General features: G+C 45.7%; 15 protein-coding genes across 21 annotated transcripts; 12 read left to right on the top strand and 3 right to left on the bottom strand.

The window, feature by feature from the left end:
• Positions 1–12,871: 12,871 nt before the first annotated feature.
• LOC135805672 (uncharacterized) lies at positions 12,872–14,742 on the bottom strand. The gene has a single exon (XM_065319750.1). It carries the CDS (start codon positions 14,382–14,384, stop codon positions 13,248–13,250), a length of 1,137 nt encoding a protein of 378 aa, XP_065175822.1. The 5' UTR covers positions 14,385–14,742; the 3' UTR covers positions 12,872–13,247.
• Positions 14,743–26,603: 11,861 nt separating this feature from the next.
• On the top strand, positions 26,604–37,236 carry LOC135805673 (uncharacterized). The gene is made up of 7 exons (XM_065319751.1): positions 26,604–27,037; positions 30,019–31,418; positions 32,278–32,328; positions 32,706–32,932; positions 33,397–33,624; positions 34,082–34,297; positions 35,963–37,236. The coding sequence occupies exons 1-7, from the start codon at positions 26,961–26,963 to the stop codon at positions 36,860–36,862; spliced, it is 3,099 nt and encodes a 1,032-aa protein (XP_065175823.1). The 5' UTR covers positions 26,604–26,960; the 3' UTR covers positions 36,863–37,236.
• A 512-nt stretch (positions 37,237–37,748) lies between these two features.
• LOC135805675 (tRNA (cytosine(72)-C(5))-methyltransferase NSUN6-like) lies at positions 37,749–48,703 on the top strand. Of its 4 annotated transcripts, none has more exons than XM_065319756.1 (10): positions 37,749–37,998; positions 39,780–39,872; positions 40,958–41,159; positions 42,476–42,629; positions 43,220–43,380; positions 44,253–44,293; positions 44,852–44,996; positions 46,285–46,448; positions 46,596–46,721; positions 46,979–48,703. In XM_065319756.1, exons 1-10 carry the CDS (start codon positions 37,909–37,911, stop codon positions 47,231–47,233), a joined length of 1,431 nt encoding a protein of 476 aa, XP_065175828.1. In that variant the 5' UTR covers positions 37,749–37,908; the 3' UTR covers positions 47,234–48,703. The 4 variants fall into 4 exon arrangements, with proteins under 4 accessions (XP_065175828.1, XP_065175829.1, XP_065175826.1 ...); XM_065319757.1 differs by having other exon boundaries at positions 39,783–39,872; positions 46,979–48,702; XM_065319754.1 differs by having other exon boundaries at positions 39,780–39,899; positions 46,979–48,701.
• Positions 48,704–51,886: 3,183 nt separating this feature from the next.
• LOC135805674 (phosphoenolpyruvate carboxykinase, cytosolic [GTP]-like) lies at positions 51,887–58,644 on the top strand. The gene is made up of 4 exons (XM_065319753.1): positions 51,887–52,575; positions 53,776–53,966; positions 56,090–56,514; positions 56,855–58,644. Exons 1-4 carry the CDS (start codon positions 52,355–52,357, stop codon positions 57,962–57,964), a joined length of 1,947 nt encoding a protein of 648 aa, XP_065175825.1. The 5' UTR covers positions 51,887–52,354; the 3' UTR covers positions 57,965–58,644.
• Positions 58,645–59,064: 420 nt separating this feature from the next.
• Positions 59,065–70,721, top strand: LOC135805676 (serine/arginine-rich splicing factor 6-like). Of its 2 annotated transcripts, none has more exons than XM_065319759.1 (8): positions 59,065–59,479; positions 61,240–61,310; positions 61,870–62,103; positions 62,448–62,532; positions 65,119–65,192; positions 65,601–65,694; positions 67,391–67,497; positions 70,085–70,721. In XM_065319759.1, the coding sequence occupies exons 1-8, from the start codon at positions 59,354–59,356 to the stop codon at positions 70,203–70,205; spliced, it is 912 nt and encodes a 303-aa protein (XP_065175831.1). In that variant the 5' UTR covers positions 59,065–59,353; the 3' UTR covers positions 70,206–70,721. The 2 variants fall into 2 exon arrangements, with proteins under 2 accessions (XP_065175831.1, XP_065175830.1); XM_065319758.1 differs by having other exon boundaries at positions 59,068–59,479; positions 70,082–70,721.
• A 1,166-nt stretch (positions 70,722–71,887) lies between these two features.
• Positions 71,888–80,271, top strand: LOC135807128 (forkhead box protein L2-like). The gene is made up of 4 exons (XM_065321168.1): positions 71,888–72,605; positions 73,587–73,629; positions 77,322–77,514; positions 78,899–80,271. The coding sequence occupies exons 1-4, from the start codon at positions 72,163–72,165 to the stop codon at positions 79,696–79,698; spliced, it is 1,479 nt and encodes a 492-aa protein (XP_065177240.1). The 5' UTR covers positions 71,888–72,162; the 3' UTR covers positions 79,699–80,271.
• Positions 80,272–83,917: 3,646 nt separating this feature from the next.
• Positions 83,918–85,879, top strand: LOC135805677 (uncharacterized). Its single transcript, XM_065319760.1, has one exon. The coding sequence runs from the start codon at positions 84,088–84,090 to the stop codon at positions 85,198–85,200; it is 1,113 nt and encodes a 370-aa protein (XP_065175832.1). The 5' UTR covers positions 83,918–84,087; the 3' UTR covers positions 85,201–85,879.
• A 692-nt stretch (positions 85,880–86,571) lies between these two features.
• Positions 86,572–91,533, bottom strand: LOC135805679 (zinc finger Ran-binding domain-containing protein 2-like). Of its 2 annotated transcripts, none has more exons than XM_065319761.1 (9): positions 91,297–91,533; positions 91,161–91,213; positions 90,943–91,048; positions 90,120–90,202; positions 89,537–89,622; positions 89,271–89,312; positions 88,090–88,307; positions 87,852–87,952; positions 86,572–87,231 (listed from the first exon to the last, which is right to left on the bottom strand). In XM_065319761.1, the coding sequence occupies exons 1-8, from the start codon at positions 91,362–91,364 to the stop codon at positions 87,892–87,894; spliced, it is 717 nt and encodes a 238-aa protein (XP_065175833.1). In that variant the 5' UTR covers positions 91,365–91,533; the 3' UTR covers positions 86,572–87,231; positions 87,852–87,891. The 2 variants fall into 2 exon arrangements, with proteins under 2 accessions (XP_065175833.1, XP_065175834.1); XM_065319762.1 differs by having other exon boundaries at positions 87,848–87,952.
• A 355-nt stretch (positions 91,534–91,888) lies between these two features.
• LOC135805680 (exosome RNA helicase MTR4-like) lies at positions 91,889–126,208 on the top strand. Its single transcript, XM_065319763.1, has 28 exons — positions 91,889–92,091; positions 93,811–93,889; positions 94,790–94,852; positions 95,412–95,524; positions 96,488–96,548; positions 97,111–97,224; positions 97,904–97,936; positions 98,139–98,196; positions 99,312–99,535; positions 99,864–99,963; positions 100,516–100,650; positions 102,646–102,725; positions 110,989–111,099; positions 111,942–112,043; positions 112,417–112,542; positions 113,230–113,380; positions 113,611–113,723; positions 114,555–114,614; positions 116,744–116,815; positions 117,291–117,434; positions 117,929–118,039; positions 118,537–118,629; positions 119,132–119,227; positions 120,151–120,248; positions 120,772–120,837; positions 122,100–122,208; positions 122,821–122,877; positions 125,245–126,208. The coding sequence occupies exons 1-28, from the start codon at positions 91,949–91,951 to the stop codon at positions 125,563–125,565; spliced, it is 3,033 nt and encodes a 1,010-aa protein (XP_065175835.1). The 5' UTR covers positions 91,889–91,948; the 3' UTR covers positions 125,566–126,208.
• Positions 126,209–127,253: 1,045 nt separating this feature from the next.
• On the top strand, positions 127,254–136,242 carry LOC135805681 (UMP-CMP kinase-like). Its single transcript, XM_065319765.1, has 6 exons — positions 127,254–127,412; positions 129,551–129,694; positions 131,451–131,588; positions 131,940–132,016; positions 133,122–133,218; positions 135,564–136,242. Exons 1-6 carry the CDS (start codon positions 127,287–127,289, stop codon positions 135,594–135,596), a joined length of 615 nt encoding a protein of 204 aa, XP_065175837.1. The 5' UTR covers positions 127,254–127,286; the 3' UTR covers positions 135,597–136,242.
• Positions 136,243–138,160: 1,918 nt separating this feature from the next.
• On the top strand, positions 138,161–164,991 carry LOC135805682 (diaminopimelate decarboxylase-like). Its single transcript, XM_065319766.1, has 18 exons — positions 138,161–138,528; positions 146,764–146,831; positions 147,434–147,545; positions 147,815–147,902; positions 148,241–148,309; positions 148,938–148,971; positions 149,542–149,631; positions 150,254–150,373; positions 156,346–156,405; positions 157,497–157,577; positions 158,960–159,040; positions 159,446–159,493; positions 159,801–159,848; positions 160,219–160,293; positions 161,532–161,628; positions 162,251–162,294; positions 163,017–163,056; positions 164,031–164,991. Exons 1-18 carry the CDS (start codon positions 138,354–138,356, stop codon positions 164,057–164,059), a joined length of 1,359 nt encoding a protein of 452 aa, XP_065175838.1. The 5' UTR covers positions 138,161–138,353; the 3' UTR covers positions 164,060–164,991.
• Positions 164,992–166,638: 1,647 nt separating this feature from the next.
• LOC135805683 (uncharacterized) lies at positions 166,639–175,076 on the top strand. Its single transcript, XM_065319767.1, has 8 exons — positions 166,639–167,314; positions 168,755–168,927; positions 169,703–169,853; positions 170,188–170,354; positions 171,214–171,353; positions 171,770–172,119; positions 173,568–173,675; positions 174,102–175,076. Exons 1-8 carry the CDS (start codon positions 167,237–167,239, stop codon positions 174,456–174,458), a joined length of 1,524 nt encoding a protein of 507 aa, XP_065175839.1. The 5' UTR covers positions 166,639–167,236; the 3' UTR covers positions 174,459–175,076.
• Positions 175,077–176,933: 1,857 nt separating this feature from the next.
• Positions 176,934–204,080, bottom strand: LOC135805684 (DNA methyltransferase 1-associated protein 1-like). The gene is made up of 19 exons (XM_065319768.1): positions 203,670–204,080; positions 202,128–202,216; positions 201,002–201,122; positions 199,766–199,840; positions 199,445–199,483; positions 198,324–198,400; positions 198,108–198,165; positions 197,732–197,791; positions 196,712–196,825; positions 196,276–196,394; positions 195,789–195,858; positions 194,213–194,299; positions 192,667–192,742; positions 192,390–192,441; positions 192,011–192,082; positions 191,514–191,560; positions 190,572–190,600; positions 177,845–177,913; positions 176,934–177,037 (listed from the first exon to the last, which is right to left on the bottom strand). Exons 1-19 carry the CDS (start codon positions 203,769–203,771, stop codon positions 176,975–176,977), a joined length of 1,419 nt encoding a protein of 472 aa, XP_065175840.1. The 5' UTR covers positions 203,772–204,080; the 3' UTR covers positions 176,934–176,974.
• Positions 204,081–204,310: 230 nt separating this feature from the next.
• On the top strand, positions 204,311–212,970 carry LOC135805685 (ras-related protein Rab-1B-like). Its single transcript, XM_065319769.1, has 7 exons — positions 204,311–204,469; positions 204,551–204,623; positions 204,701–204,748; positions 206,182–206,229; positions 206,904–206,999; positions 209,968–210,099; positions 212,235–212,970. The coding sequence occupies exons 1-7, from the start codon at positions 204,456–204,458 to the stop codon at positions 212,436–212,438; spliced, it is 615 nt and encodes a 204-aa protein (XP_065175841.1). The 5' UTR covers positions 204,311–204,455; the 3' UTR covers positions 212,439–212,970.
• An 8,426-nt stretch (positions 212,971–221,396) lies between these two features.
• Positions 221,397–228,273, top strand: LOC135805686 (hornerin-like). 2 transcript variants are annotated; one of them, XM_065319771.1, is made up of 5 exons: positions 222,058–222,141; positions 222,960–223,560; positions 224,420–225,707; positions 226,494–226,734; positions 227,355–228,273. In XM_065319771.1, the coding sequence occupies exons 2-5, from the start codon at positions 223,500–223,502 to the stop codon at positions 227,721–227,723; spliced, it is 1,959 nt and encodes a 652-aa protein (XP_065175843.1). In that variant the 5' UTR covers positions 222,058–222,141; positions 222,960–223,499; the 3' UTR covers positions 227,724–228,273. The 2 variants fall into 2 exon arrangements, with proteins under 2 accessions (XP_065175842.1, XP_065175843.1); XM_065319770.1 differs by lacking the exon at positions 222,960–223,560 and having other exon boundaries at positions 221,397–222,141.
• Positions 228,274–260,273: the final 32,000 nt, after the last annotated feature.

Below are 260,273 nucleotides of genomic sequence, written 5' to 3' on the forward strand. Positions count from 1 at the left end.
CTCCACGTACTATGGGACCATGGTGACGGACACTGTAGCTACAACTTACATGTACAAGTACAAGTACAACCCCAAACAGTCAGTGAAACTCTTCGGAACTAATCCACCTCTCCCATCGGATGAGGTTTAAGTTGTGGAGTTTCGTTTTTCTGAAGTCTACCGGTAGTACTGTACAAACACGTATGTAGTTGGGGGGAATTTTTTGCTCGTACTTGGGTGGATGCAAATTTGCGAGCTCCTGACCTTTACTCCTTTTTTCGGTTTCCCGGGGCACTAGGCCCTTGGAACACCAGTATTGTAGCAGTAAATAGTGATATAAATTATAATGGCCGGGAAACTCGACCCCAATACGGACATCGCCGTGCTTACTGATGACGAGCTCAAGGAGCTCATCCAGCGACTGGGACTGGAGTTCCCCAGAAAGGCGAACAGGCCAATGCTGATTGCCCTACTGAGAGGATCCAAGGACTCGGCTCCCGTAAGTCATGCTAACCCTGATGTAGCTAGCCTTTGCGCCGCACTCTCCGAACTTACCGGGGTAGTAAGGGAATTGAAATCAGAGCTAAAGACGATGAAAGATGTGAATGTACAGCTGAGAGATTCCGACAGGGAAATTCAGGCGTTGAAGGACGACGTGCAAAAGCTCCGACGTGAACTGCATGCTGAACAAGATCACCAATCCCGTTTGACCCACGTCCACGCTGACCCTGGGGATACAACTCATCTCAGAACTACTACAAGTAGTACTCTCCCCATGCACTTTAGTATGAGTACCGACGCTACCCCAGACCTGTCACACACATCACCACGTGCACCGGTACAAACACAAGGCCCAGCTGCACAGCTAGAAAATTCGTACGCAGACTCCGCAAGGCAGCCACCAAGGCCGCATGCACCTGGCCACGACAAACGTCCGCAAAAGCCAAACCACCGTAGGGAGGAGACATCGCGGTACACAGCACCGAAAACACCCAAGAGTGCACCTGGACTCGTAGGACGACCCCGTGTGACGGTGTACTACATTGGAAATGTTGACCCGGACTGCGATGCGGATTCAATAGCTGAACACTGCAAGGCACAAGGTGTATCTGTAGTACAAAGCGTCGTGTACACCTCCGTGCACTTTAGAACAGCCTCTGCTCGTATTACAGTCTTGGTCACGGACGCCAAGAAGGTCGCGGAAGAATCGTTCTGGCCTGACGAAGTTGGCCGTACTGTAAGAGAGTGGCGATTTGGTACAGAGGCCTGGGCCACCAAACCCGTTAAAGCATAATAATGGCTCACACCACCGACCCACTCCCCTTGAACCCGCATGCTCAACACACCAATCGGATCAGCAAGAAGCTTAATCCACACGCCGCTCCGTTTCACCCACACACCCACCACCTGACCCAGCACAGTAGTACACTTAACATTGGCCACATCAATATACGCAGTCTACGCCACAAACTGGGTGAAGTTGAAAGCATAATGATAGAACAGCAACTGGATATATTAGCCGTATCCGAGACCTGGCTAGATAACAGTGTCTCTGACCTGGAAGTGCATATCCGTGGAACCATCCTTTACCGTAGAGATAGACCATGCATGACAAGCTGCTCGTGTCTCACAGCATGCGGCCCCTGCAAGAAAGGTGGCGGTGTGTGCCTTTATGTGAAAGAAACCCTCAGAGTTTCCCTGGACGAACGTTACTCACATGATGCCCTAGAGCTTCTTTGCATACGATGTACGCCACAAAGAGGATCCGAGATATTGATCGGCTGCATCTATCGCCCGCCAGGTCAGTCCATTGACTACTGGGACAGTCTTGCTGCAGCTGTAGACTGCGCCGATTGCGAAGAGCTGTACTTGTTGGGAGACCTCAATGTAAACTTCCTGGACAAGCAATCAAGTACCTATAAAGCCCTATACAACACCATCCTCCTGCCCCTTAATCTCTCCAACTTAGTAAACGCCCCTACACGCATTACACGGCAAACCCAAACCTCTATTGACTGCATCCTCACGAATTCGGAAGACGCCACAACCGCCTCAGTCTTTGACTGTGAATTCTCTGACCATCGTATTATCACAACCTCCGTGCCTATCACTTCCCTGCAGCCTGACACGCCAGACCACAAGCCAAGGCAGCCCAGTCGAGACTATAGTTCGTTCTGTATGCAGGAATTCCACAAGTTGCTGAAATCGGTATCCCTACACTCTTTTTCATCCACGAACCCCCACCAAATGGCCGCTGAGTGGGTGAAGAAGTTCAACTGTGCACTGGATGAACTCGCGCCAATTGTCTCACGAAGAGCGGGGAGGCCTACCTCTAAAGTAAGATGCCCTTTCATGACTGAGGAGCTACTGCACATGATACGACAACGCAAAAGTGCCTTCCGCCGATTAAAAGCCTCAGCTTTCCAAGATCCAGTTACTGCACTCCAATTCAGGCAACTGCGCACCCGATCCAACAACCTGTATCGCCAGCTCGGCAACAAATATTTTTCGGAGCTCTGTCAAGACTATGAACAATCTCCTCGGAAGTTCTGGTCGGCGATCAATGGCGTAACAAAACGTAAACCCGCTAAACCCAAAACCTCAGTCGAAGCAGAGACGCTGAATAGATATTTCCATTCAATCGTTCACGACCCCGATGCCTCCTACAACGTACCGCTCGGGCCGGTCTCCTCCACCGATTTGGAGTCGTTCGCATCTGTCACCATTGCGGAAGTAGAACTTCTTCTACTAGACCTGAAGCCGCGCAAAGCCCCGGGTCCAGACAATATACTGCCCTGTCTTGTGAAGTCTGCCGCTTACATTCTTGCCCCATCTCTAGCAATCCTGTTTAATGCCTCCTTTTCTTCTGGTATACTCCCGTCCACGTTCAAAGAAGCGAACATTTGCCCAGTGTTAAAGTCCCAACGCAGTGACAGATCAGACCCGTCCCAGTACCGACCCATATCCCTTAGTAGTGTCATTGCCAAAGCCCTGGAGAAAGTCGTTCTTAGACAGCTCCAGCAGCTATTTGACGACAAGTGCCCATACCATAAAGACCAGTATGGCTTCCGCCGCCATCACTCTACTGCCCAACTCGTCACCAAGGCTGTAAGCCAGTGGACTGCGAGCCGGGATACTGGACACACTACCATGATTGTGTTTTTAGACCTTAGTAAGGCATTCGATCGGGTGAACCACCAGTGCCTCCTCATTTCACTGCAAGCCAAGGGTATTGGAGGGACAGCACTAGCATGGTTCGCCTCATACCTGTATGATCGTCGGCAGAAAGTCACTCTGCCACATGCTACATCCAGAGTCCTCCCAGTTTCGCGTGGAGTCCCGCAAGGTACTGTTCTGGGTCCTGTACTCTTTAATGTCTATATAAGCCACCTCCCTACCATAGCGGATTCCTTCACCTGTTCCCTTCCCATGTTCGCAGATGATATGACCCTCTACCGAAGTGCCCCCTCACTCAAACTGTGTATTGCCTCCGTCATTCCCTGCTTGAATGTACTATGTGACGAGCTACAAAAGCTCCACATGATGATCAATGTTAAAAAGTCAGGTGTTATGATCATTTCCCCCGGCCGAAACCCCACGACGCACCCAAGTGTCATTAGCCTTCAAGGTGAGCCACTTAATTTTGTGACCGAAACTCGTCTCCTTGGTATCCAAGTTCAACTGCCTGTCATGGACCAAGCATATCGATGTAATTGTTAGAAAAGTATCCCAGAAGGTGGGTGTCTTACGTCGCACCTTCCGGCAACTGAGCAAACTTGCACGCCGCCAGTACATCCTGTCTGTCGTTCTTCCTGACATTCTGTACTGCATCTGTTCCTTCGTCACACTCATTACTGCGAAGGATCACAGTCGTCTAGTAAGCGTGTACAATAGAGCTATCCGAGCGGCTTGTGGGGCTTCGAGCCGGGACAGTATTTCTGGTCTTCTGAAAAACCTTGATGTTAAGCCCCTGGACTACTATTTCCTGGTGTCAACTGGGAAGTTCATTTTCATTAATCATATTCTTCGCCCTTTGCCTGTATTTACATCGTTATTCCCAGCCCCGCAATCTACCCGGAGCACGCGTAATCGCGACACACATGATATCCCTTATTTAAAATGCAGAACAACACTCGGTCAAAAATCCTTTGTGCTTCGTGCTGCTCTTTTTTTTTAATGCTCTACCTAATGACTTGAAATCCTCTTTGTTTACCTCTCAGTTCGATCGCGGTTTTAAGCGCTTATTGGATGATCCAGTTTGGTTTGAACGATATCGTGCAATTTTGTTTGACAACGTTGGCAACGTTTAGTCTCTCACCAGCTACATGTATGTATTGCCCAGGTTCATTCAGCATACGTTTTTCTTCTTTTCTCTTTATGTTTACCACTCATCCCCCTTTTTTTTCTAAACATTTGAACATTTACACTGATGTATGAACATATACACTGATGTATATACATTGTTTATTTATTTTTATTTTTTTATTTTTTTTATATATATATTTTTTGGTCCCATCGGCCTCTTCATATTTGTGCAGCTGCACTGTTGAGCTTCCGATGTAAAACAAAATAATAATAATAATAATAATAATAAACACAGTCGACACTATGATTTTTGAAGTCTAATCATTGGCCAATGGCCATGATTATGACGACACATGATTATGACGACACATGTACCGATACATGTACATGTACATGTACATGACTATGAATATTATAATCCAAAACTGGTAACTGTTTTCGAACACAGTGACAGTGTCCTCCTCCTTGTTTCAACTTTCATGCTGTCAATATGATTGTACATGACTGTACAATCATTATTGTTAGATTGACAGCATGAAGCAATATGCGTGAACTACATGACATTGTATAACAAGGTTTATCTAATACTGGTTTTGAACCAGTGTTTAATAGGTTATTATTATTGTTATTTATAATACCGGTAATTCCACAATCACGATGACATAGTGCCAATAAACATGTGATGCGGGCGATTTTAACCAGCCATGGTGGGGAAAACTGAAAAAAAGAAGGAGGAAAAAGAACAATGAAACCAAAACAACATGATTTACATGTACATGTACATGTGAATCATGGCCCATACCAGATGGTGCACTGCCTGTGCACACTAGTAGTAGCCCTTTCCCAAAGATGCCAAAATATTTCGCAACTAATTACTTTACTGCTTTTCGCAACCATGCCAAAACAAGTGAAAGTTGCTGAAATCGCATCCATAATTTCAGAAAAAGCACAATACAGTAGTTGCTAATATCGCAACTCAAAAGATGAGCGAGTTCTTGTGCATAATGATGCCAAAAACAACCAATAAAGGAGCGGAATGATGGAAAACACTGGCGCAGCACAACTGCCTGAGTAAAGTCAATTGTACTTTGAAGTACATGTACATGTACTTCGTATGAATGCATATGTTCACAGCGTGAAACATAATGTTTAGGACAATGAACAGACTTGGAATGAGTCCTTGTCCTATTTTGTTGAACCTTTGCACAGCATTCATGACATACAATGTAGCGGCATGCTCAGTGCTGCCACAGGAGAAGTACACTTGTCATGATGATTTTAATTGGAATGATTCATCACTTCCGCTTTTAATATAGGAGCTGCATCTGCGCCTTGATCCAAGAGGGTGGTGGCGTTCCTGCGGATGCGGAAAACTGGGCCTTTGGCCGAGTCTCACGCGAACCGTGAATTTTTTCTTCAGCACTTCGTGTTGAAGCGGAGCATCTCGGACATTTCCATGGTCTCCTCCTAGGCGCTTCTCTGCAAACAGTTGCGGAAAAGATGCGAACTAGTTTGTGAAATGAAGAAAGTTGCGATTTCTTCGAAAGCAACAAAAAGTTGCGAAGAAAGTGGCGAGCATCTTTGGGAAAGGGCTACACACTAGTCTGTAGTGCAGAGAGTAGATAAAAGAGTGGTGGACAAGCCCCATTGGTTAGCCACTCCCATTGTACATTGTAGTATCAAAAAAGTATTCTCTTTAGACCAAGAGTGGTATACAATTCTTTATCCCAGCTCCTATGAAGGTGGCCAGCATTTCAAAAGAATCACAGACCCGTGTCTCTAATGTCGATAGTTTCAAAGCTTTTGGAGCGAGTCATCCATGATCAGCTCACTCAGTACTTGTGCCGACATGATCTATTTCCACCAACTCAGTTCGGCTATCGTTCACATCATTCCACATGTGATGCCCTTGTATTAGCCGTTGAGGGCATATGCCAAGCCCAGACAAAAAAGTACTTCACGGGGATTGCTTTCGTAGATATGTCAAAAGCATTTGATAAGGTGAAGCACCAAACCCTTATTCAGGACCTATTCGAGGTCGGAATTGGTGGAACGGTGCTGCAATGGCTTGCAGACTACCTCTCAGATCGGACACAGTATGTCAAAGTCGGTCAGGTACAGAGCTCACCATACACCAGCTTCTCCGGAGTACCACAGGGGTCAGTTCTCGGGCCCCTGTTGTTTGTTCTCTACGTCCGTGACATTGCGAAAGAGCTGTCCCCTTACAACGTTGCGACCCTGCAATTTGCGGACGATATCTCAATTAGATCCAGCAGCATGAGCATGGATGAGGTGTCCCAAAATCTCTCAAGTGCTGTCCAGCACCTCGCCGATTGGCTTAGGAACCGCGGTCTCATCTTGAATGAAACGAAGACACAGATCATGTCGATATCGCCAGTACGATCTCAAACATTTGACTTGCAAGTGCAATGTAATGGACTGCCTCTGCCAACTGTTCGCTCTGCGAAATATTTAGGTCTCCACTTTGATGCGGACATGAGCTGGAACACCATGGTCGACCACGTCGCACGGGGCGTCGCGTCGAAAGTTGGCGTGCTCAGACGATACGTTCCTGCCCTTTCAATGTCGCATAGCCCATTTTCGTTCTTTCATTTTATCACACTTTATGTATGCCGCTTCTGCTTACTTACCATTTCTCACGGCGTATCAAAGTCGACGGCTTAATGGGCTCTTCAAGCGTGCTGTACGCACACTCGCACAGTCTGTCGGGTACCTCCCGGGACACCCACAAGCAATATTCTTACACGCATGAACATCCAAACATTGACCACATACACCAACATGCACCTTCTGGTTTTTATCTGGCGTTGTCTCCATGACTCCTCTAACATCAGCATGTTGTTCGCTAACTTTTTCAGCCGCAGTAATTCCACTCAAACTCGTGGTGGGCACAGCAATTTACTGATTGTCCCAGCCAGCCCAACTGCATATCTTGCCAAACGTGTTACCTATGCTGGGACCATCTTATGGAACCAGCACCCCGCTGCGGTCAGGCAAGAAAGAAAACGCAATCGCTTTAAGTCAATGGCTCTTGCCTTTTTGCTTACCAGATAAATAAGCCTTTTTACAAATACTGTGTGCACTGCTCTTTGCGTTATTTTCTCCCTATGCAAGTCGCAACTCCTGTTTTGAGTTGTTTTTCTTCTCTCTTTTTCTTTCCCTACTAGTTGCTGTTACACTCACTGATCCGCTAGGCTTATGCACAGATATACAGCATTCCCTCACTAGTGGGACCATTGTTATTAGGCTAGGGCCTGTTTTGGACTTCCCACTCTAAATAAAGAATACAAGCAACAAACAATGTTGTTCAGAACAACGAAGCGTCTGGAAAAGCATCGTAAATATTTCATACCGTAAAGTACCGTTGATCCGCCCCCTCTCTAATTCCCGCCCCCTGTCGATTTTCTCCTTGTGAAGCGACTTCGCCGTATACAACGAAATACGATGTTGAACCGACGCATGCACTGCTGTACACAATACTTGCCAATCCAGGATCAAAATGTGCACAATTCAGCACATTGAGTCTGATCCTCTACGTTGTTGTACATCGTACTGCACTTGACAGCCTTGATCTAATTCCCGCCCCCTGCCGAAAACCCAGCTGGGAAGCGACATGGCGTGGGGGCGGATCAACGGTACTTTACGGTACATACATGTACATGTACCACTCTTGGTCTAAAGAGAATACTTTTTTGATACTGTAGATAAAACCGTGTACATGAATATGGTGTACCATGGTGTACCATGGTACACCATATTCATGTACATGTACATGTACATACTTCAACAGTGTACTACATGTTGACAGAAACCATCAAAAAGAAGGCGTAAAACAAGAGAACAAGTGTGAATGAAGTCTCACACCCTGAAGAACATGAGATAGAAACCACTAAAAAGCGATCAAATAGACCCCACTCAAACATGGATAAACCCCAGTCAGCACCTTTCCACAGAAAATCAAAGCAAAACATTCAACAAACAGCAAAATGTACATGTACATGTATTTATTTTATATATTTATTTATTTCTGCACCTCGTGGCATGTCAAGACAGCCAATTGAATTGAGGAGAGGGTGAGACCAACCACGGAAGAAGAGAAAAAAAGAAAATGAAGAGCACGTACACAAAATGGGAAGGGATTAGCAACTTACAAAGCAATGGGATGCTCAGCGAGCTATGCAGCGGAAGTGGTGACTGTGACTTTGTTTACTGGGAGATACTGAAGTGCTGTCTGACGAGGGTACGGAATTTGGGCATATCTGGAGCTTGTCTAACACTGGGAGGCAGTTGGAGCCACGTGGAGTAGGAGGAAAAGAAAGGGGATTTTACGAATAGGGTAGACCTAGCTAGCGGGAGACGAACGCAGCTTCGGGTGGTGCCACCTGAATTGAACCAATTATTGGGACTGTAAATGAGCAGGGTGCTGGTCAAGAAAAATTGAATGTGCCAGGGTGAACTTGGAAGCATCAAGGTAATGTTGCAGAGTGGTAGTGGATGCAGCAGCATACAAGTCTAGATTTGAGATAATATTATAACGATCAGTATGAAAATTAATATGATGCGCAGTATACGGCGATGGAGAACTTCTAATTATTTACCTATATGGACCAGGCAGGGAAGCCGTACGTGAACAGGGGAGAATGTATGATTTATAAAAATTAATCCGGCAATTTTGGGGCAAATGGGACAAGTAACTTGACATTATGCCGACAGTTCACATGTAGTTCTGTATCATAATAATAATTATTGTAAGTATATGTCATGCACATGACTTGTAAGTACCAGTACATGTACACACTGTGACTGAGTAAGGTAGTAAGGTACAATCATGATACAATGTATGTATGTATGTATATTTTTATTTGAATTCGCAAGTACACACGGGCTACAAGCCCAATTACATGGAAGCGAATGCCATAATGAGGCCAATTAAGAAAAAATAGGTGGAGGAAGGAGGAGGACGGTAGCAAAGCACAGGGAGGACAACTCAGGACCAAAATCAACAATTGCACAAATGTGAGAGCACCTGAGACCGAGGGTACCTGTGGAGCGATAAAATGCCAAGCAAACAGAAGAAAGGAAATCACAAGCCAATACACGCTAAACTGCACTTGAGTTAGAATGAAGGGGAAAACCGGAGCTCAACAAAATTATAACGTACAAAGTCATAATAAGAAGTCAACTGGATGAGAAGTAGCACAAGCAAACATTTCCTGACAACGAGAGGGACTGTAACTACAGCCACAGCAGTAGCTGCTGTAGCAGCAGCAGCAGCAGCAGCAGCAGCAGCAGCAGCAGCAACAACAACAACAACAACAACAACAACAACAACAACAACAACAACAACAACAACAACAACAACAACAACAACAACAACAACAACAACAACAACAGCAACAACAATGTAAGTGATGTTGGGCATCCTGTACTTTAAAATTATATTATCATAACAGTCAGGGCAGTATGCTACTGTAGCCTTTGCATGGGCTACTCATGCTCAGCACATGCTTCTTTACCAGGTACACAATCATTGTTTTAAAACTCTTCCAGTGAACAGTCACTTCTAACAAACACTTCAGTACGGTTTTCTTTTGCGCGTAGCTACATTGTATGTTACTTACCAGAAAGAGGCGGTGTGCTAGTACACATGTACATGTACGCAATGAAAAAAACTTGAACTGTCGGACAGAAAGCACACTGTGCTAGCAGTCCTACATGTAGGTGTCGGTGGAGGAGGCGCGTAGCTGTAGACCATGACAAAGAATTAATTTAGTAGAAGTGGTGAGGCTTCCTGCAGCTTCATTCATAGGAAAAAAGGTTTCAGAGCAGACTTGCTCTCTTCCCATTCACTCTGCAAACTCGAACTCATTTCTCAATCAATTTTTTTCAATCAATACCTGATGAGGGCAATTTTGCCGAAACGTAAAGATTGATAGAGAAATGAGTTCGAGTTTGCAGAGTGAATGGGAAGAGAGCAAGTCTGCTCTGAAACCTTTTTTTCTTCCTACAAAATAATTAATTAAAATTGACAATCGAAAGACCTCACTACTACAATGTACAGTGCTGGCAACTGAAATCCGACCCCTGGATTTCAGTTGCCAGCGCTGTAGTATGGTACTAGAATACACTGTCACGACTAGTAACAGAAAGTTAGCTGAATACTGCCAACAGAGTGTGTGCATGGCTTGGGATGGCATTACTAGTAGTCGCACTGTACATAAATGCAAATCATGTGGCGAGCTTTTCTGGCTTGGCCAATTGGTGAAGGAAAGACAACAACAAAAACCGTTTTAAATAAGTTTATATCAGCACTCTCCTCAGACCCATATTCAGTTGTCATCAGAGCAGATTCAGCAGGCGGACCTGAATTGAGGTCAGTTGGGGTTTTGCACTTCAGAATAAGTGCACGGCTTTTAGCATGCACAACAGAACAACAATCACAGGAAAAGAAAGAAAGAAATGCATGGTTCGCAGGAGATTGAGCTTTCTGCTTCCATGGGAACGCCACCACCCTCAATGATCAGATGACATGATGGCAGGAGAAAACAATGAACATATTAAAGGGGAACTGTCACCAAATATTTTCTTTGTCTTATCTTGTAGTTCTTTGGCTCCTGATCACGATGGTGTTATCCGTTTTTCTCTGCGATGACTGGAAGTGGGTGAAAACTTGAAAAGAAGGTGCCCAAAATTGTCCCGAAGTACCGAGTGACGTCACGCCGGACTTGACCTCCACGCGTAGATTCATCGTCAAAAACGAAGTCCAGCCCGTGTGCTGGTCCATCGAGCCAACTGTTCGATGTACGGTGCACGCTTGCCTTCTGAACTCGGACACTCGATGTGTACGTTGTACACAATGAGAACGCCAAAAAGGGACAAAATAAACAAAAGTCTACAGCAGTTTGTCGCACTGGTACTTCCTCCACGAAGCTCCAGCTCTTTGTTTTATTTGTGATTACGAAGGAGTCGAAGGATGTTCGTTTGCTGTTTAGTGTGACACACATACCTCGTACTTGAAAATTATGTCGTTGTATCGAAGGTGGCGGTGTTGTCCACCCGGCTCTGAAATGAAAGACATCAGAGTTTGTCATCTGCATCTTCAGCAACATCGCCAGATGAATCGCCTTCACGTACCTACATCGCGTTCCTTTGGGGCTCGGGTTGGTGGTGTTATCGCCGGCCGGAGGAGTACTGTTTTCTGCATACGCACTCATCATCGTGTTGTTCCTCACACGAAAAGTTCAAGACAACAACGTACTTCCGTGCTCACAAAATAAAACTTACATCCTCGCGGAAGAAGTCAAAAAGGGGAAAGCTCAGCTGCTTTTTATTTTGATTTGGCTGTGTTACCAGTGTGTAGCTGCACGTGGGTCTCTGCCTCTTTGTCATTCCCATCTGCATGATCTGTGTTACAGTTCAAAAGGCACACGTGCACCGTATACGCGTACATTAGAACAGCTAGCTCGATCGACCAGCACACGGGCTGGACTTCGTTTTTGACGACGAATGTACGCGTGGAGGCCGAGGTCAAGTCCTGCGTGACGTCACTCGGTACTTCGGGACAATTATTTTGGGCACCTACTTTTCACGTTTTCACCCACTTCCAGCCATCGCAGAGAAAAACGGATAACACCATCGTGATCATGGTGATCAGGAGCCAAAGAACTACAAGATAAGACAAAGAAAATTTTTGGTGACAGTTCCCCTTTAAATTTTGCAAAAGTCGACTGTTGGTTATGATAATGACTTGATGACAGCTGATTGAGCGGGAGGTACTGGATTCTAGCTATAAATCACTGCACCTACACTCATCATTGTCCACAACTACCCTTCCAAAAGCAAGCATGTGCATTAGGGACCGGCGGATTCTGCTCGAAAAGCAGTAAAATTGGCAGAACCATACAAACCTTATGGCGGGCAATTCCTCGAATTCTGCTCCATTTCTTCATCCACATACCAAACATGCATGAAACTTACCAGAAAAAGTACCGAATTCTGCCAATTATTTTTCTGCCGGCAGAATCCGCTGGACCCTAATGTGCATTGACAAGGTACATGTACAATCATGTGCATGTACATTGTACATGTAGGTGTATGGCAGAGCTGATTACTTTGCATGCCCTTTCATGCATGGGGAAGACCGACAGCCTGCCAAATTGTGCTTGGATACTTACGAATGAAATCAGTTGCAACAACCAGGCAGACAACATGATAATAATAATAATAATACATGTAGAAAGGAAAAGGGCATATGGAAACGAGTTAAGAGTAACTCTCCACCACTCTAACTAGATACTATATACAGTACTCTGTCAGTTTTGTGCTTAGTTGTTGCACTTTCTGACTGTATATAGTATCTAGTTAGAGTGGTGGAGAGTTACTGTCAGTTTTGTGCTTAGTTGTTGCACTTTCTGACTGTATATAGTATCTAGTTAGAGTGGTGGAGAGTTACTCTTAACTCGTTTCCATATGTCCTTTTCCTTTCTACTTTTATTATTGGCTCAATACCCGAGTTTCAAATAATACATGTGATTGTGGTATCCTTCACATATCACACACTGCCAGGGTTGTTTGTTAGCTTTATTTTACTTCACCAGAAGCACAGGCAAAATCTGCCTTCTCACTGAGCCGCAGTTCTCGCAAAACGATGAAGATAGTGATAATTATAAAAAAACGGAGGAAGAGGAAAATACAATCATGAACAAAGCACAAAGAGAAGACGGAAACAAATCAATGGGGGAGTACTACAATTAACGGATTTGAATTTGATGAGGTATTTCCGATGATGAAAATGATGCAACGGATCCAAAGGTTCCAGGGTTGAGGGGATGTTGACAGTTATGAGTCTTTGAGATCTTAGGAGAGGGTAAGAGAGGTTGACAAGTGTGCAAGCAGATCACACGGTTCTTCAAATAAAATACAAAATGAAACCAACTGTTTGATCAAGCCATCACAACCGGAGGGTGTGCTTCTTCTATGCAAAGCTTGCTGGCTGTGGAATACGCAGGTAGCCTGTTGCACTGCAGCTCGTTTGGCCAGGTAAGGCCGAACAGTTCCATTACGGCCCCACACTTAGATTTGGCCTCCAGACATACTGATCTACAAGGCGGTATGCTGGGATGCGTATAACCAGGCAAACACACTGGCAAATACACTGAGCACACCAAGAACTGTAGCCTAGCATAGCAGCCGGTCTCAATGACAGGGAAGAACTGATTGATGATGCGGCTTACCTCCTGTTGACTGCTATGCCCAAACATGTTCGGCAGGAGTGTGGAGTTATAGCCCACGGATCTGCAAACAACTGCTTGCCTGAAGTCGAGTGCTTCACAGCTAGGCGCTCCGTTTGCCCTGCTGCTTTCCACTGGCTGTGGCACTGATTTTGTAGTTTGGGCATCAGCGTTGCTTCTTGTGCTAAGCCAGGGAAAATCCCGTAACGTTACTGGACTGATAACGATACTTGGACTACTGCTTGTTGCAGCTGGCCTTTGGTCCGGTGGAATTGTGGATACAGAGCTCACTGCATGGTCTCCGTCACTGGCTACTGGGCTATTTGTGCTAGGCTGGAGATTAGGACTACGACCCGACTTGGCACAAATCTGATTGGCAGTGGAGCGCACTGGAAACTGCCCGCAGTTCAAATCCTCTGGCCAGCTAAAACCAAACTGGCGCATCAGTGGCTCGCATTTCGATTTGGCCTTCTTGCACAGCGATCTACAGGGCGGAATAGGCTGAGACGCTGGTTGGCCGTCCAGACACATGGGTAGGTAGATGGAGCACAGCAGGAAGCGTAGTCTGCGATAACAGTTGACTTCGATCAGAGGGAAGAACTGGTTCACGATCAGACCGGCGTCCTTCTGGGTGGCATGTCCGAAGCGATTAGGCAGCCGAGTTCGGTTGTATCCGAGTCCCTGGCACACAGGAGCAAAATCTGGATCCAATTCCTCGCATCGCTGGCTCGCTGGTATAACATCGCTCAGTGAGCTGGATACTAATAATCCACTCTGTATGAATACGCCGAGTAGAAAGACAAGACCTGCTCGTGTGGTTATGATGCTTCCAATCAGCGGTGCCTCCATTCTGGCGGATTCCGATGCCGAGTTGGAAGCCCTTATGTCCTCCTCTCCACCCTTACCAAATGTTGCTTGCGGACTCTTCCTCAACGTGAACTGGAAGGAAGTTAGTTGTTGACCACGCCACAGCTTCGCCACAGCTTCTTGTTGGCCCCAGGGCTTTCGACGGTTGCTGTGCAAAAAGGTCAGCAAGGACGTGTCGTAGCTAGGATCTGGGGAGGATCGAGAAGCAAATGTCTAGCTTCCTCTCCACGCATGATCCAATCCAGACGTCGACGGTGAAGAACAGTTCACTTTTCGGCACTTTTTATAGAAGAAATCCGCTGCATGGTCAAACTCGAGCCTAGGCAGCGCAGAAGGTTCACACCCCGGCTGTACACAGTTATGCTCACGCAGCACTCGCTACATGCACTCACACTGTTTTCTAGGTAGATATACAATCATGTATGCACCCAGGCTGAAGCAGTCAAGCCTCGAGCCCCGGAGCCAAGCCCAAGGTCCGTTACTTGGGACACCGCTTGTCAGGCCCGTCCGTGAATCTCTGCCCTGGCCTGGCGCATTGCATGGCGGTCGCATGATTTGGAGCTTGCGGTGACCTCTGCCGAACTGTCATCTGGCACTGCGGCCACAATCCCACCAGTTTAGACGATACAGAACGCACATATGTACATGTACGTACAGTACACTCTGCAAGTGCCCATTTTTCCCTACTGCCAGTAGGCAGTACTGGGTCAAACGAGTCGAGCGATTTACTGCCTTTTGCGTGTATTGCTAATTACATGTACATGTACTATTGTCTAGTGCTCCTTCTCAAAGCACTAAAGAACCGTTAGCTCCTTAGCCCAATTGCTCTAATTTAATTATTTTCAGATGAGTGTGCTGCAGTTTTTGGCGATGACCAGTAAAAAGGTTCATCTGTAGCAAGTCTAACAGTCAATCAAGACTAACCTCAAAACCAAAATCTACATACAGTGTCAGGCATGCAAATCATGGCCACGCTGATTGGATTACACATCATAGTGAGTCCAGACAGTCATGATGTAAGTCACCATAACCAAGGTTCATATCAATACAATGTGGACTCCTGATAAGTGTTCATTATGATCTTCATTAGTTTACATCGGGATTGTCTGCTTCTGAATACACTGACCGTACATGTACAAGTACATGTGCGCAAAAAGGCTGCACTCTGCTCGCAGACCAGGGAGCAATACAGATCCGTAGGATCGACCGTAGTTCCACAATCATGCTAAGTGTAGGATAGAATACTAAATAGCCATCATTTACGCATACCAGTAGTCTGTCTACAGAGCTACACCAACAAGTACCACACCTCATTTTTTCTTTATCATTATCATTATGCCTTTTGAAGTAAGGAACGCGGTACGGTTAGTTAGTTAGTTAGGTTCGTGTGTAGCACAATCATGTACAAGGTGGTGGAACACCTCCCTCCCTCTCCTACATGTACAATACAAGGTTTATCTAATGCCACATGTACAGTCGTGTACGTGAACATTCACATTCCATTCTATCAGGTAACACGAACTAACTCTGGGTAACGCACATAACAAGTACTCAAACCATGTACATGCACATTGTATTGTACTTGTCAAAAGAAAATCAATACAGTGTACAGTGTCATCATGTTTGTGCCTTACGCCAAGTAAGTTACGGTACGGGTCTAGCCTGTGCACTAGCTAGCGAGTGTGTAATAACTATGATTGTTGAAGAAGAGGTGAGAGTACATCAGCATGATCAATACGGAGAGACTTGTCAGTGCTTCGTTTGACCCGTACATGATTGTCAGGGCTTGATGTTTAGTTGGTTCCAACTCTCGTTACTCAGCTGTTCCTCTTCCTATCGCCTGACTCCGACAGTGATCGGAGCGATTGGAGAAGGACAACAGTGTCAATGTCAATGGGGCCACATTGCACTGTACATGTACTCCTCTTTGATACTACTAATACTAGTACTAGTAGTCGGCTGCGTGCTGTTACCTGACTCCTGAGTGTTGGTGGACAGGGCCCGGCGAGGTCGAGGTCCTCATTCAACAGGACGTACATGTTAGCAAAGGCGGAGTTACGTCTCGCAAGATGGTGTCGCAAGATGGTGTCTTTGGCCGGTTCAGGTTCACCAGATACCAGATCCCTCGGTTCGGCACCCTGTCCCCTGTCTCTAGTCTAGCCCTGTACAGTACTGGCTTGTCAATGATTATGTGGGGTCACTGGAGATCTCGAGACTACACAACAAGTGTCCTGTACCAAGGACGTAGTCGCTACGTTGCCCCATAATCACGTGAGTCAACAGTCTTGGTCAGTCAGGCTCAAGCCAAGTCAAGGTTTTCAATCGACCATGCCCAAATTAATTGGCAAATTTGCAAGCTGTCGGGGTTCATCAACATGCGACATAATGATCCCACTGACTTCCTCGCGTCGTACATGAAGGAGCTCCATCATGATGTGGAGGTGGAGCCAACATTGCAGGCAGGAGAATTTGCAGCCCCTAACTGCAGGGCCTGCTGGAGAGCCGGGTCAGCCGGGTCACGCGCCCGGCTGGGGAACTGCACGACCTGGCTGAACAGATAACACCGGGTCCAGTCTGACCCGGCTGAAAAATGTCTCAAACTGACAATGGATTCCTAAAATACCGGTATTTTACGACTCGCGGTCCCCATCTGTTGCGAATCTAGCGCAACAGTACAAACTACAGTCTACAAGTAGATCTACAAGCGACAGAAACTCGGCTGGGCTAGGGTCAACTGGGGTCAACTGGTTCGAGCGCGATCTGGCCAGCGGCGAGCAGGAAGTCAGGACATTCAAAGTCGATGGGGCATGCCTGCCGGCAGGCAGTCAAAAGCGGAACTTTGCCTATTATGGTATAGCTTTTGACACAGTTGCAAGTTTTCAGCAGACTGGTGGTTTGGACGATGGAGCCCGCAGCGAAGAGAAAAAGAACTCACGCTTCCCAAGACTCTTGGAAAAAAGGTCGACCCAGGCCGGACTACGACCATGCCAGTCTATCCATGTCATGCGCTTTGTGCAAGACGCATTTCCAAAGGAAGACGAGCGGCGGTGGATTTGGTCGCGATGCGTGGTTGAAAGGTAAAAACTCACTGCTTCGAATTATCGGCATGCTGCCGTTGCCGACCTCAACTACGACAAGGCTATGGCTGCATGGCATACTGAGGTGACTCGGCGCACTACGACTGCAACGTCTACCTCGTCTGAACGGAGGGACCTGGCCCACACACCCAGAGCAGCAGCGGCAGCAGCAACACCAGCAGCAGCAGCAACGCCAGCAGCAGCAACAGCGCCACCAGCAACAGCAGCGCCACCAGCAACAGTAGCGCCAGCAGCAGCTGCTGCAGCGCCAGCAGCAGCAGCAGCAGTTGCAACACCACCGGTTCTCCAGTCTGCTGAAGCTTTTCAGCAGATGGTGCAGCAGAATGATGGCAGTCGGCTTGGCCATGCAGGTGATGCAGTGGCAGCAAGCAGCCACTCCACAAGGTGCTGCAGGCACCCCCCAGTGCTCTATTATGTGAACATGTTCGTCCTGCTACACCAACAGAATTCCTTTTTTTCAAATTGTTGAATCAGAATCCAATGGAACTGCTTTGCATTGTTCACGTAATGTCGTTTACCTTCTACGTTTGCGGACTTTGATAGTTCGCCTTGTTCTCTAAAATTTCCGATTTCCGGTAATAAATTCGCCTTTCTGTTTTCCTGCGTTTTGAGCAGGCTTTTTGGGTTTTTTTCTGCCGGATGATCTGACCCGGCTGGCCTGCATGCGCCAGGTACGCTCTGACCGGGCTGTGTTGAATGTCTAGAGCAGGCCCTGAACTGGTGAAAGCTTTCACCATTGGTCAGCGAACACTGATCCTGATGCCCGTGCCTGCGGGTGAAGGATTCTGGACCGATAGCTGCAACGCATTCTTCGATACAAGGGTGTTTTATCCCCACGAGTCAAGCTATCGGTCCAAGTCCCTCCCCTCCCTCTACCGAAGGTTTGAATGCAAGAAGAAGCGCGCTTACGGTGAACGTGTCAATGAAGTCGAGCATGGTTCCAACTGTGAGAATAAAAGATTTCAAACTCCTTCGGCTTTGAAGTAAGGTTTCACCAGGGAGTCATAATAGAATAATATTATTATATTAGACGACTCCCTGGTTTTACCATGTTTACAGAGTAGACCATGGTAGACTGCTTCAAGCAGTGCTTGCGCCCAAAACTGCCCGAAGATCCGCCGGCCAAGTGTGCCATATCTCCTTGGTAACAGAATCACCTCGTACGAGTTCAGCAACACGAACAGAAAGTGGCAAAGCTGAACAGTGAAGTGAAGCCGGGTTGATCTCCCTTTGATTCTTGAATTCATCTCACTTTCTCTTGTTGCAACGAGGCAATTTATGCTGTGCTTGTTTGATTGCGGACATGTCGCACCCTCGGAACGTGTCTATTCTGTACCGAAGAATATTAGAGCTACATCGGCACCTTCCTGCGAAGGCTCGTGAGGTTGGCAATGCTTACGCACGAGAGGAGTTCAAACTGCACAAAGACGTCGACATTGTGATGAGAAATAGGTTTCTCTTGGAGTGGGAGGTGAGTTGTCTGCTGCAGTCGGTGACCGGTTTGGCGGTGTACCTACTAATTTTACAGTTCTAATACCAACTACTACAAAAGAAGTACAGCTTAGTATGTAACTACATGACATTGTACTCCGAGTATCATGTGGAAAGAAATGTTACCCAAGCTCAGCTTATGTACATCGTCATGTACATCTGCGAGTGCAGAGCATACACGTACGGTACCCGGAGTTTCATTTACAAATCGAATAGTATGTTCAAAAATGGATGATTGAAATGTGTAGGAAACGAAAGTGCTGGGTAAGAGTCCGAAAACTAGAATATTGTCACCAGCTAACTCACGGTGGGCTTTGATAGCAGTTGGCAAGATAACGTATAAGGGTGTCATCTATTGGCGAATCTGGATTTTTGAGTGCGAGCAGGCAGTGTGGTCCGAGCAACGCTGGCCCAATCAAATCAAGCAAGGGTGTAGTACGCAAAATGTACGCATATCGTACAAAGAATCTGTGAAAGCTGTCAAAAACGCCCCAATTGGCGAAGTCCATTTCCACTCCCGGTGGGGGGGGGGGGGGGGGGGAGGCGGTGTGGTCGGATTCCACTCCAAGTACACCTACTCCGGAAGCAGCCGGATTCGGCCAAACGATCACGCTCACTCGGAGCGCACTTCCTTGGGATTCGGCCAATCGATCATGCACTAAGACAAAAAGAAAGTGGGGGTGGGTGCAAGAATGCTTCTCTGCTGTACACAAGGTGCCGCAGCTGTTGTCAGGGAGAAGTAAGAAACTAAAATAAATATCGTGAAGCATGCTCCGTTAGGGGTCATCCGTAGATATAGATATTTATTTAGAAACAAAAAACTAGTCGTATAGGGGGAGGGGGTTAAGCACCTGTTCATTTCTCGAAAAATATCGATGCACAGTTTGTATGTGTGGACACATTCAGAAAAAAGGAAAAAAATATCGATACTATGTACCGTTTGTATGTGTTCGTTTCTTAGGGAGGGGGGGGGAGGGGGTTGAAGAGAAATAACCAGTTTTTCACTTCCTCGTCCAAGTTTCCCAACACAATCAGACACCCTTTATTTCCATGAGGAAGAGCAGTCACCACAGTCACCTGGGCGGTACAGGTCCCTACAAATGTATGTGTCATGACCCGGCCTCAAGGGTCAGTCGAAAGCCTGCGTTGCGAACAACACCAAAATAGGACCGCCACGAAGTGTGAGCAACACCCAGAATCCCAACTGCACAGTATGTGCACGCCCTTACTCAACATCACACCAAGAATTCCATAGTCAAGACATACCTTGCAGATAGATCAAGATATGATTGAAGAGACAGTGCCGGAGGGGGAGGACGAATGCAACCAGAACAAGGGACTTTATACCCGACGAACAACCATGACAACCAGAATACAAAAGGGGAATGCAGAGTTAGAAGGCAAGGCAGAAGGTAGATTCATAATTATTCAGTTTCGTAAGATAGCGCCAGAATGTTACAGTTGTGAAGTACAGTCAAACCTCGTTAGTATGAACACTGATAAGGCGAACTTTCCTTTAGTACGAACTAGGGCCAATCCTATGGTTGGCCAGGCATCATATCAAGTCAAAATCATTCGTTTACGACGAACTCCTGTACGGCGAACTTTCGTGAAGACGAACTAATTTCAAGCGTGATTTGAACAAAATCAGCGTGTAGTACGGATTTTCGGTCCCCGTGGGTGTACTGGCTGTAGTTTTTTTCCGATAGTCGAGGCCTCTTGTACTGGCAAAACAAGGCGGAGGACATGCTGTCATGAATTCATTGCACATTGTACTTACCTGTTGCTTGGTTATGTTATGAAAAAATGTTTTACATTTGCCACAACATGCACCTTCACATACTAGTTAATACAATCCATAATGATATGCATATCAATTTTTTGTCAGATCTGGATAAGAAGAACTCCGGATAAGACAAACAAACTTGTTCGTTCCCTTGAAATTCGTCCCAACGAGGTTTGACTGTACAGCAATACAGCTATGGCTGATTCATCGCCTGCCAGGCTTGCCACGGTTGATGTGCTTCGTCGATCTCGGGTCACGACATATGGACTTATGTCATATATGGCTACCCAGGATCAAACACCCATATCTCATTCATGTTTTCAAAGGAGTAAGTTTTGGCAATTAGGGAGGTTCCGGAGTACGATTTTTCGTGCCAAAATCCGTAGAGGCGCTACGGATTTTTTATACGTCGTTTTCGAGCAGTGAAATGTTCCGGAGTACGGAACTTATGTGTTTGCCGTCATTGCGTAGGTTACGATCGCAAACACGTCACATTCCCGCACTATGCCTTTTTATTTTGCACCCGATGACGCAAAATCTCCATGCGAAACATGGTTCGTATGAAAGCCAGTCCACACGGATTCTCCGTGCCGAAAAATGGTATGGAGCACGCTTGGAAAAAATCATTTTGGCACTGAAAATCGTACCCCGGAACCTCTCTATTGCTGGCAAAGTGCTCGATGTGCAAAGTGTAGAGCGTTTCGAACCAAAAAAAAGGAAAAAAAAGAGAAAGTTTGGATTCGTCGTAATTCAAAGTTTCATGCTACTGCAATCATCAGATGACTTATACTGAAACCCGAGTATGATTTAATTGCAAACTCATGTGCTGCATTGCCGTTGTGGATTCATCCATTCAGTAGGGAATAGTCAGTATTGATGGATACGGCATGTCTGTGTGTGTGTATGTGTGTGGACATGCCTACTTGTTTATCTAGAAATATGTCATGATGATGCGCGAGCAGCTCGGCTCTGGCTCGTCCTTCGGAGCGGATGTAGACGAATCCAAGCTTTCAGCAGAGCAGCGTAAGCAGCTGCAATCCCTCGAGAAGGAGATTACAGGGCAACCACCAACGGGATAGCTTAAGACAGAGTGAGTTCATGACGTGATGAAATGCCAGGAATGTCGCTCACGTCTCAACGCAAGAAGGGCCTGTATGACTATAGCCGTGGAGGGCAGTGCCAGCGGAAGTGAAGACATGTTGATTGTGATAAGCCAGAAGAATGGCTCATCTTTCTCGCCCTCTAGCTGACCCCAGCCGGGTAGTGTCGAGCACTGAATTGTTGGTCAGATATTCATGTCAATGGCCAACGGCTGCATAGGGGACTGATGTTCCTCGGCTGAAATGTACTGCTGAATCCCCATGGACCACGTATACTAGTACCTGGAAATATCCATTTGTCACCCAACGACTGTCTTGCTGAACTACATGTGCAAGTACCGTCATCAGTAGAAGCCCAGTCAGGTCTTCTGTGGTGTCAGCGTCACGCATATCCAGGTCCCTGGCATGGGTAGTTGACTGGACAGTGACAAGTGAGTGTACTGTGTGCTGGCTGCCCTTGCACTGACGTTGCTGTGCACCTCAGTGCTTGTGCAGCAGTGGAGGAACAGTTGCTCTCTGCACTGCTGCAAATAGTAGTGACACGTTTGCTGCACTGGCTTTTGGCTATGGTGCACTATTGCAGAACGAAGGAATGTTTTCAGTAGTAACGTTACATGTACTAGCTGTTTTGCAGCATTCCATCTTTGCTGACTAAAATTAATTTAACTTGACTTCCACCTGCATACCATGTATTGTGGAGCTCGAACGAATTCCTCAATCTGTCTTCTTTATTCTCCTGCTCACGTCCATCTTGATTGAACAATGAGCTATGAACTGGAGCAGTGTGCTAGCGTTTCATCAGGGTGGGTTTCACTCAGCATGGTTTCACAACCGATGTACTGTACAATATGGAGCAAGAGTAAAATTTGCTCTCACTCTCGAGGTAGCTTATTTAAACCCCTTGAGAGCTGATCTGTCTCTTCGTGATACCAACAGTCCATACTCCCCCAGAAGACTGTGCAACTGGCATGGGGTTGTGGGACGGCGTAATCCGTGATTTACGTCATTTTTGGGTCGAACTTGCGTCATTCCGTCGACTCGGTCCACCACGTCCACACTTCCCCTACTCATGACGTCACACTATGACGTGCAACGCGGATTTCGCCGTCCCAGATCTGATCTGATCAGTGAAGTTGCGCACTCTGGGGAATTATGTACTCTTGGTGAGTGCATCTTCCAGAGAAGCTCACGTACTCTTGGTGATACTAGTACTAGTACTCAATCTACTCGATCTCTTGGTGACATGATGTATCAACTTGGGTCAACTTACCTCTTCTCTTTCTTTTACCCTCTTCTAAGAACCCTACCTACCCTTAGTACAGTACAGGACGGTGAGTATGGTCATGGCCGTAGCAGCTTCACAGAGAATACCAGCATGCTTTTCAGTTTTCACTGAATACCAGTTCTCCAGTATCCAGTACTGTAAACCCGGAAACCTTTGCGATCCGCAATCCTGCCCGGTTTTCGCGATGGGTGTGAAATCGCAAAAGTAAGCCGGCGCGAAACGTAGAACTGTAGTAAAGAAACTGAGGAAATTGATTCCAATCGCAGACATCTCCAGGCGCAAATGTACCTGTGCTCGCTAATCGCGAACTAAACTACCCCGCGCAAACGTTTCTGGTTTACAGTAGTAGTCGGGCATGGACACACTTACCTCATCCTCGTGCACTATACATGTACTATAGTATGGTATATGCAAGCCGGCCCCGTATGTCAGCAAGACCGGGTCCGCAGGGACTCTACCAACCGGTTTCTTGTTGCAGTCAGGAACACTGTTTTCCATACAGTATGTCCTCCGCCTTGTGACATGCCCCATCACCACTGATACACAGGCGCGTGCTCGGCGATGGGCACGGGGGGCACGTGCACCCCCCAAAAATTTTCAATCTGGGTAATTGCAATTGTAATGTATGCAAATATGCTCTAAAATTCAAGAAAGGTTGCAAACAAATTGCAGAAAATTGCCGGGGGGGGGGCTCCCGTGCACCCCCCCCCCCCCCCCCCTAGTTGGGGGGCCGAGCACGCCCCTGATACATGTACTTGTACATGTACAGGTATGTACTACTGTCTACAGGTAGCAGGGTTTGTTCTCTTTATCTTGCATGGTCAAATCACTTGGACTTGTTTTGCCACTTTGAGATCCTTTGCCAGTAAAAAAGAGAATGTGTAACGTTTGTACTAGCTGGAGACCTATCCTCTGATGATGCTGAGATTGGACCTGAGGTAGTGGTTAACACACTGAAGCCATGGGCTGTGCTACCCTTCAGGGAGCGACGGATATAGTACTATGGCCTATTCCTGCAGATACTAGATAGAGCTATCACAGCCTATGACTATGAGATGGCCAACAACTTTGCAAGTCCAGAACACCAGGCATGCTCAACTGTGCAATGCACAAAAGCAAGAGTACGTGACTGTACAGAAAAGGTCACTCAGCTGTTCATGTAGAGGGGACGGTTTCAAATAGGACACCGGTTGCAAACCGGAACGGACTCAATATTCACTTTCTCTCTTGGTATTTTGATTAGAAAACATATGTCACAGTGAGACTACTATGTGTTATACTCCGAGCCAAAATGTCATGGCTCTGCGATGACCAGAAGCGCCATATCAAGCAGGTGAGTTTTTGACGTGTTGCTTCGCACTGCGACTTGAGTTTTACGACTTTCGAAAAATCAACTTCTTGTCGCAGGTAAACAGCGGCTCGCCTCTCGCCAATAAAGCACCGCATACAAATCAAAACTAATGGAAGCACACACAAGGCTTATTGTTACTCTATACTGGCCGTCGTGGAGCGATAGCAATTACCTAATTTCAGACCCAGAGTGAATTTGACGTGCACTCTAAAACGTGTCCGGTTTGGAGCCACCTCTGATTTGAACTTTTTTGAAGCGAAAAATTGGGCAACTTGGAGGCAATGGGTCAACACAAAGGAGTGGCTCAGTTCGATTGACTCTGGCCCCAGAGCAAACTTCAACATGCCAGTTTCCTTCCACAAACATATTTCGAGTGAAAAATCAACGCTGATGATCGGTTTGGGTCTATACAAATTTGGCTGTCAAAACGTCCCGGTATCGAGCCGTCTCCTCTACACTTGACACCATGGAGTTGGCAGATCTTTTATGTCTTGTAGATCTACATGTACATCTGACATGACGACTTCCTGTTGCAGCTGTCCCTGGCCTCCTGATATAGTCAATAAAGACTCAATATCCATGGGACCATAGCCGCATAGCAGGCACACAGTCTGACTTGACAATAATTATTATGACAAGCTGTGACGCAGAGGTCAAAGTTCAACGTTACATGTAGAACTACTTCCGCGGTAGTCATGGTAGTGCCCCGTGTAGACCAGGTAGACGTGGTAGCACTATCCAGGGCATGGATATTCGCCATTATTCGGCAATGACCATGACCAGGCAGGCAGTCGTAGAGTCCACGACCCCCTTGGCCTGCAAAATGACAATACAGGAGACGAGACGAAGAGCTACATTGTCATTAGCATTCGATGGCCAAGTTACGGTAGTTTATCCACCCGTCCAGGCGTTTCTATCAATCAGCAGCAGTTTGTAGCGGCTAGTTGTAACAGAAACCATACATGTACTAGTCAGTATACTTGCAACTGTTACGAATTACCACAGCACTTGTATACTCTTTCTGAAGGGAGGCGGAAGATGGAAATTGGGTTCATGCAAGTTCTGACAAGCAGTAGCGGCAGCGGTGGTTTCGTTATCCACAAGGAGGCAGATTGAAGGGGACACGCACTCGAAATACGGGCGACAGTATCATTGTACATGTAGTACATGTACACGAACCTACTGAGTGAAAACAATGGACCCACAGCCACTCATACGAAATACCAATATTGGCGTATCAAATGAAAACAATACATGTACAATAATACGGTCAGTGCATCCACCATTTTATTGCAAACCTATGCCTACTGCCTAGGCTCTAGTACTGACTCTAGCATTCGCAGTTGATCATGTGACATATCCCGACTTCGAAGTAATCTACGGCACCCCATTGCAAACAGCAATGATGCCTGTCTACAGTCTAGTCTAGTCACCAGGACATGCAGAGAGTACATACATAGCCGAGAGTGAGTGAGTGTCACAGAAAGAAACCGGTGTGCTAGTATAGTGTATACAGTAATGCAGTATTTGATAAACGTTAGTTACCGGTACGTTACGCATCCGCTGTTCCGACTTCCTCGCCATATTTTCGGCAAGGGTGCGCCAGTGCCATGCCATGCGCCAGTGGCAGTAGTGGGTGTTATTGAATGGGTGTGACAGAACACCTTGCATGCATTGGCTTCATACTCATACTTGAGTCATAGAGTCATACTCATAGCTAGGGAAGTAGCGAAACCGACCCGGCCGTGAACATGGTGAATGCTGGTGCAGCAATACCATGAATACGCCACTACTGACTGTATTATGATTGTAGTATGTGCATCGCGGTCGCCGTAGATCTACCGTGCTGGCGTCCTCGATTTCCTAGCCTGCGAGCACGAGTGACGAGGTCCACCAGTTGAGTTGGTCCACCAGCTATCATGGTCATCTGCTGACACTCCGCGATCCGCACGGCAGCACTACAATTTTGTAGCCTCCCATCCAGGTATCGATCATTGAACTCACAGCCCGTGATGCTAGTGCAAGTGACAGGCAGGGTGGCAGAAGTCTTCCATCGTATCACAGCTGTGTTGCCCGATCAGTACAAGTCCTATCGACGTCGACTCGAAGCATGTTGCCACTGTGCGCTAGCCAAGCCCAAAAAAGACATTTTCCGCACATGGTTTGGCACTCTCGCCTGCGCGACACAATCGCTCTGTGACAGTGACAGTGTAGCTCGCAAGTGCACTGGCACTCCTACTACTGAGTCTGTCTGTGAGTGTGTGACCGATCCTTGAGACAAATGTACTGGCTCTAGCTGGTGTAAAGGGCGCAGTTGTCACTTATTTCAGCACATAAATCTGCAGTTCCTTGTTGTGGCGAGCAGATCTCCGCGTAGCGTGGTGCAAACAGGAACTGGGACAGGAGAGAGATTGTACTTTATTGCAGAGCAGTCTAGGATAGCCGCCATGGTCGTGGACAAAGATGAAGGTCGGCCATGCCTGTCCTGTGAAAAATGTGATGGCTTCTCGCTACACGTGTGGAGGTAAGCTACTGAGTCTGTGACAGTGTGCCATGTCACGAACGCAGACTTTCGTGCATGTTGACGTTGTGATTAGGATTGGTTTTGGGAGCCTAGCACATCGTACCCGTGTCAAGCGGTGTTACTGTCATTGCTTGCGAATCGTTGACTGCAGCTACTGCTGGTGCCATGGTGCCAGGCCCCGTAGCGTGAAAACCACTACACTCCACAGTCATCTGTGCCTGTGGTTTTATGTTTCCAGTTTCCCCCGCATACACGTACACGTACCGCAGCTAGCCACTCGACATGTCATCGACGGGGTTTCCTTTGCAATAACCTGTGTACATGTGTACTGAAAAATGGCGCTTGGTGCATGACAGGTCCTCCTTCACAACCCCACGCCTTGATCATTTCCGAAGAGGGCTGCGAAATGTTTTGTTCTAAGCCAGTACTGTTTACTGTTTAGCGACGGAAATTGTCATCACATTCCGCGCCCGCCGTGGACTGGATAGAAAAATCGTCTCTGGAAAAAATTCTTTCGTCTTCGTTCTCGGCCCCATATCATATGCGCATACTACTTACTAGCCTGCATGAAGCAAACATTTTCCGTGATTGAACGTTTCAAAGCGAAATATAATAAAATGGACACGAATGATGATCGTTGTGGCGGTGCTGCTGTGCTGGATGCTTGGTTGGTCCTGGCCTGGCCGCACGCGTTCTGTGCACGTGCGGCTATCCTTCTCAGAAGTGGCTGGCTACATCCTGGATCGACCGTCGACTGTATGTACGCTACATAGCCTAGCCCTTACCTGCATGAGTACTGGCACTTGGCCGGCTTCACTCAGTCTTGACAGACTCAGTGCAGTGCTGCCGAGATCATGCATGACGGTGTCGGTGGGCCAAGATTGTGCAGGGTGGGGCTGGGCCATGGACATAGCGCCTGCAAAATGTTTACCATGGTTTACAGTCTTGTAGATCTAAAGTCTAAACACAGCCCGTTGGATTGTACTTCAGTACCTTGAATACACTTAGTGACTTACAGACAGTAGACAGTACTGTTGTTGAGCTCCTCCCTGGGCCCAGCCTCTTGAAGTGCACTGAATATTGCATCTATCTACTGGCACTGGCTACATGACATAATTGTAGTTTTAGCATGGCTAAATATAGCACTGAGCCAGGCAGCAACAGCTCAGTGGTGCAGCTATCATGGTTATTGACAGGCCGAGGCTATAGTGCGGGGGGGTTCAACGTCCAAGTATATTTCAACTTCCCAGCAAGTGATCCTATGGTGGCATGCACCAGAGCACTACCATTTTGCTCCCAGTGCTTCAATTCAAGTTGGTCAAATTCGATTCTCCAAAGCGAAGCCGAAAATCTGCGGTGATTATCCAAATCTGCACAGCCACTAGTGCCGCGTGACTGGAGAATTGAGAAAAGAGCAAGTGCAAAAGAGAGAGAGAGAGAGAGAGAGAGAGAGAGAGAGAGAGAGAGAGAGAGAGAGAGAGAGAGAGAGAGAGAGAGAGAGAGAGAGAGAGAGAGAGAGAGAGAGAGAGGGAGGGAGGGAGAGGGAGAGAGGCCCTAAACTAGGCGCAGACAAACTATGTCAACTCGATGCAAACTGTGAAAATGTCTTCTCGCTACGCTGCAAGACACTGAGACACCGATCAGTCTCGCATCACAAGTATGCAGACATGTTTCCACTGACATCCTTTCCACATCTGCATTCTTTTAAATTCACATTTCGTGAGAGAGTTGTAGCAAACTGACCTTTCCTTATCCATTGGAAGACCGCCACTAAGTATACATATGCAGGGAAGGCTGCAATGTGTACGTACATAAGTTATACGTGGGAAGTCCACCACTATATACACAGGCCCGTCGCACCGACTCTGGAGGTGGGGTGGCCATGGAGGGGGGTCCTCCCGCGGGGAAAATTTTCAAAAATTGAAGCCGATTGCAAGCATTTCCGGGCATTTGGTGCCATTTCAGTGAAAGTCTTTTTGATTCTGCAACAAACCGAGAAGACGCTTCGATCGGGGACAAACATTACCCTCCCCCGGGAAAAAATTTAAAAATTGAAGCCAATTGCAAGCATTTCCAGGCATTTGGTGCCATTTCAGTGTAACTGCAATGAAAGACTTTTTTCTGCAACAAACCACGATCGGGGACAAGGATTTGTCACGTTTGCGCTAAGCTGGGATCATCGCGCTTTGTTGTAATGTGCTCCAAAAAAAGGCCGAAAAAGTGGGGCGGCCTCAGCCGCCCAAGCCGCCCCGTCTGTGACGGCCTTGATACATATCCATGGCCATCCTCAAGGCCACCACTTGGTGCAATCAGAACGTTCACATTGTGTACAAGTAAATACCCAGCTATTGCTAGGAGGGACAAACTCCGTGGCATACAGGGACCTTGCCATTTTTTTCTTCCCTGCCATCTTCATAAAGTTACTGTGGTTTAGGGCTCTCTAGGCTACCCATGGTCATAAAGTTGTGTACATACACGTACGGACAAATTGGGGTTCGGTGACCTTGGTTTCTGCTGAGCTGAAAATTGAGGTAGGGATGAACGTGCGTCTTGCTGCTTGTGTACTTGATGACACCCATGCTGCAGCAACCAGTCCACACGGAAATCCCGGAATGGGTCTTCTGCTGCAGACTCTCAGTAAGACGGTGCACAAAGCCAGCACAATGAGGCACTGCAGCTGATCTCTGCACAGCACAATCACATTTCCACACTACCACAACCCGTGACCAGTTATGGCAGAGTTCAGCTGCACTTCACTGACACTCGCTCTTTTCTTGTGATCCTGTTGGCTTATCAATGCACTAATCCTCATTCTCTTTCCATCTGTCCTTTTGTTTCTTCCTTCTCCTCTCTCTCTCTCTCTCTCTCTCTCTCTCTCTCTCTCTCTCTCTCTCTCTCTCTCTCTCTCTCTCTCTCTCTCTCTCTCTCCTTCCTATCTCCCACTTTCTTCTACATCTTTCTTCTCATTCCATGCTTTGCAGGAAGCGATGCCGTAACTGCTTCTGCAAGCGAGAGGAGCATGATGTAGTTTCAGGTGGCGAGTCAGCCAGTGAGAATGAGGAAGGAAGTCCAGAGAAGCGCACCATGGACTTTAACAGCGGGGCCCGACGAGGTCCACAGTCAAACGATCCGTCATCTCGAGTGAAAAAGACAGGAAAGAAGTGGGTCAGACCTCCGGCGGAGGTCGAATCCATGCCACAACGGCCAGCTGGAACTGGAAAGAAATGGGCACCTCCTGCTGGCAGTAGCTCTTCAGCAGGTGATGAAGGATCTGCAAGTGGATACTCTGGAAAACGGTGGAACACGTCTGCTGAGGGCGGCTCAGCGGGAGGACCAGGCAGTGGAAGCAGTGGACCCGGCAGTGTTGGCACTGGAGCTGCTGGCGGTGCGGGCGCTGATGCCAGAGGCGCTATCCGTCCGCCAGCAGGATTCGAACACCTAGAGTTGCCTCCACCACCCCCTCCTGGTGGTCCTGGTGGTGCCGGTGGTGCTGGTGGTCCTGGCAGTGCTGGTGCAGCCGGAGCAGGGGACGCCGATCAGTCTGGTAGTGCTGATCGACACGTGTCATTCCAGCTTGATCGAAACACAGAACACGCCGCGGATATGCCAGGCAGTGATTCAGGCTTCTCAGCATCCGCAGGAGCTGGGGGAGTTGGAGCATCAGCCGGCGTGTCAGCTGGGATTTCAGCAGGAGACTCTGCTGGTGCTGGAGGCAGTTCTGGTGGCAAATCTGACTTTGACATTGACATTGACTTCGATGTGGATAAGATCCTGGCCAATGCTGGTTTGGACATGGGAGACAGCAAGGCCGCGGATAGTGATGTTGGTGGTGCCGCGGCAGTCGGTGGTGCTGGTGCCTATGGCAGTGCTGACAATTCTGGTGCCTATGGCGGTGCTGGTGGTGGTGAGTATGGTGCTGGTGGTGTTGGTGCCTATGGCGGTGCTGGTGACTATGGTGCTGGCGGTGCTGGTGCCTATGGTGGTGCTGGTGGTGTTGGCGGTGCTGGTGCCGATGGCAGTGCTGGTGACTATGGTGCTGGTGGTGCTGGCGCCTATGGTGCTGGTGGTGTTGGCGGTGCTGGTGGTGTTGGCAGTGCTGGTGAGTATGGTGCTGGTAGTGCTGGTGCCTATGGTGCTGGTGGTGTTGGCGGTGCTGGCGGTGCTGGCGGTGTTGGCGGTGCTGGCGGTGCTGGTGGTGTTGGTGGTGTTGGCGGTGCTAGTGAGTATGGTGCTGGTGGTGCTGGTGGCGCTGGTGGCGCTGGTACCTATGGTGCTGGTGTTGCTGGCGGCGCTGGTGCTGGTGGCGCTGGTGCTGGTGGTGTTGGTGGTGTTGGCGGTGCTGGCGCTGGTGCTGGTGGTGCAGATGGAAGTAGTACTGGGGGTAAGTCAGTGTGGTAGTGCAGCATTTCTATGCCGGCATTCCTGTGTTATTATGAGGTGCTCTTGCCATGCACAAAAGACCAAACCTAAACTTACCTCACCCTTCTGTAGAGAGAGGACGTTGATTTGCCGGTATCAGCCCATGACCTGTTACTTGGATGTGCATACTGTAAAAGCAGAAATTTTCGGTGGTGTTTTATTTTCGGTAACTTCGGTGCCGAAATTTTTACCGAAAATAAAACGCACCGAAAATGTCGGTATAGTACTAGTACACTTACCTGGAACGCGGGTGTACCGAAAATTTCCCTCCGCCGAACTGCCGATTTTGGAGAATACCGAAAATATTACACCACCGAAAATTTCTGCTTTTACAGTAGCCTCTTTTCCGTTACATGTACAGGGGTATGGTCTAGGCAAAGAGGAACGTACATATAGTTACGCATACACTATGCAGCTTTACTGTGACACTGATGCTGTACAATCTAACTTAGCTGTGACGGGCTGTGACTGTGCAGTTTCGAAGTGGAGTGGATATGTGAACTACAGAGTTACGCTCCGCTTACGTGAAGAGCCAAGATAGAAATCTGTCCCATTATTGTAAATGAGAGCTTAGAATTTGTTTAGCGCAGTGCTGCTCAATGTTCGCTTAAATCCGGGCGCTGTGCGGCCCTAGACTTACAAATTCTAGGGTGTGAACTGGTGCAGGTCGCAAACTTGACCCACCCGCGGTCGGATTTCGTGGAGCTTGTGTTCAGCCAGGACTTGTCTCGTGGAATGCGAACAGAATTCAGCTGAATGGCGGGTTTTTGATGGCGTTATCACCATACAGTGTTTGTTGTTTTAATGTGCTGGATCTGCAGCGAGCATCAACGTCGAGTTTGGAAAGGGAGGTGGTGCAGGGGGAGATACAGGTGAGTGTACACGATTGAACAATGCTACCACCAGCCTACTGTATTTTGAGAAAGAATCCAATAGAAGTTTGGTCTCCGTAAAATATAGCGTTCCAGTTGAGTACCCTTTGAGGATGGGCTTTCAGACTAAAATGTCCTCGTCTGTAACGTCACTATCCCAGTGCCGCTACACAGATCATGTGCAGTATGAAAATCAAATCCAGTTCCTTGCACACCAGCCGAGCAGCACTTAGTCTTTTTTTTGCCCAAATGCACTGCATGTACAGTCTTCAAGCGATCGGTTTGCAGTGCTGCTCCTGTTGGTTGGGATTCAGTTTCCTCATTCATCAATCATCATGTACAAGTGCATACCTGTTTGTTTGTTTTGATGCACTTAGGCGATGCAGACTTCCCGGAGTTCAACCCAGGTGACTTGCCAGATCCACTGAGCGAGTTGGACAGCCTTCTGCCGCCATCAGCTGACGATGACAGCGGGGCAGCAGCTGGAGGACATGCAGATGGTGGAGCGAGCGCGTCGGGTCCCAGTGCAGCATTCGACATGCCCAGTACACAGCTGGTGGTGTCATCCTACACCTGGGTTCCGGTCGGGCTGTCTTCCGATGAGGTATGTGCGGCCGTTAGGGGCTAGTACTGAAAGGATACGATGGCATGCGGTCTTACCCGGGCCACCCACATACCATGCATTGGCAGTAGGCTGACATTTCATTTCTGTGTTGCTACACCTGTAGTACAGGCATGTGGTAATGCAGCACTGGCTCTGCCATTGTCACTGTCACAGGCTTTCCTTGAACCTTGGATTCGGTGTTCAGCCTACACCGGTTGGGACTATGTGTAGAGCTTATAATGTGTAGTCTCAGATTACCCAGGTTACATCACGGGGTCGTGTATTACCTTACGCATGCACTTCAAAGTTTCTACACTTGGGCAGTTTGCCACCTCCTTTATTGTAGGCTCTTTTGACACCTCTTGCCATGCTATGACTGTAGTGGCCATCACTACTAACTTAGGCCAGTGAGCCTAGTCAGAATTTGAAGTAAAAAAAACCCAATTTTGTCTTCTTTCCAATAGACCAACCAGTTCCTGGCAGACATCCCACTGGAGTTCCGTCCATTCGACACGGCTGATGGACGGCAAAAGTCAAACAAATGGCGACAGGAGCAGAACCCGCCTCATGACATCGACCCAGCTGCAGGGAACAACTTGAACAAAGAGCAGACGGAAGAGTTGAAGGAATTCATTCAACTGAGAGAGCAGCAGAATCATGGTATTGGCAAGGCAACATCATCCAGCAATCAGGTATGACTTTGAGTGCATTGCGATACTGGAACAGTGGAAGACCTGCAATATACATGGTACTGTAACTGATTTGTAGCTCGTTTATCCTTTACTTCCTGTCCGAAGCGTAGTCTCTGTTGTAAGTTCTTGGCCTAGATGCATACTACTTGTAGCTCATACTGCTGTACGCTTGCCGGAGATCTTCTGTCTCACAGTCTCATGGCAGGCTCTGTTCTTGCAGCAAATAACACCCAGCTTTTCAGCCTGGTACCTGAGCTAGTCCAGTCTCTGCTGTTGCTTTTCTCGTGTGCCGCTACTGTGACAAGGCCGGAATCAGCTGGCACAGTGCTTGTACAAGGCACATTCTATTTCATTCAAGTGCATGTATAACGACGGTATGTGCTAGGATTTACAAGTACATCTGTTAATTTTAAAGCTGTGTTTTTGGGTGCGCTTTCTCTTTGTCCCCAACCTGCAGACCAGCTGCGATCGGTGTCACAAGAGGTTTGCGCCGCCCGCAGTGGTTGTCGAGGCTGACCGCCTGCCCAACAGGGCGTGGCATCCGCACTGCTTTACATGCAAGACCTGTGACCAATTCCTGAGCCAGCTGGAGTACTATGCGTCAGACAGCGATCTCTACTGTGGTCGCCATCATGCCGAGTTGACCAAGCCGCGCTGTGGCGGTTGTGACGAGGTAGGTTTTGTGAATTTCGATGGACCAGCATTTTTAAAAGCATTACTTGGGGAAGTGGGGTTGGTGGACTTGGAGAAAATATTATCTTGCACAACCGTAGTACGTGTGCGATGAGAAGCTTTCAACGTAAGCCTCATACCCTACATGTAACTTAGAGCAAAACAATATTTATTTGTTCTACTGAGCATTCAATGGCTGCTCAAATTACAGGAGCTGATAGAAGAATGCGGTGATGCTGCGTCTGTACTTGACAACGAATTTTCGTGTCGAGCAGCGTTCGAATTTCCCTGTTTGCGCATTTCTTGAAGTTAGTGACTATGGGTGCGTTTGGTTGGTACGAACTAGAACAGGATTCACCAGAACAGTGCGTTTGGTTGGGACTGCACCTGTTCTGGGTCGGCCAGAACATGTTCTGCTTGCTCCGGCCTCGAGGCCGGAGCAGACCGAGCAGTTTCACTTTTTCACAGTGAAACCTGGCGGGAACATCGATTTTAGTCCCAAATGATCACGTGCATACGCTTTTGGGTTGGATTCGTTGTACCGTACAAAGTGACCATGGTGACCCATACGCATTTTGAAAAATGCACCAAGTTTGGCACATTTTTCACAAAAATGTGCTCTGTTTCTGGAGTACCGTTTGGTTGACATGAGGCTGCTCCATGTGCACCAGCTGTTCGATCCTGTTCTAGATCATACCAACCAAACGCACCCTATGACATGCCGGGTGCCCGTCTGATCAGCACAAATAGATTACTACAGTCGGATAAAGGATGCTATGTCAAGACCATTATTTCCCATTTTAAAAACTTCCACAGCCTGGTATGGTAAGCATCCATCAATGGCACCTATTAATAAAAACGTGGCTGCAGCCTTTTTGCGGGGCAACTTGTCCCATATTTGACAGGTACAGCCACCTCTAGTACATGTACGTGTGAGTATGACTAGTCGACTGTACATAGTTCATGGCCGTTTAGGCTGTCATCACACCACAGTACAAAGCGCTGCGTCTACGTCCACGTAAGGAGTTTTAAGTCGGTCGTCATGATGATCCGTATACGGGGTGAAAACGGGAGCAGAGGAAACGGGAAACGTAGACGTGGCGGGAGAGGGGGGGGGGGGGGAGGAGGTTGGTATGCGACTTTTTGGATGAACTTGCGCATCTCCCCAGTCTTTTTCCAAGTGACCTTGTACGTGCGTTTGAATTATAAAATTTCTCCAAAAACGTGACAGTGTGTATGCGTCAAGAACTGTGCCTGTCTGATGACACGACCACCAGTTCTGGGGGTTTTCACTGTAGTGTAGACGTAGACGTAAATGGGAGTCTGAGAATGTAGTGTGATGACGGGCTAATGCAGGGCTGGTCACATGATCACAATGCGTGTGGCTGAAATGGACTTGCCCCGCAAAACTAAATGGCGGGAAGATTATGCATAGAATGGACTCGGGTGGAGAGCCAAGGATAAATTTATAGAAAAGAAAAAGGACCAAGGAACTACAAGTTATCGCATGAGCTGATTGTTTAGTAGCTGGTGGTGTTAGCGGACATTATAGCGTAACTTGTATTGGTCCTTTTTTTCTTTTCTATATTGATGCATAGCTCCCATTTTGAGAATACATGTACATGATGAACCTATTCTCCATGGTTGTGCTGCTGTTGGCTTGCAGTTGATCCTGGTCGGCAGCTTCACCAAGGCGCAGGACAAGACCTGGCATGCACAGCACTTCTGCTGCATCAGCTGTGATCGGCCACTGGCGACGGACAGCGAGAAGGAGGAGTATGCCAAGTACAAGGACCAGGTCGTCTGCCTGAAGTGTTACGGCGACAAGTTTGCGCTGAAGTGCGACGCCTGCCAGCTGATGATACCTGCTGGTGCGGAGCAGTTGGGCCACGGCGATCGGCAGTGGCATATCGAGTGCTTCTGCTGCTTCAAGTGCCAGAGCAAGCTGGATCCGGACAGCTTCCTGGTCGAGGACGGCAAGCTGTGGTGCGAGAAGTGCTTCACGGCCGACAAGGGAGCGCGCTGCACGGCATGCGATCAGCTCATCTCGCCCTCAGCACCTGCCGTATCCGTGGGCGACCGGAAATGGCACGAGTCCTGCTTCCAGTGTGCGGCCTGCAGAGCTCCGCTCGCCGGCCAGGAGTTCTTCGATCACCCGACGGGTACGCACTGCAGCAAGTGCTATGGCGACAAGCTTGCAAACAAGTGCCGCAAGTGTGGCCAGCGCCTGGGACCGGAAGGCGGACTGACGTACAACGACGTCAGCTACCACCCGGCGTGCTTCACCTGCGGCCAGTGCGGCATCGAGATCAGCACCGGCGAGTTTGTGGCCAAGGACGACGAGCTCTACTGCAAGGGCTGCTTCACGGGAACGGTGGCGCCACGCTGCAACGCCTGCGACAAGCCGATCACCAGCGAGGGCCGCGACAGCAACTACACAAGCCACGAGGGAAAGTCGTGGCACAACACATGCTTCAGTTGCTGCGTGTGCGCGACCAGCCTGGTCGACGCAGGCTTCCTGTACAAGAATCAGAAACTCCACTGCAAGGGCTGTGTGCTGAAGTAAAATGATACCCCGGCTTCACTCTCTAGTATCATGTGACATGTGTGTGTTTCACATTCAGCCTTTCTTAGCATGCTACCACAGGTTTCCATGTATCACTGCTTTACTGCCCATTTAAATTTACATTCAAAGTCACTCCACTTTCTCAAAATGATAATGGCGTGTTTAAATAATGCCTCCTGGCCAACACATGTCATGATGCATTTGAGCAGATCATGCGGCTTTGGCTGCCTTTTATGGAATTTATCTAATTCTGGTTAGGCCGCTTTTTATCTAGGTTAGCTAATTAATTTAGAAAGATATTACTGGCATCATCGTTGCTTTCATGCCAACGGTGACCAATACAGTAGCTGTGCCCACACTGCCAGCTCTTACAATACCGGACTTGTATTGCGCTCAGTTCCTGTGATGGCCGACTACAAAATTGTAGATCGTCGGGTCGCTTCCACATGGTCACTGAGCAGAACTCTACAGAGAGCAAAATAATCAGATAAATGAAGATACATCTCCATGTAGATAGAGTCCACCAACAACTGAGTACATTGTACTACAGTACAGACTATGAGTATGACTTCAAAGATAACACAAGGCAGGGCTGCGGGGCCTGACAATAATGATCTGGGGCGTCAACTCATCTGCATCAGTACAGTGTGCTGTAAAAATAACATCAGTTCTACAAAGTCTTGTAGCTGCTGGGATATGTGTACGTGTGTGTGCACGTGGAAGGGAAACACCCTTTGCTCGGGGCTTCCCCGTTACGCACGTGACTGTACATCCTTTTACAGCAAATCAGTTTGCATCACTACACTTAAGTCTTTGTAGGGTCCAGTAGTAGTAGGGATCGGGAGTCGTCAAATATTTGACGACTCCCTGGTCTGCATATGCATGCACATTTTTTTCATTCACCACACCATGCTTTTGAATTTCACTCCACACCAGTACATGTACCTGGACTGAGCTACATGTAGTGAGCCTTCCTGAACTGCGAGCCAATTGCGAAGGCATTGCAGTATTTTCTCCCGTCAACATACCGGTAGTACGGTAGGAGCATGGCAGAAATCAGCTGTGTTGATGTCTTCAGTGAAGATGTGACGGAGTTCCTTCGTAATACTTTATGCCACCAGCAAGATCAGAAAGAGGTCAGTCAGCCTTCACTTGTAGTTGTATTCCATACGTTGGTAAACTAGTTACTTGAAAGAGAAGCGATGAAGTGTTCTAGATATTATTAATCTAATATGTACGCATGCATCAAATTCTCTCGCACAGCCAGCCAATAGGACACAGTTATTCGTATTAAAAGGTTTCGTTCCCTCCTGTCAAAATACTACAGGGAATGATAAAAATTACTCCGGAGACCATAACAATAATGGCAATAAGTGTAAAACTACAACACTCAATGAGGTGTAATAAAATAAGTGGGAAAAAAAGAATATTACGGTGAGACTAACAACACTAGCAATAGTTTGTTGGTGCAATCTTCAGTAGGTCCGTCAAATAGTAATGGTAGATTTTTCTTGTGACGAGACGAGACCAGACGACGCTTGCAGACACCAGCACGAACACTGCACCAGTCACACTCCACAACAGCTAGAAGTTGCTCCTGACAAGCTGTGTTTCGTTCCATTATGATGTTGGGAACTCATCAGAGGAGAGGTAGATGTTGAATGAAATGGGTTGAACTAAATTATATTGTTTTATAGAAGATATTAGCGCAATGTGTGTACACTCAACGAACTATCATGTGTGACAAATCAACATGAATGGAATAGTGTAGAACGGAAGTGTTATGAACCCTGCCGACACAACTATCGCAGGTGCTATGTCAATCACAAGGAGAAAGAGAGGTGCACAGGATAGGTTACACTAAAACATTACGCATCGCACGTTAGACGTCCAAAATGATTTTGTTGGCTGTCACTCAGCTTCTACTTCACCCCCATCTTTGTCACCACGTCAGTATACTTTGTGACATGTAGTGTGTGTGTGTGTGTGTGTGTGTGTTTGTGTGTGTGTGTGTGTGTGTGTGTGTGTGTGTGTGTGTGTGTGTATGTGAGAGAGAGAGAGAGAGAGAGAGAGAGAGAGAGAGAGAGAGAGAGAGAGAGAGAGAGGGAGAGGGACGGACTGACTGACAGACAGACAGACTGACAGACAAACAGAGACAGACAGAGAGAAACACCCTGGGTTATTGTGCACAGCAATTATTCTTCAAAGTTGATAAGTCAAGGAAACATGTTTAGCTGAATGTGCTAATATCGGAGTGAACAGTACTAAAGCCAAAACTACAATAATATCACTAACATAAAGACCACTAGTCAAGACGAAATGCACATGTATGTACCGGTAAGTGTCAGTAAATTCAATCTGTTGTTTTTTTAGAGTCGTTATCCCCGATCTAAAATAGACGTAAAGGACTTACTGTATAAGCAGAAATATTCGTCTGGAATTTTATTTCGTCTTTTTCGTCCAAGGAACCTTTGGACTAAATTAAATGCCGGACTAATGTCGATTTGTCCAGCTTTTCTATACACTCGTATGATCCATGGACGAAATTTTCAACCGGACGAACTCCCTTTCTTTGGAGTTGGACAAAATTATTGACCGACGAAATTTTCTGCCTGTACAGTACTAAACGATTTGGGCAACATGATTTTGTCGCTAAACTCGATTTGTCGTTATATGCAAGTTCGTTATATCCAATCTCCACTGTAGTGCCAAATTGCGCTTCTCCTAAACCAACATCCCAGTACGTTCTGTTCTCCTGTTTAAAATAGTAAGAGGATTTAGGCACCACTGCACATTGCGATTTTTCACTTTCATTGCAAGCTGTACGTTGAGAAAACAACCGTGAGTTTGTAGGCCTATTTTTTTTGTCCTAACTCAAGTTCACATTGACTATTATTTTGTGTTTTATCTATGTCAGCAGTGGTCATCGTGGTCTGAATGGCTGGCTACGCCTCCGTTATGGACGGTGCTACGCGTCAACAGCCACCGAATCACCAAGGCGGAAGCGAAGGTTCGGCTCGAGTCATTCTTGGCGGAGGTATGACGGATATCCTTTAACCCTTTACTGTCCGTACATACAAGCATCGATCCAATGGGATCGATGGGGTAGGCATTTTGAAATTATCGTAACTTGCTCAAATCTAGGTCTTTTGGAGAAATCGAAATATGTAGGTCGAAGAGAAAAGTCTCAGCTGTCGCCTCGAACAATTCCCGAAGCGATACGAAGAGCGGTTGCTGAGTTATCGCACTCGTAATTCTGGTCCCGGGAAATGTCCGTTCAGAGCGCGACGCGCATGTCGACGGCTGGGATTTTCCCTGTTTACGTCACCTGTTGGCAAGGCTACACCGATTCAAATTCAAAAGTAGGTTCCCGGGAGTCTCTACGAAAATATTTGAGCTCGATACGAGCAACAGGGGTGACATGGTGGATTGAGATCGATCTCGAGCGTGAGCTCAGCGCTTTTGCGCGTTCCCTGGCTTGCAGCGCTGGACCAGTGCATCCTGTGGCGCCGAGTGTGGGCTCATTGCGTTCGTCTCGTCAAGACCTTTCCAGGATGCCCAAGATCGTGGAAATCGTCAAATCCAAACCAAAGTTACGTCTAATTTTAGTTTCAGATTTTGTGGTTGCGTGGGCTTGTATACATTTTAATCGGACAGTAAAGGGTTAAGGGTTGTTGGTCGTATCTGCTTGCATCAGGACGAATCCAATGAATGGACATTCTGTGTTGGAACGGGGCAGTGGACATAGAACCCTGCTGTGCTAAAGGGTCTTTGGTCAAAAGTTAGTCACGTATAGACTGTGATCACTTTGCGCAAGTTTGCGGAGGTGGAACGGCTGGATACAATCAAAAGACGGCCGCGTTTGGAAGCCGGAGATAGGTGTGCTTGTTGCTACCCCCTCCCTCATTTTACAAGATGGAAAAGGTTTGAGTAGATTTGTAATACATTGAATAAGTACTGGCGGTCAAACAGTGACGCCCATTTTATTTTTAAAGTGTGTCTAGCTATGTGCTATGTGATCAATGAAGCTTGTAAGCTGTGTCCTTCCTTGCCGTTATTTCATTTGGATGCATGTACGTGTGTTTGATCACACAGCATGCCAAGGTGAACTCAGCATGCGCTGGCCTGTCAGTAGTGGAGCATCCCCATCTCGACGATGCGTTGGTAGTAGCCAGTCCCAAGACTTCCCCTGCGCCGGAGCCCGCTACAAAGCAAGTCATCGTCGGTCTGCAGTGTGGCGTTGCCGTACTGAGAGGCGCTGACGTCTTTGCACCCGGCGTCCTTGCCATGGATACAGGTATGCTTTGACTCTTTGAGTGTACAGTTACACGGGTATGCTTTGAGTGTACAGGTACACGGTTACCGTATTTCCCCCATTCTAAGTCGCACCCCCATTTTCAGGTTTGAGCAATATACTTTCTATAATTACTTTCTTGTTGAGCAATATAATTTCGATATACAGTCGTCCCTCTATAATCCGGCACCTTTTGCTACGGCGTTTTCTGCTGGATTAACGAGGGTGCTGGATTAAGAAATCCTGCCCTCTGACACGGCCCTACCCAATTGCATGCATGTATCATATGTACGTCAAAACGCAGGGTTTTTCCGTGTCGACCCAAGTATTTGGTGCACGGCTTTATATTCTCAATTGTTCTCCGGGAATATACACAGTGATAAAGTGATAAAGTAAAACAGAGAACATGTTCACATGTACTCTTGCACACACACGCACACACACACACTCACCTGAAAATTGGCAGGACACTACTCCTTGCTAAAATAAGAAAGTATGGTTGGTTGACTGCCGTTGTCTCCTGGACAACATTGACCAGACTGGCCTAGCCTGGCCTGGCAAGGAGTGCACCTGTACGGTACGCGATTTACGACTGCCGGATTATGAAATCAAACTACGTGCAGTTTGAGCGATTCGTTTCAAAAAGTCACTGCCGGAGGCGGAATTCAAGTGCCGGATTAAGATGTAGGAATTGAACGAAAAAAATCGGTTTCGTCAGAAAGTGCGCCGGTTGACAAGGGTTCCGGATAAACAAGTGCCGGATTAGAGAGGGACGACTGTATTCATCCTCGATTGTGCGTCACACCCCCTTTTTTGCCCTTGAATTTCTAATAGAGTGAAAAGGTGTGACTTCTACTCGGGAAAGTACGGTATGCTTGAGTGCACAGTTCCACAGGTATGCTTGAGTGAACAGTTGCAAACAAAGTTGAAAAAGCTGCCCACCGTATTACTTTCTCCGAAGTGGATAGTACAGCGATGTGTACTTCGAAGTAGTTTACAACTTTACACTGTATGGCGTTAACGCTGCAGACCGCATTGGTCTACCATGCAGCTTATTACCTTGCTGTCCCATTGTCAATGATCCAATCATACAGACTAGAATTGCACCACTGTAGCTGAATTTTGAGAAGCATTGACATAGCATTAGCTATACCCGGGCATGGGACGTGAAGTTTGACTTTTGCCCAAACCAAGATGTACACGCTCCCTCTGCATATGTACTTCATGCACCAGTATGTAAGGCGGGAATGGAAGTGAACGGTACACTTCCTTCTACAGCTGCTGTAGTCTTACGTTGATGCTCTTTCCTTTGCTCCTAGCTGTGCAAAAAGGAGACACAGTGTCTGTGTACGCCGACGTCAACGGGTTGTGTAGACGAGGCCTTACCAAGCCGTTCGACGGAGCAGTGCAGTACGTGGGCAATGGCCGTGCTGACATCAGCCGCTATGCTCTCTTCCACACCGAACAACCCAGGTTTGTGCACAGCGAGTACCAGTGCGGTCTTTCTTTATACTCCTTCATCTCTCATCCATTCATGTTGCTACTTCCTCTAGAAACAACACTTTGTGACTTCCATCAGCTTGTCCATTATTGTGAATTGAGCTCCAAGCAATGAAGTGGTGGTGACTCCAAGTTAGACTCAAACGGTGCCGGTTTCTTTTGTCCTCTAATGTACATACTTCAAGCAAGTATATCCACTCATTGTCGTGAAGTGATTTCGTTCCACTGAACCAAATTTATTGAGCACATTAACTCCTTAGAATGTAAATAAAAAAGTCACCATGTTTTGTTTGTGGAGGAAATAGGTTTTTCCATGAGCCACAACACCATAACTACGCTCTCCAGCTGATCTTGACACATTGCCACAGCACACCACCAGCAAAGCGACACATCCGTTCGTACTGAATTCCCTTCATGCAGCTGTTTTAGAAAATAGGTAGCCCACAAATCTGATTGCCCAACGTCCATACTTGGCCGTGGGTGCAGAACATGCCCGTAATGGGACTGCTATTTGCAGACTGAATTTCCATTGTGTTTGGTCTTGTGTCTGTTGTGCACCTCAGTGGTGTAGCTATCACCATGACTCAGCCACTGTTCACCGCTCCACCGCTCAGTGGACTTCACGCCGACGCGCTCTTCCCGCAGAACCTGCCGTCCATCGTGGCGTGCCATGTACTAGCACCGCGGCCGGGAGAGACCGTCTTGGACATGTGTGCTGCACCAGGTACACATACGTTGTTGTGGGGCCGCGTGCAGTCGTGAATGCTTTATCGCATCGCGTGATAATAGTAAGCATGGATCTGGGTGGTCTAATCCAGCTACATGTAGCTGTGTAGATAGATACTTACCAGGTGCCTGTTAGGAAAGGACATTGGGAGTTATTATTATTATTATTATTATTACTGTATTAACTTTTATTTTACTAGGGTGTTTCCCACAGACCTAGTTCATCATTATACTTCCTGGGGGCTGTAACACGTTTGGCAGCTACATGTGCTGGCCATCCCTAAACTTTCTCTTGGCCTAGATAAGTCTTACAGGCCACTCATTTGAAACTGGCCCACTGCATTGCTGGGAACATACTGAAGGCCACTTTTGAAAGTATTCGCACAATATTCGTCGGAGCACGATTTTCAAAAGCGCCAAGAGATTGGGTGTGAATGGAAATTATCGGACAAAGATCTCGAAGCGCGAATTTCTAAAATGGAAAGAACAAGGAAAGAGAACATACTAAAAATCAGCAATTAGTAATTTCAGAGCAAACCTGGCCCAAAAGGTATAAGCCACCAAAAAAGTTCAGGAGTAATGACAAATGAGGAACAGGCAATGATACTTGATTTCGAGTAGATCATCCCCGCTCGAACCAGTCATATTCATTTTTTTTCTAAGTGCTGGGGAATTTGTGTTGATATAAATTGACAAATTGACATTCAAATATTATGATACTGAACAAGCGGCATGTTGCAGGCAAGCCCTGGGGACTAGTGTTAGCACAGCCGGCCGGTATTGGCATCAGCATGTTGCGAGTGTCTGTGTCTGACTTTGCCTGTGTCGACTGTCGTGTTGCTACGGTTTGTTGGTTGGGTTTCCCTGTAGGTGGCAAGACAACACACATAGCCAGTCTAATGAATGATACAGTGAGTGCATTGGTCGTTGTTTAGCAGACAGGCACAGTTGGCACAGTTGGTATCGCAAGCCGACAGAAGATTATAATGTGATAAATCTTGCCAAATGTTTGCAAGTTGTGTCGCTTTCAGTGCTGACTGATTTCGCATTAGCGTACTGTCAAGATTCAATGCATCATGCAATCCGAGCTTTTGCTGCCCGAATTTGCATACCGATGCATTCACTACGGTATCATTCCCGAGTATGGAATTTACCATAAATAGCTGCTGAACTTTGCCAAAAAGCCCAAAATATGCTTCAACTTTACCTATAAGTTTTCTTCGGATTGCAGCCACTATCCATCCGCTGATTTTACTTTTAACCCTGTGGTATTTTATACTACTACTACTACTACTTTACTAGTACTGTAGCACTCAAATTCAATGTGTGTGTGTGTGTGGTACATTGTGTGTGTGTGTGTATGTGTGTGTGTGTGTGTGTGTGGTACATTGTGTGTGTGTGTGTTTGTGTGTGTGTGTGTGTGTGTGCGTGTGTGTGTGCGTGTGTGTGTGTGCGTGCGTGGTGCACAGGGTGTTGTTGTTGCGCTGGACAAGAGCGCAGCACGTCTGAAGCGCGTTGAAGAGAACTGCCAGCGACTGGGGATCACCTGTGTGCGCTCGTATGCCTGTGATGCACGCAAGTCGGTGGCTAGACCAACCGCCGAGTCTCCCACAGGTACAGTCAGTCATGGGCAGACTGTAGGCTATCGACAAGAGACCACACACTACACTACAGACTACAGATTGATTTTGCTGATGTGTCTGTCCAGGTGCCTTACGGCAAGCATACTCTATTTTAAAATTATAAAAAGAGAGGACCGTAAGTTTACAAGTGCAAGTTATCTGTTTTGTCCAACACTAACGATTATCAACAGCTTTTTTTAATAAATATAATCGTTAGTACGAAATAGTGGTTGCGACTTCGGCGATGATTTTTTTTAGGAATGGGTTTACTCCCACACTGGAGCTCGCGCTATTCCGCCGACTTGACTTGACACTTGACTAACTCACGACTGCCATCTAGAGCACACGAGAAGTCCATCGAACCTTCGACTCGGCAAACCTGCAAGAAAGCACCACGCCCTGCTCAATACACAGTGTTTCGGAGAATTCACCCCTCATCAGTTGAGCTTGAGTAGGGTGAGGAAGATTCTGCCTGAAGAGCACCACTTATATAGTGCTCTCCAGTGTCAAGTGTCAAGTCGGCGGAATAGCGCGAGCTCCAGTGTGGGAGCAAACTCATTCCTAAAAAATAATCGTTAGTGTTGGACGAAACAGATAACTTGTAAACTTTTGGTCCTCTCTTTTTGTAATTTTAATCCTTGGCTCTCGACCCGAGTTTTAGGGCACGTTCGATTGCACAAATCCATTAGCCCCGAATCCGGATTTGTCAAATTTGGACCTGTTTGTTTGTACAAATCTGGATCTCGGTCGCACGGATCCGGATCCGACCAACCCACCTCCCAGAGCCGGATTTGACGGATTCATTTGCATCGTATCGACTCAAAACTCGAAATATGCGTACACTAGGTCAAGAGTTCACCATAATGCGTACAGGTACATCGAAATAGTACGGGATGAGATGTAGCAACTCGGTTGCTAAGGTCTTGAAACGGATTATCAGTTGGGCACATTCGATTGTATTCGTCTGATCGAAGTGATCTGGTCGGCGGGGATCGGGATCCAGTTTCCACAATCGAATGCCTTACACACCGTACTCTATTTTGATATCCATTGTTACGGCTCAGATGTCATGATGCTGCTGTGCTAGGAGTCATTCAAGAATCAAGGCCTCTGTACTTGTAACTGTTGCTGTGGCCGCTATAGCTGAAAGTAACTTACTTACTTCAAGCAATGCTGAACTGTCGTCTGTCCTAATTTTGAAAATGCTTTTTTATTTTTTTATTTACAGACGTGTGCCCATGTTTCCTTTGCTTCTATATTTGGTTTTGTTTCTCGTCCAGCTTCAGCCACATTGCAGTCACCGCCGTTTCCACCGGAGTCGTTTGATCGCATTCTTCTAGATGGTCCTTGCAGTGCACTGGGTCAGAGGCCACAAATCCGTAACAGTATCCCGCTCAAGGAGCTGCAGTCATTTCCGCCGTACCAGCGTCAGATATTTGAGCGGGTTAGTTCCACGCATTGACTTGCACTTCACCATAGCTGGTTTTGCAAGAATCGTAGTCGTAGCAGCTGTCTTCTCTCTTTAGGCGGCAACCTGTTCATGAATTCTGTTAACACGTGCATTGTTTTAATACTCTACAACTGTTGGCAGGCTGTTGAGCTTCTCCGACCCGGTGGTGTCCTGGTCTACTGTACATGTACTGTAACACTGGACGAGAACGAGGGTGCAGTTGCCTGGGCGTTGGCTAAGTTCCCGTGTTTGCGACTCGCAAAGCAGGTACGTTCCAGACATCCCGTTTGTGATGATTGCTTCAATGCTGTCTTGTGTTTTCCTTGACGCAAGCATGGACCTGCTCAAGCAGCAGCTACACATCGCCTATAGTACTTGCATGTAAGACTTTGCCTCTCACTGCTGTTGTCTAAATTACCTGATACCCTTGGTTAGAGTAAAAAGTTTGACAGTCCATTGTTTGCTAGCAGATCGATGCTGCTTTCATGGGTTTGTTGGTCTGTGTGTGCATACTATCTGCCCAGGAGCCTCACCTTGGTGGGACAGGCTTCACAGTGGATGGCTTGGACAGTGCACAAGCGGAACTCGTGCAGCGCTTCTCACCGTCACCAGCTGGCAGCCCATGTCGCCACCATCCTGAGAGCAATAGCACTGAAGCAGCCGCAGCCAGCCTGTCTTCTGCCTCTTCATCGGACAATGCTGGCTGCCACTCCAATGCGGCTAGTGTGAACAACGACACCATTGGGTTCTTCATTGCAAAGTTCACGAAGGAACTTTGAGTGGCAGGTACGTTTCTATTCCTTGCTGCGAATATGCTATGAACATGGGTCACCGCCCTTTTGATGTGGGCTGGCCGGGAATGTAACTGTGAGCTCCAGTGAGACCCTCTTGTTCCGACTGGCCATTGCATCTCCAAGCTCACACCCCACCCAGGATGACAGCATGCTGGCAGTAGCACATGCTAGTGTGTAGGTTGAAGCGGCCATGTCGAGGCAGTTACCATGGTTACCCGCACAGCATCAGGTGATCCACTTCAATCACATGTCGCACTGTGTTTGAGGCAAGCACATGGGTATTGCAGGCTCAGAAGAGCAATACACAATGATCCATGTGCCTAAGCAACCTTGAGCCTGAGCAGGGATCTCTTCGAAGCCATGATCCATACCTAGGCTGAGTGTCCAAAACGAATGGACTGGGCAAGCGGGGTTCGTACAAGTTGCGCGTGTTGGACGGCAATGGTGTCTCAGCCCGAGTCCCACTTCACTCACTCTTTGCTGGTGAGCGCTGTTGCAAAGCCGGCCAATACAGTTGTACCAGGAATGATACCATACCAACGTCATCACATTTGTACTTGATACCTGCAGCTTACTGTACTTGTACCTGATGGCAGGCAAACAGTCGTGCACTTGTACACCATCGCCACTGACAATCTTGGATCAGCGTCGGCGTCAGCATGAGTTTCACAAAGTGCTGACGTCACTGCCAAGGATCTTCTATACGACTAGGAGTCCTCACAGAATTGTGGTCTTGTTCACTAACATGTAGTGACCCATTGTATTTTAATCTGTTTATTTTTCTCCGTTGGATCTTCCTGCTTGAGTGTCGATGGGAAGATTGGAAACATGATAATTATATTGATTATAATCATGAACGTGTTTCTGCCTCCGAGTTGTTCTCCCCGTCGAGGGAGTTTCTTCGTCAATTTTGACTGACTGATTTTGTCCAGGCATGCCCTGTATAAGAATGCTCATCTAGAGCGACCACCTAACTGATACTACTTCAAGTATTCGATATGAAATGTTCACTGTGTGGCTCTCTGCGCCTGGGTCTCCCCTACGCACTTGCTACTGCAATACAATCATACATGCATCACAGTGCATTCTCTACAAACACAATACAGCATGTGACAGACCTTGTACTATCTCACTTTGTCTTCACATTCCTCACACATACCTAGAACGGTGCCCATCAGGGAGTACTAAAGTTTTAAAAAACTCTTTTAGTACACCCTGGTGCCCATCACAAAGTTCTCCTTGCATATTACTACTACTACTAGTATTATTGCTAGTACTTGCCCTGTACACTCAAAAACTTTATTTGAAAGAACCCGATTAATATGTAAAAGGACAGTGATGTTGAATAATACAGCACCACTGCACACCAACAGAGCCTATAATGGACTCTTGATAAGTGATCTTACTGCACACATTGTGTAGAACAAAACCCTCTTGCCCAGGACCAAGTACATGCACTACTGAGCACTGCGTTACTGGTATCGGACTACCGGTAATAATCTTGGAGAACTGTGTCCCGGGTGCTTTGCATTCTGCCGACACCGCATGTACCGTTACGGGTGTCTATTATAATCATTGCTAATGTGAAGTGGGCCAAAGGCTAAGTGGGCCCGGCCCGCGCACTACCAACTGGCCTGGCTATAAGATGGCATGCATTCCCAATGTTTGGCCAGCCTCGTTGACATTGGTGATACATGGGTCATCTAGTACTACAGCACACACACATGCACATACAATGACATGACATGCACACCAATGATCTACCAGAGCTCCTAAAGGGAAATAATGTTTCTCCATGATCAGCCCATCATGCTCAGTTTACTGCCCCTATCTGCTTCATTATGGATACAAGTTATGATGTCTCCCAGTCGATAACTTTAGTCAATGTTTGGCCTGCAAGTAATCTTGTAGTGCTGGACGATCTTCAACTTCAGGGCTAACGTAAAGACCGACCATTCTTTTGAACAAGCAAAATACAGTACTTCAAGTACATGTATGAATTGTGTACATAATTGTACATGTGCATGACTGCAACTGCATGTAATGCGCTAATACTAGCTAGTAATAGCCCTTAGAGGATGATGCTCGTCAGATTCTGCTCCAAAGCAGTGAAATTGGCAGAACCATGCAAGCCTTATGGCTGGCACTTCCTTGAATTCGGCTCGATTTCTTTATCCACATGCCAAACATGCATGAAACATACCAGAAAATGATCCAATTCTGCCAATTTTTCTGCCGGCATTATCCGCCAAGGGCTGGGGGGGGGGGGGCATTGCACACAACAAAAATAGTAATAAAATTAATGGTATGGTGAGTTGAAGGCTATGATGAGTGTAACTCAAGTTATCAGAGAACATCTCGATGTGTTTGCAATGTTCAGTGCTTTGTAGTGTGGCCTACTGTGGGTTGTGGAGGATGTTCCTTGCTGATACAACTGACTAATTTCTCCTCACATTGCCCAGTTCAGGTTTCAGGATATCTGCTTTTGTGATTTCGGTCCGAAACAAAATTTCTTTCCGGTGCTCTGATATACACTGTACCTACATTGTATGCTTCAAAGTTCAAACGTTGTCTGTTCTGCATACCCACTGCCGGGCAAGTCACGCCGATGATGGCGGCTTTTCACTCAGGCAAGTCTCACCCACATATTTGAGTGTGAGGACTGTTCGCACCCGGTACCCTTGAGCACCAGCATGCATTCAATTATAATTTGTGTGATGCGTAGCACATACTACTGAAGTAGTGTTACAGTTATAATTACATCTATAGGTACAGTAGCTGCGGTGCATATCACTTGTACTGTCACCTCATGATAATTATTGCCTACAGGACATGACATGTCTGTAGGTAATAATTATCATGAGGTGACAGTTGTATTGTTCTACAGTCCATTTCAAAACTATAGACGCGTACCTAGGCAAAAACCGTTATGCCAGAATCTATACCACATAAAATCTGTGATCACTTTGTGCATAAATTTTTCCAAATTGGGCGTCTGTTATCCAATCCTTTAGAAACTATTATGAGAGTAATTGTGGAGCGATCCTGAGCAATATTCCGAAAACTATTCTCAAAAAGTTCCAGCCAAATTTGAAATATTTCAAAAACCCTACGCGTCTATAGTTTTGAAATGCACTGTAGGCAGAGGATTCTGGCAGTTTGCTATAAAGCCTGTATACTATAATTATACATGTAGTCATATGAAGTAACGTTACTGCTTTCAAACTGTCCTTGCCAGGGCTATGTAGGACCCAACTGGGTTTGTGACTGGGAAGCGGGGACTGCTTTTTAAAAATAACACACTATAGTGACTATAGAGTCAAATACTTCAAGCTACCAGTACTAGTCTTCATGGGTATGCCACATGACCCAGAGACCGTCCAGGTTTTTGAACAATCGGGAAAAGTGGAGTCCAGATCAGGGTACGGTTTGAGTGCACATCTGCATGTGTACTGTATACTACTAGTACATGTACTGTGTATACACAAACGTAACCTCAGTTCTGCCATTGTACATGATATTACTGAAATCCGGACTGCTGTGCATTTGCAGGAGTGCAGGAGGTTAGGCGCTCTAATCAAAACATTAGTAGGTTTGCAGTGCTGAAAGTGTGCATAGCTCTGGGTTTCACTTGCAACAACTGCAGTTGGCTTATCGTGATGACGGCATCACAGTCAGGAATACTGTTTTCAAATTTCAATGCAGGGTGTCCTCCTTGCCATTATGCTGTCATCATCATAAAAAGACGAAGTACAGTCATAGTAGTGTGCTTACATGTACTTTGTGGATACTCCATTAGTACAGTAGGCATTACCACTACATGTACTAGATCATAGCCTTCCTTTCATTGTAGATCTACAGTACACCGCTAGCTTACTGTGTAAGCTAGGGATCATGGTGATGCTGGAGAAAATTATTAGTTACATGTACAGTAGCTAGATGATTACTACAGTAGTCTTTTTCAGTCATGATGAAAACGACTGGAATGCACTCCTTGAAAATTTAATTCAGCCCAGCATTCGCGCTGAGCTGTGTCAGCGCTGCCGGACCCGGACCCGGTGGTGGACATCTACGGAGTAGAAGAGGTGCAGTGTGAGGGAAGACACTAGCGCTATAGCAGAGCAGTCGCTGACTGTCCATTCATCACGCGCACTGCAATGCACTACGAGTATAGCACATGCATGACTCTCACAAACAATTCAATGACTCACATATCCGGCATTGTTGTGAGCCAAGCCACTGACAGCAGGGTCTGAATGACTGGCGAGTGACGGGCCATTCTTCGTGCTCGTTTGACCTCACTTTCTACTAGGCACGTGAAATACTAGTACATACTCAAGTTGTCTTGAATACAACTGAAAGTTCTCGCTAGAACCACTAATGACCTACTGCATATACTGGCACTCGCTGGAGGCGGATGACTGACACCAGCCAGGCCTCGAGTTGCAGAACTACACAGCCTGCGACAGCCAACTACATTGTAATACTTCGTTAGGGCTAGCGTAGGCGGCTAATGCATCTTCGAAGCTTCAGGCTTGCCCACTTGCTAGGTACTGCACGCGAGACTCATCACTCACCCTGCGAGCTGCATCTGTCACGGTTATGAAGTGCAATAAATACAGCGCGGACACTGCAGTCTTGCATTATCAAACTCATCATCGTCTGGATCATATCAGTACGTGTTCCCCAGAAGAACCTCTTGAAGGGAAACTTCTTCTCATATTTGTCCTGTAAACTCCTTTTTCGTCTCGTGGTGCTGTTGCAAGTAGGTCAACGACGTGGAGTTCACCTCCCGCGTGGGTCTGACGTAGGCCTGAACCTGAACCGTATGGATAATCGTCCCGTATAAGCTGGTGCATGCTCTTTCGCAGTCTCTGCTGTCTGTGCCAAATTTGCCAAGGCACGCATGCAATCCCCAAAAAAAGTTGTGGAGTTCTTTGACCTGACCAAGCTCAGTTGAGCAGACAGTGTAGTGAAAGCGGCAGTGGTTTGACTTTGAGTGCTGGCCAGGCAGGAAGCAGTAATTTGTGGCAGTGAAACGGAAGCAGAGCAGCGTGATTGTAGATTGGTTCACGCTCGGCATCCTGATTTCCGTCTCTCGTCGCCATGTGGACAAGCAAGGACAAGAGCATCAGCGTTGAGGGCAAGGGAGATTTCTCCCTGCTGAATGCGGCCGTGTCCGACTTCCTTGAGCAGTACGTTCGAACGTGCAGTCCGTCTCGTTTGCATTTGTGCGATGGCAGTGACGAGGAAAACAAGAAGCTGTGCGAACTGATGAGGGAGTCCGGTATGGTGCGTCCTCTGACCAGCAAGGAGTACACCAACTGGTGAGTGACAATCAGTTTAGTATTTTACCAAATGGCTCCTGCTGTGCCCCCCCCCCCCCCCCCTCCGCTTTCTTCGTCAGATGCAGAGTCGTTTGGCAGCTTTGAAATCTGCAGAAGTACAGTGTTGTACTGTGTGACCATGTCTTCTTGGATGCTGTGCGAGACCGATGGCGATGTTGTTATGTAGGTCCTGCTCGTTTCTTTCCTGTCTTCCCTGCATGCTCGTATGTCACATGCCTGTCATGTTGCTCCTCCGAGATCTCTTTCGCGCATGGCCCGGCCGTAGTCTACGCACGGATGTCCGTGGAGGTGTGTCGGAGGTTGGTCGGAGGCGTTACGTCACGATTTCACGAGTGCGCGTACAAAACAAAAAACACTTTACTTCCAATTCCATGTTCCAGTGCTTAGTTTGAGGTGACACTTCGTTGTCTGCACACCAGCCAGTGACCAGGAGCCGGAGTCGAGTACTGCCTGGTCTGCACTAACTCCCACGCAGCGCAAACTCGACTTTGGCGTGCCCCATATCGAACGAAGTGCCTCGAACGATTTGTCCAGTGTTGCGCCCGTCAACCAAACAATGGCTCGATCACTAATGAAGTGCATACTGATGAATAACCCCGCATCATGCGACTTGTGTTTGCAAGCTAGCTGTTGCCTGAAATGTGGAGCCCGTTTGACCGAAATCGAGGACTCGGAATGTACCCGTGCCCTCATCCTCATTTCATTTGTTCTGTGTGTTTCGAGGAAGTCACCCGTACTACTGGGTTGTAGTGACTTCACTCCTCTCCCAACAAGTACTACATGGCACTGCCATTGTACTGTACCTGTGCTGTTCTTTCTAGACCTGCCCACTGCCCAGTCACAGCAGTGCCTTTTGCCGTTTTGGGATGCAGTTCCATAACGAACTACATGTATTACTTGCTTGCATAGGCATGCAGCAAGTGCCATAATCATTTTTGTTACTTATGGGCATGGATGAGCATGATGGCATGCAAGTGACATACAATGTACTTGTTACTACTAGTATTATGTACTTGTGTTGGTCTCCTCCTGCCCATCTGTCCACAGAGACGAAAGCTACAAGTCATTATAGTTGCTGAACCTAACAATGCATGCTAGGTCTTGGTGTTGCTTGTTTGTCCTAATGATCATGTGTGTGCACATGTGCGTGCGTGCGTGCGTGTGTGTGTGTGTGTCCAGTTGGTCTGTGCGCACAGACCCGACAGATGTAGCTCGCCTGGAGAGCAAGACATTGATATGCACACCAAAGGAAGAGCAGGTTGTTGCCGAGGGCGCAAGGCATCCTGGCACCCCGAACATGCTGGGGAAATGGATGTCGGAGGAGCAAATGGATGCTCAAATGAAAGACCGTCTTCCTAGATGCATGAAAGGTATGTTATTGCTGTCTAAAAACAGTCTTCTATTGAGATATGTTCCTAGTCATTGCTCATTTATCTGCAATTTGGGGAAGAAAAGTGGGCCGATGTGTGGTTTTGGCAAACTTTGTGTCACCCAGTCAGAGGTGTTAATCATGAGTAAGCATGCAACGATTGTGGTTAGCTTACCTGTCATATCCAGTGCTGGGTCCTTGACAGGGACTTTGTACTAGCTGTTGGGAAAGGACCAAAGCTGTTCACAGGCCTATCTGAGACTAGAGGCTGAAACAATGGCAGCCTCTGACTACAACATAGCTGTCACAATGTTGCTGCTATTGCACAACGTAGAAACAGCATTTGTTGATTTGGCGCCGTCTAGCCAGATTATCACAGGCTCCGATCTGTACATCCCAAACGTTAATCTCCAATTCTAATTTGGAATCCTATGCCTCTGGGAATCGCACAATGAACCTGCTGAGGTCTGACTTGCCTCAAGCAAAATAGCTGATGTTCACAGTGTTGACATAATTCTTTGCTATCCCCCCTCTGCTAACTAACCCACTTTTGCCTGAAACTCCCAGCAGGAATTTTGATGCTGCAAGAAATGGACTACAAGTCATGTCACATGCAACACCCCCCCCCCCCCCCCCCATAAACATACTGGTAAATCTAAACACACAAAACTCATGTACCCGATATTACTTTGTCTGTAAACATTTCAGCATGTGGAATGGGGGGATATCAACTTGTATGATGTACATTCGGAAAGGATATCAACCTTTTCTGACAACCCCTACTATTGGTGGCGCATGTACCAGTGATGTACAAGCTAAGAATGTAATATCATGTCAAGTGCAACAATTCATAGGCCGAAGTTCCTTTCTGAGAACTTACCGCAAAGTACCGTTGATCCGCCCCCTGTCGAATTTCTGCTTGTCAAGCGACATCGGCGTATACAACGAAATACGATGTTGAACCGACGAATGTAGAGCTGGACACGATACGTGCGATTGCAGGATGAAAATGTGCACAATCCACCATCCCAGGTCTGATCTTCTGCTTTGTTGTACATCGTACTGCACTTGACCGACTTGATCTAATTCCCGCCCCCTGCCGAAAAACCAGCTGGGAAGCGACATGGCGCAGGGGCGGATCAACGGTACTTCCCTTTGTAAACTTCCCCTCTAACTATACCTGTGTGTCCATTAAAGGGGAAGTTAAGGCAAAAATTAAAATTTCACCAGTTGTAGTCTTCGGGGTGCTGAGTCGAATGGTCTTGGTCCGAGAAAGCTGAGACGCTCCCTTCCTACTTGAATCCCAATCGAACTCGCGCACTTCCACCGAAACTGGGTGACTGCGCCCTACGAGATGGGGAATTGTATGCAAAATGTCACTAAAAGCGCCATTTCATTCATATAAAAGCACGGATGACCGCGATTGGCCCATATGTTGTAGTCTTTTGGACGCTGAGTCGACTGGTTTTGGTCCGAAAAGGCTGCGATGCAGCGTTCGCCCCTAATTCCCAATCGAACATGGTTGAACAAGCGGTCACGTGCTCCTGCGTACACCAGTCACCTGGTCACCGTGCCTGCAGGGTACAACTTACAGCCTGTTTTGACCTTTTTTGGGTGCAGTCCTGTCACTCGAGTTGAACCTTGGTGTGAAAGTTGTCGCCTGCTGGTGTGGTGACCAGGTGATTTTGGCACCCAGGAGCACGTGACCGCTTCTTCAACCATGTTCGATTGGGAATAAAGGAGGAACGCTGCATCGCAGCCTTTTCGGACCAAAACCAGTCGACTCAGCGTCCAAAAGACTACAACATATGGGCCAATCGCGGTCATCCGTGCTTTTATAAGAACGAAATGGCGCTTTTAATGACATTTTGCATACAAATCCCCATCTCGTAGGGCGCAGTCACCCAGTTTCGGTGGAAGTGCGCGAGTTCGATTGGGATTCAAGTAGGAAGGGAGCGTCTCAGCTTTCTCGGACCAAGACCATTCGACTCAGCACCCCGAAGACTACAACTGGTGAAATTTTAAATTTTGCCTTAACTTCCCCTTTAACTGTTTTATCCCGCCTCTTGATTTCTTTTAACCATTTGTTCTTGTCTTCGTTGTACTGTGTGTTATTCACTGCAGGTCGTGTCATGTACATCATACCATTCAGCATGGGACCTGTTGGATCTCCTCTAGCCAAGATTGGCATTCAGTTGACCGATTCACCCTACGTTGTCGCCAGCATGCGGGTTATGACCCGCATTGGCACGCCCGTCATCAAGACCCTGAACACGGGTGCGGAGCCGACGGAGTTCGTACGATGCATGCACACTGTCGGCCGTCCTGACCCAGCCGACCCCGCTGAGGTGCAGAAGGCCAAGATGCGCCTGCCGACGTGGCCGTGCGATCCCGAGCGCGTACTCATTGCACACTACCCGATGCGGCGCGAGATTGTCTCCTACGGGAGTGGTTACGGCGGAAATTCCCTTCTCGGCAAAAAGTGCTTTGCGCTGCGCATTGCATCCTGGATCGGCAAGGAAGAAGGCTGGCTCGCAGAGCATATGTTGGTATGTTGTTTCTGCCTATTGTTCACTTGAAATGTGCATTTTGTAGTCTACCAAGGGCGTTCAACTTTCCAAACAGCAACCATAACAAGCAGGTATGAGACACTTTGCTTGTCCGTGTTACTTGCTATACCCGTAACGTTGTGTATGAAAGCCGCGGCTTATATGACCTTTTGGAGGAAATTTTGGAGGCTTCTATACAAGGCAGATTTCTATTTATGTCAACACTAAAACCAGGCTTCTAAATGAGACAGGTTTTAATACAAGACACTACGGTACATGTGTGCCTGCTCTCAATCCTCTTTGTATTGTGTTGCTTTGTGAACTGGTTATTCCTCTGCAGATCATGCGTGTACAGAACCCAGAAGGAGACGTACGCTACGTGGCCGCTGCTTTCCCAAGTGCCTGCGGTAAGACGAATCTGGCTATGATGGAGCCGTCGCTGCCAGGGTGGGATGTGAAGTGTGTGGGCGATGACATTGCCTGGCTGAAGTTTGACAATGAAGGACGCCTGCGTGCAATCAACCCAGAAAATGGCTTCTTCGGCGTTGCTCCGGGCACATCCCTCAAAACGAACCCGAACGCCATGGAGATGGTGCACCGCAACACAATCTTCACCAACGTGGCCTACACCGAGAGAGGTGATGTCTATTGGGAAGGCATGGACCCTACCTATGACCTTAACAACACCAAGGTCATCTCCTGGCGGGGAATTCCCCACTGGAAACCGGGCATGTGTACCATGGATGGAGAGGTGATTACTGCTGCTCATCCAAACTCTCGCTTCTGCACACCGCTGTCTGAGTGCCCGGTTGTTGACCCACTGTACAACAGTGCTGAGGGCGTGCCCATTGACGCAATCATCTTTGGCGGTCGCCGTCCAGACACGATCCCGCTGGTCTTCGAGTCCTTCAACTGGCCACACGGTGTCTTCCTGGGCAGTGCCATGCGCTCTGAAACGACTAAGGCCGCCGCTGATGTGACGGAAAAGCTGCGCCACGACCCGTTTGCCATGCGGCCGTTCTTTGGCTACAACTTTGGCGAGTACCTGCAGCACTGGCTGAACCTGGAGAAGCCTGGTCGCAAGATGCCCAGCATCTTCCATGTCAACTGGTTCTTGCGCGGTGAGCAGAACGAGTTCCTCTGGCCCGGCTTCGGCGAGAACGCTCGCATTCTGGAATGGATCTTCAAGCGTCTGAACGGCGACAGCAGTGTGGCCCGTGCCTCTCCCATAGGTATGCTGCCAACCAATTCTGGCATTCGATCTAACGATCTCTCACCCAGTGTGGATATGGATCGCCTGCTCAATGTCGATCACAAGCTTTGGCTGAAGGAAGAAGAGGCCATCAGGTCTTTCCTCGAGGGCCAGCTTGGCAAGGATTGTCCGGCCGGCATTGTTGAGCAGATACACAGCCTGCGCGAACGCCTTGCGAATACATGCAGTGAAGAGTAAGGCTGAGGGTCAGTGGATGTCTCCCATCAGTTTGAACACCCCTGCTCCCGCATCTGAGATTTGACAAGCAATTGAGAGAATGGTCGATGCAATGGACCTGGTTGACCGTCACATCAGTCTTTTATAAAATATAGTTTTCTCTAGACATACACATGGCTTTTCGTAACGCCTGCAGTTTTATCGTTCCCCGTTAAAATCTATATCTCCAGCCTTGACAGTCACGAAACACACCCAGCCAACTGCCATGTTGTATGAGCATCAGGTATTTGACGAATGTGTTGTATTGAATAGTTCTCTTACAGTATAGACATTTTTTAGAGTAGAGTTGTGTTGATGTGTCCCAACGCATCTCCTAGAGTCTATAATCGGGCTTCACACCGGAATATCCCCAGCCAGAAATCTGGAATAGCTCAGATTTTCATGGTGCATGTATTGCACTCAATTCTTTTCTAGATAGAAGTGCCAGGTAGGGCATACGCGTCTCTTTCTCTCTCTCTCTCTCCCCTGCCTCCCTCCCTCCCTCGCCCTAGAAAATCTCTTTCGTAGCGGTAGCAGGAAGCATCATGAACTTAGCTCGTATATCTTCACAGAGTGCACAGACCGTTTGATTTTGTTTCTTGTACGTCTGGCGGTGATTCTAATTTTTATTATCGCATTATTAATTTTCGTTTTGTGCTTGTCTTTCAGTTTGGTCTTGGTGTGCATGCACGTCCGGACGTCCATGGATATCTATAATATAAGTGGCTGTTGTTTTGTTGCTATATGTATGGTATGCAGGGTTCCAGCCAAGGGGGCCGGGGGGGGGGGGGCACAGAGGCATCATCCACTTCCACCATGTACCAAAGTACATACATGTACTTGAAGTAGATCTTCTTCTTCGGTAACTACAAGTCATAATAAATAATATGAAAATGACTGTGAGAGTACAGTGTACATGTAGTAGAAGATCGGTTTCTCCAGAAGTAGATCGTTCATTCGATCGAAGCCATTTTTGCCACAAAACAGGAGCAAAATGGAGCAAACATTTAACAAAATTTTGCCGCAAAATATCGAAGCGCCCCGAGCAAAACTAAAAATTTTAATAATTTGGGCTACACTTGCTAGCTGCACATCACCATGATCACCTGGCCAGTACTAGTGGCCACCAGGAAATACTAAAAAGGCTGGGTTTATGTACTCCTGTGAGCTGCTGCGCCGCAAGCATTCTTCCGGATTGTGGTGTGAAAAGCGTAAAGAAAGGAGTTTGGTGGTTACTGTACGAGTCCTTCCTTGGGTATTTTAGATTCTTTGTTCCTTCTCTTCTTTGGCCAGTATTTCCCCTTAGTGATACGCTGCATGCTGTGCAGAACTAGTTACGCGGAAGCCTAAAGAGTGCTCAGCAGCGGCAGAATGTCGTCGACGAGAGTTTACATTGGAAATATTAATTACGACGCTACCGAGAGGGAGGTGGAGAAATTTTTCAAGGGATTTGGTCGTATTCGTGAAATTACCTTGAAGAATGGCTTCGGCTTCGCAGTGAGTAGTCTGTTCCTTTCATTCTTTTTTTCTTCCACGTGTACATTTGCACTTTGTAGATCGTATTCCGATGGTCGTGTGGTTTCTTTTGGGATTCATTTTATGTCATTCATTCATTCAATCCGACATCCTCGGACCAATCATTCCTGGAAAATCAGGCAATAACCAGTGCCAACATGTGCTGCTGTCCAAATTGTTACTGTTACTCGTATTGTTGTCTTCAATCTTGATCGTCACTAGTTTTGGAGTCATCCAACAAAAAATCAAGCCTGTCACGTTATTTTCGGTGTGTTTTCGGAACTAATAATATTACTTCCATTATTATTTCGGTGATTTCGGTAAAGAAACCAGGCACCTAAATTTAGATTACATGTACATCTAAAAGGCACTTGAGTACCAGTATGCACTATGTGTGAAGGGAATGCTGGTCACCTAATCCAACATTACACCTGAAACCTGGCAAGTCCCCGGCACCGAAATTTTAGTACACCTAAAATTACATGTCTTAGTGTGCGCAAGCACCACTGCAGCCACTTCGAAAAACCTTACACACGCCATCTGCAACTCAAGTGGTCTCTTCGCTGCAAATTACAATAATTATCTCAAATCAAATATTCGGCCAGGAGCCATCATCAGGATTGAGGACACACACACACACACACACACACACACACACACACACACACACACACACACACACACACACACACACACACAGATACCCATGCACATGCCAAAACACTGAGACACGCACTCATAGTCATACTCACACTTGCATCAACACTCACACAAGCTCACACTCCGAATCACACCCACACTCACACAAAAATACCAATGTTTTACAGTATATAAATAGACGGTTGATATGTTGCTGGCTATAACTATACACCATAATAGAACAAGGCATGTACCGCTGCCCATGCTTTCCAATGTGTTGGGGCTAGTTGAACTGAGCAAAGTAATCATTGAAATGGAATGGAATCTGCATAGGTCAGTCTTTTTAGAACCGTCCAATGGGATTACAGTGTTCTCTCTCTCTCTCTCTCTCTCTCTCTCTCTCTCTCTCTCTCTCTCTCTCTCTCTCTCTCTCTCTCTCTCTCTCTCTCTCTCTCTCGGGCAATGAAACATTAAACTTCTGTCCCGTTTCTGGCTCTCCACCTAACAATTGCCTCCCGGAACTTATCAGTGACTTTTGGGAAAGTTCTTTGTCGATACCTGACCTGATCGTAAGACTAAAATGGGATCGGCATCTGACTGGTGCTGTTCCTGCTGCTGCTGGTGGTGGTGGTGGTGCAATGGCTGTGTAAGGTACCAGGGTAAGGTGCTGGCATATGTGTGGCCACCATTCCTGCAACTCACCAGGGCAGCGTAATGTATGAGGCCTAGTAATAGCCTACTAAGTAGGCAATTCGCACGGCGTGTAAATGCACTATAGCCCGTTTGTGTAGAGGTGCACGAGCGGCCTAGTGGATTCACATGTTCACCACACTTTGCAAATACCTACCGCGTCAGTGTATTCACAGCCTCAATCCAGCGTGCTCATGTACTTTTGCTGGTGGTATTTGCGCAAAGCACAAACGTGAGCACAAGGCTCATGTCCGAGTGCAAAGTACTAGTATTTTGCCAGCGCTTTCCTCGCATGAGTGGATATAGCTACCGCAGATTGAGTGAATATAGCTCTATACGCGCAAGTTTACGCATGGTGTGAATCGCCTATAGCTCAGACCACTGTATGTCTGCTGTACTGGTATTGTGTGCAGGAATTTGAAGACGTACACGATGCAGAGGACGCAGTGCACGACCTGAATCAGACAACATTGATGGGCCAAACGTGAGTGGACTAGGAGAGTATTCATTATGCTACTCAGCTTTGCTCCAGCAGATTTTAGATTCATAGCCTAAATGTAGGAAAAGAAGCAAAGGAAAACTGTACCTTGGCTTTAGGTTGGTGACAGATTGTCATTTACACCCCCTGCTGTGTTGGTTCTTGTAGCCATGCATTTGTGTGCTGTGATATTTGAGATAGCGGTATGCTGATTTGGTAGGCCTCTAGCACTGCCATACTGCCAATTCCAGTGCTAATATCTTATGCTACAAGAAAGCGTTGCACTAATGGCAATGCATGGATGATCTTATCTCTGTAGAGGCTATGCGCCGGTTACATGGTCATTTTGAGATGCCTTGTATGGAGTAACAAGGCCACGGCACAGCGACGCACATGCTCAGACGAAACCGCCGACTCACGCTGTATGCTTAGCTCCCGCATGCAGATCGGCCGACTCACCCTGTATACGTAGCGCCCAGAAGTGAATCCGCTGCTTCATCACCATGACATCATTTGCGTAACCTCTAGACTATACTTTGTGCGTGCTTTCTTTTGGTTTGTGCAGTGTAACTGTCCAATTCTCTCGTGGTCCCGGGTATAACCGAGGTGGCGGCGGCGGTGGTGGAGGACGAGGCGGTGGCTTCGGCCATGGTGGTGGCGGCGGTGGGGGTTACAATGGCGGCGGCGGTGGTTTCAACCGAGGTGGTGGCTACGGTGGTGGCGGTGGTTACCGTGGTGGTGGCGGTGGTGGTGACTATGGCTACGGAGGAGGACGTGGTGGACGCGGTGGCTTCTCAGGGTAAGGCAATATGGTCACTGAAAACTTGTGAAAGTGATGACTCCTGGTCAACGGTTAGCCACCCTGGCTGAAACAGCTACTTTCAACTCTTCCTCTCTCTAGAGCAGCAAGCTGCTGTGTTGCAAATTCTCCTGTGCACTGCGAGTGGGCCAGTAGCGAGTAGATTGTTAACACTGTTTTTAAAGTGGTGCCACTTGCTTCTATCCTAGACCTGGATGTCTGTTACAGTCACCGCTATAAATATAATCAATCCGATCCAATCCTGCTTGCCTGCACACACACACACACACACACACACACACACACACACACACACACACACACACATACATGTACTCACACAGGCACGGGCCCGGCGGTGGTGTGGCCACTCAAAGAACCGGATTCCGCGTCGTAGTGGAGAATCTCTCGTCTCGCATTAGCTGGCAGGTAAGAGAAATGTACTCGACCGCTGGGTGTTCTTATTGTGTGCATGCTTGTGTTGCTGCTGTTGTTGTTGCTGCTGCTGCTGCTGGTGCTCTTGTGGTTGTGGGTGTTGTTGTTGTGGTTGTGGTTGTTTCTGCTACTGCATGTTGGTCAAAGAAGATAGCTCCATGGAGAATTATGCAAGGCCTGTTCACAATACAATACATACAATACATGGCATGTCCATCTGGATGGAAAGAGGGTATGTAGTTGGGGGCAATAACAGTATTAATTTATTAAACATCACGCCATAGTGAAGTGCATGCGCCCTCGACTCCTCTCAGTTTGCGCTTGTACAAGTGCACAACGTGCGGAAAATCCTCCAAAGCCCCCTAATATCAAATACACAGGGCTGAAACAATTTGGTCCGTACAACGCCATTTTCTTCATAGGCTGTTGAAGCTCTGTGACCCTGAAAGGGTTTCACTAGCTTTTCCCAACAAATATAAGCAATGCACCTTCTGCATCCAGACCAAGGCTTTTGCCCTCCGCTCTGAATACACTGTGTCCCTTTCCCTCGCTCCCTGCACATGAACAAACAACTTGATTTTGTTTCTTGAACCTGTTTCCACGTTGAAAGCCATGTGACCTTTGATCCCGTCACGAATGATGGTTGAACGTGTGCACACGATGACTACGTGTTGTGGCTCATGAGTTGGAAAACAACCTGAAGAGCTTGATTGCGAAACGCGGTAATAGGCCATTCACACGACGTGCAAACTCACTGTTATCGTATCGTCTCCAAGGATGTTTACTCGCATACGATAAACTTGGACACACGTGCAACGTTTGTCCGGCACCGTGTGAACTGGATCACGGTTTGCCAGTGTTATCTTGATCACACGTGTGCAAGTGTTTGCACGTCGTGTGAATGGCCTATTAGCGCCAAATTTGAGATTTTGAGATCAACCCAATCAAAAGGTCCAAGAGCACCTTCAGGCAAAATTTCACATTCAAAATCTGACTAGAACCAATTCTAAACTGTCGGCCAAATTTGGGTTTGGATACAAACTACACAATCGCTTTTTGGCCATTATGCGAAAAGCGATGAAATGGATCTACAGCGTTTCCCAATGAAACTCTTTGTTACTACACTGAGCTCCTGTACTTGCATGCGTGCCCGGCGCCCTGAAACTGCATTGGTGCTGTACTACACAATAGGCTAATCTCACTCACACAGCATGTGAATTCTGATGCGGAGTGCCATAGTCCCAGACCACTTGTCTGCACATCAGACCCATGGCCATTGTGGTCGTCAGCAGCTCCTGATGACTTAAAAACCAGACAAATAGTCGTGTAGTACGAGAGCTGTGCTTTCTTGCATCTTCATTCTTGTGTGAAATAAAGCAGATATTCTGCCATAATCAATCTAGCCGCCTTTTGCTAAGGGCCATGTGTAAAAAATAATAAGCGTGTGCCAGAATTTTTGATTGTTGGGAAAACTTGCGGAGGTGTCCTCAGAATTGATGCGATCAATACTCCAAACTAGCAGTTGGCTACTTTTAAATAAGTTGCTATGGTGTTTATGAGGCTGCGCACCTAGCCAATTGGTCCAGTCTGGACATGTGTGTGGCGAGGGATATCGCATGCGCTGCTCTTGTTGTGTGTGTTTGCCGTACTATGATTGTGTGTATTCTGTGTTCCCATCAGCTAATCTCACCTGATTACTTACTCGCCGGGCGGGCTATACTGATGCACTTCTGCTGTCTAGGAATTTTGCCATTTTCTCCGAGATCTGCATCCGAGGCTTCTGTTTTCTGCCTAAAAAACGTGTGGGATTTGAAAACGAACTAGCATGACTTTACCCTGCCAAACATTCTCCAAGCCAGGCCAGGTGGCTTGAGTTGCAACCGAATGCATGTGGATTGTGGAAACTCCGTGGTACATTCTAGCCGTTGCTTACTATGCTGTAGAAGAGAGGCTTTATCGGCAATCCGGCATGACCCCAGCGAACCGCTTTCCGTGCTGTGACCGTGAAATGGAGACCGGGTGATTTACTGTGCAATTGCTCTCTTTGTACTCTCTGGGCGGTGCACTGTGTCTCCTCTCTCGCGATTATAATGTACACCGTATAAGGTTCATACTGGGTAGTCGGTTAGCGACATGGTATGTACGATGTTGTCACAGCTAGCCAGCTAAATAGTCTTGTGCATTTGGTGTACCTGCTGCTGCTGCTGCTACATATAATTGCTATCATACAGTATAGATGACATAGGTGTGTACCACCACACAGGCACAGTGATTCATTGAATTTGTTGCAGGCTTGCACAGCACCCTACTGACTTGTCAATTTCATTGGAGAAGACACGTCACAGAACATGTGCCTCGTTCCGGATTATCTTCGTCGTATGAGCATATCCTGTACTATGATATAGCGTGCTGCTGTCCTTTGTAGCCAAAGGCATTTTTTCGAACATTGCTGCTGTACCATCCTTGAATAGTTGTGAAAGATCTTCTGCCTTCGATCTACACTTGTATGATTGCTGACCGTGTGTTGTTCTGTTCATTGTGTTGCCTGGCTCTCCTCCCTTCTCTGTTGACTGTTTACAGGATTTGAAAGACTTTATGCGATCGGTAGGAGAAGTTACATTTGCTGACGCTCACAATAAACGCGATGGAGAAGGGTGAGTTTTTTTGGTACAGTAAAACTAAAGGCGACCACCTGTCCCAGCAAACCACTGCAACCAGGACCAAGGGATGCTATTTCCAGTCAAATGACCCTGGATAAGGATACCACGTTTTGAATGTCACTTGAGTGGTCGTCTTAGACAGGGTTCACTGTGTCTACTTCACTCCCTGCTCCTCGCTATCTAGCTTGTGTTCCTCTTGGAGATGATGGATGTGCTTTCTAGTACACGTAGGTCACTTGACGTTGTGGCAATCTGCCTATTGAGTATTGACAGTCAACTTGTATACAAAACAATGTTACTAGGTTTTCTAATTGTCCGCCATGTTGCTAGGTTTAGTCTGATTGTCGTGGCTGTACGTGCCGTGACGGCTTGTTCTGTCATCTGAATTCCTTCTGTGTCTAGACTCGTGGAGTTTGCCACATATTCTGACATGAAATCAGCTCTCCACAAGCTCGATAAGACAGAGCTGAGTGGAAAGAAGATCCGACTGTATGAGGTAAGTAGTACGAGGTGATTCGCAATTTTTGGACATGTCGCAATTTTTGGACAAATCAGTTAAATATGGAAGTAGAGTCCTCCTGAGTCGTTGTCCTTTCCTTGGTGGACAAATCTTTGACAAGAGTGTCTTCGTGTGGTCCTCAAGTTTCTTCGTGCCAATTTTTAGCGGTGAAGGCCGTTTCTTTCTGGGCGTTTTCTTTATTATTCTTAGGTAATGCAATGAGTAATTTTGAAAATTTTGATTAAATAATAAATGATTGAGGATTCCGTTGACTCTACGTCGCATAACGGAGAGAATGTCGACATGGGGGATGTTGTATCCCTTCCATCAACTCCAGGGACTACGTCTTCCAGCTCGAATCCGCCTGGAAGAGTCTCCTTGCCTTCTCAACCGGTGCGTTTGTGGAGGGGTTCTGGTCAGGAGAAATCTCTTTTAGCAGTGCGAGCGTTCCACTCACCTGGCACCAGTGAACACTTCCTAACCAAGAAGGACGCAGCGGCTAGTTACGGCGCTAGCCCTCCACTCTTTGCGAAATATGAGAAGGAGATGGGCCACACTGGAGTGCTCTCCTCTGTTCTTGAATATGACGTACATGAAAACCCTTGAGTGACCCTTTAAATTGTGTCACATTTAAAAGCCTTGAAAAGCTTGCTATGAACGGCCTGTCATTAGAACTCATATCAGCCGGTCTCATAGGCATAGCCTTACCCCATTTTCATGTCCTGTGCAAGTTTTACTTGTTCACACCATTGCAGACTGCTGCTAGATGCTATTTAATTTAGTTGTCCAATAATTGCTCGCATTGAAAAAGCAGTAGAAAAAGACACCTTCAATCAGGTCAAGTTGTGGCCGCATGCTTCAACTCTATGCCTTCAGGTGTGTGTGGTGGTGGTAAAGCATAAGTGTGCCAGTAGAAAAGCAAGAAAGAAATTTTATTTATCTTACAAACCAACATAATGGGGTGCTATTTAATTTGAGTGTCCAAAAATAGCAAATGACCTCGTATGAGTGTCCCACGCAGTTCCATTCACAGCTCCATTGCACTAGCAATGCTTTTCGTTCCTTGCTCTGACATCAGAATTTTTTTACAGAGGACAGCAATGAAAGCAACACTTTGTTAGCGGTACTCGGCACATTACACTGTGGCCAGATCTGGGATCATCATCTGAATAAGCCTTATGCACGTTGTACAGATGCACGAAATCCCGTAGAATCTCGTAGAATCCCGTAGACCCGTTTGGGTGTTGAATGTGCAGGACCCTGTTGTGTTCACTGCTATTTCCACTAAGAAATGGGCCCTGAAGGCATTTTATACGAAAACTTTTTTTCTGACAAGGATGTAGCTAGTCATTAATCTAACCAAAGTGAAGAAGCTGGAAAAGCAATTGTTTGCCATTAATTAGGCTAAAATTAGTTAACTGCGCATGCATAGCACACAATGAACACCCAACCGGGTACTTATGTACACACCTACGGTCCTAGTACAGAACTTTGTACATCTGTATAACGTGCTTAAGGGCTGTACAGTCTGCAGCAAGATTCTTGTCCCAGATGAGTAGCTGCTAAACATGCAGGTGTTCATGCAGGTTGCAATTTAACATTGCACTCCGTGCTCCGGCTTCCGGCTTTGCTGATCTCATTCACCTTCCGCGCGGTTTCTTTTGCTGTTCTTGTGTCCGTGCTCTCTTTGCAGGAAGCAGATCTCAACATGACGCGGTCTTCACGATCGCGATCACGCTCTCGCTCCAGATCTAGGTCACCGAGGAGAAGCAGCAGCCACAAGAAGAAGAAGAGAAGACAGTGAGTGACTGACCTGCTGGACACAGTAAAACTTCACAATGTAGCGTACATGCACTTCCAGGGGCCGTAATACCTGTACATGTACTTTATAGCCAAGAGGTCAACTGACTGGTATGGCATGTGCTATCCAGGTCCTCGAAAAGAGTACTTTGTAGCTGATGGCATGTGCTCTTCGGATACTTTATAGTTTTATGCTTAAGTTACACTGTTGTTGCTGTGGGTGTGTTTGTTGTTCCTGGCCATGTACCGGTGCTCAACTACCGGACTCCTGCCAATATAATACACCACTCGTCAGGCACGTGCACCGTATGAGTTTTTTGGTGTCTGGAAACCACCTTTTTTCGGGCAATCTTGCCAAAGGAAAAGCGTGCCTATTGGATTGCTTATCGTGCATCCACGTCGATCGACGGGCAGTTTACAGTACAGTGACTATGTCCTTATTTCGAAGTGAGAGAGAGAGTTGCTTTGCATGCAGTTCAAAATACATTATTCTCTCTTTCTTCAGTGGAGAGTAGCCACAGAGAGATCGATCTAGAGATCGATCTCTAGCTCTGGTTCGCTCCTGGATTGGCGATGACATTCAAGAAATCCGTCTTGTCTCGAAATTTGAGTCAAGCACGCGCGATGCAAGTCAGTTCAAGGATATAATTGACGATATCTCCTTCCAAACTGTTGACTCAAATCAAGATGATAGCCTTTCGTTCTCGCTCATGTGCGCAGCAGAGATGTTCGTAAAAAACGTTGTCGACTGGAAGACGTAAAAATGTGCGTCCCTGATCCACTTGCGCTGCTTCAGAACGAAGCGCTGCTCCGGCCGCGACTCAAGGACGCGGGGCTTCGCTTTTCTCCCGCGACCTTCCATCGAAGCAAGGTCCATAGCTCTTTATTGAAATCATGTGGAACATTGCCAATACATGCCGAAAATTTCGTCATAACAGAAAGAAAGATACGTCGAATGTAAGCAGTGTTTTGATGTAACAAACATGCCTGCATGGAGTGGACTAGTGAAGTACCAGACATAGTGTTATACTTATAGACTGTATACATGTAGCCTGGGCGGCTAGGCCTATCAAACTTTTACGGGTTCAATATGACAAACATGTATATGTATATGAGTACATTGAGTTTTGCACCCTCTTTGCAAATACTTTTTGAAGTGCTGGTATGTAAAAGGTAACCCGTACCCGTTTTATCCTCCTACCGGTTATACATGTACATGTACCAACATTTCCATGTAACATCGTCCCCTCCCTAGCCCTCCATTCCTCATTACTCTTATTTCTGTCCTTTCTACCCCTGTACCTGGTGCCCTCTCAGACGCGTTTGTGCCGGCATGATCTGATGATAGCAGTCGGAAGAGCCCTGCATCTCATCAGCACCGGTGTTCATTGGTGCCCTGCAACCCTGATCTTGAGCTCCCCCCCCCCCCCCCCCCCCCCAGCCTCCTCCCTAGCCTTCGCCGTTATCTCCGACGGGATGTTCGGGGGATGCGCATGTGCACAAATACATAATTATACAGTGGGTCTCCAGAAGTTTGTTTACCAACTCTAGAAACCCCCCTTTCAAGAGTCGGTGCACGCCACTGCTCGTATATCTTCGACATGAATGGTTGGGAGAACGCTGCGTGTGTTTGTTTTACACTGAAAATGCTAAATGTCAGCTCCGACAGGCCACAGGTCTCCGTTGCCTGCCATCAGTTGCTCGTTATACACTAGTTACAGTGGAGATTGGATACAACGACACTCCTTCGGGAGAGAACAAAATGTCACTTTATTCGGGGTTCAAGATTGGCACTTAGAAGTTAGCACTGTACAGTCAATAGTCTACAGCACCTACTACCAAATTTGGTCAGGATCTAACCAAAAAAGTGATGTTAGTATGCAATATGCATATCAAAACGCCAGGAATTTATTGCAGATGCGCATGTGCACAATTCATACGGATTTCAGATGTACATGTATGTGTCCTTACGGTGTGTACATGTACATCGTACTTCGGCTCTGCAGTACAGGGCACAGTGTACAACACGCTTGGCCTGGAGATCCTCGCATGTGAGATTATGTGACACAGTCTCACACAGACCTATTCCATGCAGTCCGCCTGATAGCGAAATTGCAGCCTATGTATGGGGAAAGTCGTTATACTCGATGCATTTTTCTTCGGGCACCAAAAATTTATCACTAAATCCGATCTGTCGTCATTTTCGCGGTTGTTGTACCGGATCTAAAATGTACGCAAAGGACTTGCTAAACGACTTGGGCAACAGAATTGTGTCGCTAAACTCAATCTGTCGTTATATGCAAGGTCGTTATATTCAATCTCCACTGTACCCCAGCATTCAGAAGAAGGCGACTAGATGTAGACGCATGTTGTAGCTCGTGATCACGGCAAAGCAGCCGAGTCACTGGCGGGGGGGGGAGGGGGGCATTCGGGCGTTTTGAATTCCTACCCTGTGTGCAATTTGCCTTGCCCACAACTCAACTGATTCAAACCTATTCGCCCTTGCCTCGTGACTCTCAACCCGCTTTTATTGCTCCTCATTGTTGTCGTACATGTATTTGTGACTCTGCTCCTTCTTCTCCAGTAGCCACCGAAGCCGCTCACGCTCCGAGTCCAGAAGCAGAAGTAGAAGCGTTAGCCGCAGCCGAAGCAGAAGTTATAGTCGCAGTCGTAGTCCCTACTCTCGTTCTAGGAGCAGAAGTCGATAGACTAACTTTCTCGCACTACAATGCAATTGCATGGGGTGTTGCTCATACAAACAGCCGCTTATCTTGATGTTCGATGTGCTAGGGGTGTGTTGTGCGTTGGCCTTTTGGCTGTGTGCTCGTGTTTGGTGCATGGGTGCGTGTGTGTGTGAGTGTTTGGTGTGCGTGTCTGTTGTGTGTTTGGTGTATGTCTGTGGTGTGTTTGCGTGCTGTTTGCTGAGCTGAACTAACAGTGCTTGGAGTAGGACCTGGTTATGATTCTTGAGTGTTTGTTTGTGCGGAGGTTATCCTTTTTGGTGTTGTTATTATGCCTTGCCGTCCCAGTCAAGATTTCCCCTCCCCCCACATATTTATCTATTGACCACATTATTATAAACCATACCGGAGTTTTCTGTTTTGTTTTTTGTTTTTTTGCTTCTTCTTTTTTTTCTCCATTTCTTTTCCTGAACTTGGTTATCTCAAACCCCTGCTCCAACACAAAATGTGGTGTATCCCTGAATCAGTTTTCAGTACACAGTACTCCTTTGTTGCATGGTTATGTATTTGTCAGTGACATATTGTACGGGATTGGGGCTGGGATTGAAGGCATGAGTCAGAGAGCTGTGACCTAGCTGGGGTTTTTTTCAGTCTCATGTAGAGCCTCCTACACTACAGGAGCTCCGGTGGATTTGTAGCATAGTGTGTGCATTGCATCTCCCCTGCCTGTGGTCTGGCTTCATGATCAGGGGCATAGCAGCCGGCCCGGCCGGACCACTTTTTTTTTTTTAAATGCCCAAAGTGCCCAGAATGCAGGATTTTGCACCCTAATTTCAAAAATTTGAATTCAATTTCCCAGTTGGACATCCCCGCACCCCCCCCCCCCCCCCCCCCCCCCCTCCGGCCGGACCACCTCCAACAGCGGTGCTACGCGCCTGATGATAGCCCATCCCGGCACTTCATGACCTACGTCCTACAGGCTACTGACTCAGTACAATACAGTACCTGGTGCATGGCATTGCACTACCACATTCCCTGGGCACAACAGCCTCTCTCACACAGGCAAGCATAACGCCAAGAGTGATGCTGCATGGGCCCAGAAATGCCAGTTTGCCTTATGTCACGGATCTGTTCGATGTGCTAGGGGTGTGTTGTGCGTTGGCCTTTTGGCTGTGTGCTCGCGTCTGGTGCATGGGTGCGTGTGTGTGTGTGTGTGTGTGTGTGTGTGTGTGTGTGTGTGTGTGTGTGTGTGTGTGTGTTACGCGATGGGCATGTCCGAGGTCTGAGGTGTTTGGTGTGTGTGTCTGTTGTGTGTTTGGTGTATGTCTGTGGTGTGTTTGTGTGCTGTTTGCCTGAGCTGAACTAACAAAATGTATGTCAAGCAGGGAGCCCTAGGCCCTACACATGTGTGGGGCTCCTATGCCCAGTGGCCTCAGCTCACTTGAAGAGGGTAGTTCAAAATGGCCGCTGCCGCAGACCGATGTCCTTGGCTTGGACACTTATTTTTGACTGCTTTACAATGTCCAATTTCACAAACAATGGCACATTGTGCTGTGAAGTGGGGAGGAGTGATAAGCTCCATCCAGCCTCCTGATGATATCAAGAGAAGATAAAACTGTTTATCTACTCTTGAATATTGAAAGCGAAAAAGCAAAAAAATTACTCTTTTTGTACGAGAGATCTCTGGGCTCGTTCCCGGTCCAGATCCCGGATATCCGGATTGCGGATCCCGTTCCTGGCGTGGCCCTGGTTGCTAGCATGCCACTGGTTGGCTGGTCGTTGCTGGGTCCCCCAGCGACGCATCCCCACGCCAGGAAGGCAAGGAGACGACGCGCGCAGGCGAGGTACGGTTTTGGTAGAATGCATTTCAGAGGGTTCCAGAGAAATGGACACCGAAACGTGAAGCTCCGTCCTTCCTCCTTCTGGATCTTTAGTGTGCCAGCTTTTAGATAACCCTACTCTTGGCTAGAAAGGAGCTGAGAGAATGTCCTTGGGCCCCGTAGCCCCTTCTTGTAGTGTACCTCACACGGACGATGCATCCAGTCTTGGCAAGAGCCAAGAGGAAAGAGTAGACAGCCACCAGCAGCAGACTCACTTGGAATTCAACGGCGGAGATCTGAGCGATCTGGGCTGGCTGTCGCAATACAAGCCATTCCCTACTGTACCTCGCTCGGAGGAAGCGGACACTGTTGCCGAGTCTGTGGAGTCCAGCATTCAAGCCCAGCAGCGGTCAGCACTGTCGCAGAGCTGTTTACCCTACAGCTACAATGTCGATTGCAACAGCAATGGTAACAGGAATGGTGCTAACAACAAGCCCATCTGCAGATGGCCCAAACCAGCCTTCAGCTATTCATGTCTGATCGCCATGGCACTGAAGAAGAGTGAGACAGGCCAGCTCCCTGTGCACGATATCTATGACTTTATGGAGTGAGTAGATCTACTGGCACATGTACTGTACGTGCAATGATCCACCTTGCCACAATGCTGTCTGACATCATAATACCTAGTGTACAAGTGTGGTGATAAATGCATGTTGGGCGTTGTATGCGGTGTGAAATTCAACCACAAACTACTAGTATTCCTGTTCTGTGTTTTGTAGTCCTCACTCCTCACTGAGCACATTGCTGAAGGCAGATGACGCAATGCTGTAGCTGTGCTCCGTGACATTGGCTTGTGCCTGATCAAACAACGGCTGTAGTGCGCCGTTCCTGGAACTCTGTTTGGCATCATCGAGACGTTATGGTCAAAAAGATTCTTTAAAACTGTATTTGACACTAGTGGTTGGACAATATGGTAGTAGCGATGCACCTGGCGATATGGCGGTAAGCACACGCCAACCCACACACACACACACACACACACACACACTCTCTCTCTCTCTCTCTCTCTCTCTCTCTCTCTCTCTCTCTCTCTCTCTCTCTCTCTCTCTCTCTCTAAGCTGCAAAGTTACACTCTGGTACAGAGCTCTCCTCACCACCACCATGGCCACCGCCATCACCGACGCCGACGCCACCGCCACCACCACCATCAGATCATACATACAGCTGCAGTGGAGTCTTCAAATTTATTCTTCTGTTTTCAAACTCCATGCGAAGACTTCCAAGGACACGGTGATGGTAGTGATGGTGGTGGTGGTGATGGTGATGGTGGTGAAAACAAAAGCTCTGTATCAGCGTGTAGCTTTGCAGCTTAAAGAGCGGGTGTGTGTTTAACGCCATATCGCCAGGTGTGTCTTTATTACTCCGCTTTACCACCGTATTCGACCATAAGTACAGCTGCAGTGGAGTCCTAACATCCAACCTCTTGATAATAGCGGTGTCCGAGTATCTGCGGTTCACCATGTATCCCCATACTCCGTCTGTTCAACTCATGATGTGCCTACTTGTCTGTGCGCTTGTCCGGCTGCAGGTCAAATTATCCCTACTTCAAGACCGCACCAGATGGTTGGAAGGTCAGTGTACCGGTCTAGCCTCTCTCCGTTTGTACCTCTTTTGTTGTCTGACTTCTCCTATCCTTGCAACTGCCTCTGCTTCTACAAGGAGTTGTTGCAGAGTGGCACCCTGAGTTGATACAAGAGTGTTTAGTAGTAGCAAGAGTTCATAACCCCCAGAGTGTGCAACGTCACACAGATCTCTGTCACGACTCGTTTTCAACATTGCGCCATTTTCATGTAGCTGCGCGTGCAGGCCGCGACATTCGCTACATGAAAATGACGTAATGTTGAAAACGAGTCGTGACAAGACCCTATCGCGCGTTGCACACTCTGGGGGTTATGGACTCCTGGTAGTAGGGCTCTCATTATGCTGGCACTTCACCTGCACCTCTTCGCCTCTCTCGCATGATCACATGACGTATGCCAACAATGCCCCCCCCCCCTCCCATTCACATACATGTATACAGGCATGCAACCAGAGAGCTTGCACTCATGGTCGTTTGAGTTGCTTGCCATGTGTGCGTGATTGAAAATCTCCCCGTGCTGTGTGCGACGGTGGGGGGACATTTGCGGGTTGCAGGCATCGTGGTTATACCTCCGCGGAATATGCTCGTATTTTTACCGATAATTCTTTTGAGCATTGCTCAAAATTTCGACCGATTATTCCCGTAATTCCACCAATAATTCTCACAATAATTCTTTTTTCTTCCCTTTTTTGCAGATACCGTGCCGCGTACGGGTTTTTTGCCACTTGTACGGGCAAAAAAATCACGGTTCGCGTGAAACTCGGCTGGAAGCTTTTTTTTCTTTCTTTTTTGAAATACCGGGCGATCAACTTCAGGATCATGAGCTTTTTGGTACAAATCAGGGTGTTATAAATGGAAAAAAATTGAAAAAAGGGGGGCATTGCTCAAATTTTACCGATTATTCCAAACAAATTGCCAATAATTCCCGTTTAAAAAATCACACCGATAATTCCCGAAACTATGCCGGCACATTCCGCGGAGGCCTAATCGTGGTAGAGCCCACTATGACTGCCATGAAATTCTCTATGGAGTGGGTGTGATGGTATGGGACATGTACGGGATTCCTGGACTAGGCATATTGTCACTACGTCATGAGTATAGTATACATGTATACATGTATGGTACACACTGCACATACCTACAGGCCGATAATCACTCTGTGCACACGGAGTAGACAGCGTGCGCGGCTGCTGACAAGGACACATGACTTGCGCCTACTGGCCACTCACACGTGACCACTTGGTCACAAGTTAGCAATGAAACTAGGCTGATGAAGTTGTAACTCGGAGTTTCGTGGCTATCCACCACTCCTCGAGCAACATCCTTGTCTGAGGATTGCTGGATAGCCATGAAAGTCCGAGTAACAACTACCATATTTTCCGGAGTATAAGCCGCACCCCCCCCCCCCCCCCGCCCCATTTCTTTGCCACGAAATACATGTAGACATCTACTAGTATACAAAAGAGAAAGGACCAAGGAACTACAAGTTACACTATACTGTCCACTAACACCACCAGTTACTAAACAATCAGCTCATGCGGTAACATTGCACGACACTGACCGACGGTACTGACGTTCTACAACTAACTGGCTAACAGCTCTAGCACATCTTGGATGCGCACTCCAACAGCCTTCCAACTTGGAAGGTTCTAAGTTATAGAAATAACATAAGGAGGGGAAGGTGAGCGCAACCAAGATAAGCACGAGCTATCCTATTTATGAGAAAGGACCAAAATGTTAGTCATGTTACTTCATGTAGTACATGCTATCCCTAGTTTGTGCCCAACGCTATCAACAGTTATAACAGTTATAACAGTTATAAGCATTGTGTTGTGTAGTCAGATGATAGAGCTTATCATCAGGTCGTTGAATGTCAGTACGGTCAGACCTCAGAGTCGCTTATCCGGTCCTCTTTTATCCGGATCCCTCACCATCCAGAAGAAAATCGTTGGTTACTGATTTACAGCATATGGCATGCATATATACAGTAGGCGTGTTCGATTATCCGGTTCCCTCGCCTATCCGGATATTTTTGTGGAAAACGGATGTGTGCGGTTGAGCGAGGTCTGACTGTATCATATCAGTCAGTATTGTGCTAGCTGTTGCACCTTCTGACTACACTACACAACACCTTGCTTAGAACTGTTAAATTGTTAATGTTGGACACAAACCGCGGAAACCGTACCTTTTGTAACATGTGCACGTCAAAAAACTTCTTCAAAAAATGATACGATACATCGTAGATGAGTTATCCTGAGATACGGCAAATCTGAGATACGGGTAGTGCCCAGTCCCAAGGTACCCGTACCCGGATAAGAGACGTCCGAGTGTACTTCAGCCTAGTTCCATTTCTAACTTGTATTTTGGAACTGCCGTCATGGTATTGAGCACATTTTGCGAGGGTTTAGCAACATAGCCTATGACGACTTGGTTACATTGTATAGAGGTTTATATTCGATTACATCATCATTACATCATCAGTTGCGATAATTATTTGGCAACGTAGCCGCACGGCATGTGATGCACTAGCTCAAACAAAACCATGGAAATCACCGACTCATGCTAGTAAGCTGTATACATAGCGCCAAGAGTACATAAACAAGAGTGTGCAACTCCGCAGCTAGCTGGTACAATCAGACCTCGCTTAACCGCACACATCCGTTTTCCACAAAAACATCCGGAAAAGGCGAGGGAACCGGATAATCGAACACACATACTGTATGTATGCATGACATACGCTGTAAAATGGTAACTAGCGATTTTCTTCCGGATAAAAGAGGACCGGATAAGCGAGGTCTGACTGTACATGGCATGGTCCAGAATTTTTTTGTGGACGTTACCTTTTTCAGAACCTATGATGCATGTCATACAAAGCACGTGCAAGGCATGCGCTGGAAGACGGCTTTCATTGCGAGTTTTATGTTTCAAAACGAATATTTTAAATCTTTTTCTCCCGCTTCTGAAGCTTTTTACCGTACTCACAGTGCAAATTTAGCGAAACCCTGCTGAGTTCACGCGGGCACACACTCGCAATGCCTGCCTCGTACGGTATGACCAAGAGTGTGCAACTCGACGATCCCTCAGCCCACGGCGGAATGTTTTTATGACATCAGTCTTTGGCGGCGGTTTGGCTCACTGATGCCATCATGCGTAGCCAGAGATCAAAGTACAAATAATTTGTACAGTACAGCTACGGTAGTCGAAGCAGAACAACGGACGATAGATCGATGTGTCTTGAACCTGACGAACTCTCACCGTATCTACAAAACAAGCGCGGGAAAGCATACCCACTTCATCATACTTCTGCCAAAGAATGACGCAATAAAAAATTCCGCCGTGGGTGAACCCATCGCAGCTCAAGACAGGAGTTGCACACTCTTGGTATTGACTCATGATCTCCAGAAAAGGTGACGCCAACAAAAAAATTCCGCCGTAGTCCAAACCAATCAGAGTTGCACACTCTTGTCTATGTACTCTTCTTGAAAGCGTCCATACTAGTAAGCGTTTCCGCTGACTCGCGCTGTATACATAGCGTCCATAAGCGGTTCCGCTGACTCATCACCATGACGTCATTTGCATAACATCTATATGCGCGAACACCCGATTTGTAACCTTGCGTCTCACCAGAATGCAGTGTCGTGCATTAGTATTGATTGATTTCCCTCTTTGTGTGAATTTGTACAGAACTCTGTGCGTCATAACCTATCACTGAACAAGTGGTTTGTGAAGGTCGACACTGGTGATAAATCTGTCAAGAAGAAAGGCTGCCTGTGGGCCATCAACGAGATACGTCGCACGGCCATCGAAAACGAAATCTCGAAATGGTCACGGAAGAACCCGCATGCCATCCTTGCTGCAATGGCGAAGCCTGGACAAGGTAGGACTCTCGAAGTACTAGTAGATACAGGACCGCCGAAAACAGTCTGTTGCTCCAGCCATACCATACATAGCCTTTCATTTCTTTGGGTATGATACCGTAAAAGCCCATGTTTAGGCCCCGGGCGTATAGAATAGCGGAAAACGTATGCGAGAGGCGGAAAAAAATAAAAAATGACCAAAAAATAAAAAAAGTTTATTAGACCTTTGTTCACACTAATCCACCAATACACCATGCAAAATAGCATCCATAGTTAGCAACTAGTATGTGGTAGGAGCTTCTGTCACAATCTGTGCATGTGCAGCTAGAGTGTGCACAAAAAATGGCGACCTCGCATCATGTTTCGCGCAGGCCAGGCCACATTATGTACATGTGCATGAGTGTGCTGGTCCCCACATGTACAGTCAGTGCAGCACAGTTTTTTTTTCTTTTTTTCTTCCAGACTCCTGAATCGTATGCGTGCGGGTGACGAGAAACATAGAAATAAAAATGTGTGGCCTAACATCAAAGAAGTTGAGAGGCTGTGTGCAATTTCACGATTTGAGTTGGTTTGTCAACTGATGACCATTATGATCTGCTTTTCGCATTACCTCAAAAGAGGCAGTAAGATCTGCTTCTTTGTATGTTGAATTGAATTGTGATTGAAAAGTGAATGTTTTGGACTCGGACCAATTCACCCTTGACCAGAACGTTTCCGGTGATGCGCTTTGTTTCATTGCAGTTGTCAGCAACACCGGCTGACACTCAGCAGCTACTTATCACACCAAGGCTTGTGATTACTGTAATTTCACTAATTTTCGGTGTACTTTAATTTTCGGTACTTTCGGTGCATCTGCTTCATACCTAAAATTTCAATACACTGAACAAACACTAACACACATAATCCAATAGGGAACTGCTTCTCTGTACCGAAAATTTCTGTTCACCTAACCTGGCCTTTTGCCCTCATACCGAAAATATTGAACACCGAAAATTTCTGAAATTAGAGTACTGAGTTGTTCGTTTCAGTGATCATATCCACCATCAAGGGTGGGCCTGGGAAAAGAGCGGCTGCTGTAAATTATATTTCATTACAGCAAATGATATTTGTAAACTGAGAAAAATTCATGAAAGAACATTTGGTGGTTGTCTAACTTTACAAGTTCCGTCGGTCGCGGGTTCCTACATACATGCATGGCAGGAGCATTAGCAGGAGCATTATGAAATTTATGAAATAAAAACAAATACAAAATATAATTGATTTACTTTACTTCAAGTATAAGGGAGAAGCGATGTCATCTACACATTTGCATGAGCTTATATGCATTCTGTAATGTTTGAATTGACATATCCTGACTTCTCGTCTTTTCGATGAAAAACATTTGCTCCATGTTCTTTCCTGCAGAGAGTGGTGACATTGGCATTAGCCAGACTGACTTGACTCACCCATCCCTGAGTATGCCTCCGAGTGGTATTGGATCAACCGCAGCCTGTCCAAACCTTGTCATGCCAATACCACAGTATAACCTGCAGTATCCAATGGCGGCCATGGCCACAGCAGCAGTACCAGCATCAGTACCAGTCACTTCGTTGCCTGTGACCACTGCAGCAGCCACCGCGGCAGTGTCAACAGCAACGGCATCCGTTACGCCGGCAGCGGCTGCTGCAAGCCATACAGCTGCCACGGGCACAGCAGCAGCAATGCATATGGGAAACCCCCTGATGACCATGTCGCCATTCGCTTTGCCCGTTCTATGGCCTGGCTATGCTATGCCTGTGCCAGGGACTGTACCCGTCACCAATGGCGTGCATGTCCCTGGTGGTATCCCTGTACCTGCAGGTATGCCGTCACTTGCTGCTTCAGTACCAGTACCACCAGGAACTATCCAGGTGCCTGGTGGAGTTATGATTCCCCCTGGCATGGCAATGGTCACTCCGTCATCGACATCTACAGCGGTACCCGCTTCAGCTGCTCCGGTGTCGTTGACAACAATGGCAGCGATAGCTTCAGGCGCAACGACAACAGCAAATTCGGCTGCGCCTGAGCCAGTGTCTGTATCCGCACCCAGCAACGAACAAGCAGGTTCCGAGAGCAGTTCACAAGGCAGTTCACAAGTACCTGTCTCCGTCACAGCCACAGTAGCACCAGTAGTAGCTCCAACTGGTGCTCATACCCCTCCGTCAGCCAGTCATGACGCATCGTGAACACATACTTCAATGCATCTGACGTGAGAGGGTGAGACATTGTGACCATGTGGACTCTTGTTTTTGCCTTTATCCCTCCCGTGCGGGTATGAATCCGCCTTTGGATGGCTGCCATATTGGCTTATCATGTCCAGTTCGTCACAGGACTCACTGCCATCTTCATGCTGTATCAATTTATATCATATTTCGGATGAGTTTACTCAGCAGTCATGCTCAAGTGCAGTATAATTCCAATGTTGACATATCTTATGGCATACAAATTGGAGAATGATTTTCAGATTATCTAAGCCGATATAGAAGTATGTTAGGCACTTGAACTTCGTAACATTAACCTCCAGGCAAATCATAAATGTTTTTTAAACCAATGAAAAGACTCGTCTCAGAGAGCACCACTTCCTATTTTACAATGTAAGTTGTTGCGTGTAGCACATAGCCTGTCACATAGCGGTTAGCGGACATACATGCCAATGTTTATCTTCAACCGATCGTGTATGCTAGCCATGAGCCGTTGCCACCGTCTTCACTCCTGTGACTGCTGCTTCTGCTGCGTTTGTCATCATTGTCAGGGCCTTATTTCTGAAACGGTTGACCCACCCAATCATGAGACCCAAAGTACGTAAAACCCGGCCCAGTCAGGCTGAATTTTACTTAAGCAGGGATCTCCAGATCCCTAGCCGTGCCCGGGCCCGACCTGATTTGATGCAACTTCGGAGAGCAACTGAGACCACCAAAACAGGTGGAAAGGAGGCCACCGTCCATGAAAAAGCTAGTCATTTTTAGTACTCCCTGTCTGGTGCGGTCTATCAAGGTGCACACCATGGAGGGAGGATCTACTCTCTGGACCTGGTGTGCAGTGCACTGTACTAATCTTGACTCTACTCTCATCTCAGGACAGAAGACCACATACTGCACTGCCCGCATATCGCAGGGAGTAGTATTTTCAACTCCCGACCCTGATGCATACAAATTGTATGGTTTATGCAAGAATTCATATAATATGTACTGTAAATATACAAATTTTCAGCAGCTATTTAATTTCGGCTATATTCGGCACTGACCCAAAACGCCGATGAAATTTTTCACAGCATCTGTCGCACTATACCATGCCCTCTACCCCACGCCGAAAATAAATTGCCGCCAAAATGTCAAAAATCGTAGTGCCGAAATTTTGCAGCGCCGAAATTTTGTATATTTACAGTATCTAATATTGACTGAGTACGAGGTCAATAGGGAATAAAAAAACCTCGGCTTTTATTCCCTATTGACCTCGTACTCAGTCAATATTAGATTTATCACGACTAGCCAAAGCCTGTGTTCAATCGCTAAAAAGGAGTCAAATATAAGCGGTCAATATAGCCCAAAGGAGTGAAATATTTATTTTATTTATTTATTCAACATCTAAATAAACATAATGCTTCCGATGGCAGCCAAAACGGGAAGATGTGGGTGATAGCCAACCATGGTAAAAGAAGGAGAAGATTATATACATGAAAAGGAAACAGCCGAAAAGCTATTATTGATTAGTTTTTACTTGCAAGTATTATTATTATGATGCACTCAGTCATCAGCAGGCCCTCAGATTCACTTTAAATTCTTTCAATGATGCAGAAGTCTTCACTGAGTCAAGTTGTAGCCATGCAAAAATCTATGGGAGTCTTTTAAAGGGAGTGATAAATGGGGGTATACCGGTAATGGACTCTTGGTTTATGGACTGTTGACGAAGTGTTTTAAAACATGTTGTACAGTCATGTACAAAGCCTATTCGGTACTCCCTGATACACTACGTAGCTGATTTCATACACTGTACGAAGATCGAAAAGTGCATACATAGTCATAGGGTTTATGCAGTGTATCAAGAGTAGACCTACGAGTACATGAAAACCATGTACATGTACATGTACATGATTGTACTCAAGAGTATAGAGGACTTTCCATTACATCACCTTTTTGGCGCCTTCCCGGTGCCCACCCAAAGATCACCCATAAGACAAGTCCGTGTCCTACGGTAAAATGTGCTTGGGTGGCAAAAAGAGAATCAAATGTGTTGTTCGGTGTACGGTTGAAAATGATGTTGCAGGCCGTCGCAGTGGTGAAGCACTTTTGCTTTTCTTTGATGTGGTGAATAGTTTCGGTAAGTCGCGAGGATTACTAGCCGCAGTTACTCTACTGTTTATTCCAGCCTTGAAGAGGTGTTGCCGCGAGAAGATTGACAGAATCCGTGGGCCCAGTACATTGATCCATATTTACCTATGGACGAAGACCTTTCAGCCAATCCCCCTGCGTTGGGTATCCAGGCCTCTCTAAATATTTAGTGAATGTCCCCAGCACATATGCAAAGGACTCTCTAAAGTCTTACAATAGCCCTGATGGATACAAATGTATGTGTCTCATTGCTGACTGGGTTGGCACATTATCGTGTCTTGTCCAATCGAAGGAAGAAACAACAACTGTCAACAAAATTCGTTTGCAAACGTCAGGCACTCGCAGAGTGTTTTTGCCGAACCTGTCCATCCTTGGGTAGCTGCTGAATTACCTGGAATTGTTTTTTGGCGCACACTGCACTTGCATGGTGGGCCTGGGAGAAGCATGCTCCCATGTTGCTGCAGTGCAGTGTTGTTTTGACTGAATTTACGTTGGAGACTGAAATGTGATGTGTGCTGAATGTCAACACCTACACCACTGGGTCACTCACCAGTGGCTGGCACCGTCAATGAACACTACACGAAAATAGTGTACATGGATTTTACTTCAGCTGGGCAGAAATTGGAGCACCGTGCCCATAACCTACAAGTAGTCTCACTTCTCTTTCGCTGCCTGACTCTCTCTCTCTGTCTCTCTTGCTTTGCATGCCTGTCAGTGTATCCATGTGTGTGTGTGTGTGTGTGCGCGTGTGTGTGCGTGCATGTGTGGGTTTTTCTTCCTTATCAGTACGAGTATGACAATGTTGACATGCGGTGGCTGGTAGCACAAAAGCTGACAAAGTCAAACACGGCCATCATCATCATTGGTCCTATGTAGCCAAAAAGTTGGTGTAGTGGCGAACTTAGTTGTCCTGATCCTAAAACACGCTGATGAATGCACATCCAATACAGCAATTGTTTTTTCCTGGTCGTCCCTCGACCTGGCATTCTCCATAAGCAGTTGCTGATTACCGGTAGAGTGTCCTCCATTACTGCCTTTGCAAGAGTTACACAAGAAGTAAGATCAAGATGATCCTCACCACAAGAAGATCAAGAAGCTGAATACATGTACCTAATTGTCCAGAAAGACAGAAGATGAGGTATACTAGTATGTGCCCCAGCAGATGAAGAACTGCACAGCGCAGCAACCAAGTGGGAAGCAGAAGAAGATTGCGCAAGTAGGTCGATCAGAGTACTGGTATTATTTTATCCATGACAAAGGAAATACACATTGTGCAGAACATGAAGCATACACACTCGCATGGAAGAGATAATGCCGGAGTTGCACCCAGGGCCAGTACTAGACTATAGCTAGCACCACCAGTCATGTAGAGGCACGTGCATAATAGAGCTGGGTACATTAGTCATTACCATCAGCATCAGCACTATCAATCATCAAACTCCAGCTATACCTTGCACCCCAACAAACTAAGTAAGTTGATAGTGTTCGGAATCATCTTCGTGTTTCCGCCTTTACTGGTGCTGCCACAAATGAGCTGAACAAGTTAGTTAGTTAATTCGATACGTACTGGGGTGACAGGGATGATCATGACTTTTCTCTTCGCCAACGAAGTGATGGAACAATATTCGTGTACTTCGAAGTATTTGCATAAGGAGCGAAGTTCTCGAGTCGTGTGTCCGTCATCCACTGGTTCCGTCGTTCTCCATCGTAGGGAAAACGATAACAACTCAAAGACGATCCAGGTGTGGGAACATCCGATCGCGAGCAGCCCTTTGGTATTCTCAAACTACAGTATGCAAAATGGAACTTCTTTCGAAAAACACTGTTTCTTTCCAGTGCAGTCTTCTTTTTTTGCCACCCAAGCTCCGTTTCAAGTCCTTTGATCGTTGGTGAACTCGATGATCTTTGGCCCGAATCCTCATAGGCCGCACGGTATGACTCATTGGAAAGTCCTCTATATGGGGGGTTATACTCTTGATGATTGTACTCTTGAGTGTATGGACTGTTGTACAAAGCCAAAGGCCACCTCCACAGGGTCAGTCACAAAGGTCACCACAAAAAGCACTGCCACCGCAAAGTCTTACCCGCGTTCAAGTCTCGTTTGTGAAGACAGGAGGAAGACATCATCATCTTCCGTTTTTTCAACTCCGATCCACGAGCTTTGTGTTCGTGTTTCTCCTCGGTTGTGGAAGAGTGCAGCTAGTTCTGAAAGGATTTTACTGCTGTCAATTTTCTGGACAACCAACCATGACCATGGAAATTGATCAAAAGTTGTTTGTCAAGCTGAAAAATTCTTTACCTCCGGAACTCTTTGAGCGCAGCGAAGCTCGCTTCTTGCTCAATACCCTCCGTGCTTGCTTCTTGTGGTTCGCCGCTGCGTATGTGGCAGCCAAGTTCATTCCAACAAGCCTGGGATGGTGGGCTTTGCCACTGTGGATAGTCTATGCTGTTGTGAACGGCACGTTCGGTTTTGGAATCTGGGTGCTTGCCCATGAGTGCGGCCACGGAGCTTTCTCGAAGAGCAACTTTCTGAACGACCTTCTGGGATACCCTCTGCATACCTTCCTGCTCGTGCCCTATTTCTCCTGGCAGTACAGCCATTCCGTGCACCATGCCAGAACTAACCACTTGACCGAGGGGGAGAGCTTTGTGCCAACCGTATTTGGTACCAGGGGGGAGCAATGGAAGAATAAATGGCGTCGTGTTGTCGGTGACGACGTGTTCAGCCTGTTCCACAACTTCTACTTTGTTTTGTTTGGCTGGCCTCAATACCTTCTGACTGGTGTGTCCGGCGGCCCTGGTCGTGGTCGCACCAATCACTTCGTGCCAGGCGAGAGTAACAAGCTCTTCCCCAAGAACTGGTGGCCAAAGATCTGGGCATCCACAGCTGGCATTCTGTTCGTGGTGGGCAGCGTGTTGTACCTGTCCGAGCAGTATGGGTATGGGCGCATGGCTGGCCTGTTCTGGGCCCCGCACCTGGTGACCAATGCTTGGTTGGTTGTGTACACCTATCTGCATCACACCGATGATGGTGCTCCGCATTACGATGAGACGACCTGGAACTTCACCAAGGGCGCGTTGTGCACCATCGAGCGTAACTACCCCGACTTTATCAACTGGCTGCACTTCGGTATTGGCAACACGCATGTTGTGCATCACCTCTTCTCACAGCTGCCCCACTACAATGCCTGGAAGGCCAGGCAGATCCTGGAGCCCATGTACAAGGATCTGTACCGCGTCGACAAGCGCCCTGTCTGGCAAGCACTGCACGAGAACGCTGTTCGCTGTGTGTCAGTGCGTGAAGACCCCGATGCCAAGGGTGAGTGGAAGTACACGTCCGAGCCCTCGGCCAGCCAATAAGCATCAACAGTGTATCTAGCCACAGCGGAGTGATTTGACCGCTTATCTGGTCACTAAGTGCCAGGGTATGGAGCCTGGGTGGGCCTGTATGGGATTGCCAGGTATGTGTTACATCTGTGCTGCACGCTGGCTCTGTGAACCTTCGGTTTGTGAAACCGTTCATGCCTGCGTCCGGTGTAGTCCTCAGCATTGTTAGCACGGCGTACCACCTTCACCCCGGATTACTTGTCCCCAGGAGTTGCTCTTTCCAGACAAAAGGACATGACATTGTTAGCTTTGCAGGCTCTACTATGCACACGTGGCACTGTCTCCACTATCACCAGTGGCAGTGGTGGAAGGTACCTTGCCTTCCCACCTACATATAATTTCTATTTTTTCCGATGGGCTAGTATTTTATTTTCTAGATGGCACTGCAGTGTGCAGAATCCATGGCCAAGTATCATCTCAGCTCTGGCCTTCATCAACTCTTGAATGCTGGTTTCTTGCTGCTAGTTTTCTCTTCTAGCCATTCTAACGGCTATGGCCCGAGTAACTAGTTCTTTTCTCTCACCTTTCTGATCGATTTCTTCGAATTATTTATTTCTGACTTTCTGCTAACGAATCCGATGGCAATATTAGTTAACACCTTATTACTGGTCAGGGCTTGTCCACGGTCCAAGGTCTTCCTATGGAACATCAACACACCGTTGTCCTGGATGCCACCGCCTGGAGGCTTGAATGGCTTGGACAGCCTTTAGTAGTATACAGTGTATACCAGGGAGTCGTACCGGGCAAGACTCCCTGGTATCAAAGAACTTTATTGAAAATCCATGATAATGTGATCGGAAAGATGAGGACTCCCTGGTACTAGTAGTCCATGTACCGTGTTTTTGGCAATACCGGCACTGGCCGAGGCGCTTAGCAGTTTGTGAGCCTTGGAGCCCTTAAGTTAAAAGTAAGTTTACCCAATCAGAAGAAAACCCACACAAAAGCCCTGAAATGATGTGGCGCTGATTTCAGACAGGCGGTAATAAAAGAAACCCACCTGTTTGTGAATGACACTCTGTCTGTTCTGCTCTCAACCGCCATTGGTGCAGATTGCGAGACTGTTGAGTATTAAACTGGGATCGGCCCTGGACCAGTCACGTGCCATGCAGTAAATGACCCTACTCTTGGTAGCATCAAGAGCCCATAACTTACCATAAGGCATACACATAATAATAATTATGCCAACCCCATCCCCAGGATGTTAGGACATTCTAGCTCTTATGTTTCAGCAAGAGCATTATCAAGAGCACTCTTGGTACGACATATCAGGGAGTCGTACTACATGTATACATGTACTTATACGACTAGTATGCACAGAATTCAATTGCCTATGCCACAACGAAGTCATCACCGACATTATTGTATTGGCATGCACGTGTTTCATGTATATGCAGATCTACAGGATTGTTAATAATTAAGGTAAGTATGCAAGACCTCCCTGCCAACAAGTCAACTAAAGCATGAAGACTGCAATGCCATTGAAATGGATGAGGCAGCGAGACGGTCCGGAAGACAATACTACGCAGATGTTCACAGCAAGCACTTAGCAGAGATAAAAAAAAAGTATTCGAGAAAGTAAAGCAACGAGCAAAACAACCGCACAGCAGCAGCAGCAACAGCAAAGAAAGGCAAGGTGCAGCTTTCCCCCTTATTATTCAGCATAGGGACGAGAAACATGGTACTACAAGGCAGCAATCTCGGACAGCTCAATTATGGACAATGTTCACAGACAATGCCTGCTATAAGTAATGTGTACAAGGCAACAAGCGCAACATGGCAAGCAATAGTGCACTAAAGTACACCAGGGAGAGTGAAAGGAGATCAGGCATCTACAGAAAACATCAAGTTCTCATCAAATTACTAGTTACAGTAATCACTAGTATAAAAACACGTTCCAACAGAGTCAAAACACCAGTTGAACGGGACATGACACCTCTTACAGTGTAGCCAGTTCAAAACAACATGAACAACAACACTATAGGAGTGTTGCCATTCAGAAGAAACCTGCATAAAACACAGTAAGCAAGCACAGAGGAGAAGCGGCTCAGGAGTCACGCACTGGAAAGAAGGAACAAGACAAGCTAGGTCAGTTGCATGTGTCACACAGACAGAGGAACGGAACTGCACACGGCAGCATGCAAATTGTTATTCGACCATAACAACTGGTAGCAAGTACGAAATGAGCAGCGAATGCCGTACAACCCTAAGGGCACCAGCACTAATGTTAAACTGCAAGCAGAAATGTATCATGGTCAGAACACAATTTCTATTTGACGACATCACGCAGAATTTGGGCAAGTTGATCGAAGCTACATCATCTACTTTGAAGTAAGAAGTCATTTGAATAGCCAAAATTCAAGAAGAAGAAACACATCACTAATGAAAGTTCCACATTACTGCTATCCAAGAACTGGAGCATATTAGAGAGAGGGAGAGAGAGAGAGAAAGAGAGCCAGAGAGAGAGAGAGAGAAAGAGAGCCAGAGAGAGAGAGAGAGAGAGAGAGAGAGAGAGAGAGAGAGAGAGAGAGAGAGAGAGAGAGAGAGAGAGAGAGAGAGAGAGAGAGAGCCAGTAACAGTAGCAGATACAAGCTCTAGGCACATTCACAACACAAACCCAAACCTACTACCAGGACCCATGGGCTGTTCAGCAAAAGCAAGCGCGTATCATCTCCTGCCAAGCGGTGAGCGAGATCGAGACCTTGACCGTTGTCGTTCTTTATGAGACCTAATCACATGAAAATATGCACACACACACAGAGGTTTTCTCACACATAGATGGAGACAGAGAGTAAGCACATGGCTATGGTTTCTCGTGTGGCCACAATCACAACAGTACTTGACCGTACATGTACTGCGACTGACCTGTCATCATCGGGATCATCCTGGCGTCGCTTTATCGCTGCAGACAAATCAATCACCTCTTCGTCATCAAAATCGTACTTGGATAGATCATCATCATCGTCGTCGTCGTCGCCATCTTCTTCCTCCTTCTCCTCCTCCTCATTCTTTGCTGCGTACTCTCTCTCTCTTTCCCTCTCACTTGATCTGCTGTCACGCGACCCTGCAAGCATTTCAGTGCTCTGCAAGCAAGACCAATGAAGGCAACACATCAATCCGTTCAAAATTAGATGTCTGATGAGCCCTACCCTGTCACATGTACATGCACAGTGAAGGGACCGAGTGTACAAGTACAATTCTATCACTGTAGGCTGTTACAATGCAATGCTGCACTGCAGCAGCTGCTTGCAAGTGTGTTTTGCAACACTTTGGCTTTCGCCAGGTGCGAGGATCAAGCCCTACGCTACGGACACGCCATCGATGCTGTACAAACACTGTACAAAGTGATTGACCTTGGGGAAAATGCTGTGCATCCCGATGGAGCGATCTCTCATCTGTCCCACCCAAGGATCACACCATGGCAAGGGTTGAAGTGACATGGATCGCTTGCGGCAATTGCTGGCACGTGTACAAATGCAACAGGGCACGTTTTATCTAGTGTTGTAACACAATTCGCTGTGCAAGCACAGCAATTGGCAAAGAAATTTACTACTCAACTGTAGTAGACTGTATGCAGTGAAACATTGAAATGTGTGTGTGGCATACAATACTGGCATGCGATGTTTCCGCCGTGCAACCTACGGAAGAGAAACCAGGCCTGGTGCAAAGGTAGATGTAAGCACACACATGCCCATGCAGAATCATACACGTACTTGTCAAATGCGCGCACGCACAACCACCCACCCACCCACACTCAGTCACATGCGCGCGTGCGCACGCACGCACACACACACACCATTGGACGCCCATCGCCGGAGGCGATGATAGCGATGCTACAGCAGAAGCCATAGCAGCTTGTGCTGGGATTGCACCATTCAACAGCTTGCAAGGCTGAAGAATTGACCGCCACTATTCAGCCTGGTCTACACCACACAGCTATGAAGTGGCTTTTTCTGGCCAGTGAATCCCTACTTTTTGGTCTTTTTCATTTTTTCCATTTTTTTCATTTGCACACACACACACACAGTACTGAATCATGCACTTACATCTCGCGACCTCCCCCTTTTGCTTTTTCTCAGCCTGCCAAACTGCAGTAGAGAACAACAATATCAAAAGAGCAATCATCCACAGACACAGTAAACGACGAAAGTTAATCTTGATAGCATGATGTGTAAAATGGCAAACAAAGACAAAAGATATTTATTGATAAAAAAAAGATAGAAGAAGAGGCGACCTGAAAAACTAATACCAACCATGGGTACGCACCAGCAGCAAGCACTATCAACAAAAACTACCTGTAAACCAAACTTACATCATCATACTCTGTGTCGTCCTGCTCCACTTCTTCCCGGCCTTTGTACTCGACGCCTAGTCTTTCATTGAATCCACCACCGGCACCTTGACACAGGAAAGGCACCAGGAGCACACAGAAGAAATCGGGGATTCACGGAACGGAAGCTTTCGCAAAGCGCCTCGCACTCAAGTGCCAGTTCTGCTAGTGCTGACACAGATAGCAAGGGAATACACAAACATGACTTACACGGAGCACATTCACATGCAGCCACAATCCACAATGTAGCCACTCTCTTGTGGGAAGAAAGTACAGTCCTGCTCAAAAGAAATCCAGTCGCGTCACTCAAGTTTGCGCCTTGCACCATTTCGCAGCCCAGTGTTCGCAGGTCTAGGGCTGCGCAACGCCCGGCGCGTACTTGAGAGACGCGACTGGATTTCATTGAGCAGTACTGTAGTTGTCTGGCTGGGCAAAGGATGGAGGACTGCATGTTATTACAAGGAGTCTGTACGGTGTTTAGCTCTAGGTCTGAACCAACAGCTTTCTTCTTCCTCAATGCGAGCTATTATTGCGTTTGTACTAGACACTAGACTAACTTCTGTACCTGTTCTGTTCTCCACCTTGGTGAACTTTGGCGCTGAGCAGACATTGCAATCGCCACGCCTTGCCCAGTTTACGTTACCGCATCTACGCACGCACGCACACATACATACACATGCACACACACACGTCAGAGCACAGACAATAGTCACGATAAACTCTCCCCTAAGCGGTGGTGACATCTCCGTGTACCAGGGAGAGAAACTGCACTGAAATGCTCCCCAGCCAGCGGTGGCAAAGATTACATGATTTCGTCAGCTCTCATCACCAGGTTAGTGGTGAAAGTGCACGCGCACTGGAAAATGCTGTATGGTGCTTATACCACTAGGATTAGGGTAACAGAGCTGGAAAATGCTGTATGGTGCGAGCGTACCGCTAGGATTGGGGGTAACAACCATCAGAATCAGTAGTGACACTGCAACCATAGAAATCATGAGGCTCCATTTTCGGAAGATTTTCAGAACAGTCTTCAGCACAACCAGGGTAAAACAATAGATCCCCACAACACTCTCCAAAGGGCAAAACGAGAGAGCCCATCTGTAAGTCTTGATCCGCTTTACGAAATAAACCGATTTTGTTCCGGGAGGAGGGGGGGGGCAGATAAACTCCACTTTCACTTAAAAAAAAATGAAAATAAAGAAAATATACTATGCTACATACATTGCATGCATACAGCAGAGATAATCGTTATAGAGGTTGTGTTCCGGTTGGTAAGTGGGTACAAGGTGGCACCCGAAGCCAAACCTATTTACAATCTCGTAAAATAATTTTCGAATATTGCTTATACAGTAGTATCAAGAGTAGTAAACATAGGCAGGTGAACATACTTGCCGCATTGCCAATCATCAGCACTGAACAGGCCCTTGCTCTTATTGGCCCATTGCTTTCCAATTTGCGTGCCTTGAGACTTCACCACATCGCCTTCACTTTTAGCTGAGAACAGCATCAAGCATCACCACAAGGCACACGTATTTAGCCTAAGCACTACAAAAACTTGCATGAACCTCCTTCGCCAGTCCAGAGCCCCCGGCTCATGGCATCTTACGAGTTTTACACCGATTACACTCCGAACGACGAGCATAATTGACATTGCCACATCTGAAGGCACCAACAAAGGATGGTCAGAAACACACATTATTCGATGCTACATGTACTTGAAATAGAGAAAACAATTATTTTACCCCTTTGATGTGCAGATCCAATCTCCATCATTAATTTTCGGTGGCTTTGCACTTGCGGAACTCGACATGACTAGCTTAGTCGTATATCCTTCTTAGAAATGACGAAATAGAGGTCACCCTCTTCACTTACTACATGTACAAGACTTACTGCAGGCTACACGTATGTCTCTTCGACAAATCAAACAAAACAAAACTACAACCAAGAGTCCATAAACAGTGTTTATGCACTCTTGCTACAACTGATTACAGTACATGTACAAAGCACAACATGCACACATTTTGCCTTTGGCGTTGACATTATTATTTTTTTGATTTTTTCACTTGTGTTTTAGTACTCTACGGTAACGTCATGACGTCGTATGACGCCGTGTATGATATGACTCATGAGCCTGATCAGTGATCAGGGGATCTCCCTAGCTAGATCCACATGTACCGGTACATGATGTGTCCGAAATCCTTTCGACAACGTAAAGACTAGTTTGTGTGTTTCTGAACATTCAAGCGATGCCAACGCGAATCCCGCGAATTATTATTATTATTAAAGACTACTTTGTAGTCGTTGCAACAACGTGCAGATCGAGTGATTTTTTTACAGATATTATAAACGTTGTTTCATTGACGGTGTTCGTAATCATCATAGTAGTTCGCAGACATGGATGGGTTGTTCGACGTGTTTGAAGCTCCTGCACCGAAGAAGCGACCCATAGCAAAGGAGAGCGATGACAATGCTGCTGCACCAGCTGAAAAGAAAGTGAAGCAAGCGGAGTGCGCAGGTGATCTCATCATCGCACAAAGGTATTTTTTTTATTTCACTTTTGTCAACGAATTTTGTTGAACATTTTATTATCTTACTTCTGCTGTGTGAACCACCCAACAGGGCTACCAAATAATTTAACTACATGAGCTTATAAACGTTTAGACGACTTCGCCAACCCATTTGGTTGAGGGAGTTGAAATGAGAAGCATGTCTGACTGTCACCACAATACACAATGACAACTAAAATATATTGGATTTTTGTTAGCACTTGATCCCTCTTCTTAAAGCTGATGCAAATGGGCTGCGAATTTTAAGTTTTCTGGGGTCACCGTATGACAACTGGTGGGAGCTCGTTTGGGGCGGTTTTGCAGCAAACACGGCGAATGCAGTAATTTACAAAAAAAGACTTTTCAATTTTTTTATCCAGATTTATTAACTCACCTGCATGACATACACACACGACGACCGATCAGTTTGGGGAATAGGAGGACATGTCTATTGCTTTGCCATGCTCCGAGTGAGTGACAACATACAGCTGTGCAGGTATCCCCGTTCATGACAGTGGGTAGAGCCTTGCTGCAGAGGCGGAGTGAGCTGGGTGAGTGTGAGAGGTTATGCGTTCATGAAAGTGTCATGGGCAGAAGTGTCATAGGCAGAGCCTTGCTGCAGAGGCTGTGTGAGTGTGAGAGGTTATGTTGGTGGATGGCAAAGGCGTAGTTACAACGTAGTGCAGCCTAACTGCGGAGTAGGCAGTCGCAGGAGTACAAAGAACAGGAGAGAACATATGAGGGAGTGGGTAGGAGAATGGGCGCTTGGCTTGAGAAACAATTTCCACCCCTTGTGCAAACACAAGTGATGGAATACAGAACATTGCACTTCAGAAAACTACAATGGCACGAGGAAGTTTATAGTGCATGTCAAGAACATACACACATGAACATACACACATACAGTCAGACCTCACTTATCCGGTCCTCTTTTATCCGGATCCCTCGCCATCCGGAAGAAAATAGCTGGTTACAGATCTACAGCATACGCAATGCATCCTACAAAACCGGTGTTCGGTTATCCGGTTCCCTCGCCTATCCGGACATTTTTGTGGAAAACGGATGTGTGCGGTTAAGCGAGGTCTGACTGTACATGTAAATCTATGCGTGAGCGCAAGCGTACTCTGGGATTTGAATGTACAACTTCCCCAAACTCTGAAAGAACCCTTGTAGTGTGGCATTCACACGTGCTCTGCACAACACACACACATCTATAATACACCAATGCCCTGGTCCAGTAGCTAACTTCTAAAAAAGGTATATGAGGAGAATTGTGAAACTTTGACAAGTCCGTTGGTGTTGAGATATTTCTTGGACAGTAGAAGGCTGGTTTGAAAACTGTCAAACACAGTCACTGCTAGTCTATGTTATTGCTGTGCACTATAGACGGGAATGAGATATGTACCTTCTATGGTGACATACAGTCAACGTCGTGAATATCGACCTTGGGGATAACAACAACTCACATGTCCCTGTGTGTGTATGTGTGTGTGTATGTGTGTGTGTATGTGTGTGTGTGTGTGTATGTGTGTGTGTGTGTGTGTGTGTGTGTGTGTGTGTGTGTGTGTGTGTGTGTGTGTGTGTGTGTGTGTGTGTGTGTGTGTGTGTGTGTGTGTGTGTGTGTGTGTGTGTGTGTGTGTGTGTGTGTGTGTGTGTGTGTGTGTGTGTGTGTGTGTGTGGGTGGATGTTGTTTGCATGTGTGGTGTATAGTGTGGATAGGGAACCATGCGTAACACAAGCAATGCCCACTGTCGTTCAGCTGGAGACCATGGACTCCTGTGTGCACGAGGCAAGTATACCCCCTCCCTCCCCCCCCCCCCCCCTAACATCACTACTTACAATCTATCAGTATGATCTGAGGTATTTAGATCGTTGTAGCGGCTTTGGTTTGAGCTTTTCTTTGGCTGCGGATAGCCCAGTGCGCTTGTTAGGACAAGTGCAGAAATGGTTGCATAATAATATGGTGGTGAAGTCACACCTGGTAGAGTGTTGCTGCCCACACATGCTCTCTAAGCTGCAAAGTTATAACCTGGCACAGGGCTCTCCTTTTTACCACCGCCACGGCCGCCAACACTATCACTAACACCAACATCAATTGGAAGTTGGAACAGCCTCTTATACGGGCCAACATCAACACCCACACTATCACCACCAGCACCTACACCATCACCACCAACACCCACACTATCACCATCACCAACACCAGTCCACTCCCACTACCATCACATTGACCAGGCGCCATGCACAAACTGATGATGGTGGTGGTGGTGAGAAGGAGAGCTCTGTGCCAGAGTGTAACTTAACAGCTTAGAGAGCGTGTGTAGGCAGGTGTGCATTTACCACCATTTCGTCTGGTGTGGTCTTATCACCATATTATTATTGGATTGAGTTTTTTCTTTCTTCAGATTCTTGGCGTTTTGTTATTTTTTTGCATAATATTATGTAAGCACATTTGCTTTGCCCGTACAAGAGGCTTGTATATCATCAGTGTTACCATGAATACAGCTGCAGTAGAGTCTTCAGATCCATTCTCCCATGTATGGAAATGCTTTAGCATATGCAGCCTGTACATGTACAATTGAGCTGTCCTGTACATGGATGTGGCAATTTTCTTTAAATATTCAATTGAAGAGATTGCCAAGGTCAGGTCATTGGTATTGCGTTGGTTTTTTCATCTGTCATTTCTCAGGTTGCCATACCACCTGGATTCATGTACACGCCACTTGCCCAGCGCCACACGACTCCCGCCAAGGTCAGTGACATTATTATGTGTGTGTTTTCATTTATTTATGTACAGTCGAATGTCACTTATCCAGTCGCCAGTTATCCGAGCACGTCGGTTATCCGACAAGCCCGGGAGTGGTAATTTTATGACTCTCAACAGTAAAATTCTATTTTTTGTTGTTGTATATTATATGGTGTAAGTATGCATTTACTTGAAGTAGATGTAGTCAAGTATGCTAACATGTATGTGTACATGGAGCAATTCATGATTATGCATGAATATATTTGGGTATTGTGTACATAAATCAGTGAAATCCAGCCATATATGCACATAAAAAACGATATCAGTTATCCAACATATCCAGTTATCCGACATGCCTGATTCCCGAAGTGGTCGGATAAGTGACATTCGACTGTACTGTATAAGTCTGTATTTGTTCGGTTGTATAATATGTGTGCCTGTGTCCTGCCATGACTGGCACGCTGGTGGAATGTTTTGGTTTTTGTTAGTGACACTGTATTGCCATCCTATTCCTACATCCATATTGTGCTGACACCTTGCCAACATCGGTTGCTCTCTGCCGCAGGAGTACAAGTTCTCTCTGGACGGTTTTCAGCGAGAGGCACTGAAGTGCGTGGAGAACTCGCAGTCGGTACTGGTATCTGCCCACACATCTGCTGGAAAGACTGTTGTAGCCGAGTAGGTTCCATTTCTCTATGCCCTGTATTTTGTAAATAGCATTGCAACTGTTCCCCTGTACTGTTTGTTGAGTAGTGGCAACTACTGTCGTGGACATGGAAATCCAGTCGATTGACCGGGGCCGGCGCCCTCAGTGCGTACAGAACGTTGTGCACATGTTGATCTGATGCGGCCAGTGCGCTGCAGCGCATATACATGAATATGATTGTACATGTAATGCATGTGTGTACTGCTTACCCACGGCTGCATGGCCAGCGCCTTGGGGCCGCTAGACGTGCGACCGGATTTCCATGTCCACGACAGTACTTACAAATATTCATCGTTTTCGAAAGCATTCATGGATGAGAGGAAGGACAACGTGTTATGAGTTATGACTAACGGTCCACCAATGTATCCTAATCTTATACGGTCAGATAGTGCAACGACTAGGCATACATCTGACAGGGGTACTTACTAGTAGTGAGACTATCGTAGTTCTAAAGCATTGTTGTATCTTTCTGTCCATTTGTCTGCACCTGTGCTCGCATTTGCATTAGTTCGCGCGAGGTTTTAGCCACACAGCACGTTTTTGTGACACTGCATTCATGCTCGACCGCCGCTGGCACAACTCCGAACGTTGTGGGAATGCATACATTCTAAGTAGCTCTAACCTCTCCTGCAGGTGAAAAGTACCATATCTACATTGTAGGGTTGATGAATGCCAGGGAACAGCTTGGAACAGAAAAGCAGCACTTCTGTAGAAGTTGTTCCACCTTTAGAATGGCTCGAGCTACCTTGTAGTGTACAGAGACGGTGAAACAGAAAGAGAGAAAAGAAGACAGTATGGGTATGTAAATATAAAACATGTTATCTGGAATACTAGAGAGAATGTGTGTGTACGTGTGTGCGCGTGTGTACGCGCGTGTGTGTGTGTGTGTGTGTACGTGTGCGTATGTGTACGTGTGCGTGTATGTTACGATGCAGATATGCGGTAGCAACGTCGTTGCGTGATAAACAACGAGTCATCTACACCACACCCATCAAGGTCAGTGTAGTGCTGCAGTCTCCTCTACAAGTGCTGTCTGTCCAAGTGTCCGTGCCATGTTGCACTGTTTGTGAAGCTGCGTACTAGTAGTTAGATGTCCAGAATTTGTTTACACCTGACCAAGCAGCAATAGTGTGGTCTACGTCGTGTTCTGCATGTTTTCACATGGTGTAGCGCGTCATATGGTACTCTCCCCGATCGTGGAATAAGAACAAAATGGTTATTTGAATATATTTATTATTTTAGAATGATACTAGGCTGCACCTTGAGCCACTGCGTTCTTCAGCACCCTATCTTACTGTATGTAGAATGCAAACTTTTGATTGGCACGATTGAACTGTTACTCTGGTGAAAACAGTCTTTGCTAAATTCACTCAAATTTTCACCATGTTTCAAAATTTCACTGTTGTTGAAATTAGCAGTTTTACAGGGCTAGTACACACAATGTTCAACTGCTTGAGCGCATCGGCCATCAACTCCATTGCGTGTCACATTCTACGCTGCGTTCTTGGCTTCCTATCAACGTTTCAGATAATGCTTTCCTGTGTCTTGCTTGCTGCAGGCTCTCAGCAATCAGAAGTTTCGCGAGTTGACGGAAGAGTTCAAAGATGTCGGCTTGATGACCGGTGATGTCACCATCAACCCGACCGCGTCCTGCCTCGTCATGACAACAGAAGTCAGTATTGCAAATCCATGTCTTCACAATGTCCTGGATTTCTTGATCTCTTGATCTCTCCTCGTTTTCTGAAGAAAAAAAGCCCTTTAGATGATGTCACGTGTAGTCTTAAATCTTGCATACCTACACTACAAACTTTCAACTGTAAGTGCTGCATGTGGTAGTTACTGCGATTGTCCGATGGTAAGGAGGTCAGGTGTATCTTCTGCTCCGTAGGTTCACCTATGGCCGTAGCAGGAATGACGGAGTGCGAAGAGAGACTCAAAACTCAGTCACCGCTGACCTCCTGAGAGAGAAATGGCTTTTTGATGACCATGGCTGCTAAGTGCCAGTCCATGGACAGTTACGGAGCCGACAGTCAACAATGAAATCTGTGCTCAACTGTATGGATGTCGTGTGACATTTGGCATAGATGAGCATTTAACGGTGCTGGACGCTTACTCGTGATTTCTTGTTGCAGTCTCTTACGGTCTTGCCCCTGTCTTATGTGCACAACTAGCACTGGTTCCCTATCCGAAAAGTCCTGCTTTGCAGGTTCTAAACCTGTGTATGTGTGGGTGCGTGTGTGCATGTACGTTTGTGCCTGTGTGTGTGTGTGTGTGTGTGTGTGTGCGCGCGCGCACACACGCGTGCATGTGTTTGTGAATATCCACCCATTTTGTATGTCATAACTGCACAGATCTTGCGGAGTATGCTTTATCGCGGGTCAGAGGTACGCTGGATGTTGGATGCTTTGTCCTGCCTGGTGTAGTTCTGGAAGTCACAGCCTCAGCTTGTCGGACAATGTGTTGTCTTGGACCCCAGCAGACTCGGCTACGTGTATGCACTTTCCTCTTAGCACCCTTGTTTAGCAGTACACACAATCATGCTGTAACCATAATTATGTTCTACTCTGGGTGTGTGGTCATGTGCAGGTCATGCGAGAGGTCGGCTGGGTGATATTCGATGAAATCCATTACATGCGCGACAAAGGTCAGTGCCAGTGTTTGTTTTTTCTCAGTACAGTCTGTCTACATGTACATGTACTCATACCTAGTACATTATCTATCTCCCTTCGTGATCCTGCAAGAAGGCCAATGACCTGTGGGAGACACGGAAGTAATTGTGTTTTTTTTGCTACTAAGTACCCATTTTATTCCCGTAGCTATGCAGAAGACGTTACTTCAGTAACGTCTGGCGCTAGCCAGGGTCCACACAGCTTTAATTTGGTATTTGTTTGTTTGTGTGTTTGTTTGTGTCACGCCTGGCGCTATCCGTATCTGACGGCAAAAAAGCATAGGATGTTATAAATTTTTCAATTCTCCTATTGTTTTTTTCAGGCATATCCTGGGATTCGAACCCGCACTATCGCCCTACATGCATTCCCCCATACACTTCGCATTCATACCCATTCTTCCAATTTGCTTCACGTTATTATCTTGCGTTTGAAAGCCCTATTTGAAATTTTGAATATTGCGGGCAGCTGTATGTGGCCAGCTGTGTTTGATGGTACGGTACGGTACGGGAGACGGTGTCGTATTACCCTCGATCGTACCTGTCCCGTACCTATCCCCTACCGTACCGTGCCATCAAAGACGGCTGGCCACAATGCATATTCAAATACCGGTGGGGCTTTCAAATGCAAGATCACAATGTGAAACAACTTGGAAGAATTAGTATGTATGCGAAGTGTATCGGGGGATGCATGCAGGGCGAGCGATAGTGCGGGTTCGAATCCCAGGTTATGTCTTAAAAAAAAAGGATTTTTTAAAGAATTTATAACATCCCTATGCTTTTTTTTTGTCTAGGTCATCAAGGCAAAAAAGCATAGCGTAGGGCCCTGAGCTTCCAAGCTCTCTCGTTTCGTTCTTTCTGCTGTTGATGCAACGTCAGCTACATATAATATAGGTTCAACCGTTGTTACTACATGTTCTTGTATCCGGCCCAATGTTACTGCTCACTACGTTGATTGTAGTAGTTTCCCCTACTAGTATTGTGACTGTCCAGCATCTGGAATATCAGAGAAATCGTTGCAGTACTGTGCACTGTATGTACATGTTCTGTTTGACTTTGTTGTCATGTTCTGTACAACATTTTCTTTGTTGCAGAGAGAGGTGTGGTTTGGGAAGAGACGCTCATTCTTCTTCCAGACAATGTCCACTACGTGTTCCTATCGGCTACGATACCCAACGCTCGCCAGTTTGCCCAGTGGATCTCTGTGCTGCACAAGCAGCCGTGTCATGTGGTGTACACGGAGTACCGCCCGACTCCGCTGCAGCACTATATCTTCCCGGCCGGTGCTGATGGACTGTACTTGGTGGTGGATGAAGCGGTTAGTCACTACACAATACAGTACACAATGGTCATGCTTGTAGTTGGATTTCTGCAGTGCCAGTATTCGGAGTCATACTGGCCCTGTAGTTTGATTGTGTTAGTGCATGCACACATGTACATGTAGCTAGGGACTGTGGAATGGCATAGGGGATCTGCATTGTCTTCATCACGCAGCTGTAATCGTGTTTTGTGTGTGTGTGTGTGTGCGTGTGTGTGTGTGTGTGTGTGTGTGTGTGTTGTTGCCTTGTGTGCTGGGCATAGTGATTGCCTCACAGCTATCAAACTTGTCTTTCTTTCTTACATTGTCACAATTTGTGTGCCACCAGGGTGAGTTCAGAGAAGATAACTTTCAGAAGGCAATGAGCTTGCTAAACGATGCCCCTGCTGGTCCACAGGCAAAGTTCGGCCGAAAAGGTGGATTCAAAGGTGAGACTTCTGGCCGGTTGGCAAGACGTCGTGTGACCTGTTAGGGGCTCTACGGGAGTACCAATTGTTTTTCAAAACGAAAAGTTTTGGTATTTTTCAGTCCCCACCTGCCCGCCCATCTGTTCTGCGAGTAAAGCATATTTCAACAACATATCGATTTCACTCCTCGGCACCCAGTACTAGTATGGTTTTGCAATTCTCCATGTGCATTCCATTTTTATTTTCAAACCGAAACTCTTACCGGTAAAACCCACCCACCCCAAGCGAAAACTGTTGTTTTGTTTTGAAAAAGCGATTGCTGACCTCGGATAGCCCCTTGTCTGATCATGTTTAGCTTTAGACTTTCAACTGGTCCTTTGCAAGTCAGAGGAAATCGGCTCTTTTTGCTATACCTTTTTTGCATCTAGGTCCTGGTAGTGTTGTGTGTTGAGGGGATGTGTAACCGTTCTTCTGTAGATGTTTGTTGTGGGCCTTCTTTGTGTTCGTTCCCAGTCTTCCTGTCACACATACTCGCTTATGTATTTGCACATTTCAATCTCCTGTCGTGCTCAGGCGACCAGACAAGTTTGTTCAAGATCATTCGTATGATCATGGAGCGCTCGCTGCAGCCTGTCATTATCTTCAGCTTTAGCAAGAAGGAGTGCGAGGCGTACGCGATGCAGCTATCCAAGCTTGACTTCAACACAGGTAGGTTTGACCGGAAAAATGTTGCCAGCCAACACCCAGTCAACACCCAGTCAACACCATTAATACCGTTGGTTTCTAGCTGCTCGTGGCAATATCACTGCTGCTGCTGCTGCTGCTCCTGTCAATCTGTGACTCCTTTCGTCTTGCACCGCTTCATGCATGGTATAGCCTTGCAATTACATAGCTGTACATCAGGGAGTCGTACTCAAACTAGGGAGGTGACACGGCACAGAAATCCGTGTCACAGGGGTTGACTCGCACCCGTGACCCCTTGTTGTTATTTTTGGAATAGTTCAGTCCAGTCCAGTCCGAAAGGTCATACTCGGATCGACTCGCCTTCTGTACTTCACCTCCAAGCGTGCCGCATGGGTGTCTAGTTTTTGAAATTATTGAGGCAGCACATTTCGTTTACAGCCCATCACTCGCCAGTATTCTTTGAAAGACTACCAGCATTTTTTTTAGCTCCTGCCATGTCCGAACTACTTGATAGCAGTGATGGCAACAGCAGCAGTTATGAAACGGCGTGTAGTGTTGCGGTAACTGTTCAGAACTGTTCAGAGTCGTATCCTAGGTTAATCCGAATACTAAAAATTGACCCAAATTGCACATAACACGAAGCTGGTTTTTGAAAATTGTAAGTCGTGTATCTGCCCCATTTCTTCTTTATGACTTGCACAATACACCAGTCTTCCTAAATAACACATTTATAGCAGGGGTTAAGTACCATATAAGAGAAGTACAGCCAGTGATATTGTCATGTTGAAATACTACAATTTTGACACAAATTACACATAACACGAAGCCAGGTTTTGAAAATTGTAAGTCGTGTATCTGCCCCATTTCTTCTTTATGACCTGCACAATGGTCCAGTCTGCCTAAATAACACATTTATAGCAGGGGTTATGTACCATATTAGAGAAGTACAGCCAATGATATTGCCATGTCTAAATACTACAATTTTGACACAAATTACACATAACACGAAGCTGGTTTTTGAAAATTGTAAGTCATGTATCTGCCCCATTTCTTCTTTATGACTTGCACAATACACCAGTCTTCCTAAACAACACATTTATAGCAGGGGTTAAGTACCATACAAGAGAGCTACATTGTACATCTAGTCATACTGTCATAAACAGCCAGCATTTTTCCTGCAGCAGTCACACCACCATCATCATTATTTCCAGGGAAATCCTCTTACATTGTCAGCTCCTACGTCGTTAGATACAGGGGCTGTAGGACCGGCTCGTCAAAAATAGAGAACCTGAACAAGCGTGCTCGGGACGTCTCAGCAATCGGAGTATGCCTGAGCACTCCAATAAAAACTTGATCAATGGCAAAATCGTTCGCCACAGAAAAATCATACTTTGCGGGTCTTGCGTTGCACGCTTGGAGGTGAAGTACAGAAGGCGAGTCGATCCGAGTATGACCTTTCGGACTGGACTGGACTGAACTATTCCAAAAATAACAACGAGGGGTCACGGGTGCGAGTCAACCCCTGTGACACGGATTTCTGTGCCGTGTCACCTCCCTAGTTTGAGTACGACTCCCTGCTGTACATGTACTACAACGCTACAATGCTTGCATGGCGGCTGCTTGTCTTGCAGCCATGGACAACCGCATTATACATTCATGCTTTGTGAGGAGGACCACGCCCATGGAGGATTTAGATCCAGATACATGTAGCGCTGTTCTCCGAGTGCCTAGTATCTTTGTTATCTTTGTTGACATGTATTTTTATGACGGCTTTCATTGATGACTATCACAAGGGAAGCCGAGGTAATCAATTTTGTATTGATAATAGGATGGCTATCTTGTGTGTGTGTGTCTTGGGTGTATTGTGTGTGTGTGTGTGTATGTGTGTCTGTGTGTGTGTGTGTGCGTGTGTGTGCGTGTGCGTGCGTGTGTGTGCGTGTGCGTGCGTGCATCTTGTGCGTGCATGTGTGTATGTGTATGTGGGCAAATTGTACTTTGTGTACCTGCATGCCTGTACAGAGGAAGAGAAGAAACTCGTGGTTGATGTTTTCTCGAACGCAATTGACACACTCAGTGAGGAAGATCGACATTTGCCACAGGTCAGTGTTATGTACAATCATGATTGTACAACGTAGATAAACAGTCAGCTTTTCCATGCATGCACATGTGTGTGTGTGTGTGTGTGTGTGTGTGTGTGTGTGTGTGTGTGTGTGTGTGTGTGTGTGTGTGTGTGTGTGTGTGTGTGTGTGTGTGTGTGTGTGTGTGTGTGTGTCAGCTAGTTCGGTTGGTGGGTACACGTATGCCAGATTGTGTTGGGTCTGTTGCCAACGGGCTGCTTGAAGGTGCAATGTTGTACCTGCCACCTTTGTTGGTTTCAGGGTTCATATACTTTCTATTTGAAGTATACACACCTGTTAACCATGAACTGCTTCTGGCTAGATTAATTCTTGTGTAATCGATGGTGCTAGTGAAGCTTATATCAAATCCACTCTGATTTAGCCACCCACACTAGTAGCACGTATTACCTTCACTGGAGGCAGGGGTAACTGCAGTTGGATCCCAGGACGGATACCCTGATGCCGTCAATCCTTTTTCTGCACCTTGTCCTCACCCACTTGCTGAGGTGTGGTGAGCCCATAAGTGGGATCATTTTCAAGTCCACCCAGAGTTTTGGGGATTTCAGGGGGCGTCGGCCGTTGGGCGGTTCAATAGCCAATTGAGTCATCTTTCCAAGATTCCTTTTGAGTCTCTCTCCCCTCTCCCGGGGAGACCCACGTGACCAGTTTTGGCAGTGAGCATCAAGGAGCATCAAGTACAAGTGTGTGTGTGTGTGTGTGTGTGTGTGAGGGATTCACTGGCCAAAAAAGTCACTTCAAATAGCTGTATGGTGTAGACCAGGCTGAATAGTGACGGTCAATTCTTCAGCCTTGCAAGCTGTTGAATGGTGCAATCCCAGCACAAGTTGCTATGGCTTCTGCCGTAGCATTGCTATCATCGGCGAAAGGCTAAAGGGACAAGCTTATCTATTTTTGCGGATTTTCTTTCATAAAAAAATAAACGTCACAGGCTGCTCTTCGGAGGTGTCCGCGTCCCAGCGGTCCGGGCAAGCGACCGAATCTCAGTGGGACACTTGGCCGTGGCCTTTGTACTGGAATCTGTGGGAGAGCCTTTCCAGGGACTACACACCTGGGTGTACCCGGGTATCGGGTATGGCTCCTTTTTTGTTCCTTTCCTTTTTATTTGTTTTTGCTGAGAAAGAAACGTTGCTGGATGGAAAGCTTTCTGTTCCCGCCATGCGCCAGCGCCTTTGCTCTAGTAAAACATTGCTGGCTGATAATGGTCATTGCTCGTGATGTCAACTTAGAAGGTGACGGGAAGCTGGGTTTCTTGCCATTTCCAACTTCCTGACTCTGCAAATGTAGCTTGAACTAAGAGCTCCAAGTATCAAGTTCAGTTTTTCGATGTGCCAGACCTATTGTTACGACCTGCAGAGATGAGGAGCAAGTGAGGCGTTGGATTAATGCCAATAATGGTGTTTATGGCCCGGACGACGCCAGCGGTTTTCACTTGTCAGGAGGACAGCCAAGTTGGAGCAGGCAGATGACAGATTATCAACTTTGAGCATTTATAGCCGAGTGGGTGGCTTGCCAAAGAGAATCGTCTCAGTTCCTCATGGTTACTAGTATCTGACAAATGCCTCTTATTGCTAGTCTGCACTAGAGCATTAGCAGAATTGATCATGTCACAAGTAGTGTCAAGACTTGATGTCCTACGATTATACTCAGATCATGTTGCTACTTCACAGGAATATTCGTCCTGCCACTGTACACCAGGTACACTCTTCCAGAATTGCATGCAGAAGTCACATGCCTGTCACAGTGTGCAAGGGACAACGCGTTTGCACTGCTTACGGATTCAAGCGGATGGAGTGCAGGCCAGATAAGAAGACATAATCCGGCTATTCAAATAGCTTGGGCTGCTATTAATTGGCTAGACTCCTGGAAACATGGACAAGAATCTAAACCAGTCCACGGAAACAATATCACGCCACACAGGAAGCTAAATGGCAAACCAATCAAGTTCTTTGGTAATGAAGCCGTTCACCAACATTGTCCGGTTGCATGGCTAGTGTCACTCAAACAGGACCAATGGACCTAAAAGATACGCTGTTGATCAACCACAACTCCAATACCACCGAGCAGTGTCTTCTAAACAGATCCAATTAGATTTTCAAGTATATGAGTGGAAGTTGCTGGTATAGTCTCTCCTAATGACCGCGTATTTGGCATAATGTTCTCTATACTGCACTCTAGAGCTACTTACCTTTTCCGGCATTGAACTCAGGCAGGGACCACTCGCCTGCAGAATGAGCCAATTGACACAGAAGCTAAGTACCATGTGCATCCGTCGCAAGAGAAACACGCAAGTCTGCAAGTGAAGTGGATGGACACCCACTGATTTTCTCTTATGCCGATATCAGACATGACCTGAGTGAAACGCATGAAGACTTGCACCACATTACTGCACAATTACATATAATTATTTCGAGGCCTTGTGAAATGATTTTCAATGCACACCTGGTCTACGCCACACAGAATACATCGGATTATAATCGCCAATACAGCTGCCTATGTCTGTCTCTCTCTCTCTGTCTCTGTCTCTCGATCTTCATCTGTATCTCTCTATCTACCTATACCGAATCTGCGGACAGAACTGTTTCGTCCTTTGTGGACTCATCAGCGCAGCACAGAGAAAATGAGGCCGAACCTGATTGCAATGAAAAATAAAATTTCCAAAGCCAGACTTAATTCTCCACCTATCAACTCCCTTCTGTGTGTATGCGCGTGCATGGGTGCAGGGTATGTGCGCACATATCTTTCTCTCTCTCTCTCTCTCTCTCTCTCTCTCTCTCTCTCTCTCTCTCTCTCTCTCTCTCTCTCTCTCTCTCTCTCTCTCTCTCTCTCTCTCTCTCTCTCTCTCTCTCTCTCTCTCTCTCTCTCTCTCTCTCTCTCTCTCTCTCTCTCTCTCTCTCTCTCTCTCTCTCTCTCTCTCTCTCTCTCTCTCTCTCTCTCTCTCTCTTCCTGTCTTTACCTGGTTTGTGAATCGGCTTTTTTAATCGTATTTTTTCGGCTCACTGTTTTATGAGTTCACCTCACTATATGTTTTTCTGCTGCTACCTACTTATATTATAGTAGTTGCCTGATGATCGTAGTAATATGTGAAACCCAAGAGTTGTGACACAGCTTCCAATCTCTCTTGTGTACTTCAGTATTAGAAACACAAGGAACAAAATCTCTCGTATCTGTGTGTCTCGACATGTTTCTTTGTCCGTCTGTCTCTCTCTATTCTATCAATCTCTCTCTCCCTCTCTCTCTTTATCTCTCTTTATCTCTCTTTCTTTATCTCTCTCTCTATCTCTCTCTCTCTCTCTCTCTCTCTCTCTCTCTCTCTCTCTCTCTCTCTCTCTCTCTCTCTCTCCTCTCTGTATATATCTGTCGGTCTGTCTATCTCTCGTCTGTCTGTCTTTCTCCTTCTGCCTCTCTTTGTGAGTTTGCCTGTCTGTGTGCCTTTCGTCTGTCTATCTGTCGTCTGTGTGTTTTTCTCCTTCTGCCTGTCTTTGTCAGTCTGCCTGTCTGTGTGCCTCTATGTTTCTCTCTCTCTTTCTCTCTCTCTCTCTCTCTCTCTCTCTCTCTCTCTCTCTCTCTCTCTCTCTCTCTCTCTCTCTCTCTCTCTCTCTCTCTCTCTCTCTCTCTCTCTCTCTCTCTCTCTCTCTCTCTCTCTCTGTCTGTCTGTCTGTCTGTCTGTCTCTCTGTCTCTCTCTCTCTCTCTCTCTCTCTCTCTCTCTCTCTCTCTCTCTCTCTCTCTCTCTCTCTCTCTCTCTCTCTCTCTCTCTCTCTCTCTCTCTCTTTCTGTGTGTGTCTATGTGTTTCTCTAAGTCTGAGTCTTGGTCGTTCTATCTGCCTGTCTGCGTAACTCTCCAACTGTTTCCTTGTCTCGGTCTGTCTGTTTGGCTGTCTCTGCTTGTCTCTTTATGTTTGTCTGTCTGCCTGTCCCTGTATTTATAGCTCTATTTCTCTCTCTCTGCTGCTATTCTTCTGTCTCTCTTTGTCCCTCTCTCAGTCTCTTTTTCTCTGTCTCTGTCTCTGTGTCTTCTTCTTGATCTGCCTCTCTCTGCTGCTATTTTTCTCTGAGTCTTTGTATCTGTCTCTTCTTTTGTCATTCATTATGACTGTGCGTCTCTCTGTTTCTGTCTCTGACTTTCTATGTCTGATTGTCTGTCTCTGTCTGTTTTTCTCCTGAGTCTGTGTGTCTGTCTGTCTCTCCTGTTTTTCCTTAATGTTTGTCCCTCTCTTTCTGTCTCTGTCTTTCTGTATCTAATCGTCTGTCTGTTCGTCTTTGTCTGTCTGTCTTTGTCTCCTTCTCTTTGAGTCCGTGTCTCTGTCTGTCGCTCTTTATGCGCATCCCTCTGTTTCTGTCTCTGTCTTTCTGTGTCTGCCTGTCTCTATCTCTGTACCGGCCGCTGTTCTGCACATATTTTAATCGTGTGGCACCACATACGTGGCTGTATATTTACCTATGCGTGGGACATTCACACCCAAACACACACACGCACACACACACATTGTCTTTGTCTGTTTTTCTCCTGATTCTGTGTGTCTGTCTCTCCTGTTTTTTCTTAATGTTTGTCCCTCTCTTCTTGTTTCTGTCTTTCTGGGTCTGATCGTCTTTGTCTGTCTGTCTTTGTCTCTGTCTCACTGAGTCCGTGTCTCTGTCTGTCGCTCTTTATGTGCATCCCTTTGTTTCTGTCTCTGTCTTTCTGTGTCTGTCTGTCTCTATCTCTGTACCGGCCGCTGTTCTGCGCATAATGAAATCGTGTGGCACCACACACGTTGCTGTACATTTCTCTTTCTCTCTGAGTCCGTGTCTCTGTCTGTCGCTCTTTATGTGCATCCCTTTGTTTCTGTCTCTGTCTTTCTGTGTCTGTCTGTCTCTATCTCTGTACCGGCCACTGTTCTGCGCATAATGAAATCGTGTGGCACCACATACGTGGCTGTACATTTACCTATGCGTGGGACATTCACACCCAAACACACGCACACACACACACACACATATTCACACACACATTATCTATCTCTGTCTGTTATTCTCCTGAGTCTGTGTGTCTGTCTGTCTCTCCTGTTTTTCTTAATGTTTGTCCCTCTCTTTCTGTCTTTCTGGGTCTGATCGTCTGTCTGTTCGTCTTTGTCTCTGTCTCTTTCTCTCTGAGTTCGTGTCTCTGTCGCTCTTTATGCGCATCCCTTTGTTTCTGTCTCTGTCTTTCTGTGTCTGTCTGTCTCTATCTCTGTGCCGGCCCACTGTTCTGCACATAATGAAATTGTGTGGCACCACAGACTTGGCTGTATATTTACCTATGCCTGGGACATTCATACACCCACACACGCACACACTCGTACGCTCGATCATACAAGTACATGTAGTACTGCAGAAGTCACACCAGAGATATAATTAAAACTCTCTCTCTCTCGGGTGCAGCGGAAACTTCCTTGACACTGTCTCTCTCTCTCTCACTCACTCACTCTCTCTCTCGCGCTGTGCCTGCCGCTGTGCTGTCATACAGATAGTGAAATTGTGTGGCACAGAACACGTACATGACTGTATATTTACCCACGCGTGGGACATTCACGCATGCACACACACTCACACACACACACACACACACATGACCAGCAGCAAATAACATTTCATAGCTACAGGACCTTCAAAGAAAGTCATGGTGTCAAGAAGATATACAATGTCATGTAGAAGGATAATTGTAAAACAGCTTGCTGTCTAGAGCATTGGTAATATAAATTATCATATAATACATGTAGTAGGGAAACTCCTAGAGAGTCAAACTATCGGATAAATTAATGGCAAGCGAGAGTCTCTACTTTTTAGAGTAGAGTGGGTGGGTACGCAGACCAGCGTAAGTCATAACAAATATTAATTGATAATAAAGTGTAACCAAAGCTGGTAATGGATCATGTGTGAGCGACCAAAGAGGCGTACATCACATGTCCTGTACCACTATAAACACACACAAACCTCCAGGAGAATTTCACGTACCGATGGATCTATCATGCTGCCGGGATCCCTCATATATCTCATACTGTGGTACATAACCATCGGAGAATTGCAAGGACCTAAATACGGCAAGCAAATCAGGGACATTAGGTGCAAGACCCGTTGTTCTAGTTGTCTAGACTGCACTGTGTTCTTGAAAATACTGAGCCTCCACGTTGTATCTGCATGTGGCATCCGTTGATCTCATTTGAGTAGTAGTAGTAGGCATGCACTGCATTACGTTTTGATGAAAGGTTCGATAGCTGCTGAATGGGTTTATCATTTGGCTTCCTGTGTGGGTATTGTTTCTGTGGATTGGTTCGGAGCAATGTTCAGATGGTCCAGGCATCTGGCCAATTAATTATGGCAGTCCAAGCTAGTTGAATATCCGGATCACTTTCTCTCATCTGGTCTACACTCCATCCGCTTGCATCCATAAGCAATGCAAAGGCGTTGTCCATCGAAACTGTGACAGGCATGTAACTTCTGCATGCAATTCTGGGAGAGCGCACAGTGGCAGGACGAATATTCCCGTGAAGTTGCAACATGATCTGAGCATAATCGTAGGACATCAAGTCTTGTAACTACTTGTGACATGATCAATTCTGCTATGCTCTAATGCAGACTAGCAATAAGAGGCATTTGTCAGATACTAGTAACCATGAGGTGCTGAGACGATCTGCTATAAATACTCAAATAATCTGTCATCTGCCTGCTCCAACTTGGCTGTCCTCCTGACAAGTGAAAACCGCTGGCGTCTTCAGGGCCATAAACACCATTATTGGCATTAATCCAACGCCTCCCTAGGCTAGGTAGGCCCTTGCTCCTCATCTCTGCAGCTTCTAACAATAGGTCTGGCACAACGAAAAACTAAACTTGATACTTGGAGCTCTTAGTTCAAGCTACATTTTCAGAGTCAGGAAGTTTCAAATGGCAAGAAACCCAGCTTCTCTTCACCATTGGCATCACGAGCAATGACCATTATCAGCCAGCAATGTTACTAGAGAAAATGCCAAAGGCGCTGGCGTGAACAGAAAGCTTTTCATGCGGCATGGCAACGTTTCTTTCTCAGCAAAAACAAATAAAAAGGAAAGGAACAAAAAAGGAGCAACACCAGCAGGCCAGGGATTTGTCCATACCCGGTACCCAGGTGTGTAGTCCCTGGAAAGGCTCTGTGACAGATTCCAGTACAAAGGCCACGGACAAGTGTCCCACTGAGATGCGGTCGCTTGCCCGGACCGCTGGGCCGCGGACACCTCCGAAGAGCAGCCTGTGACGTTTATTTTTTATGAAAGAAAATCCGCAAAAATAGATAAGCTTGTCCCTTTAGTCCTACCCCTATCATCGCCTCCGGCGATGGGCGTCAAAGGTCAAGGTGTGTGTGTGTGTGTGTGTGTGCGTGTGCGTGTGCGTGCGTGTGTGTATGGCTGAGGTTTTGGTACGTCTATTGGCCCTGGGTTCCTAGTACCCAGTTGAGCTGGTTGGTAAACTAACTCCAATTTCACTTCAAGGTACCAGTGTAGTGTCTGCTTCTATCAAAGCAGCGTGCTGTCTATCTATACTGGTTACCCCAGCAAATGGAGGGTGTGCATAGGTAACTGTCTTGGCCGTCCTATTCCGATGTACTCCGTGTGGTGTAGACCAGGTGTGCTTTTGGGGGGGGGGGGGAGGGAGGTCGATTCATAAAGAGAAAATCGGTGGGTGCACCTCCAGTGCATTTTCAGATTTGCGTGCTTCTCTTGCGACGGCGTATACATGGTACATGGTGTGTGTGTGTGTGTGTGTGTGTGTGTTTGTATTTTTGTGTTTGTAAGAATGGGTACACAGGAGCCTACGAGAAGGATTGTGTATCATCTGTTATTGTTCTTTTTGTGTTCTTTTTGAGATCTGTAATTTTTACCAGTGTTTTATTTTAATGTTAATACTGGCATGTACGCATTTTGCGAGGAGGTAGATCTGCACTGTAGTCGGGAATGCTTGCATGTAGATCTTGGGAGTGTTCTTGTCCTTGGTGAGTGTTTGTGTATGTTTCATGTTGGTGTGCTGGTGGCTATTACATGCATCAACACACAGGTCACACGGATAATAGTGTTTACAGCGGCAGTGTACCATAGCCTGCGATAATGCTCAAATGCCCGCAATGGGCAGAGCGTAGTGCGCAAGAGGTACACGAAAGGAACTAAAGTAGGGCTGTTTTGTTGGTGAGTTTTATGGTAAAAACCATGGTAGTTTTTCTATTGATATGATCAAACACAGGTGGAACATGTGCTACCTCTGCTGAAGAGAGGTATCGGTATTCATCATGGTGGACTGCTGCCCATTCTCAAGGAGACGATTGAAATTCTTTTCGGAGAAGGACTGGTCAAGGTACGAACTTGTAGTCTGATTTGTGAATTAAAAATTGTTGGGAAATGTAGAGAACTCCTTTGCTGCACGATGTTGGGTAATTTACTCCTATCAGAAAGAGGGCATGTACATAACTGGTTATTTACTGTTGACATTAGGTTTTGCGTAAATTCACTACACACCACTGTTGAACTTCGGTCGACCACACATATTTCCCTTACCTTCCTCAATGTGATATTTGGTTTGTTTTGAAAATTGTTAGCTCTGATCTTGAGAATACCCTGCTTACACCCTTGAACAGATACTGGTAGACCGTTGCTCGTGTCTAAAGTTATCTCTACCTGTCTCTCTCTCTCTCTCTCTCTCTATCTATCTCTCTCTCTCTCTCTCTCTCTCTCTCTCTCTCTCTCCTTATTATTTCTTTTCTATAATTTCCCCATATGAGTTCCTATCAGTTGCTGTGAACACCTTGAGTGGAGAGCGCTTGTTCGAGCGTTGAACCGGGTTCTTAATTCACCATACCCAGTTCGCAAGGCTGGGCGGAGTTGTGAGCAGGCTTTCATTTCATCTTTTCTTATTATTTCTGCTTTTCATCTCATTACAAAATCCTGCGCTTTTTTCTCCATCTGCGCATAAAATCTAGACTGACAACCTGCTTGTTAAATTATTCACCTGCTTTCAGGCATAAAAACCCTGTTGTAGAGGTCTCAGTCCTCATTTGTTAGACTTACCTGTCTTTATAAATGTAACTTTCTCTCTCTCTCTTTCTTTCTTTCTCTCTCTCTTTCTCTCTCTCTCTTTCTCTCTTTCTCTCTCCATTACACATGTGTGTACACACACTCTCTTTTTCCCGTCTCTCTCAGGCACTGTTTGCAACAGAGACATTCTCCATGGGACTGAACATGCCAGCGAAAACTGTTGTCTTCACCAGCGTCAGGAAGTTTGATGGCCATGACTTCAGATGGGTGAGGAGCTAAGAGCTGTTACTTGTCTATGAGGCCAGGCGTCTTGACACATGACATACGCTTCTCAGCGCGAGTCAGCAGATGATGCAATCAGTCGCGTGACATGCGACCGAACAACGCCTGTGACAAACACACACATAATTTTTTTAAGGACTTGTGGGCCCTGGCTACGCCACACCCACTGAGTTTTGTCTTGACCATAGCTTTGGGAATAATAGGAATTGCTTCTACAACACCAGCATCTGTTTTGCTTATCATTTAGCACACAGTGTTGGCTCATGTTAGAGTAGTGTAGTTACGGTGATACTCCTCTTTCTCCAGTTATGGTTAGACTTATTTTAATGTTTGTTCATGTTGGTTCCTTCTTGTGCAGGTCACTGGTGGTGAGTATATTCAGATGAGTGGCAGAGCTGGTCGTCGTGGTCTGGACGACAAAGGTCTGGTCATGCTGATGATGGACGAGAAAATGGAACCAACCATTTGCAAAGATCTCGTCAAGGTCAGTTGTAATGTGTTGCTGTTGCTGCTGCTTTTTGCTGTTGCTATTCTACTGATGCTGCCGACCGCGCTGCTGCTGCTGCTGCTGCCGATCGCGCTGCTGCTGCTGCTGATGTTACCACTGTTAGATGTTGATGTAGCTAGTGCATGTACTGGTAGTGGTGGTAGAATCCTGATTTTTGTTATTCTCAGCAGTAGTACAGTTATCGCTCATGACTTGCGTGGATTTGTACGAGTATGTGTGGTGTTGCCATTGATCTTGTGACTGCCAATGCAATTGCAGTACGCTAGTATACTTGCTCTCATTGCGCAGCGCCTTCGCTGCCATCGCTGTGCATGGTGTGGCGGCTGTGGCTGTATTAGTGAGTCTTACAGTGCTCCGCATGTGATGATGGCAGACGGCTGACAAAATGTGTGTTAGAATGTACTGGGATGTGTGTCCAAGGGGGGGGGTTCTGCATAGCGATTGCTAGACGCATGACAAGATGTGTGTTAGAATGTACTGGGATGTGTGTCCAAGGGGGGGGGGGGGGGGGGGGGTTGTGTTCTGCATAGCAATTGCTAGACGCATGACAAGATGAGGGATTCACAGTCTGCACTAAAGACTTGTATTGACGTGTGCTGCTGCTGGGTGGTGGTGCTGCTGCTGCTGCTGCTGGTGGTGCTGCTGCTGCTGCTGCTTGTACAGGGTACTTCCGATCCTCTGAACAGTGCTTTCCGTCTCACCTACAACATGGTTCTCAATCTGCTACGCGTGGAAGAGATCAACCCCGAGTACATGCTGGAGAGGAGTTTCTATCAGTTTCAGAATGCCAGCTCTGTTCCAGAGCTCGAAAAGAGTAAGTTGTTCATGTTCGGCAAGACTCTAGTGGTGATAGCAACTAGCTGACCTTTACCTTGCTGTCACATGTCACTTTGGGTTACGTCGCTCTGCTAACCTGCCCCACACTAATCTATGTCTAGTACATGTGATGTCCATTGCTGTTTCTCCTGACTTGATGTAGCGTACCTGTGTGTGTGTCTGTGTGTGTCTGTGTGTCTGTGTGTCTGTGTGGCTCATGTTCTGCAGAGCTGAGTGTGTTCCAGGACAAGCTGGATTCCATGGTTGTAGCACGTGAGAGTGAGATTTCCACTTACTATGACATCCGGCAGTTGCTGGATAAGCAAGCACAGCGCATGAAGGTTGGCTTTGTGATAGCATGTCTAGCTTTCCTCGTGTCTTCATTCATTTTGAGCGTGTGCATCGTGACAGGGACGTGTGGCTCGAGTACATGTACACATGCCTCCAATCCTTGGAGAGCATCGGCAATGGTCTTCTAGAAGGATGGCATGTAGTGCTCTATATATGCAGAAGATGATCGTGTTCCATTCCATTACCTAAGCTAAGAACTACAGTAAAACCTGGTTTAAGCGACCACCCCACGGTGCAAGCAAAAGCGGTCGTTAAAGCCAGGTGGTCTGTAGAACCAGGTTCCATACATTCGTGGCATGTCGGATTGTGTATATACTTGTGCATGTTTGTACTTCCATGATTGTACTCATATTGACAGATGCGGAGCATAGAATACTTTCGTGCAGGTAAAGCACACCTCACTGGATCGCATGCAGCGCATCCTGCACTGTCACCTTGGTCACTTGTCACTTCTGTTGACTGCATGCATTTGCTTGCTTCAGAGCGCACTTCAACCCTGTTGCAGTCAACCCTGCCGGCCAATATGGCACTTTTGGTCGCTGTGTGCAGGTCCAATATGGCACTTGGTACACTAAAAGTCGGCCGCTGGTCGCGCAAGGCAGGTGGTCTCTGTATCCGGTGCAGCTTCTATGTAGAACTGTCCTTGCATAAAGAAACGGTCGTTAAAATTAGGTGGTCGCTAAAACCAGAGGTTGCTTACACCAGGTTTTACTGTACATACATGTACATTGTACAGTGACGAGCATCCTGTTTCACCGTTACGTGATCGCAGGTGGCTCTATTGTCTTGTTGGTGCCGGTGTCGGTGTTTGTCTTTCCCAGCGCTACACAACAAACCCTCGCTACTTGCTCGGATTCTTGCAGCCTGGCCGATTGGTTCAGGTGGGTTGCCCTTGTGGGTTGCCCTTGTGGGTTGCCCTTGTGGGTTGCCCTTGTGGGTTGCCCTTGTGGGTTGCCCTTGTGGGTTGCCCTTGTGGGTTGCCCTTGTGGGTTGCCCTTGTGGGTTGCCCTTGTGGGTTGCCCTTGTGGGTTGCCCTTGTGGGTTGCCCTTGTGGGTTGCCCTTGTGGGTTGCCCTTGTGGGTTGCCCTTGTGGGTTGCCCTTGTGGGTTGCCCTTGTGGGTTGCCCTTGTGGGTTGCCCTTGTGGGTTGCCCTTGTGGGTTGCCCTTGTGGGTTGCCCTTGTGGGTTGCCCTTGTGGGTTGCCCTTGTGGGTTGCCCTTGTCTCGTGCAATTTAGTTCTTTCCTCCTCTTTTTCTCTTTTCCAGTGTTTGGTTATTGTGCTGACGTCTTTATACTGATATTGTTAGGACCGTGAGAATTATACACAGTGCGTACTAGACTAGTGTTACATACCTACTTGGGGACGTAAGTATCTGTACTTTTCTAGCTGAGACACTGGAAAAAGCATGTTATTTCTAGGGCTTAGAGTACTGTCGGGTGCCGAAGAACGTAGTGCCGAAAAACGACCAGCCTAGGATTTCACCAAGCACAGCATACCAATGTATACACGGTGACTCAACTGTGCATAGACTGTAGTACATGAAAATAAGAACGGTCCACGGTTATAGGGTACGAGGCTCACCCCCTCGGTTCTTCGGCGGCCGACAGTACTGTATTCTCTTAGACAGGGGTCTAAGATCCTCAGGCTGCATAATAGTGCGCGTCAGAGTGCACAGACCTGACCAGTGTGTGTAGTTACTAGTACTAGGGCTGCGTAGCGCCCGGCGCTATTTTATTCATGAGGTTGGATTTCTTTGGCCAGCGCTGTACATTGTGTACTGATCATTGATCAACCATTACTATCCACTACTATGTTGTCGCGTGACAGCGTGAACAAGGCGAGAAAGCACACAGACAGGAACAAAAAATAAAGAGCAACGACAGGCAACCGCAGTCAGAGGATTGTACCCGTTACGGCCGGAGTTCATCTCCAAAGTACTAATTACGAGACCAGGGAATTTTCCTTCGCCCCTAGAAAGATAATGAGGGTCTGAACCGGGGCATTGCCCCGTACAGTTCAAATGGTCGCAAGACCAAGACTCTACCAACCGGTTTATGGTTGTAGTCAGGAGCACTGTTTCCCATACAGTGTGTCCTCGCCTTGCTCACGCTGTCACTTGAAAACATGTTACCAAGAGAAGATAAACAAGAGTGTGCAACTCCGGATCTCTTCTGCACAGTCTGCAGATACCCCCGCCCGCGGCGGAATTTTTTGTTGATGTCACCTTTTTTTCAGAAGAACGCGCATTTTGCCCCAGAGCAGTGTGAGAGCACGTGCTGGGCACCGGCTTGTGTAATGTAAAGCCCGGCCAAGTGTACGAGGCAAAACTTTCCAAAAGACTCGCAGCGCGTGCATCGTCGAAAAGATTACGTCAACAAAAAATTCCGCCGCAGGCCAACCCATCCCGGAGTTGCACACTCTTGTTTATCTACTCTTGATGTTACCTATCAGGCAAGGCTTACATTATAATAAAAATATATCCCCTACTATACAGTCCAAACCAGGGTGGTGCAACAATGGTTACAGAGAAGTCACCGCCCTGATTCATGCAAGAATGGATACGAGAATAAGGTAACACCGATTCTCACACAGCAAGAACACAACCAAGTCCCAGAAGTACTTGGTTGGGTCATCGCTGTGTGAGAATTGCATTACTGGCTCTGTCCGCTGGACATAGAGCACCATATGCAGCCTGAGGATTCTTTGGCCGATTTATACGTCTTCGCATATAGAATCGCTTGTCTGGGCCCTGTTTGGGGTCAGCAGGGCAAGGCCGCTATTGCGAAGTGCATAGACCACAGATCACGTAGAACTTCCAAATCCGGGGTCGAAACGTACGTATCGTTTCGGTCATTATGATCTCGTGTCGTCTCCCTAGCCTAGGTGCTACGGCTCGCTGGTGTGCTGTAACAGCGCGCAACTAGGGAAAGATCTGCTTGAATTCTGTGGAAATGTGATTTATTCTACGAGGCGTTCTCTCTTTCTCTCTCTCTCTCTCTTCTGCATGCAGATCAAAAATGGAGATGATGACTATGGCTGGGCTGTGGTTGTTGCCTACCAGAAGAAGACAACCAAGTCCAAGGTATGCAGCTATGCATGTGCCCTTTCTTGTTTGCCATGCCACTTACAACATACTGTTCCTTGCTTGTTCTCTCTGTTTGAATGTGTGACTATCGCACATGCAACACACCTGTGCCCTTGCACCTCCTGTAGTACAAGGTGATAGTGTGTCAGTCTTGTACGTGTGCAATGTAGAAGCACCAAACGTCACATCTTGCCAGCTTTGTGTACTCCTATATTCTCACTTTTCTCACACCAGAATAACCTCAACCAGGTCGAAAGCCCATTTATACGGGGAATATTTTGACCACTGGCCGTATAGACGCGAATCCATTAAGCTAGTACCCAGTGGGTTGTGACTAGTTTAATACTGTGTGTCTCCAGTAGCCACTGCTGGTACATGCACTACATGCACTAGATGCAGTGTTAACCCATTTTAACAGATTGTTCTCCTGGCTCCCTGTTCTGCACCCCTTGCATATGCTCCCTTCACTTAGGCTGGAATTGCCAATGAAGTGAACTATCTTCTTGAGGTTCTGCTACACTGTGCTCTGGATACCGCACCAGCCAAGCTAGGTCCAAAGTGGACCGTCAGCAACTTGCCCAAGCCATGTGGTCCGGGCGACAAAGGCAGTGCTCAGGTTAGTGGCCAATGCTGGAGATCACTGTCATTTGATTATCCTTAAAGCTGCTGCTGCTGCTGCCTCTGCTGCTACCCGTCAGCTCGCAATGCAGTGAGGCTGTGTTTACATGAGGCGTTTCAACCCGGGTCAGATTTCAACCCGCCATGTACACAAAATGAATGGCGCGTTTACATGATGCATTGCGCTTGATCCGGGTGGAGTTCAACCCGGGGCGAGAAAATCGCACTAACGTACTTCTGTGCGTATCTCGCGCCAGGTTTGAATAGCACTGCACGTGCAAATTTCGCGCGAACGTATTCACGTGACCATTCAGGATTCTAGAAGTGGACTTTTGGCGGCAAATCAGTTTTTGACCCGTGTGTGTGTGTGAACTCGACCCGGGTTGAAAACACAGCCTGAACCTTTTCACGAACTTGATGTATCAAACTATTTCTGTGTGTATGTGTGTATGTGTGTGCTGTCATTGACTGTCATTGTCCTCTCCTTGTCAGGTTCACATTGTACCTTTCTCCTACATCAACGGTAGCAGCTCAGTGCGTCTCTACCTGCCCAAGGATCTCAAGTCACCCGACAGTCGCGTCAGCGTTCTCAAATCACTCCGGGTATGCAGACAGTGTGTACGCTGTACAGGAAATCAATCTAAGTGCTGTATTGCATGGGGTGGGACATGATGTTGAACCCCAGCTTGCACTTCTCAATATCGCCTTCAAACACACCTGATAGGGAAAGCCCCCGAATTCTCGTTAAGCCATGGTTAGACAAGATTGAATAAACAAATGAAATCATCTGCGTCAGTTTTCTAGTCATTTCAGAACAGCTGTTGAACTCATCCACAGCTCTCCGCTAGTTGTTTGCTCTTATTTCTTTGCACGGTGTAAGGCGTTTAGCATTACTCAAGTTCTCTCTCTCTCTCTCTCTCTCTCTCTCTCTCTCTCTCTCTCTCTCTCTCTCTCTCTCTCTCTCTCTCTCTCTCTCTCTCTCTCTCTCTCTCTCTCTCTCTCTCTGTTCCTCTGTCTCTGTTCCTCTGTCTCTGTGTCCCTCTCATCCTCTATCTCTGTCTCTTCTCCTTTGATCTGTATCCTGCTGGCCGTGCATTCAGGATGTGTTGGCAAAGTTCCGTGATGGCTTGCCCCAGTTGGATCCGGTTGCTGATATGAACATCCAGGAGGAAGGTTTCAAGAAAATCGTTGAGGTGAGAATGCGCCGTCAGGGGCCGTGCTACTGTTGCTTTCTTGTATGTACCTCTGTGTGTGTATGTGTGTGTGTGCGCGCACACACGTGCGTGTGTGTGGATGTGCGTGTGTGCGCGCACACACGTGCGTGTGTGTGGATGTGCGTGTGTGCGTGCGTCTACATGTGTATATGTGTATGCATGCTGATGGAAGCAATGTGTTCATGTCTGCATCCATGTTGGGTACAAGTGAATTTTGACGCCTTGGTCTGGTCATTGATGTGTGTAGCAAGAGTCTACACTAGTTCACACCACTTACTTGTTAACTGTTGAATTAGTGAGCTCTGCCGTTGTTTTCTTGGCGGGTAGACTACGCTCTTGGATTGCTTTAGCAGCCCTCCACATATTGTCTTCTTTTTAGCTGCCCTAGGCCTTAGCGAATTACACCAAACAACAGCACCCTTTCCCTATCCAAACCAGACATATGCTGTAGAGTACCTTGTGGCTGTGTTTGGTTTTCTAGAGAATTGTAAAGCTGGAAGAACGCCTCTACAAGCACTCATTGCACGAAGACCCGGACGTGACAGAACTGTTCTCTGCATACAGCCAGAAGCTTGAGGTAAGGCCCTCTCTTCAGACTAGGTACAAAACAGCCGATAAGTCACATTTACGTAGAAGTTTCCAAGACATCTACAAGAATCTGGCGAGAAGCTGCCCAATCCTGTCGGGCAGGGTGCGAACCCTTGTACAAGGCGACTTTCCTGCATTTATCGTATTTTCACCAGGCAAGTCGTACAAGCGTACACACTTTGTATGACTCCCTGCGCCTTCACACATCCCCTTGCGCAATTGTGCAGGGTTAAAGGCTACCTGTATGTTGCATGTAAAATGTAGTCTGAATGTAGGCTCGGACAAATGTTGCCTTTTAGGTTTTATGTGATTTTGTACTGCATTTTCTATGTACGTGGTCTGAAGAGGGCCTAACGAGTGGGGTAAATGACGTGTGTCACCAGAGTGCGGTTTTTTCGTTTTTAAGAATTGCATTCAATCCTCTCTTGCGGGACGTCACGTATCCCGGCATTGTTCTCAACCGGGCGGCACCCTTCCGAGTCCACTTAGTAGTGTGTTTGTAGTGTGGTGCATGTTGCAACAAAATTTTGTTACATAAATGATGTTGACTGCATTGCGTAAAAGCGTACTGTACGTTCATGCACCACCATTATTCTTCATGCACTGATCCTCAATAGGAGTTCTAGGACACGTCGAAATGTAACTGTTTAAAGGGGAACTGTCACCAAAATTTTTCTTAGTGCTGCCTGCTTCCCAGTTGTTGGTACACGTAGTATGTCATTGGTGGCATTCAACGGTCGTGCGTGCGTGTGTGTGTGTGTGTGTGTGTGTGTGTGTGTGTGCGTGCGTGCATGTGTGTGCATGTGTGTGCATGTGTGTGCGTGTGTGTGTGCATGTGTGTGTGCGTGTGTGTGTGTGTGTGTGTGTGCGTGTGTCTGTATCAATGCTAACTGGACCATGGTGCATGACTAGACACTGCAACAAGTGCAGCATCTGAAGAAGGAGATCAGATCAGCGCAAACCATTCTACAGCTGGATGAACTGAAGGGCCGCAAGAGAGTCCTACGCCGGTAGGTACTCAATACCCATACCTGGCCACATAGTCTATTCTATTGCTTTCTTGCTTTTGAAAGTCACGTTGGAACGGTATCAGCATTGTTGGAGTATTTTAGCATAAAGCCCCATCTGGCACATATACCATTCTCTCCATCACTACTAGTACTATGACTGTACTTTCATTCTCTCGCAATGTTCTCCCCTATCAGCATGCACTTCATACTTGAGTATTGCCTGACTGGGTATTACCGGTACCTGAATGGGCTCGACGGGCTTCTCGTGTGCTCCAGACGCAGTCGTGAGTCAGTCAAGTGTCCAGTCAGTTGGCAGGAAGCGCGAGCTCCGACGTTCGGAACAGACACTTTCTGCATGAATCACCGCCGATGTCGCAACATCTTTTGTACTGAGTAGACCGAGTACCTTATTACCTGAATAGGCACAGATGATGTGATACAGTGATGGCCTTGTCATGTGTATGCCCGCAGTACGGTGATGTAACCAGGTGTCTGCCGTTGCTCGTGTGCTCTTCATGTGTAGGCTTGGCTATGCCAGTGCAGCTGATGTGATTGAGATGAAGGGCAGAGTGGCGTGTGAAGTAGGCTGGTGAGTACTGTGTTGTCCGGGGATACGAATAGACTGTAGTAGTGTAAGCAGTTACTAAGCACTATGTTGTACGGGGATACAAATAGACTGTAGTAATAGTATACTCGTGCCTGATCCACTACTGTCAAATAATATTAATTGTATTCAACTTGATCGCCTTGACAAATTTTGTGAAAGCGATCGAGTTGTGTAATAAGCCCATTGCGCATTGCCAAATATGGAAGGTATGAGTAATGCAAGTGAGTACGCTGGGATCAGGAATGCACTGTTCAACAACACCCCCAGACGACCATGCCCAGGTGGCTGTGTTCATGGTACGAATTACGTCATTGCGCAATGGGCTTATTGGTCTAGCTGTTCAACACCCCAGACGGCCATGCCCAGGTGGTTGTGTGGGGTGTTTATGGTACAAAATCCATCATTGCGAAATGGGCTTATTGTGCATGAACATGCACAACGCTAAGAATGACAATGACCTCCAGTTTCTGACAAGGGGCACGTGTTACCAAAGACATTAGACTTTAGGGGTGAAACGGTTCGGGTAAGGAACCGGTTTTGGTACCGCCAGCTGAAAAGAATCGGGTACCCGTTCCATCAAATTTCAAACCGAAACTCGAAAATCTTGTTCTAGTACAAATACATGTACACGTCATGTCTACTCAAGATTTAAATGTCTTACCTTACGATCACCGCCCTTTCAAAGGGTTCTCCTGGTCATTATCTTCTTCACATGCATGTCCTTTGCGTCTCTGTTGCTTTTCACTGTTTTTATTTGACATTCTCTTTCTTTACTGAGTTGTTGTTGCTGTTGATTTGCTACTCTTTTGTTTTCCCTCCCCTTATTTTTATTTTTCACCGCGGTTGGCAATCACCCACCCTCTTAACATTGGCTGGTGTTTCCACCGAGTCTTGAGATGTTGTAATAAATATAAATATAACCGATACCTGGACCGTGGGAAACTATGCTGGCATTAGGGTACCCGAACATGAAAAACGTGAAACCGCTTCACCCCTACTCCTCATGCATTCTCGGCACTGGTGGTGATATGGGCAAACAATGATTCTTCAAGCAAAGAATTATAGACTACAAGCTAAAGGGTATAAAGATTGCATGACTTTCTCTTACCCGTTGTTACATACAGTAACTCATAATGTTGTATGTCTCCATTGTAATTTATGTGCGCTGTATGTCCGTACTGGTACATGTGCATTCACTCTCATCTGAGATACATCACTTGTAAATGTGTTACTGCTGTGCACAGTGCTGATGAACTTGTTCTGACTGAGTTGATCTTCAACGGTGCATTCAACGACCTGTCGGTGGAGCAAATCACAGCTTTGCTGAGCTGCTTTTCTTATGATGAGAAAAGTGTAAGTGCATTTGAAGGAGATGATATGCATGGTAGCTTTGTGTTCAGTGCACTGCAGGTGATTTGTTTGGAATTTTGCTCTTGGGACGTGTATTATACTAGGCTTAGGGCGCGTTCGAATTGTCACTCTTTGACTTTTCGAGGAGTTTCGTTTTTCTGAAGAGGTGGCCTTATTGGCCTCTTCAGAAAACGAAGCTCCTCGAAACTCCTCAAAACTCCACAACCTCATCCGATGGGAGAGGTGGATTAGTTTCGAAGAGTTTGGAATAGCTACGTCATGTAGTACGTGGAGATGGTCGATCTGATCGGACGTCATCATCGCCATGACAATTCCACTGAAAAACTCTAAAATGATAGAAACCGTTCTAATTGGACACTTCAACTAATCTCTTTATAAAATTTGTTTGAACAGTTGATGAAGACAATTTGAACGCGCCCTTAGTGAAGGACTTGAGTGTTTGAATAAACCTGATCTTTCATTTACCTCCAGGTATCAATTATTTACATGAACTCGTTGACACGCTCACCCTGTATGCACACATACGTGTGCACAGATCGTATTTTCAACCGTAGACTGGACACTGTGTTCTCTGTTTGCTTTCTGGCCGTGTAGAATGAAGAAAAGACCAAGATTCCCGAAGAACTGGCAGCGGCACATCGTCTTCTCCAGGTGCGTGTTAGCACTGCCAAGTGACCTTTTACATGACTGTATTGCTGAGTTTTGCCCACCGCTTTTAATAGGAGCTGCATCTGCGCCTTGATCCTTGGGGGGGGGGGGGGGGTGGCGTTCCTTCGGATGCGGAAAACCCTCCAGCCGAGTCTCACGAGAGCCGTGATTTTTTTGCATATGAGTCACCTAGTGACGTAGTTCGTCTGCCTGCGCCAGGGCCCAGCGGTCATCAGTGAGCATCCTTGTTCATTTGCTCGGTTGCTTGTTCACATCTACCACGTGACCAAGTGATCACATGTGCGCAGCCACACGCCCTGGATGAGCCAGGCTGCCGACAGTCCTAAATCACGAGAGTGACGGACAAGACCGTATGCAGTGTAGACAAAGATCGCATGGTGACGGACAATGCCAGGCAGCGGTAGCCCTTGTATGTCTTGTCCTGAACTGCTGTACAAATACCGTAGAGATGTTCATATACATGATCATCGAACCCAGGGCTTATGCGTGCATGGTCTCTCTCTCTCTCTCTCTCTCTCTCTCTCTCTCTCTCTCTCTCTCTCTCTCTCTCTCTCTCTCTCTCTCTCTCTGTGTCTGTCCTCTCTCTCTCTCTCTCTCTCTCTCTCTCTCTCTCTCTCTCTCTCTCTCTCTCTCTCTCTCTCTCTCTCTCTCTCTCTCTCTCTCTCACTCTCTCACTCTCTCTCTCTCGCTCTCTCTCGCTCTCTCTTTCTCGCTCGCTCTCTCTCTCTCTCACTCTCTCTCACTCACACACACACACACACACACACACACACACACACACACACACACACACACACACACACACACTCTCTCTCTCTCTCTCACACACACACACACACACACACACACACACACACACACACACACACACAAACACACACACACACTCTCTCTCTCTCACAAACACACACACACACACACTCTCTCTCTCTCACACACACACACACACACACTCTCTCTTTTCTCTCGCTCTCTCCAGGTGTTGCTGGGACTATTTGATGTTGAATTGCATGTTAAAGGGGAAGTTAAGGCTAAAATCAAAATTTCACCAGTTGTAGTCTTCGGGGTGCTGAGTCGAATGGTCGTGGTCCGAGGAAGCTGACACGCTCCCTTCCTACTTTAATCCCAATCGAACTCGCGCACTTCCACCGAAACTGGGTGACTGCACCCTACTAGATGGGGATTTGTATGCAAAATGTCACTAAAAGCGCCATTTCGTTCTTATAAAAGCACGGATGACCGCGATTAGCCCATATGTTGTAGTCTTTTGGACACTGAGTCGACTGGTTTTGGTCCGAAAAGGCTGCGATGCAGCGTTCCTCCTTTATTCCCAATCGAACATGTTTGAACAAGCGGTCACATGCTCTGTGTTGCCACACCTGCCGACATGTCAGTAGCCTGCCGATTTTTGGGGCCTGTCACGACCTGCCGACAATTGACCGTCTCCTGCCGACAACAGCCGTGAAAGTGTCCAAACTTGACCTTTGTGCTTGGTTTAGAAGTCATGGTCCAGAATTTTGGCTTTTACTGCTCATTACGAGTGTTTCCATAGCTCTCTCCTACAATACAAACATCAGCTGTCTGGGGGAAATCGTGTGCACCGTAGAATCCCGCTGGTGGGTTTGTACAACGAAGCTTGGCGATGTTCGAATTTGGCCTAGGCTTATGCGCGGGTGGGGTTTATTCGCTGGATTCTACGATATATTAGGGTTACTATGAGAGGGGGGGGGGGGGGTCCGGGGGGCGAAGCCCCCGGATGATGCATTTTATTTTTTTCAGTCTACTGATATTTGGCTATAATGATGTGGCAACACTGCATGCTCCTGGGTGCCCAAATCACCTGGTCACCGCACCAGCAGGTGACAACTTTCACACCAAGGTTCAACAGGACTGCACCCAAAAAAGGTCAAACACGCTAGTAAGTTGTACCCTGCAGGCACGGTGACCAGGTGACTGGTGTACGCAGGAGCACGTGACCGCTTGTTCAAACATGTTCGATTGGGAATAAGAGCCGAACGCTGCATCGCAGCCTTTCGGACCAAAACCAGTCAACTCAGCGTCCAAAAGACTATAACATATGGGCCAATCGCGGTCATCCGTGCTTTTATAAGAACGAAATGGCGCTTTTAGTGACATTTTGCATACAAATCCCCGTCTAGTAGGGCGCAGTCACCCAGTTTCGGTGGAAGTGCGCGAGTTCGATTGGGATTAAAGTAGGGAGCGTCTCAGCTTCCTCGGACCACGACCATTCGACTCAGCACCCCGAAGACTACAACTGGTGAAATTTTGATTTTAGCCTTAACTTCCCCTTTAATGCTTTGGTTATTTGCTGTGTCGTTGTGCGTTTAGGAGACTGCACGTCGTATTGCTCGCATCTCAGCTGAGTGCAGACTAGACCTGGATGAGGAGACCTATGTATCTTCCTTCAACCCGGGCATGCTGGAAGTTGTCTTAGCCTGGAGCAAGAAGGCAACCTTTGCGGAGATCTGCAAAATGACCGAAACGTATGAAGGCAGTATCATCCGCTGCTTCAGGCGTCTCGAAGAGCTGCTGCGACAGATGGCGCAGGCAGCCAAGGTCATTGGTAACATGGAGCTGGAGAAGAAGTTCTCCATGGGCATCACCTGTATCAAGCGCGACATCGTCTTTGCCGCCAGTCTCTACCTGTAAATGACGTGACACTCAACAGTGTACTACTAACCTTGGGCTGGGCCTGCATGGCGCACGCCAGTTCCTTTGCCCAATGACCCCGTTGCCAGATCTGAATGCCGTACCTACTGCAGCACTGTGTGCTGAGAGAGTGAGTGCCGACCACTGCTATGCTCTGCTGACCACTGCTATGCTCTGCTGACCACTGCTATGCTCTGCTGACCACTGCTATGCTCTGCTGACCACTGCTATGCTCTGCTGACCACTGCAGGAATTAATCCAACCTGTACTGCTGTAGACTGCTGCCGCTACCATGCCGCCCGCATGCGTGCTACAATTAGCTGCACCGTTGAATGCGACCCTCGCTGTGTGGCTGTGTGGCCCACTGTCAACATTACTATCGGTCTCTCATGCATGTGCAAGGACACCTGGTCATTCTGGCCCCATGGAAACTGGAATACTTTTTAATTATCAGATTGCGTTCAAAGTGACAAAGAGGATGAGCGGACCCTGCATTTTCTTTCGTGACGTGGCTATTGCCTCTTTCCAGCACAATACTTGTCAGTCTCAGCCACTTGTGTACTGTATTTGTTGTTGTTGTTAGAATGGACTCGGACTCGGTTGTTGTTGTTGTTTATTTATTTTACATCGCATGTCAAACGGGCAGTTCTGCACAATATTGTGAGTGTGATAGGGCGGGGCCGGGGGGGGGGGGCATTCGACTTTTCGAGAAATATCTGCGAAGAGTAAAGCTGTGTTCACAACTGACGCGTGTGCGCGGTACACTTGTGGTTCATGCGTGCCCACACGCCCGCTCAGGTGTTCACAAAGAACAGCAGTCCGAGTCGTATTTAGCGCATGCGACGCCTTCGAGTACTAATTTTTTGTACGCTGGTATGCGCCTGATACGCGCTGAAAATTCCTAATACAGTATGTTGGAATTTCCATTTCGCGTTTCCGTACGCATGGCGCCCCAAAAGGCAGCAGAAATACGCTCAAACGCGTGATCATCAAAGTCCTTTTCATCGTTGCATCATTTTTTAATCGTCCTATCAAGATTTTTTTTACTATGTTCACATACCCAACTCGTAAAAATTAATAATGAAAGACAATGGTACTAACTCCTACTACTGAGACAAGGACAAACGTAACAACTACTGAGAAGGGGCTGCACCGAGATGTGAACGTGTGTGGAGTCTTGATCCAACGCACCGTGACGTCAAAAGGCCCAGACCGATTATGTACCAACATTCAGTGCGAAGATACCAATCTTGGATAAAATTCATATCAAGTGAGTCACCTCCAGAAGCACACACACGCGCGCGCGCGCACCCCCCCCCCCCCCCCCCCCCCCCACGCACACACACAAACAAAACTTCAAAAGGGCGCGCAAGGTCAAACCCATGCCGGCCATGCCCACTGCACTGCAAGCGCGCTAGCTAGCATGCTAGCGCCGCTAGCGCTATCTAGCTAGGCCGTGGTACGGGTACCGGTTGCGCCATATATCGCGATGCATTATCATCAGTGGATCTGCCACGTGCAGGGATCGTGTGATCTTTGCAGTAGGCCCGATCACGTATCTGCGTAGATCTACGCGTCTACGTCTTTTTTTGTACGTCTGTTTATCGCACGCAATCAATCGATCGAGCTTTTCGTACAGAAGAAAGAAGGAACCATGATTACCACCTGTTCATGTTACTCATGTACGTACACAAGCCCATTGTGTGTGGAATTCGAATATTATGTTCTTTAGTCGAGGGTTTGGTCGTTTCATGTCCACAGTCATGTCTGCCGCCAGGCCGTCTGTTGTGTTCGTTCTCGGTGGTCCTGGTGCTGGAAAAGGAACGCAATGTAGCCGAATCGTTCAGGTGGGTAGATCTACATAATTTTGTATTTTCGTCCACGTTCTGTGGGCTTTGGCAGTAGGTGGCGGATGTTAAAGGAAAGGGAATATTGATCGGTCCTTCCGCTTGTACTCACTGGTAGTAATGGGTCAATCTGCTCACAACCCCTCCCACCCACTTGCTACAGGTTGCAGAAACGATGTCGAACTTGAAGTTGGGCGTGGGCCCAATAGCTTTCGCTGCTTTTATAAAACGCACGGAGAACTATTAAATTTTCTATTCTCCCATTTCTGACAAGTATGAATTAATTTTGTCGCGTATCTTGACCTTCCTTCCCACAACCAACGACAGTGCAGTACCGGATGGTAATCTGTTTACATCGTCTTCGTCTTGAAAAAGTCAATCAAACTCTCGATCACCATGAATGTTTTCATCTTGAGTAGTAAATCGATCCATGGGTTCATTTATTTATTTATTTTGCCCGTGTCTTTCGGTGATACGGCAACTTCTTGCCCTGCATGTGGATAGCGTAAGTGCGCTAGTGCGGTTAATAGTATATGGTGCACAGGAGGAATATATCAGGCCAGTGGGTGGATTAAAAAAAGAAGAAGAAAAAAGGTCGAGTCCATAATGTGCATACAGTAAGAGCGGGCGCCGAAGAGCGCAGGGGCTCAGAGCGCAGCCTAGCATTGTTCTAAAATGTTGAGATGTTAGTCGTTTTGTTCTTATTTATAGCGAACATCGTACAATGGAGAGCAGCATACGGTGCAAGCACGCCACGTGGAAAACATGGAGAAAACGGCACATATGTTCTTAAATGTGTAAATCTAGCCTGAATCGTTCTTAAATCTGGGCCATTTTCCAGGCTAAGTGTTCTTCGGCGCCCGATCTTATTGTACATACATGTATACCGGTAGTCCGTTCATTTGAAACTGGCCCGCTACGTTGCTGAGAACGTATTCAAGGCCACTTTTGAGAAGCGCAAGTTTCGGAAATGGAAAGAACACGGACTCATTAGACATGGTTAGCATTTTACCGTTCACGCTATTTTCGACGGTCGGCCTGCACCGTTTTTTGTGTGTGTAGACATGGCATTTTTCAGTTCACGCGCTAGATCCAACGGCACTCGTACCCCAAACCCAAAATACCGTCGGTTTGGTACCGTTTCGACGATAGAAAGCTCTTTTTAGCGGGAGAACGAAACGGTAAGATTCCAACTAGGGTTACCTCACACGTCTATCGTTGCGTCAGGACTCAGAAGCCGAACTGCTAACCGTGTCTCGAAAACACATCAAAAACAGTAGACTCGGCCTCCACATGCCGATCGCCGAAAATAGCGTGAACGGTAAAATGCTAACCATGTCTAATGAATGGTCAACACTGCGGCTATCAGCACTGTGGCTATCTGCACAGGTGCATTGAAAATGAGCCTACCGTATTTGCCGGAGTATAATGCGCACCCCTATTTTTATGCATTGTTTTTGGCAACTCAAGGTATATCCGGAGTATAATGCGCAGCCTAGATTTGAGAGCATTGTTATTAGTCATAAAGACAGTACAGTGTACTATAGTGCGACCATTGTCACAAAAAGTTGCAGATGGCTTGCGCAGGGTCAGATGTGGCATACTCCGTAACAATTCGATGCATTGCACTACTTTTCGAAGTACATGTTCATTTTCTTCTTCATATTCGGAGCATAGTGCGCACCAGCCAGAAGTAGTGCCTCCAAAGTGCGCACTATACTCTAGGATTGAAGTGGGTGTGCTTCAGACATTGTATTAGGACTATGCCCTGGCTGCATACCTTAAAGTTCCGTGTATACGCCCACTCGAAATAGCGCCCATGCCCGAAATAACGCCCATCGAATCGACATCCACACTCAAAGCCCGTGAGTTCGCCCATGCCCGAAAACCGCCCAGGGTGATGCTGTACCTGTGTATGCGTATGTGTGCAAAATGGTATGCAATCAGCATGCTTATGAAAACGCAACCGACGCAATCTGCACCTTGTATAGACCCAGTCCTGAAATAACGCCCATGCCCAAGTACACGCCCAGTGTTCAGACCCTTGTTCTGTATACGCCCGGGGCTTATTTGCGGAACTTTACGGTATAACGTGTTTACATGTTCTGTGTGTTTGCATGTTCTGTGTGTTTCTGCAGGAGTTTGGTTATGTCCATCTTTCTGCTGGTGACTTGCTTAGGTCAGAGCGTGCTAGTGGCTCTGCAGATGGAGACCTGATCGAGGGCCACATCCAGGCTGGCAGCATTGTTCCTGTTGAGATCACCGTGCGCCTGCTGGAAAAGGTGAGCAGGTGTGTGTTGATCTTGGACTGACTAGCTATGGCCGCCGTCCTGTGAGGTGTGTGTTGATCTTGGACTGACTAGCAATGGCTGTCCTGTGAGGTGTGTGTTGATCTTGGACTGACTAGCAATGGCTGTCCTGTGAGGTGTGTGTTGATCTTGGACTGACTAGCAATGGCTGTCCTGTGAGGTGTGTGTTGATCTTGGACTGACTAGCAATGGCTGTCCTGTGCGGTGTGTGTTGATCTTGGACTGACTAGCAATGGCTGTCCTGTGAGGTGTGTGTTGATCTTGGACTGACTAGCTATGGCCGTCCTGTGAGGTGTGTTGATCTTGGACTGACTAGCAATGGCTGTCCTGTGCGGTGTATGTTGATCTTGGACTGACAAGCTATGGCTGTCCTGTGAGGTGTGGATTGATCTTGGGCTGACTAGCTATGGCCGTCCTGTGGTCTTCTGGCTTTGCCAGCACGCCTTCCCGGCGGCATGTTAGGAGTGTAGTGCATGGCCTGCAAGTACAGCGGTGGCAAGTGAAATCCAATGTTGAGAGTATGCCTGCAAAGCCCAATCACTTTGAACAGTGGACTGTGCAGTGTACCACGGCTCTGCCCTATTCATGGGGTTGGATTTCATTTGCCACTACTGCACTTGAATATGTAGCATAGATCTCTCCAAGGAGACCAACAGTGGACCAGTCTAGCCTCACTACAGTCCCACCTCGCGTATCCGTACGCAGGTGGACATGTCTCCGAAGAGGAATATCTGGACGTGCCAATTGGATAAATTCCGTATGCATTTTTGCACCCGAATATAGATACCGCCCATAATAAGTATCCCGCGCAACAGGATCTTGTCGCATGCTGCATTGCATTTTCATTTGCTACATGCGTGGATGCTGCCGTGGAGTAAGTACTGCAGTGCTATTGCCGAAACGTACGCGAGAGAACGTTCACCCTGATATTTAGTACAGTGGCCGAGAATAAGTGCAGGGAGTGGTGCTCGGTTTGAAAGTTAGTACGCACTTGCTTATGGGTTTGTACCGTATTTTCCGGGGTATAAGCCGCACTTTTTTTCGCTAAAAATCGGACCAAAATCGCCCCTGCGGCTTATACACCGAATATGCTTGCGCGAATGAATGCTTAGCATACATCAGTATGCATGCTGACGTCATGTGACATGTCATTCGACTCAGCTTCGCGCCTGTGTTGCTATCCCGGCACTTTTACTAGTTTTAGTATGCATCAGTGGCAGCGAGACTGAAGATAGTGCAGATGACATGGAGTAATCTGTACAGTAGTCAACACAGCAATACACCAACATCTGTGCAGCAACCTGTGGTGCACTAACACTTCATAATCTGATCTAACATGGTATTTAGCTCCATAACCATAATAAATTTGTAGAAAGGCCATTTGTCAATGAGTGTGAAAAATCTTGGTTTGTGGGTGCGGCTTATACTCCGAATACCAACTTTTAGTCAATATTTTGCCTCAAAAAGGGGGGTGCAGCTTATACCCCAGTGCGGCTTATACCCCAGAAAATACGGTACTTCTTTTGCAGTAGTATAGTAGCATTATAAAGTTTGGGAGTGCAAGGTCAAGAATTTGGAAGGGGTACTTTTCGTGCGTAGTTTTTTTGTTTTTGTTTTGTTGCTGTAATACCAATGTTGGGAGCATGATCTGGCTCTGAAAATGGCCGCTTTGTGATGTGTTTCTTGCATGCTTAAATTGCTCATGTTCCGTTGCTCTCCTTGTTACCAGGCTATGATCAAGAGCGGTGGAGACAAGTTTCTCGTCGATGGATTCCCACGTAACGAGGACAATCTGAAGGGCTGGGAGGATCACATGGGAGAGAAGGCCAACGTCAACTTCTGCCTCTTCTTTGAGTGTCCAGAAGATGTAAGCAAAATGATGAAGATCAGACTGCCTTTTAAATTCATTTGAAAAAATCATTTCACCTTGAAGTACATATACAGTGGTGGCGAATGAAGTCCCACCCCTAGTTTTTCACACAGTTTCAGTGCGACAATAGGGACTGGATGTCATTAGCTACCACGGTGCATCACTGATTTCACACGTGTCAGCTGATCTATTTGTGTCACACTGTCTACACTCTTGCTGTGCGTATCGCCTTGGCAGCAGCACCACTCTAAGTAATCACCACGCAGAGCCGTATCTGTATGAGTTTGTTTCGCACTGTTAGGTACTTTAGCTGCTGTTCTCCCGTGTCTTGTGCTTATTGCTGCGCAGCTATGCGTGGAGAGAGCCATGAGCCGTGGCCAGTCCAGCGGACGATCAGACGACAACCCCGAGGTCTTTCAGAAACGGTTGGTTTCAAACTGATGTTCTCTGTGTAAAAGCAAGAGTAGATAAGACAAGAGTGTGCAACTCCGGGATGGGTTCGCCCACGGCGGAATTTTTGTTGTAATCTTTTCTACGACGCACGCGCTGCGAGTCTTTTGGAAAGTTTTGCCTCGTGCACTTGGCCGGGCTTTACACTACAAGGTCGATGCCCACCACGTGCTCTCACGTTGCTCTGCGGCAAAATGCGCGTTTTTCTGAAAAAAAGGTGACGTCAACAAAAAATTCCGCCGTGGGCATCTGCAGATTGTGCAGGAGAGATCCGGAGTTGCACACTCTTGTTTCTCTACTCTTGGTGAAAGCTATCTTGCACTTACCAGTATATGTGCCTTGCTGCTGCACAGGAGAGTTCACTCAATGAAACTGTGCTAGTGCATACTGAAGTGCAAGTAATGAAATCACTATCCTCTGGCTAGTGCTTTGATCCCCTGTCGTGTCTTAGTGCCTTTGCACATATACAGTAGAGGATATAATAATATAGGTTAGACTCTCTAGATGGAACCTGCAAAACTATGGTTGCACACACACTATTGGACCCTTGGACGCCCATCGCCGGAGGCGATGATAGCGATGCTACAGCAGAAGCCATAGCAGCTTGTGCTGGGATTGCACCATTCAACAGCTTGTAAGGCTGAATAATTGACCGCCACTATTCAGCCTGGTCTACACCACACAGCTATGAAGTGGCTTTTTCTGGCCAGTGAATCCCTACTTTTGGTCTTTTTTTTCTTCTTTTTTTCCCGCACACACATCACACCACATACTCCGGCATGCACTGGCTGTTGGTAACCACCCAGGAGAATGAAAGAAAAGTCAGGAAGAGTCTGAGAAAGAGAAGAAAGACGTGTGTGGCCATAATCGTCGGGAATCGAACCCGCAACCTATCGATTGGAAATCGCTGCACATACCACTGCACCATATGGGACACACACACACACACACACACACACACACACACACACACACACACACACACACACACACACACACATATGAGGGACAACTGAGAGGTGAGATTTTATTTCCTGTGTGTCCTTGGACTTGTTTGCATTTTCAACCCGATGTATTCAGGTATCAAACCTACCTGAAGTCTACCATGCCGATTGTCAATAAGTTCCAGACACGGGACCAGCTGAAAACCGTCTCTGGTGTTCCCGGTCCAGACAAGGTAAGTGCACTCCATTATCATTGTACGAGTTTGGGCGCACTGCTCCGAACGAAATTTATTCTCACTTCAGTTCCCTTGGATGGAATTTTATCATCCTGGGCTTGTTGGAAAGATCAGGACCAAGCGAATCCATCCTGGTAGTTCTCAGCTCCATAGCCCCACCAGGTCCACTTCCATGACCGCTCCAAACTGGCCCGCCATGCCTCGGAACAAAACAACAACTCACACATTCTTTTTTGGCTCCTTGCTCAAATTCAACCGATTTTCACGATTCAAACTGCTCTGCAAAGCTGAGATCCACGCACTTCATTTGATGTCCATAACCCATGCGCTGGGCAAAAGGGAAATCCCCTAGCATGTTCCAAAAACCTGCGAAGTCATGAACAAAAAAATTCGCAATCGCTCCCTGCCGTGATCTCTGTGTTCATTTTGTTGCCGCTCAGTCAATCTTTATCCTATCGCGAAGAACTATATAAGTTTATATCGCTGAAAAGCTGAGCTCAATACCTTTCCAACGGTGTGTCGTTTGTGGAGATCGGATGCTCTTTCACAGAGTAGCGAAAGTTTGTACACTGATCTATTCACCTCGATACACGACGCAAACCGAAGCGCGTGTATACAAGTACACGTCATCAGAGAACCGGCGTGGGGTTCAGACGTGTGTACCAGTATACACGTCATCCGCACGCAAAGGGCTAATAAAATGTGCGCTTCTCTTCCGACGTCTACCAAACAAATGCAAATAATTTCAGGACAGAATAAACTTCCCAGCAACCTAACACTGTCCTGCAGTTTGTCGATTTGTGATGGAGAAATGGCTCGAGCTCCAAAGGAAGCAGCGCCTCGAACGCCTAGACGACTCAAGCACATCGCATCCAAAATTCATCGTCAAAGGACTCCTGTTGCTTCACGCGCAACACTGAGAAGACCTGGTACAGACACACAGTACAATTGGATAGTGCTGACTGGTGAAACTCGAGAATTACAGAAATGTTATTTTTGCCCTTAGGCCACGCCGTTTTTTTCTATGTTTCGCGTCACCTTATTCGATGAAATCAATGAGGGAGGGCGAAAAAAATAAAAAAGCCATCCAAAAAAAACCAGTGTACGTGCATTGCATTTGTACATAATTGTGTACAGTGAAGCTACGCGGCACTGTTCATGTACATTGACATGTACATGTACATGAATAGCAGATTACATGAGTGTATCCCCTCTGCCATGCTTGTGGTCCAAACATAGGCGGCATGATGATTGTGTGACTTGCGGCCCAGCTTATTGCACACACATGTGTGTGAGCTGAGTTACATTTTCCGGTTTTCTGGGTTTGCATTAAATTTGTATTGCATTTTCAAAAAAAATTGTTTCGTTTTTTTTTTGAACTCCGGCTGTGAAATACATGCGCGTGGGGGACGCGAAACATAGATAAAAAACGGTGTGGCCTTAAAGGCGAAGTTAAGCCTAAATCAAATTGTCACCAGTTGTAGTCTTCGGGGTGCTGAGTCGAATGGTCGTGGTCCGAGGAAGCTGAGACGCTCCATTCCTCCTTTATTCCCAATCGAACTCGCGCACTTCCACCGAAACTGGGTGACTGCGCCCTACTAGATGGGGATTTGTATGCAAAATGTCACTAAAAGCGCCATTTCGTTCTTATAAAAGCACGGATGACCGCGATTGGCCCATATGTTGTAGTCTTTTGGACACTGAGTCGACTGGTTTTGGTCCGAGAATTCCTCCTTTATTCCCAATCGAACATGGTTGAACAAGCGGTCACGTGCTCCTGCGGACACCAGTCACCTGGTCACCGTGCCTAGCCTAGCGCCTGCAGGGTACAACTTACTTACAGCCTGTTTGACCTTTTTTGGGTGCACTCCTGTCACTCGAGTTGAACCTTGGTGTGAAAGTTGTCGCCTGCTGGCGCGGTGACCAGGTGACTTTGGCACGCAGGAGCACGTGACCGCTTGTTCACTCATGTTCGATTGGGAATAAAGGAGGAACGCTGCACCGAAACCAGTCAACTCAGCGACCAAAAGACTACAACATATGGGCCAATCGCGGTCATCCGTGCTTTTATAAGAACGAAATTGCGCTTTTAGTGACATTTTGCATACAAATCCCTATCTAGTAGGGCGCAGTCACCCAGTTTCGGTGGAAGTGCGCGCGTTCGATTGGGAATAAAGGAGGAATGGATCAGCTTCCTCGGACCATGATTCCCTACACGTAGGTGCACAGAGCACTCACTTGAGCTACCACAAGTGTGAAGACTTCCTATTCACGTAATCCCATGTTCCAATTTCACTTTGAACCAGCTTGTGTGTCGCCTTCTCCTTTCTCCCTTGTTGCAGGTTTATGCAGAAGTCAGGAAGCTGTTTGCGTGACCAGTGCCAGCATTGCCATGCAAGTCGTCAGTCTTAGGTCATAACATGCTGTGCTCACAGTTTTCTGATCCGCACGAACACAAGATGCATCCTGAGTAGAAGCCCCCTCTCAACATTGGTATCTGAGTCTAGCGCTCTGCTTTAGAAGTATTGGTGCTCTGGTTCTACGGTGGACGCTGCCTTATCCGTGTTAGACTTGTTTCAGGCGTGCCCACTTTTCTCCTGTGACGTGGATCTTTTGGCTTTTGCTGTTTTCTACCATTTTTTGAATTCCGTGAGCAATCGAGTATATACAGCCCCTCTGGTCGCTAGGGCCGTGGGGCCATGCAACAATATAGCCCCCAACACCATGGCCCATGGTTTCATCCTGCTCTGGCTTAGATTCGAGTGCATGCTGTTCTGTGCATAGTGTAGTTATAATAATGCACTAGCTCTTCTATGGAGTATGGAATTGTCATTTTGGCCAAGATCTCTCTTTCATTGTCCATCTGCCCTCCCCCAAGCTGGTTTCCTTGACGCTGTACTTCTCTGCTTTCCGTCTACTGCAAGTATCCCCTCTGTGACTTGATTCGGACGTTGCGTTCCAGTTGTTTTGCACACGGGGTCGTCGTCTTCGATCATACTCATAAATACCGTTACCATGTTACTCATTCTGCTTGGGTGTTGTGTGCGTGTGCGCAATGTGTGCAGTTTCTAAAGCTCAACGTATACGCAGTGACAGGGTTGCAGTGTGTGCTCCCTTTAGCCAACGGTTCGTTTTTGTGTTGGCTGTTCTTCTCATGACAATAGATGTTGAGAGACATTGTGCATTTGTGCTGGTAATTCAAAGTTGGCAAAGCATAATTTGAAGTTCACTCTACGTTATACACATCAGTTCAGTGTGCATGAGCATTACATGCTGTCCTGGCCAGTTCAGTTCGCATTGCGCAATTCTGTGTGACTATGCGAGCTTACAGTATGTTTGTTGATATACTTCGAATGCGCTGCGGGTGCATGCTTGGATAGCTAGAATTTTGTCCGGATTATTAGAAGTTTCCCCTGGCATTTTGGGGTTTGAATTACACGTATCAGGAATACACCTGTATTTGATTGCGCACGTGTTGAAATCAGTGTCACAGTTGTGAGGATGTAGGGATATAGTGGAGTCTACGCATCTTCAGAAATGTTCTTCCAGTTGCCATTCCCTTGAACGAATGACTATTTATCAAGAGTCCATAACACTTGGACGGTGTTCCTACGGGCTGAGATACGTGTAGTTGTAATAGTATGGAGGTTACTAAGGAACAGGCTGTCAGCCTCTACTACATACACTACTCACTAGTGTAATCATGATTACTATGTAGGGAGTCTGCATGCAGTGGGTAGGCCTGACAATGCCATGGCCTACATGGTGCACATCATACTGACTGACTGATACAGTAGTGTACTTTTAAAATAATATTGCTGAGTACGCGTGACATGACGACATGACACGTCGTCGACCGATGCCTGGTCAGTGTGGTAGGGTCTACCATGGTCTACGACGTGACAAGTAACAAGACAAGGCCAGGATAGGGTGGTTAGTCTTTTTGTGATAACTACTACAGTCCATTCATAAAAAAATGGGTCCTGGCTCTGGCGAGCTCCCGTATTTGGCGATTTTTCGTGATTTCATCGTACACAGTGCAGTGCTGCGAACTTTGAAATTTGAAAAAGGGTCCAAAAAGGGTGCCTGAACTGGGGTTCGAACCGCAGAATGCACTGTTGCAGGCGGGGTCAAACGGCCTGGATTTTGATGGTTTTTCCCAATTCAGTGCTATTGGGGCAAAACCTGGCCGAAATCCTATTCTTGCTATGGCTTGCTTTTTGGACAAAAAAACTTCAGAAACATAATTGGAAGAGGATTCCATATGGGATTGCAGAAAAAAATTCTAAAAAAACTCAACGTTTGACCCATTTATGGCCAAAAGCTAGAAGTTCATTTTTTTCTGAATGGACTGTAGTATGTGTACTACAGCACGAGATAGCTGCTAATGCTGCCTCGGTAGCGCCTCGAGCTCGGTCTCCACGGCCGGCACGAGTCCACGTCCCACCCAAAAGACATGGGAATTTATGTCCAAATCCAGTCCGGACCTGTAGTTGGCTGTCTGTGTTGCTCTGTTGCCTCGAAACTGGTGACAATCATGAGGTTTCCCTGTCGACATGTCATCGTGACGATGCAGGCAAACCGACTCCCGATATAAACGCGATAGGCGCTATCACCATGATCACATGATCAGGACCGGAGTCGGTTTGCCTGCAGCAGTCATTCGCATAATACATGATTATTGCTCATCTTGATCAGCTGATAACGACAAGGTACATGTAACTGGATCGCGCATGCAAGTGACAATGAATGGTGAGACCAGTCAGTGCAGAATCAACACTCACAACAGCTACAGTACAGATGCTCACAGTCGAGTCAAATTGACACATGTCAAGCTGCACGCTGCATATGCATGCACACATGCATGCATGCAACGCGCGAGTGTTTTGAAAACGTGCACGTGCAGAAAATCAAGTACAGTCAGTACTGCCACGGTAGTTTAGCTGCTGTTTTGAGTCTTTTGACTCTCGTCAATCCATTCCGAAAGAATACAGTCATAATCAGTGTTGATCCAGAACTATAATTATAGAGGCCAATTCCTGTGTTTCAAGGGCTCTTGTTTGTTACCGAACTCATTGTTTCCTGTGCAGGAAATTTTATTTTATTGTCCCTGAGATATTTGACGCTTCAATATGCCGATTTCTGACGTATCGCCAGTTCTGAAGCAGGCTTTAGAAGAGCAGATGATAGGAACTCCTACTGTCCTCCATGATGATGGAACGACCTCCCCTCCTCCCATGGCACTCTTCATCGATGTCAACGCGTTGAAAGAGAATTTCGAGAATTGCAAGAAAGCATTCGGCGATGGTAAGACACAGCTAGCTATACAGGGCCATAATTATATCACCGGCAATTCCTGGGGGGTCAACTATTCTGTGTGCACAGGCCACGTAGACCTACGTGGTGTTGTAGAGCAATACGTCTCTGATACTGTCACACTCTGTTCTCACACACCGCGTGTCACAGGAATACGCACAAGCACGATAGTCGGAAAACAGCCCAGTGCATTAAATTGAATTAAATAATTAACATGTACACTCCATATCCATATCCAAGCCAAGGGCCCTGAACTCTGAAGTGTGCCATGGAAGTGGGTGTTGAAGGGACAGTAGTACTAGTAGAGTACGACTCCTACACTCTACTCAACAGTCATCCTTGCTGCCTGTCCCTTCTCACCAGCCCACTGCCACGGACTCACTCACTTATACACTCCCACCTGCACTGACCCTGCCCCCCCCCCCCCCCCCCCCCCCCCCCGGCTCCTAGATCCTGCATGCAGCCTTTTTGAGTCTAGGGATGTCCACAAAATGTTTTTTTTCACCTAACATGGAAATGTAAAATGTGCAGAAAAAACCCAAAATGTTTTCGGGATATTTTCGAAAGTTCTCTTAGGGGCCAGTCACATTGAGGGAACAATCCTCAGATTCTAAACCGGGAATAATCTTTTCTGCTTTTCATCACGGTCACACTGGATACGCACAATGAAAATAATCTCACCTACACGAGCTACATTTTTTGTCACCATCCGCTTCTGGCAGTCTATCAACTCCGCTCCTGGGCCAGAGCTGCATCAGCAAAGCCTCTAGAGTATCGCTCCACTTCAGGACGCAATAAAAAAACAAGGAAACTCAAAGAAATCCAGTGGAAGCCGCGGATGATTATAATCTTCGGCGGAAAAGCGGGGCCTCGAGCTGATTTTCATCGAGTGGATTAAATCTCTCGAATCTCCCGCTCAGCGGCAACTATCCATGGTAACCACGGATTCTTTTCAAATTTTCCCTCAGTGTGACCGGCCCCTAACCACGGATTCTTTTCAAATTTTCCCTCAGTGTGACCGGCCCCTTAGGGGTTTTCAAATTTTCCCTCAGTGTGACCGGCCCCTTAGGGGTTTTCAAATTTCCCCTCAGTGTGACCGGCCCCTTAGCCGGTCACACTGAGGGAAAATTTGAAAAAAAAACCGTGGTTACCATGGATAGTTGCCGCTGAGCGGGAGATTTGAGAGATTTAATCCACTCGGTGAAAATCAGCTCGAGGCCCCGCTTTTCCGCCGAGGTTATAATCATCCGCGGCTTCCACTGGATTTCTTTGAGTTTCCTTGTTTTTTATTGCGTTCTGAAGTGGAGCGATACTCTAGAGGCTGTGCTGATGCAGCTCTGGCCCAGGAGCGGAGTTGATAGACTGCCAGAAGCGAATGGTGACAAAAAATGTAGCTCGTGTGGGTGAGATTATTTTCATTGTGCGTATCCAGTGTGACCGTGATGAAAAGCAGAAAAGATTATTCCTGGTTTATAATCTGAGGATTGTTCCCTCAATGTGACCGGCCCCTAAGAAAATTAAAAAATTGTAAAAAAATTACCCAAAACTGCGCGAAAAATGTGACTGTTGCCATGGCAACCAAAATGGCACTTCATGTACCAGATCTACGAGTTGTCGAGCCGTATTGCCAGAATAGCTACAGCTGTTACAGAAACATCGGTGGAAATGGCGTGCAGCGAGCCAAGTGTGTTGACGGAGGTCCACTCCGACTCCAATGAGAAGAGTGAGGAAGAATCCGACACCATCGTAGAGTCTTCCGGGCAAGCCGTGAGTGAGACTCCTGCGGCAAGTTTGCTGGATAAATTGGCCCCAAATGGAAAAAAGTGTGAAAATTGCCCAAATTGCAAAAAGTGTGAAAATTACCCAAAATGCGAAAAAATCGAAAACATTTTGTGGACATCCTGACTTTTGACACTCAATCCATCAATCAATAATTACGTGTATATGGATGATATGAGGTGACTGAGTCATGAGTCAAATAATTTGAAAAAAAACTACAAAAATGCATGTCCAATGACTGGAATATTGCAGACTTTCCCCAGTTTGTATTACCCCGGTATTCCCGGGTTCGCACTGCACAGCTCTTGTCACTGTCAGCCAAGGCTCCGCTGGTTCCTGGTTCCGTTCTACTGGTGAAATCTCATACTTCGGTAGTAATTGGAATATGGGATAAAGGCGCATAATTCAAATACCGCTACATGTAGATGTAGCTATGTTATGCCCCCAGGGCCGATTTCAGTCAACATGGTTCCCGCGAGGAATGTCTGATAATTCGAACCCCAGACTGCATGCCTACTTAAAATTTCGTAATCATAATAATTATTATTTTGATGTGAACAGATTTTTTTGGGGTCTTAGGGCCTGGTCAGACTGCGGCAAAATCGAAATAATCCTGTGATTATAATCCGAATCTCCATAGTAACTTGCCGCCAGAGTGGCAAAAGCGAGAGTTGACGCTCCAAGAAAAAGCAAGAACGGACCACGCTTTTCCGCTCCAAACAGGAGTTTGACGCTGATATGCCATTGACGCTGATATTCACTGATTTTTTCATCTCGATATCGAGGAGCTAATTGGCCACGGACAACAACAAAACTCATAAGGATGGTTGCAAGGATTGCACTGAAGGTGTTGGCGATCCCCAAGGTGAAGGAATTTGACGTCGTACGTGGAGATTACCACTTGACGCTCGAAATGAAGTTTGAATTTTCATTCTACCAAAATTTGCCGCAGTCTGACCAGGCCCTAAGAGCCTAATTTTGGTTGCCTGACGAAAAAAGAACAGCGTCCAGAATTTGAATCGCGATCACACTACACATGTGGGGAGAGTGAAAATTCAAACTTCATTTCGAGCGTCAAGTGGTAATCTCCACGAACGACGTCAAATTCCTTCACCTTGGGGATCGCCAACACCTTCAGTGCAATCCTTGCAACCATCCTTATGAGTTTTGTTGTTGTTGTCCGTGGCCAATTAGCTCCTCGATATCGAGATGAAAAAATCAGTGATTATCAGCGTCAATGGCGTATCAGCGTCAAATCCTGTTTGGAGCGGAAAAGCGTGGTCCGTTCTCGCTTTTTTTTGGAGCGTCAACTCTCGCTTTTGCCGCTCTGGCGGCAAGTTACTATGGAGATTCGGATTATAATCCTAGTAGGGGTGAAAGTTGGCACTGAGATCCCGAGTTCGAGTACTCTGATTTTCTCCGATCGAATATTCGAGTATTCGAGTATTTTTCATCTCATAAAAATTGCACACCAAGGGCTTTAAATTAACATGATACAACCCTGATTGAACCGAGTAGCAGTCATTTTTCTCGGGTATATTGGTTGGTGGGTCATTTGGGCTCTCTCTACTCGTGAACAAATGTTCACCACACAGCCTGCACATCACCATCTGCCGACTGCTGCCCTGAAACTGCAGATTTCTGTAGTAAATGCATGTACCATGTATGAACGAGTACTCTGATTTATTCCGAGTACGATTATTTTTGAAAAAACCGAGCGAGTACTCGAGTACTCGGTATAATTGTTTCACCCCTAAATCCTAGGATTATTTCGATTTTGCCGCAGTCTGACCAGGCCCTTAGGTACCTTAGGTTTCAAATTCTGAAATAAAAAAGGGGGATCCTCATATCCGTTTTGTCAACTTCACCACTTTTCCACCCCTAGTTTTACGGACAGTGTTGGATGGTTGCACATTTTCTACTACAGTCAACTTTGCGTATAACAGCACTCGGCGGGGCATCAGAAAAGTGTCCTTATTCGCGAAGTGTCCTTATACCCGAAGTCTCATTATGTATTACAGTTAGATGGGACTTTGGTCTGGGCACGGAAATTCTGTTGTTATCCGCGAATTGTCGTTATATCCGCAGTCGTTATTAGCCAAGTTGACTATATCTTTATAATCTCTGGCAGCATTGCATTGAAACTTTCAGGAACACCGAAAGCAGCTCGGTTTGGATTGTACAGAAAGTAGGAAAATTTCACTGGGACCAAGCACGCCACCGGAAATCGCAAAATGCAAAGCTGTTTTTTTTTCCGGAAAAAGGAGAAAATAAAATAATTTCTCACATGATTGCCAACGTAATATATTTTTATGAACATGGGTTTATGGGACGCTTTCATGGAAAGGTGCAGGTCTGCCAAATAAAAACAGGGGTTCCCATATTCGTTGAGACAATAAACACTAATTTAGGGGCCATCCGTAAATATAGAATGATATTTATTCCCGTAGCTATGCAGAAGACGTTACTCTGGCGCTAGCCAGGGTCCACACAGCTTTAATTTGGTGTTTGTTTGTTTGTGGCGGACGGACCTCCGTCTGGTGCTATCCCGTATCTGTCCCGTACCGTACCATCAAAGACAGCTGGCCACAAACAGCTGGCCACAATATTCAAATAGGGCTTTCAAATGCAAGATCATAACGTGACGCAACTTGGAAGAATGAGTATGAATGCGAAGTGTATTGGGTAATGCATGTAGGGCGATTGTGCGGGTTCGAATCCCAGGTTATGCCTTGAAAAAAAGGAGAATTGAAAAATTATCCCTATGCTTTTTTGCCTAGGTCATCAAGGTGGTTAGACAGTGTCGTACTAGTATTACCCTCGACCGTACCTGTCCTGTACCGTACCATCAAAGACGGCTGGCCACAAACAGCTGGCCACAATATTCAAATAGGGCTTTCAAATGCAAGATCATAACGTGAAGCAACTCGGAAGAATTAGTATGTATGCGAAGTCGAAGTGTATCGGGGGATGCATGCAAGGCGATAGTGCGGGTTCGAATCCCAGGTTATGTCTTGAAAAACAATAGGAGAAATGAAAAATTTACTATGCTTTTTTTTGCCGAGGTCATCAAGGCTAAAAAGCATAGCGCAGGGCCCTGAGCTTCCAAGCTCTCTCGTTTAGAAACGAAAACTAGTCGTTTAGGGGGGATGGGAGGGGGTTGAGCGCCTGTTCGTTTCTCGAAAAATATCGATGTACATTTTGCATGCGTGAGCAGGTCCAGGAAAAAAAAGACCAAAAATATCGATACTATGTACCATTTGTATGTGTTCGTTTCTCAGGGAGGGGGGTTGAAGAGAAACGACTAGTTTTCGTTTCTGAACGAGAGATCTTGGAAGCTCAGGGCCCTACGCTATGCCTTGATGACCTAGACAAAAAAAGCATAGAGATGTTATTTTTTTTAATAAATTTCTCCTTTTTTTTAAGACATAACCTGGGATTCGAACCCGCACTATCGCCCTGCATGCATCCCCCGATACACTTCGCATACTATACTGTACAAGCAGAAATATTCGTCTGGAATTTAATTTCGTCTTTTTCGTCCAACGAGCTGTTGGTCTAAATTAAATGCCGGACAAATATTGATTTGTCCATCTTTTCAATACACTCTTGTGATCCATGGACGAAATTTACAACCGGACGAACTCCCTTTCTTTGGAGTTGGACGAAATTGTTGACCGACGAAATTTTCTGCTTATACAGTACATACTAAAGGCCGATTCACAATACAACTTTCTGCGACGCGACATGCGATTTGCTACACATGCGACGAGCTGCGACAGCGACACACGGTTCACAATATTCTTCATGTTTGCGACATCATCATGCACAAGTAGTACTATGCACGTGCACTGCACGTGCACCCAGGGTCGAAACTGTACTCCGTTTGTGTATGTCGCATGTCGCAAAAGTTGAACTTTCTTCAACTTCTGCGACAGGTGCATTGCGACAGCTTGCGACAGTTTGCGACAGCTCGCGACAGGCAGTTTCTTGTCGCAACTGTCGCAAATCGCGTGTCGTGTCGCAGAAAGTTGTATTGTGAATCGGGCTTTATTCTTCCAAGTTGCTTCACGTTATGATCTTGCATTTGAAAGCCCTATTTGAATATGCATTGTGGCCAGCCGTCTTTGATGGTACGGTATGGGACAGGTACGGGACTGGTACGGTCGAGGATAATACGACACCGTCTACCGCCTTGATGACCTAGGCAAAAAAGCATAAGGATGTTATAAATTTTTCAATTCTCCTATTTTTTAGGCATATTAAACCTGGGATTCGAACCCGCACTATCGCCCTACATGCATTCCCCCATACACTTCGTATTCATACTCATTCTTCCAAGTTGCTTCACGTTATGATCTTGCGTTTGAAAGCCCTATTTGAATATTGCGGCCAGCTGTATGTGACCAGCAGTGTTTGATGGTACGGTACGGTACGGGACAGATACGGGATAGCGCCAGGCATGACACAAACACACAAACAAACAAACACACAAATACCAAACGAGAGAGCTTGGAAGCTCAGGGCCCTACGCTATGCTTTATTGCCTTGATGACCTAGACAAAAAAAGAATAGGGTTGTTATAAATTCTTATAAGTTTCTACTTTTTGTTTTTAGACATAACCTGGGATTCGAACCCGCACTATCGCCCTGCATGCATCCCCCGATACACTTTGCATACAAATTCTTCCAAGTTGCTTCACGTTATGATCTTGTATTTGAAAGCCCTATTTGAATATGCATTGTGGCCAGCCGTCTTTGATTGTACGGTACGGTACGGGATAGGTACGGGACAGGTACGGGACAGGTACGGTCGAGGGTAATACGCACCGTCTACCGCCTTGATGAGGGCAAAAAAGGAAAAGGGATGTTATAAATTTTTCAATTATCCTATTTTTCAGGCATTACCTGGGATTCGAACTCGCACTATCGCCTTACATGCATTCCCCCATACACTTCGCATTCATAGTCATTCTTCCAAGTTGCTTCACGTTGTGATGTTGCGTTGGAAAACCCTATTTGAATATTGCGGCCAGCTGTATGTGGCCAGCTGTGTTTGATGGTACGGTACTGTACGGGACAGATACGGCATAGCGCCAGGCGTGACACAAACACACAAACAAACAAACAAACACCAAATTAAAGCAGTGTGGACCCTGGCTAGCGCCAGACGTTACTGAAGTAACGTCTTCTGCATAGCTACGGGAATTAAAGCTGTGTGGACCCTGGCTAGCGCCAGACGTTACTGAAGTAACGTCTTCTGCATAGCTACGGGAATAAATATCGGTATTTATGGAAGGCCCCTTTAATAGGGAAATGGTGGTGACAGTCAATTTTTCTTCAGACTTTTCCCGCTTGCGTCTTTCCCTCAAACCAGTGAAATTTAGGAAAAATGTCATATTTTGATACTGCACGTTCAGGCCTGCAAAGTGGCTCAGTTTGATTAGTGAAAAAGGTAAAAACAAACCAGAGAGTCCTTTCTTTGCTTGGTGATGCCTCCTGAACAATTTAAAAGCAAGTATCAATGTAATAAATTGTAATTGAAAGAAAAGAAAATGGAACGTACCGGTATGCATCAATTTCCTGCCATTTGGTTTTGCGGGGCAAGTCGAGTCCACTGCATGCAACCGCGTACCGTACACACCTTGATATCAACTCTGCACAAAGGTCATGAACTTCGTAAGGTCATGCTCATAAGTGTACTAGAATGGGTTGCACCTGCCAAGTATGGGGCAACTTGCCCTGCAAAAAAGTTGATGGCCATCTTTATACAGTACCTCCCATTGTCCATATTGGGATTCAAACCCACAAATCTTGATTTGGGGAGCCAAGGATTAAAATTAAAAAAGAGAGGACCATAAAGCTGTGTTCCCAACTGGCGCGTGGACGCGGTACGCTGGCGGTTCATACGTGGCTAAACGCGCGCTCAGGCTTTCACAAAAAGCAGCAATTCGACTTGTATTTAGGGCGTGTGACTTCGAATACTGTGCATGCACATGCATCCACACAGAGCACAGTGCAGTGCGTTCAGCCTCCCCTGTGACTTCGTACTGCACGCACATGTATGTGCATATACTGGACTACCAGTGTTGCCGGTATGTATCTATTATGGCATGTATGTACTTCGAAGTACATGTAGCCTTATCTAACAGTACATTTTATGTGGCACTACTCGTACCGTTTGTCATGCCTAGTAATACTGACAATTTCCAATATTATTATTATTATTATTATGAAATGACCCAATATAATGACTGAGAGGAGGGTGTGTCACGGATGTCATCTGTGTTAACGAAAGAATATTCGTTCGTTTGTTCGTTAAAAGCCAAGGAATATTCGGCTACTGGGTTAAGCCTACTCTCAAGATGCATGCTCAAGTTGGCACAGAGCCAAATCCTTTTTGCTGTAAGTTTGGTCGGTTTTTGCCGCTCCCTGTGTGCTCTGCAGGCTTCCTTCATGCGATGGCCATCAAGGCCAATCCGGTGTCTCGCTGTATCAAGATGGCTGTTGAAGCTGTAGGTTGCCTGTGCTGGCTGTTGACCTTTCAAACAGAAATGCTCAGTGTCCTGAAGAGCCCCCTCAATGTAGAGATTCCACGCGGTATTGCTTTCCGTGTTGTGAGTCTGAAGGCATGCTTCAGACCAGTGGGTATCAGGCTTTATTGGGATTGCGGTTATGAAGAGTAATACTAGAGTAACCCAAGAGTATGCAGCTCTACAGATAGGGTTGGCTGCAGTGTATTGCTCGCACTATGTAGCTATTTAAAATGTACAAACTGGGGTAGCTGGGCCGTTGCGCCGTCACTGTTGATTTGCTGCTATTTCAACCTTCCCATGTGTGCACGTGTGTGTGTGTGTGTGTGTGTGCTTGTGTGTATGCATACATGCACATGCATGCATGCTTGTGTGTGTGTGTGTGTGGGTGTGTGTGTGTGTGTGGGTGTGCGGGTGGGTGTGTGTATCCATGCGCATGGCTCAGCGATGGGGGCTTGTGGGCTAATTGACTTGATGTTGCGCTTGGTGTACATTTCTAAAAGCGCCAATCTTGGCTGTACGACTCCTGAATTCCATCCTAGTATTTGAGCGTTTGCCTCTGGTTTGTGTGTCTTGTGGTGCAGGGCATTGGCATTGAGTGTGCATCCATTGCCGAGGTAATGCATGGTCTAAGATGTGGATGTCCAGAGGAACACATTGTCTTTGACTCACCCGTCAAGACACGGCCAGAGATCGGTGAGCAACGCTGCTTGATTGCCTTGTTGATATTCTAGCCCCGGAGTAGAACGGTTGCTTTGACATTTACAATACTGTTGCTGTTGCTGTGTCCGTTGCTGTGGAACTCAGTGCTGCAGTCCCTTTACAAAGGTGCACTGCCTTATCTTGGTCGTCTGTTGTACCGCAGTGCATAGCATACTATGCCGCGCACTGCAGTACACATGCACTGTACAATGAACTTCACCTTACCAGCACGTCAGTCGTCTGTTCTCTGTATGTTTCTACAGACTACGCCCTGGCACACAATGTTCATTTGAACATTGACAACTGGCAAGAGATGGACGTTGTTGCAGAGGCATACAACAAAGTCAAGGAGTAAGCTTGTGTGCATGCATACATCATGTATAAGTCAATCAGAGCAGGGTGCAAGGTAGCATTTCTGTCTGTAACATTCATTGTGATACACATTGTGGCTGGCTCTATACAAGTTGTTTTGGTTGTTTGTTGTTATGTCCTCTTTTACATTGTATCATGTATGGACTTTTTTTTATATGCAAAAGCTGTGTGTACTCAGTATGTACGTGTGTGCGTGTGTGCGTGCATGTGTGTATGTATGTGTGTGTGTATGTGTGCGTGCTTTGTGTGCTGTATGTGTGCATGTATGTGTGCGTGTATGTGTGCTTTGTGACATGCATTTTTGTACTTGTATCCAGTACAACCAAGGCTGTCATTGGGGTTCGTGTGAACCCAGTAGTCGGGAGTGGCTCCATGGCTATTTTCAGGTAAGGGAAATCTAGTTTAACTTTTTGGTAGAGTGTGTACTGTGCATACAGGTCTACCCTTGTTAACACGACATCGGTTACAAGACAAACCTTATTAGTAGACAACGATACACAATCCCCTGACGATTGAAACGCGTATATGCAAGTCCGGACAGTAAATAATACTCTTTTGAAGACAAACATCCCCCCCCCCCCCCCCGGATTGGTCTACTAACGAGGGTAGACCTGTGCAAGGTGCCGTTTCACCGCCCCATGCATCTGTGTGCATACTCAGTGATTCACTGATTCACTGGTTCACTGTTTCTCGCTGTTGTTGGTGTGCTACTTCATGGGGTATCCTGGGTAACACTCAGCTTCATCACCTCTTTGCCTGAGTGGGTTGTTAGTAACGACCTTGTTGCAGCCATTTTTGTTGTGTTTCTGGTCTCACGCAATAATAGCATCTAGCAGACCGGAGCAATCTTGCATGTACTTGTACGAGGGCTACGGTTGGCTCAAAGGTAGCTTTCTTCATCAGTGCCCCTGTTGTTCTTTTTGCTGTGGTATTGTGCGTGAGCACGTTTGTGTGTGTGTGTGTATGTGGTGTGTGTGTGTGTGTGTGCATGTTGTTTATCCTGATCTGGTGCAGTACGTGCACCGCCACGAGCAAATTTGGTGTGACGGTATGTACACGGAGCCACCTGAGATAGCTTATCTTCACCCTCATCTCTTTATCTCTCTCGGTTGCCACCTCCTGGTTACCATTGTATAATCGATACTTTGCGTTACAGCCATCCTTGGCTGATGTGTGGTGTGTCTGTGTGGTCCCGGGGGTTGCATTGCACCTGATATTGGCCATCGTCAGTTAATTCTGAAGTCGATACCCTTGACAGAGTGTTGCTTTGCGGAATCTACATGTGCTGTTGTTGTTTTTGGACCAATAGACTTACAGCACCAGTCAGGGTAATTAGAATAGCACACTCTTGCATGCATACTATCAATCACGCACGCACACATGCACACTCGCACACACACACACACACACACACACTCACTCACTCGCTCGCTCGCACGCACGCGCACATACACACACACACAGTGACATACACACACACACACACACACACACACACACACACACACACACACACACACACGCACACACGTGCGCCCAGATATAAACATGTATGCAATATGCATATGCACACTACACTCACAACCGTACTATATTCCGTGTTTTGCTTTTCTTGCAGATCCTGGACGATGCAGTGCGGGAGAGATTTATCGCCAAGGTGTCATCCACTCCCTGCATTACATGCCTGCATGTCCATGTTGGCTCCATGGTAAGGTCACCATCCACAGGTACCAGCAAGAGTACATAACCCCCCCCCCCCCCAGAGTGTGCAACGCCGATCCAGCTCTGCATAGGGTCTTGGTCGAGCGGAATCGGATCTTCTGATGTCATGCGTACACTCCACACCAGCGCAAGGCCGGTCTCGAGGCAGGGCACCATTGTTTTTGATCCGAGAGTACCCGCAACTCCCCGGGTTCCCCTCAGATGTGTACGGTATTATGACGCAAAGATCCGATTCCGCTCGACCAAGACCCTATGCAGAGCTGGATCAGGTGTTGCACACTCTGGGGGGGGGGGGGGGGGGTATGTACTCTTGGTACCGGGGTACTGGACTGGTACCTGTTCTGATTACTCACACATGTAGCTATTGACCTACCATGCGTACATTACCACAAGCTAGAGTACCTTACGTGAAAGCGTGTGCACCGTGTAGTGGGATGCTTCACTGTGGAGAGAACTGTTTTGGCCTGTGGATCATCCAACAGGACTTCCTAACTCTCCATTACATAATGCTTATCTGTCGACCTTGGTGGCGAGGGTTTTTTTAGTCTGAAAGGACATCAGTACTTTTCACTATAATTGTTGCTCTGCTTTTTGTCATTCTTGGACAGGGCTGTAAGCTGGAGCTAATGGCCGAGGGCGTTCAGAAAACAGTGCAGCTAGCCCTGGACATCAACAAGCGTGCCGGATTTGATCAAATCACTGTCTTAGACGTTGGTGGTGGTTTGCCGGTAAGTAATGCAACTACACTGTATGCTATGCCAGGGTTCTAGCCAGGTCTAAATAGTCACCGTAAGTGGGGGAGGGGGGGGGGGGGGGGGGCATGGGAAACAGTTACCCCGTAACCCATTTTTCCATTTTCCAAAATTGTCTCTCCATGCAAAATGCAGCGTATGGTGCGAACCCCCAACACATGTACCTTTATGAACCCCGGGGTACTGACTACCGACTGCATTTTCGTTGAATGGCATGAAAAAAAACACAAACCGACAAAAGAGTAGGGGGCGCCAGTTGGGGGGGAGGGGGGAGCACTCAATCAGAGTAGGAGGGTGCTGCCTGTAGACATCTATTCAGTCACTCACAAGACAGCCATTGTGCTAAACAGATCTTCTTTAGTTCTCTATCAGAAGTGCGCCATGTCATCTCTCTCGTGCTATACATAAAGCGGTACAAGCACGGCATGCCTGCACGTGCGTACATAGTACTACATACAACTGCATGTACGATATCTACATTACCCCCCTTCCCTCAAAAAGAAAAAAAAAAAAAAGAAAGAGAAAAAAGGAAAACTAAAACAAACAAAAAAACACTTGCATCCGTATCCTGCAGCTTGCAGAGGAATGTACGTACATGTGTTGGAGTAAAAGAGAGACGGGAAGTGTTGCAACTATTAGAAATAATCTGACTCAAAACTTGAGGCAAAAACACCATGAGTTTGAGTTACAATGCAAACTCGACCAATAAGGGGAAAAAATAAAGAAAAATCTAAATATTCACAAGGTAGTTAGAAGATTCTAAACAACGCCAATCTGGTTAGAAGATTCTAAACAACGCCAATCTGGTAGCGATTGAAGCCACTCATTTGGTAATGCATGACTCGACGACTCAGATGTCAGCTTCACGTGCTTTCTCTGTAAGCTTGATCTGACGGCCAGCTCTGGTCTGTACGCCCTCACGGAATACACTTGGACGAGAAGTTGGCGGTGACAGTGACATACAGGCCGGTGTTGCAGGTGATGCTGTCGTCTCCGGTGAAGCTGCAGGAGACAACGGCAATGTGAGCGCAGTTACCGGAGCTTCGGGCCTGGATGTTGCGCTGCTCGCTGACGGAAGGCTTGTTGGGTCGGACACTGGCAGTGCTGGAGCACACACTGGCTCTGGCACATGCTCCCTCTCTGACTGTGCCGGAGGTTCACTCATGGGTGCTTTCTCCGCTGCTGCTGCTGCTGCTGGTGCTACAAACTCGGTAACATGCTGACGGTTCCGGAGCAGTATGCGTGACCCATCAGTGACCCCAACCTGACGACCATACTGCTCTACTACCTTCCATTCTTTTCGAGGGTCGCTGTACCCATCATGGAGCACTACCCGCGTACCTGATGGCAAATGGGGTAACTTGCGGACACCTCGGCGCGAGTCATGACCTTCAACCATTGCTGCTTTCGCCTTGATCTGCTCAGATGGGTTGACGATCTGTGGGGTGATGGATGCTGGAACCCGTGTCCGAATGACTCTGCTGAACAACGCTTCGCTCGGCGATGTACCTAGCATCCGGTGCCGCGAATTGCGAATGTCGAACAAGACTTGAGTGATGCGGCGGTGTAGCGGTAGATGAGGTCTCAGGCTGGCAACTCGTTCTTTCACCAGACGATGTAGTCGCTCCACCATACCGTTAGAGCGGGCATACCGGGGGCTAGACTTGCAATGCTCAACACCCAACTGAGCGAGAAACTTGGACATCTCAGTGGATGCAAACTGTGGGCCCCAATCCGAGACGAGTGTTGAAGGCAGACCAAACCGTGCGAACAACTCCATCAGCTTGTCGATCACACCCGTTGTCGTAGTATTGGACAGTGGTAGAAGCTCTGGCCAGCGGGAACCATAATCAATAGCAGACAGGAACGTGGCTCCCTCAATGGTAACAAGGTCAATGGCCAGTTTCTGCCAGACACCTTCTATCTCTGTAGGGAGGAGCTGTTGCGCTGGATTGGAGCGTTTACGCCAGCATTCAGAGCATTTCTCTGCAAACAGATTGGCATCCTTCATGAGACCTGGCCACCAAACCCGTTCGCGAAGGGTATCCCGGAATGCATCGATGCCTGGATGACCTTCATGTGCTAGTCGCAGCACCGCTGGGCGGAGCTCTTCTGGAATGACGTAGCGATTGTCTAGCATGACAATCCCTTCAATGACTGTCAGCTGATGGCGTAGCAGGAAGTAAGGCTCTTCCGTTTGGATGCACCCTGACCAAACTGATGTGCCCACTCTTTGTCGGACGCTGCTCAGTGTCGGATCAGAGTCCGTGGCCTGGCGAATATCCTTGGAACGAACCGGACAAGCCTCGAGAATGAGACTAACGAATTCCGCCATTGAACGTGCCTCTGCAGGTGAAGCTGTGCGATCAGGTAGAGGAGCTCGAGAGAGGGTGTCAGCACAAACCATCTGCTGGCCAGGGACGAACACCAAGCTGTAGCGATAGGGCATCAATGCGACCAGCCATCTCTGAAGCCTCGGTGGCACTTCGTCGAACGGCTTCTGGACGATAGAAATAAGCGGCTTGTGATCCGTAAACACTTGCACTTCTCGGCCTAGTACATACTGCCGAAAGCGAGTCAGGCCGAATACCACTCCCAGCATCTCTCGTTCCAGCTGAGAATAGCGTGACTCAACATCTGATAGAGAGCGACTGGCACATGTCACTGGTACCCAACAGCCACTGGTATTCTTCTGCCACAGGACTGCTCCCAAACCGTCTGGCGATGCATCACAGCTGATAGCAGTAGGGACGTCTAATGCTGGTTGAAAGAATGCCAACGCTTGCAAAGCTGACGCTATACCAGCCTTTGCTGAGGTGAATGCCTGCAGGACTTCATCATCCACACTGAAGGGATCACGCTTTGCTAGCCTGCGCAGAGAAGCCGTGATCTGGGCCAAGTTCGGAATGAACTTTCCAAGGTACGTAGCCATCCCCAGGAACCGTCGCACATCAGAGATAGATTTCGGAGGGGCCAGCTCCTGGATGGCTTGTAACTTGTCATCATCTGGGGACAAGCCGGTCGCACTTAGCCAATGTCCCAGATACTTCACACGGTCCTGGTTCAGTCGGCACTTGGTCCAGTTGAGTTGGAGGTTAGCTGCTCGCAGTCGCTGCTTGACTGCTTCTAGCCGTGCATCGTGTTCTGCTTGATTGGAGCCAAACACTAGGATGTCGTCGATGTAGACGATGACTCCTGGCAGGCCTTCCAGAATGTCGGACACCACTCGCTGGAAAATCTCAGGCGCACATGCGATACCGAAAGGTAAACGCTTGAAACGGAACAGGCCACAGTGCGATGAGAAAGTCGTTAGAGGCCTTGCTTCTTCTGACAAGAGTAGCTGATGGAATCCAGATTCCGCATCCAGAACTGAGAAGACCCCTGCGCCATCAAGCTGAGCTGTGATCTCGTCAACGGTTGGAAGAACGTTGCGCTCACGTGTAACTCTCTTGTTCAGTTCTCTGTAGTCCACGCATAGTCGCAATGCTCCATTCGGTTTGCGGACTGGAACAAGTGGTGACACCCACGGCGTGGCTTCCTTGACGGGTTCAATGATATCCAACTTGGTCAGCCGTTTCAGCTCGGTCTCGATGTCAGCCCGGATACTGAAAGCTGGGCGTCGTGGTGGCTGGGCTAGAGGCTTTGAACCGTCTTCCAGAGAGATTTCGATGGGTGACACGTTCACCACGTTTGCTTGTGACAGGAGGTTCAGCTCCTTGATGACATCCTGTCCGAAGAGAACGGAGTGCTGACTGGCTGCTACCACGAAACAACTGCACTTCACGTTCTTGCCACCATGTGAAATGTGGACGTCAGCCATGCCCAAAGTCTCTACGACACCGCCATTGTACGCTTTCAGCAAGCGGTCACTCTTGCGCGTGGGCTTGATCACATCATCAGTGAGGATCGTCCGAGTTGCACCTGTGTCTAACAGTCCAGTGCACAGCTCACCATTGACTTTGAGTGTAGTCTGGAATGTCTTGTCGCCAGCGAGTGCATAGCTACTGACGGCGAAAGCGGAGTCGTACATGCGACTTGCATGCTCATACTCATCAGGCTCATCCTCTACTGGCCGGGCTCTTTCTTCGTGTCTTTCCACTTTGTTTGACATGCAGACCGCTGCAAAATGCCCTCGCTTGCCACACTTGTTGCAGGTGACGTTGGCCGCAGGACAGTTACGCATGCCTGGTTTGTGACTACGTCCGCAGTATTTGCACTTCTTTCCCTCTGATCCAGAACCAGCTGCAGAGACAGCTTGCACACGCTGGATGGGCACGGGGAACACAGGCGGTGCGTCACTAGCTCTGGTACTATCGTACAGTTTACTGTCAGTAATCGACGCTTCCAACGCCACTGACTTGGTGACGGCGTCGTTCAGGGTCAGCTTCGACTGTTTCAGCAGCTCCTTTCGAAGCTCAACAGAACGCAGGCCCACGATCAGCTGGTCGCGAATTTGGCAGTTGACAATGGTATCCACAGAAGTGGAGCTGAATTCGCAAACATCTGCCTTTTCTCTCAGCCGCCCAACGAACGAAGTCACCGACTCGCCCTCCATTTGGCGGAGTTGGCGGAATTTGTGACGTTCAGACGTGACATTTGTTGACGGTCGAAAGTGTGCCAACAATGCGTCCGTCAAGGCTTGGTACTCATCTCCAGGTGAGCCATCTTGTGTCTGCTCCACCGTGACAACCAGACCTTTCACAATGCGCCTCACTGCTAATCCAGCCAGATTCAAGAACAAGCGTTTCTTGTCAGCTGCTGCCGTCACTTCACTGATTGAAAGGAAATCATTTTTATGTCCTCGAGCCAGAGTTCAAAATCAGCACCGACGTTGCTCGCAGCATAGTCAGGAATAAATTCCTTGGGCGTCCTGCCCTTTGTCATTTTCGTTCACTGCGCCAATGTAGACATCTATTCAGTCACTCACAAGACAGCCATTGTGCTAAACAGATCTTCTTTAGTTCTCTATCAGAAGTGCGCCATGTCATCTCTCTCGTGCTATACATAAAGCGGTACAAGCACGGCATGCCTGCACGTGCGTACATAGTACTACATACAACTGCATGTACGATATCTACACTGCCCCTCCTCCCCCCCCCCCCCCCCCACACACACACACACCCTCCTTTTGTCTAGAACCCTGCTATCCTGTGTAGTTGATGGTGTTGAATGTGCAGATTATGCTATCCAGTGTAGGGTGATGGACCACTGATGGTGTTGATAGTCACTACGTGCAGACATGATTAGTGGCAGTGGTCACTTGGTGCTTGGCATGACCCACATGTGGAAACAAGTCCTTCATTCAGTACTGTTGGGTTGCGAAGAACAGAGGGATCAGCCTCGTAGCCTAGGCCCTTCTTATTTTTCTTTTACTATGGTCCATGCACAGTTGAGTCACCGTGTATACATTGCTATGCTGTGCTTGATGAAATTCTAGCCTGGTCGTTCTTCAGCACCCGACAGTGCTGTAGTGATACTCTGAAATCATTCCTCCGTAGGTTGGTATTGAGCTAGCAGCATTATCATGTGTGACTGTCTACAACATAGTTCCAAATAATAATTCCGATCTTATTTACATGATTGTACATGTATGTAATGTAGACTTCGCACCATGAAATTCAGCGAATATTTCGATTTTGTTCATATTGTATGAATCACTCTCTTCCCACTATGTGATGCTATGTGTATTTTTAGATGTCTCACGTTGTACATACACATACTTCGAAGTACACTGTTTTATATTTGTGTGTGCATGCGTGTGTGTGTTGACATGACTGTTGTCCTCTTGCTTGGGTATACCTCCTGGTGTGGCTGTGCATGTATGTATGATGGTGGTGTACATGATTGTATGTGTGATGATGGTGTACATGATTGTATGTGTGATGATGGTGTGGTGGTGTGCATGTACATATGATGGTGGTGTGGTGGTGTGCACACACTACACACAGGCCAATGTTGATACTGAGGAAACCACTCCAACATTTGAAGAGTACGTCAAAGCTCTCAAGGTTCGTGCCTGTACTGTGCTTGGAATACGATATCATGCCGCTGCATTTTCCCCGGACGTTGTGTTTCTGTTGAAATTGCTTGCTTACTTGAGCTATGGGTCACCAGCAGCCCGGCTTTGCATTCCAATCTCACAACGTAATTGTGCACATTTTAGGCAAGCTTCACTTGCTCCTGCATAGCATGGGTTGCAATGCCGGTACAACTCATACCTGACTCAGCATGGTGACAAGAGGACATACACTAGAATATATACCGAACTGGTATTTCGGAAAGCAGAATTTGTTGTTCATGCCCTCTTTCAATGAGTCATGGAAGCCATGAAAAGCGACTGCACACTAAAAGTCTTGCATCCCGCATCAGTATCTTATACTGATGTCACAAGATGTACGGATGTGATGGAAGTATGATGTACACTTCACTGTGCCGGGACCTGAATGAAGAATTGCACTTTCTGAAATCATAATTCGGAGTTACACGCTTTCTAGCTTTGTACTCTTGATGGTGTGTAGTGTGTACAAGACAGTATCTGACAACCGGTTAAGGGTTGTAGTAAGGAGCACTGCTGTGCTGTGCGCCCTCCGCCTTGTAACATGCTGTCATCGTCAAAACAAGTACATGTACACTCGGACGTCTCTTATCCGGGCACCTTGGGACCGGGCACTGCCCGTATCTCTGATTTGCCCGTATCTCAGGATAACTCATGTACCATGTATCATATCATTTTTGAAGAAGTTTATTTGGAACGTATTGCACATGTTCAGGATACAAAAGGAACCCATTGATAAAAATGCGTGGATTACATAGGTTGGCAGTGAAAAATGAGCACTTCCTCGTACGGAAAAAAAGTTCAAAACTCCCAAATTCGAAGCATTTGTGCTATAGGAACTCAAGCTGAAGGTGCCCGGTAGAGAGACGTGCCCGTATCTGAGGCGTCCGGATAAGAGGCGTTTGAGTGTCTGTAGTTGTAAGTTGCAATGTTGCATACAAGCATGCTCTGCTCCATGTTTCTCTCTCTCTCTCTCTCTCTCTTTCTCTCTCTCTCCCTCACTCTCTCCCTCCGTCTCATTTCTTTCCTTTGGTACCTGCTCAGGATGTCGTTCCAGAGATGTTCCCAGGAAAGGGTCCATTCAAGCGTGTCATTACTGAGTTTGGACAGGCTTTCAACTGCAAGGTATCTTATGCGTGTCATAGGTACTACCGTACTTGTACTTTACACGATGGCAACTGCTCCAATACATGTACAGTGCGTATCGGTTATAGCAAGAGTACATGAAAACCAGAGTGTGCAGCTCGGATGGGTTGCTGTCACGGCGAAATTCCGTGATTACATCATTTTAGTGATGTAGTGCGTACAAGCAGGATTCAAGCAGGTCTCTTTCTGCACAACTGCAGCTCAGTTGTACGCACTACGCCACTTCCCGCCTCAGATCTGGGCCAAATATGATGTAATCACGGAATTTCGCCGTGACAGACACCCATAGCAGAAAAGGCCCCAAGCTGCACACTCTGGTTTTCATGTACTCTTGGTTATAGTGTGGTCGTGTAAAAGAATATACTGCCGACAAGAATGAACTCTCATGTTTTCATAATCATAACATTGGTTTCAAGTGCACATTTATTCTTACAAGCAATTTTATCGTACAGTAGAATATATCGGTCCTAACCATGGAGTTTGTGTAGCAAAACATGCCAGATTAGTACAAAGTATATCGCCTGTAGTAATAACATTCATCCAATGCAGTTCTGATCTGACTCGCGTTGGGTCGTGGTGCTGCAGGTTCAACTGTTGTGGTCATGTAACTCATGTTGCATAGCCACATGGTAAGCCTATGTCACAGTATGTGACTATGACCAGCCGCATGCACAGTAGCACTACATGTACATTGCATGTACATTGCATGTACGATGATCTTCCTGCCTCTACGCACATGCACGTGATAATCATGTCACACTTGATTTATCGTGTGTAAGAAATATCAGAAATAAGAATAGAAAGTCATTTTTCAAACACCCACGCTATAACCGATACCTTGTATGTGATTTTGGACACACAGTATTGCCTGAACAACTTGGAGAGTAAATGTAAACCGAAAGCGCTGAAGAAGTACACGTATGCCATTGGCAATTTTGTACTGTTTTCTTTGTTGGTCTTTTTTATAATTTGTATTCCTGTTCACAGTCTCATGCTTGGTTACTTCTACCCCCCCCCCTCCTTGGTGTGTGTTTCTTTCTTTTGTGTAGCCAAGGACTTTGTGTGGCTGTGTGTGGTACTAGTAATAATCATGACAAGGCTACAGAGGAGTTACACCATTCCGATTAAGTTTCATACTTGCCATTGTTATTGTCAATCAATATTCATGGTGTGAGAAGCTTGCACTTGCCGTACATTTATATGTACAGGTACGGGTAGTAGCTGGTGGTGTTATCAATTTTTTCAAAAATAATTTGCTACGCTTTCCTGGGTAGTTTCTATTTTGATCCATGTGTATTGGACTAAGACAGAGCTTCTACCTCTCTCTCTCCTCGTGATGTGTCCCTGTGTCATCTTTGCAGAGTGGTTGGATTGCAAGTCGCGTCGAGTATGACAAGGAGGTCGGCGACGAAACTCACCTGCCGCTCATCCACGCTGGTGCTGTGAGTAGTGAGACCATCCTATGCAACGCCGCGCAGTGCTGCTGGTGGATGTTTCAGATTCCTCCCTGTGAACACTGTTGAACTGGAGCTATGCTATGCTGTTGCTGCAGCACGGTGCTGTATTCATACAATGTCATGCTAGAGATGTTGTTGTTGTTTTATTTTAATTCGCAGAATCAAACGGGCAGCAAGCCCAATTACATGAGAGCGAATACGTATAGTGCGTGCTCATAGAAGCAGGGTTATAAGAGAATGCGAGGAGGTGAACTGCTGTGTTTGCTCACGAAGTTATGCGAAATCGCCATCAGTCCTCCAGACCCCTGTGACTTAAAGTCTTTGTTGATTGTGTGCCTGCTTCTAACTCACCCCGGTGTATATTGTTTATGCACTGTTTTGTGTGTGTAGGATATTCTGATGCGTACATGCTACTTAGCTGACATGCCCAAGCATCAGGTAAGCATAATGTGTTCGCGGCGGCACCACGTATTCAACTCATGACACCGCGTCTGTGCCGACACGCAGTGCTGAAGTTTGCTACATGTTAGCAGTGTTTGCCAGCCAGGTCGGTTGTAATGTGTGTAGTACTTCGATGTACAGCATACTCAATGCATTGTGTGTTTGGTCTGTTGGGTGCACTTGGGGTCTGTTGGGTGCACTTGGATAGCAGAAGCATGTGTGCCCACGCCATTGGGTAGATCTTGCTGCTCTGAATGTTGCGAACAATGAATTCCGCTCTGTGCATTGTCTTATCTTCACGCAGAAACGCTTGTTTGTCTACGGCTCTAACGGTGATATCAAAGAGGATGATGTAAGGTTGTATAGTGTTGTTAAACTGTACTGTGTGCACATAGTGTGCCCTCTGTCTTCACTAGCCCCCATGGGCATAGTCATACTTCAGTAGATAAGGCACTTCACTGCTGTGTAGCCGCCTAAACATGACAACAGTTCACTACTGAAGTATAATAGGCAAGAGTTTGATTTTCCACGCAATGACGTGCATGCATGTACTCTTAAAGTTCCAGCTGCAAGATGTGTAAAGAATAGGTGTATTTCTTGGCTGCGCTGTGACTGCATGTCGTTCCATGCCAGTGTAACAGCGAACATGCTAGTACATGTCTACGGTGCATACATGAATTATCTGAACTTTCCGTCCGCTGTTGACACCCTATCACCTGCAGGTGTGCCTCCAAGACATCGGCGGTCCGCTTTGTTTCTCTGGAGATGTGGTAGCCAAGCAGCGGCAGCTGCCCAGAGTAAGTTTGGGTTTAATTTCACGGGACAAGTTTTGCATACATGTATACCGTAGTGACATCTACCTGTGACGTCACTGGCACTAAAGTACTGTAAAAGCCATTATTCTAACGAGGCGCATATATAACGATTTCCCAAAATTGACTAGTTTACGTGTACCAAAGGTAACGATTCTCACTCATTCTCAACGCTCAATAGGACAGTATATGTATCGATTTCTGTATAACGATTTCTATTTTAACGACAGATTTCTCCTCCTTAACTCGTTAGAGTTAGCACTTCGTTATATATATATGGCTTTTACAGTAGTACTACAATGCAGTAAGATAGGGCGCCGAAGAACACTCTATACTGTTTTCTACATTTTCACGTGGTGTGATCGCATCGTATGATGCTCTCCATGATCGCGGAATAAGAACAAAACGAGCATTTGCGAACAGTGCCAGGCTGCACCTTGAGTCCCTACGTTCTTCGGCGCCCAATCTTACTGTACTCCATACTATAAAGTGGTTTGTGTTTGCGATGATGTACACAATACAATGTATATTATATTCATTGGTTTGAAGGAAAGATGCAAACGGGAAAAGTCTGAAGAAAAATTGACTGTCACCTAGGGATGAAGCGTACATGGATTTCGTTTTAACGAACCTTCTTCATCATAGCGAACGAACATGGTCTTTGGGAGACTTCAATTGGTTCATGTACTTTATTTCAGTATTTTGACCAGAGTCACAGAGGTGAGTACTACAAGTATTTAACATGTCTTGTTGCGAGTGGCTCTATTTATTTAGAGTTTATTTTAGACAACATCTCCTGGCACGTCAGAAGATGGCCAAATATTCAGTTGAGAAGAAGTGTGAGAGCCAACCATGGCAGAACGGAAACAAAGAGGGAGGAGGACAGAGAGAACTGAAAAAGGCTTATGCTTAATGCATGTGCTTCTGCATTACTTTAACCATAGTTAAGAAGCGCGCATATGTTGAGGCTCGGATGGTGAGCCAATTAAATTATGGTGAAAAAAGGAGGACAAAATGTTACTCCTCTCAGTACTCCTTGTCAGTTTTGTGCCATTTTGTCGCACTCGCTGACTGTATAAGATCTGGTTACGTTGGTGGACAGTTAGTCATAACTCGTAACATTTTGTCCTCCTTTTTTCACCATATGTTGAGGCATTCGTGCATTTCTCTGTTGAGCTCTGACTTATTCCTCTGTATTCTTTCATCACGTGTTTCGTATGCAGGCCAACCGCGGAGACTTTGTTGTGCTGCGGGACTGTGGAGCAAACTCAATCTCCATCTTCTCCCGCCACTGCAGCCGCTTGGCGCCACCTGTTTATGGTGAGTTCTCTTTAACATGGGTGTGCAGTGCAGTGCAACATGCACATGCGCCTTGCAATATCACCGCAGCCAGGCGTTGATAGCATGAGCCCGTAATACACACCTCACTGTGCATGCACATGTGTCATGGTATTTACTGCCCGCTCCTAAAAATTGAAACGATGGATATCGAGATATATGCACCAATGCGTGTAAGCTTATGTCACTGACTCAGTCACTGTTCTGGCTTGTGCCTCGCGGTTGAAAGCGTCATGCACGTCAGCAGCAGCATGTACTCAAGCATGTGTAGTGGCAATAGTGCAGATGAACCAGCTTCAAAATCTCTTCCCCTGCATGGCATGCATGGTACTTGTTCACAGCACATTACACGTATTACAGTAGGGCGCGTCTTTGCCGGTACATCTTGCTTTGTCTGTACAGCCTCTTTTGCAGGCAAAATAAACACAATGACTATTTGTTTCCCAAGTGCCCCGGTACATCTTGCTTTGTCTGTACAGCCTCTTTTGCAGGCAAAATAAACACAATGAATATTTTTTTCCCAAGTGCCCCGGTACATCTTGCTTTGTTGACAACACATTACAGTAGTGTAAGTATTTGCCGGTACACCTTGCGTTGTTCATAGGCTATGTGGTTGTGGACGGCAAGGCACAGCTGACAATATTCAAGGTAAGCCTCTCAGTGTGTGACACTAGTAGTACTGTAGTATCATGCTTATTGAGCTTTGACGTACTGCTTTATGGTTAAGGTGTTTCCTAATGTACAGTGTACTTTTAGTGTGCAGGGAGACTTGAATGAACTGCTGGCTTTCTCGCAGATCTAAAAAATCTGACCGCAGACTATCTGCCCACTGCTGTCGTCACAATTGCTTGGATTTTCTGGTGTGTTTGATTACTACCCGGTATATGACCTAGTTGTAGGAAGAACCTACAGCTGTGATCTACAGATAGTCAACAGAAACTTCCCAATGCTGTCTTTTACTTTTGAAGTATCAGTATCTGGAACAGTACTTCCACAAGTAAAATGCAACTACAATTAGTGCCAAACTGCAGTATCGTAAGCTATAAAGTGCCATAGATATGTCATAATTTCCTTTTGCAACGGATACGAAGTACAGATTGATATGACCCTTGGAGGTACAGTATGCTGAAGTGTTACTGAATTCCTTGCGCACACGATACCAGTGTTTAGTTTGTCTTGTTACTGAATTCCTTGCGTACGATACCAGTGTTTGGTTTGTCTTCTCCCATCGGCTGCCACTCACAATCCCGGCCATCCAGGACAATTTCCGCTTGTAGTCGCAGTGGTTTATTTTACCTTGGTGTCATGTGATGTGTGTGTGCTCTTACTGGGAACTTATTATTTGTGTACCCATGTGTATGTTCTTGCAGGAGTCTGAGCGAGTTGACGACATCCTTCACTTCTTTGGAGGTACGGCTGCTGTGTAGTGTTCACTGCTGCATGTACTCCTGTATAAAATACCCACCGAGTGTTGTTTTTTGTGTGTGCTATCTTCCTGGGCGGTTAGTAGTGGCGGTGCATCGTGCGCATCAGGCTTGAAACGTTCGAGTGAACCGACAAGTTTGCCGTGCAGTCTGTCAGTATTATATTATCACACCGCTGTCGGGTAATACGGTGCTGAGACTTGAGAGGGTTATTTCGTTTGTCATGAAATCGACGTGCGGATGCAATCCTGTATCATGGCCATCACAATGTTCCCCTTGCTGCTTCGCACGGTCAGTATCAGTATCAGTGTCGGCCTTCTTTTCTTCCATCCTCATCTTCTTGTTTCCAATCCTGGTTTTTTTTCAGCTCAAAATTATACTCTTGGTAGCTCTCGGCCTCCTTTGCTTCCTCACAGGTTTTATTTCCCCCGGCTAATACGCACGTGACAGATACACGCACTACCACTAGTATCCCGGGAAATCCAGCAGCTGTGTTTGGTTCTTGAAGGAGCTTGCAGAACACGTATGTGTAGCTGAAGTGACTGGCATAGAACACTGATAGATACATTAACCCGTGATGGCTGATATGTCGGTAGTTCAAGTCCTGTGCCAAAGCCAGGGACTTTTTTAAACATGCTCAGCTGCCTTGCAACCCTCCCTATACTTCAAACATGTGCAACATGTTTTCCACACCAATGTTATCTATGTAAACCATATTTTACACGTCAAAATCCACAGCCTGGATTTGGTACAAATGTGTCATTACAGCAGGTGCGTTCATATGCTAAAGCCTGATTCATACTTCATTTCATCCACAGGAAATGTGCCGCATCGCAAAATTGGCCCATCGCATGATCGTCGCGCGGTGTTTTTCGTGTTTCCTGTACACAAAATGATGTATGAATCAGGCTTCATAACACTTCCGGAAACGTTTCGCCTTGTCCTCCTCTTGTTGTGCAGGTGAAAGTACATGGCCAAGGCAATCGTAAGAAGATACCTGTACCTGAAAAGTAGCTGCAGTTCGGTACATTCTTGTCAAATTTGTGAAACACAGTCTCTTCTTTTGTGATCATTTCTTTTTCTTCCTTTTTCTGGTATCTTTCTTCGCTTCGTGCACGCGAGCACTCGAGCAGAAGCTTCACGTCACGTCTGAATCACGATCATTATTTCTGCTCATATGGGTTATTGGGTCTTTAGAAAAGTGTGGCCCTGTCATTACAGAAACTGTCCGTCGTCAGAAGATTGCATACCAGCACGATGAAACTTATTTTCTTATGGTAGCAAATTATGCGAAAGCATTGAATTGAGGAAAGACTTTACAATTTTTACGACTGTTCTTTACCTTGTAGTTTGGCATAGGAGGTTTGTGGTTGTTCCTGGTTTTACTTTCATTTTACTCGTGAATTATTTAAAAGGCACCCGGAATAACGTTAGAAATAACAACTTTATTTACTTGCTTTTTTGCTAGTTTTGATTGAAGTGGCACCCGGAATAGAAATAACTTGATTTACTTGCTTTTTTGCTAGTTTTGATTGAAGTGGCAACGGCTGTTTCTTTTAAAATACATAAAACTCTCCTCCTCCAACTTTATCTACTTACCTTTTTGCTAGTTTTTGATTGAAGTGGCTATGTCACTACTGACTATTCAGAGCATTCTCTCTAGATATTCCTTGAAAACGGAGTCGAGTGCAAAGTTATTTACTTCATTTAAGGATTTTTTCTCTTTGGATTTTCTTCTTCTCTTCCTGATCCTGCCATTCGGTCTTTTTTTCACTTTCCTTTGTCCGTTGCTGGCATGATTACTTGCGTCTCACGCCGGTTTCCATGGTTATTTTACCGCACCACAACAGTAGTTTGACTAAGTTCTGTTGTGCATTGCTGCTGGTCGTATACGGAAGGTGAAGTAATTTTCCATATCACAGCCTACATGTTGTCGTATAGAGAATATGCAAACATTTTCTAATGGGCGTGAGTCAGCGGATTTTCAAATGGGCGCTAACAAGAGTACATGAAAATGGTTTTCATGTACTCTTGGCGCTAAGTATGCAACATGAGTCGCTAGTGCAAGTGCAGTGCTGTGCTGCGAGTCCGCGACTTCGCCAAAGCATCGCAACTGATGATGTAACCACATGCATGTAAAGTAACCTTGCGATGGTGATGTGTGATGCCCTGCACATATTAGAGGTATGACCTGAGGAAAACCGACTTCGAAGTATGATTCATGATAATTATCAAGAGTATAATTTATAAGCTTGTACACACTGCTCTGCACCTTTGTGCATTGAGCACTCTACCTCGAGCTGCCTAGACCGGCCTCGTATAAGCTTGTATACATGAATACTCAATTTGTGGACAGAACTGCTTCACCCCTTGTGGACTCATCAGCGCAGCACAGAGAAAATGAGGCCGAACCTGATAGAATGTTAATGGGGAAGTTAAGGCAAAAATTAAAATTTCACCAGTTGTAGTCTTCGGGGGGCAGAGTCGAATGGTCGTGGTCCGAGGAAGCTGAGACGCTCCCTTCCTACTTGAATCCCAATCGAACTCGCGCACTTCCACCGAAACTGGGTGACTGCGCCCTACTAGATGGGGATTTGTATGCAAAATGTCACTAAAAGCGCCATTTCGTTCATATAAAAGCATGGATGACCGCGATTGGCCCATATGTTGTAGTCTTTTGGACGCTGAGTCAATTGGTTTTGGTCCGAAAAGGCTGCGATGCAGCGTTCCTCCTTTATTCCCAATCGAACATGGTTGAACAAGCGGTCACGTGCTCCTGCGTACGCCAGTCACCTGGTCACCGTGCCTGCAGGGTACAACTTACTAGCCTGTTTGACCTTTTTTGGGTGCAGTCCTGTCACTTGAGTTGAACCTTGGTGTGAAAGTTGTCGCCTGCTGGCGTGGTGACCAGGTGATTTGGGCACCCAGGGGGGTATACTCTTGGTGGTAGCAAGAGTATGGGGGGGGGGGGTTATACTCTTGGTGGTAGTAGAAGTACAGTCAACGCTAAAGACTGCGGATATAACGACAATTGCGAATAACGGCAGAATTTCCATGCCCAGAGCAAAGTCCATACTACCAAGAGTACATAACCCGGGGGGGGGGGGGGGGCTATGTACTCTTGATACTACCTGTATACATAATGAGACTTTGGGTATAACGACACTTCGCGAATAAGGACACTTTTCTGATGCCCTGAGTTTAGTTGACTGAGTCTGTACATCTAGTCTGTGATGATCACAGTCACATGTACCAGTACTACTACTGTAGTAGTAGTACTAGTAGTATCAAGAGTACATAATTATGTACTCTTGGTAGTATGCTGATTCAGCGACATGATGCATGATGACCCCTGGCCTGACTGGATCATGGATGACTGCACAAAACTACTTGCACATGTGCCCCACGTGACCTTTGTTGTGCTTTGACATGACAAGTCCATTCAAACTAAAGTCGTAAAGACTTTGTAAGTAAACCTTGAGCTGAGGCGCTAGGCCAGGGAGTCGTACCCAAATGTTAGGGTACGACTCCCTGGTTGAGGCCATGTGGTTTGTCTAGACGTCTACCAACAGTACCGTGTGGGTTTAGCTAGAAGTAGACCATGGTACTTATTACTAGACTACAAAGAGTTAGGCAGTAGAGTTAGAGGAGTCGAGTGTTTTCGACACATGTAAATACACCCAGCACCAAGTACCAACTCGATCTTACCGCCTTCGTTCTTGCTCGAGTGCTCATTCAGTCATTGATTTGGTGGAGGAAATCAGAAATCCATTTCTCAGTCTGCCGTTGAATTGATTTGAAAACATTTTCAAACAGATCGGTCTGTGAATATTCGAATGAAGTGAAGTTTTTTTCATGGAAGAGGATAGGAGCTACCGCACCACGTGAAATCTTCGTAGCGCGCACGCACGTGGTGGCAAGCCACAGACAGAAGAACAGCTAGCTTGTACGGTACTTGTGCATCGATCCCTTCCTATCCTACACTGGCTCCAGCTCCTGTTGTTTTTTGAAAATCAACAAGAATACTGCAGTACTGGCACATAACTTCATAAGCTCTTGATATCACACTCAGTCACTGCAGCTGGACAGTAGAACGGACGGATTTGTTGTTCATCGTCAGGTTGAAGCAGTCATTGGTGCCGTAGGCCGGTGCAGGAGACCTTTCAATGGCTCAGCTTCTGAGGAGCACGGGCGATGCAGTTCGCTTGGCACTGCAGCCAATTGAGACTCTTCTCTTTCAGATGGTAAGGGCATTGCTCATAATTCTTTTCACAACAAGAGTATGGTACTGCTTACTCTTTCTCATCTTTCACAAGTTTCAGTTGACGGTAACTCTTCAGTCTTGAATTAATCGAGGTGAACGAAACATGTTTGTTTTGAATTTTGAATTAGTAACTTGTGTTCATTTCACCTCACCAGCATCTGGCGAAGGAGTAAGGGACCGTCCATAAATTTCGCCTGTCACTACGCGTAGATCTACGATGGCATAAACGTAGCTTTTTTCTGGCCACCAGTTTGAACACACACTGTGTGCTCATTTCTAACCTTGACTGAACGCTGCGTCCGAAATGGCAGGAGAGAGCAAACGATGGTTGGCTATCACCCACATCTTCCCGTTTTGGCTGCCATCGGAAGCCATAAGATGTTGATTAAATAAATAAAATAACCCTCAAACAAGTCAAAATAAAATAACATAGGATTCCATAGACCCAGATGATCCGATACATGACATGTAGACACAAGTTCACAATGGCCGGAAACCAAAAAACTGGGATTTCAGTAAGTAATTCCCAGTTCCATGGTATTTGGTCGATTATCATGACAAGAATGATGAGGCTGCCCACGGTTAGAGTATAATGTGGGAGGCGCGCAAGAAATTGCGATAAAAGTGGGCGCAGTGCCCTCTATATAGCAGTGCCCTTGTTCTAAACAATCACCATAAATGAGGTACCGTATTATCTCTAATATAAGCACGGTCCTTTATTTTTTCAATGTACCTCCGCCCCGTGCTATTAATGGAGACGTTCCTTTATTGGAGACTGTTCCATTATTATTTCAACCTCATTTCAGAGGCATGTTGCCATGCCAAATTCATGTATGGCACACACATTTCAGGGTTTTTTTCGCCGGTACAGATAATGAATTTACACAGTGTGCTTATAATGGAGACTGAGCACTTTATTTTTTGAATGCCGCCCCAAGGTGTTCTATTATTGGAGACGTGCTATTATTGGAGACTGTGCTTATATTAGAGATAATACGGTATGTGTCCTATGAGTGGGTGCTTCCTACAAGAAATCTACTCCTATTTACGTACATGTACTGTCGTGGACATGGAAATGACCGGGGCTGGCGCCCTGAGTGCGTACAGAATGTTGCATGCAGTGCACATGTTGATCGTATGCGTACTCGCGGCTGCATGGCCAGCGCCCTGGGGCCGCGTGACCTCCGACCGGATTTCCTATGTCCATGGCAGTTGCTAGTAGTAGTACACATGGTGTGGGTATGCCCAGGAAAACACAGTCCGTTTATGGTATCGTGACTCCTGATTAATGACAATGCTTGCTGGTCTAGTGGGGCCCTAAGTTTGGACAAAACCATTTTGGTTGCAAGCAGTACTAGTTGCAAGGTTGCACATCGTCTGCCTCTACTCACCTGTGCCGTTTTGACTGGTCGTCTCACAGCTACCCTGGTACGATAAATACATGTATGGACCGCTCAGTGTAAAGCTGTCGCCGCACGTTGCCAGAATACCGCGCTACGCTCAACTCAATGGTCAACAGTACACCGTCTTCACAGCGAACATCCTCTCGTCGGCACGAGCTGCGATGGTAGTGATTGCCGCTATGTTTCTGAAGTAAGTGAATATGACACATTTGTGTACATGTAGATTGCTGCTGCTGCTGCTGCTGCTGCGGGGGGTTGAGATTACTGTGAAGCTCCATGCACCGGGAGTAGTACGGTGAAACCAGTAAAGGACCAGCCGATGCCCATGCTTTTTTTAAATAGTTCTCTGAAAAATTGAGAGTGCAGCCGGTGTGTAGTTATTCTAAGCCGATAGTAAGAATAGGTATTCATTCCGGTCCCGTAGTGCGGGTTGGCCATCCCGTGCCAGCTTTCGTACTGTGCACTGTGGGGGAGAGATTATAGCAGGGGCTGGTTTAGAATTGTTTGTGGGCTCGATTTCGTACTGTTGTTGACTGGCACAGTGTATGAGGTTGTGCACAGTGTTGTCAGGGCTCATGGCAGAAGGAAATGAAGGCATTTAGCTCACGACGATTGCGCTTGCAACCCTACATTGTACGTTCTTGAGGTTATATTCAGTTAAATAACAAAACGATGAAAATAGTTCCGAAGCGTTCCGAAACCGACATGGCCAACTGAAATGGGTTTCCCGTACATAGAACACATGCTGGAGTGGAGATTTGGAACTGCAGAATACTGTGCAATGCCTGCACAAGTAGTTTACTATCGGAATACTGATCAATGTTGAATACCTAAATTGCAAGGAATTTATGTTCTGTTCTGTTCTTCAAAGCACACCTTGGGTGTATTTAGTTCATTGGATGTTTTGCAATATCTTTTTATCCCCACTATGCACTCATGTCTGTCTACACAACGTTGTGTTACAGATTCCAGTTCAGTGTACTTGCATCACTCATCGTTTTCTTCCACGACTTTCTCGACCATGTTGATGGAATGGTGGCTCGCGAGCAAAAGAAAATTTACGGCCAGATTGATGATCCTGTTCTTGGCGGATTCATGGATGCGTTCTGCGATAAAGTAAGCGACCTACCGTGAAGTGAATGAACCACAGCAGAGGAATATAGAATATTTGGATTATTTTGCCAAGGCAATATTCGAAAGAATGTTTGTTTGAAGAAAGTCCTGTTTGATAGTTGCATCGCTAGTGGTTTGCCTAGAATACTTATTATACATGTGGTGGAATAAGAGAGGACAGATAATTCTGTGCATTGATATGGACAATAACACAGGCAGTGACATAGGTAATGACACAAGCAATGACATAGGTATTATACCAACATGGTGTCTTGTCCTGTACTCTTTCATCTATATACTCAGTATTTCCTGCCTTTGTGTGCTCTGTTGCTGGAAGATTTTCAACTGCCTCTGCTTGTGGAGTTTGTTGATGGCGGTGGAAACCCAGAACATGTCCAACGTGCAGCTGTTCATCTTCCTACTGGCAACGTGCTCTATACTCATCTATGAGTTCATTCTAGGAGTCGTCCGTGTCCAGGATTATTTCCACATTAGCTATTGCCAGTAAGCCAGTGAATATATTGATCATCGTTCCTGCTGCTGGTTGTTGCTGGTTGTTGTTGTTGGTTGTTGTTGTTGGTTGTTGTTGTTGGTTGTTGTTGTTGTTGGTTGTTGTTGTTGGTTGTTGTTGTTGTTGTTGGTTGTTGTTGTTGGTTGTTGTTGTTGGTTGTTGTTGTTGGTTGTTGTTGTTGGTTGTTGTTGTTGTTGGTTGTTGTTGTTGGTTGTTGTTGTTGGTTGTTGTTGTTGGTTGTTGTTGTTGGTTGTTGTTGTTGGTTGTTGTTGTTGGTTGTTGTTGTTGGTTGTTGTTGTTGGTTGTTGTTGTTGGTTGTTGTTGTTGGTTGTTGTTGGTTGTTGTTGTTGTTGTTGTTGTTGTTGTTGTTGTTGTTGGTTGTTGTTGTTGTTGTTGTTGTTGTTGTTGGTTGTTGTTGTTGTTGGTTGTTGTTGGTCGTCGTCGTCGTCGTTGTTGTTGTTGTTGTATTTTTTTTCTTTGCTTTGCTTTACTTGGGAACGCAACCGAATGCTGCCGTCTTACAGGGTGCCCAAGAACTTTTAAACCCATGCCTCAAATAACGTGTGTGTGTGTGGATGGGTGTGCATATGTTGGTGCATGAGCATGCCCAAGCCCACCTTGTCCCTCCCATCCTCGTTCAGAGATAATCAATTTAGTGCATCCAGCCCAATGCTGTAGTTTTTCTGCAGGTTGTGTATTTGTCATGGCCATTTGCTGTGATCGTGTGTTGTCAGTGACACACTCCCTGCAACTCTGGCATTGCCTTTCTCAAGAGGATTTCATCAATGCATGCCATGGAACACCCAATCGTAGCTCTGACATCACATCTTGTTCTGTTATTGTCTGTCACAGACACTTTGGCTCTGCGGGGGCAGCCGGCGAGGTGAAAATTGCAGCAAACATGGCAGGAAAGCTCAAGGAGAAGTTGGAATCATTTGGTCTGGCGTTTCTCTGCATGGCCTCGTCATCTAGTAATATTATGACTCGACCAGGTTAGTATTGTTTAATGCCTTTGAATTCCAAACTAAATACTTAGTATGATCACAGAGGATGAGAATATTAACATATCTAATTTGTCCGGATATTGGGTTTGTCTCTAGTTGACATGCAATACTGGCTCTAGCGTACGTGCAATAACGTTACTGACTCTAGCGTACGTGTGTTTATATTGATCTCCACTGGATCTTCATGTCGAGCCCTCTACCCTTGTTGTTTTCACTGGTGATGTGAGCGTTGGAAATTGACTTCATCCCATCGTGCCATGGGTCACAAGGCTGTTGCCTGTTGTGGCCACATGTGTGCTTATTCTAGCAGTTGGATCTCCTCTTGAAGCTAGGCTCAGGTGTGTTTGCCATGCGTTAATGTGTATACTAGTAAGTGCCTTTCTACTGCTTGTTCCTATTGGCAGATGGCATCTTGGGAGTAGTTCTGCTGCTGCTGTCGGTGCGCTTAGCACATAGCAGTCTGGCGCACAAACTGGAGAGACGCTCCAAGGCAGCACCGTCAACCGGCGAGAAAAACCAACTTTCTCGCTCCGCATCATCATCCCCCGTCCCCGCTGCTGACGCCAGTGGATCTCCTCTCAGTGATGAAGAGAAGTTTGATGTGTTCTTCATCACACAGGAGCAGCAGCGCACGGAAGCGCTGCAGATCCAAGAGGACGAGGTGGTCAACAAGGTGTTCACCATTGGCTGCTTTGATTTGTTTCACTTCGGTCACGAGAAGCTGCTGCGGAGAATGCGACGCCTGGGCCAACGGGTTAGTTTTCCATTGGCAGTCCAATGATTCCATGCCTGTATGTCATTCTGCATGTGTGCTGTATAGGGCTTACATGTATCTGCTCTAGGTGCTCCTGTGCTCAGTGACTGAGTGAACCACCCTGGGGGGCGATTAACTTCACACTCGGCTCTCTCTCTCTCTCTCTCTCTCTCTCTCTCTCTCTCTCTCATCACACGTAGCATGCTGCTGTACAGAGATTGCGGTATTGCACTGCAAAATGGAGACTGAAAGTACTGGTGTCATGACCTGACCTCTTGCGCATTGGACTGCTTGCCGAAAGACTCAGCTCCCTGGCCTCAACTGGCTTGCCTTCACCTGTGTGTCTTGACACTGCCAAGTGGATCAGACATAGTTGTGACCAGGGAGTAGTAAAGTACCGGTGTTTTACTACTCCCTGGTTTTGACCTAATGTAAGGTTGCATTCGTTTTTAGCTACCTGGTAGAGTAGAGTAGAGTCACTCTACCGATAGAGGTAGATGGTAGAGGCAAGTGTACGAACGTTGTTCTACCAGATCTAGTAGTTCACACGATGTGTACGTGAAATGTTTCTCCTCTGTATGGAGTTGTGTACAAATCCTTGATCTTGCTGGAAATCCCGTAGCTCTACCAACTTTTTCCCGGTAGAGCCGGTAGAGGAAAGTAGAATCTACCCTTTTCAGTAGAATTTTTTCAAAAAACGAACACCTCTACCGAAAGAAGTAGTTTCTACCCAAACCTGTAGATCAAAAACGAACGCCCCCTAAGGCTGTGTTTACATGAGAAATTTCAACCCGGGTCGAGTTCACTCCTGGTTGAAAGTCTGTACGATAGACAAAATAGGTGAGCGTTTACATGAAGAGAGTTGACCCGGGTCAAATACTGATATGCCGCCGAAAGTCCACTTCTAGAGTCCTGCATGGTGCATGGTCACGTAAATCCGTTCGCGCAAAATTTGCATGTGCAGTGCTGTTCAAACCTGGCGCGAGATACGCACAGAAGTACGTTAGTACGATTTTCTTGACCCGGGTCAAGCGCAATGCATGTCAAGCGTCATGTAAACGCGCCATTCATTTTGTGTACATGGCGGGTTGAAATCTGACCCGGGTCGAACTCAACCCGGGTTGAAACGCCTCATGTAAACACAGCCTAAATCAACACATTTTGGCCAATCTTGAAATGAAACTTTTGGCCGTCATTAAACTTCGGCCGATTGGGGTTTTCAGAAAAGAAATCGATCGGTATTAATTTGTGTTGCTCTCACATGCATCCATGGCTCAATTATGCATCATTTGCCTCCATGACAAACTTTGGCCTGCGATTTAATTTGCCCGGTTGGTACCAAGCTGCGAAATCAAATCGCCAGCGAAAATTAGTTGATTTACAGTACTTGCACTGTGGTGTAGATCTACATGTACATGGTGGTGGTGTTCTTCTATCTTGTCTTTCAGCTCATCATTGGTGTTCACAGCGATGAGAGCATCCAAACTTTGAAGAAGAAAACACCGATTGACTCGCTGGAAACCCGGATGAAAAATGTCCGCAAACATGCCGATCAGGTCAGTGACGTTTGGAAGAGTTGCTTGCCGTACTCGTGACGTAATAGAACACAGATTAGCTTGACGTGATTGTTCCTTTCCTCTGCCCTACGCTGCTGCTGACTCTAACTCTCTCTCTCTCTCTCTCTCTCTCTCTCTCTCTCTCTCTCTCTCTCTCTCTCTCTCTCTCTCTCTCTCTCTCTCTCTCTCTCTCTTGTCCCTCTGTACGAAGGGCCAATGTGCTACGTGTCTGCAATTTCTGTACAGTGCCGTTGTCCCCCCCCCCCCCCCCCCCCCACACACACACACACACTCACGCACATACGATGTGTAACAATGGTCTTCATCATTGGATTGCACTACGTGATCATGGCACTTATCATATCAGTTCTGTGTGTGTGTGTGTGTGTGTGTGTATGTGTGCACATGGCATTTTCAACTCTGCAGGTGTTCTGCATACACAGCACGGATCCATCTGCATTCTTTCAGTGTATCGTGGACTTGTCACCGAGCGAGAAAGCACTGTATGTGCGTGGTAACGACATGGTGAACTTTCCCGCACGCAATGTGGTCGAGCAGTTGATGCCAGTTCGCTTTCTGCCGTACACAGAGGGCATTAGCTCCACTATACTACGCAAACGATTCTATTCACAACCCAGTTTGTCAAACGGCAGTATTGGTAACTCTTCCGCTCTCGGTTCCGATACCGTTGTGTCAGACGAGGAGCAGACAACAACGATCACTAACAGCATCAATGGTGTGAGCGATATTGTTCAGCAAACCGCCACAGATGGTGACCAGTGAAGCAGGCCTTACAGATAGACAATTACAAATTAGCCATGATTGCACACTGTGCAAAGAATGCACGTACAAGAATACAAATTCGTGCTGATAACGGGGACGCTTTCTAAAATCAGCAAAAGACAATTCTGATCTCGGCTGGTGTTATATTTATCAGGATGATAGGCACATTTACCTTTTCATAGAGTAGCACGCTCTGAATGCGGGCAGACATTTGAATACCGCGTTTATTTCTGTCATTTCCAGACAACACTCCTACCTGCTCCTACCTGTTGTTGCAATAGACATGGTAAAGCCTAGGTGATTTATGTCTCCCTTACTTTTTTTCTTATTTTATTAGACTTTGCAATGTTGAGGGTGCTCTTTGGTCTAGCACATTTATTACTGTCCCTTTCTAGTTTTTTTGCTGCGCGTGTGTTTGTGTGTGTTGTTGCTGTTGTTTGTGGTGGTCCTGCGGCTGGTACAAGTGTTATTTTTGAATTATCCAGTTACTCCGATCTATCTAGCCTTGCGTCTGGCATTAACCGACAAAGCAATTTAATTCCATTTTTTCCTAGTCTTTTATTCTCTGCATGTACTTGTATCACAGCGCAAGGGCAAAGATTTCTAATTTTCAGATGATTTGGTCTTTTCTATGTGCTGGCAGCAACAGAATGTGTGTGTGTCTGTATGTGGTGTGTGTGTGTGTCTGTATGTGGTGTGTGTGTGTGTGTGTGCGTTGCAAAAATTAATAATGATCCACGAGCGTAATTCGAACCCAGCACCCGTGTCTTCGGGACAGTGCCCTGCCGATTAGGCTATCGGCAAGAGTACATGTACTCTTGCTATCGGGGATCACACACATCCGTAGCTCCTTCTTGCTACACTGCATGCTCCTCCGTCCCAACATGCTGTGTCCTCACGCCGTACCTACTTGTGGGGGGGGGTGTACGACGGGCTATGGGTTCGAGCCATTGCCAGGTACTGTAAACCGTGAAATTATTGCGATGGTCTAATTTCTGCGAAATTCGCGACCGCGTGGAAATCGCGAAATTTAGACAACGCGAAAAGGAGATCCATGGAAGGTGTAGCATGAATGCCACAGTAGCAAATTCTGCAATCGCAAAATTAAAACCTCGCAAACCTGTCCGGATTCCGAAAACGCGAACTAAAAAACGTTGCGAAAATTTCACGCTTTACAGTATACCCCCCCTCCCCCCGAGTATAAGGACCAGAGAATAAGAACCAGCAGGGCGGTGAGATTGTATGCACGCATTACTACATACCGTAAAACCAGAAACCTTTGCGATCCTGAAATGGTCACAATTTTCACGATGGGTGTGAAATCGCGAAAGTAAGTGGTCTCGAAACGGTAAGCTGTAGACTTGAGGCAATCATCAAATTAACTCCAGTCGCAAACGTTGGTAGTGCAAAAAAAAAGCTTGCCATTGCAATTCGCAAACTAAAACGGGTGCGAACGATTCTGGGTTTACAGTACATCATAATGTAACTTTATGCAGGAGTATAGTGTGCTCTGGGCCTTCTGACGTTCTTGGGCTCCACATTCTTCGGCGCATGACTCTACTATAGTCAAGTAGTGGAGGTGAGCTGCACCATCCCAAGTTGCACACGCACTACATGCACAAAGTACATGCACAAACTCAAACTCCACAACAAGGCAGAGCCATTCATTACTGTGGCAATACAATGCTCAGACATTATGACATGAATCACATGATATCTACTGTGCATGCATGCACATAGAGTAATACTATTATGTTCTTTACAGCAAAAAAAACAAGAAGGACAATGGGTAACAAGTACAAAATACACGGCGTGGAGATGGCATAGTGAAACATTGCAATGAAAAAAGTCAAAGAAAAAGTAGTAGCATGTACATGTACATGATTGTATTTCTTCTGAAGTATTTACACAGCCAGAGAGCAAAATGTTACCAGCAGCAGCACTAGCGGCAGTGGCAGCGCAAGGATGCTTTATTATGCATCACCCCTAGTCCATACACTATGTACAAAGAAACCAATGACTTATTTACACTGTACAAATACTGCAGCTGGCACGCAATCACCAGAGCAGCGGGAAAGCAATAAAGTACACGTCGCGTCACACACCAATACATAGCGTGACTCACCATAATAATTATTATATGCATTGCACATACATGTCCATGTCGGCTTGCAACAACGCAATCAACAACTCGACACCACACATCACACACACACATACATAAACGTAAGTACAAAAACACACACGCACAGGTACAACAACAACAACAACAACAACAACAACAACAACAACAACAACAACAACAACAACAACAACAACAACAACAACAACAACAACAACAACAACAACAACAACAACAACAACAACCACCACCACCACCACCACCACCACCACCACCACCACCACCACCACCACCACCACCACCACCACCACCACCACCACCACCACCACCACCACCACCACCACCACCACCACCACCACCACCACCACCACCACTAGGTCCACTACTACTACTACTACGTCTTCTTTCGCTTCAGCATTGCTGCAGCATCTATTGATGACGTAGCCCGGCGCTTACGCTGCAAACACACAAGGAGAGATCCAAAAACAAGCAATGAATATTGACATATTTCATAACATCACGCACGCACACACACGCATACATTGTGTGATTCGATTGACGATCCTTTCGTCACACTCTGCTCCATAGCTTCATTCCTCCGTCCTGCACTTTTAAAGAAAAACACTACATCACAGCTCCTATAATGGTATGCCCTGCTGCAAGAAAAAATGAAACAGTCTTGTTCCCTCGGTTTCGAGGCACAGCAACTGATGGAGAATAATACAGTATTAAAACCGCTTATTTAAATGTCAAGTCGTCGGCGGAATAGCGCGAGCTCCAGTGTGGGAGCAAACCCATTCCTATTTAAATATTTGCGTCACTAAATTTCGCAATTTCGCAGAAACAAGTTTACGATGGCAAATATTCGTGGAGCACAGTGGCCACACATAAACACCCACTGTTGAACTTGAAGTTTTGATCACACGCTGGTAAACACACGCTGGTAAACATTCGCGCTCCGCTCTGCTCGCAAAGCGAACATTATTACATCGCAAACATGTAGGCAGTTTATAGATATAGAGTGGTGATGTGTGCGGCTCGGGTCTCAGAACATGTACTTTCCTCACTCACCGTGGAAGTGAACGCACGCTCCTCCAGAGGAACAATACAACCGGCTTCCAGCTGACTTCCAGTTGACTTACCATTAGTACTACATGGACATATAGTAGGTTCTTTTTTCTCTCGACCAGACGAGACTTGCGAACATACTACTACTATGAATGGATGGACCAAATGAAGCTGGCATCATGGAATTATGACTTACCATTGTTGTTCCTGCTTCCTTGCTGTTGGCCTGGTCGATAATCTGAAGGGTAGCACTCTTCATTGGCGTCTGAGTCAGCAGAAGCAAACAACAGAGTACAGTGACACAGTTCAGAACTAAGCACACTGGAGATAACATTCTTTTATGTTTGCATCAGATCTGAAGTACTTTCTTGAAGGCCCTGCATATTGTTGTGATGTCATTCGACCTCGGATCAACACTGTACCTCGCCTATAGAGCACCCGTCTCATTGTTTGTGACGGATCGTCAGACTAAACATTTCACTGTATGTGCACAACGGGAAAGGGCCTAACGTCGGAAATCCACTGTTGACTGATTTAACTACAACAAAGTCGTGGACCCCAGTTAGTCATGCATACAGGCACTCTGAGCAACGTGTACATGTACTGAAGTACTAAAAGTGAAATCATCGCACAGCATAATAGAGCCTGTCTCAAAGTCTGCGGCCATACTAGTACACTACTGTAGTACACATACATGCATAGCGCTGTTACACACTCTCACCACTCCTTCGTTCAGGGTCTTGCTCATACATGCATAGCGCTGTTACACACTCTCACCACTCCTTCGTTCAGGGTCTTGCTCATACATGCATAGCGCTGTTACACACTCTCACCACTCCTTCGTTCAGGGTCTTGCTCATACATGCATAGCGCTGTTACACACTCTCACCACTCCTTCGTTCAGGGTCTTGCTCATACATGCATAGCGCTGTTACACACTCTCACCACTCCTTCGTTCAGGGTCTTGCTCATACATGCATAGCGCTGTTACACACTCTCACCACTCCTTCGTTCAGGGTCTTGCTCATACATGCATAGCGCTGTCACACACTCTCACCACTCCTTCGTTCAGGGTCTTGCTCATACATCCATAGCGCTGTCACACACTCTCGCCACTCCTTCGTTCAGGGTCTTGCTCATACATGCATAGCGCTGTCACACACTCTCACCACTCCTTCGTTCAGGGTCTTGCTCATACATGCATAGCGCTGTTACACACTCTCACCACTCCTTCGTTCAGGTTCTTGCTCATACATGCATAGCGCTGTTACACACTCTCACCACTCCTTCGTTCAGGGTCTTGCACATACATGCATAGCGCTGTTACACACTCTCACCACTCCTTCGTTCAGGGTCTTGCTCATACATGCATAGCGCTGTTACACACTCTCACCACTCCTTCGTTCAGGGTCTTGCTCATACATGCATAGCGCTGTTACACACTCTCACCACTCCTTCGTTCAGGGTCTTGCTCATACATGCATAGCGCTGTTACACACTCTCACCACTCCTTCGTTCAGGGTCTTGCTCATACATGCATAGCGCTGTTACACACTCTCACCACTCCTTCGTTCAGGGTCTTGCTCATACATGCATAGCGCTGTCACACACTCTCACCACTCCTTCGTTCAGGGTCTTGCTCATACATCCATAGCGCTGTCACACACTCTCGCCACTCCTTCGTTCAGGGTCTTGCTCATACATGCATAGCGCTGTCACACACTCTCACCACTCCTTCGTTCAGGGTCTTGCTCATACATGCATAGCGCTGTTACACACTCTCACCACTCCTTCGTTCAGGTTCTTGCTCATACATGCATAGCGCTGTTACACACTCTCACCACTCCTTCATTCAGGGTCTTGCTCATACATGCATAGCGCTGTTACACACTCTCACCACTCCTTCGTTCAGGGTCTTGCTCATACATGCATAGCGCTGTTACACACTCTCACCACTCCTTCATTCAGGGTCTTGCTCATACATGCATAGCGCTGTTACACACTCTCACCACTCCTTCGTTCAGGGTCTTGCTCATACATGCATAGCGCTGTTACACACTCTCACCACTCCTTCGTTCAGGGTCTTGCTCATACATGCATAGCGCTGTTACACACTCTCACCACTCCTTCGTTCAGGGTCTTGCTCATACATGCATAGCGCTGTTACACACTCTCACCACTCCTTCGTTCAGGGTCTTGCACATACATGCATAGCGCTGTTACACACTATCACCACTCCTTCGTTCAGGGTCTTGCTCACACATGCATAGCGCTGTTACACACTCTCACCACTCCTTCGTTCAGGGTCTTGCTCATACATCCATAGCGCTGTTACACACTCTCACCACTCCTTCGTTCAGGGTCTTGCTCATACATGCATAGCGCTGTTACACACTCTCACCACTCCTTCGTTCAGGGTCTTGCTCATACATGCATAGCGCTGTTACACACTCTCACCACTCCTTCGTTCAGGGTCTTGCTCATACATCCATAGCGCTGTTACACACTCTCACCACTCCTTCGTTCAGGGTCTTGCTCATACATCCATAGCGCTGTTACACACTCTCACCACTCCTTCGTTCAGGGTCTTGCTCATACATGCATAGCGCTGTTACACACTCTCACCACTCCTTCGTTCAGGGTCTTGCTCATACATCCATAGCGCTGTTACACACTCTCACCACTCCTTCGTTCAGGGTCTTGCTCATACATGCATAGCGCTGTTACACACTCTCACCACTCCTTCGTTCAGGGTCTTGCTCATACATGCATAGCGCTGTTACACACTCTCACCACTCCTTCGTTCAGGGTCTTGCTCATACATGCATAGCGCTGTTACACACTCTCACCACTCCTTCGTTCAGGGTCTTGCTCATACATGCATAGCGCTGTTACACACTCTCACCACTCCTTCGTTCAGGGTCTTGCTCATACATGCATAGCGCTGTCACACACTCTCACCACTCCTTCGTTCAGGGTCTTGCTCATACATCCATAGCGCTGTCACACACTCTCACCACTCCTTCGTTCAGGGTCTTGCTCATACATGCATAGCGCTGTCACACACTCTCACCACTCCTTCGTTCAGGGTCTTGCTCATACATGCATAGCGCTGTTACACACTCTCACCACTCCTTCGTTCAGGTTCTTGCTCATACATGCATAGCGCTGTTACACACTCTCACCACTCCTTCATTCAGGGTCTTGCTCATACATGCATAGCGCTGTTACACACTCTCACCACTCCTTCGTTCAGGGTCTTGCTCATACATGCATAGCGCTGTTACACACTCTCACCACTCCTTCATTCAGGGTCTTGCTCATACATGCATAGCGCTGTTACACACTCTCACCACTCCTTCGTTCAGGGTCTTGCTCATACATGCATAGCGCTGTTACACACTCTCACCACTCCTTCGTTCAGGGTCTTGCTCATACATGCATAGCGCTGTTACACACTATCACCACTCCTTCGTTCAGGGTCTTGCTCACACATGCATAGCGCTGTTACACACTCTCACCACTCCTTCGTTCAGGGTCTTGCTCATACATCCATAGCGCTGTTACACACTCTCACCACTCCTTCGTTCAGGGTCTTGCTCATACATGCATAGCGCTGTTACACACTCTCACCACTCCTTCGTTCAGGGTCTTGCTCATACATGCATAGCGCTGTTACACACTCTCACCACTCCTTCGTTCAGGGTCTTGCTCATACATCCATAGCGCTGTTACACACTCTCACCACTCCTTCGTTCAGGGTCTTGCTCATACATCCATAGCGCTGTTACACACTCTCACCACTCCTTCGTTCAGGGTCTTGCTCATACATGCATAGCGCTGTTACACACTCTCACCACTCCTTCGTTCAGGGTCTTGCTCATACATCCATAGCGCTGTTACACACTCTCACCACTCCTTCGTTCAGGGTCTTGCTCATACATGCATAGCGCTGTTACACACTCTCACCACTCCTTCGTTCAGGGTCTTGCTCATACATGCATAGCGCTGTTACACACTCTCACCACTCCTTCGTTCAGGGTCTTGCACATACATGCATAGCGCTGTTACACACTCTCACCACTCCTTCGTTCAGGGTCTTGCTCACACATGCATAGCGCTGTTACACACTCTCACCACTCCTTCGTTCAGGGTCTTGCTCATACATCCATAGCGCTGTTACACACTCTCACCACTCCTTCGTTCAGGGTCTTGCTCATACATGCATAGCGCTGTTACACACTCTCACCACTCCTTCGTTCAGGGTCTTGCTCATACATCCATAGCGCTGTTACACACTCTCACCACTCCTTCGTTCAGGGTCTTGCTCATACATGCATAGCGCTGTTACACACTCTCACCACTCCTTCGTTCAGGGTCTTGCTCATACATGCATAGCGCTGTTACACACTCTCACCACTCCTTCGTTCAGGGTCTTGCACATACATGCATAGCGCTGTTACACACTCTCACCACTCCTTCGTTCAGGGTCTTGCTCATACATCCATAGCGCTGTTACACACTCTCACCACTCCTTCGTTCAGGGTCTTGCTCATACATGCATAGCGCTGTTACACACTCTCACCACTCCTTCGTTCAGGGTCTTGCTCATACATGCATAGCGCTGTTACACACTCTCACCACTCCTTCGTTCAGGGTCTTGCTCATACATCCATAGCGCTGTTACACACTCTCACCACTCCTTCGTTCAGGGTCTTGCTCATACATCCATAGCGCTGTTACACACTCTCACCACTCCTTCGTTCAGGGTCTTGCTCATACATGCATAGCGCTGTTACACACTCTCACCACTCCTTCGTTCAGGGTCTTGCTCATACATCCATAGCGCTGTTACACACTCTCACCACTCCTTCGTTCAGGGTCTTGCTCACACATGCATAGCGCTGTTACACACTCTCACCACTCCTTCGTTCAGGGTCTTGCTCATACATGCATAGCGCTGTTACACACTCTCACCACTCCTTCGTTCAGGGTCTTGCTCATACATCCATAGCGCTGTTACACACTCTCACCACTCCTTCGTTCAGGGTCTTGCTCATACATCCATAGCGCTGTTACACACTCTCACCACTCCTTCGTTCAGGGTCTTGCTCATACATCCATAGCGCTGTCACACACTCTCACCACTCCTTCGTTCAGGGTCTTGCTCATACATGCATAGCGCTGTTACACATTCTCACCACTCCTTCGTTCAGGGTCTTGCTCATACATCCATAGCGCTGTTACACACTCTCACCACTCCTTCGTTCAGGGTCTTGCTCATACATCCATAGCGCTGTTACACACTCTCACCACTCCTTCGTTCAGGGTCTTGCTCATACATCCATAGCGCTGTTACACACTCTCACCACTCCTTCGTTCAGGGTCTTGCTCATACATGCATAGCGCTGTTACACACTCTCACCACTCCTTCGTTCAGGGTCTTGCTCATACATGCATAGCGCTGTTACACACTCTCACCACTCCTTCGTTCAGGGTCTTGCTCATACATGCATAGCGCTGTTACACACTCTCACCACTCCTTCGTTCAGGGTCTTGCTCATACATCCATAGCGCTGTTACACACTCTCACCACTCCTTCGTTCAGGGTCTTGCTCATACATCCATAGCGCTGTTACACACTCTCACCACTCCTTCGTTCAGGGTCTTGCTCATACATGCATAGCGCTGTTACACACTCTCACCACTCCTTCGTTCAGGGTCTTGCTCATACATGCATAGCGCTGTTACACACTCTCACCACTCCTTCGTTCAGGGTCTTGCTCATACATGCATAGCGCTGTTACACACTCTCACCACTCCTTCGTTCAGGGTCTTGCTCATACATGCATAGCGCTGTTACACACTCTCACCACTCCTTCGTTCAGGGTCTTGCTCATACATCCATAGCGCTGTTACACACTCTCACCACTCCTTCGTTCAGGGTCTTGCTCATACATCCATAGCGCTGTCACACACTCTCACCACTCCTTCGTTCAGGGTCTTGCTCATACATGCATAGCGCTGTTACACACTCTCACCACTCCTTCGTTCAGGGTCTTGCTCATACATCCATAGCGCTGTTACACACTCTCACCACTCCTTCGTTCAGGGTCTTGCTCATATATCCATAGCGCTGTTACACACTCTCACCACTCCTTCGTTCAGGGTCTTGCTCATACATGCATAGCGCTGTTACACACTCTCACCACTCCTTCGTTCAGGGTCTTGCTCATACATCCATAGCGCTGTTACACACTCTCACCACTCCTTCGTTCAGGGTCTTGCTCATACATCCATAGCGCTGTCACACACTCTCACCACTCCTTCGTTCAGGGTCTTGCTCATACATGCATAGCGCTGTTACACACTCTCACCACTCCTTCGTTCAGGGTCTTGCTCATACATGCATAGCGCTGTTACACACTCTCACCACTCCTTCGTTCAGGGTCTTGCTCATACATGCATAGCGCTGTTACACACTCTCACCACTCCTTCGTTCAGGGTCTTGCTCATACATGCATAGCGCTGTTACACACTCTCACCACTCCTTCGTTCAGGGTCTTGCTCATACATGCATAGCGCTGTTACACACTCTCACCACTCCTTCGTTCAGGGTCTTGCTCATACATGCATAGCGCTGTTACACACTCTCACCACTCCTTCGTTCAGGGTCTTGCTCATACATCCATAGCGCTGTTACACACTCTCACCACTCCTTCGTTCAGGGTCTTGCTCACACATGCATAGCGCTGTTACACACTCTCACCACTCCTTCGTTCAGGGTCTTGCTCACACATGCATAGCGCTGTTACACACTCTCACCACTCCTTCGTTCAGGGTCTTGCTCATACATGCATAGCCCTGTTACACACTCTCACCACTCCTTCGTTCAGGGTCTTGCTCACACATGCATAGCGCTGTTACACACTCTCACCACTCCTTCGTTCAGGGTCTTGCTCACACATGCATAGCGCTGTTACACACTCTCACCACTCCTTCGTTCAGGGTCTTGCTCACACATGCATAGCGCTGTTACACACTCTCACCACTCCTTCGTTCAGGGTCTTGCTCATACATCCATAGCGCTGTTACACACTCTCACCACTCCTTCGTTCAGGGTCTTGCTCACACATGCATAGCGCTGTTACACACTCTCACCACTCCTTCGTTCAGGGTCTTGCTCACACATGCATAGCGCTGTTACACACTCTCACCACTCCTTCGTTCAGGGTCTTGCTCATACATGCATAGCGCTGTTACACACTCTCACCACTCCTTCGTTCAGGGTCTTGCTCACACATGCATAGCGCTGTTACACACTCTCACCACTCCTTCGTTCAGGGTCTTGCTCATACATGCATAGCGCTGTCACACACTCTCACCACTCCTTCGTTCAGGGTCTTGCTCATACATGCATAGCGCTGTTACACACTCTCACCACTCCTTCGTTCAGGGTCTTGCTCATACATGCATAGCGCTGTTACACACTCTCACCACTCCTTCGTTCAGGGTCTTGCTCATACATGCATAGCGCTGTTACACACTCTCACCACTCCTTCGTTCAGGGTCTTGCTCACACATGCATAGCGCTGTTACACACTCTCACCACTCCTTCGTTCAGGGTCTTGCTCACACATGCATAGCGCTGTTACACACTCTCACCACTCCTTCGTTCAGGGTCTTGCTCATACATGCATAGCGCTGTTACACACTCTCACCACTCCTTCGTTCAGGGTCTTGCTCACACATGCATAGCGCTGTTACACACTCTCACCACTCCTTCGTTCAGGGTCTTGCTCATACATGCATAGCGCTGTCACACACTCTCACCACTCCTTCGTTCAGGGTCTTGCTCATACATGCATAGCGCTGTTACACACTCTCACCACTCCTTCGTTCAGGGTCTTGCTCATACATGCATAGCGCTGTTACACACTCTCACCACTCCTTCGTTCAGGGTCTTGCTCACACATGCATAGCGCTGTTACACACTCTCACCACTCCTTCGTTCAGGGTCTTGCTCATACATGCATAGCGCTGTCACACACTCTCACCACTCCTTCGTTCAGGGTCTTGCTCATACATGCATAGCGCTGTTACACACTCTCACCACTCCTTCGTTCAGGGTCTTGCTCATACATGCATAGCGCTGTTACACACTCTCACCACTCCTTCGTTCAGGGTCTTGCTCACACATGCATAGCGCTGTTACACACTCTCACCACTCCTTCGTTCAGGGTCTTGCTCATACATGCATAGCGCTGTTACACACTCTCACCACTCCTTCGTTCAGGGTCTTGCTCATACATGCATAGCGCTGTTACACACTCTCACCTCTCCTTCGTTCAGGGTCTTGCTCATACATGCATAGCGCTGTTACACACTCTCACCACTCCTTCGTTCAGGGTCTTGCTCATACATCCATAGCGCTGTTACACACTCTCACCACTCCTTCGTTCAGGGTCTTGCTCATACATCCATAGCGCTGTTACACACTCTCACCACTCCTTCGTTCAGGGTCTTGCTCATACATCCATAGCGCTGTTACACACTCTCACCACTCCTTCGTTCAGGGTCTTGCTCATACATGCATAGCGCTGTTACACACTCTCACCACTCCTTCGTTCAGGGTCTTGCTCATACATGCATAGCGCTGTCACACACTCTCACCACTCCTTCGTTCAGGGTCTTGCTCATACATGCATAGCGCTGTTACACACTCTCACCACTCCTTCGTTCAGGGTCTTGCTCATACATGCATAGCGCTGTTACACACTCTCACCACTCCTTCGTTCAGGGTCTTGCTCATACATGCATAGCGCTGTTACACACTCTCACCACTCCTTCGTTCAGGGTCTTGCTCATACATGCATAGCGCTGTTACACACTCTCAACACTCCTTCGTTCAGGGTCTTGCTCATACATGCATAGCGCTGTTACACACTCTCACCACTCCTTCGTTCAGGGTCTTGCACATACATGCATAGCGCTGTCACACACTCTCACCACTCCTTCGTTCAGGGTCTTGCTCATACATCCATAGCGCTGTTACACACTCTCACCACTCCTTCGTTCAGGGTCTTGCTCATACATGCATAGCGCTGTTACACACTCTCACCACTCCTTCGTTCAGGGTCTTGCTCATACATCCATAGCGCTGTTACACACTCTCACCACTCCTTCGTTCAGGGTCTTGCTCATATATCCATAGCGCTGTTACACACTCTCACCACTCCTTCGTTCAGGGTCTTGCTCATACATGCATAGCGCTGTTACACACTCTCACCACTCCTTCGTTCAGGGTCTTGCTCATACATCCATAGCGCTGTTACACACTCTCACCACTCCTTCGTTCAGGGTCTTGCTCATACATCCATAGCGCTGTCACACACTCTCACCACTCCTTCGTTCAGGGTCTTGCTCATACATGCATAGCGCTGTTACACACTCTCACCACTCCTTCGTTCAGGGTCTTGCTCATACATGCATAGCGCTGTTACACACTCTCACCACTCCTTCGTTCAGGGTCTTGCTCATACATGCATAGCGCTGTTACACACTCTCACCACTCCTTCGTTCAGGGTCTTGCTCATACATGCATAGCGCTGTTACACACTCTCACCACTCCTTCGTTCAGGGTCTTGCTCATACATGCATAGCGCTGTTACACACTCTCACCACTCCTTCGTTCAGGGTCTTGCTCATACATGCATAGCGCTGTTACACACTCTCACCACTCCTTCGTTCAGGGTCTTGCTCATACATCCATAGCGCTGTTACACACTCTCACCACTCCTTCGTTCAGGGTCTTGCTCACACATGCATAGCGCTGTTACACACTCTCACCACTCCTTCGTTCAGGGTCTTGCTCACACATGCATAGCGCTGTTACACACTCTCACCACTCCTTCGTTCAGGGTCTTGCTCATACATGCATAGCGCTGTTACACACTCTCACCACTCCTTCGTTCAGGGTCTTGCTCACACATGCATAGCGCTGTTACACACTCTCACCACTCCTTCGTTCAGGGTCTTGCTCACACATGCATAGCGCTGTTACACACTCTCACCACTCCTTCGTTCAGGGTCTTGCTCACACATGCATAGCGCTGTTACACACTCTCACCACTCCTTCGTTCAGGGTCTTGCTCATACATCCATAGCGCTGTTACACACTCTCACCACTCCTTCGTTCAGGGTCTTGCTCACACATGCATAGCGCTGTTACACACTCTCACCACTCCTTCGTTCAGGGTCTTGCTCACACATGCATAGCGCTGTTACACACTCTCACCACTCCTTCGTTCAGGGTCTTGCTCATACATGCATAGCGCTGTTACACACTCTCACCACTCCTTCGTTCAGGGTCTTGCTCACACATGCATAGCGCTGTTACACACTCTCACCACTCCTTCGTTCAGGGTCTTGCTCATACATGCATAGCGCTGTCACACACTCTCACCACTCCTTCGTTCAGGGTCTTGCTCATACATGCATAGCGCTGTTACACACTCTCACCACTCCTTCGTTCAGGGTCTTGCTCATACATGCATAGCGCTGTTACACACTCTCACCACTCCTTCGTTCAGGGTCTTGCTCATACATGCATAGCGCTGTTACACACTCTCACCACTCCTTCGTTCAGGGTCTTGCTCACACATGCATAGCGCTGTTACACACTCTCACCACTCCTTCGTTCAGGGTCTTGCTCACACATGCATAGCGCTGTTACACACTCTCACCACTCCTTCGTTCAGGGTCTTGCTCATACATGCATAGCGCTGTTACACACTCTCACCACTCCTTCGTTCAGGGTCTTGCTCACACATGCATAGCGCTGTTACACACTCTCACCACTCCTTCGTTCAGGGTCTTGCTCATACATGCATAGCGCTGTCACACACTCTCACCACTCCTTCGTTCAGGGTCTTGCTCATACATGCATAGCGCTGTTACACACTCTCACCACTCCTTCGTTCAGGGTCTTGCTCATACATGCATAGCGCTGTTACACACTCTCACCACTCCTTCGTTCAGGGTCTTGCTCACACATGCATAGCGCTGTTACACACTCTCACCACTCCTTCGTTCAGGGTCTTGCTCATACATGCATAGCGCTGTCACACACTCTCACCACTCCTTCGTTCAGGGTCTTGCTCATACATGCATAGCGCTGTTACACACTCTCACCACTCCTTCGTTCAGGGTCTTGCTCATACATGCATAGCGCTGTTACACACTCTCACCACTCCTTCGTTCAGGGTCTTGCTCACACATGCATAGCGCTGTTACACACTCTCACCACTCCTTCGTTCAGGGTCTTGCTCATACATGCATAGCGCTGTTACACACTCTCACCACTCCTTCGTTCAGGGTCTTGCTCATACATGCATAGCGCTGTTACACACTCTCACCACTCCTTCGTTCAGGGTCTTGCTCATACATGCATAGCGCTGTTACACACTCTCACCACTCCTTCGTTCAGGGTCTTGCTCATACATCCATAGCGCTGTTACACACTCTCACCACTCCTTCGTTCAGGGTCTTGCTCATACATCCATAGCGCTGTTACACACTCTCACCACTCCTTCGTTCAGGGTCTTGCTCATACATCCATAGCGCTGTTACACACTCTCACCACTCCTTCGTTCAGGGTCTTGCTCATACATGCATAGCGCTGTTACACACTCTCACCACTCCTTCGTTCAGGGTCTTGCTCATACATGCATAGCGCTGTCACACACTCTCACCACTCCTTCGTTCAGGGTCTTGCTCATACATGCATAGCGCTGTTACACACTCTCACCACTCCTTCGTTCAGGGTCTTGCTCATACATGCATAGCGCTGTTACACACTCTCACCACTCCTTCGTTCAGGGTCTTGCTCATACATGCATAGCGCTGTTACACACTCTCACCACTCCTTCGTTCAGGGTCTTGCTCATACATGCATAGCGCTGTTACACACTCTCAACACTCCTTCGTTCAGGGTCTTGCTCATACATGCATAGCGCTGTTACACACTCTCACCACTCCTTCGTTCAGGGTCTTGCACATACATGCATAGCGCTGTCACACACTCTCACCACTCCTTCGTTCAGGGTCTTGCTCATACATCCATAGCGCTGTTACACACTCTCACCACTCCTTCGTTCAGGGTCTTGCTCATACATGCATAGCGCTGTTACACACTCTCACCACTCCTTCGTTCAGGGTCTTGCTCATACATGCATAGCGCTGTCACACACTCTCACCACTCCTTCGTTCAGGGTCTTGCTCATACATGCATAGCGCTGTTACACACTCTCACCACTCCTTCGTTCAGGGTCTTGCTCATACATGCATAGCGCTGTTACACACTCTCACCACTCCTTCGTTCAGGGTCTTGCTCATACATGCATAGCGCTGTCACACACTCTCACCACTCCTTCGTTCAGGGTCTTGCTCACGTACAATGTACATGCACATGCGCGTGCAACGTTAGGTCAAGCTAAACACAAGAGCTCTCCATCTACACCATCATGTTCCCCTCCAGAAACACTGTACATGTGGTCAGTGTTTTGTTATCATGATTGTATACGTTATTAAATAACGTATGCAATGTTACATATGTACTGTGCTCCGCGTACGCGTGTGACAGTACGTTTGTTCACACCTACCGTACGCACTGTGCCCTCATGCGCACCCCCAGCTTGATTTGTACTACACATGACTTCTATGGAAATATGCATGAGCACTGATCTGATCTGGCATGTTCCTTTCTGTTTGGCTATTCTTTGGTGACACGTTTTGAAACCTTGTCTCTGGACACGGAGAATCGTTTGTCATAATAAACTCGATAGCTGTATCACAGTCAGCGTCTTGAATACAAAATTGATAATGAAATAGACTACAAATGGAAATGGAATAGAAACAAGTACCTTAGCAAGCTCCTGCATCAAAGTGGCATCTGCACAAGAAAAGACAAACAAGAATTGATTGAGTATTATGCTCCCTCTCCTCAGCTTGGCTAGCTCTTTCTGGTTGGTGACAGCTTTTTGTTATCCACCCCTATGCAACGCTTGCTGTGCTTATCACAGTTTTTATTATCTATTTTCTACTTCGGCCAGTATGACTACTACAGTATTCACTTCGTCGTGGGGGTTAGATATGGGGAAGTTGCCATGCAGGGTTGGTGAGCCCGCCTTTCGGCATCCCGCAGTTAGAGCACTCTGACTTTGATGTTTTGAGCCTCGCTCTGTCGTTCAGTAGACTTCAGTGCGATCAGTTCGGTCCGTAGTTTGGAGCTCCGCTGACAAGATCTAACAAGATCGAAACAGCTAGCTAGCTGTCCGGAGATTGAATATTTCGCTTCCTCGCCTCGGCTTGGTTGAGCACTCTTTCTGGTTAGCGTGAAAGCTATCTGCCGTTGTGCAAAGCTCACTGCGGGCTAGAGCACTCTGACGTTGATGTTTTGAGCCGGTTTAAAAATGCACTGTCATTCATTTAATAGGCTTGGCCAGTAACTCACTAACGAGAGCTAACAAAATCAAAACAGCTAGCTGCCCAGAGATTGAGTAATCTAGTTTCAGAAAGGTTTCTTTCTAGTTGAACTCAACATCACCACACACACCATGAATAATGTCAGTGAAATGTCAGTGACTGCATTCGTGATCAGCGATGGTTACTAGGTACTACTACTAGTACACTAGACTGGGCCAACTAGCAACATGGCCATGTGTTTGCCACTCACTGGCTACATATGATGGCACACATACAGATATGAGCACACATACAGAGACCCAAACAAACACAACTGCAAAGTATGGCAGCAGCGTGCGTGGAAGACAGCTGGACAAAACAGGAAGTAGTGAACAGCCTACCTGTAGGGGTTTTGGTGCCAGACTGCACCAGGATTTCATACTCGTGCCTGCAACGCGAGTCACACAGTCAACAATAACAAGAAAGTCAAGAACAATAGCTTTTGAAACATGCACACACCTGAACAATTTGCTGCGATCTGCACCTGCACAGATGCACTGCATCAGTACAGCCCATGGTATTAGTATTTACCGCCACCATGCGCCAAAAGGATGTGAGCTACAAACTACGCTTTCCCGAACCCATATGCAGAGCAGCATCACTGGTTTATATACTCGTACTTGGGGGCAAAACCAATCATGCATGCGCTGGATCATAATTATGACCAATAAGCATCACCAGGATTGTGTGATCAATGAATATCACCAGAATCATATCGCCAGGCAATATCACCCATGGTGCATGTACAGCAAAGAATCAGGACACTTTCAAAGAGTCACAGAGTGAAGTACCCGCAAAGCGACAGCTACATGTACGCGTAAAAATAAAAAAAACTTACTTGAAAGACTGAATTTCATAGTCAAGCCCGTCAGCTGCATTCTTCAGCTCCAGTAAAAGAACAATCCGATTTCTAAAATCCAGAGATGCACACACACATACAGACACACGCACACAAGCACACATACACACACAGACACACACACACATGCTGACTTATGAGTGTCAGTAGAAACAACACTGGTTTGGCCACAATAAATTACTGTTTTTAATTGGTCCTACTGGACGCTTCTCCAGTTCAATAGAATAACAGTCCCGTGGCAGTAGGGACATGCAGAGGGCATGAAACATGGACACAGCACCAGCAACAGAAAACGGAGGTCTGTTAGGCAGCAGTCAACGAGTACATGTACTAGTAGTACACAACTGCCAATACCTACCTCAGTTCATTGAACGCAACACAGACCTTCTCCGTGGCAATGGGATTCACACCTGTGTGCAGAAACAGCAGGTAAGACACACGCACACAAGAACAATCACAACACACACACACACACACACCCCTGCAGATCAGTAACTTTGTAGAGACTGTACGATTCATTTGAGCGGGTCTTCGAATACTTCATTCAATCAAAGGGCCACAAAGAGGAATCATGACCAGAGGAAAGAGTGTGACCCAGGATAATAAGCTGTGGAATCATGAGATGAATCACTTACCGACGCCCAAATCTTCCAGCACTTGATCAATCACCTTGCTACGTCGTTGTGGGAAGCTGGTCGGATAGAGCTTGATCTGTGGCAAGGGCAAATAGCCAAAAGCATATGTGTCCAAATCTCTGCTTGAACATACCGCCGGTAGGTTGCAGGCTAACAGTATAAGTCATAGCAGCATAAGTCCAGTGCGAGTGACGTAAGGGACATGGCCATAACGTTACTCGACCAGCTCGCTTTCCGTGCTCACCTATTCCTGGTAAACAGTAGCATGCGACATGGATGTAAGCTGCTCAAATCCTAACATTCATCGGAATCATTTCCCTACATCAACTTTGGGCCTCATGGACAGGTATTCGAAACATGAACACACACACACACACACACACACACACACACACACACACACACACACACACACACACACACACACGTACTTGTACTTGCTCACTGCCAAAACTGGTCACGTGGGTCTCCCCGGGAGAGGGGAGAGAGACTCAAAAGGAATCTTGGAAAGATGACTCAATTGGCCATTGAACCACCCAACGGCCGACACCCCCTGAAATCCCCAAACTAGGGTGGACTTGAAATGATCCCACTTATGGGCTCACCACACCTCAGTAAGTGGGTGAGGACAAGGTGCAGAAAAGGATTGACGGCATCAGGGTATTACACACACGTACACACACACACACACACACACACTACTGCCAGTTTTATTATTATATCATCAGCTGGAGAACAACCTCACCAAGTCATAGTCCATACTCTAAAGAATACGTATACGAAAATGGAACAAATTGCTTGTACATGTATTTCGTAATATTCATGATCATAGAGCATTGGTTCTCTTTTACAGCTGACAGCTCACAGTCTGCATCTGACATCAGTGGCATCACACTGGTCTATGCATGCCTGGGTTGTTATGCAACAGGGCAGAGGTGGAAGGAAATCCCTTGAATGACAAAGCACGTGGAAGTGAATATTTGCTGCGGGACGAAAATACGTTGGGAGCGTTCAATGTTGTACCACCACTATTCTACCTCGTATCAACATTGGATTTGTTCAAGCAGGCAGCCGAGCATTTTCTGATGCGAATAGAACTTTCAATCTGGTTCAAGGAAAGCCGAGTGACGAGATTTGAGTGTCTTCAGCATGCACTGAACAGTCATGGTGGATACATCCGTCATACTGCTGTAAAAAAGGGTTTTTTAACCGACTAGAGTGAAACACTGCTGATAGAGCAGAAGCCAAGGATACTAGCATACCGTAAAGTCTTGTAAAAAGCCGCCCTCGAATAGAAGCCACAATTTTGGGCCCATCAAATCACACATAAGCCTGGTTTTAGTGTTGACATACATAGAAATACCTGTCTTGTATAGAAGCCTGCAAAATTTCACCAAGAAAGTCATAGAAGCCGCGGCTTTTATACAAGACTTTACGGTATACACGTAGCACAGGAATGACAACAATCTCCTGTGGGCTGAGAATCCTAAGATACTATTGCCAGCATGCAGAGCACTGGTGTTTAACACCAAGGAATGAATCTGACCTTGGAGCTGCGCAGTGAGACTCCGGCTGCTTTGTCGAAAGGCTTGAACACACCAACGGCACTGTTTGAAGCGTCGGCAGCACTGCCCTGCAAGAACACAACCGAGACAACGACAGACGACCCCGATTGCAGCACTTTTCATAAACCAGTACTACCTAGTACATACCACACACAGTCCTGTGCTCTTCACCATGGAACAATATTTAGGATACGTCTCAGCGTGATTGACCATCTGATCAAAACCACCAAGTACCAGCACACGCAAACCAACAACAAGTACTGGTACTTCCTCCGTTAACAAAAACTTCATGATGGATTTTTGAGGGGCTGATTTGGGCACAAACTGCCGTGAAATGAGTCGCAATCACTTTCTTGGCCTTCCCTGGCATGCCATGAAAGAGGTACGATGCAAGGCAAGCGACCTTTCACAACAAGCCGAGCGGAATCGATGGTTGCGCTGTGGCAACATAGGTGATGACAGTCATAGTGAGCGAAACTGATATACCACTTCTCCGAGGGATATATTGCGCTGCTTGGCCTCTCTACCACTTTAGCACTAAGTAAGTTGGAGAGCGATAGAGAGCGATAAAATGGAGCAGCGAGCCCACACAATGAGCGAGTGAACAAGGAGCTGCTCCGATCGCACGGCTCAATGAAACAAACTCTGAACTCAAGTTCTTGTTCAACCTGCGCAAAGCCCAGATTTGAATGATGATCACCATGCATTCTTTCAGGAAGTCTGCAGTCCGATGCGAGTCTCATGGCTAAAGAAAGTCGATTGGACTTGCTAGCCGCTGCCGTTCAGTGCTGGCAGGGGTATCCATTAGAGAAAATGGAATCAGTTTGGCTGTGCCTTTACTCCTTGTTTCGTGGAGTTCTGGATAGCGAAGATGAAACCAGGGAGTCGTAAAAATTAAAAATGTTTCACGACTCCCTGGTGGAAACGAGTAATCGCCATCGCGGCGGATCACGCAGCTTGAAAGCCAACTTACTTGAACGACGGCGACATCAAGGTCAGCGGAGTGTGATCAAAGAAGCCGAGGGAAGGCTGAAACGAGCGGAACAACGGCTCGAGAGAGATGACGACTCGCGTGCAGCAGATGACGACGCGCGTGCAGCAGATGACGACAGCGACGCAGGTCAAAAATTGGTCGAGCGAAAGCGACGCAAACTGAACTCTCTGCTCATTCCGCCAACAGTGTCTCTTGTAAAGACGCTGTACATAGCCTGAATCACCTTCGTCCAGTGATTGGCAGTCGATACAAACTGTTCTTGACCTGTTCTAAGCATTTTCATATCCATCAAAATCCATCACGAAGTTTTTGTTAACGGAGGAAGTACTAACATGCAGCTACATATGGGTGAAGGGGAGTGGCACACAAGCTCCAGCTCCAAAGCATATGCAACACAGATGTGTACAGTACCCGGGACTTGATAGGTTACAGTGTAACACTCTAAATCCTCCGAGCTGACACGCCTTCAAGATGTATTAACATAGCAAAACTACCTACACCCACCTCAATACCACTCTCAGCCCCAGCAGCAGCGGCAGCAGCAGCAAGAAAACAACACAAACCTTTTGTTTTCCAGCACCAGGAGCGGGAACGTGCGAGCCCTTCTTTTTGCTCTTCTTCTTCTCTGACTTCCTGTGTGGATATTCGTAGTAGAGAAGGAAAAATGATAAGCACGGTTAAAGGAAGCCTATCGACCAACTTGAAGACCAACTCTCCCATGAAAGTAAATATACAGATGCAGCATTGCAGCCATGCAGTAAGAGGATGGGGACATTTGGAATAGTAGTACATTGTTCAAACGGAATTAAATCGAGGAACAAAGCTGATGATCCCATACAAACGCATGCACTGGCTACTCGTTCTACGAAGAACAAACCAGCAGAAGCATTTTCTCGGCAACTTGTGTTACTCATTCACTACACAGTACAGCATAATTATGAAGGTTAGTGAAGAAAGGAAGGTTGAAGACTGAGTGTACAATAAGCGCTAGCAACACTACCAGGTAGCGACCAGCAGACTTGAAGTACTAGGATGCAAAAACTCTCTCACCGTTCGGAAACTTCTGCAGCTGCCATCAGCTTGTGAAGATCCATCTGCTTGCGCTCGCGCTCCTTTCTTCGAGCATCGATCTTGCGCAGTTCAGCCAGCAGTGATAGCTCCTCTTGGACCTTGGCGTGCAATGAGCGAGGGTAAAGCAATTGACAACAGAACAGGAAATAGATATATGTTTTAAAGCACACCACCCATGTGAGGGTAAGTCAGACTAACCGAGAGACAATTGCACTGGAAGAGTGGAAGACAATACCAATAAATATCAAATAAATATAATCCTACTTCAAATACATTGCAATGTGCGGCAACTCCTAGTAACCAGCAAAAAGATTTGTTCTGAAACAATGCTAACTGTTGACATACACACACAGGCAAGCCACCGTATTATCATCATCAGAAAAAGAAGTACACACACACGGCAATCAGCGATTACCTGCTCCTTAGTCCGAGAATACAGCTTCTCAAGTTGCTGCTTTCTGAGGGTTTCATGTTGCGCATCATACGCACAGACTAACGGAGCGCCAGTTGCAGAAGTTGAGCTCCGTGCCTTCACAAAGACAAAACAATATACTGTAAGACATGTATATATAACGAGGAAGCAAATCTAACGTTTTAACGGATGACATTTCTTCGTTATAATAAGATCCGTTGAGGCCGTACTGCTTCATATATGCTGTGTGTGGATATGGCAGAATACTGCAAGATCGTTAACATATCTTCTCGTTAACCTATGAATTTTGGACAATCGTTAAATTTGCGACTCGTTATAATAACATGTCTTACAGTAGCAACCAAATATTAGCGTGGTAAGAGAGATGTAATAGGACATGAAAGGCATTGACTTCAAGTTCTAGGTCCTCAGGTGAAGCAGCATGCTGTAAATCTCCTGAACGGCAACAGCAGCCATGTCGCCATGGTTATTTGAATGCAAGGATTACATACTGTAGAGTAGGCCCAGACAGATTCTGCTCCACTCACCTCGATATTTTGCCGCAAAATGTTGCTGCGAAATCTTCGATATTTTGCCGAGCCTTGCACAAGAAACTCGATATTTTGCTCCATTTTGCTCCGGAATAACGTGTATTTTATCCTTCCCGTACAATCTCGTACAACGTTTCATAAAAGTCGCAGGGTCGGTTTCTCAACACAGGTTTCCAGGCACGTGTCCCTGAGTTCTTCCAAAATCATGTCGATCCACAGTGAATCCCAGTGATATTTCGGTGACATGAGTCACATGATCTCGTCCTGGGCAGTGTGTCCTGCTGAACGAGTAAGAAACAAGGAAATCCAAGTATCAGGCATCGATTTTACCCAACATCTCGATATTTTGCTCCGATTTTGCCGGCAATTTCCGCTCTTTAAATTCTTCGATATTTTGCCGAAAGAATAGCCGGTAGGATCTGTCTAGGCCTACTAGTAATCATAACACACGCGGGCACGTGCAACGACTCACAGCTTCAATCTTGTTGCACACATCATAGTATCGTTCCTTTATATCCTCCACTGACCGTTGCTGTATATTCAAGAGGGGAAGAGAGAGAGGAAGACAGAGAGAGAGAGAGAGAGAGAGAGAGAGAGAGAGAGAGAGAGAGAGAGAGAGAGAGAGAGAGAGAGAGAGAGAGAGAAACGAGAGAAAGTTCTTATGAGAGGGAGGTGGGACGGGTGTATACTGCACTGCCATATATGACACACTTCTCACGCACACACGCGCGCGCGCGCGCGGGCACGCACGCACTCACACCTACACTGTACAAACATACATGGACGAATTCTCAAGTTACACATGCCAGTGGCAGTAGCTCCCGCTCCTTCCATCATAGTTTTCTCACCGTGTATTTGTCATGATCAAATCGATCATGAACAACGAAGAACCGCAGGTCAAATCGTCTGTAGCAACAACACACAAAACACACATACCATCCTGGGTGGAACATTGTACGGTCAGACGTCTTCCCTGAAACGCATCATAAAGTTATTTAGATGCACCCAAAGAGAAGAGAACTGGCAGGCCCAGAAGCTACAGTACGTCACAGCTGGCCACACACCTGCAAAGGTCGAAGAGATGATCAGTCTCTTCACGGTTCCAAGACGGTTCCGACTGCTGGTCCTTCTCCAAGTGTTGCTGCAAACAATAGAACAGAAAAAAATTACATAGAGTATACAGTAAAACAAGGTAATGTTGGCGGGGGATATTGCGTTCCAGAATATGAGACCTGCAGGTATTTGAGCTGCTATAATATTATTATTCCCGTAGCTATGCAGAAGACGTTACTTCAGTAACGTCTGGCGCTAGCCAGGGTCCACACAGCTTTAATTTGGTGTTTGTGTCACGCCTGGCGCTATGCCGTATCTGTCCCGTACCGTACCGTACCATCAAACACAGCTGGCCACATACAGCTGGCCGCAATATTCAAATAGGGCTTTCAAACGCAAGATCATAACGTGAAGCAACTTGGAAGAATGAGTATGAATGCGAAGTGTATGGTAGAATGCATGTAGGGCGATAGTGCGAGGTCGAATCCCAGGTAATGCCTGGAAAAAATAGGAGAATTGAAAAATTTAGAACATCCCTTTTCTTTTTTTTGCCGTCATCAAGGCGGTAGACGGTATTACCCTCGACCGTACCTGTCCCGTACCTATCCCGTACTGTACCGTACAATCAAAGACGGCTGGCCACAATGCATATTCAAATAGGGCTTTCAAATACAAGATCATAACGTGAAGCAACTTGGAAGAATTAGTATGTATGCGAAGTGTATCGGGGGATGCATGCAGGGTGATAGTGCGGGTTCGAATCCCAGGTTATGTCTAAAAACAAAAAGTAGAAACTTATAAGAATTTATAACATCCCTATGCTTTTTCGTCTAGGTCATCAAGGCAAAAAAGCATAGCGTAGGGCCCTGAGCTTCCAAGCTCTCTCGTTTATTGTGATAGAAGTTTGAATGACGTTCAGATCAATACTGCTACATGTACTTGGAAGTCTGTGAGGTTCAAAATTTGCAATTCAACACACCTCAAAATAGGTTGCAAATAGTGTCCATCCTACAGAATAGAAGCGACTACACAAAGTCACAACAGCATTCACCAGCAGGACTACATGCACTCAATTTCGAAAGGTAACAAGTAAACCACAGGCAGGCTAGTAGCAGAGAATGAGTGAGCCTACCTCATACTCAACATCCGAGTACTTGATAATCTCTAGCGGCTGTACGAGCAAAACAAGAGGCGTGGAAAATAGGGAGAGAAACGCTGTGTATTATTAAAGAGTGAGTCAGAAAAATAATCTTCCACGTCACACGCCATCTACGTTTTGGCAATGACAGAGATACGAAATTCAGCTGCAGTGCACCAATGCAGCTCAGGCACATGAACAACCCACATGCAGTTATTTCACGCACAGTGGCCTTTGTAGGAGCTACTTCTTCGGAGTAACACATAGCAGTCACATACTACATGTACATGCAAGCCCATCAGACAATTCACTCACCTTGTCAAAGCGAGAGAACGCATACTCCTTCCCCTCGTCCTCAGCCCGACGCCAGTGGTTCAGCACCAGGCCATCCTACATGAAAAAGAGAAGAAGAAAAGAAGACAAAGAAAACAATGGAACACAGAATGTTTTTAAACTACCACTTAGTAAAGCGCTTTACGCAAGCCGTTAGCATGTAGCATGTACTGATCAACATTTCTCTCAATAAAAACGAAGGTGTTCTACTCAACTCAAATCAAGACTTACGGCATACCAACTGCAGATCTCAATACAATGAATACAATGCATATGTACATGTGTATCAATGTGAATGATCTGAAGGGTGTGCACAGGCTAGTCCTAGGGCAGAGGATGGAGGACAACCCATAGCAAAACAGCTGATCACTTACTTTTCACGGGCGAGCAGCGACAAATAAGCATGCTGCTGGACTATAAACGCTAGAAAAGGTGTGCACGTAGTCATACCATGACAAAAGAACAACTACTTTACAGAGGTCTAGCCAGGATTTTATGCCAGCCGGCCAACGTTCTAGTTAAAATGCATCCTTCTGGGGGCTGCGCCCCCAGACCCCCGCCATCAGTCACGGATCCACACAGACACACACACACACCACTACAAATCTTTCATTGCAGCTTGCATCTCCTTTCGCTTCGTCCAATTATGGGCATTCATCAGGCAGTTGTGAACGTGAATGTGATTATAGGTAAATTAACAAAATATGAAAAAGGAAGCAAACAGCTACATGAGCATGGATCATGTGTTCACCAACGTCATGTCTGCATGCAGTGTACATTGGTCATCTGACAAGACCCAGCCTAGCCACAGCCATGTACACCACCAGAAGCAGCGAACCATGACCCAACCTGTGTAGTGTTACATTTTACTGACGTACTCAAGTGCATACTCAAGTGTATTTGAGCTTGAGTGAAGAGCTAGCACTGAGCCTGAGTAGCCAGTGCTACGTACTGTACTGTACATACCTACGCCTAGGATATGGGGCACTACAGTCTACATGGGAGTGACTGCAGCGGGCCAAAATTACCCTTGGAGCTGTCTCAGCTGGCAGGTCGCCCTCCCAGCCGGCATTCTGCCACCGCCGGCTGAGCCGGCTTTGGCTAGATCACTGCTTTATGGATTTAAACGTCGTTTTCTTGTGACTTTCATCACTGCTGGACTACATGTATACCAGACTACACTTTAAAGACTGACAGCCATGCACAGCGCTAGCGTACCGATCGAGCAGGGTTCTTGAACGGCATCCATGTCCACTTGCGCACGCTGGCTCGCCCTAGCTTGGCCTTGGCCGCCTTGTAACCATGCGTAGTGTCACTTGACACAACTTGTGGCGGGATTCTGCACAGGGTCAACACATGTACATAGTCCAGATGAAAGAAGCGCACCACTGAAGGGCAACCCAGCAAGGCACAGCGACGTGCTCTATCATACTAGACTCCAGTCAGCGACAAGTTTTAAAGTGAGAAAGCCACTGGTAGAAAGCAAACCATTCCCTTGCACTCCTTACAACGTTAGTGGCAGTGCTAGAAAGACCAGCCCTGACTTGTGATTTTTTGTTCCCAAAACGGCATAGATTAGTGTTCGCTAACCCAGAAGACTAAATGCCAATACAAACCAAACTATAATTAATGAGGGTTTGACTATTACACCCCAGCCACTTGGTCACAACTACAGTAAAATCCCAGAATAAAATATTTCAATTTTCAGGATGGATCTAAATAGACATGACTCGTGTCTTCTGCTGTACTGTTGTTAGGTAACTAGAACATCGGGATAATTAGTCGACTCCTGATATAACGAACACCATTGTGAAGGAGAATTAGTTCTTTATAGCCAAAGTTCGTTATAACAGAAAAGCACTTACACTATACAAGCAGCAAGTCATGACTGGCAAGTGGCCCATAACAGTAGGAGTGTACTTGGTTTACATGCGGCCCTACAAGATTTGGTTCGTTATAAACGAAACTGTTCGCTATAAAGGGTCCATTTTGCATGGGTTCAAACAGGGACATGGACAAGGGTTCGCTATATCACGAAATTCGTTATCACCGAGTTCGTTATATTATAAGTGGAGTCGATTGTAATCATAATTTAAAGCTTCGTTCTGGATTTCTAGAACATTACTGCGATACAAGTGGAAAATTTCAGTCTACAGAGGACATGATTGTTACCATATTCTTGGCTTTGATGGGCCACGGATTGGACAGGGCGTGCTAATGTAACACACACTGATTCAAATGAGGAGGGACTCTCGTCTACATGGCAGGTTCAATGCAATGTAATACTTCTGAAGTGCAATGCCCACGTGTTGTTGTTGAAGTATATTTTAACAAACCAACTTACGTGTTGTCACTACATAACAGGGCGTACACCTCTCTGGACATGCCCTCGGGCCTCTTGAACGGAGCCTCGGGCTGCTTCTTAGTCTTTTTCTACATAACACAATATAGAGGTGAAGGCATAATGGCATGAAAGACAACTGATCAACTCATTGTACACTCATCCACTCCCATAGAGATATTTACACCCACCCAAGCATAACAAATACTGAACATACACCAGTGCTGGTACGTGAAATTCAACAACTGGTGCACTTTCTGCATGTGGTTTAAAGCAGACCTTTGCCACCCTGCAGCTGAACAACTCCACTCAGTTCACACGTCCACCATGCAAGTGTAAGTTGCAGCATAGAGCTGAAGTGAGTGGGCGGATTTCATGGGCCAGTACTGCACTGCAGTTGCAGTAGCATCGGGATTCGAAGAACGTGTATTGAAAGAACATCTAGGCTTGGATTGTTGCTCAGGGAAAGACAGAGAGAGAGACAGAGAGAGACAGAGACAGAGAGAGAGAGAGAGAGAGAGAGAGAGAGAGAGAGAGAGAGAGAGAGAGAGAGAGAGAGAGAGAGAGAGAGAGAGAGAGAGAGAGAGAGAGAGAGAGAGAGAGAGAGAGAGAGAGAGAGAGAGAGAGAGAGAGAGAGAGAGAGAGAGAGAGAGAGAGAGAGAGAGAGAGAGAAAGTGCGATCGAGAGAAAGTGTGATCAAGAGAGAGAAAGAAAGACGGGGGGGGGGGGGGGCGGGGGAGGATTACTGCTCAGATGTAAATACAAAACAAACAAAAAGCCAGACCTGTCTATTGCATTATCTTACAATCCCAACGTTACTGTATTAAATGTTGCTGGAATTGCACCAATCAACACCATTATTTCAGCTCGATATGGCAACACACAGGTTGTTGAAGTGGCTATTTCTCACCATTAAATCCTTATACCTTTCGTTTTCCGCACCAATCGACCACGTGCACAATGTCATTGTGACGTCCTCTGTACACATTTTCTGGGTGAAAGGAGTACATGTACCTCCAAGAGACTTTACAGATCAAAAAACCAGGTGTACATGTGTCATCGCGTACTAAGCGTAGTAGGTTACCTGTGCTACCCGTAATGAGAGCGGGTAGTCGGGTAGCAGTTTGCGCCTGAGAACTCGATCGGGTAGTTGGAGTACAGAGTTTTCGCAAAACCCCTACCCGTTGCAGCCCTACTTAAAAACAGTGCAAGCACCCATTTTGTCATTCAAGTTAATGGTGTGTACGCACTGTACACACACAAGTGTCGGACATGAAGTTGAGCGGCATCCTAGTGCTTCTTTCACCTCCATGCGTCCATTCCTGTCCTAATTGAATGTGACCTGTGCTTCGCCTGTTCACCAGCGATTCAAAAAATTTTCGCACATGATCCCAAAAAGTGACCGTTGGTCTGTCCTTGAAAAGCTCTATAGCCAAGGTTGGTCATCTTTTTCATGTGCATTGTGTACTACAGTCTAACTATAGTCTATAAACAGTTGAGCCACTGCATACACACAGACACAGACACGCACATCTGCAAACATACTTTGCTTGCTGAGAGGATGGCATCTTTAGATGGAATGGACGCTGCAGACTGCTCTGGACGCGTGTCTCCGAGAATATCTTGTACATCGTTTTGCCCGCTCATGGTGAGCTAGCCAAATAGTGCTGCCTTCAGTTCAACCGATGACTGGATCTCTCTTGTTCCGACCAAATAAAAGTGAATGTGTTTACTAATTCACATCCTGAGCATGGTTCCAGGCTTTCCACATTTCGTGGAAATAATTAGTTCAAGCTTCGGCGATGCAGGAACGCAGGCACAAACTACTTGTGAGTTTCTGCTACATCTGTACCATAACGTATTGCTCCATGCATGCAAGAGCGTGTACGTAGTGTGGACAAGTACTGAAAACTATTGTCTTTGTTTTTAATTATTTGAATGACTGCCGCGTAGCATTTTGAGAATACATGTATCGCCAAACCAAAGCCAGGCAAAAATTGTAGGCAAAGTAAAAAAAAGTGCAGTCAAGATTAAATTTTTGTTTTTATGCCGCGCGCGGCGCGCGCGGCAACACGTCCACGAAAAAGACGTTCAAATTGTGATGACGTATTTGCCTCGGGTATGCTGGAACAAGTGACGTGAAGTGACGCCATTTGTCTGTCTCCATAGAAATCTAGGGAAGCGCATGCGCACCAGTTTCAACTGTTTGGAGATCAAGGAGGAAGAAGAAACTTCTCCTAACCCAACCAGATCGTTGAAAGTTTGGATTTCGGGCGTTGATTCGCTTTCGCAGCAACTCTCAGACGAGTTGCTCTGCGTCAAGGCGGAAGAATGAACCCAGAATAGTATGTGAAACATGGATTTAGCACAGTTGCAGCCAGACCGTGGAACTTATGGAGCTATGTTCTACTATTCTTATCCTGCAGCGATTATCTCTTCAAGCTTTTGCTTATTGGAGACTCCGGTGTTGGAAAGTCATGTCTCCTCCTTAGATTTGCTGTGAGTGTGAAGATACGTTATGCACTTGGCCTCGTGCAGTAGATGAACAGTAGCTTGTTCCCTGTTTCTGCCTGTAGGACGACACATACACTGAAAGCTATATCAGCACGATCGGAGTTGATTTTGTAAGTATTATTCAAAACTGAGTTTGTAGATCGCTCACCCCATCTGCCCTGGTGGTCTGAGTATAGTTCGAGGCATCACGTCCACCTCGATTAATACGTTGGAGTTGATTGGGGGCCGTGTAACGTAACTGTTCCTCGTATCCGGGGAAATCTGTTGTCAACTAATAATAATTTTTGAGAACTGTTTTGAATACTTGCCAAGTATTTAGATAATGCTATGCAATATGTATGCCTTTGTGTTATTGTGCTACCGCCCAGCACTCTCACGCCTGTTAGTACGCACTGCATTGCAATGTAGCAATGCTGTCAGTACCATAATTACGGCTTGGCTCTGTTGCATTCAGCTCCTAGCACTAACAGCAATGAGTGAATTGAATCAGTGACACCTTGCCTTCAATGGTGCCATATCCTTATCTATTTCATGGTTGGGTGCACATAGATAAGTTTTTTCACTCTTCCCTCCATGTTCAGCGAATATATTATTGGTATTCTAGCTGGCTAGGTCTCTATGTATGTGGCACATACACTGTTCTGGATCATCGTCACGATACTGTTGTTGACTATCGCACTTGCGTGAATAGAGCCCAGTCTTGAATACAGAATAGTACTCTGTCTCTGAGAGCCAATGCACAAGTAGAGCCCTATCTTGAATAGTGTCCACCGCCGCTTGTAATCAGCCCATTTTCAAGCCTGGTGCTGTTTTGCTAATGTTCTAGACATTGCACTGATGGCTCATGATCAAAATGCAGTTCTTGGTGCTGTTTCTGTTCGAGTCGTGATAGGTTAGACTCCCTTCCTCATTTCTTTCTTCGTTTTATGCTGGATGACGTAGCTGTACCAGCATTGAAAAATAGTGCCCTCTCTTGAACAGAATGAAGCAATTCCACCTCCACCGCATGCGCTCTCTGGCCGACCTCATAAACCAGCAACAGGACTCCAAGTTGTAGATACTGACAAATAATATTTTTCCTCCATGCAGCGCTGTTTCGACCACTATAGGTCTCCTCGTTGAAGGTTGAGAATAATGAATGACTAGAATTAATTTGAAAGCACAGTTTTATACATAGAATGAGATGAAGAAGCGCGATGCCGCGCTTAGAGGTAACAGACGTGCTATGTGCTAACACACGGAGAAAGGTGCAAAATGATCTCTCTTGAACAGCGCCCATCTATGATGGACTTTGGAAAATAGTGCCCTGGGGGCACTAATCGCGCGAGTACAGTATGCACGTTGACACCATTGTCTCACTTTTCATTGAAGCCCAAACTGGACTATGTTTACTACCTTCTTGGAACGCAGTATATTGGCTCAAATTTGGCATGCTTGGAAGGTCCCGGAGTTTTTCGATGGAATTGTTCCTGTATGCCAGCAAAGCCCACAAACTTATCCTGTTTTCGTTGTATTGCCTGTGTTCCTTGTGTCTCGTATGCAGAAAATCCGAACTATCGAGCTTGACGGAAAGACGATCAAACTGCAAATCGTAAGTTGATGTTAGGACAGTTGTGGCTCTGAGAGATTGATATGTTATGATGGTCTCAGCCATGTTTCTCGGCGTAGTCGTGCCACCGTCTAGACATGCTGTGTGTGTATATTACAAAGTATGTTCAGTTGCCCTTGTTTTGAGCATGTACCTGGCTCATGAGCGCATCTGACAGAATGTGTTCCCTGGCCCATGGACAGAGGACATCCACGCTTGCAGATCTAGTACGGATATTCCATGTACTGTAAAACGGCTTCTTTTGGCAGGTAAAACCCTTACCCATTTATGAACTGGCTCGAATTTGCGATCAGCGTTTCACTCAAAAAAAAGAATCCATCCATATAATATTATGCTATGTAAAACGCAAACTTTCGATTTGCTAGTCTAAACTTTAGTGAATGCACCCTTTTAGCTAAGTAATTAGTTCGCTACAACTTCGCCACTGCCAAAATTAGCAATTTCACAGTATGAAATGGAAAGAGGTGGAGAATTGCGCATGTGTAGATGAAATGTGTACCAATGGTCGTATACTCATGGTCTCTGACATCGCCTGGATAGCCTTGATTTTATTGGAATATTTCATGTTCTCTGTGGGCTTGGATCTATATTGATATTATAATTGTTATACTCAATCTTGATGTATGTTATATTTCTACCTTGGATGGCACTTGCAGTGGGATACAGCTGGTCAAGAGCGATTCCGCACCATTACGTCAAGTTATTATCGTGGAGCACATGGAATTATTGTTGTCTACGATGTAACAGATCAGGTAAGCGAAGTACATCCTCACTTAATGAAGAAGGGGTTTATCTGTATTTCAGGAAGGGGAGAGAGGCATTACATTCGTGCCAGTGTGCCAAAACATGCAGTGTCCCTGTTCCTGTGTGTGTGCATATGTGGGAGCAGGTATTTCAAACCGGAGATGGTGTGCGCTAGCACCAACATCGTTAGCTCGCTTTCAAGAACCCTTTCACTGCTGTGGTATAGTGTCACCAGTCCACTGTAGACCAGCAAAATGGGTTGTTTTACTGAAAACACAAACTTCCCAAAAATTCAGAACACTTGCATTAATTGAAATGTTATGAGCTTGGCCTTCCTGGAAAACTAGTGCGACGAGAAAAACGATACGTCCAAGTACAAGTTACCGCAAGATCCGAAACCAGCGCTGGAGCCAAGCAAACTGTTTCAGAGTCGTGGCATGGCATAGTCTTGCAAGTGCAAGGGAACTGGGCTTTCGGTCGCATTCTTTTAGAACGTGTCCAGAACAAGGTTATGACTGGTGCTAATAGGCCATTCACACAACGTGTAAAGTCACTTTCATCGTACTGTTTCCAAGGACATTTACTCGTATACTGTAAACTTGGACACACACATGCAACTGATTTTTGAGCTTTGCCAGGGCCCTTGTGCTCACGCGTATACTTTGGACGCGGGCAAAGGTGTCGGTCGTTGAAAGTGCGCGCTGCAAATGTAGTGTGTGAACTATTATTTCGAAAGGGAAAATTCAAAATTACCCTTTTCACGGTCTAAGAATCCAGTCAAAATGAGGCTATTTACAGAATTCAACAATTTCGAACCTTGATTCATCCATAACTTCAGTTTCCCTTCGCGGATTTTCGTGCGGATTTTCGTAGTCTTGGGCTCTCTGGAAAGCTCTGGACACGGGCAACACGCCGAGCTACAATTCAACACCAAGTGTGCCGTAGATTAAGCGCTGCAGCGCAGCAAAATCGCCCCACTGCTTGACTCATGACGAGAAACAAGATTCAACAGCCATTTCCATCTCCTTGCTCACATCGAGCTCAATTTTTTTGTGATGAGTGCTGCGAGGTCATGCTCTCATTTGAACCCGTGTCTCTATGGCATCAGCCAGCTGCAAAGGGAAAATCCCGTCCTCTATACCCAGCTCGCCCACTCAAATCGCAAATGAGCTGTGACACAAATCGCGAGCTTCGTAGCATCGCAGCCGTTCTGTCTATCGCTTTGGCTTTAGTTGAAAAATCACCGGTGATCAATTTTCAAGTGTGAGACCGTGAAAGGGTTAAAAGAAAGGACCAATGTGTTACATGTTATCTGCTGTCTGTGTCCAACACTAACAGAACGCTTCGAGAACGCTTCTTGCCCGATAAACATTAGCCTCCCAAGTTGGGTGGTTGTTTCGCATTCTCGAAGTGAGCCTTGGCCGTCATGTGCCATGGTCATTCGTCTTCCGTCTCCATCCCGTCAAAGCTAACATTCTCAGGTTGCGTTTGGTTGGGCATTTTCAGAATTTAAATGACAACCATCCTGGAATGGGTAAGAATCACCTGACCAAACAAACGCACCAGAATCAACTAGGAATCGCTTGACATAACAAGTCCATGTCGTTGTGGAACGACGGCTCTCTTTTCTTTTACTCAATTGAGAGAGTCAACTGACTCAATGTACTTCTCAGTGCATGATTTGAGGCACTTGAACCTGCTGCTACATTGTTTGAATCATTTTTGATTCCGGAATGAGAATGCTCCTGTTAGGTGGAATGATCATTCTCCAAAAAGAATCATTCTCAGCGATTCCCATTCTGGAATGGGACCAACCTAACGGAATTTTTGGCCAAACACACAGGCAAGAATGATTCCCAGTTTTCCCATTGTAGAATGGGACCAAACTAACGCAACGTCAGTTTGCTGTGATGTGTAGCTAGTTTTCGTCTTGAGCGCGCTCACCTTCCCTTTGCTCATGTTAATTTTCATAGCTTAGAACTTTCCAAGTTGGATGGTTGGCTTGCATTCGAGACGTAATGGAGCTTAACATCAGGTTGTTGAATGTCATCAGTACAGTCAGACCTCGCTTATCCAGTCCTCTTTTATCCGGATCCCTCGCTATCCGGAAGAAAATAGCTGGTTACAGATTTACAGCATCCGTGGTGCACGCAACACAACCAGTGTTCGGTTATCCGGTTTCCTTGCCTATCCGGATATTCTTTGTGGAAAACGGATGTGTGCGGTTAAACGAGGTCTGACTGTATTTCACTAACTGTTGCACCTTCCGACTCCACAATATCTTGTTCATATGTATATACTGTTAGTGTTAGCCGCAAACTACGGAAAACATCAAGAGTATATAACCCCCCCCCAGTGTGTGCAACTCGGCATATGGTGTCTCCGACGGCGAAAACTCACATCACGTGTCTCAGATACGTTCGTACTACGTACCAACGAAGGATAGCGTCCGCCAACCCGAATATCTGCCTTGATCATGCTGGGGATTTGCGTACCCGCAGTGAGTTTCTGTCAGAGAGTGCTTTTTTATTGCTCCACTGCTCGCTAAAAACGGGCTGGAAACGTACAACTGCGACACTGCACCACGTGATGTGAGTTTTCCCCTTCGGCGTACCCCATAGAAAGGGTATCAGGAGTTGCACACTCTTGGAGGTTATATACTCAACGTGTAACATTTTGGTCCTTTCTTTTAATTTTAATCATTGGCTCTCAGTCCGGGAGAATTCAAAAATTAAAATTTCCCGGAATTTTCGGGAGTTTACTATGGATACACTGTAACGTTGACGCGTGCAGTTTTCTAAGCACCTTGTGAACTGTGTTTGCGCATCTTGCGAATTAGAAGACAGCTTGGCCGATTGGTGCATCATTCGATGTATTACTTCGTACTTATGGGTGTGTTTTTAGAGTCATTTGGTTCTCCTCAGCATCTAACAATGTCACTCTCTTTGTCATTGGTTGGTGTGTGTCTGTGCATAGGAATCATTTGCCAATGTAAAACAGTGGCTCCAAGAAATCGAGCGCTATGCCAGCGACAATGTCAACAAACTTCTCGTTGGAAATAAGAGTGATCTCACTACCAAGAAGGTCGTAGATTACACTACAGCGAAGGTATACCATTTTTTGGCTTTTCCTGTTTTCAATGTATGCTGTGTGTAGGGGGGGGATTATGGCAATACTGGACTGTCACCAAATGCATGAGCGATATATTGTACACGAGTGTCTAGATTCATGTGGCTTGTGACAGTGCTTGGCCATGATCAAGTGCACTGCAGCAGTGAACTTTGATGGTTGTGCCATATATTGGTACTGGTGTCTTCAGATTGCTCTGGGCTCAGCACTCTGTGTTAACCTTTTGAGCACGCGTGACGTTCTGACACGTCATGACCACTGCCACTGTGACCAGTCGGGGAGATGTCCTATCTAGGACATCGCACTCTGAATGAGTCTGATTGGTTACCTGTCCCAGAGTTGTCATGGAAGCGTCGGTCGCGCACACGCGATGAAAAGAAGTGCTGCGTGAGCATTTCTGAATGTATGTGGAGGATGCACGATCGTAATGGCGATGGATTTCTTTCCGAATTGGTCAAGTTTGAGGGAATAGGCGGAGAATATCAGACATCGGCGGGGATTGAGGTAGTGTATATTCGATTCTCCATCGAATACCCGACCGAATGGCCGTTTTCGTTTGGGGATTTCATGTGGGGTTTCTCGTAGCCACGCGGCGCTTCTTTGGAAACGATTGGTTCTAATTTTGAATATTTTGCCTTTGGAATGTTTCTTCACCATGTTCACGCCCCAAACCTGGTCATGCAGAGGAGGAAGACGAGCCAGCAGGCGCTAGGCGCGTAAATTACTGCCTGGAGGATATTATTTGGCCAAAGCTTGCTGTTGGCGTTTTTGATTTCTTGGATACGACAGCTCTTGGCTAAAACTGGACCTTGGACGGTCTTTCTTGGATATCAACCCAGGACGTGGTGGTCATGGACGTATCGCCATCGCTTTCAGCCAGATCCTTCTGCTGCCTGAAGCCAATGGCGAAAGTAAAAACTTTATCGCAGCAGCCGCTACTGCTCTGCTGAAAGTGTGAACACAAATTGCTTCGCCAATCCTCTTGTGCACGTGCAATTTTCAATGTGACCAAAACGATTCGCTTGCCAGTTCCTTTGTCCAGGCGTACTCCACAACGAGGAAAATAAAATTCGTGAATGTAAGAGGCAAGATACGAATCTCGACTCGCTTGAGGCAAGCCGCCAGGAGAACGACAACTGATGATTGCTTTTGAGACGAAAGGCCTTCGGTGCGTTTGTTTTGAGTGCGACATGTTCATCTTCCTCGGACGCGACACAAAGTTTTGAGTCACGTGTCACGATTACTATGGGAACAGCATAGTATGTATGCTGGGGCATGCTGGGTTCTGTGATGTCCTATCTAGGACATCACCAGGACTGGTGACATGCGTGACATTCTAGAACGTCACGAGTCAGTACGGAACTACATCGATTCCGCACTTCTTCCGTGACTCCTAGGATGTACGAGCACAGTAAAAAATGCGAGTCGCTCCGTAAGTTTGTACTGGAGTTACATGCGCGTGCAAACATTTCAAAATATCTAATTCGCGTATAACTACCTTTCTGAAAACGGTCATAACTTTCGTAATTTTTGTTGTATTTCCAAAACAAAAACAGTTCTGTGCTCAGGATACATGAAAGAATCGTTTGAAATCAAGTTCACATGGAGTGAATTTAACAAATTTACTGCGTGGCAGAGGTTTTCAATGGGCCCGGGCTCAAAAGGTTAATTTAAATGTGGTACAGTGCTTGTCTGAACGATAGTGCGCTTTTTACTGCAGTAAGTGATGTGTTTCAGCACATAACCTAGGCAGTGGACTGAGGTTTTTCTATGTCTAGCCAAGACTTTCTGTCCCTTGATGTGTAACCTTTTCATGCTGTTATGGTTGATGGGATTGGACAATCAACCCAGGAAGTAGCAAAAAAAGTGAAGGAACCCATGATTTTGGCAATCACATTAATTGCTGCAAGGATTTACGTACCGGTACTCGTATACTTGTTAGAGAACACTCTCTCAAATTGGTTTCCACTTTGTTTGCCTTTCTTCCCAACGCAAAGTGGGCCAGGTCTAATGGTGCTGGGACCTGGCTGGATGGTGGTTGTACATTGGAAAGCAGGAGGCAGCCCTCTGGATACAATGCTCATTCTGCTGTTTTGTTGTTCGTGTTGCTGTAGGAGTATGGAGATCAGCTTGGAATCCCGTTCTTGGAGACCAGTGCAAAGAATGCGACAAATGTAGAGCAGGCATTCATGACGATGGCAGCAGAGATCAAGAACCGAATGGGCCCCAGCGCATTACCAGGCTCTGCCCATGGTGGTGGTAAGGTTGTAGACCCTGGCAAGCCGATAGACAATTCTAAAAGTGGCGGCTGCTGTTAACCTTATTGCATGCATAGTAGCTGGCTGGTTGCAGCTTGAATTTCTCTTTTTACAGTGCGTTGAACTAGTCCCGGTTTCTTCGATTGTGGTCAAAAACACAGCACCACCACTCCAGGCGATAACTTTAAATATGCGCGCCTATCTATCTTCATTTCACCAAAAATTTCTTCGCTTATCTGTTGAAACGCTTCAACAGCTGTGTCCGCCCACTTGTTCATTATGTTTTTGAGCTGGGGTGAGCTCTTCGCTCTCGTCTCCGATGAAAAATAAATCCTTAGCGCATTAAACTTTACCAGGACTTTTGTACAGAACCTCTCTTTATACGCGCTTTGTGTCAGATGCTTAGCGTTCATACTCACAAGGCCCACTATCTTTCCTGATTCTGATATGATAGCTATGTTCCTCTTTCCCCCCTTTTGTTACTGTCTCTTTTCTTTCCCTGTTGCACATTTGAATTTTGTACATGAGCTATCAGCTGGTCTTTGCCCATGGCAGCATGATGCATCTATGATGACAATGATGACTAAAATGACTCTCTGATCTGCTGGTTGTGTGTATGTGTGTTTGTGTTTGCGTGTACCATACGGTGCAGTGGTATATGTAGTTGATTTCCTATCGAGAGGTTGCAGGTTCAATTCCCAACGATTGTGGTCACACTCTTTCTCAGTCTCCTCCTGACTTTTCTTTCATTCTCGTGGGTGATTACCAACAACCAGTCCATGCCGTAGTATATGCGGGAAAACACTTCAAACGGCCGTGCGGTGTACCAGGCTGAATAGTGACTATCGATTCGTATGCAGGTGCTGAATGGTGCAATCCCAGCACAAGCTGCTATGGCTTCGGCTGTAGCATTGCTATCATCGCCTTCGACGATGGGCGTCAAAAGGTCAATGCTGTGGGATGCATAGTATTCCCTATTCTGCCAGTACTCCAGCAAGAGTACTTCTTCAAAATAGGGTGTGCAAACTTGTATTATTTGCACTCTTTGGCGTAACTCACACGATCACTTAGCCTATGTACGTTTCATCACAATGTTTCCGCCAATACCGGTATGCTGTATAAATTATTGACATCGTTGTGCTTCGTCACACTATCACCATGACTGTACTGATTTGAGAAGAAATGGTACGAAAGGTCTCGTCAGATTCAACTGGCTTCAACTGCGCACTCATAATCTATACACACATCAACTTCAAGGCAAAGTAGATATAAGTGTTCTAAGAACGTTTTCTCGTGATTGTCGCCAGTTGGAACAACATCACTGCATGACTATTACCGCCGAAGTCGCAACTTCTAAGTTCGTATCACTGCATTGGTACATGTATATTATAGAGAGAAAGTGCCCAATGCTGAAACAAGAAAAAAAAGTACAGTGTGGAAACAAACCAAGTTGGTACTTGTACTGAGGACAAAAGTGTGAAATGTAGAACATGAAAAGTGTTTATAAATAAATTACTTTGAAACAGGAGTAAACAACAACATGGACTTGTGAGAATTAAGGAAAGCGTGTGAGTGTGGTGACAGAGTCTTTTTGTTTCAGCATAGGTCTGGTTGTTGGTCGTGGATGAACACAGCAAACACGGCTTCTAACACCTTCAATCGAGAGAAATTGTGTTACACTTTCTCTCTCAGATGATACAGTATCCAGGGGCGTCGGACACGGTACGGTCACTACGGTATTGACCGTACCACTTTTTGCCCCCAGGTACCTTGTAAATCAATAAAATGCACTGATCTGGGATCTAATTTTCCAAAAATTTCTGCTCAACCACCCCTCCTCCACGAGCAAATTGTACTTCAGATGGCTGACCGTACCACACTAAAATACCTTCCGACACCCCTGATACAGGTACGAGGTGATTAGCGAAAATTTTACATTGGATATTTTTTTACATTTTCTGTAAACTAAATTTCGTTGTCGTCGAGACATCTCCTTTAGGAAGTAATCTTTGACATTCGATTATATATTCCGTTAGTATTATCAGTGTAGTTCGTGTTGCAGCCGAAGTTTTTGTTTCTGCGACTCCGCCATGCCGTGACGAGGCCTCAGTATTTCGTTGTGCGTAGTAAATTGCTATAACAATAGTGTAAACCAGCATGATATGGAAGAAACCAGGTCGCGTATGCAGCTTAGGTCAGCAACCGCTGTTGCTGATGGCATCACTGATGGCTTTTCCAATGAAAACTCGCCTTTTGTAGAGCGCTCGACGGCCACAGGCCCCACACAGACGCCAAACCAAAACGGGCAGAAAAGAGCATAGTTGCTGTTGTTGACTTAGACTCCAGACATCCGAGCCAATGCGACCAATGCTGTTCTATTGGAGGCTCTGCGCGTCCAGCTGAATGTAACCAATGCCAGTGAATCTGAGACCAAGCTCCAAGAGTTAGGCCAAGTAAAAAAAAAAGCTAGATGATCGTCCCCGTCCGCCCCAGTTTTTGTCAGCGCCCCAAGAAATATTTTATTTTTTAAATCGTGAGTTTTTGCCGAAATCGTTGGTTTTTTACCGATCGCGGATGCAGGAAACATGTGCACGCTTTGTTTAAAGGGGAAGTATACCCTAAAATCAAATTTTCACCAGTTGTAGTCTTCGGGGTGCTGAGTCGAATGGTCTTGGTCCGAGGAAGCTGAGACGCTCCCTTCCTACTTGAATCCCAATCGAACTCGCGCACTTCCACCGAAACTGGGTGACTGCGCCCTACTAGATGGGGATTTGTATGCAAAATGTCACTAAAAGCGCCATTTCGTTCTTATAAAAGCACGGATGACCGCGATTGGCCCATATGTTGTAGTCTTTTGGACGCTGAGTCGACTGGTTTTGGTTCGAAAAGGCTGCGATGCAGCGTTCCTCCTTTATTCCCAATCGAACATGGTTGAACAAGCGGTCACGTGCTCCTGCGTACACCAGTCAGCTGGTCACCGTGCCTGCAGGGTACAACTTACTAGCCTGTTTGACCTTTTTTGGGTGCAGTCCTGTCACTCGAGTTGAACTCGAGTTGAACCTTGGTGTGAAAGTTCTCGCCTGCTGGCGCGGTGACCAGGTGATTTGGGCACCCAGGAGCACGTGACCGCTTGTTCAACCATGTTCGATTGGGAATAAAGGAGGAACGCTGCATCGCAGCCTTTTCGGACCAAAACCAGTCGACTCAGCGTCCAAAAGACTACAACATATGGGCCAATCGCGGTCATCCGTGCTTTTATAAGAACGAAATGGCGCTTTTAGTGACATTTTGCATACAAATCCCCATCTAGTAGGGCGCAGTCACCCAGTTTCGGTGGAAGTGCGCGAGTTCGATTGGGATTCAAGTAGGAAGGGAGCGTCGCAGCTTTCTCGGACCAAGACCATTCGACTCAGCACCCAGAAGACTACAACTGGTGAAAATTTGATTTTAGGGTATACTTCCCCTTTAATACTTTCTTTACTATATGGACCACATACTACTAGTATATCACAACGTCAGTATCGATCTGCTGAAGAAAGAAAAAGAAAAAAAGAAAAAAAAAGAAAAAAAGAGAAAAAAAACCTTGATGTTGTTGTGTACACTGTGCGCATGAGAGGGTAAAAAGTAAAAAAATAAAAATAAAATCCTCCCGCCCTCCCCGATTTTTCCGAAAAAAAGGACGATCATCTAGTAATTTTTTTTACTCGGCCTTAGCATCATTGTTTTACGATGTCCCAGCTGGAGATGCTAGCCTTGCCACCAGCCACTTGACTGCCGCCAGTACAGTTGCAAGCGGACCTGTTTCTGCTACGTCTTCTTTATCTTCCGACACGTTCGCCGCAGAGGATATACCGTATAATGCTTCCCTTGCTTCTAGCTGCGATTCTTCCGTCCACATGCACAGTCGGGCAGCCCTGAGCACAGCGTCCTTCAGTAGTGCTTCTCTCCGTTGAGTGTTGCGCGAATCAATGGTGCAAGCACTTGTCTAACTCAGTGATGGCTTTCTGCTTTGCATTCAGTATGTGGTCAGAGTCTGCTAATGCTCGGATGTTACTTGCCTGATGTCAGTTTATTACTTTTTGTCCTAGCACCAGTTTGGCATTCTTTATTTTGAAGTTTAATGGCGGTGATTTGCTCCTGCTGTGAGTGTGGTGTGTGGGTCAATTTTCAAGATGGCACTTGAAAGTGCAAGAATTTGTGTTCTGTTTTGACTCTATTCGTGTTATTTGTGTAGTGGCGTACCTATACATGGGTGTGTTGGTTTCCATATAGCCTTGTTGTGGAATGTTACCTGTGGTTTACACACATGTAAAAGAATATACAAGTATTTTCAGGACTGAAAAAACGACCTATTTTGGGTCACCTTGGAAAGTCTACATTGCTGTTAGGGAAGTTGAACTGTGATGGCATGACACGAGTCATAGATTATTCTACCATGTAAACTACTATAAGTCATGAAAAAAGGGCATTGGCTATGAATGCAGGGCGAGTTTACAAACATGTAAAATTTTTGCTAATCACCTCGTACTCTGTTATTTTCCCTATGTACCAATGCAGTGATGGTATTCCAACTGATGACAACCATGAGAAAATGTTCTTGGAACACTTATCCACCTACTTTCCCTTGATGTGTGTGTGTGTGTGTGTGTGTGTGTGTGTGTGTGTGTGTGTGTGTGTGTGTGTGTTCCTGAGGACATTGGCGCTCTCCTGCGTGAGTACCGTCTGCGTTGGCTGGGTCATGTTGCCCGTATGGACGCGGCCCGGATTCCTCAACAAGTGTTGTTTGGTGAGCTCGAAGCAACCAGACCACGGCATGGGCCAAAGAAGCGTTGGCGAGACACGATTGTCGGTGATCTGCGCTCGCTGGATATTCCGGAGTCCGAGTGGTATCGGCTCGCACAAGATCGCCCGGAATGGCGCAGGCGGGTTCATCAACATCGTCTTCCTCCCCCGGCACCGAAGGACTTTCATTGCGCATGCGGCAGAGCGTTTAGGAGAGGTGGCGATTTGAAGCGTCACATCAAGTACTGCCCAACTCAGTAGCCTATCATCTCCACTGGAGATGGGGCGTCAAAGGTCAAAAGGTGTGTGTGTGTGTGTGTGTGTGTGTGTGTGTGTGTGTGTGTGTGTGTGTGTGTGTGCTGCGTCTGTCTTGGGCTTCTCCCGACGTCGCCAACCAGACTGGTTTCGGGAGGCAGAGTCAGCCATCCAGCCATTGCTAGATGAACGGAATCGGTGCTATACCGACTGGCTATGTAGTGGCCAGAGCCGCGACTGCTCGCACTACACAGCGTTTAAGGTGGCTAGATCCAGGGCGCGTGCTTCCATATCCTCGGCTAGGGTAGACTGGATAAAGGCAAAGGCACAGGCGGCCACAGAGTCGAGATTCAATGGAGCGGTCGTATGGAAGTGCATCCATGACCTCCAGTCTTGTACCCGGGGCCTTGCCCCCTGTGCGCACTTCCGCCGTGCTGGATGAGAACGGTAACATCTGTAGTTCACCAGAGGAGCAGAGCCACCGGTGGGGAAGACACTTTGACGGTGTCCTCGACGTGGCAAGTGCATGGAATCGCAATGCCCTGGACGACATCCCACAGCGACAGGAGGCTGATCATCTTGCTGAGGCGCCGACTCTCCGTGAAGTCAGCCGCGCTATCTCCCGCCTACAGAACGGCAAGTCCGCTGGAGCCTCTGGCATCCTCCCTGAGATGCTGAAGAGGGGTGGCCCTGACCTCACCGCCAAGCTTGTGGAGCTGTTTGGCGATGTGTAGCGTGCTGGGGTGGTCCCGCAGGAGTGGGTGGACGCCACGTTGGTCCCCATCCCAAAGAAAGGGGATTTATCTCGCTGTGATAATTGGCGGGGTATCTCACTGCTGGATGTTATGGGCAAGGTTCTGGCGAGCGTCATCCAGACTCGTCTCCAGTCCGTGGCTGCGGATTTTCTCCCAGAGTCTCAGTGTGGCTTCAGGCGTGGCCGATCTTGTACAGATATGGTTTTCAGTGTTCGGCAGTTCCTCGAGAAGACCATTGAGCACGACTGCAAAGGCTTCTTTGTATTTATAGACCTCAAGAAAGCCTATGATTCCGTGCCTCGGGATTGCCTGTGGGAAGTCTTATCCTGAGCGGGTATCCCTGCTCCCATGCTTGCCGTGATCCGTTCCTTTCACACTGGCATGTCGGCGGTGGTTAGAGAACACGACAACTGACCCTATCCGCGTCACGAATGGTCTCCGCCAGGGGTGCACCATGGCACCTGTGCTGTTTAACATCTTCATGTGGGCGGTGGTGACTGTGTGGCAGCGATGAGTCCGAGATGTACCCGGTGTTGGTTTTGAGTTCCGGCATTGTGATGGCGACAATAACCTTTACCGCAAGCCTACCAGGACGGATCCGGTTGCCATTGCCACTGAGTCACAGTTTGCAGACGACTCAGCACTTTTGGCGACGATTCGTGCAGGGGCGGAGACGGCACTTGCAGTGTTTGACACGACCGCAGCTGAGTTTGGGCTTAAAGTTAGCGCTACCAAGACACAGTTCTTGGTTGCAGGTAGGGATGTTTCGCCTGGGGACTGCGCTCCAATCGAGCTAGCTGGCACGGTCATCGAGTGTGTTTCGGAGTTCCGGTATCTGGGATCTCTCATCCATCGCGGTGGCCGGTCGACACAGGACATCACTGCTCGGATTGTGCATGCCTCTCGTGCTTGTGGCGCCTTGCAAGGAACCATCTTCAGCAATCCTGACCTTGATTTGCATATCAAGAGGTGTGTGTTTAATGCATGTATGCTGTCGCTCCTCCTCTATGGGTCAGAGTGTTGGACACCATTGCAACACGATCTCCGACGTTTGTCAGTCTTTCATATGCGGTGCATCCGTTCCATCTTGGGTGTGTCCCGCAGAGATTGCTGGAATAATCACACGACCAACGCCCAACTGTTGGAGATGTGGGGTGACTCTGATACCATCTGCGTGAAGGTCGCACAGCGTCGCCTAGAGTGGCTGGGCCATGTTGCGCGAATGGACAGTAGCCGGATGCCGAGACAGATCCTGTTTGGCTCACTTCCCACACGCCGCCCAGCACATGGCCCTCGCAAGCGCTGGAAGGATTGCGTAGTCTCCGACCTAAGAGTTCGTGGCCTCACCAAGGAATGGTACCCATCGCCTGTGAGTCCCGCGCTGACTGGCGGACTATGTACGCCGAGCCTGTGGAGAATGTGCCTCAGCCTGACCCAGTGGTATGTGCGGATTGCAATCGGTCATTCTCGCGCCCTGGAGATCGTGCTCGCCACAAATGTGTGGTTAAGCGGGCAAAGCCGATTGCTGAGCAGCGAGGGGCTTGCCACTGTGGAGATTGTGGGCGTTGGTTTCGCAGCAAGGGTGGTCTAGCTGTTCACCGCTGTTCCGCACCTCAGCCTCAGCCTCCCGAGCCCCGGCAAGTCTATGTGCAGGATGCCTGCTGTGCTGCGCACTGTGCTGTGTGTGTCCGCTGCTTTCGGTCTGTGCAAGGCCGCGGTCGTCACCGGTGCTCGAGGACTGGCCCGCGCCCGACTGCCCAGCAGCGTAATTCGTTCAGCCATGTATGCGTGTGTTCTCGCCGGTTCCGTTTGCCCCACCATCTCCGGCGTCATCAGGCTGCGTGCTCCATCTTCCTCTCTGATGCCCCTCCGGGGCCCACGTGACCCCTGTGGCAGTGGCTCTACAGGACAGGACAGGTGTGTGTGTGTGTGTGTGTGTTCACATGACTTCGCCAGTTGTGTGGATTAGACAGTTATCTGGCGCAAGTCTTGATCTGTCTCATTCAGATCTTGTTCGCTATCGTTGCTATAAGAGAAAATCTGTGGGTGCACATCCAGTGCATTTGCAGATTTGCGTGCTTCTCTTGCGACGGGCGTATACATGGTACATGGTGTGTGTGTGTGTGTGTGTGTGTGTGTGTGTGTGTGTGTGTGTGTGTGTGTGTGTGTGTGTGTAGATTATGAGTGCGCCGTCCATGCTTCTTGTTGCTAAAATTTAATAGCATCATGTCATTCGTATAATCTTTCCGGTATGGTAGATGAAAGGCGTATAATGAAGGTTGATTTGTTTTGTACATCGATATTTTTTCGAGAAATGAACATGCGCCCAAACCACCCCCTCCCTCCGATTAGTTTGTTACAACTTACAATCTGACTAAACGTGAATATCCTGGAGTCACGATATCCTGGTGAAGATCTTCCCTCGGCAATACCAACACACATCGCAGCAAGAGTGGATCTACCTACGTTTATGAACTTTTGACACCAGGCCGGCAGGACACTTCTTTTAAAATAATTATGTATCTACATATTGACTGAGTACGAGGTCAGTATAGGAAATAAAAGCCGAGTAAAAAGACCGAGGCGAAGCCAAGGTCTTTTATGAGGTTTTTATTTCCTATACTGACCAGGTACGAAGTGAATATTAGATTTATCTCGACAAAGTGTCCGTATTTCAAATTCCAGAACTATAACCGCAGCAAAAATATGCACAAACGCGTGGTTCCACGCGTACACGCACCAGTTGTGAACACAGCTTTTGCCCTGCTAGGCGAGCTAGCCGTTGGAGGCTAGTTAGTAGTAGTTGTCGTTGATATCGAGCCTTATCACTCTCTTAGTATTGACTCCCATAGATTTTTGCTATCTAAGCAGTCAAATATTCCTGCATGTTTCACTCCTTAGGGCTATATTGACTGCTTATATAGACTTCTTTTTAGGGATTGAATACATGCTTTGGGTAGTCGTGATAAATCTAATATCGACTTCGTAATACAGTAATAAAGTATAGGAAATAAAACCTTGTAAAAGACCTTGGCTTCGCCTCGGTCTTTTACTCAGCTTTTATTTGCTATTGACCTCGTACTCAGTCAATATGATTGTAGATACATGAAGTCATAATCAAAACCCAGTCGACCAGTCATTTGGGTACGATTCCCTCAACGATCGATAATGACAACGTACCTGTCCTTGTAGCTATGTCGGTCTGTCAGGTGTCATTTACATCACTTAGTACTTTCCGTTCTCAAGTAAGTGCGAGTAAGTAATTACCGGTAGTTGCTATGCATTGCGGGTAGCTATGGTGGCGGTATGATCCCACCATCAGCAGGACATGAACTAAACTGGCGAAGCGTTTCACTAGCTGGAGCTAGAGCTCTGTGTTTACATAAAAGAAGTACAGACTCAGTTCACTCCTGCTAGCAAGAGTATAAATGGAGGGTTATATACTCTTGCTTCTAGCCTTCTGATTATGAACTTCAAGCTCAGCTCCGTTTTCACCGATGCCTTCGTGCCAGCTAACGTGCTTATTATTTTCAACAACTGCAATTACTCCGTCTTCGCAAGTAAGTATTAGTTCTAGTTCTAAGAAGTGCTCATTATCAACGCCACACTGGGTCGCAAACCACTACCGGTACATACCAGGTGTGTTGGCTCGGTAGGTTACTCTGCCAGGCTCGACGCCATTCACCGAAAATATCGGAGCCGAGTTGGGAAGGAGTGTAATTGCAACAGAGCAAGCCGGCATAAATCAACGGCCCGCCGGCCTTGAAGAATGGATACACACTACGCGTGTGGCGTGTCGAACCGCTTTGCTCTCCCAGAGGACGATGGGATTTCTACTACGGACATGTCTACCGACCCGGATGTAATCGTGACAGCACTCCAGAAGAAGGCGAAGGAGAAAGCTAAGGAGCTCAAACGGACCAGACGAAAGGAGAAAGCTGAGGCCGCGTTGGCCAAGACCGCTGAGAAAGGTACTGTAAAACTTCCAAGTATCACTACTACTACTACTACTACTACTACTACTAGTAAGCCGTGTTTAACTCTCCCTTGGCCTCCGCCAAGGCCTTGGCTACTACAATAATTATTCAACTATGATGCTTTTCACATACCCGCACTTTATTGTCACACAGCAGGGTTCTGCCGTCGGCCCTTCCTTCTCTGTATCGCTGATGTATTATCATGTGTCCGCAAAGCCAAAGGACGGTCTAGCTCGGCCAACTCGGTAGAGCATCCGGACTGACGTATCCTGTCGACATGTACTACACTTCGTTCTATACTTGTCGTACCATCACCATGATTAGACAGATGTTGAATGAGTGAAGTGAAGTATGAAAACGCTATATTAATGTATGCTTACTTTAATACGCTGATCTACTCACCTCCCACCGCTTTAGGAGCTGCATCTGCGCCTTGATCCTTGAAGGGTGGTGGCGTTCCTACGGATGCGGAAAACTCGGCCTCTATATAGAGAAACCGAGTCTCACGCGAACCGTGATTTTTTTAAACTTTAATAGTGGAAATGTGTGCTTCCTGCACAGACTTTATGTGGCTACATGAGCTTGTGCATGCAATGAAAAACAAACCCCAGTGAGAATAGTCTGAACGTATGCAAAAGGTAGGAGAACTCTTGTTGTTTCTGCATGAAGAAGCCGGAGAATGAAGGAGAACTGTTGTTGTTTCTGCATGAAGAAGGAGAACTCTTGTTGTTTCTGCATGAAGAAGGAGAGCCCTTGTTGTTTCTGCATGAAGGAGAACTCTTGTTGTTTCTGCATGTTGTTTCTGCATGAAGAAGGAGAAAAGAGCCGGTGGCATGCATGCAGTGTAAGAAGACCGGGGAAGAATATCAATCACGATAGGTGGCAGCTGCTGTAAGTGATGGACACAGTTAGGGTGGTTTCCTGACCTTAGCACCGACACCTGTGTGATAAAAGGTGGAGCAGCCAGTGACTGCCGCAATCCTTGGTGCGGTGGCAGCGGGAGCAGCACAGAATGAATGCCTCCGGGGCCACTGGGACTATCATCTTGGGTAGGTTGTTTGGCAACTCTCACTTTGGAATATCCGCCTAAATCTCCCAGGTGATGAGCTCTCTATGTTGCATGAGCGGCGAAGGATTGGGCTGTCTGGCGGAAACATAATCAATATCCTCAACAGAGCCGTCCTCGATTTGGTGATGGCATGTCTGCAAGCCTGCGTGGCCTACAGGGCGACCCAGGACAACTCTTCTTTCGTCTCTCTACCAGGATAGCCTAGCCAGACTCGACATTTGCCTCGGCACACTAACAGGCCTCAATCAGCTGCGGCAGTTGGCAGGGGAGAAGCCACGGTGGAATGGCACGCCGCAGCACTTATCTTCGTCTGCAGCGCCACACCCCTGACTTATCTCCTGCAGGTGAACAATAGTATATTAAGCTGGAACCGTCTTTCTGACATTGCCACTCACACTTGACAATAGCGGCTGTCCATATGTGCAGTCATGTTGAGCCATAATTATACTTCATCATTCAAACATGTTCTTTTTGTGAATCCTTCTTCCCAGAAGACAAATGCTGGTTTTATACATCGTCATGTGGAACTACTCAGCGTTTTTTGCATCGTTAATAATAAAATGTGTGCAGGGCGTGCTAATCGGCCAAGGGTGCACAAACGGTAGTCGGCCGAGAGTGCGAATAACATGAACAGCAAATTATTATAAATTACTCCAAATTGGCTCAATGTTTTAAACGTTGGCTGTCTTGACATGCTACGAGGTGCAGAAATAAATAAATAGATAATAAATGTGTCAGTCCAAGTGCTCAAACTGCGAGAAATACAAGAAGGAGACAAGAAAGTGAAATCATGTGACTCGTATTCATGTCATGTATTGATGCTGTAGTGCATCATAGTACTAGTGTGGCCTATGTTGCAGAGGAGTCGTGCGTGCCGCGTGATAAGCATTCTATTGCATATACATGTAACTGTTACACAAAGTGTCTGAAGTCCTTGCTGCAAATAGTGCTCAATACCTTAAAAAGGGCAGAGCGTACTACACAAGGCAGAACAACAGAGACCAACAATCATTCTCGAAACTCGGAGTAACGAAAGATGTTTGGTCTCTGTTTTTCTGCCTTGTGTACCGTTACATGTGAATTCTCAATGATTTAAATTAAGGCTTGTAGGGGACCAGTTCAAGTTTAGAATGATAGTCGGATACTATTGACTTGACGATGACCCGGCATTTACTGTGTGTTTTTGAACCCCATCTGCCGCAGTACAAACAAGTGACGGCGTGGATTGGGGCAGTCCCGTCAAGACCAATACTTCTGCCAGCTCATCTGCCCAGCTACCTGCACGCACTACTGCAAAATCAAACGGTGGGTCTACGGATTCACGTTCGCCGTCCAAGGGGACATCATTCCACAGTGATGGCTCAAGACATGAGAGAAGTTACCAGAAGCGTGATTACAATGATCAGAAAAGATCAACTGACAGTGACTTGGGAAGGTCATCGTCAACCTCCGGTGGCACGGATACTTTTGGCGATATATCCCTGAACCACCGGGGCAGAGGGCGTGGTGAAGGAAGAGGTCGTGGTAGAGCCAATCATCGCGGCTCGGGCAGCAGAGGCCGAAATTCCTTTGAAGATAATCAGAACACCAGCTCTTTCGGGGGTGCTTCAGGTGGCTCTTTCGGTGCTTCAGGTGGCTCTTTCGGTGCTTCAGGTGGCTCTTTCGGTGCTTCTGGTGGTTCCTTCGGAGATCGCGGTTCTGGAGGTGCTGGTTCCTTCGGAGATGCTGGTTCTTTCGGAGATGCTGGTTCTTTCGGAGATGCTGGTTCTTTCGGAGATGCTGGTTCTTTCGGAGATGCTGGTTCTACCAAACCTGGCCAATATTCATCGCCATCATCCCATAGGGATGGCTCAAGAAACGAGAGAAGCTACCAGAAGCGTGATTACCATCAGAAAAGATCAACTGACAGTGACTTTGGAAAGTCATCCTCAACCTCCGGTGGCACGGATACATGTACCTTTGGTGCACAATCCTCTTCAGTTGGCGACCAATCATCTGGTGATATGTCCCAGAACCACCGGGGTAGAGGGCGTGGTCAAGGAAGAGGTCGTGGTAGAGCCGATCATCGCGGCTCAGGCCGCAGCAGAGGCCGAAGTTCCTTTGAAGATAATCAGAACACCAGCTCTTTCGGGGGTGCTTCAGGTGGCTCTTTTGGTGATTCTGGTGGCTCTTTCGGTGCTTCAGGTGGCTCTTTCGGAGATGGCAGTTCTGGAGGTGCTGGTTCTTTCGGAGATGCTGGTTCTACCAAACCTGGCCAATATTCACGGCCCTCTGGCGGAGGGTTTGGAGGTACTAGCACCAGTAGGACATCAACATTTGGAGATACTTCAGATCAAGATTTCAACAATGATGCAAGGACCGGAACATTCGGTCGGCAGTCTTCCTTAAAGACTGACTTTGACAGGACACCAAGGACGGCAAAGGGAGTCGAAGGGAGCACCAGCCCGCGTGCCGGGCAATCTGTATCGTGGGCAGACGAGTCTGAAGCAGCGTAAGTGATCAGTCTTAAATGGAATCATACTGCATCTTGCTCTTTATATTGTGTCATTTCTTCCGATACCGTAATCTCACGCCAGAGGAACGGGGTAGCAAAGAACAGCCAGGCTTTACCAGTGCAAGTCGCAATGCACTTCACGAAGTGAGAGAGAGTGAGCGATGACTCGAGTACCATAGCCACTTATCTACTGAATGTAGTGAACGTACTGTAAAAACCTGCCTAAGCTGACAGCTGAAGGCACCCCCAAACATGGTTTTCAAAAACAGGTGATTCCCTTTTGCAGGGTACATTATTTGACTGAAATGGACACCCTTTTGCTCTGGCTGCATCTAAAGCTGGGTCCTCTTGGACAGATGGTGTCACCTGAATGAACCACGCCAGTGTGAAGCTAAACATTATAACATTCCTGAGCACCTCCATGGATGGACGGGTTCTGGACCAGTTGTGCTACACTCATGCCTCGCGTATCCCGGCGGTCCGGGGACTGGGCACTGCTCGTAACTTTGAAATGTCCGTAACTCCGAATCATGTACATTTTGATAAGGAAAGGCCATAGATATGGCGTATTGCGTCACCATTTCCTCCAAAATTGACAAAACGCGTAGTGATATTTCCACCCAAACTCGCCCAAAGGGTGCCCGGTAGACCGAAGTGCCCGTAACTTTTGGGTCCGGATAGCCGAGGTATGAGCGTATCACGAGGTACTGGCCGATTGCAAGGGCGGCAGCCATTCATTACCCGCTCTCAGTATTGCCGTGCATCTTCGTTGCTTTTTGCCAGTGCTGAAGCTGCTTCGTCTGGCTCCGGCGGCAAGTCCTCTGTACGTGAAACAGACACCATGACACTGGGCGAGTACAAGGCACTCGCTGACAAAAGCCGCTACCAAGGAAAGCTATGCTTGCGGCAGGCCGGGGAGAGCGAGGATCCAGACCGCTGGAAAGGCACTCGGCAGCTCAAGAAACAAGATGAGGCTAGCCAGCCAGCCACTCCAGGTCGAGCACCGGTTGAAACCATTTCAAACGTGAGTATATGCATGCGATGGCTTGGCTGACCGTGAGAAGCATAAACATAATGTCTAAATAAAGTATCTTTGCATCGTATGCTGTAGAGCTCTGTATTGAAACAGTTGGCATTAAGTCATTGTGTTAGCTGTTGGTTCTTGCTTCTTGATTGGCTTTGCCGGTGTGGGCTCGGTACTCAATCAGTACACTGAACATAGTAGCAGGTACGGCAGATGGGTTTCAACAGGCTCTGCTTCTAGTAGCTTGGAGGGTGTTGTGCGTGTGTGTGTATGTGAATATTTGCGTCTTTATTCTTTAATCAGACCAAATTAAAACCGGTCTGATTTCACTGGTTCAGGTGGGTATAGTGGGACGGACTAAGACCATGACTGAGAAACGGAGATTGCCAGCTTCAAGTCTGTCCTGCTTGGAACGGAAGGATTTTCCCAACTTTTCCTGTGCCCGTTAATTGGACCAACTCGTGGCCTCGCATGCCTGAGGGTGACATGGATGGAGCAAATTGGGGAGAAGTGAGAGAGGGGAGAGTGAGGGGGGGGGGGGGGGAGACCTGTGCCTGAGCAGTTCACTAAATTATGTCCCTGTGCACTTTAATATCTGTCCATGTGTTCAACTTGTACAGACTGCACCATCAAAGAAGAAGCATCTGGACATCAATGTGACATTCACTGGAGATGATTCTCGCTGGGGTGACCATGGCCGAGGTGGTCGAGGTGGTCGAGGTGGACGTGGTGGACGTGGTGGTCGAGGTGGTCGAGGCCCACGTGGTGGACTTTGGGGTCATGGCAGTCGAAGTGGCAACGGCGGGAATCCTGCAGACCAGCAGACTACCACAGAAGACCAGCAGTCTACCACAGAAGACCAGCGGACTCAGAGTGGTGCTAGCCATGATTATGATGTGGATGGTTTAAACGACTCTGAGCAGCGTGAGGCTAACGTCACAGACCAGCATCAAGCAATGTTTGGTGATTACGATTTCCCGAGCCTGTAATCGTTGGAAATTCACCAAAGTGTCCGTGCCTTCAAGCTTCTAGCAGTACGGGCGGTCTCCATGACCCAGTAATGGATATGTCGGCATACTGTGTCGTATGACTCAGTAATGGATGAGTCAGCCTATTGTGTCGCGAATTGATATGATGCTAGAGCTCTGCAAGCCCATTACAGCAGCATTTTTCTTCCTCTTACAACCAAGTTTTCCATCGAGCATGAACTTGAAATTGGTCATCTGTGACTTGAACGCAAGTGAACTGTGTCTTTCGGGCAATGTTTGACTTTCCCTCCTGCTGGATGTCAACCCGAATCGGATCCCAGTTGCCACGGCTACAGCCACTAGCACTGTTGCTGAGCTGTAGCATAACTATAATCCCAGTATTGTGCTTTCATTGGACTGATCCGCTGATTTGATTTGTGTCATTATCCGGGACCTGCTGCAATTTCCCCCAAACTTCAAATTATTATTATTAACTTCAAACTACATGTACTAAAATATTCACTGGTTTGAGGGAAAGACGCAAACGGGAAAAGTTTGAAGAAAAATTGACTATCACCACCAGTTCTCGAACCAGAGACCCTCGCTTGTAGGCATGTAGCCAGTGATGCTCTAACCACGGAACTATGGTGTAGCCGTCATCCCAGCAGAGACCGTTCAACATCTTCTTCAGACTTCGTAACTCCGAGCACACTTCCTGTGAATCCCGACACAGGCAGGTGGGACTCAGCACTCACTGTAACCCACACACTTCACGCACAAACTAGCACGCGGGGAGCCCCAAGTTATAAATATTCACTGGTTTGAGGGAAAGACGCAAACGGGAAAAGTCTGAAGAAAAAATTGACTGTCACCACCAGGACTCGAACCAGGGACCCTCCCTCGCTTGTAGCCAGTGATGCTCTAACCACTCACGGAGCTATGGTGTACTAAATTAGTTGATTTAATTTAAAGCGTCCTGTCTTCTGCCTCCGCCCCCCCCCCCCCCCCCCTCTGCGCACTTTCTTGTCTTGTCCCTAGTATTGTATTTGGCCGTCTGCTGTCTGCTCCCCGTTGTATTTGGCTGTCTGCCGATTTTTGCAGCACGAAGCAACATATTGGGGAAGGTCAAAGGTCGAAAGGTCGAATTATTCCCGGGGCCGAAATGACGTCAAGCGGTCCTGAAATTCCCCGAAATGACGTCAAACAGCCCTGATGGCCTGATTATGCCCGCGGCGGGAACTTCGGACCGCCTATTGGCCATGGCCACGGTAACGATCACGTGTCATGTAAGAACTCTTGGTTCAGGATTGTAATCAGGAATTTTTACATGACACATAATCGTTGCCCAGGCCGTGGCCAATGGGCGGTCTTCCCGCAGCGGGCATAATCAGGCCATCAGGACCGTTTGACGTCATTTTGGACATTTCAGGACTGTTTGATGTCACCGTGATGATTTCGGGAATAATTCGACCTTTCGACCTTTGACCTTCCCCAATATGTTGCTTCATGCTGTAAGAAATCAAATCAAGCACGCTCTGTCTGTTATGATGGCTGAATCTTGACCGAGCGTGCAGCCCAAGGGCCATAGGCCCGGGGCTGCCGGCTGGGCATACGCCTGTGCTATGTGGGGTACGGTTTCCCAGCTAGGGTCCGTACTCCGTAGAGGGAGTCACCTAGGGTTCCCAGTAAAAAGGCAACGTCTGTTGGGACTCCCCTAGTAAAATAATAAAATCTACTACTACTACTACTACTACTACTACTACTACTACTACTACTACTACTACTACTACTACTACTACTACTACTACTACTACTACTACTACTACTACTACTACTACTACTACTACTACTACTACTACTACTACTACTACTACTACTACTACTACTACTACTACTACTACTACTACTACTACTACTACTACTACTACTACTACTACTACTACTACTACTACTACTACTACTACTACTACTACTACTACTACTACTACTACTACTACTACTACTACTACTACTACTACTACTACTACTACTACTACTACTACTACTACTACTACTACTACTACTACTACTACTACTACTACTACTACTACTACTACTACTACTACTACTACTACTACTACTACTACTACTACTACTACTACTACTACTACTACTACTACTACTACTACTACTACTACTACTACTACTACTACTACTACTACTACTACTACTACTACTACTACTACTACTACTACTACTACTACTACTACTACTACTACTACTACTACTACTACTACTACTACTACTACTACTACTACTACTACTACTACTACTACTACTACTACTACTACTACTACTACTACTACTACTACTACTACTACTACTACTACTACTACTACTACTACTACTACTACTACTACTACTACTACTACTACTACTACTACTACTACTACTACTACTACTACTACTACTACTACTACTACTACTACTACTACTACTACTACTACTACTACTACTACTACTACTACTACTACTACTACTACTACTACTACTACTACTACTACTACTACTACTACTACTACTACTACTACTACTACTACTACTACTACTACTACTACTACTACTACTACTACTACTACTACTACTACTACTACTACTACTACTACTACTACTACTACTACTACTACTACTACTACTACTACTACTACTACTACTACTACTACTACTACTACTACTACTACTACTACTACTACTACTACTACTACTACTACTACTACTACTACTACTACTACTACTACTACTACTACTACTACTACTACTACTACTACTACTACTACTACTACTACTACTACTACTACTACTACTACTACTACTACTACTACTACTACTACTACTACTACTACTACTACTACTACTACTACTACTACTACTACTACTACTACTACTACTACTACTACTACTACTACTACTACTACTACTACTACTACTACTACTACTACTACTACTACTACTACTACTACTACTACTACTACTACTACTACTACTACTACTACTACTACTACTACTACTACTACTACTACTACTACTACTACTACTACTACTACTACTACTACTACTACTACTACTACTACTACTACTACTACTACTACTACTACTACTACTACTACTACTACTACTACTACTACTACTACTACTACTACTACTACTACTACTACTACTACTACTACTACTACTACTACTACTACTACTACTACTACTACTACTACTACTACTACTACTACTACTACTACTACTACTACTACTACTACTACTACTACTACTACTACTACTACTACTACTACTACTACTACTACTACTACTACTACTACTACTACTACTACTACTACTACTACTACTACTACTACTACTACTACTACTACTACTACTACTACTACTACTACTACTACTACTACTACTACTACTACTACTACTACTACTACTACTACTACTACTACTACTACTACTACTACTACTACTACTACTACTACTACTACTACTACTACTACTACTACTACTACTACTACTACTACTACTACTACTACTACTACTACTACTACTACTACTACTACTACTACTACTACTACTACTACTACTACTACTACTACTACTACTACTACTACTACTACTACTACTACTACTACTACTACTACTACTACTACTACTACTACTACTACTACTACTACTACTACTACTACTACTACTACTACTACTACTACTACTACTACTACTACTACTACTACTACTACTACTACTACTACTACTACTACTACTACTACTACTACTACTACTACTACTACTACTACTACTACTACTACTACTACTACTACTACTACTACTACTACTACTACTACTACTACTACTACTACTACTACTACTACTACTACTACTACTACTACTACTACTACTACTACTACTACTACTACTACTACTACTACTACTACTACTACTACTACTACTACTACTACTACTACTACTACTACTACTACTACTACTACTACTACTACTACTACTACTACTACTACTACTACTACTACTACTACTACTACTACTACTACTACTACTACTACTACTACTACTACTACTACTACTACTACTACTACTACTACTACTACTACTACTACTACTACTACTACTACTACTACTACTACTACTACTACTACTACTACTACTACTACTACTACTACTACTACTACTACTACTACTACTACTACTACTACTACTACTTGACACAATCTTTATTAGGAAACTTGAAATGGAGATGTGAAACACAAATACAGCCATGTAGATGGAGCAGCAATGCAATACAATGTCCAAAAACTCAAGAATTCATTATCATGGGGCAATGTTGGGCAAATGTCTGTCAGGTACTATCACGCTCAGGCTGCCCGCAACCTGCACATCGTCGTGAAATTCATCCTGTTGCGGCGGTATGACGATCTTGAACCACGCAAACAGGTGACTGCCCATCGCATAAGGCAGACTGACAGCTTGCAACGGAGCTGACCCATGATAACCGATACGTGTAGGTCGACGTTCTTCTCAGCAATCAGGCATGCCAGTGTCTTCAGTGCCATTGAACATTCTCTGCCAATCATGCCCGAGGTAGAAAAAACTAGCGGTGTAAACGTACCTCTGTCAACTGCTGTCACCCGCTCTCCGTACTGGCGCTTCTTCATCCGTTCATGCGTACTACTACTACTACTACTACTACTACTACTACTACTACTACTACTACTACTACTACTACTACTACTACTACTACTACTACTACTACTACTACTACTACTACTACTACTACTACTACTACTACTACTACTACTACTACTACTACTACTACTACTACTACTACTACTACTACTACTACTACTACTACTACTACTACTACTACTACTACTACTACTACTACTACTACTACTACTACTACTACTACTACTACTACTACTACTACTACTACTACTACTACTACTACTACTACTACTACTACTACTACTACTACTACTACTACTACTACTACTACTACTACTACTACTACTACTACTACTACTACTACTACTACTACTACTACTACTACTACTACTACTACTACTACTACTACTACTACTACTACTACTACTACTACTACTACTACTACTACTACTACTACTACTACTACTACTACTACTACTACTACTACTACTACTACTACTACTACTACTACTACTACTACTACTACTACTACTACTACTACTACTACTACTACTACTACTACTACTACTACTACTACTACTACTACTACTACTACTACTACTACTACTACTACTACTACTACTACTACTACTACTACTACTACTACTACTACTACTACTACTACTACTACTACTACTACTACTACTACTACTACTACTACTACTACTACTACTACTACTACTACTACTACTACTACTACTACTACTACTACTACTACTACTACTACTACTACTACTACTACTACTACTACTACTACTACTACTACTACTACTACTACTACTACTACTACTACTACTACTACTACTACTACTACTACTACTACTACTACTACTACTACTACTACTACTACTACTACTACTACTACTACTACTACTACTACTACTACTACTACTACTACTACTACTACTACTACTACTACTACTACTACTACTACTACTACTACTACTACTACTACTACTACTACTACTACTACTACTACTACTACTACTACTACTACTACTACTACTACTACTACTACTACTACTACTACTACTACTACTACTACTACTACTACTACTACTACTACTACTACTACTACTACTACTACTACTACTACTACTACTACTACTACTACTACTACTACTACTACTACTACTACTACTACTACTACTACTACTACTACTACTACTACTACTACTACTACTACTACTACTACTACTACTACTACTACTACTACTACTACTACTACTACTACTACTACTACTACTACTACTACTACTACTACTACTACTACTACTACTACTACTACTACTACTACTACTACTACTACTACTACTACTACTACTACTACTACTACTACTACTACTACTACTACTACTACTACTACTACTACTACTACTACTACTACTACTACTACTACTACTACTACTACTACTACTACTACTACTACTACTACTACTACTACTACTACTACTACTACTACTACTACTACTACTACTACTACTACTACTACTACTACTACTACTACTACTACTACTACTACTACTACTACTACTACTACTACTACTACTACTACTACTACTACTACTACTACTACTACTACTACTACTACTACTACTACTACTACTACTACTACTACTACTACTACTACTACTACTACTACTACTACTTGACACAATCTTTATTAGGAAACTTGAAATGGAGATGTGAAACACAAATACAGCCATGTAGATGGAGCAGCAATGCAATACAATGTCCAAAAACTCAAGAATTCATTATCATGGGGCAATGTTGGGCAAATGTCTGTCAGGTACTATCACGCTCAGGCTGCCCGCAACCTGCACATCGTCGTGAAATTCATCCTGTTGCGGCGGTATGACGATCTTGAACCACGCAAACAGGTGACTGCCCATCGCATAAGGCAGACTGACAGCTTACAACGGAGCTGACCCATGATAACCGATACGTGTAGGTCGACGTTCTTCTCAGCAATCAGGCATGCCAGTGTCTTCAGTGCCATTGAACATTCTCTGCCAATCATGCCCGAGGTAGAAAAAACTAGCGGTGTAAACGTACCTCTGTCAACTGCTGTCACCCGCTCTCCGTACTGGCGCTTCTTCATCCGTTCATGCGTTCGGAGCTGGCTGATGACTTCCTGACGCGACAGCAAGCTTGCCTTTGGGTGTGTAACCCGGATGTCGAAAAAGGCATCTTGCTGTCTCGTCCAGAAGCCACAAGCCCGGATGTCCAGGCGGGCACCTGCCGAGCGGTTGGCTGTCCTCCCTTGGAGCCGCTCACCATCATATGGTAGTAGAGGCGGTTCTACCTCCACATCCCGGACCGCCTCACGCATCACGTCAGCCAACAAGTCCCGGATCTCATTGTGGCGTGCCATGGGGTAGCCCCCTGCCGGACACATCATCGCATGGTCTATTGTGTTTGCAGCACCACATACACAAGTCAGGGGGAGTCCGTCAGGCTGCAGGCCGTAGCGGATGCAGAACGCATCTCGGAAATCCGATTTGTTCAGCACCATCTGCATTTGGGACGATGGTTCCGCCGTTACCCAAGATGATACGCCCTTTTCCGCGGCATTCTCCACCAACAGCGCCTGTGTTGCTGTCAAATCCGGGCGCAATTCTACTACTACTACTACTACTACTACTACTACTACTACTACTACTACTACTACTACTACTACTACTACTACTACTACTACTACTACTACTACTACTACTACTACTACTACTACTACTACTACTACTACTACTACTACTACTACTACTACTACTACTACTACTACTACTACTACTACTACTACTACTACTACTACTACTACTACTACTACTACTACTACTACTACTACTACTACTACTACTACTACTACTACTACTACTACTACTACTACTACTACTACTACTACTACTACTACTACTACTACTACTACTACTACTACTACTACTACTACTACTACTACTACTACTACTACTACTACTACTACTACTACTACTACTACTACTACTACTACTACTACTACTACTACTACTACTACTACTACTACTACTACTACTACTACTACTACTACTACTACTACTACTACTACTACTACTACTACTACTACTACTACTACTACTACTACTACTACTACTACTACTACTACTACTACTACTACTACTACTACTACTACTACTACTACTACTACTACTACTACTACTACTACTACTACTACTACTACTACTACTACTACTACTACTACTACTACTACTACTACTACTACTACTACTACTACTACTACTACTACTACTACTACTACTACTACTACTACTACTACTACTACTACTACTACTACTACTACTACTACTACTACTACTACTACTACTACTACTACTACTACTACTACTACTACTACTACTACTACTACTACTACTACTACTACTACTACTACTACTACTACTACTACTACTACTACTACTACTACTACTACTACTACTACTACTACTACTACTACTACTACTACTACTACTACTACTACTACTACTACTACTACTACTACTACTACTACTACTACTACTACTACTACTACTACTACTACTACTACTACTACTACTACTACTACTACTACTACTACTACTACTACTACTACTACTACTACTACTACTACTACTACTACTACTACTACTACTACTACTACTACTACTACTACTACTACTACTACTACTACTACTACTACTACTACTACTACTACTACTACTACTACTACTACTACTACTACTACTACTACTACTACTACTACTACTACTACTACTACTACTACTACTACTACTACTACTACTACTACTACTACTACTACTACTACTACTACTACTACTACTACTACTACTACTACTACTACTACTACTACTACTACTACTACTACTACTACTACTACTACTACTACTACTACTACTACTACTACTACTACTACTACTACTACTACTACTACTACTACTACTACTACTACTACTACTACTACTACTACTACTACTACTACTACTACTACTACTACTACTACTACTACTACTACTACTACTACTACTACTACTACTACTACTACTACTACTACTACTACTACTACTACTACTACTACTACTACTACTACTACTACTACTACTACTACTACTACTACTACTACTACTACTACTACTACTACTACTACTACTACTACTACTACTACTACTACTACTACTACTACTACTACTACTACTACTACTACTACTACTACTACTACTACTACTACTACTACTACTACTACTACTACTACTACTACTACTACTACTACTACTACTACTACTACTACTACTACTACTACTACTACTACTACTACTACTACTACTACTACTACTACTACTACTACTACTACTACTACTACTACTACTACTACTACTACTACTACTACTACTACTACTACTACTACTACTACTACTACTACTACTACTACTACTACTACTACTACTACTACTACTACTACTACTACTACTACTACTACTACTACTACTACTACTACTACTACTACTACTACTACTACTACTACTACTACTACTACTACTACTACTACTACTACTACTACTACTACTACTACTACTACTACTACTACTACTACTACTACTACTACTACTACTACTACTACTACTACTACTACTACTACTACTACTACTACTACTACTACTACTACTACTACTACTACTACTACTACTACTACTACTACTACTACTACTACTACTACTACTACTACTACTACTACTACTACTACTACTACTACTACTACTACTACTACTACTACTACTACTACTACTACTACTACTACTACTACTACTACTACTACTACTACTTGACACAATCTTTATTAGGAAACTTGAAATGGAGATGTGAAACACAAATACAGCCATGTAGATGGAGCAGCAATGCAATACAATGTCCAAAAACTCAAGAATTCATTATCATGGGGCAATGTTGGGCAAATGTCTGTCAGGTACTATCACGCTCAGGCTGCCCGCAACCTGCACATCGTCGTGAAATTCATCCTGTTGCGGCGGTATGACGATCTTGAACCACGCAAACAGGTGACTGCCCATCGCATAAGGCAGACTGACAGCTTGCAACGGAGCTGACCCATGATAACCGATACGTGTAGGTCGACGTTCTTCTCAGCAATCAGGCATGCCAGTGTCTTCAGTGCCATTGAACATTCTCTGCCAATCATGCCCGAGGTAGAAAAAACTAGCGGTGTAAACGTACCTCTGTCAACTGCTGTCACCCGCTCTCCGTACTGGCGCTTCTTCATCCGTTCATGCGTACTACTACTACTACTACTACTACTACTACTACTACTACTACTACTACTACTACTACTACTACTACTACTACTACTACTACTACTACTACTACTACTACTACTACTACTACTACTACTACTACTACTACTACTACTACTACTACTACTACTACTACTACTACTACTACTACTACTACTACTACTACTACTACTACTACTACTACTACTACTACTACTACTACTACTACTACTACTACTACTACTACTACTACTACTACTACTACTACTACTACTACTACTACTACTACTACTACTACTACTACTACTACTACTACTACTACTACTACTACTACTACTACTACTACTACTACTACTACTACTACTACTACTACTACTACTACTACTACTACTACTACTACTACTACTACTACTACTACTACTACTACTACTACTACTACTACTACTACTACTACTACTACTACTACTACTACTACTACTACTACTACTACTACTACTACTACTACTACTACTACTACTACTACTACTACTACTACTACTACTACTACTACTACTACTACTACTACTACTACTACTACTACTACTACTACTACTACTACTACTACTACTACTACTACTACTACTACTACTACTACTACTACTACTACTACTACTACTACTACTACTACTACTACTACTACTACTACTACTACTACTACTACTACTACTACTACTACTACTACTACTACTACTACTACTACTACTACTACTACTACTACTACTACTACTACTACTACTACTACTACTACTACTACTACTACTACTACTACTACTACTACTACTACTACTACTACTACTACTACTACTACTACTACTACTACTACTACTACTACTACTACTACTACTACTACTACTACTACTACTACTACTACTACTACTACTACTACTACTACTACTACTACTACTACTACTACTACTACTACTACTACTACTACTACTACTACTACTACTACTACTACTACTACTACTACTACTACTACTACTACTACTACTACTACTACTACTACTACTACTACTACTACTACTACTACTACTACTACTACTACTACTACTACTACTACTACTACTACTACTACTACTACTACTACTACTACTACTACTACTACTACTACTACTACTACTACTACTACTACTACTACTACTACTACTACTACTACTACTACTACTACTACTACTACTACTACTACTACTACTACTACTACTACTACTACTACTACTACTACTACTACTACTACTACTACTACTACTACTACTACTACTACTACTACTACTACTACTACTACTACTACTACTACTACTACTACTACTACTACTACTACTACTACTACTACTACTACTACTACTACTACTACTACTACTACTACTACTACTACTACTACTACTACTACTACTACTACTACTACTACTACTACTACTACTACTACTACTACTACTACTACTACTACTACTACTACTACTACTACTACTACTACTACTACTACTACTACTACTACTACTACTACTACTACTACTACTACTACTACTACTACTACTACTACTACTACTACTACTACTACTACTACTACTACTACTACTACTACTACTACTACTACTACTACTACTACTACTACTACTACTACTACTACTACTACTACTACTACTACTACTACTACTACTACTACTACTACTACTACTACTACTACTACTACTACTACTACTACTACTACTACTACTACTACTACTACTACTACTACTACTACTACTACTACTACTACTACTACTACTACTACTACTACTACTACTACTACTACTACTACTACTACTACTACTACTACTACTACTACTACTACTACTACTACTACTACTACTACTACTACTACTACTACTACTACTACTACTACTACTACTACTACTACTACTACTACTACTACTACTACTACTACTACTACTACTACTACTACTACTACTACTACTACTACTACTACTACTACTACTACTACTACTACTACTACTACTACTACTACTACTACTACTACTACTACTACTACTACTACTACTACTACTACTACTACTACTACTACTACTACTACTACTACTACTACTACTACTACTACTACTACTACTACTACTACTACTACTACTACTACTACTACTACTACTACTACTACTACTACTACTACTACTACTACTACTACTACTACTACTACTACTACTACTACTACTACTACTACTACTACTACTACTACTACTACTACTACTACTACTACTACTACTACTACTACTACTACTACTACTACTACTACTACTACTACTACTACTACTACTACTACTACTACTACTACTACTACTACTACTACTACTACTACTACTACTACTACTACTACTACTACTACTACTACTACTACTACTACTACTACTACTACTACTACTACTACTACTACTACTACTACTACTACTACTACTACTACTACTACTACTACTACTACTACTACTACTACTACTACTACTACTACTACTACTACTACTACTACTACTACTACTACTACTACTACTACTACTACTACTACTACTACTACTACTACTACTACTACTACTACTACTACTACTACTACTACTACTACTACTACTACTACTACTACTACTACTACTACTACTACTACTACTACTACTACTACTACTACTACTACTACTACTACTACTACTACTACTACTACTACTACTACTACTACTACTACTACTACTACTACTACTACTACTACTACTACTACTACTACTACTACTACTACTACTACTACTACTACTACTACTACTACTACTACTACTACTACTACTACTACTACTACTACTACTACTACTACTACTACTACTACTACTACTACTACTACTACTACTACTACTACTACTACTACTACTACTACTACTACTACTACTACTACTACTACTACTACTACTACTACTACTACTACTACTACTACTACTTGACACAATCTTTATTAGGAAACTTGAAATGGAGATGTGAAACACAAATACAGCCATGTAGATGGAGCAGCAATGCAATACAATGTCCAAAAACTCAAGAATTCATTATCATGGGGCAATGTTGGGCAAATGTCTGTCAGGTACTATCACGCTCAGGCTGCCCGCAACCTGCACATCGTCGTGAAATTCATCCTGTTGCGGCGGTATGACGATCTTGAACCACGCAAACAGGTGACTGCCCATCGCATAAGGCAGACTGACAGCTTGCAACGGAGCTGACCCATGATAACCGATACGTGTAGGTCGACGTTCTTCTCAGCAATCAGGCATGCCAGTGTCTTCAGTGCCATTGAACATTCTCTGCCAATCATGCCCGAGGTAGAAAAAACTAGCGGTGTAAACGTACCTCTGTCAACTGCTGTCACCCGCTCTCCGTACTGGCGCTTCTTCATCCGTTCATGCGTACTACTACTACTACTACTACTACTACTACTACTACTACTACTACTACTACTACTACTACTACTACTACTACTACTACTACTACTACTACTACTACTACTACTACTACTACTACTACTACTACTACTACTACTACTACTACTACTACTACTACTACTACTACTACTACTACTACTACTACTACTACTACTACTACTACTACTACTACTACTACTACTACTACTACTACTACTACTACTACTACTACTACTACTACTACTACTACTACTACTACTACTACTACTACTACTACTACTACTACTACTACTACTACTACTACTACTACTACTACTACTACTACTACTACTACTACTACTACTACTACTACTACTACTACTACTACTACTACTACTACTACTACTACTACTACTACTACTACTACTACTACTACTACTACTACTACTACTACTACTACTACTACTACTACTACTACTACTACTACTACTACTACTACTACTACTACTACTACTACTACTACTACTACTACTACTACTACTACTACTACTACTACTACTACTACTACTACTACTACTACTACTACTACTACTACTACTACTACTACTACTACTACTACTACTACTACTACTACTACTACTACTACTACTACTACTACTACTACTACTACTACTACTACTACTACTACTACTACTACTACTACTACTACTACTACTACTACTACTACTACTACTACTACTACTACTACTACTACTACTACTACTACTACTACTACTACTACTACTACTACTACTACTACTACTACTACTACTACTACTACTACTACTACTACTACTACTACTACTACTACTACTACTACTACTACTACTACTACTACTACTACTACTACTACTACTACTACTACTACTACTACTACTACTACTACTACTACTACTACTACTACTACTACTACTACTACTACTACTACTACTACTACTACTACTACTACTACTACTACTACTACTACTACTACTACTACTACTACTACTACTACTACTACTACTACTACTACTACTACTACTACTACTACTACTACTACTACTACTACTACTACTACTACTACTACTACTACTACTACTACTACTACTACTACTACTACTACTACTACTACTACTACTACTACTACTACTACTACTACTACTACTACTACTACTACTACTACTACTACTACTACTACTACTACTACTACTACTACTACTACTACTACTACTACTACTACTACTACTACTACTACTACTACTACTACTACTACTACTACTACTACTACTACTACTACTACTACTACTACTACTACTACTACTACTACTACTACTACTACTACTACTACTACTACTACTACTACTACTACTACTACTACTACTACTACTACTACTACTACTACTACTACTACTACTACTACTACTACTACTACTACTACTACTACTACTACTACTACTACTACTACTACTACTACTACTACTACTACTACTACTACTACTACTACTACTACTACTACTACTACTACTACTACTACTACTACTACTACTACTACTACTACTACTACTACTACTACTACTACTACTACTACTACTACTACTACTACTACTACTACTACTACTACTACTACTACTACTACTACTACTACTACTACTACTTGACACAATCTTTATTAGGAAACTTGAAATGGAGATGTGAAACACAAATACAGCCATGTAGATGGAGCAGCAATGCAATACAATGTCCAAAAACTCAAGAATTCATTATCATGGGGCAATGTTGGGCAAATGTCTGTCAGGTACTATCACGCTCAGGCTGCCCGCAACCTGCACATCGTCGTGAAATTCATCCTGTTGCGGCGGTATGACGATCTTGAACCACGCAAACAGGTGACTGCCCATCGCATAAGGCAGACTGACAGCTTACAACGGAGCTGACCCATGATAACCGATACGTGTAGGTCGACGTTCTTCTCAGCAATCAGGCATGCCAGTGTCTTCAGTGCCATTGAACATTCTCTGCCAATCATGCCCGAGGTAGAAAAAACTAGCGGTGTAAACGTACCTCTGTCAACTGCTGTCACCCGCTCTCCGTACTGGCGCTTCTTCATCCGTTCATGCGTTCGGAGCTGGCTGATGACTTCCTGACGCGACAGCAAGCTTGCCTTTGGGTGTGTAACCCGGATGTCGAAAAAGGCATCTTGCTGTCTCGTCCAGAAGCCACAAGCCCGGATGTCCAGGCGGGCACCTGCCGAGCGGTTGGCTGTCCTCCCTTGGAGCCGCTCACCATCATATGGTAGTAGAGGCGGTTCTACCTCCACATCCCGGACCGCCTCACGCATCACGTCAGCCAACAAGTCCCGGATCTCATTGTGGCGTGCCATGGGGTAGCCCCCTGCCGGACACATCATCGCATGGTCTATTGTGTTTGCAGCACCACATACACAAGTCAGGGGGAGTCCGTCAGGCTGCAGGCCGTAGCGGATGCAGAACGCATCTCGGAAATCCGATTTGTTCAGCACCATCTGCATTTGGGACGATGGTTCCGCCGTTACCCAAGATGATACGCCCTTTTCCGCGGCATTCTCCACCAACAGCGCCTGTGTTGCTGTCAAATCCGGGCGCAATTCTACTACTACTACTACTACTACTACTACTACTACTACTACTACTACTACTACTACTACTACTACTACTACTACTACTACTACTACTACTACTACTACTACTACTACTACTACTACTACTACTACTACTACTACTACTACTACTACTACTACTACTACTACTACTACTACTACTACTACTACTACTACTACTACTACTACTACTACTACTACTACTACTACTACTACTACTACTACTACTACTACTACTACTACTACTACTACTACTACTACTACTACTACTACTACTACTACTACTACTACTACTACTACTACTACTACTACTACTACTACTACTACTACTACTACTACTACTACTACTACTACTACTACTACTACTACTACTACTACTACTACTACTACTACTACTACTACTACTACTACTACTACTACTACTACTACTACTACTACTACTACTACTACTACTACTACTACTACTACTACTACTACTACTACTACTACTACTACTACTACTACTACTACTACTACTACTACTACTACTACTACTACTACTACTACTACTACTACTACTACTACTACTACTACTACTACTACTACTACTACTACTACTACTACTACTACTACTACTACTACTACTACTACTACTACTACTACTACTACTACTACTACTACTACTACTACTACTACTACTACTACTACTACTACTACTACTACTACTACTACTACTACTACTACTACTACTACTACTACTACTACTACTACTACTACTACTACTACTACTACTACTACTACTACTACTACTACTACTACTACTACTACTACTACTACTACTACTACTACTACTACTACTACTACTACTACTACTACTACTACTACTACTACTACTACTACTACTACTACTACTACTACTACTACTACTACTACTACTACTACTACTACTACTACTACTACTACTACTACTACTACTACTACTACTACTACTACTACTACTACTACTACTACTACTACTACTACTACTACTACTACTACTACTACTACTACTACTACTACTACTACTACTACTACTACTACTACTACTACTACTACTACTACTACTACTACTACTACTACTACTACTACTACTACTACTACTACTACTACTACTACTACTACTACTACTACTACTACTACTACTACTACTACTACTACTACTACTACTACTACTACTACTACTACTACTACTACTACTACTACTACTACTACTACTACTACTACTACTACTACTACTACTACTACTACTACTACTACTACTACTACTACTACTACTACTACTACTACTACTACTACTACTACTACTACTACTACTACTACTACTACTACTACTACTACTACTACTACTACTACTACTACTACTACTACTACTACTACTACTACTACTACTACTACTACTACTACTACTACTACTACTACTACTACTACTACTACTACTACTACTACTACTACTACTACTACTACTACTACTACTACTACTACTACTACTACTACTACTACTACTACTACTACTACTACTACTACTACTACTACTACTACTACTACTACTACTACTACTACTACTACTACTACTACTACTACTACTACTACTACTACTACTACTACTACTACTACTACTACTACTACTACTACTACTACTACTACTACTACTACTACTACTACTACTACTACTACTACTACTACTACTACTACTACTACTACTACTACTACTACTACTACTACTACTACTACTACTACTACTACTACTACTACTACTACTACTACTACTACTACTACTACTACTACTACTACTACTACTACTACTACTACTACTACTACTACTACTACTACTACTACTACTACTACTACTACTACTACTACTACTACTACTACTACTACTACTACTACTACTACTACTACTACTACTACTACTACTACTACTACTACTACTACTACTACTACTACTACTACTACTACTACTACTACTACTACTACTACTACTACTACTACTACTACTACTACTACTACTACTACTACTACTACTACTACTACTACTACTACTACTACTACTACTACTACTACTACTACTACTACTACTACTACTACTACTACTACTACTACTACTACTACTACTACTACTACTACTACTACTACTACTACTACTACTACTACTACTACTACTACTACTACTACTACTACTACTACTACTACTACTACTTGACACAATCTTTATTAGGAAACTTGAAATGGAGATGTGAAACACAAATACAGCCATGTAGATGGAGCAGCAATGCAATACAATGTCCAAAAACTCAAGAATTCATTATCATGGGGCAATGTTGGGCAAATGTCTGTCAGGTACTATCACGCTCAGGCTGCCCGCAACCTGCACATCGTCGTGAAATTCATCCTGTTGCGGCGGTATGACGATCTTGAACCACGCAAACAGGTGACTGCCCATCGCATAAGGCAGACTGACAGCTTGCAACGGAGCTGACCCATGATAACCGATACGTGTAGGTCGACGTTCTTCTCAGCAATCAGGCATGCCAGTGTCTTCAGTGCCATTGAACATTCTCTGCCAATCATGCCCGAGGTAGAAAAAACTAGCGGTGTAAACGTACCTCTGTCAACTGCTGTCACCCGCTCTCCGTACTGGCGCTTCTTCATCCGTTCATGCGTACTACTACTACTACTACTACTACTACTACTACTACTACTACTACTACTACTACTACTACTACTACTACTACTACTACTACTACTACTACTACTACTACTACTACTACTACTACTACTACTACTACTACTACTACTACTACTACTACTACTACTACTACTACTACTACTACTACTACTACTACTACTACTACTACTACTACTACTACTACTACTACTACTACTACTACTACTACTACTACTACTACTACTACTACTACTACTACTACTACTACTACTACTACTACTACTACTACTACTACTACTACTACTACTACTACTACTACTACTACTACTACTACTACTACTACTACTACTACTACTACTACTACTACTACTACTACTACTACTACTACTACTACTACTACTACTACTACTACTACTACTACTACTACTACTACTACTACTACTACTACTACTACTACTACTACTACTACTACTACTACTACTACTACTACTACTACTACTACTACTACTACTACTACTACTACTACTACTACTACTACTACTACTACTACTACTACTACTACTACTACTACTACTACTACTACTACTACTACTACTACTACTACTACTACTACTACTACTACTACTACTACTACTACTACTACTACTACTACTACTACTACTACTACTACTACTACTACTACTACTACTACTACTACTACTACTACTACTACTACTACTACTACTACTACTACTACTACTACTACTACTACTACTACTACTACTACTACTACTACTACTACTACTACTACTACTACTACTACTACTACTACTACTACTACTACTACTACTACTACTACTACTACTACTACTACTACTACTACTACTACTACTACTACTACTACTACTACTACTACTACTACTACTACTACTACTACTACTACTACTACTACTACTACTACTACTACTACTACTACTACTACTACTACTACTACTACTACTACTACTACTACTACTACTACTACTACTACTACTACTACTACTACTACTACTACTACTACTACTACTACTACTACTACTACTACTACTACTACTACTACTACTACTACTACTACTACTACTACTACTACTACTACTACTACTACTACTACTACTACTACTACTACTACTACTACTACTACTACTACTACTACTACTACTACTACTACTACTACTACTACTACTACTACTACTACTACTACTACTACTACTACTACTACTACTACTACTACTACTACTACTACTACTACTACTACTACTACTACTACTACTACTACTACTACTACTACTACTACTACTACTACTACTACTACTACTACTACTACTACTACTACTACTACTACTACTACTACTACTACTACTACTACTACTACTACTACTACTACTACTACTACTACTACTACTACTACTACTACTACTACTACTACTACTACTACTACTACTACTACTACTACTACTACTACTACTACTACTACTACTACTACTACTACTACTACTACTACTACTACTACTACTACTACTACTACTACTACTACTACTACTACTACTACTACTACTACTACTACTACTACTACTACTACTACTACTACTACTACTACTACTACTACTACTACTACTACTACTACTACTACTACTACTACTACTACTACTACTACTACTACTACTACTACTACTACTACTACTACTACTACTACTACTACTACTACTACTACTACTACTACTACTACTACTACTACTACTACTACTACTACTACTACTACTACTACTACTACTACTACTACTACTACTACTACTACTACTACTACTACTACTACTACTACTACTACTACTACTACTACTACTACTACTACTACTACTACTACTACTACTACTACTACTACTACTACTACTACTACTACTACTACTACTACTACTACTACTACTACTACTACTACTACTACTACTACTACTACTACTACTACTACTACTACTACTACTACTACTACTACTACTACTACTACTACTACTACTACTACTACTACTACTACTACTACTACTACTACTACTACTACTACTACTACTACTACTACTACTACTACTACTACTACTACTACTACTACTACTACTACTACTACTACTACTACTACTACTACTACTACTACTACTACTACTACTACTACTACTACTACTACTACTACTACTACTACTACTACTACTACTACTACTACTACTACTACTACTACTACTACTACTACTACTACTACTACTACTACTACTACTACTACTACTACTACTACTACTACTACTACTACTACTACTACTACTACTACTACTACTACTACTACTACTACTACTACTACTACTACTACTACTACTACTACTACTACTACTACTACTACTACTACTACTTGACACAATCTTTATTAGGAAACTTGAAATGGAGATGTGAAACACAAATACAGCCATGTAGATGGAGCAGCAATGCAATACAATGTCCAAAAACTCAAGAATTCATTATCATGGGGCAATGTTGGGCAAATGTCTGTCAGGTACTATCACGCTCAGGCTGCCCGCAACCTGCACATCGTCGTGAAATTCATCCTGTTGCGGCGGTATGACGATCTTGAACCACGCAAACAGGTGACTGCCCATCGCATAAGGCAGACTGACAGCTTGCAACGGAGCTGACCCATGATAACCGATACGTGTAGGTCGACGTTCTTCTCAGCAATCAGGCATGCCAGTGTCTTCAGTGCCATTGAACATTCTCTGCCAATCATGCCCGAGGTAGAAAAAACTAGCGGTGTAAACGTACCTCTGTCAACTGCTGTCACCCGCTCTCCGTACTGGCGCTTCTTCATCCGTTCATGCGTACTACTACTACTACTACTACTACTACTACTACTACTACTACTACTACTACTACTACTACTACTACTACTACTACTACTACTACTACTACTACTACTACTACTACTACTACTACTACTACTACTACTACTACTACTACTACTACTACTACTACTACTACTACTACTACTACTACTACTACTACTACTACTACTACTACTACTACTACTACTACTACTACTACTACTACTACTACTACTACTACTACTACTACTACTACTACTACTACTACTACTACTACTACTACTACTACTACTACTACTACTACTACTACTACTACTACTACTACTACTACTACTACTACTACTACTACTACTACTACTACTACTACTACTACTACTACTACTACTACTACTACTACTACTACTACTACTACTACTACTACTACTACTACTACTACTACTACTACTACTACTACTACTACTACTACTACTACTACTACTACTACTACTACTACTACTACTACTACTACTACTACTACTACTACTACTACTACTACTACTACTACTACTACTACTACTACTACTACTACTACTACTACTACTACTACTACTACTACTACTACTACTACTACTACTACTACTACTACTACTACTACTACTACTACTACTACTACTACTACTACTACTACTACTACTACTACTACTACTACTACTACTACTACTACTACTACTACTACTACTACTACTACTACTACTACTACTACTACTACTACTACTACTACTACTACTACTACTACTACTACTACTACTACTACTACTACTACTACTACTACTACTACTACTACTACTACTACTACTACTACTACTACTACTACTACTACTACTACTACTACTACTACTACTACTACTACTACTACTACTACTACTACTACTACTACTACTACTACTACTACTACTACTACTACTACTACTACTACTACTACTACTACTACTACTACTACTACTACTACTACTACTACTACTACTACTACTACTACTACTACTACTACTACTACTACTACTACTACTACTACTACTACTACTACTACTACTACTACTACTACTACTACTACTACTACTACTACTACTACTACTACTACTACTACTACTACTACTACTACTACTACTACTACTACTACTACTACTACTACTACTACTACTACTACTACTACTACTACTACTACTACTACTACTACTACTACTACTACTACTACTACTACTACTACTACTACTACTACTACTACTACTACTACTACTACTACTACTACTACTACTACTACTACTACTACTACTACTACTACTACTACTACTACTACTACTACTACTACTACTACTACTACTACTACTACTACTACTACTACTACTACTACTACTACTACTACTACTACTACTACTACTACTACTACTACTACTACTACTACTACTACTACTACTACTACTACTACTACTACTACTACTACTACTACTACTACTACTACTACTACTACTACTACTACTACTACTACTACTACTACTACTACTACTACTACTACTACTACTACTACTACTACTACTACTACTACTACTACTACTACTACTACTACTACTACTACTACTACTACTACTTGACACAATCTTTATTAGGAAACTTGAAATGGAGATGTGAAACACAAATACAGCCATGTAGATGGAGCAGCAATGCAATACAATGTCCAAAAACTCAAGAATTCATTATCATGGGGCAATGTTGGGCAAATGTCTGTCAGGTACTATCACGCTCAGGCTGCCCGCAACCTGCACATCGTCGTGAAATTCATCCTGTTGCGGCGGTATGACGATCTTGAACCACGCAAACAGGTGACTGCCCATCGCATAAGGCAGACTGACAGCTTACAACGGAGCTGACCCATGATTACCGATACGTGTAGGTCGACGTTCTTCTCAGCAATCAGGCATGCCAGTGTCTTCAGTGCCATTGAACATTCTCTGCCAATCATGCCCGAGGTAGAAAAAACTAGCGGTGTAAACGTACCTCTGTCAACTGCTGTCACCCGCTCTCCGTACTGGCGCTTCTTCATCCGTTCATGCGTTCGGAGCTGGCTGATGACTTCCTGACGCGACAGCAAGCTTGCCTTTGGGTGTGTAACCCGGATGTCGAAAAAGGCATCTTGCTGTCTCGTCCAGAAGCCACAAGCCCGGATGTCCAGGCGGGCACCTGCCGAGCGGTTGGCTGTCCTCCCTTGGAGCCGCTCACCATCATATGGTAGTAGAGGCGGTACTACTACTACTACTACTACTACTACTACTACTACTACTACTACTACTACTACTACTACTACTACTACTACTACTACTACTACTACTACTACTACTACTACTACTACTACTACTACTACTACTACTACTACTACTACTACTACTACTACTACTACTACTACTACTACTACTACTACTACTACTACTACTACTACTACTACTACTACTACTACTACTACTACTACTACTACTACTACTACTACTACTACTACTACTACTACTACTACTACTACTACTACTACTACTACTACTACTACTACTACTACTACTACTACTACTACTACTACTACTACTACTACTACTACTACTACTACTACTACTACTACTACTACTACTACTACTACTACTACTACTACTACTACTACTACTACTACTACTACTACTACTACTACTACTACTACTACTACTACTACTACTACTACTACTACTACTACTACTACTACTACTACTACTACTACTACTACTACTACTACTACTACTACTACTACTACTACTACTACTACTACTACTACTACTACTACTACTACTACTACTACTACTACTACTACTACTACTACTACTACTACTACTACTACTACTACTACTACTACTACTACTACTACTACTACTACTACTACTACTACTACTACTACTACTACTACTACTACTACTACTACTACTACTACTACTACTACTACTACTACTACTACTACTACTACTACTACTACTACTACTACTACTACTACTACTACTACTACTACTACTACTACTACTACTACTACTACTACTACTACTACTACTACTACTACTACTACTACTACTACTACTACTACTACTACTACTACTTGACACAATCTTTATTAGGAAACTTGAAATGGAGATGTGAAACACAAATACAGCCATGTAGATGGAGCAGCAATGCAATACAATGTCCAAAAACTCAAGAATTCATTATCATGGGGCAATGTTGGGCAAATGTCTGTCAGGTACTATCACGCTCAGGCTGCCCGCAACCTGCACATCGTCGTGAAATTCATCCTGTTGCGGCGGTATGACGATCTTGAACCACGCAAACAGGTGACTGCCCATCGCATAAGGCAGACTGACAGCTTGCAACGGAGCTGACCCATGATAACCGATACGTGTAGGTCGACGTTCTTCTCAGCAATCAGGCATGCCAGTGTCTTCAGTGCCATTGAACATTCTCTGCCAATCATGCCCGAGGTAGAAAAAACTAGCGGTGTAAACGTACCTCTGTCAACTGCTGTCACCCGCTCTCCGTACTGGCGCTTCTTCATCCGTTCATGCGTACTACTACTACTACTACTACTACTACTACTACTACTACTACTACTACTACTACTACTACTACTACTACTACTACTACTACTACTACTACTACTACTACTACTACTACTACTACTACTACTACTACTACTACTACTACTACTACTACTACTACTACTACTACTACTACTACTACTACTACTACTACTACTACTACTACTACTACTACTACTACTACTACTACTACTACTACTACTACTACTACTACTACTACTACTACTACTACTACTACTACTACTACTACTACTACTACTACTACTACTACTACTACTACTACTACTACTACTACTACTACTACTACTACTACTACTACTACTACTACTACTACTACTACTACTACTACTACTACTACTACTACTACTACTACTACTACTACTACTACTACTACTACTACTACTACTACTACTACTACTACTACTACTACTACTACTACTACTACTACTACTACTACTACTACTACTACTACTACTACTACTACTACTACTACTACTACTACTACTACTACTACTACTACTACTACTACTACTACTACTACTACTACTACTACTACTACTACTACTACTACTACTACTACTACTACTACTACTACTACTACTACTACTACTACTACTACTACTACTACTACTACTACTACTACTACTACTACTACTACTACTACTACTACTACTACTACTACTACTACTACTACTACTACTACTACTACTACTACTACTACTACTACTACTACTACTACTACTACTACTACTACTACTACTACTACTACTACTACTACTACTACTACTACTACTACTACTACTACTACTACTACTACTACTACTACTACTACTACTACTACTACTACTACTACTACTACTACTACTACTACTACTACTACTACTACTACTACTACTACTACTACTACTACTACTACTACTACTACTACTACTACTACTACTACTACTACTACTACTACTACTACTACTACTACTACTACTACTACTACTACTACTACTACTACTACTACTACTACTACTACTACTACTACTACTACTACTACTACTACTACTACTACTACTACTACTACTACTACTACTTGACACAATCTTTATTAGGAAACTTGAAATGGAGATGTGAAACACAAATACAGCCATGTAGATGGAGCAGCAATGCAATACAATGTCCAAAAACTCAAGAATTCATTATCATGGGGCAATGTTGGGCAAATGTCTGTCAGGTACTATCACGCTCAGGCTGCCCGCAACCTGCACATCGTCGTGAAATTCATCCTGTTGCGGCGGTATGACGATCTTGAACCACGCAAACAGGTGACTGCCCATCGCATAAGGCAGACTGACAGCTTACAACGGAGCTGACCCATGATTACCGATACGTGTAGGTCGACGTTCTTCTCAGCAATCAGGCATGCCAGTGTCTTCAGTGCCATTGAACATTCTCTGCCAATCATGCCCGAGGTAGAAAAAACTAGCGGTGTAAACGTACCTCTGTCAACTGCTGTCACCCGCTCTCCGTACTGGCGCTTCTTCATCCGTTCATGCGTTCGGAGCTGGCTGATGACTTCCTGACGCGACAGCAAGCTTGCCTTTGGGTGTGTAACCCGGATGTCGAAAAAGGCATCTTGCTGTCTCGTCCAGAAGCCACAAGCCCGGATGTCCAGGCGGGCACCTGCCGAGCGGTTGGCTGTCCTCCCTTGGAGCCGCTCACCATCATATGGTAGTAGAGGCGGTACTACTACTACTACTACTACTACTACTACTACTACTACTACTACTACTACTACTACTACTACTACTACTACTACTACTACTACTACTACTACTACTACTACTACTACTACTACTACTACTACTACTACTACTACTACTACTACTACTACTACTACTACTACTACTACTACTACTACTACTACTACTACTACTACTACTACTACTACTACTACTACTACTACTACTACTACTACTACTACTACTACTACTACTACTACTACTACTACTACTACTACTACTACTACTACTACTACTACTACTACTACTACTACTACTACTACTACTACTACTACTACTACTACTACTACTACTACTACTACTACTACTACTACTACTACTACTACTACTACTACTACTACTACTACTACTACTACTACTACTACTACTACTACTACTACTACTACTACTACTACTACTACTACTACTACTACTACTACTACTACTACTACTACTACTACTACTACTACTACTACTACTACTACTACTACTACTACTACTACTACTACTACTACTACTACTACTACTACTACTACTACTACTACTACTACTACTACTACTACTACTACTACTACTACTACTACTACTACTACTACTACTACTACTACTACTACTACTACTACTACTACTACTACTACTACTACTACTACTACTACTACTACTACTACTACTACTACTACTACTACTACTACTACTACTACTACTACTACTACTACTACTACTACTACTACTACTACTACTACTACTACTACTACTACTACTACTACTACTACTACTACTACTACTACTACTACTACTACTACTACTACTACTACTACTACTACTACTACTACTACTACTACTACTACTACTACTACTACTACTACTACTACTACTACTACTACTACTACTACTACTACTACTACTACTACTACTACTACTACTACTACTACTACTACTACTACTACTACTACTACTACTACTACTACTACTACTACTACTACTACTACTACTACTACTACTACTACTACTACTACTACTACTACTACTACTACTACTACTACTACTACTACTACTACTACTACTACTACTACTACTACTACTACTACTACTACTACTACTACTACTACTACTACTACTACTACTACTACTACTACTACTACTACTACTACTACTACTACTACTACTACTACTACTACTACTACTACTACTACTACTACTACTACTACTACTACTACTACTACTACTACTACTACTACTACTACTACTACTACTACTACTACTACTACTACTACTACTACTACTACTACTACTACTACTACTACTACTACTACTACTACTACTACTACTACTACTACTACTACTACTACTACTACTACTACTACTACTACTACTACTACTACTACTACTACTACTACTACTACTACTACTACTACTACTACTACTACTACTACTACTACTACTACTACTACTACTACTACTACTACTACTACTACTACTACTACTACTACTACTACTACTACTACTACTACTACTACTACTACTACTACTACTACTACTACTACTACTACTACTACTACTACTACTACTACTACTACTACTACTACTACTACTACTACTACTACTACTACTACTACTACTACTACTACTACTACTACTACTACTACTACTACTACTACTACTACTACTACTACTACTACTACTACTACTACTACTACTACTACTACTACTACTACTACTACTACTACTACTACTACTACTACTACTACTACTACTACTACTACTACTACTACTACTACTACTACTACTACTACTACTACTACTACTACTACTACTACTACTACTACTACTACTACTACTACTACTACTACTACTACTACTACTACTACTACTACTACTACTACTACTACTACTACTACTACTACTACTACTACTACTACTACTACTACTACTACTACTACTACTACTACTACTACTACTACTACTACTACTACTACTACTACTACTACTACTACTACTACTACTACTACTACTACTACTACTACTACTACTACTACTACTACTACTACTACTACTACTACTACTACTACTACTACTACTACTACTACTACTACTACTACTACTACTACTACTACTACTACTACTACTACTACTACTACTACTACTACTACTACTACTACTACTACTACTACTACTACTACTACTACTACTACTACTACTACTACTACTACTACTACTACTACTACTACTACTACTACTACTACTACTACTACTACTACTACTACTACTACTACTACTACTACTACTACTACTACTACTACTACTACTACTACTACTACTACTACTACTACTACTACTACTACTACTACTACTACTACTACTACTACTACTACTACTACTACTACTACTACTACTACTACTACTACTACTACTACTACTACTACTACTACTACTACTACTACTACTACTACTACTACTACTACTACTACTACTACTACTACTACTACTACTACTACTACTACTACTACTACTACTACTACTACTACTACTACTACTACTACTACTACTACTACTACTACTACTACTACTACTACTACTACTACTACTACTACTACTACTACTACTACTACTACTACTACTACTACTACTACTACTACTACTACTACTACTACTACTACTACTACTACTACTACTACTACTACTACTACTACTACTACTACTACTACTACTACTACTACTACTACTACTACTACTACTACTACTACTACTACTACTACTACTACTACTACTACTACTACTACTACTACTACTACTACTACTACTACTACTACTACTACTACTACTACTACTACTACTACTACTACTACTACTACTACTACTACTACTACTACTACTACTACTACTACTACTACTACTACTACTACTACTACTACTACTACTACTACTACTACTACTACTACTACTACTACTACTACTACTACTACTACTACTACTACTACTACTACTACTACTACTACTACTACTACTACTACTACTACTACTACTACTACTACTACTACTACTACTACTACTACTACTACTACTACTACTACTACTACTACTACTACTACTACTACTACTACTACTACTACTACTACTACTACTACTACTACTACTACTACTACTACTACTACTACTACTACTACTACTACTACTACTACTACTACTACTACTACTACTACTACTACTACTACTACTACTACTACTACTACTACTACTACTACTACTACTACTACTACTACTACTACTACTACTACTACTACTACTACTACTACTACTACTACTACTACTACTACTACTACTACTACTACTACTACTACTACTACTACTACTACTACTACTACTACTACTACTACTACTACTACTACTACTACTACTACTACTACTACTACTACTACTACTACTACTACTACTACTACTACTACTACTACTACTACTACTACTACTACTACTACTACTACTACTACTACTACTACTACTACTACTACTACTACTACTACTACTACTACTACTACTACTACTACTACTACTACTACTACTACTACTACTACTACTACTACTACTACTACTACTACTACTACTACTACTACTACTACTACTACTACTACTACTACTACTACTACTACTACTACTACTACTACTACTACTACTACTACTACTACTACTACTACTACTACTACTACTACTACTACTACTACTACTACTACTACTACTACTACTACTACTACTACTACTACTACTACTACTACTACTACTACTACTACTACTATACTACTACTACTACTACTACTACTACTACACTACTACTACTACTACTACTACTACTACTACTACTACTACTACTACTACTACTACTACTACTACTACTACTACTACTACTACTACTACTACTACTACTACTACTACTACTACTACTACTACTACTACTACTACTACTACTACTACTACTACTACTACTACTACTACTACTACTACTACTACTACTACTACTACTACTACTACTACTACTACTACTACTACTACTACTACTACTACTACTACTACTACTACTACTACTACTACTACTACTACTACTACTACTACTACTACTACTACTACTACTACTACTACTACTACTACTACTACTACTACTACTACTACTACTACTACTACTACTACTACTACTACTACTACTACTACTACTACTACTACTACTACTACTACTACTACTACTACTACTACTACTACTACTACTACTACTACTACTACTACTACTACTACTACTACTACTACTACTACTACTACTACTACTACTACTACTACTACTACTACTACTACTACTACTACTACTACTACTACTACTACTACTACTACTACTACTACTACTACTACTACTACTACTACTACTACTACTACTACTACTACTACTACTACTACTACTACTACTACTACTACTACTACTACTACTACTACTACTACTACTACTACTACTACTACTACTACTACTACTACTACTACTACTACTACTACTACTACTACTACTACTACTACTACTACTACTACTACTACTACTACTACTACTACTACTACTACTACTACTACTACTACTACTACTACTACTACTACTACTACTACTACTACTACTACTACTACTACTACTACTACTACTACTACTACTACTACTACTACTACTACTACTACTACTACTACTACTACTACTACTACTACTACTACTACTACTACTACTACTACTACTACTACTACTACTACTACTACTACTACTACTACTACTACTACTACTACTACTACTACTACTACTACTACTACTACTACTACTACTACTACTACTACTACTACTACTACTACTACTACTACTACTACTACTACTACTACTACTACTACTACTACTACTACTACTACTACTACTACTACTACTACTACTACTACTACTACTACTACTACTACTACTACTACTACTACTACTACTACTACTACTACTACTACTACTACTACTACTACTACTACTACTACTACTACTACTACTACTACTACTACTACTACTACTACTACTACTACTACTACTACTACTACTACTACTACTACTACTACTACTACTACTACTACTACTACTACTACTACTACTACTACTACTACTACTACTACTACTACTACTACTACTACTACTACTACTACTACTACTACTACTACTACTACTACTACTACTACTACTACTACTACTACTACTACTACTACTACTACTACTACTACTACTACTACTACTACTACTACTACTACTACTACTACTACTACTACTACTACTACTACTACTACTACTACTACTACTACTACTACTACTACTACTACTACTACTACTACTACTACTACTACTACTACTACTACTACTACTACTACTACTACTACTACTACTACTACTACTACTACTACTACTACTACTACTACTACTAC

This window comes from Sycon ciliatum, chromosome 1 (assembly GCF_964019385.1).
Source record: "Sycon ciliatum chromosome 1, ocSycCili1.1, whole genome shotgun sequence".
Lineage (NCBI taxonomy): Eukaryota > Metazoa > Porifera > Calcarea > Leucosolenida > Sycettidae > Sycon > Sycon ciliatum.

Bases quoted from the DNA above. Each gene is read 5' to 3' on its own strand.
- LOC135805672 (XM_065319750.1), bottom strand. From the start codon at position 14,384: ATGGAGGCACCGCTGATTGGAAGCATCATAACCACACGAGCAGGTCTT.
- LOC135805673 (XM_065319751.1), top strand. From the start codon at position 26,961: ATGGTCGTGGACAAAGATGAAGGTCGGCCATGCCTGTCCTGTGAAAAA. The intron at 32,933-33,396 runs GTATGTGCGGCC...TCTTTCCAATAG, and splicing joins TCGGGCTGTCTTCCGATGAG to ACCAACCAGTTCCTGGCAGA. The intron at 34,298-35,962 runs GTAGGTTTTGTG...GTTGGCTTGCAG, and splicing joins GCTGTGGCGGTTGTGACGAG to TTGATCCTGGTCGGCAGCTT.
- LOC135805675 (XM_065319754.1), top strand. From the start codon at position 37,909: ATGGCAGAAATCAGCTGTGTTGATGTCTTCAGTGAAGATGTGACGGAG. The intron at 44,294-44,851 runs GTGAGTGCATTG...CGTGGTGCACAG, and splicing joins CCAGTCTAATGAATGATACA to GGTGTTGTTGTTGCGCTGGA. The intron at 44,997-46,284 runs GTACAGTCAGTC...TTTCTCGTCCAG, and splicing joins AACCGCCGAGTCTCCCACAG to CTTCAGCCACATTGCAGTCA.
- LOC135805674 (XM_065319753.1), top strand. From the start codon at position 52,355: ATGTGGACAAGCAAGGACAAGAGCATCAGCGTTGAGGGCAAGGGAGAT. The intron at 53,967-56,089 runs GTATGTTATTGC...TATTCACTGCAG, and splicing joins TCTTCCTAGATGCATGAAAG to GTCGTGTCATGTACATCATA. The intron at 56,515-56,854 runs GTATGTTGTTTC...ATTCCTCTGCAG, and splicing joins GGCTCGCAGAGCATATGTTG to ATCATGCGTGTACAGAACCC.
- LOC135805676 (XM_065319758.1), top strand. From the start codon at position 59,354: ATGTCGTCGACGAGAGTTTACATTGGAAATATTAATTACGACGCTACC. The intron at 61,311-61,869 runs GTGAGTGGACTA...TGGTTTGTGCAG, and splicing joins ACAACATTGATGGGCCAAAC to TGTAACTGTCCAATTCTCTC. The intron at 65,695-67,390 runs GTAAGTAGTACG...CTCTCTTTGCAG, and splicing joins AGAAGATCCGACTGTATGAG to GAAGCAGATCTCAACATGAC.
- LOC135807128 (XM_065321168.1), top strand. From the start codon at position 72,163: ATGTCCTTGGGCCCCGTAGCCCCTTCTTGTAGTGTACCTCACACGGAC. The intron at 72,606-73,586 runs GTGAGTAGATCT...GTCCGGCTGCAG, and splicing joins GATATCTATGACTTTATGGA to GTCAAATTATCCCTACTTCA. The intron at 73,630-77,321 runs GTCAGTGTACCG...GAATTTGTACAG, and splicing joins CCGCACCAGATGGTTGGAAG to AACTCTGTGCGTCATAACCT.
- LOC135805677 (XM_065319760.1), top strand. From the start codon at position 84,088: ATGACCATGGAAATTGATCAAAAGTTGTTTGTCAAGCTGAAAAATTCT.
- LOC135805679 (XM_065319761.1), bottom strand. From the start codon at position 91,364: ATGTCGAGTTCCGCAAGTGCAAAGCCACCGAAAATTAATGATGGAGAT. The intron at 89,313-89,536 runs GTAAGTTTGGTT...TCTCTACTGCAG, and splicing joins ACGACACAGAGTATGATGAT to TTTGGCAGGCTGAGAAAAAG. The intron at 87,953-88,089 runs GTCAGTCGCAGT...TCATGTGATTAG, and splicing joins GATGATCCCGATGATGACAG to GTCTCATAAAGAACGACAAC.
- LOC135805680 (XM_065319763.1), top strand. From the start codon at position 91,949: ATGGATGGGTTGTTCGACGTGTTTGAAGCTCCTGCACCGAAGAAGCGA. The intron at 93,890-94,789 runs GCAAGTATACCC...GTCATTTCTCAG, and splicing joins TGGACTCCTGTGTGCACGAG to GTTGCCATACCACCTGGATT. The intron at 113,381-113,610 runs GTAAGTTGTTCA...CATGTTCTGCAG, and splicing joins TGTTCCAGAGCTCGAAAAGA to AGCTGAGTGTGTTCCAGGAC.
- LOC135805681 (XM_065319765.1), top strand. From the start codon at position 127,287: ATGTTCTTTAGTCGAGGGTTTGGTCGTTTCATGTCCACAGTCATGTCT. The intron at 129,695-131,450 runs GTGAGCAGGTGT...CCTTGTTACCAG, and splicing joins CCGTGCGCCTGCTGGAAAAG to GCTATGATCAAGAGCGGTGG. The intron at 132,017-133,121 runs GTTGGTTTCAAA...CGATGTATTCAG, and splicing joins CCCGAGGTCTTTCAGAAACG to GTATCAAACCTACCTGAAGT.
- LOC135805682 (XM_065319766.1), top strand. From the start codon at position 138,354: ATGCCGATTTCTGACGTATCGCCAGTTCTGAAGCAGGCTTTAGAAGAG. The intron at 150,374-156,345 runs GTAAGTAATGCA...CACTACACACAG, and splicing joins ACGTTGGTGGTGGTTTGCCG to GCCAATGTTGATACTGAGGA. The intron at 163,057-164,030 runs GTACGGCTGCTG...CTTGTTGTGCAG, and splicing joins CATCCTTCACTTCTTTGGAG to GTGAAAGTACATGGCCAAGG.
- LOC135805683 (XM_065319767.1), top strand. From the start codon at position 167,237: ATGGCTCAGCTTCTGAGGAGCACGGGCGATGCAGTTCGCTTGGCACTG. The intron at 170,355-171,213 runs GTAAGCCAGTGA...TGTCTGTCACAG, and splicing joins TTCCACATTAGCTATTGCCA to ACACTTTGGCTCTGCGGGGG. The intron at 173,676-174,101 runs GTCAGTGACGTT...TCAACTCTGCAG, and splicing joins TCCGCAAACATGCCGATCAG to GTGTTCTGCATACACAGCAC.
- LOC135805684 (XM_065319768.1), bottom strand. From the start codon at position 203,771: ATGAGCGGGCAAAACGATGTACAAGATATTCTCGGAGACACGCGTCCA. The intron at 177,914-190,571 runs GTACTTGTTTCT...CTGCTGACTCAG, and splicing joins TGATGCAGGAGCTTGCTAAG to ACGCCAATGAAGAGTGCTAC. The intron at 177,038-177,844 runs GTAAGTCATAAT...GTGTGTTTGCAG, and splicing joins AGGAAGCAGGAACAACAATG to CGTAAGCGCCGGGCTACGTC.
- LOC135805685 (XM_065319769.1), top strand. The intron at 204,749-206,181 runs GTAAGTATTATT...TCTCGTATGCAG, and splicing joins GCACGATCGGAGTTGATTTT to AAAATCCGAACTATCGAGCT. The intron at 206,230-206,903 runs GTAAGTTGATGT...TGGCACTTGCAG, and splicing joins AGACGATCAAACTGCAAATC to TGGGATACAGCTGGTCAAGA.
- LOC135805686 (XM_065319770.1), top strand. From the start codon at position 221,940: ATGGATACACACTACGCGTGTGGCGTGTCGAACCGCTTTGCTCTCCCA. The intron at 225,708-226,493 runs GTAAGTGATCAG...GCTTTTTGCCAG, and splicing joins GCAGACGAGTCTGAAGCAGC to TGCTGAAGCTGCTTCGTCTG. The intron at 226,735-227,354 runs GTGAGTATATGC...CAACTTGTACAG, and splicing joins CGGTTGAAACCATTTCAAAC to ACTGCACCATCAAAGAAGAA.